General features: G+C 41.0%; 6 protein-coding genes and 1 long non-coding RNA gene across 22 annotated transcripts; 5 read left to right on the top strand and 2 right to left on the bottom strand.

Annotated features, from left to right (window-relative positions):
* Positions 1-48,521: 48,521 nt before the first annotated feature.
* Positions 48,522-196,577, top strand: LOC127585450 (activating transcription factor 7-interacting protein 1-like). 16 transcript variants are annotated; one of them, XM_052042884.1, is made up of 17 exons: positions 48,522-48,808; positions 49,291-49,423; positions 84,966-85,017; positions 121,275-122,374; positions 124,284-124,334; positions 125,776-125,921; positions 126,899-127,036; positions 131,355-131,435; positions 151,745-151,860; positions 153,811-153,899; positions 155,231-155,914; positions 160,200-160,291; positions 181,060-181,138; positions 182,377-182,604; positions 185,175-185,393; positions 189,231-189,340; positions 191,677-196,577. In XM_052042884.1, the coding sequence occupies exons 4-17, from the start codon at positions 121,285-121,287 to the stop codon at positions 192,094-192,096; spliced, it is 3,543 nt and encodes a 1,180-aa protein (XP_051898844.1). In that variant the 5' UTR covers positions 48,522-48,808; positions 49,291-49,423; positions 84,966-85,017; positions 121,275-121,284; the 3' UTR covers positions 192,097-196,577. The 16 variants fall into 16 exon arrangements, with proteins under 16 accessions (XP_051898844.1, XP_051898857.1, XP_051898855.1 ...); XM_052042897.1 differs by having other exon boundaries at positions 49,229-49,423; positions 189,234-189,340; positions 191,680-196,577; XM_052042895.1 differs by having other exon boundaries at positions 49,229-49,423; positions 189,234-189,340.
* Positions 196,578-200,681: 4,104 nt separating this feature from the next.
* ankrd54 (ankyrin repeat domain 54) lies at positions 200,682-214,579 on the bottom strand. The gene is made up of 8 exons (XM_052042925.1): positions 214,219-214,579; positions 210,886-210,933; positions 210,345-210,443; positions 209,369-209,440; positions 208,592-208,639; positions 207,436-207,560; positions 206,275-206,382; positions 200,682-201,281 (listed from the first exon to the last, which is right to left on the bottom strand). The coding sequence occupies exons 1-8, from the start codon at positions 214,475-214,477 to the stop codon at positions 201,207-201,209; spliced, it is 834 nt and encodes a 277-aa protein (XP_051898885.1). The 5' UTR covers positions 214,478-214,579; the 3' UTR covers positions 200,682-201,206.
* Positions 214,580-215,350: 771 nt separating this feature from the next.
* eif3s6ip (eukaryotic translation initiation factor 3, subunit 6 interacting protein) lies at positions 215,351-233,057 on the top strand. The gene is made up of 15 exons (XM_052042923.1): positions 215,351-215,731; positions 217,839-217,881; positions 218,971-219,181; positions 220,476-220,555; positions 223,075-223,136; positions 224,312-224,381; positions 225,249-225,322; positions 226,076-226,247; positions 227,463-227,617; positions 228,568-228,738; positions 229,822-229,955; positions 230,511-230,684; positions 231,381-231,570; positions 231,783-231,863; positions 232,642-233,057. The coding sequence occupies exons 1-15, from the start codon at positions 215,699-215,701 to the stop codon at positions 232,675-232,677; spliced, it is 1,686 nt and encodes a 561-aa protein (XP_051898883.1). The 5' UTR covers positions 215,351-215,698; the 3' UTR covers positions 232,678-233,057.
* A 5,538-nt stretch (positions 233,058-238,595) lies between these two features.
* On the top strand, positions 238,596-238,808 carry LOC127585462 (MIEF1 upstream open reading frame protein-like). The gene has a single exon (XM_052042926.1). It carries the CDS (start codon positions 238,596-238,598, stop codon positions 238,806-238,808), a length of 213 nt encoding a protein of 70 aa, XP_051898886.1.
* Positions 238,809-241,973: 3,165 nt separating this feature from the next.
* mief1 (mitochondrial elongation factor 1) lies at positions 241,974-246,473 on the top strand. Its single transcript, XM_052042924.1, has 4 exons — positions 241,974-242,117; positions 242,817-242,991; positions 243,840-244,093; positions 245,285-246,473. Exons 1-4 carry the CDS (start codon positions 241,974-241,976, stop codon positions 246,089-246,091), a joined length of 1,380 nt encoding a protein of 459 aa, XP_051898884.1. The 3' UTR covers positions 246,092-246,473.
* A 5,919-nt stretch (positions 246,474-252,392) lies between these two features.
* Positions 252,393-275,414, bottom strand: LOC127585463 (uncharacterized). Its single transcript, XR_007958509.1, has 4 exons — positions 275,405-275,414; positions 261,509-261,536; positions 257,401-257,472; positions 252,393-252,626 (listed from the first exon to the last, which is right to left on the bottom strand). It is a non-coding gene; the product is annotated as an uncharacterized LOC127585463 (long non-coding RNA).
* Positions 275,415-277,266: 1,852 nt separating this feature from the next.
* LOC127585545 (cyclic AMP-dependent transcription factor ATF-4-like) lies at positions 277,267-279,898 on the top strand. The gene is made up of 3 exons (XM_052043101.1): positions 277,267-277,407; positions 278,327-278,653; positions 278,983-279,898. The coding sequence occupies exons 2-3, from the start codon at positions 278,428-278,430 to the stop codon at positions 279,819-279,821; spliced, it is 1,065 nt and encodes a 354-aa protein (XP_051899061.1). The 5' UTR covers positions 277,267-277,407; positions 278,327-278,427; the 3' UTR covers positions 279,822-279,898.
* Positions 279,899-288,358: the final 8,460 nt, after the last annotated feature.

The following is a 288,358-nucleotide window of genomic DNA, read 5'->3' as shown; positions in this document are numbered from 1 at the left end:
GATGAGGCATACCCTGTGGTGTCTCTTCAGGTTCATACTCATCTCCATAATATCGGTAGGGTCTCTGGATGTTACTTGTCTCAAAATGAGTATCTCTGTCTGAAACTTTGTTCCTCAAAGGATAGGGGTGGGGGTAAAGGTCTCAGCCTATACCTCGTGTCGAGCCATCTAGTCTGTGGGTGAGTGTCCCTGCCTGAGGGAGGTATTCCCCAAGACATTTGTCCAGGTTGTTGATTACCTCGTCCCTGCTGCGGGGCTGGAGTATGGGGGCTCTGTAACTGTGAGCAACCCAAGAATTGAGCCGGATTTGATGATTTTGCTACTGATCCTGAATTCCCTTTGGGAGGAAATGGGGAGGATCTTCCGCTGGCGCTTCGCTGCCCATGTGTGGGAACGGGTGGTAATCCAGCTGCAACCACGTGGGTTCGTAGGATTTCCTCGACAACCTTTGTCGTATCGGGTATTGAGAAGAGCCATTCCGCACATGGTAAGGAGGTGCTGACTGGGATAAAGGGATGATATTATTGAATGAACTAAGTCCCAGTCTGCTCGTGCTATTTGTTCTCCTATTTTATAAGCTGTCACTAAGCCCTGATGTTTGATGATATTGGTCAGTACAGTATGGAGTCCTCATGTATTCATGTATGGTATGGAGTCCTCATGGTAATACATGATTACCACCATGTATTTGTTTATAAGTTCAGGTATATATTTGATATGGATTTCCACACTCGTTTGGAGGTGGTACCAAGGCTACAGGAAATAACATTAACAGGAATTATTGGATATGTTGAGGGGAAGGATTAGCCCAGAAGGCCTGTAACCTTCCAGAACTCTGAAGTAACCACTTTAGAATTCCTTCAGCATCAGTTGAAGGTGCAGCACACACTGCTTCTGAACTCTGAACAGTCAATGGTCCAAAAACTTGATGGGGAGTTTGTACTGGGGAAGCTGCAGTGGCTCCCTGTACATTTTTCTTTTACTTGCTAGATTCAGTCTCATTCATAAGTCCACTACATGTTCCCATGGCCTCTGTTCTCCAGGCTTCATTAGTACCTCCAGGGTTTGCTGATTGTGGTAACTATTTAATCTGATTTAGGAAGAAATACGTGATGTCCCCATGCATCAGGATTTACATACGGGTCACCTGGTTCTATTACATCAGTGTGCCGTTCCCACCCAGGAGCTTGATTTCTATCTAGAAACGGGCCAATTTGTTGTCTCCAGGCACAAATTATTGCTGCATTATTGGGATCTGGTACAAATTGCGATGGTCCAGTTGTTACTAAAGCAGGATTCAGTCTATCTAGCCTACATCCTATTCTATGTTCTACCCCCTCATCATTCCAGTCTCTAACTTGAAGAATAAAATATTCATCATTCTCAATATCCCATATCTCTGTGATACTAATAACATGTTCATAATATTGACCAGCATTTGCTTCTGCAACTGCTGGAACCAGGATATCAGCCGTTATAGTACTAGGTGGTGTGCCTTAACACTTTCCGAGCGCTCTGAGTTGGACTACTGCTAAATAATAATTCTTTCTTTTTTATTTTATTGAAAGTAAACATGACCATATTGGGCACCAACTGTGATGATATTGAGTGTACCGTCCGAGAGCTTCTAAACTTAAGTCAAGACTTTTAAGTTCTATCTGGCATAAGTATTGATGAGTACTGTCACTATAGGGAGATTGTACAGTATCAACCTACACTTCAAGGACTAGTTTACTTCACTGCTTTAGTCTCTACAGGAAGGTCCAGCTGTCAATAATCACTACTTCGAGCAGTGGGCCCCTCCTCCGAACCAAGGAGAAGATACTTCCAGCTAATGAAGCAGTTTAAACACAGTTTATTTTATTTTAAGTAAGACATGTTTAATTCTAATAAGTAATTCCTAACAATGACTTGTGACTTACAAAGGATTTCCAAACACAAGTACAATTTTTACAAGCTAAAAAGACATACCAACGAGTTGCAGACGATCAAGTTGTCCATCACAAAAACCAAAGAATGAATTCTAGGTCATCTTTCTGTAACCCCTTCTCTCTATTATTCCCCCACCCTGACTGCTTTCTAACATTTATACTGTTTTTCACATAGCTGACACCATTGGCATGTGATGTTTTTTCAACCACATTTTAAGGCCAGGTGACTGGAGTGTTTAATTAAGTAAACATGGACCCCATTATTCTCTTGTTTATGTTGAGAGGCTGAGCAGGGAATATTGGTTGGAAGTTTAACTTAATAAACAACAAACACCTTGAGCCTTGGACAATTTCTGCTGTTTTTTCAAAAGGGATTTTAATTTAATGAGCAACCACTTCTTGACCTTTGGATGGGTCATGCTGATGTGCTAAAAAGCTGAGGTTAGCAATAAGCCTTTCTGGGGCCTGGAAAGTTAATATCGGTCACAGGTCCGCAGGTACAATTTGTGCAGACCCAAAGAGGCAAAGACTGCTTCACAGAGGGTGCAATCTCCAATGAGTGTCGAAATTGTGAATCTGGCAAGCAAGGGGTATTGTAAGAGGATGATTTCATTCTGAGACCTGTAGCTTCACCTGTTGTGTTGGTGGGAAACAAGTGGGCTGTAACACAACCGGGCCACGTGATGCACAGCAGGTTCTGAACACAGCCATATGAAGATCACCAGGCCATCAACATCTTATTTTAGAAATCCTGATGGGACCAATTTATAGTGGTCACACAGAAATGGTCACTTGAAGTTGCTGTCAGCTGACCCGGAACTTGGGATTCTGGCAGAATAAATTTACATGGGTTCTGCTAACGCACAGACTGAAGCTTCCTCTGGGCATAAAGAAGGGGAGCAAGGTAACTGGTAAAACAGAGGGAGACTGGTTATTTCAATGAGGTTGTTATTAACAACATGGGCTTATGATGTTGTGGCAATTGCAGACACCTGCCTAAAACATGGAGAGGAATGGGTACAAAATATTTCCTGACACAAGGTATTCCGAGAGACAGGGAACAAAGGAAAAATTGTATGTGGTGTTATTAATTGGAGGATGTCCTGGACCAATCAAGGACTAAATCTATTTGATCAGAGTTAAGAAATAATAGAGGTGTGATTACCCTCCCGAGACTGCTCTGTGGACTGTCAGCTAATGGAAAGAATATTGAGGAACAAATCTGCAGGGAAGTTAGAGATGTCCAAAAGCCTTGCAGTCGTGATAATGGAGGACTTCAACTATCCAAATCTCAACAGGAATAGTAATAATGAGTGTAAAGGGGAGGGGGTTTGACTGTGTTCAAGAGAGGTTTCTTGGCCTGTACATTTTTCATCCAATGAAGAGAAAGGCTTTGTTGGTTCTAGGGAACAAGACAGGCTGAGGGAGCATCTAGAGAACAATGATAATTGTTTCATAAGATTTAGAATATCAATGGAAAAAGATGCAGATCATACTAAGATAAGAATAGTCAATTGGAGAAGATCTAATTCAATGCCATGGGAATAGATCTGAAAAAAAACCAGAAAATGCTGGCAGCCTCTGTGGAAAGAGATTTTAGGTTGAAGACCCTTCATCAGAACTGGGAAATTGAGAAAACAAGTTAGCTTTAAGTCACAGAGTGGATGGGGGATGGAGGATTGGACTGATAGGGTTTGCTCAACATCTCATCGGAGACAAGGGAAACAGAATCCGCAGAGGGTGAGCAAGGCAAAAGAGACACAGGGAAATCTCATTGGAGAGCAGAGCTTCAAAGTTGGCATTCCTGGAACAGAAGTGGCAGAGAATACAAGAATTGAAAGTCCACAAATAGCAAATGCTGGAAATCTGAAATAAAAACAGAAAATTCTGGAAACACTCAGCAGATCAGGCAGCACCTGTGAAGAGAGAAAAAGAATTCCTGTTTCAGGTCAAAGAACTGGCCTGGGTTAATTGGAATTGAGGATAGGCAAAACTGTAATTGAAGGAGAGTGGAGCAGAGAAAGATTGTTTCACTGGAGGGGGGTATGCAGTGGACTTCCCCAGGGGTCAGTGCTGGAACCACTGCATTTCTTCAAATATATCAACAAGTCTGCAGGCAACACAAAACTTGGGCAAGTGGTGAGCTGTGAGGAGGATGAGCGGATCTCGGCAGATGGGATAAATTAGTGAAAAAACAAACTGCTGGAGGAACTCAGCGGGTCAGGCAGCATCTGTGGAGGGAACTGGACAGTCAACATTTCAGGTCGAGACCCTTCATCTGGACTGAAAGAGAGGGGGGAGTTAGCCAGTGGAAAGGAGAGGTAGAAATGAGTGGTGTATGGAACATAAGACATAAGAACAGAAGAAATAGAGCAGAAGGAGGCCATTTGGCCCACCATGCCTGCTCCCTCATTCATAGCTTTACCTCAGCACCACTTTCCTCCATTAGCTCTGATTCCATCAATATCCAAAAATCTATCCATCTCTTTCTTGAACACACTTAGGGTCTGAGCTTTACAGGTCCCTTGGGGGGAAAATTCCAAAGATTCGTCACCATTTTGGTGAAGAAATTTCTTCTTATCTCCTTCCAGAATGGCCAGGCCTTACTTTGAGAGTGTGAGCCCTGGTTCTAGACACCCCAGCCAGGAGAAATACCTGCCTCGTATCCACCGTGTCAAGTACTGCAGGCGTATTATTTGTTTCTTATACTTATGATGACACAGAAGGAGGCCATTTGGCCCACTGGTCCCAGGCAGCAATCCCCCATTATTTCCAATACCCTATCCTTATCTCTTTATACCCCTGCAACCTATCCTCTCTTTCACATGTCCATCAGTTCCCAGATGATCTGTTTTGCCATTAGCCTACACTAAGAGGTAACTTGTGGTTGCTATTTAACCCAGCAGCATAGGTTTGGGATGTAAAGTGAAGCCACAGCTCTGGGGCAAACCCATGCCATCACAGGGCTGAGGAAAGGATGCTGAGAAACTTCACACAGAGGGGGCCCTGAGGTCAGGATCAAAGCCGGGTTGCTGGAACTTTGAGGCTGCAGTGCTTCCTGCTACCATGCCACCGATTCCCAAATCCCTCGGACCGTTGGGTTCCGAATCACATAAGGTTACAACACAGAAGGAGATCATTCAGCCCATCAAGTCTGTGCTGGCTCTGTCTAAGAATAATACAGCCAGTTGGAAATTAATGCATTTTAATAGAAAGGATGAGAGGCACAGTTCCAAGAACACAGGGATCTGGTGGTATGTTTGTTGAAAGTGACAGGGCAGGCTGAGAGAGTGGTTAAAAAGCATATAGGATCATGGAATTTATAAATACAGGCCATCTCTGGGTAATGAACAGATTCCATTTCTACAGAAGTCCTTAAGTCGATTTTGTCCATAAGTTGGAAAATACACAAAAATCATTTGATATGGTAACCATACCTCCACAGTGTTGTAATGAATGGTATCAGTAGCAGGGAAGACTGATAAGAAAGAACAATTACAGAAAGTGGAGAGAGAGAAGAAACTAGTTCTGCTGTTTGCAGGATCAAATGTATGGAGGTATGTCAGACTTCTGAATTTAATAATATTATGGGAGTTTGTTCACATGTACAGGTGTCCACAAGTTAATCATCCATAACCTGTGATGGCCTGTAGAGACGTCGACTACAAGGACAAGGAAGTCCCAATGAATCTTTCTAAAACACTGGAGGGTATGTCTTGTTCCAGATGCCACACGTTAGGAAAGACGTGAAGGCTTTCGTGAGGGTGCAGAAGAGGTTTACTCGAATGATCCCAGGGATAAGGGACTTTAATTATGTGGATAGACTGGAGAAGCTGAGGTTATTGTCGGAACAGAGCAGATCACGAGGTGATCTGATAGAGGTGGTTAAAATCATAAAGGAGACAGTGAGAAACTCTACCCATTGGTGGAAGGGTCCAGAACAAGGGGATGGGACTGGACAGAGCTGACATAGCTTTGATGGGCCGAATAGTCTCCTTCCATGCAGCAGTCTTTTGTGATTTAGAACAAAGTAGGCTAGGGACTCACGAATGAGTCCATGCCGACTAATTCTGAGGAAATGGACCCAGCTGGCCCGCTGAAAAACACTGGCTGCCCGGACACTGCCCAAGGCCCACGGCTGTGACCAGACCCTGGCACGTGACTGAGGAGTCAGTGGAAGCACGTTCTGGACCTGCATCGAGAAATCCCTCCTGGCTCAACAGAATCAAAATCCTGCAGCTGTTGGAGATCCGAAATAAAAGCAGAAATGCCAAAAATTCTCACTGATCCGGCAGCCCGCAGGGAGGGAAACAGCCAACATTTCCACCCAATGACTAGCTGCTGCATCTGACCCCCTTATGGACCCAAGCTTTGACCAGTGAAGGGCTTGAATCAGTGAGCAGCTTTTTAACCAAAGCTCCTGTTCATTTCTGCTGTCAACTTATCTTTCGATCTCATGCCATGCTCTTTGCATTCAGAAGGTGGCAGAAGAACACTGCACTAAAATTGACTTGGGTTTTAACAGCCAAATGAGAAATGAACACTGTTTGTTTGCCATTTAGATCTGTGGGTTAACCTGACGCAAAAAACGTGAAGAGGTCTGAACTGTTGTGCTAATCCATGGAAAGTAGTTCCTCAAAGGTTTCTCTTTCCAGCTTGTTTCTCGGTCAAGGATAAGATAAGAAAAGATTTCTTTATTAGTCACATGTACATCAAAACACACAGTGCATACACCTTTTGCGTAGAGTGTTCTGGGGGCAGCCTGCAAGTGTCGCCACGCTTCCGGCACCAACATAGCATGCCCACAACTTCCTAACCCATATGTCTTTGGAACGTGGGAAGAAACTGGAGCACTCGGAGGAAACCCACGCAGACATGGGGAGAACGTACAAACTCCTTACAGACAGTGGCAGGAATTGAAGCCGGGTCGCTGGCGCTGTAATAGTGTTACACTAACCGTTACACAGTTCAAGGATTGAAAAATGTACAAAGGTAAAAAGACCAGGACCAAGCAAGCTTAAATAACAATCGCCGCTGAAGAAACACAGAGAGCCTGGGACCCACGCTCTGGCCAAACCTCAGTTGTCCATTTCCCTCCACAGATGCTGCCTGACCTGCTGAGTTCCTCCAGCATTTTGTATTTTGCTCCAGATTCCAGCATCTGCGGTCTCTCTTGCGTCTCCTCTGAGAACTGAACGCTGTTTCCCAGTTATCTCCGTGGGTTAACTTGATGGAGAAAAGTTAAGAGCTCTGAACTGTTGTGCGAACCCATGGAAAGTAAGATATCTTTATTAGTCACATGCACATTGAAACATACAGTGAAATACATCTTTTGCATAGAGTGTTCTGGGGCATAGTACCTTATGGGAGGCTCTTTCCCTTTCGAGATTGTTTCTCGTTCAAGGATGGGTCGAAGAACTGAAAAATACTGATGGATAAAAAGTCGGGGACCAAGCACACTTAAATAACTATCACTGCTAATGAAACACTGGAGACAGCAAAGAGCCTGGGGCCCAGTCATTGGCCAGCCTTCCCTTTACACTAACTGCTCTGGTTTCTGCATGGCAGACAGGAGATCCCTCACTAACTACACCAGTTATCATAGCCCAGATCCATGGGGCATCTCCACAGGGCTCTCTCCACCAATGGGAAAAGTGGCCTGGCCATAAGGAACATGCTCCATTCCCACCGCTAGACATGAAGTAGCATTAATCCAAGCTTTTCCTAAGGCAAAATATTGACATTGAATACACTCAACATCATGAATATTAAACTAGGTCCAAACATAACTCTGCTGTAATGTTTCCTTCTGATTCATTGTGCTTTCCCCTGCGGAACAGACAGTACATGATGATATTTACAATGACACATTCAACTCTTGCTTGAGTATATTAGAAGGAAATGTAGTGTAGCGGTTAGCATAACACTTTACAGCGCCAGAGACCTGGGTTCAAGTCCGGCCGCTGTCTGTAAGGAGTTTGTACGTTCTTCCCATGTCTGCGTGGGTTTCCTCCGGGTGCTCCGGTTTCTTCCCACATTCCAAAGACGTACGGGTTAGGAAGTTGTGAGCATGCTATGTTGGCGCCGGAAGCGTGGCGACACTTGCGGGCTGCCCCCAGAACACTCTACGCAAAAGATGTATTTCACTGTGTGTTTCGATGTACATGTGACTAATAAAGATATCTTATCTTATAAAATCACAAGACAGTGTTAGTCCCACATGCTGCTTGGAAAAGTCGTCAGGTGAAAAATGTGCCCACACTTCCAAGCAGAAGTGCACTAACCACTGTGTTGGATAAGCAAGCCCGAGGAAGGCAGATGTATATTTCTATAGCACCTTCCAACATCTAATCATTTTGTGGCCAGTGAAGTACTTCCTTGGCATTTGGTCACTGCTGTACAGTGTAGTTGCTGGAACTTCAAGGCAGCAAGCTCCCAGAAACGGTGTTGACTGAACCATGGAGTTTAACCCCTCCACAAGGCCACCAGCTCCCCACAAGGATGTTGGTCCTGGTCCTACTGAGATCCAACTCCTTCGTCTGGATAGGTTACACCTTCCCCAGGACTGGTGCCGATGCTCTGGGCACCACAGTCCTCCAAGCACCACTAATGATAAGACATAGGAGCAGAATTAGGCCATTCAGCCCATCGAGTCTGCTTTGCCATTTGATCATGGCTGATTTATTTTTCCCCCTCAACCCCATTCTCCTGCCTTCTCCCCATAACCTTTGGCACCCTTACTAATCAAGAAACTATCAACCTCCGTTTTAAATATACCCAATGACTTGACCTCCATAGCCGTCTGGCTAAAGAAATTCCTCCTTCTCTCAGTTCTAAAAGGATGTCCTTTTATTCTGAGACTGTGCCCTCTAGTCCTGGATTCTCCCACTCCTCTAGTCCTGGATTCTCCCCTTTCAATACTCGGTCGGTTTCAATGAGATCCCCCCTCGTCCTTCTGAACTCAGTGAGTACAGGCCCAGAACCATCTCTTTCTACCTTCAGTAGCGCTTGGCACCAGTAGTTTTCTGGAGATTACATCCTTTTAATGTCCTGTTTATTAATTCTTTTCCTTCCTCTCACTGAAGTTTGCCTGCAAACCCTCAGCCCTCTTGACCTATAAACTTGTTATCAATACCTAAACTTGTTATCAATACCGACCACAACCTGCCCCCTCAGAATGTCCCGTGGCTGCTTGGTGACATCCTCAACTCTGGTGCCACAGAAGCAATGTACCATCTTGGAATCACATCAGCAGAGGACAGTACCGTTTAGTGAGTAAGGTGCACTCTGGTGACTCCTGTAGTATCTGATGAAGGGTCTCGACCTGAAATATCGACTGTCCATTTCCCTCCATAGGTGCTGCCTGACCTGCTGAGTTCCTCCAGCATTTTGCGTGTTGCTACAGATTCTGGCATCTGCAGAATCTCATGTGTCTCCTGCAGTCTCTGCCCGGTCTTTCTGTCTACTTGTCACCTACTCCCTTTCTGCCTCCACACTCATAATTTGTGGGGTGACTCATTCATGTAACGCTCAACCTTGCAGATGCATTGCGCCAAAACAAGGAAACGACAAGACACGAGGCTACTGGGAACGTACATTGAAAGGTACGGCAGTAAGCAAGCAATGGCTAACACTGAAAGTTTACAACAAATATATTTCTCCTCAATGCACAAGGAAAAGTGACCTACCCCTAGTTAACAAGAGAAATTGAAGGAGGCACTAGAGGAAAGGCTTATAGTGTTGCCAAAGTAAACCCGGATGTTAGGAAATTTTCACTTTTCTGCATTGAACAGGTACATGGATAGGGAAGATTATATGCGTCAAACGCAGACAAATGGGACCAGCTTAGATGAGAATCTTGGTCAGTATGGGCGAGTTGGGCTGAAGGGCCTGTTTCTGTGCTGTATGACTGTTGTGAGAAATCCACATGGCTGTCACGTGACAGTAACGACACTGACCTCCGCTGACCGGAGGACAGCATTGCTCCTCTGAGCGGAAGTGATGCTACTGTCAATCAAGGTGCGGCTCCACCCACCCCTCAGGTGTGGGAGTACCTTTTGCCTCTGAACCTGTCTGACCACTGCCTGTGGCAGGAACCTTTGTCTTTGACTCCCACACCATTGGCTCATTTAAATCACAACAGCGGGGCTCCACCCAGCCTCCTAGCACCATAAAAAGGGCTGCATCCCCTAGCCCTTCCCCTTTGACGACCCCAGGAATAGTGAGACAATGCTGCAGAGATCATTGGTAAGACTGCATCACTACATGGTCAGGGAGCATTTCACTCAGACTCAGGGAACGTTAAGGGCCAATGCTAGTGTGGGTCGGGCATTGAAGTGTTATATCCTGAAGTTGTACATTGTTATTGTGTGCTTGTTTGTATCAGTGTGTGTGTGTGTGAGTGTATCCTAAACTAGTTGCGATCCCCTCTAGTGTTCGTGGTATCCTGTGTGTGAGTGAGCGTGTGTCTGTTCCCATCCATTCTGTCCCGCATTTGCCTTTGTGATTAAACTAGTTTTGGTCTACAAAGCTCATGTCCAGAGTCCTTGATCCTTAAGACAGTAAAGAACAATTTCACACAACAATGACTCTAGGACTTTAAAAGGGAAGAAGTAAAATCTGAGAGTAATCTAATGGAAAATATAAAAGCATAGACTGTTAAATACTTCTATTGAAATGTATAAAACAAAAGTTATTTGGGTTGTTTGTAGAAGAGAAGTGACATTGGGGTATAAGGAAATGACAGAAATTAAACAAATATTTTGTGTCTGTTTTAACAGAGAACACAGAAAAACTGAGGAGTTAAAAAATAAAAGGATTAGAGAAGAATAGTACTGGAAAAATCAAAAGGACTAGAAGATGATAAATCCCCAGGAGCAGGTGATTGGCATCCCAGGGCTTGAAGGAGGAAATGAAGGAGATAGCAGATGCACTCTCTGTCATCTTCCGAAAGTCCATGGACTCTAGAAGTGATTGGGCAGTAGCAAGCTCCACTATCTAGGAAAAGAGGAAGAAAGAACACAACGAGCTGCAGACCAATTATCCTGACCTCAGTAATGGGGAAGATTTGGAATCTATTTTTCAGGAAGTAGTCAACATGGATTTATGAAAGGGATATCCTTTTTGACAAATCTGTTAGAATTCTTTGAGATTGTAGCTCGCGCAGTAGATAAGGGGGAGCTGGTGGACTTTCAGGAGACCTTCGATAAGGTACCACACAAAATTATAAAAGATGGGATTGGGGCTAATACATTGACATGGATTGAGGATTGGTTAGCAGAGAGGAAACAGGGAACTACAGACCAAATTGCCTCTCTGTAAAAAGGAAGATTCTGGAATCTATTTTTCAGGAAGTAGTAACTGGACACTTAGAAAATAATGATAGGTTTGGGCAAAATAAAGGATAATTTTCAATTGGGAGGCTATGGCAGTGGGGTGCTGCAGGTTGATGCCGAGGCCCCAGCTGTTCATAGTCATTGACTAGATGAGGATAGAGAGTGTAATATATATAGGAACGCTGATGGTAAACTGGAGGGAGTATGTAATGTGAGGAAGGCGCCAAGTGACTTCAGCAAGAAATCAACAGGTTAAGTGACTGGGCAAGGGTATGGCAGATGAAATGTAATGTGGAAAAATGTGAGGTCATCCGCTTTAAAAAGAATAGAAATGCAAAGTATTTTTTTAAATGGTGAGAGATTGAAAGTGTTTTTCGGAGGAACCTAATATCCTCTTACACAGATCACTGGAAGTTAACACACTGATAAAGCAAGCGATTAGGATGGCAGGTCGTTTGTTAGCCTTTACTGGAAGAGGATTTGAGCAGGAGAGTAAAGCCTTTTTACCAGAATTACACAGGGCCCCAGAGAGACCCCATGTGGAATATTGCATGCAGGTCCGGTCCTGCAACCGCATCAGAGGGGTTGCAGCGATGGTTCATCAGACTGATTCCTGGGGTGGGGGTATTGTCCTGTCAGGTGAGATTAAGCAGATTGGACTGCACACTCTTGATTTAAAAAGAATGAGCAGTGATCCAACTGAAACACAAAAATTTCTTATGGGACTTGGCAGAGTAATTGCAGTTTCGATGTTTCCCATGGCGGGGATGTCCAGAACAAATGTTCACAGTCTCAAAATAAAGGGTCAGCCATTCAGGGCTGAGCTGAGAGGAAATCCTTTCAACTGGAGGATGAATCAGGATCAGAATCAGGTTTATTATCACTGAGGTATGTCATGAAATTTGTTGTTTTGCAGCAACAGTACAGTGCAAGACATAAAGAGATAAAAATTACTATGTTACAAAAATAAAGAAATAGTGTAAAAGGGGAATAATGAGGGAGTGATCACGGGTTCATGGACCATTCAGAAATCTGATGGCTGAGGGGAAGAAGCTGTTCCTGAAATGAAGACTTGGTCGTTGAGTCTATTCAAGGCAGCGATTAGTAGATATTTCACTATTAAGGAAATCAAGGAAATGGATTTGTGCAGGTATGTGGTGCTGAGGTAAAAGATCAGCCGTGTTCTTAACGAATTTCAGAGCAGGCACAAGGGTTGAATTTCCTGCTCCTATTTCTCATGTTCTTATGAAGCCCTCAGCTTGAGCTACTCTTGTTTACACCACCTGCTGAACTCATGATTGTCCCAGAGTTGCACAGGGGAAGCATTACTCAAAATTCACTAGAAATAAGCAATGCTTATTCCTCATCTGGGAAAAAGGACGACACCCTTTGGTTATTCGCCAATCACGACCTTTCCTTTTGCTGACATCATGTTAGTTTCTTCTTGTTCTCCCTGGCACCAGGCCTGAGGTAATGTGAAGTGTTGTATAAATGTATATCTTTCTTTCAAATTAACTGGCTATTCATTTCTAATTCAGTGGAGAAATAAAATGTAACAAAAACTGTCAGACACTGTAGATCTAACACAGCAAGTAAAATATGCAAATGGATTATTTCTCAATGTCTTCCTTTGAACTAGTCAAGAATTGTTTCAGCTTCAAGGGATATAGTCCTTAGTAATCTAATAAAATCACAGTCTGTCTTGTATCTTCCCAGCAAAAGCATTATTTAATTTCAAAACACATCATGATGTAAATAATCCAAGCTTTATTTTACAGAATCTGATCTTTCTGATCCCAGTCTCAGAATATTAATGAATTCTTTTTTACACAGTAAGATCAATTTCTTCTGGGGATAAAGGGAGTGAAATTAATCCTGGATGGATGCTGGGGAGGTTTCAATGGAAAAGCTGATATCTGCTGATTCACTATTACCTGTCCCACACGATCATTGAGCAGCAAGTCCACCTCCAAAAATCAATCCCAATTAATTGGATGAACCTTTGCTGTACTCACTCCATTGTATGTATTCCTTCTTTGGGTAGGTGACACAAAGAAAGCAGCAATGAAACAACATTTGTGGTCAGAGCTCCAAATAGTCACATCAATGTGTTACACTGCCTTTGGAACAGGATGAACTGGAAACCACACAGCATGTCTGGAAACACTAGCTGGGACTGAATTTCCAGGTAAGTCTGCTTTAGTGACCTTGAGTGGGCGATAAATTTTGGCCAGAGATGGCTATCCTGCTCTTCCTTGAAAAATGATTTGCGGTCCACCTGTGTGAGAAGACAAATTCCAAAGGCCACATCTCCAGCGGTGCAGTGTTCCACCAGAATGTAGGCCTAAAGCACCCAGGCCCCTTGAGTGACCTTCACAGCCTCAGAGACAGGAGTCATAGAGTCATACAGAACAGAAACAGGCCCTTCAGCCCAACCCATCCCTGCCGACTGAGATGCCTACGTACACGAATACTACTTTACTGCATTTGGCCCATATCTCTCTATTCCCTTCTGTCCATGTACCTATCCATGCCTTTTAAGTGCTATGATTATACCTACCTCTACCATCTCCCTGGCAACTTGTTCCACATACCCACCACCCTCTGTGTGAAAAACCTGCCCCTCAGATCTCCTTTAAATATTTTCCCCCTCACCTTAAACCTATGCCCTCCATAGGTTTTAGACGCCCCGACCCTTGGAAAAAGACTGTGATTATCTCCCCTATCTATGTCCCTTGTAATTTTATAATTCTATAAAGTCACAGCTCAGCCTCCTGGACTCCAGAGAGAACAATCCCAGCCTTGTAACTAAAGCCCTCCATTCCAGGCAACATCCTAGTGAATCACTTCTGCACTCTTTCTAGAGCAATACCACATCCTTTCTATAGTGTGGGGACCAGAAATGAACACGATATTCCAAGTGTGGCTGAAGCAATGTCTTGTATAGGAGCAGCATGATGTCCCAACTCTTATACTCAATACCTTGCCTATGAAGGCAAACAAGCCTTCTTCACAACCCTATCCACCTGTGTCACCATTTTCAGGGAGCTATGAACTTGCACCCCAAGGTCCCTCTGTACATCAACACTCCTAAAATCCCTGCTGTTTACTGTAAGTTTTTACACAGAGAGTGGTAGGTGCCTGGAACAGGCTGCCAGGGGAAATGATGGAAGCAGATGTAATAGTGGCATTTAAGAAGCTGTTAGGTAGACACATGAATATGCTCTGATCCTGCTACACCTGAGGTTCTTTTGGGAGTTGAAATCCTGCTTCTTCAGCTGCACAGGATGTTCCTTGGGTTCAAGGCTGCTGCATTATAAAAGTCTGCCTGCTAAACTTACCAGGACTTATATGCTGAGTGGTAGCATTGTGCTGCATATGGGGCTTCCTCATGTCAGCCGAACAATTTTCCCCAAGTTTTGACCTCTGGTTGCTTTAGTTTTAACTCTAAGTCTAAGTCGAGTTTATTGTCATATGCACAAGTACATGCATGCACAGATGTAATGAAAAGCTTACTTGCAGCAGCATCACAGGCACAGAGCATCAGATAAGCAGCGTTCACAAGAAGAACATAAATTCAAGGTAAGATCTTTATTAGTCACATGTACATCAAAACACACAGTGAAGTGCATCTTTTGCGTAGAGTGTTCTGGGGGCAGCTTGCAAGTGTCGCCACACTTCTGGCGCCAACATAGTATGCCCACAACTTCCTCACCCGTACATCTTTGGAAAATAAATTATACACAATTTTTACAAGAAAGAATACAATTAGAACAAAAAAAAGTCCATTTTAGTGCAAAGTGATCAAAGTGGTGCTAAACTGTCGTGATTAGGGTTTTGCCGGTTGGTTCAAGATCCGAATGTTTGAACCTGGTGGTGTGGGACTTCAGGCTTCTGTACCTCCTGCCTGATGGCAGCTGCGAGAAGATGGCACGGCCCGGATGGTGGGGATCTTTGATGATGGATGTTGCCTTCTTGAGGCAGCGCCTCCTGTAGATACTACCGATGGTGTGGAGGGATGTGCCAGTGATGTATTGGGCAGAGTCCACTACTCTCTGCTGCTTCTTATTTTCCTGCACATTCGAATTGCCGTACCAGACCTCGATGCAACCAGTCCACTGTCCTGGGGCTACACCTTCAGCCACCAAGACACTGGTCCTATATTTCCCTCTATAAACCTCTCTGCCTCTCTGTCTCTTTTTCCCTTTGTTATGGACTCAGTGAAAGTCCCTTTAAGATAGAGAGTGTGTGTGTATGTGTGTGTGGGGCGTGCTTACGTCAATAGAAGATAAAGGACGTAATGACGTGGTTGAAGAAGTAAGAAGAAGAAGGAGAGAGAGAGAAGGGAGAGAGACACCAGCCTGCTTGTTTTCTCTATCGATGGATGAGAAACAATAACTGTGTTTGCCACTGAAATCCATGTATGGAAGTTGGAAGTAATCCGGTGGAGTTCACTTTGTTGCTGACCTGTAGAAGGAAACAGGTATTTGTGTGTGGACGACCACGGTTCGGATGCTTTTCGGGGTGAGGAAGTCACTACCGAGTAAACACTGAAGTGTCGTTTGGGTTCCATCGTGGAACATTTGGATTTCGTATGTACTCTCTCTATGTTTTTCTACATCTACATCTTATCTTCAGACAACGGTGGTTGTTGAAGAAGCCCTTGCTCATGTTTCACCTTATGGCTTGCGGAACTGAACTTTAAGAACCATTCAGGAACTGGGAGTTTTGGACTTTGTCACACACACACACGACGAGTTTAGTTTGGGGTTAACGTTCGAGGTTTAACATTTTTGAATTCTAACATACTAACATTTTTTTTACTTTTATTTTACGTATTACCATAAGTAGTGATTAATAAAATAGTTTTTAACACTAAATCATGCTCAGTGTGTTTCTTTTGTTGCTGGTTCGTGACAAAATTGGGGGCTCGTCCGGGATAGTTCCCAAGGTTAACGAGTGTCGTCTGGGATTGTACCCCAGATTGACGAGATTTGTTCGAGATTCAATCCAAAGATTTTTGAGGGAGGTCTGATAAATTCTTTTTAATTGGCTTGTGTGTGTGGAAACCAGCAGCAATGGATATTAAGGCATTTTTGGAGTCACCAACCCAAAAGGGATTGGAGGTGGCGAAAAAGGATGATTTGATAAAGATTGCTACCAGGCTAAACCTTACAGAAGTAAAGCAGTCTATGAGAAAGGCAGATATTCAGAGATTGATAGCTGGCCATTATGTGGAAAAGAAGGTGTTTGAGAAGGAAGTGTTAAAACAGTTTCCTGGCAGTGAAATAGCAATTTCTGAGGCACAGGTGCAGCTGGCAAAGATAGAAGCTGAACGAGAACAAACCCAGTTAAAGATAGAGGCTGAACGAGAGCAAAAGAGATTAGAGGCCGAACGAGAACAAAAGAAATTAGATGCCGAACAAAAGAGATTAGAGGCTGAACGAGAGCAAACCCAGTTAAAGATAGAGGCCGAACAAAAGCTAACTCAGATGAAGATAGAGGCTGATCTAGCAATGAAGCAGATGGAGCTGGATAACGAGGAGAAAAAGAGGCAGCATGAGTTACAAATGAAGCGTAGGAGTTCGGAATCTGATTCTGATGATGATTTTTCAGCCAGCAGGGAGGTTCGATTAGTCCCTCCGTTTGAAGAAGATCAGGTTGATCAGTATTTCCAACATTTTGAAAAGGTTGCTGTGAGTTCAAACTGGCCAAGGAAAGGATGGGCTCTTATGGTACAGAGTGTGATTAAAGGTAAAGCTCAAAAAGCTTATTCTGCTTTGTCTGTTGAGGATGCAGCTGATTATACCAAGGTAAAACAAGCTATTTTGAAGGCCTATGAATTGGTCCCTGAGGCTTATAGACAAAAATTCAGAGACTTGAGGAAATCTGCAGATCAGACTTATATGGAATTTGCCAATGGAAAGAGAATATGTTTTGAACGATGGTGCCTGGCTAAAAATGTAGATGGGGATTATGATAAATTGACAGAATTGATACTGGTGGAAGACTTTAAAAGATGTGTTCCAGCTGAATTAACAACATATTTAAATGAAAAGGCAGTGGAAACTTTACAAGAAACTGCTAGGTTGGCAGATGATTATGCTTTAACCCATAAATCCAAATGGGGACAACCTAAAACCTTTCAAAAGAGTTACAAAGACAATCCAGGTAAACCAGAGATTAAATTAGGAGGTAATCAAAAAGGAAAGGATGAAAAGAAGCCAGGGCTGGAGAAACCTGTTGAGCGTACTTGTTATTACTGTAGGAAACCTGGCCACGTGATATCTAATTGTGCCCTTTTGAAGAAAAAGAAGGAAGCTGGGCCCAATGCTTGCTTTCAGGCAATTAAAAATCAAAAAGGTTTAGGAGATGCTGTTAAAGATCAGTCCTTGCAAGAGGGAAAAGCGGAAAAGTTGGAGGAGGTGAGAAAAGAATTCCGTTCGTATGTATCAGAGGGTTTTGTTTCACTGAATGATGAGTCACCCCAGGTGCCAGTGAAAATTCTTAGAGATACTGGGGCTAGTCAATCTCTCTTGCTGGACAGTGTTTTAAATTTTGGTGAAGAAAGTGACACTGGTGAAGGTAAATCTAGTACGAGGCGTTACAGGTGAGACCATGTCTGTCCCTTTTCACAGGGTGATTTTAAAGTCAAAGTTCGTAGAAGGACCAGTCGAGATAGGGATAAGACCTAGTTTGCCAGTGGAAGGAGTTTCTTTGTTATTGGGAAATGACCTTGCAAATGGAGAAAGTGATCCTGTGGTACGGTTAACAACCAAACCAAGGATTGATGAGTCTGAGGATGATTCAGATGTTTACCCATCATGTGCGGTGACTCGAGCTAGAGCTAAAGAATTAGCCAAGACAGACAGTCCGGTGCAGTCTGATGTGGTTCCTTGTGACAGTCCTAAACAGGAAGAAAATTTTGATGCCTTATCTGAGACTTTTCTGTCTTCACTGGAGGATCAACATCCTTATAGTGAGCCTGAATTTAAAGATTTGTCTTTGTCGAGGAAGGATTTTATGGTGGAACAGACAAAGGACCCTGAGTTGACAGAATTGAAAGAAAAAGCACTCTCATGTGAGGAGATTGAAAAGGTGCCAACTGGATACTATGTCAAAAATGGAGTGTTAATGAGGAAATGGAGACCTCCTCATGTTCCTGTTACTGAGGAATGGGAAGTTATTCATCAGGTTGTTGTTCCAAAAGTTTATAGGGATGAGATTTTAAACCTGGCCCATAGTATGCCTTTGGGTGGTCATTTTGGTGTGAATAAAACTGTAGGGAAGATCTTGAAACAATTCTATTGGCCTGGTTTGAGAAAAGATGTGGTGATGTTTTGTCGAACCTGCCACACATGTCAGATGGTAGGTAAACCAAATCAAAAACCCCCTGTGGCTCCTTTGAAGCCAATTCCTGCTTTTGGTGAACCCTTTTCGAAGGTGATTGTGGACTGTGTTGGCCCCTTACCAAAGTCTAAGACTGGAAATCAGTATTTGTTAACCATCATGTGTGCCACTTCTAGATTTCCAGAGGCAATACCCCTTAGAAATATTAAGGCCAAGACGGTGTCAAAGGCTCTTGTAAAATTTTTTACCTTGTTTGGTTTGCCAAAAGAAATCCAATCTGATCAAGGTAGTAATTTTATGTCAAAAATTTTTCAACAAATAGTCTATGAGCTGGGAGCAAAGCAGATTGTATCATCTGCATATCACCCAGAATCTCAAGGAGCTCTGGAGAGATTTCATTCTACTCTCAAAAATATGCTGAAGACTTATTGCTTTGAAAACACCAAGGATTGGGACGAAGGTATCCATTTACTTTTGTTTGCCGTTAGAGAATCGATCCAGGAGTCAATCGGATTTAGTCCGTTTGAGCTTGTGTTTGGACATAGGGTGAGAGGACCTTTGGAGTTGTTAAGAGAGCAATGGGTTAATGAGGAAGTTCACTTGAGTCTGTTGGACTATGTCCAAAAATTTAAAACTCGGTTGGAGAGAGTCTGCCAGCTAGCGAGAGAGAATCTGAAAACAAGCCAGATAAGAATGAAGACATATTTTGATAGACGTGCTCGGCCTAGGACATTCGCAGTGGGGCAAAAGGTGTTGGTATTTTTCCCTAGCCAAAATAATCCCTTACAAGCTCGTTTTTCTGGACCCTATGTTATTGAATCTCGAGTGACTGATCTAACATATATAATCAAAACACCAGATAGACGCAAGAAAACACAACTCTGTCATGTAAACATGCTAAAACCTTATTATGAGAAGGATTCAGTTGTGGCCTTGGTGGATGGTGAAAAGGTTGTTTCTAGAATGCCTGATGTTGATGTTGAGGAAGGCCAATTTAGACCAAATATTGTTCCATCGAAACTGAAAAACCAAAATATCATGGAGAACCTTGAAACGAAGTTGGACCATTTACAAGTTTCACAAAAACAACAGATGAGAGAATTAATTTTAAAATTTAAAAATCTGTTCCCAGATGTTCCAAACAGAACATCGATAATTACCCATGATGTTGATGTTGGGGATGCAAAACCAATCAAACAACACCCATATCGAATGAATGTGGAAAAAAGTAAACTTGTTGATCAGGAACTAAAGTACATGTTGGAAAATGATATTATTAGACATTCTACTTCAAATTGGAGTTCGCCCTGTGTTATTGTACCTAAACCTGATGGAACTGTTAGATTTTGCACAGATTACAGGAAAGTGAATGCTGTAACAAAGTCAGATGCTTACCCTATTCCTAGGGTGGATGATTGCATAGACAGAGTGGGAAAGGCAAAATTTCTTACAAAGATTGACCTATTAAAAGGGTACTGGTGTGTTCCATTAACAGATAGAGGAAAGGAGATTTCAGCCTTTGTAACCCCTTCTGGATTGTATGAATACAATGTTTTGCCATTTGGAATGAAAAATGCTCCAGCAACATTTCAAAGAATGATTAATTCAGTGATTCATGGGTTAAAACATACAGATGCCTACATTGACGACTTAGTGACTGGAAATGATACTTGGGAAGATCACATCTCTGCGTTAGAAATGTTGTTTGAAAGACTTTCCAAGGCTAACCTTACAGTTAACTTGGCTAAAAGTGAATTTGGCCATGCCACTGTAACGTATCTTGGTTATGTTGTAGGTCAAGGCAAGCAAGCTCCTGTTCAGGCAAAAGTTCAAGCAATATCTGAGTTCCCTATTCCCACAGGTACGAGGACTGTTAGAAGATTTTTGGGAATGGTTGGATATTATCGAAAATTTTGTAAAAATTTTGCTGATATTGCTCTTCCCCTAACTAATCTTCTGAAGAAGGGAGTAAAGTTTGTTTGGACAGATTCTTGTCAAGAAGCATTTGAGAAGCTGAAAGCCATTTTATGCTACGATCCTGTGCTCAGAACACCTGACTTTGAAAAGCCATTTTCATTAGCAGTAGATGCCAGTGATGAAGCTGCAGGAGCTGTGTTGTTGCAGAAGGGTGACCTTGATGATATTGACCATCCTGTAGCTTACTTTTCAAAGAAATTTAATGAGCATCAAAAGAATTATTCCACCATAGAGAAAGAATTACTGTCGCTTGTTTTAGCCTTGCAACATTTCAGTGTATATGTTTGCACCGCTCAGAAACCATTGACTGTGTATACAGATCATAACCCATTGGTGTTTCTGAGCCGAGTCAAAAACAAAAACAGAAGGCTGTTAAACTGGAGTTTAATTTTGCAAGAGTTTGATCTCATGATAACTCACATTAAAGGCAAAGATAATGTGATTGCTGATTGTCTTTCCCGATGTTAAATGGGAAACATGTATCTGTACTAATCTGATAGTCTGTAGTTGTGTAGCATGATAATTATTAACATTACTAACTCTATGCGCGGTTAAAATTTTCTTGGGAAATTTTTTTTTTAGGTGGGAGGTGTTATGGACTCAGTGAAAGTCCCTTTAAGATAGAGAGTGTGTGTGTATGTGTGTGTGGGGCGTGCTTACGTCAATAGAAGATAAAGGACGTAATGACGTGGTTGAAGAAGTAAGAAGAAGAAGGAGAGAGAGAGAAGGGAGAGAGACACCAGCCTGCTTGTTTTCTCTATCGATGGATGAGAAACAATAACTGTGTTTGCCACTGAAATCCATGTATGGAAGTTGGAAGTAATCCGGTGGAGTTCACTTTGTTGCTGACCTGTAGAAGGAAACAGGTATTTGTGTGTGGACGACCACGGTTCGGATGCTTTTCGGGGTGAGGAAGTCACTACCGAGTAAACACTGAAGTGTCGTTTGGGTTCCATCGTGGAACATTTGGATTTCGTATGTACTCTCTCTATGTTTTTCTACATCTACATCTTATCTTCAGACAACGGTGGTTGTTGAAGAAGCCCTTGCTCATGTTTCACCTTATGGCTTGCGGAACTGAACTTTAAGAACCATTCAGGAACTGGGAGTTTTGGACTTTGTCACACACACACACGACGAGTTTAGTTTGGGGTTAACGTTCGAGGTTTAACATTTTTGAATTCTAACATACTAACATTTTTTTTTACTTTTATTTTACGTATTACCATAAGTAGTGATTAATAAAATAGTTTTTAACACTAAATCATGCTCAGTGTGTTTCTTTTGTTGCTGGTTCGTGACACCTTTAGGACTTTACTTAATACCTAACTCCATGACCACTTCCTCACCATTTCTAAAGTCTCCTTCTTCTGTTTAATTCTGCTGCAGTGAGACTGAATGCAAGTTCAACCCAGATTAGGAATTGGCACTATGCAGAGCTAACCCTGCAGCTACAGGGTGCAGGAGGTGGCTATATTGGTGCAGAGCACAGCTGCCGCTGCATGTTCGAATTAAACCTTATGTTATCTGCACCCCATATACCCTTCCCACCCTGTATGGGTCTCTGCATAAAAGGGAAGAAAATGTTTTGGGGATCCAGCTGTTTCTGGCGTGGAGGTTATTTTCGTCCTGCTGTACTGTGCTGGAATTAGTGTTACATTGAATGTCTAATGGATCATGGAAACAGGAGCTCCCACTTTGGGGATACACACCCCTGAGTTCTACTGTGTCTGACGTCACTGCTCCGCACAGAACGGGCAGAGGCTCTGGCTTTACAACAGGCAGCCCAGACATGTTTCTGCCACATGACCCCTGTTGAATCTCAGCCAGGGACTTCCCAGTGTTACAGCAGACTTCCAGCTGAATGAGGAGGAGCAGGAGAGCCCAGAGGTGAGCTTACGATGCGGGACAAGTGAGGCCATGTCCAGGGTCCAGAGCTCACTGACGGGGTTGCCATGGGGTGACAGTGGACAGTGCCCTGTGTGGCGAATGCCACTGCCTGTGGTAGAAAGAGACCATGGTTGTGAACATCCACTTTTACTGTGACTGAGTGTGCAGACCACACAGTGAATAATACATGTGTGCTCAGGAGCTCAGAAACATCAGAGCTGTTGATAATCTCTGCTTTGGCTTCAATACTCACCGGACACTTTCACGAGTTCTGTTACATTTGGTTTGCTGTATGATACACATTGGTGAAATGGTTTTCCACAAATAGTGATGTAGGTGCAGGGTGGAAGGTGGAGAGTTGGAGGGTGAAGTAGAATTGATATAGGCGGAAATAATGAATTGCTGGGGAAGGGGACACATCTAGGAGCAGTGTATTGGCTCCCAAAGTGTTGCCTTTCGAAAGACATGTAAGAAGGGAACTGCAATTATCATATGTGATTTTAATCTGCATATTGATTAGACTAATCAAACTGGCAAGGGTACTGTGGAAGAGGAGCTCTTAGAGCAGTATGTTACAGAACCTACCTGGGAACAGGCCATTTCAGATCTGGCCATGTGTAATGAGGTAGGCTTAATTAAATATGTTGTGATTAAGGATCTCTGAGGGAGTAGAATTCCAGGTATAGTTTGAGGGCAAACACCCAGAGTCCAGAACCAATGCCCTCAGCTTAAATAAGGGCAATTATTATGGTATGAGGGTAGCATTATCTGGGTGGACTGAGTAAATAGGCTCAGGGATAGGTCAGTGGATGCACAGAGGCAGATACTTACGCAGCTAGTTCATAGTGAGGGAAACTGTGAGGTCATGCACTTCGGTAAAATAAATGACGGACTATTATCTATATGAAGATAGACTGCAAATCAGTGAAGAAGTAAAGGATCTGAGTGCTCTTGAGCACGAATCACAAAATGTCAGGCAGGTGCAGCAAGTAGTTAAGAAAGTAACTGGCCTTTATTGCAAGAGGCTTGGAGTTCAGAAATGGGAAAGTATTCTTACAATTGTATAGGCTACTGATGAGGCGATACCTGGAGTGTTATACATGGTTTTGGTCCCCTTACTTTGGAAAGGATATATTAGCATCGGAGGAAGTCCAAGAGAGATATGCAAGGCGAATTCCTGGGATGAGAGGAGTGTCCCATCACAGGCAGCAGAGTACTCTGGGCGATTAATCCCAGAGTACTTTAAGTATGAATCTTGTGTGGGCACCACACCCAATATCTTGGCATGGTGCATTTGAAGGTGTGGTGTCTGGGTCTGTTTGTTGACCTAGACTTGAGCAAGATATCAAAGAATGGATGTTCAACTTGTGGATATTGTTGGGCCCAACCACTAAGGTTGCCAATTCAGACATGGTCTATAGTGGACTTATAAAGGGTCCCTACTCATTCTTGCTAAATGGGATCCAAACATTTGGAAGTGTGACCAGTGGCATCCTGCACCACAGTCGAAACGACCATTGATGAATTGTGGGGATCAGTACAACCTAACGGTAACCAGACCAAGTTCCAGCCAGTTTGGGAAATTTATACACAGCAGCAGCATACAACACAGCCTCACATCTCCACATCAACCCTTGCTGACCAGTAAGGCTGGAAAAGTCTGTTCAGAATTCGGAGGAGGCTTCAAAGAAGCAGAAAATGGATAATGAGTTGGACAGGTCCATGCAGCCGAGAACTGCCAGCTTCCCACTGGTATCGTGGACCTCACCTCATTCACACCACCACCAGCTGACCAAGCCGATAAACCAAAGTTAGAGAGAAGAGCGGAGGGAGAGAAGTGGAGCAGGATAAGGTTTGTTCCAGCCAGGATGGATAGGGAAATGGTTTTGAGTGGGTGACATTTGGATACATGGGCCTCCTGATGAAGCACAGACACCCATGGGGACCTGGGACATTCAGATGTACAGATGCAAAAATTACTTCAAGGCCGACGAATATTCGGGAAGCTTCAAGTAGATCATTTGCTATTTCCATCTGGTTTCTAACACGCAATTGGTGGCAAACCAAGAAAGGGAGTCACAAGAGAGCAGGAAGAAGGTGGAGACAATGAGGGCTGGGAGAGCTGAGACCAAATCCTGACGTGGGTGGTCAGGCAGCAGCCAGAGAGGGCACTTCAGTCAGACTGGCACCGTTGAAAAGAGGGAGAGGATCAGTAATGCACCTGAACCCATAACTATGTGTAACTGTCCTTTGCTTTTATATTAATGGGGAACAGTGTAATAGATACAGGTTGTGAAAGGGCAGCAAAGGAATTGTCGATGTTTTGGGTCGAAACCTGCACTGTTACCTCTAAGTGCAGTGCCTGGTGGTTGACTGCTCTCTGGGTTGCAATATTGTGATGTTTCCAGCGTGAGTCTTGATGAGCCATTGGAATAACCAGTTCTGTCAGGCAGAGGTCCTGGGACTTGTTGAATCTGTCCAATAGTTCATACTCTGGTTAAACAGAGAACCCAGTTACCCCAGACTGTTATTGCAAACAGGACAGATGAGGGAGCAACACACAATCTGCTGGAGGAACTCAACGGGTCGAGCAGCATCTGTGGGGGGGAAAGGAACTGTCGATGTTTTGGGTCGAAACCCTGCATCAGGACCTGTTTCCCCACAGATTCCTTCCCCCCCCCCCCCACAGGTGCCAACTGTCCCGCTGAGCTCCTCCAGCGCATTGTGTGTTGCTCCAGATTCCAGTATCTGCCGTCTCATTGTGCCTCCACAACAGATGAGGGATTTGATGAAGGATCTCGGCCTGAAATGTTGACTGCTCATTTCCCTCCATAGGTGCTGTCTGACCTGCTGAGTTCCTCCAGTATTTTGTGCCCTGGCATCACCTCCATGCAGGGACCCAAACAGTCCTTTCAGGTGAGACAGAGATTCACCTGCACCTCCCTTAATATCATCTACTGCATTCGGTGCTGCAAGTGTGGCCTCCTCTACACTGGTGAGACCAAACGTAGACTAGGTGACCGTTTCCCAGAACACCTGCGCTCTGTCCGTAACCGCGATCTGCATCTCCCCGTTGCCGGTCACTTCAACTCCCCCTCCCACATTATCACTGATATCCACTGCCAGGAGAAGTCCAAGTGCAAACTGGAGGAACAGCACCTCATTTTCTGTCTTGGAACCTTGCAGCCTAACGGCATGAACATTGAATTCTCCCACTTCAAGTAATCCCCTCAACACCCACACCCACCCCCAACCATGCGTCTTCTTTTCCTCCCTTTCCTAGCCTCTTTTATCTACCCTTTTTTCCTCCTTACCTTTGACCCCTCCCCTGGTGGGTCTGCTCTCCCCTCCTCCCCCGCACCTGCCTATCACTATCTCTTACCTGCATCTACCTATCACCACCTTGTGCCCACCCCGCCTCCCCTCTTTTGTCCACCTATCACTGCTCTGCTTTTCCCTCCTATATATTGGGCTTCCCCTTTTCCTATCTTCGGTCCTAAAGAAGGGTCCTGACCCGAAACGTTGACCGCCTGCTTTTCTCCACAGATGCTGCCTGGCCTGCTGAGTTCCTCCAGCATCATCGTGTTTTTTTATTTTGTGTGTTGAGGGATTTGTTGTCCGGTTGACTCGTGGCAAACCAGTAGAGGGTGCTGGTGTACAGGGGATAGGATGATTGGAATTGCTGGATGAATGAAGATCAACTCCAAGGGATGTTTCCAGGTCACGATTCATCAAGTGGGGAGTTACTGACCACAGTGACTGAAACTAACAATCACTCTCCCACAGACCTGGATATGATGCAAGGAAATGCTGGGGCAGAGAGCTTGAGGGGACCTTATTCCAGCTGCACATGTTGCGCTCACTGAGAGTCGTGTCTCAAATGCTGGAAACTATGTTTTTATTTTCTGACTTTAAAAATTAAATAGAGAAGGATAAAGTTGTGATTTTTACCCAAGCTTCAGAGGTGTAACTCACATCCCGAAAAGCAAAAATAAACTGCAGATGCTGGAAATCTGAAATAAAAATGGAAAATGCTGGAAACACTCAGGGAATAACCATGGATAGGGAAGCAGTCATCATCATAGCTTCGTACAGCACAGAAATGGGCCCTTTTTCCCACCAGACCCATGCTAATCTTTTTGCCCAACTACTGATCCCAGTTACAACAGGGTCCCTCTCGTTCCTGAGAACTGTTCGTGAGTCGGAAATGAACAACAGTGTGCAGGAGAGGATCACAGAAACAGTGATGGGGAGAGCAGCCGCCAGCCGGCCTCACTGACCCGGTGAGTGAGCGAGTGAGTCTCCACAGTGCTTCTGGCTCTGCTCGGTTCCACCCAGCCCCCAATTGTTACGGCTCGGGGGCAGGGAGAAAAGGCACCCGGAAATGCCCTATTCCCACCTGGCAGAAGATACCTGCAACCCCGCAGCAGCCAACAAATCCATCCCCATCCATCCCGCCGGTCTCCCAAACACTCATTCATATGGACTGAAGATAGGAAAAGGGGAAGCCCAATATATTGGAGGGAAAAACAAAGCAGTGATAGGTGGGCAAAAGTGGTATCTATAAGTCGGGCGTTCGTAAGCCAGCGAGGAGCTGTATATGTTTGTATTTATAATCTACTGTGGCGACTCACCTTACCGGTATCGAACCGGCTCCCGAGATCGCGAGCGTCGTCGGAGGCCCCGACCCCAGATGGCGCGGGGCCCTCCTTCTTCGCCATCATTGGGCTAGGAAAGCCCACGTGCATGAAGGTCAGGTGACCTGCGCGTGACGTCAGAGCGGGAACGGTAGCGCGGGAAATTTTTGGGTATTAAAAGGCGCACTGCGCCCCTGTTGTTCATTCGACTTCTGACTCCAAACAACCGACTCCGTGTCTTTATTCCATAGTAGTGTAGCTAGCCGCTACACTACATCAATAATATGGATGAAGGGACTGAGTGTACTGTAGCCAACTTTACTAATGACACAAAGATCGGTGGGTCAGCAAGTTGTGAGAATGACACAGAGAGTCTGCAGAGGGATATGGATAGGTTAGGTGAGTGGGCAAGAAGTTGGCAGATGCAGCATAATGTGGGAAAATGTGAGGTTGTCCACTTTGGAAGGAAGAATGAAAAAAAAATTGTTATTTATACAAAGTAAGACTACAAAATATGGTACGAAAGGATCTGGAGATCCAGAAACACAAAAAAAATGCATATACGGCAAGTAATGGATAAGTTAATGGAGTGTTGGCCTTTATTGCCAGGAGTTTAAAATCTAAATACAGTAAAGTTATGATGTAAACTTTACAGGGTATTTGGTGATATCACACCTGGAGTACTGTGTATAGTTTTGGGTTCTATAGTTTAGAAAGGATTTACTTGCATTGGAGGCATTGCAGAGAAGTTTCACTAAATTGATTCCTGGGAATGAAGGGTTGATGTATGAAGAAAGGTTGAGTGGTTTGAGCTGATACTCACTTCAGCATAGAAAACAGGACATGACTTTATTAAAACACTTAGGATTCCTTGAGGGAGATTGACAGGGTGGATGTTGAGAGAATGTTTTTCCTGGTCAGATATGAGAGTGGAAGGGAACGCATAGACTTAGAATAAGGGGCCACCCATTTAAGACACGAGGAGGAATTATTTTCTCTCAGAGGGCCGTGACTCTCTGGAATTCTCTAACTCAGACAGTTGTGACGGAGAAGTCATCAGATATAGTCAAGCCCAAGATCAACAGGTGTTTGAATTACATGCAGGTCGAGTAAGAGCAGACAGCAAGAAAGTGGTCAAGAGGCTGAGACTGGGTCATCCATAATCTTATTGAATGGTGGAACAGGCTTGACGGGCCGACTGGCCCACTCCTGCTCCTGCGTCTTTAGTTCTTACATTCTTAAGTAAAACTAGAGAACATGCATTTAAGGTGAGAGGGGAAATTTTAAAGGAGATGTGTGGGGCAAGTTTTTTATACAGAGAATGGTGGGTGCCCAGAATGTGCTGCCAGGGGTGGTGGTGGCAGCAGATACGATAGAGGCATTTAAGAGGCTGTTAGACAGACACATGAAAATGCAGGGTGGAGGGATGTCATGGGCAGGCAGAAGAGATTTAGTTTAATTTGGCATTGTGTTCGGCACAAACATCATGGCCTAAGGGCCTGTTCCTGTGTTGCAATAAACAATCTGCTGGAGGAATTCAGCAGGTCGAGCAGCATCTGTGAGAGGAAAGGAATGGTCAATGTTTTGGGGTCAGCGGTGGAAAGGGCGAACAGCTTCAATTTCCTGGGCGTCAACATCTCAGAGGATCCATCTTGGGCCCAACACATTGATACAATCACGAAGAAGGCACGCCAGCAACCCCATTAGGAGTTTGAGGAGATTTGGTACGTCACCAAAGATTCTTGCAAATTTCTACAGATGTACGATGGAGAGCGTTCTGACCCGTTGCATCACAGCCTCGTATGGAGGTTTCAGGAACAGCTTGTTCCCCTCTGCCATCAGATTTCCCATGAACACTATGAACACTGCCTCATTATTCCTCTCTCACACTATTTATTAATCTTTCTAACTTACAGTAATTTTTATGTCTTTATGTCTTGCACTGTACTGTTGCCGCAAAACAACAAATTTCACGACATACGTCAGTGATAATAAACCTGATTCTGATTCAGATTCTGACCTGAAACGTCAGTAATTCCTTTCCCCCCCACAGATGCTGCCCGACCCGCTGAGCTCCCCCAGCAGATGGTTTGTTGCGTCAGATTGCAGCATCTGCAATCTCATGTGTCTCCTGTTCCTGTGTTGTACTATTCTATGTGAAACAGAGGGTGCTGGAAACATTCAGCAGCCCGGGCAGAGCCTCATCAGTGTCAGGAATGTGTCGGAGGCTTTCCTGGGTATGTCTCCCATTCTACAGAGGTTTCTGAGGGTCTGGACCTGCAGCTGTTGTTGCATAAGCTGTCATAAGTCAGCCAGGCCACCGGGGGGAGAAACTTAGCGAGAGAGGAGGAGGTAGAATGGTTGGTTGGATCTGCAGAGAAAGGCAGTGGACTTGAGATTGGAGAAGGAGTGAAGGTCAAAGCCCCAAACCAAAGACCAAGTGCCATCAAAGAGTGAAGATTTAGAAAACATACAAAGCCCTTTCACAATTTACATTTATTATTCTCTCATTGGGCTGGGGTCTTGTGAGATCTCCCCAACCCCCCTCGTAAGCAACACCAGGCTTGAGCTCTGATCAATGTCGAGAAGGAAAAGGCTCAGGGTGATTGTTTTCATTCAACCTTTAATTTATTAATCGTGAAATTGCTGCAGAAGTGAGGGGGCGAAAGGTTGTTGAAGGAGCTGCGTCTTTGGGAGTCATGTGATCCAACCACAATGAAGATATCCAAAGGGGTGTCTCACCCTAACCGAGCCTACAACTTCCCTCCATTCGCCCTGGAAACCACACACAGCAGTGCCTGACTCATCTGGGAATTTCTGGTAATGTACACAGGCTGCACATAGTGATAACTCTGTAACCAGATGATTGCAAATTCTCTTAATCAATCTTAGTGGCCATACCACAGTAAATGACTGCAATTGATTTTATTCAAGTAATTTATCCTCCACTCATTACATTTTTTTCAGGGGAAATTACCCTGCTTTTACTGGGAGAAGCTGTTGTAGTTTCTGTTTCTTATGTTCTTTACGTAGACTGTATTTAATAAGTAAATGTGTTTATGATACAATAGATTGTTTGCAGTGTGACCGAGATTCTGCCTCACCTCTACATTATGGCTGATGTGGTATTGTCAATAACTACTTCGTTTACAAAACGTACCAAGATCCAGGGACATCCTGGTGAATCCGAGGCAGGAGTCCTTGTCTTCTCCATATACTTAATGTACAGGCAGCTCACCAGCTACCACTCAATAAGGACCCTGCGCACAAACATGTTTCTACCAAGTATTTAGTAAGTAGGAAAAACATTTATGAATTTTATTTAATTGTTCCCACACTTTCATTTAAGTTTCTGTTGTACCTCTGGGTAGGGTTCGGTTATGGTGTATTGATTCAGTAACATGTCCGGTGACCCAGTGGCCTTGCCTAACTATCCAAAGCCCCAAGTTCAAATCCACTCTGGCAGTTGTGGAATTTAAATTCAGTCAATAATCTGGATCTTTTTAAGCAGCAGAAGCAGCTTTAGGAATGATGATCAGAAAACCACCAATTGTCGTAAAAACCTATGAGGTTTATTAATGCCTTCAAGAGAGAAAATCCACTGTCCTTAGCCAGTCTGGTCCAGATTTGACTCCAGACCCACCAATGTTGACTCTGAAAAACCCTCTGAAGTTGACCCAATCCAACCACTGAGTTGTACCATTATTACTACTCAGACTGGGAGAGAATAAAACCAATGGACCGCCCAGCATCAAAGTGTTCACAGAAGTGATTTTGCAATCCACATTATCCATGCATTTTCTCAAATGCAGGTTTTTATTATCAGCTACTCACATTGCCACTGAAGATCTAACATCATCGCTTCCTTCTACTCTCTCCATTGTCCAGGCAGTTTACTTGTCTGGAAATCTAGCAGCTCAGCACTTTGTGATGTGGTGTACTCTTTCCACATTATTTTGAGCATTCAATTGAATTTTCAACTCATTGTCTCTCAGTGCATGTCCGCACAGTTCCTGCCCAGTGTTTGCTGTTCCAATTCAGCCTTGGCATCTAAATTTCATTAATTGACACTTCTGACAATATGTCTCGGTAGAGACACAGGAGACTGCAGATGCTGGAATCTGGAGCAACACACAATCTACTGGAAGAACTCAGCAGGTTAAGCAGCATCTGTGGGAGGAAAGGAAATGTTGGCATTTTGGGTCGAAACCCTACATCAGGATGATGCAAATGAGTCCTGATGTCTTGATGCAGGGTTTTGACCTGAAACGTCGACAATTCCTTTCCTCCCACAGATGCTGCTCGACCCGCTGAGTTCCTCCAGCTGATTGTTTGTTGCTCAATATGTCTTGGTAACCCCCTTATTCATTCTCTAAGTTATTAGAAGTAATTAATAAATTTACAAAAATACTTCCTCATGAAACAGCTCACACGCAGCTGGCATCCTTCGAGTTGTTTCCTTTCTAGCGGTCACCTTCTGGAACATTCTGCTTCCATGCACTGTTGCAACACTGGAAGCGGTTAGTCATGTCAAACATAAACTCTGTGGGGTGTGTGTGTGTGTGTGTGTGTGTGTGTGTGTGTGTGTGAGAGAGAGAGAGAGAGAAAGAGAGAGAGAGAAAGGGGGGGGGGTGGTGTTGTGGGTGGATGTGTTTGCTCTGTCTTTCCTCGCCCCCAGCCCTGCCACGTTATTTTGCAGTACTACATGTTGTTTCCAAATTCTTTTCCTTTTTTTTACCTCAGATGCCAATGGCCATGCCTTCCATGTTTCCCAGCATTGTCTGGTCAAGATGTATTAACAGGAAGAACCACTCTGATCTAGCACTGTGTGTGACTTAGGTCTGAGTACTAGCTCCTGTGATTAGACATAGCAGAACAATCATTCACATCCGCTCTTGTGTGACTCATGCTTGTTCCAGTTCTTACATCTGCATAGGATGCAGTGAGTAAAAATTAATGGTACAATCATATCCAGTGTTCTGTGAGTCATTGTTCATCCCAGACATCCGGGCAATGGATGTCAAAATTAAATGAACCAACCTCTGAAACCCACCGGTCGGTCTCATTTCCTGGAAGTCAAACTATTGCCAAACTTTTTGTCTTGCTACTTCTGCATCCACTTCCCTTTCTTCTCTGGTTCACTTCTGCCCCAGCACAGGCTCGGCTCACCATAACGTCTCCTACTCCAGTTCATACCTAAAGCTGGGAAACTCCTCTCCACTCTTCAACCCTCTTCATCCTCTATCCTTTATCCAGTGGGCAGTAAGGCCCAAGCTTGGCATCATTTAGTCTTTTTTTCTCCTCATCTTGCCAAGCGCATGTCCATCCTATGGATCTCACCTCCCTATCCTCCCCTCCCCCTGCCACCATAACCTTCATCTATCCTGTACCTAAAGAGCATGTTGGGCTTATTGCACTTTCAATTTTTAAGGCTTTCACAATGCACATTTCAGAGCTATTCAATGCTTTAACCCATGCTTGTGCTCAGACTCAGTGAATGGTGTAAAGTGTTTTATTTCCCGAGTGTCAGCTCCAACAATTTGCATTTATTTAGCAACTTTAATGCAGTAAAATGACCCAAGCAGCATTGTCGGTCAACATTTCCAGCTGGGCAGTCCGCGAAGTTAATCAATACAGGATGAAGAAGGGGGTAAGAAATGAAAAGCAAACAATACCCACCAGGATCTTGAGGGAAACCTCTACTCCTCCCTCCTTGACTCCAACTGCTGCCTCCACACACACACACACACACACACACACACACACTCTCACACACATAAACACACACGCACTCTCACACACATAAACACACATACACACTCATACACATGCATACACACACACTCACATACACACACACGCACCCTCAATCACACACACCCACTTATACACTCACTCATACACACTTACTCACACACATATACACATGTGCACACTCACACTCATACACACGTTCATGCACATTCACACACACTCACTCACACCCACACACACACACACACACACACACACACACACACACACACACACACACACACACACACACACACACACACACACAAATCCTCAGTTTCTTTGCAAATTATGAGGCACTTCTGATGAAGGATCATCGACCTGAAACATTAACACTGTTTCTTTTCTCACAGGTGCGGCTTGACCTGCTGAGTTCCAACTTTTTCTTTTTTTAATCTTAGACTTCCAGCATCTGCAGCTTTTTTTTAAATTTTTGCTACAGTTAACCAACTTAGTTGGGCTCTCAATGAAATGTTTTTAATTGTTGAGACTTCTGAAATGTTTTGTTAAATGCTTACATCACCATCATATCTTTATATCAAATTTTCTAATGTACTTTAGCTAACTCTACCCCCTTACCTATTTAACTGGCTATTTAAATTTAAAAACAAGAATATAAGCAATAATTGTAAGAATATAAGTTGGCCAAAAACAGCTCAAGCCTCTTCCACCACTGAGTGATCATGGCTGATCCTGTACCTTGTCCACTTTCCTCTACTTCAAAAGTTAGATCTCATACTTGTAGATACTTGGTGAATGAGGACTCTGAGCTTGTGAAAGAAAGAAATCCAAAGATTTACCATCCTCTGCATAAAGAAATCTCCCCTCATCTCATTCCCAAATGCCAACTACTTATCCTAAAAATATGCCTCTCATGGTTCTCGACTTTCTAGAGGAAACAACTGTTGGCACACAAACACATCAGTCCCTCTCAGAATTTTACTTAATATCAAATATCCCGAGATATCCAGATCCAGACTTAATCACCACAAAACTGTGTTTCTGTAAAGACGATTAAATCAAATCCTTTATGTCTATTTGAGCATTACTTACTCTTGTCTTGTTACAAATGCTTTGTTCAGGCAGATACACCTTTTATTCTAACCTTTTACCTTTCTCCTTGATCTGCTCCCTTTCATTGATGCAGTTTTATCGTTAATCTCTCTCTTCCGTCCTCTGTTTATCTTTACCCACGTCACTATGGCCTTGACTTTTCACTTATCTGAACCATCATCCTTCTCTTCAGTCAAGGACATTTTCTCCAACCCTTATTATCCACTTGACCAGGACACTAGTCCAAGCCTAGTTTAAATGGAACGTGACTCTGGGACAGCAGGGTGGTGCAGAGCTGCCGCCTCGCCGCTCCAGCAGCCTGGGTACAATCCTGATCTGGGTGCTGTCTGCTTTGGAGTTTTCACATTCTTCCTGAGACCACATGGGTTTCCTCTGGGTCCTCTAGTTTCCTCCCACATCCCAAAGATGTGTGGGTTGGTGGATTAATTGGCCACTGTAAATTGAACCTAGTGTGTGGTAGAATCTGAGGAGAGTTGATAAGAATGTGGGGAGAATAGTGAGAGGGGAGAGCCAGGCATAAACATGCTGTGCTGAATGGTTTCCTTCTACGTCAACAGGAAATATGGATCCAATAGAATAGTTCTCTCCTTTCCAATATTCCAATCAACATCTCACAAATCAATGTCCCTTTTGTCCCACACTACTCTGAGCCACTCTTTCATTGCTTTGATTTATTTGGCTCTGTGGCTATTTACACATGCCTCAGATAACAACAATACATCGAATTCTAAATTCTATTGTTGACCCTAGACCCTCAATCTCTCTTAGTAGAAACTCATCTCTAGTTCTATATATGTCTTTAGTTCTGATATGGACCATGGGATATTAGTCCCCTTCCCCTCCCACTTGTGTATGGAGGCAACACAGCCTTTTGGACTCCAAGTAATAGTTGTTGAGAATAGAATCTATCCACTGATTATGTTGTTCCTCTTTACTGCCCCTCTTGTGTGCTACAGTCAGATTGTCCATCCTCCCTGCAGTCTTGGTTCTCATCTCTGCAAGTAGCAAGCACCCTGTTAGACAAGGTAAAAGACCAAGGCTTCAGTATCACTGGAACCTGGATCTCCATACCTGCCTGACTCATAGCTGTCATGGTTCCAAGTGCTGGTTCTCGATTCTGCCCCTTATCCCCATTGATGGTGCCTTGTTGCGCAGCACATGGTTTCCATGCACTACTATTTGCCTAATGACACACACCTGAGTGCCATCAGGGGACTAGTATAAGAACCCTGGTTTCACAAGCACTGGTGGCCAGATTATTGGTCAATTTCTGGGTGTACTGTGTCTCCTGGCTGCTTAGAGCTGGCAACTCTAGAGCAGTCCTGGTTTCGCTGTTTCTCCTAGAAAACCCTGTTTCTTTGTCGGGACTCCATCTCAGAGTCCCAAGGCAAGATTTCTTCTGTTTGCCATTCTGCGTTCGGTTCTGAGGAAGCATCCCGACTCCAGTCTTGGACTGGTGTTCTGCATTTGGGTTCTTCATGATCTTGCTCTTCTTGTAACATTGTGACAATAGCCACATTCTCCTGTCCCTAAACAGTAACCAAACTAAATTAGTATGTAACCTAACGATGTGATTGTCTTTTGGATAATTCTCCCTTTCCCTGATGCATAAGAATGTCTGCAGCTCAAACACTAGCTCAGCATTCTGGGCTGAATTTCCTTGAGGTATGAACATTTGCTGCACATGTTGCTGCACATGTGCACATTTGCACATGTGCACATTTGCTGCACATTTGCTGCACATTTGCAGCACATTTGCTGCACATGTTGTTACCCAGGATATCAGTCTCCGTCAGCTCTCACATACAGCAGCTACGACATTTCACCTACCCTGCCATTCCTACCTTATCTTGTTTTATTTATTGAAGGATCTTAGCAGTTGGCTATTCTTAGTTTTATTAGTTGTTAAATTATTTTAGTAGATTATTTAGTTACTAATTGAATCATGTTATAATTGGCACCTCTTAGTTCAAACCATTTGTGTCTGTTGAGCAAAAATGCCCACTGCAACCATATGTACCAGTTGTGCTTCGCCATTGCTCTCACACCCTACCTTGCTTCTTGAACCATTGGCTTCCAATCTTGGGCCTTAACTCCCACACTGTATTCCCCACTCCAAGGAGCTTGATGGCCAGGTTGGAGCCAAAAATCTCAAATGATTTCATTTCTCACAAACCCCATGGGCGCTGATGGCAGGCCCCCCTTCATCACCCATCCAACCAATATCAGAGGGTAGTTCACTCTGCAGGGTGATGAAACAACCCAAACTGGCCTCTCTGGTCAGCGCTAGACAGTCAGTGTGCCTTCTCATTCCGCAAAGTGCAGTTCTTCAAATGCCAAAGGTTTTCCCATGTCTGATGCTGTTCTTTATTACTTCAGGTGTTCCAGTCCCTGGACACTGTGTACACTTCACCGTCGGATTAATGAGCCTTTGTTCTTGATGGAAAACCTAATTCTTCATCTAATTGGGTCTATTCAGAACATTATTCTCCAACTACCAGGGTTGACCCAGTCAAGGGGTCATGATTTCACTTTCATTCTGTGACTTCTCTTCAGAGCCACTATAAAGAACAAACTGTTTGAGCCTCTTGTGTTTCTTTGATGGTGTGAGATGTAGTGAGTGGATAAACTGTGGAACAAAGACTTGGCTCACTGATCTATGTGAGTTCCTGGACAGGTTACAACGTCTGTGGGGCTTGGACAGGAGTTTTAATTCCCTTATTGGATTGGGTTTTTCTGTTTCTTTTCCCATCACTGAAGGTCGAGGGAGTTGAGGTGGGTGGATGAAGAAGAGTTCCGGCCATCACTAGTGTGGGGTAGGTTTGACTGAGAGGGTGGTCTTTGCCTGTAGTCTCTTCCTCGTGCACTTGGATCGACCTCTGAGTCAGAAGGATAAGGATTACAGATCCAGCTAACCCTGGGAGTCAAGAGATCTGATCTCTGAACAGAGGATCGAGATCTAGTGGTGCACATGCTGAGTTCTCCATGGCCCACATATCCAACTACCACAGCAGCTAACCTATTAGAGGGCTATTTCAGCCCAATAACCTGTACGCATCAGGAGGGTCCACAATGCAGCCAGAGCACAAACTATTGACAATTAAACAGTAAAAGAACTAAGCTGATATCAAGTAATAATTCAACATTCAAATGATGATGGTAAATTTTTAGGATTGAGAATTCCAAGTTTCCAAGGCTGGAGAGTAACTGAAAATTTCAGAAAATGACAACTTGCATTCAATAGTCCCTTTCACGGTGTCCCAGAAGGCTTAACATTCAAAGATGAACTCTAAAGATGTCCTCACTGCTGCAGTGCAGGATGTAATGGGCGGACTCGCATAGAGAACAGCCAAGCTCAGAGCTTTCTCCACTTTGCCAGGTATCGTTGGGCATGGAAGGGAGACTAAGCCACAAGGACAATTGTTGAATAACCAGACAGGGTTGTGCTCAAGGTTTTCATCCAGGACCCACCACAATATCTCAGTGGCCCTGCAGAGGGGAAAGGAGATTGAAATCAGGGCACCAGTGTGATGTCTGCACGAATGCCTGTTCAGCGGGCATGGGCACTTGTGAATTGTCACATCGGTTAAACAGTTGGTCCAGAACCTCACACTGGAAAACAATGAAGATTATGAAATAAAAACAAAAAATGCCGGAAATACTGGCTGAAACGTTAACTCTGGTTCTCTCTCCACTCAGACCTGCTGAATTTTCTAGCATTTTCTGTTTTTCTATTAGATTTCTAGTATTCACTATTTTTTTGATTTTGGAACAGGATTATGAACCCTGACCTGCCTGATGAAGTTTATCCATTCCTCCCACAGGATGCTGAAGCTTACAGTGGTCACTCCTTCCTCCCAAGCAGAGAGAAACCAGCTCGACACCAAACCCTCTGCAACAGGATCATCGACCTTTATAGGGAGACCACAGTCAGTGCAGATCAGCAACAACATCTCCTCCTCGCTTACTATCAACACAGGCACACCTCAAGGATGTGTGCTTATCCCACTGCCCTACTGACTGTGTGGCTAAGTACAGCTCAAATAGCATCTATGAATTTGCTGATGACGCCACTGTTGTTGGTAGAATCTCAAATGGCGATGAGGAGGCTTACAGGAGTGAGATAATTGATTGAGATGGTTGAGTGGTGTCACAACAACAACCTCACTCTCAACGTCAGCAAGATCAAGGAACTGATTGTCGACTTCAGGAAGGAGAAGTCAGGAGAACACACACCAGTCCTCATTGAGGGGTCAGCGGTGGAAAGGTGAGCAGTTTCAAATTCCTGGGCGTCAACGTCACAGAGAATCTATCCTGGGCCCAACACATTGATGCAATCATGAACAAGGCATGCCTGCGGCTCTACTTCGTTAGGAGTTTGAGGAGATTTGGTATGTCACCAAAGACTCTTACAAATTTTTATAGATGTACGGTGGAAAGCATCCTGACTGGTTGCATCACAGCCTGCTTCGGAACCTTCAATGCACAGGATTGCAAGAGGCTGCAGAAGGTTATAGACAGCCATCTCCATCATGGGTACAACCCTCCCCCATTGAGGACGTCTTCAAGAGGCGGTGCCTCAAGAAGGCAGCATCCATCATTAAGGATCCTCACCATCCGGGACATGCCCTCTTCTTGTTACTACCATCAGGGAGGAGGTACAGGAGCCTGAAGACCCACACTCAACAATTCAGGAACAGCTTCTTCCCCTCCGCCATCAGATTTCTGAACGGTCCATGAACACTACCTCATTATTCTTTTTTTCTGCACTGTTTACTTATTTTTGTAATTTATAACTTTTTATGTTTTTGCACTGTACTGCTGCCGCAAAACAACAAATTTCACAACAAATGTCAGTGATAATAAACCTGATTCTGATTCTGATTCAGCAACCAGGAATCGAATCTGACAGCCTGAAGCTCTGTGCAGATCACACCCACAACATGCTATCCTACTCTAGCTTAAAAAAAGACACAAAATGTGGACACGGGCAAGCGAGCTAAGCCTTAGAAGAGTACAGCTATTACCGAGGCAGCCAATTAGCACACAGCTAGCTCTCAAAAACAACAAAGCAAAAATAACCAGATAGTTCTTTCTACTGAGTGACAATCAACGATGGATAACTAGTTTACTGAGAGTGCTGAGCATTGAACTAAGACTGACCACCTCAGCAGCACTGAGTTTCAAATTTTCCCCTGTAGTTATGATGAGCCTTTGTGTTTCAAGGAGAAAGCAAAAGAGAGGCCTTCAGTTCACCCTGTCAGAAATCAGGATGCCTTAAAAGCCTCTCCAGTTCTGACGAAAAGTCGTCAAGCTGAAATAATATTGTTTCTCTTGGCCTAGCCTGCTCAGGGCTTCCAGCATCTTCGTTTTCACTTCAGGTATCCATTTTGCTTTTGGCTCAATTCATTATTCTGGCACAGGCCCTTGTTCAGAAGCAATGGTGGTGTGTGGCATCAAGGAACGCTGGTAAACCTGAAGTCACTAGTCAAAAGAAGAAGATTGGGATTGTTGGAGGTCAATCATCCCAGCCCAGGACAATGCTGTAGGAATTCACCAGGGTAGTGCCTTGACCCAGACATCTTCAGCTACTTCATCAATGACCATTCCGTCAAAAGTTCAGAAGTGGCAGTGTTCACTGATGATTGCACAATACTCAATTCCATTCGCAACTCCTCAGCAAATGAAGTCCATGGCTACATACAGAAAGACCCAGACACTATTTCAAGCAAAGCTGCCAGGCTGTGACTGTGTCCAATAAGAATTTGTCAGACTACCTGCTTTTGACATACAATGGCATTACCATCGCCAAACCTTCCAGCATCAACACCTTGCAGCCACCATTGACCAAAAGCTCAAATGGATCAACCACATAACTACCATGGTTACAAAAGCAGAATCAGGTTTATTATCACTGACACAACTCGTCAAATTTGTTGTTTTGTGGCAGCAGTACAGTGCAAGATATAAAGACATAAAAATCACTATAAGTTACAAAATAACCAGGTCACAGGCTGGGTATCTTGGGTGAGTGACTCACCTCCTGACATCCTAAAGTTGTTCCAGCATCTACAAAGCACAGTCAGGAGTGTGATGGAATACTCTCTGCTTATCTGGATGAGTGCAGCTTCGCCAACACTCAAAAAGTTCGACACCATCTTGGACAAAGCATCCTCTTGAATGGCATGCCATCCACCATGCTAAACACTCACTCCCTTCACCACCAGTGCAGCACATCCCAGCTGCGATGCATACCATCTATAAAACGCACTGCAGTTGCTCACCCAGGCTCCTCTGACAGCACCTCCCAAACCCGTGACACCTACAGCAAAAAGGACAAGGTGTGTGCAATGGGAACACCACCACCTGTAGTTTCCCCTCCAAGATACACACCATCCTGACCTGATCCCTTCATCATTACAGGGTCTAAGTCTTGGAACTCCCTCTGTATCTGCACTGTGGGAACACTTTCACCATAGCACTGCAGTGATTCAAAAAGACGTCTCATGGCGTCCTTCACAAGGGCATTTGGGGGTGGGTAGTAAATGCTGGGATGCTGGGATGTCTGTAAAAATGAATAAGAAAACACGTGCCAGGAGGTAAATAGAGGAGGTAAAAGAAAGTGAAGGGTCTTGACCTGAAACGTGGCAACTGTCCATTTCCCTCCACAGATGCTGCCTGACCCACTGAATTCCTCCAGCAGTTTGTTTTTTGCTATGAATGAAGTGCGGTGGGGGATGTGGGTGTTGGGGGGGGGGGTGAGATTTGAGTCAGATCAGAACAGTAAATGGCCCATTGTGCTTGATGAGGTACAGTGCTCTTTAACTCATTTGCTGATTGTGAGGCCTTGCTGGGCAAACAGTTCCTGCCTCATCTCCCAACAAAAGAAGTGACTGTGCTTCTGAACTGTTTTATTGTCTGTGAAACACCTGGGACTCTTGGGGATCTAAAAGGCAGTGGGCAAATACAACTTCAGTCTCTGTGTCCGTCTGAGGTTCAAAGTCAAAGTCATATGCACAAGTACGTGTGTGCACAGGTGCAATGAAAACTTACTTGCAGCAGCATCACAGGCACACAGCATTAGAGACACAATATTGACAAGAAAAATTTTGAAAGTTTAAACTAGAATTGATGAATTCAAAAGCTGTTTTCAGGGCAAAGAACTGGATCCTCTGGTGAGAAACTGGGTTATAAAACCTGCTATTTGCCGGGTGAGTGCAACAAATCAAAGTTAAAAATAAAAATTGCGATAATTAAAATGCATGTAAAATTTCTGGTCTTGCACTGTAATCAACATCGCAGCATTAGAGACTCCTTTCATCATGCAGATTAAATCACCAAATAGGAATCAACTGGTTTTATCCACTCTGGTTGCGAGATGCAGCTGGTGAGCTCTCCACCAATGGGAAGGCTGATGGTGCAGTGGCCAATCCCAGCAGACATTACATCACCACCTATCTATGTTAACTCCTCTGTCAGACGACTTGGCCCCACCTTGCAGCACTCAGAGAAGATTGCAGACACCAAGATCTGCAATTCAACAAAAACACCGGATAGAATACACAGACACCATTCATTTTTTGTACATTTTGCTCTCCTTCCTCGCTACCTCTCTCTGGTCAACAATGTTTTACAACCATGTGAGCCATAGTAATAGAGCAAATAAGCCCTCAAATGAGCAAAATCCAAAATAAAAACAGAAAAATGCCAGTTCTCTCCCAGGAGGACTGTGGTGATGGGCAGAATAGCCTCCTACAGTATTCTATTATTCTGTGATCCAACGACTCACGTTCTAAGATGGGTGACTGTAACTGGAAAGGGAAAAGGCAAGGTTAAACTGCCTCCCCCCACCTCACTAAAGGCCGTGCAGAGTACTGGGTGTTCCTTTGTTAAATTTCAGATCTCAACTATACTTGAAATAGGAGTCTTTTTTTCCCAATGTTTACAATCCAGCCCACCTTACCCTGTTTTGCTTCCCAAATACTTCTGACTGCTCTCAGATATCAAAAAATCTGCAGGTGCACGAAATCTGAAACAAATCTGACTTTCTTCCTTTCTTCCCCTATTGCTCGACCCACTGATTCCTCAAGTAGTTTGTTTTTTATTTGCTCCAGATTCCAGCATCTGCAGTCTCTTGCGTCCATTTTCTCCATTCAGTTCTGTGGTGCAGAGCGACTTTTAAGAGGTAGTCCGACCGGTAGGGTTTAGGGTTAGAATTCTGACCTGTATTGATATAGTTTTACCACATCTTATGAACTTCAGGTACCGATCTTAGCAACAGAGCACGGTCATTGTAGCTATTGAACATGGAGAGTTCGCTGTCACTCGAAACCTCTGCTCACCAGGATAATCAAGCACTGATGTTAACTCTCAAGGAACTAACGATGTTCTTACAAATTTCTCCATCCTTGGGTCAAATGAACAACAAACATAGGCCCCCTCCACATCAATAGACAACCACTACTCCCATTCCAGCCTCGAGTGACCCCAAGTTTGGATGCAGTGGGGAGGAGTTGGAGAGCTAGTCAGATAGCCAGGTGGTGGAGATCTCCAAATATTCGAGGATCCTCCCCATAATGAGGATGTGGGGGTCTTTGCGTGGGTGGTGGGAGGTGAAGGGTGCAGAGTCACTCCTCAAAACTGGCAAACACGCACCCTTTCCCGCAACACTGCAACCTCAGACCGGAGGTCATGCAGCTCAAACCGAGGGTGCAGCCCCGCAATCGCCCCAGGATATCAGCGCGCAATGCAACGTTACTAAAGCGCAGCTGGGACACCGTGGTGCCTGCAGTGAAATCAGAGGCCGATTTCTGTAGCCTCAGTGTGCACTTAACGGACAAACACTCCCTGCGTTTCTCCGGATGAAAAAGGGGAGTTTTAAACTTAACAAACAGGTTAATCAATCGATAAAAAAACAAAATGGCCAACATGCAGAGAAGAGGGTGGATAAACCTCTGTCGATTTTAGATAACAATGTCTCTATCACATGGCGTATCCTGCTTTATTTGTGCTAAAATGGAATCGGGATACTATTTATAGCATGTGGCAAAATAAGGGGGCTGGGATATCTGCTGCAGGGTTTTATCCTGGTTTAATTCTCCCAGGGGCTGGGCTGATTGCTCAGTGAACAAGTCGGCAGTCCTTGGCGGCTAGAACCGGATTGATCCAGTCTCAGCCAGCTGGCTCTACATAAATTCCTCAAGGGCTGCGTGCAAAATCCGGACCGGAGTACAGCAGCTTCCTCACTGCACCACAAACACGCATCTGTCTGCATATAAGACCCCATCCCCCCCCCCGTCCATCCCCACTGCTGCACCAAACTCAGGGACTGGCTTGCGTAAACACTGAGAGTCCTGTGCAACTGTTGTGCAGTTCACCATTTTAATTTGTGCTCCATGGAATTTCACAATATATTTCAACAGGCTACAGCCATCACCCAAAGATATATAGATAATTAGACTCTTGTGTATACTTATTTTTTTAACACAAAAGAACAGTGAGAAAAATTATCACAGTGACTGCTTAATTTTTGGTTTTGCTTGTGTTGGCACTCCGTACAGTTTTATCTGCAGGACTGAATTGTATTTGTACACTTTTGTAAACAGGTTTAACCAGTGTAGTTTGTTCCTATATCCCTGACAAATCACTAACAGTGCCCCACCCTTCCCTTCACCACCCCCTACTGCATTTGCAAAATACAATATATACAGTGAATAACTGTAAACACAGAGGGTGTATATGGAGCATAGGCTACAGTGATCTGGCACTCTCTACCAAGAGATATTTCTGCTCTCTCTGATACAAAGGGCACCTTTGTACCGCAACAAAGAATGATTGTGTGAGGTGGTCAGTATGTTCAGCAGGGGCTCAGGGATAAACAGCTCAGCAAACCTCAGAGATAAGGCAGCAGAGGATCCAGAAAGAGTTCGCTCTGATCCGAGAACAAAAGAGCTGCCAAGGTTGCTCCTCATTTCCATTTCATTCCTAATAATTCCTGAACCACAGAAAGAAATGATGCATACATGAAGAGCTCCCGTCAACGATTATTTATTGCTGGCACCTCAGCCGCCATCTTAGCTAGTGACAGGCAATTACTGAGTGCTGCTGATTTCAGAGATGTGACTGGATTCTGTGGCAAAGGTCAAATAATCTGTTCAATGGCTGCAGTTTCTGCTCCTGTGAGTCTGTCAGATTGGCCTGTGTATTATCACACTGTCAGCCCAGAGCAATAACGGCAAGTTGGAAGCACTTCTGTTGTGACTTTAATTGCTGATTATCATGCAAGGTTGCAGCAATGTTATTGGTGTATGATACACAGAACATTTTCACCGTATCAAATACATGCAGTGTCATGACTGTATAATGTATCAAGCAATGCAATACTTCAATATTTCACAGCAATATTATTACTGAATAACAGATTTTTATTATATTTTACACGGAACTATAGTAATACTCTGTAATACATCAAGCACTGTAATTACTATATAATATGTTGTATGATAACAGAGCATTTTATTATGGTATGTACATGGGATTATCACTTCAATTTTCATAGTAGTTTTACTATCTTTTATACATAATAATTTAACATTTTCTAGAATTATAAACCGGTGTGGTTCCCACTAAAGTACACAATATTATATTACTGCATAACGTATTGAATGGTGTAATTTCTATATGAAATATACATCAATACTAATTGTTAATATTTTATTAACCCACCCAGGACATTCTCTCTTCTCTCCTCTTCTATCGTGTAGGAGCCTGAGGGCATGTACCACCAGACAAGGACAGCTTCTTGCACCTTAGTGCACTGCACTTTCTCTGTAGCTGTGACACTTTACTCTGTACTGTTATTGTTTTTACCTGTACTACATCAATGCACTCTGTACTAACTCAATATAACTGCACTGTGTAATGAATTGACCTGTACGAACGGTATGCAAGACAAGTTTTTCACTGTACCTCGGTACAAGAGACAATAATAAACCACTACCAATACGATACACAGCATGTAATAACATAGTAATATATAAAATAGCAATATTAACCACACAATATAATGACTATCCTTTCCATACAGAGTAATATTGTTATAGCATACCAACACTATTTTTGTTAAAATGTTTATAGAACAGTGTCCTTCCTGCATAACTTTATTCCTGCATAGAGAGCAGTGCCAGTTATCTAATCTCTTTAATTTTGGTGGGTTGGTACCGTATAATCTCCCTGGTATCTCCAGCCTTGCTAACTACTTGTGACAAAAGCTGAACCTTTTGATCTCTTCACCCTGGCCCCTTTGCTCCACAGTGTAAAATTTATCTTATTACTAACTTAGAAAAGTTATGATGAAAGATCCAAAAGGTTAATTGTTTTTCTCTCCTGTGGGTGCAAACTCTTCTTATCTGTGCTTCTTAGGCAAGAAACAATGGAACCCTTGTGATGGGTCAGAGTAGGTGGATCTCAGGTTTAAACCTCAGAGTCAGCCTGAGTCAGTGGTTTTCATTTTTGCTGAGTCACAGTTAAATGTTTAGGCAACAGTACAGAAAGTACAGTTAGTGTATAATCTAGTCTAAGGATGATAGTCTAAGAAAAAGAACAAGGTGGTATCAACTTTCCTGCCTGCTCCCCATAACCCCTATAGTCTAAAAATCTATTCATCTCCACCTTGAATCCTCTGGGGTAGATTCGCAACCCTCTGAGAGAAGAAATTCCTCCTCTTCTTCTCCTTCTGTGGGCAACTCCTTATTCTGAAACTCTGTTCTCTCTATGGTCTAGATTCCCACAAGGTGAAAGGTCCTCTCAGTTGCTACCCCATTGTTCAGTGCGCTGAAATAAGGGCCATCTTTCAGATAAGAGATTAACCAAATTGTTGCTGCCTGTTCTGATGACTGGCCATACACAAAAGACCCAATCAACTGTGGATATGTGGCCCACTATCCTGCCACAACCAACTACATCAGAATGATTAAAAAGCAAAATAAAACTATGGAGATGCTGGAAGTCTGAAATAAAAACAGAAAATGCTGGGTGTACTCAATGTCAGAAAATATTTCTCTCTCTGCAGAACATGTCATTGACCTGAAATGTTAACTCTATTTCTTTTTAAGTTGATGAGTATTTCCAGCATTTTCTGTCTTTACCACTGGAATGATAGAAGCTATTGACAGTATATTTTCTTTTAATTTATTTATTCATGGGATGTGAACATCACTGGGTGGGGCACTTTCTTGCTTCTCCCCAGTTCCGCGTTAGCTGAGCAGTTTGCTTGGCCATTTTGGAAATGACCACTTTGGTGGGGATGGCAGATTTTCTTCCCTCAAAGACTTCAGTGAACCAGTTGAGTGTTTAAACAACAATCAAGTTGATTTATGGTTTCCGTGCTTAGACTAGCTTTTTATATCAGATTTGAAAAGTTCCACACCTGCTGTGTGCCTGAGCACTGGCTCGAGATCAATGAAACAGCCTTTTCTCAAAAAGTAAGAAGAGCTATCGGGGAGAGGCAAAGAAAAAGCCAAGTAGAGTCTAGGATCGGGGCTGCAAGGGTTCAGGAGCAGGGGCCTGCTAGAGGCTCAGATAGAGGTGAGGGAAGTCAAGAATCAGTGGGTGGGGGAAATGGGAGGTTGTGGGGTGGGGGGGAAGCACAAGAGAAATGTAGGTTATTAAGTAAATTAATGGAAACTTTCTTTTGTTCCCAGCAGCCATGTCATACTTGTGTCAGGGACTCTCCCTTTTGATGAAGGAGTTCTATAAAATCCTGGTTATTCTGACAGTGCCCAGCAACAGTCAGCTACAGACTTCAGTGGGCCTTGGCCTGAGAAGAAAGGGCATCAGGCACTCTGCTAAAGTTGACAAATATGAAAAACCCACTAAATCTGGTAAATGCAAATTATAAAAGGAACTGCATCTGTGGGAAGAGAAACAGAACTAACGTTTCAGGTTGAAGACCCTTTGTTTACTTTAGAAGCTGGTAAATGGTTGTATGTGCATTCAGTGACTTATGTCGTGGGGGACTGAGTCCACTGGTGTTTGTTGCTGAAACATAAAGGTTGTAAGAATACAGAGAAAATGGTGCAGATTCTCACTCAGATAGCAATGGAAGAGAACGATGTTCTATAAAATACACCGCTTTGCCTGCTGCTTGCTTTCATCTTTGCACCAAAAGTGTTTGCGAACCATTGGGTACAAATGATAGAATCAATGATCATTCCTTGGCATGCTAATTAAAATTCCTGAGTGCATTGAAAAAAATTGAGGTCAGTGAGTCCATTGGACTTCCTGACACAAGTTATTTCCTATCATTTTACTTCTTCTCTTCAGGAGCCCACATTTCCCTTAACCCTACTCTCCGTTTTAATAGTAAGAGTTTTACTGTTATTGCTTCTTTTACTTGCAAGCATTTTTCTTATTTTCCCTTTATGTAACCTACCAGTTCTTTTTGTTGTCTTTCTCCCAGTTTGTGGGATTATCAGTACTTTTAGAGAGCATGCTTTAAATAATGTAATGCAAATTTTTTATTTATTTACATACATTTATGTATTCCATTTTTATTGGAACTCTCTTGGCAGCATGTTATTACTATTAACTGAGTTTTACTGTCTACCTGAATACAATTATGTCAAATAATAATTTTGGATTGTTTTATTTTCAAGTCGGACTTGCAGTCAATAATTTGTATGAATAACTTTACTGTAGCAAAGCCCCCCCCCCTAATAAAATTCTAATTTGCATGGTTACAGAAAGCTTCTTGGAATTTGATCAAATTGCGTGCTAACTTAGGAAGAAGTGCGACAGGCAACTTTGCGCAGTTGTTAGAACTGTTCTTTGCAACGTGTCTCCCACACTTTCTACCGCAAGTTCTGCAGCGCGGCGCTGAGCTCAACAGCGACACCGGCGGCCACCCACAGAAATGCGTGGGAGTGGTAGAAAAAAAATTTGCAAGCGTCCCGATGCCGTCGGCAACAGCCGATGCCAAATATTTAGCGAATGACAGGGTTGAAGACAACGTCTCAATGCACAGTGTTTTGGGACCTAAACTGCATTTTACCCCATCAGAAGCGCTCTGTGCATAGATTTTCAAAGGAATTAAAAATTTGCAAATTAATGGAAAATAGATGCACAATTTTCACGATTAGTATTATAAAATAAAAGCAATGCAATGAGCACTTTATTGTTAACGGAGGCAGAAGTCTGGAAAACCAAGCGTCTGCTTCGCTGCAAAACAGCCGACGCTCAAAATCACATTGACCAGGCTGCTATGCAAATGACGCGGCCAGTGTATTTACATACCACGCCCCCTCCCCCCTCCCCCCTCCCGGCCGATTGTCCTGTGGCGGACGGAGGTGGGGAAAGCTCCCCGCCGAATTTGCATATCAACGTTCCATTATCTGCATACGGTCCCGCCCACCTCCGCGGCAAGCTGTTGATTGGCGGCGAGACGCCTAATGACTTGCATGCGAACCCCCCGCCATCTGCATATTAACCTTCCGCTCGGGCGAGCGTTTCGCGCGAACGGGGAGGGAAAAAAGGTCCTATCCCACTGCTAATAAAGTAATAATGAACATTGGTGCACGGTGAACACATTGAGGGAAGCCGAAGGGGTGGAAAATAGATGATTGTTGCATTAATTTGAGGAGAGCGGCTGCATTGCTCATTTGCATACCCGCCCGGCGCGGCTGCCATCTTTGTTATGAGGGGGCGGGCGGTGGCGGCGGACAGACGGCGGCGGCTGCTGCAATAGGGCAGAAGGCGGGCTCGTTGGGGGTGGGGAGGGTGGTGGAAATCGGCGGATGATTCGACGTCTGAACCCCTCGCGGAGGTAAGCGTGTCTTAAATTGTGGTGCGGAGCGAGTTCCCCCCCCCCCTTTTTTGTGTTCTTGTTCGGTGTATTTTCTCCCCGCCAACTGTCCGTGGCGAGCGCTTCCGCCCCTCTGGGGCGGCCTGGGAGGCCCCGCGCCGGCGCCTGCGCGCGCGCGGCTGCATTGGAGCTGCATGGTTGCTGCACGAGACCGCCAGTGCGACTGCGCATGCGCGCGGCGCTCCCAGCCAAACCGCACGCTTTGACCGTGCTGGTTGCGGGCTCCCCCCCCCCCCTCCCCTTTTCCACCGCCCCCCCCTCTCCCCTTGCAGCAAGTGGAAACTCCGCTGGATGCCTCACGTCAAGGTAGGTCTTAAGTGTGATTTCTCCTTATTGATCCAAAAAGACACATTGAATTTATTTTTCCCTTTAATTATGCAGATGCATTTTTCCTGAAGTTTGCACAGTTCAGCTTTTTTCAACGTGGGCAAATTTCTCCTCAGGGGAAGATGACAACAAATGAACTCGTGCAGCTGTGGCTGCACTTGAATTGCCGTGCTGCTGCATTGTTGTAGCTGCAATCATGTTTAGAATCCAGAGAATTCCAGATCGTCTCCCCCCACGTATGCCTGTGAAACAGGTGATTTTTTAACGAGTACTTACACCAGTTCAGTTAGATTTGACATAATGCATCAGTGTTAATTATTGTTGCCATACACAATTTTGAATGTTAATGTGCATCTGAGTGGGGGACCAGCCTATTGCTGCTGCTGTCTATCTAATACATGTCCTGGAGAAATACTTAACCTAATTTTGGGTTATCCTTCGCTCAGTAGCTCAACTGCGAAGCATCTGAAAATTCTGAACAGCCTAGAAACCTGTTTACTTGTGCAGTCTAGGAATTGTAATTTGTGGGGACACTTCTGATATGGGTCATCCGAGGAAATTACCTCTGATCTGCACGGTTCTTGTGTATATTTTTTTTGTGAAATAAAGCCATTCATACCATTTCTTACTCATCTTGTTGATATTTGACATTTGCACCTAGATTGCTTTTTTCTTAATTTTTAATGAATATGATTGAGCATTTTGTGAATATATATGTTGCAGAGTAACAAAAAATAGATTCTTTGATTTAGTGTTGAATATGATCAGTTATTCCTGCTGTAGGTTTTTAATCTTGCAAATCTCTTGGGATTAATACAAACCTCTTGGGTAGCAAATAAACAAATTTCCCTTATTCAATCTAGTCTAACATCTTTTTATACATTTATCAGAGCTTTTCAATAGTAGCCTCTTTAAGGTGTACGACTGACATTTCTTGTGAGGAGTGGGGGTTTTGCTCAGTGTCGCCTGCAATCCTAGGGATTGGAAATTAACAGCATTGGGGAATTAAGGCTATATCAAAGTACTGAGCCATTTTTTATTTTTCTGTCAAGCTTTTCAAATATTGCTAAAAGTGCTATAAATCGGAAACAACATGTCATATACTCGGGTGAGGTAGTGGCTGGGAAAGTTTTCTAAGAATGACATTTCTAATGGGAATTCACCCCTCAAATGCCATCGGTTGATTTTACAGATACTGGTGGAATTGGTGTTTACGGCAGTTTTTTCACTGAATATTCTTTGACTATATTCGTAAAAAAAACAATATTTGTCACACATTCTAAATGGGCTAGATATAAACATTAACTTGTATTGATCTACTTAAGTCTAGCAACCAATCACGAAGGAAAGTTATGTTGAATTAATTAAATCTGAAAATTTGTGGATTTGGGTCAACCGTTTTTGAATAGAGAAGGACCTTGAAGGCTGTTGAGCCGCAATAACATTTTATCATAAGTGCAGTGAACATTTATGAACATTAGCTCCTTTTTCTCCAGTTTTCTCTACAGATGATTGTGATGCATGTGTTATATATTCTTCACTCCAATGAATTGGGTGAGCAAAGAGAGTCAAAAGACGAACAATGAACTTGCTATTGTTACCAACATCCCAACAATTTAGGTGAAGGATTCACATAAGGTTTGCTGGATAGTATACCAGATTCTAATGAATCTGAAATTGCATAATAATTATGTCTAGCAACACTTATCAGGAAGAAAAAAAATGGGGCAACTTGCTTTAATCTGCTGATGTGGATGTGAATCTTCTTGCACCTGCCTACAATGTCATAGAAGTGTGAACCTGGTTCATGATTATTGTACTGGTGTAGTTGTTAATTACAACATCTTCAGTGCTGTCTGCTGGGACTAAACTGATGATCCCTTGTGTCAGCTGAATTAAGTGGTTGGATTTTCAGAAGAGCATTCATGGTTTCCCATCGTCTGAGAAAGAAGAAGGGGTGATTCTCAGTCTAAGTGAGAGGCTGCTGTGTGGAGACTTCAAAGAAAACTCCAGGATTGCGACTGGGAAGGGCCCCAGACATAAACTGAAACAAGCAGGGAATCTACAGTCATACCAATGAGCTTGCTTATTTTAGTTATGATGTTTGGGCAAAAACACCATAAGCCTGTTGCACTTGCATCTGGGCACAAGACCTGAAAGATCTGATTTTTGTGTGATGTCATTCTAAGGGACAAAATGCAAGCCTCTGTTCCCTTTTGAAAAATAATTTGTGAATGCATGATGCAGAAGGCATTTATTGTAAGTTTTTCCTAGATATTGGTAATGTTTAAGTACATAGAATCATTAGAATTCTTCCTAAATTTAGCTGGGTGATGAGGCTACTGTGCCAGTTTGCAGAATATGTTTTTTTAAAAATAGAATAGTTGCCTGGAAGTTCTGGAAATTTTTTTTACTCTACACTTCCCTTTTGAAAAGTTTCTTGAAATCCATCTGCTTGCCAACCTTTTCGTTGCCCATTTAACATCAACAAGGCTCAGTGTAAAGTTTTGTTTGTCTCTTCAATGCAACACTTGGCGTGTTCTACCCCGTTAACAAAAGAAAAACAAGAAGGAATAGACCACGTGGCAATTTTAACTTTCTATCATTTGATATCCTGGCTGTTCCTTTATTTAAAGTCCCCATCCTGCATGATTACCATATTCCTTGATCACTTTAGAATCCAAAAAACAATTGGAAGCAGTCTACAATATATTTGATAACAATTTCCAGGACCATCTTGGTGAAGAATTACAAAGATTCGTATGCTTCTGAAGAAATTTCTCATCTCAGTCCTAAATGGCTGATGACTTATCCTGAGATTACGCTTCCTATTTAAAGCCAAGAGAAATGGGCACTGTACCCATTCTGTTAATATTTTTAGAAACAGGTGTTTCATGGAGCTCACTTCTCATTCTTTGAAACATCTGCCCATCATCCTCAAAGGGCAATTGCTTCATTCCAGGAATAAATCTAATGATCCCTTTGTTGCATCATCCTTTGAAATGGAAGCCAAAATGATGCATGGTTCTCCAAGAACGATCTTGCGGAAATCCTATACAGGTGAAACAATGCATCTGTATTCTTGTACTTCAATCTTGCCACCAGTTTCTTTGCCATGAAGGCCAATGCGCCATTTGCTTTCCTAATTTTGCGGTTCATGCCTATCACCTTTGTTATCTACAAGGACAACAGCATTCCTCTGAACACATAGCTTCTCACAACTTTATTCTTCTGTAACATTTTTTTAAAACCTGTTTTGCCTCCTTAGACTCCACCTACTACCACCTTGTCCACTTGCTTATCCTGCCTATATCTCTTTATAGACTGCACCTCCTCACAACTTGTGTTTTATTTTGAGCAAATATGGTGATGTGAGAGACCTGCCATGTCTGATATCATAGAGCAGTTCTTCAGTGTCATCAGAATTTGCAACTTTCTGTACTTTAAGACCTCCTCTAGGATATGTCTTTCAGTGCAAAGGAACCCATAAGTTTTTACACTTTATAGCTCCTATTTCTGAATTTCCCTTGACTGAAGTATTCCCCTTTGTCTTGGTTTGCTCACCTTATCCAAATCTTCTAGGCCACCCTTTTACATCCGATTTGACATAGCTTGATATTTGTTTTTTCTTTATTTTGGATGATGGGCTGAGGGAAAACTCTGCTCTTGGTTACAGAGAAATGAGAGTGTGACCACATGACCGTCCAGGTTGAGATGGTCTTTAATGTTGCTGTTCCCAGGTTTCCCTCCATAGGTTGACAGCAGTATTTCATGCTGCCTCAGGTAGATAATCCAATATTCTGTATTCTGGCGCAGGGAATTCCATTAATGGTGTAAATACTGGAGGATGCATAATTACAGCCTTTCTAATGTTCTTTCTCCATAAAGGGCATTACAATGCAAGCAACTGCTGGCAACTATTGCTCAATGATGTTGGCACATGTGCAGAAACTGCATTTAAGCCAATATGTTATTTATGGATATGCTTGTTGTCACCATTGCTGAAGAAACCACCGTTATAGTGTTGTTCAGCAATGATTAAAACATTTTTCCAGTTAATCCAAATTTACATGACCATAATCTCTTAAATGATGTTGGGTGTTTTTGTTTCATTGGAGCATACAAGAATTTCAGTCGATCTCTCTTTTTTTAATGGAGATTCTAGTAACAACTGCAAAAAGATGACTTCACAGAATTATTGGGGGAGGGGGGGGAGAATGAAGAAAAGCTATTCTAACCTCTTTCAAGATGCTGTTTGGTCCTAATTCATGCTGGTCCTCGTTTGACAACTTGACAACATTGGCTATCTTTACCTTTTTTAAAGATCGCTTCCTTTTTTTTCCTAACTATGCTCAAAGATTCACTTGCTTGAGGCTTTCTTTGTAACACATCATATGCTATAGTGCAGTTCTTTTTCTTTTGACTGTTTTGTGAAAATGGTGTGAAATTATTCTGACGGACTCCATGAAGCGGATCTGTAGTGAAAAATTTCAGTGGTTGAAATTTATCTTTTGAATGAAATGTATAAAGTTTTAGGGGTTTCTTCGTGTGAAGAGGTGCCTGGGGCTTCCTGAAGTTAACATGAATTGCACTTTGCTTTGAAAGCTGGTTCCATGGGGACTAACATATTTGTTGGAAAATTCTAACTTTAAATGAAAATCTGGCATAACAAACCCCTGTACTACAATTTGGATATTGCCATAATTTTTTAGAAACCGCTTGTAAGCAGTTACTGGAACTTCGTATCATTTTTATTCGTTTTTTGAGCAGTCTCATTGCAGTTTGAGTTGTTGGAACTGACTTTATAACTGTTTTGAATTTGGCTATTGTGAAGTAGAGTTTGGGATTCAAAAAAAAACAATCATGTGCCATGTACATATGGTGTGATCTTGGTTTATTGAATATCTATTTCTTCTTTGCTTCCTGTGTTTTCTTTGGAAACTGGTTGCCACAGAAATATGTATATTATAAAATTAAAATGTATACATAATGGATGAATTAAAATTCTGTTTGAAAGTTAATTTAATGAAACTTGTTTTACAGTTCTTGGCACTGGATAGATTTGTATTCAGTAACTCTAAATCTTTTTAGGCCATCCCTGGGCAAAACATCGTTGCTCCTGAGTCATTGTTATTTGAAACCATACATCATGTTTTCAGCACTGGTCGATAATGTCTCAACATTGATAAATATCATATTAGTGGTCTTGCTCTCTCTTTTGGCAGTCACCATATTTACTTGATGTACAGTTTGATGCAGCTGAGAAGTGATCAGACACCCTTTTTAGTATATTTTTTCAGTATTGCATTCTTCCATAAACAACTCTAATTGATAGATTTCTTTCCAATGTTGAGCACATTTCAGTCCTTGCAAGTTCACATAAATTTTGCACCTTGTAAGAGCATAATTGGGCAATGAGGTGTGATTTACCTATTGCCCCAGCTGTGTGTGTCAGATGAAGGGAAGTATTCCCATTTTGCTATGGCATGTTGAGTTGGAGACTTTTGGTGTGGGAGTGAGTTAAGGCCTTCCAGTGATCCATCCCAATTCGGCCTGTACAGGATGCTGGTCAGTTAGCCTGATGCCCATGATGACCCTAGAACTGAGTCCCCCAATTTGGAGCTCCTATGGGTGGTTGTAAGTGTGGTGTTGACTGACTTTTTTTTCATATGTAATCTTCAGACTTTAGGGTGTCTGGTGTCTTCTGGTTGATTTAAGGTAAATATATCACATTGTCATTCAACAATGTATCTATTTTCTTTGCATGGAAGCAGTTTTAAATATGCCAGTGCAAAATTCTTGTTATGATAACTTGTGGCAAATAGAGAGGTTGTAGTAGGGTGCTGTCCCAGTTTTGATTTTACAAATTTGCAAGTGATATCGTTTCAGAGGCTGACTTTCATATTCTCTGTGGGTCTTGAATGTACAGCCTAGGATTACAGAGATAAACTTGTTTTGTTCATTAAAGTCTTTACATGACTAACCTGTATCGTGGTTGGATTTGGTTGAAGTTGATTGGTGGCAAAAATACATGTCAACGTGATTAATGCAGCAGAGAGTGTGCTCTCCCTGGCTGAGACCCCTGCTCTCATTAGAATCACCAAGTTGTCAGCATATATAAAGTTACTTGTGTTTGGATGGATTGGTTGATTATTTCTGTAAATGATAAAAATGATGACTGCCAGTCCATTTTCTTCTTGTTTTCTGCACTGATGTTGCTGCCAATAGCAACATTCCCCTCTACGTTCGATATGGAAGCAGTGGATTTCAATCTTTCTTGGTTCTTGGCTCTTAGTTTTTACAAATCCGTGTTCAGTGAATAACATTAATACAATCAGTGGTTATCAGAAGTGACACCAATGATTTGGTATTTCTTTAATCATCTTCAGTGAGATTCAGTACCAATCCAGTGTGTGATTTGCCCACATGGAAACCAGCTTACTCGGGTTCCACAAAAAAAGTAAATGGAAAATGCTGGAGATATTCAGAGGTTGGGCAAAATCTGTGGGGGGAGAGAGTGAGAGAAAATGAATTATTTCATTGTCATTCTAATGAAAAGCCAATGAACTGATGCATTCACTTTTTTCTTCTCTCTGCATATACTACTTGACCGAATTATTTCCTTTTTATTTCAGATTTCCAACATCTACAATTTTTGCTCTTTGATGACTGACTATTTCTCTAAAACAAAGTGTTTTAATTTCAGAGTTGATTTGGGATGAGAGGTTCATAAAACCTTCAGAGATGGAAAAGCAGTGAGATAAGCCAAATATGCTTCACGTTTAAGAGATCACTTCACAGCTTCAAGAATGCAACAATTTGTGATTGCCTCCAGAAATTGAATATGCACTATGTCCTCGTGCAGAAGGCAGATACCTCAAGCTGTTCCCTTTTCTTGATCTTCTTAGTGTCGATATCAGATATGCCTCTGTCCTTGCCAGTCATCTTTTCCTTGATGGCTTTTCCCATTTTGATTGGTCACAGTAGTTTCTTTTTGCTGCTCTTATACATAGTTGGTTTGCTGTTACATTTTCCTGATACTCTATTTCTGTAGTTTATTGCTTAGATTCTGGATTGCGGATCAAACATGATTGTGAATTGTGCAGTCATGATCAGTTCTTAGTGTAACTTGAATAGTATTATGAGATCAAGGGATCATAAAGAGAAGAAATAACATAAGCTGATGAGCCAGTGGAAGTCACAAAAGTTGACAACTTTGTCCAGTTTGAACTAGTGACTCTGAAGAATTTCAGGTGGTTTTGGAGTAGGCTATTTGATAGTAGGATTCATCAGTTTCCCAATATTCTTGTGTCATATTGCAGTTATTGGACATCAATCCTAGTAGAAGCAGGAGTAGGCCATTCAGCCCTTCATGTTTGCTCTGCTATTCAGTAAGTCATGGCTAATCTTACTACACAGTGTCACTTTCCTATACTGATCCATATCCTTTAGTTCACAAAGGTGTGTAAATCAGTCTTGAATATGTTCAATTATTGAGCCTCCACAGCAATCGTGGGTGGAGAAGATTCACTATCCCTGGGTGAAGGAGTTTCTTCTCATCTGTCCAGAATAGCCAGCCCCTTATTTTGAGACTTTGAGCCCTGGTTCTAGATACCCAGCAAGGAGAAACATTATTGTATCTGTCCTCCCAAGCTCCATTAAGAGTCTTGTAAGTTTTACTGAGATCACTGCTTCTTGGCCTTTCTAAACTCGAGAGCACAGGCCCGGACTGCTTAATCTCTTCATGTCAATCATCCTATTCCCATAATCTGATGTATAATGAAAATGGTTAATTCATTCTCACTATTTTTAATGAAAAAATTTTGGGCAGTGAAAAGGAATGTTGCAGGAAAGGGCGTAAACTATAAATTAGTTAGTATCTTACCCACCAGTGGCATCACAGTAAAATCCTTGTTAAGATATTAGATAACATAAACCTAGGGAGGCAAGTTATTATAAATGAGTATTTTTAGAGGGATTACTGTTTAGCCAGCCTATTGACTCTTTAAAAAAAAATTCACTAAGAACAAGGCGCATGTGGATGCATAGCTTTTGGAAGGCCTTCAGTAAGGCTCCAAAGAGGATAACATTAAGACAGGGGCATGTGGTATTAGGGCGCAGATGGCAAAATGGATTAAAATATGGCTGTAAAATTAAAGCTTGGCTAGTGAATATCTTTAATAGCACTAAAGATAGAGCAGAATTTTTAAAAAATTTTAACAAGACTGGAAATCTTACAGGAAGGGATTGGTGTGGCTAAGGTTGCTTTCTTTGGAATAGAGGAAGCTGAGGGGAGACTGATTTGAGGTGTATACATTTTTGCAGGTCAAGGGCAATAAATAAAAGGATATGAAGGGAATTGTGTTTTGAGGGTGAGGGATGTCAGCCAGAAAACAGTGCTTATCTGGAACTTGCTTTCTGAGGGTGGGGGATTCAGAAATGTTTTAACTGCTTTTAAAAGGTATCCGTATGAGAAGTGATCTATAGGGCGATGAACTGAGACCTGGGAAATAAAATTAGCTAATTGGCTCTGTTGTGGTACTTCTAATCGGTAAAAGGGAAAATGCTGGAATCTATTATAAAGGAAGTGGTAACAGGATGCTTTGACTGTCCCATTCTAATAGTTTGTACATGGATTTATGAAAGAGCAAACAAATCTATCAGTTTTTTGAGGTTGTAATTAGCAGAATAAATCAGGGTAACCAATGCCTTTTTGAACCAATAGTGTATTTTCATAAGATCTCCAATATTGCAAGGTTGTTAAACAAAATTAGGCCATGTGAGGTTCAGGGTAATATAATGGCATTGATTGAAGACTGATTGGTGGACACAAAGCAGAAGAGTAGTAAACGGGCCATGTTTGGATTGGGAGGCTGTGACTACTGGGGTCCATCGGTGATTGGTGGTGGGACCCCAGCAGTTCAGAATCTATATCAGTGGTTTGGCTGAGGGATTGAAAGCTGATGGTGTTCAGAGGGACCTGAATGTCATTGTACATGAATAGCAGGAAGTCACCAGGGAGGTCCAGCAAGCAAGTAAGAGGGTAAGTGGTAACAACCCTTTATTGTAGGTGGATTTGTGAGCAAGAGCAGAAGTGGTTTGCTCCATTGTATAGGGAACTGGTGAGACTGCATTTGGAATATTTTGTATTGGTTTGGTATCCCTGCCCAAGGAAGGAGGCCCTGTGTAGGTTTCCTTGAGTTCAGTTTTCTCTCATTTGCCAAAAATGTGCTGATGAGTAGGTTAATGGGCAGTGGGGAAAGAATTGATGGGAATGTGAGAGGAACAATTGAATTAGTGTAGATGGGTGCCCGATAGTTGGTGTGGACAAGCTGGGCTGAGGGGTCTGTTTCCATGCTACAAGAGATAAAGTGCAGTGGAGGTTTACCAGATTGCTTTCTGGGATGGCAAGTTTGTTGTATATGGAGAGATTAAGCAAATTGGGTCTGTATGCTCTTGAATTTAGAATGCAAAGTAATCTTACTGAAGAGGGCTCTGAGGTTCTGTCACTTGAGTATAATCAAGACAGATTGATTGGTTCCCCTTGTTACTAAAAGTCTATGGACATAGGGTTGCACAGAAAGATGATGCCGATCTAAATGATTAGCCATTATTTTACGGAATTATACAATGCAGAAGGAAGCCAATTAGCCCTTTGTGTTCATGCTGGCTTCCAGGGGTGCAATCTTATTAACCTCTTTCCCTGTACCTCTGCAACTTTCTGTCTCTCACACATGTTCCTCAATACTCCTTTGATCCTCTTTGCCATTAACCTACATTAAGGATTATTTTACACTGGCCAGTTAAGCAACCAGCACCACTTTTGAAATGTGAGAAGAAACCTGTACTCCTGGAGGAAACCAATGTGGCCATGTAAAGGAATATGTAAATGCTAACTGGCAGCACCCAAGTTCAGGATCAAACCCAGGTGCTTGGAACTTTGCTGCCTTTGGGAGCAATTACAAGGGCTAAATGGCCAACTCCTGTAATTTATAATGATTCTGTTAAATCACTTTTGGAAGAATACTCTGATAATATTTGCAAATTTTAACATTTAGAATAAGTAGCTAAGAATGTGGAGGACAGTACCAAAATAAGCAGTGGACAAGCTTGAAGTCACCAGATAAGTAGTAAATTAATTTCCTATCAAAGTGAGGTTTTTCCTTTTTGAAGAAAAACACGATGATGCTGGAGGAACTCAGCAGGCCAGGCAGCATCCGTGGAGAAAAGCAGGCTGTCAATGTTTTGGGTCAGGAACCTTCTTCAGGACTGAAGATAGGAAAAGGGGAAGCCCAATAGATAGGAGGGAAAAACAGAGCAGTGATAGGTGGATGAAAGGGGGGAGGCGGGGTGGGTACAAGGTGGTGATAGGTAGATGCAGGTAAGAGATACTGATAGGCAGGTGTGGGGGAGGAGGGGAAAGCAGATCCACTGGGGGATGGATAAAAGGTAAGAAGAGAGGAAAAAAGGCTAGGGAAGGGAAGAAGCACGGGGGGGGGGGGGGTAGGGTTTGTGGGGAAGTGGTGTGGGGATTACCTAAAGTAAGAGAATTCAATATTCATGCCGTTAGGCTACGAGGTTGCAAGATGGAAAATGAGGTGCTGTTCCTCCAGTTTGCGCTTGGAATTCTCCTGGCAGTGGAGGAGGCTGAGGACTGACGTATCAGTGATAGTGTGGGAGAGGGAGTTGAAGTGACTGGCAACAGGAAGATGTAGGTCGCGGTTACGGACAGAGCGCAGGTATTCTGCAAAATGGTCACCTAGTCTGCGTTTGGTCTGCGTTTCCTTTTTGGTTGGAAGGATAAAGAGATCTTGGAAGAAGAGAAATAAATGGTTTGGAGGAATGATTAAAAAATCTGGGAATAACATTAAAAATTGTGAGAAAGAGTAGCACTAGTTGATCTGGTAAAAATCTGTTCTTGGTTATTAGTGCTAAAGATGAGTATACAAGTGGTGCCTACACATTATATTCTACTTTGTAACTGTAATTCAATGGAACAGAATCTTAGAACCTGAATACATTGTTCAGCTGTTTCCATGATGTGTGATTAGACCAAGTGACTGGAAAAACTAACTTCTAGTTGATAAATTCAAAGATTGCAAGCAGAAGATTTGGGCTCCTTTCTGGAGGAGTGGAGATTTGCATAGTTACATGGATACAAAAGGTTTAGAGGGATATAGGCCAAACTCCGGTAAATGGGACTAGCTCAAGAAGGCAGCTTGGTCAGCATGGACGAGTTGGGCTGAAGGGCCTATTCCTGTGCTGGCTCTAATTAAATGTTAATTTTATGTAGGACCTTGGCAAGATGTGCTATTCTGAAGCACTGGAGACCTTGCAGAAAAGGTTCAGGAGGTCAAGACAACAAATAAAATACAGGTCTTAGTAAAATTTGAGAGGAGATCTAACATTCAAAACTATGATAGGGTGTGGCCAAAATATTCTATGTGTTTGTCAGTTCAAATCATGGGTTTAAACCATGAGATTGCTTTTACTAAAATTTAGGAGAATTTCTTCACACAATATGGTGAGAGTGTACAATTCTCTGAGAACAGAATTGAAGCAGGTAACGTTGAACTATTTAAGGGGAGTTTAATGAGAATGAAAGGGATATGGGGGCGTAACCTTCACATAAGCTATTAGTAAGCTGTAAATTATTTTCTGTCTTGGGAATATTCCTTCAGCATTACAAACTTGTTGCTAGTTTAGAGTACTATAACATTTACAGTTTTAATAGTTTGTCTTTTCTGCACCAGTCTTAACATTAACTATAGATGCTCTTGTATTGTGAGACCCATATCCATTGTTTTAGCGAGCTTTTTGGCAACTGGTGGGAACTTCTGAGATTAATGCCTAAAGACCTATTTTAAAACCTGTGCCTTCAAGGCATCAGGTTTGTGAGTTCTGGCAGTTTTGCTGCTTGTAGTTATTTAAGTACTTGTTCACTATGACATAGGGACTGAACGTTCCAACACATGCATCATTTTAATATATTTGGGGACTGTAAGATGTATTGAAAATTTATGTGGGGCAGTGTCAGTCACAGAACATGCCGCAATGCATACTCTGGGATGTTGGCCTCCCTAACATGATTTGAAGAACTGGAGAGTCTTCACCTGTTTGTAGTATCTGTTCTGAGAGAGTTAGTCTTCTGAGGCATTTTATTTGCAGGGCTTTTTTTTCGCTATGTGATGTCCTGTATCTCTGGACAGTGTATCTGCATTCTGTTATTCTGTTACAAGCAGTGCATGATGTGAAGTGCTTGCAGATGCATTCATAAAGAGTTGAATTCATGGGTAAACAATGAACGTTGTACAAAAATGACTTGTTCAATGGAATCCATTAGCCATTTAAGGTTGCAGTATTGTATTGCGATAATTGTCATGAGGTGGTCAACACACTTAAGTTTTTAATTTTCCTTACTTAATTCTCTTTCTGACATTGGGCATTTATCTTTTTCATCACACCCCTTCCCTCCCATTAACCCGACTGCAAGATAGGGGTGGGAAGGCAAATTTTGAGGGTCAGTAGTCCAAAATCAGAAAAATTGGGGAGGAGTGCAGTGCCTTGGAAATGTATTGCTGTTTCTTCACTACCAAGTCAAAATTATGGGAACTCCCTTCCCAACAGCATGGGGAATACCTTCACTAGAAGTGGTTCAAGAAGATGGCTTACAGCTACCCTCTAAAAGTCACACAGGAATGAGCAATAAAATACTCATCTTGTGAGTGACACATGTGCCTTGTAAAATGAAAAAGAAACTACAAGTTAATTTGTAGTTTTAATTTTTGTTTCACGTGAGAGTTTGATGTCCCTTTTAAGTATTCACTCATTAAAAGAACAGATATGTGTGTGAAGTATAGCAATCTTGTTGGGAGTCTCTATAATGCACATTCAGTTGTCAGGGTCTTATTGAAACAATTGTATTCTGACATGAGGTGTTGTTATTACTAGAGGTTGCTTTTGGATTTCACTTTATTTGGTATTTACAACTATTGATATCATTGAGCATTAATTGACTATTAGTCTGCAACTATTTAAATATTCAGTATATCTTCACAAACTATATCTAATTTAACAGCTATGCCATTTTGAATTTTAAAAAAATGCTGAGCAGCGGTTTGCAAAATGTCTTGATTAAACTTTTTTTATGTAATTAAAATGGCTGATACTTAGCATGCTGAAGATTTACTTTGCAAAATAATCTTTCCTGCTGTGGAATAGTGGACATAAGTTTACGTTAGTTTAATTCTGTCAAAATAACGAAAATCTCTTCTTGCTGTGGTATTCCTATTGGTCAGGAGAAATGATGATAATACTCTCCTTGAATGCATCTTTCAACATTCAGTTTGTTAATGTCATTGAGCGAAATAAAAAGTTGGGACAAATGCTTGAGTAGAGCTAGTTTTAAAGTGCTTATTAAATCCAAGACTAACCAAAAATAAAATGTGGGTGGTTTGGCCTCTTCCCATTTATGACGTGGGCCCCTGAGATAGTAGTTCTCTGCAGTGCAGACAAGGCAGCCATTTTGTGCACTCTGCTGGTACTCTGACTTCCTCCATTATACAAAGAGTTTAGCAGCTGGAATCATGTGACTAGAATCTCTTAGAACCCTAGATACTTCCTTTCTTTACCTGCCTTAATCTAGTCTGTTCCACACACAAAAAAATGAATGTGTGCTAGAGGATCTCGCCATTCTTATAATTAGAGCATCAATTTCGCAGGAAAGCTATTAAATTCTTAAAGTATGCAGTGTGATGTGTGTCATGATAGTGAAGGGCATTATTGCTGGTATTTTTAATATTCTCTGAGAATCTAACATCTTGCATGTTTTTCATAGCTAGGTTTAATAAAAATAGATTTTACTTACCATCAGGAATTTTTAAATAGATAGTATGGATAAATGCCCTGAGGGGGTGGGGGGAGGTTTGTGCAGTACTTTGGGTAGGTTTTTAGAAATTTGGAGCAAAAATACCCTATCATTTGGAAAGATTTCCTTTGCTTTACAATCTCGGGAGGCAAAGAATAAAAATACTTTGTCTGTCTTGAGTAAATTTATTTTTTGTATGTATTGTTTTATGTGCATCTATTTTATCAGTTCCACCCACACCCATAGAAAAGCTCACTATCCAGTTTGACATTCATTTTAGATTTTTATTTCTTAAATGATCTGCAGCAATTGTGTAATGTGATTGTTACTATATCAATAATATTTCAACATTTTTTCTTACACAGAGGACTAATATTCCAAGTCCTTCAGTGTTTTCACCAATGTCTTTCAATTGACCTTGCAACTTTCTAGTTCTGTACCCAGTACACTTTTCTCTTTTGGTGTAGCGTTATCCATACTCGTTTGTGACTCCAATTTTACAATGAAACATTAGAACTCCTATATTGCCTTTGATACAGTAATGTATCTGGTGCTGTTGATTTTTTGTATATTTCTCTTGAGTTGTAATAAGACATGAAGTTGAACAGACATTTTAAAAAAAATGTGCATGAATATATTTATTATGCAAATTTTAAAAAATATCACATATAGAGAGCACATGTGCATGTACAGAGGATAATGCATGATGACCACAGTCTACTTTATTTCACAATTGTGAAGATGTTATAACTGACGGGTGCTGTGAGCGTGAGTCATCTAGATCTTTCTCACCAGTGAAATCCAGTGAAATGAAAAGCAGATTGTGCTGCTGGCTGTGTGCTTAATATAGTAAGGAGGAAATGGAATACAGAGAGAGAATATAATAGTTTGAACTTCTAATTTTAATATTTTAATAATGATTATTATACTAGTGATGAAAGCATGATGTAGATAAGATTTGAGCTGGTTGGGGTGTCATTTGCTATGATAATTGAATCTCAAAATACTTTGATAGTGTAACATTATATTTTTCTTAATTTTTTTGTATCAATTTTAAATAGCTGGAGAATGCCAAGATCTGAGATTTGATATCATTGGGGGCTGGACAATAAGAAAAATTGGTATTAAAATTGACTTTTAAATGAATAAGTGTTTAAAAAAAGTGATTTGGAAAAGATGGGAGTCATTCATATATTATGGTGCATAATATATTCAAATAATGGGTTCAAGGGCTGAGACAGATCTTGCATTCTGGCAATTTCCTCCTGTATGTTCTTGAAGTGGGGTTTCTTTTGTTTTTTTCCCCTCCCTCTGGTGCCTGGTGGTTCTAATAGCCGTCTGGCTCGCTCTGGCATCTTGGAATCTCTGGCCTGGATTTCGAGGAAGCAGCAAGTAAACTTGCACTGTAGAATCCTGTTTGCTAATTGCCTAGTGTGACTGACAGGCAGTTGACGTCAGTGTGGGGCCGCCTCTAGACACATCTGCTATGCTGTAGTTGCACACCCAACAATCAGAGCTTGCTGTCTGCTGGTAAGTCCTGTTGTTGTTGTTATGTGGTTGTGTGCTTGCAGCTATCTGACTGTAGCAGGCAAAGAATATTGTGTAACATATATACACACACGCCCCAACATTCACACCCACACCAAAGCTAAAGTGAATGAATCATTGAAGGGAGATGATGCAGGGTAGGAAACCATTTTCTAACAAGTCTCTGTAGAGAAGTAACTGTTTTATATATAAAGTGAGGATGAAGCTACAGTAACCTCAGCTGTCTGTGTCTCGGCAACCTCAAAATGGCTGACAATTGTTGTGGCTGTTTCCCACTCATGCAAAAATGCCTTGAGCAAGTTCCTGTGGTTTATTTAAGGAAGTGCAAATATCACATATCAACTTTTATAAGCAGGTAAGCAATATTAAGTATCTATTGCTTTTTATCTCTAACCAACATCAGTCAGTTTTTCTCTCCTGTTCCTTTCAATGTTTCTTTTTTCAAATTTTTGAGGTTTTTTTTTGCTGATTTTAAGTGTAAAATCTTAAATTTATTCCTAGCTATGTCCTGCTGCATGTATATCATGAAATGTTTGCGATGTTTCTTGCAAAACTGTTTTGAATTTAGTCCACTGGAACCCTTCAGAAGGACCAAAATGGCTGCTAAATGGAGGTTCAGCGCCTACTTAAGCAAAATTCTAGGATTTGGGACTATGCAAATGGCTGTTAAAGTCAAATGAAGACCGCTTAATGTGGTTGAGTGTTAATGTGACATTCACAGGACTTAACCCATTCTCAACTGGTGCAAATATGTACCTTTTATTACTTCTCCTTGGTAAGTAATAATTGTGGCCATTTTCAGATTTGTTTTTGGAAGGATGGTGAGGGGATTGACAATTATTGGTTTACTCAATCTATTATCAGACAAAAAGAGAAGCTGGATTCTTTTTGTATTGGATGGTGGGAGACCGGGCTGTTCAGTAGTTAAATTTTGAAAAGGAATTTTCTGCAAATTTTGAAATCCAGGCAACTCCAGAACAAAGAATACTGTGGATTTGATGGCAATTTGCTTTGTATTTGGAATAGATGAACCATACCTCTCACAGTTTTGCAGCCATCATAGAATTTTGGAGGGGGTGGGAGGGGTTGTGGGAAGAAGGCGGGTGTTTGCTAATTTTATGTAGTTAAAACTTTTTAGTTTAAACTTGTTATGCTTTAACTTTTTTATTATATCTTGCTGCCAATAAAGTTTTATATTTAAATATTAGATCAGAGTTCTTAATGTTTGACTGGTATTTCAGTTAGTAATTTTCTTAAACTTCCTTTGCCAGTTGACCACACACTCACTTTTCCTCTTAATGTTTGTGCTGGTGCCAGATCCTCAACACAGTCTTCAAAGCTGCAGTCTCTCTCAAGCCTCCAGGATCTTCTCATTTGAGTCTTCCCATGTGGTATTTTTTCATCATGCATTGCACACATCATCTGTCATTTGGCTCCATAATACAAAGGCCAGATTGCCTATTGAATTCTAAATGTTGCTTTTGTATGTTTTTTAAGTCGACTCAATTTTTTGGCTAGTGTCCTTCCTTTCTATGTTTGAATTTTTTGGGGAATCCTTTGACATGCCTTTTGCTTTATCCAATGTTTTGTAATACAGCCAAACACAGTTTTTAAAATAATTTGTACTGGTGCTATTGAGTTTTCCTTTTCTGCATCCTCCATGCCAAAGCAAAACACAGTAAGAAGCCATTTTTAAAAATAACATCAAACTGTTTTTTAAGAATCTTCTAGAATGATTTGTCATACCATTTAGTACACCTTATTTATAATTTAGAAACCTGGAAATTTGGCTATGACGGTGTGGTAAATGTATTCATTTAGTGGTAACAATGCTATTCGTCCTTCACTTGCGTTACTATTTCATATTACAGCCTATGTTGACACGATCTATGATCATACTTGAATAACCACTGCAGAAAGCGTGTAGTGTCTGCAATACATATGATATAATATACATTCCAATAACACTAATCAAGAGCTAAAGTTGGATTTTCTTTGTCGTTTTTCACAAATGTGTTTTTGATATATTTATTTTCATTTTGATAGCTGTCCAAAGTAATACACAAGTAACATGAAATTTCAATGTGACAACTACTTTCCTATTTTAGATCTTTGATGCTTTGGTCTATGACTATTAATGCTGTTGGGGCATGTCAAAAATACATTTTCCACATGTTTTTAAGTTTTACAATACTTCTGTGAATGACTTAATTCCCCGTAGATTTCAAATTAATTGTATTTGTGATTTTTGAAAAAATAAAATATACAGATATATAATACTTTGCTTTTGTAATACCAGTTTAAATTTATGTAATTAAAGGATCTTTACAACATTATTAATGATGTAGGATCCTTCAACTTTTCTGTTAGCTACCTTAGGCTTTCATTTTAGTCGGATGTTTCAATTTAGAATAAATTCCATAATGGTTATATCATTTTAAATTTTGCAAACTGTCAGTTCAAATCTAAAGCTGTAGCATTACTGGATGATGTCGTTAAAAGACAATGTACAATTAAGTCTTTGTACAGGTACCATTGAAAGCTAACCCCAGTATCCACTTGAGAGAGACATTGCATATTATGATTGTTAACACTTCCAGGTATTAAAATCGATGTTAGCATCACAATCACATGATTTTAAATAAACCCACAAAACTGGTTAGTTGGTAACATTTTCTAGAGGTCACCTTTGACCAGACAAATGGGATAAAAGTACTTCATTAGCTGTGATTGGCTATATGAATTCCTGAGGTAGGAATCGGTGCTATTTAAATGCAAGCTCATTTTTTAAAAAAATGCTTTTGGAGTGCTGCAAAAATCATTACTATTACTGTTACTTGAGTTTTTGCAATGATTTATTTTCTCAAATAGCATTCTTTGCAATTGCATTCGTCACCCACGAGGCAGAACTTTGTTTTGATTTGCCTTTGGCTGAGGTGTTTATTAACAAATACCTCATTTGTACTCATGTGCTCACTTGATGAATTGGAGGGTTTTTAGCACAGATTTTAGTGACCTAACATCTCGTTTGAATTAAGATTTAAAGTTTCCTGTGTTGATTTTTACCCATGCGAGCGTAAAAATTGCCATTTTCATATGTGTCAATCAACTTTCCCAAGCCAAATCACCTAGTGACTTGTTAATTTGGCTCCAGAGGCTTTGAAGATTGTTGAACAACTAAGTCTTGTGAGAAAACCACAAATTGCATATTAGCAGCATGTTTATTCTGTAAATGATCTAATGATTATAGTTACTGTACATTTATTTTCTACATTTTCTGAACAAGATGCATATAAAACACAGTAAAGGGCAATAAATGTGTTTTCTCTTTGCATTCTGTAAACTCAGAGGCAAGAGAGAGGTTAAGTAAGTGTCCAGATTATCATCTCGTGAGCAGATACATATACAATAAAACCAGAATTTTTCACTGTTTGGGTATACTTTGAGTAATGAGGTTTCTGTTGTGATTAGGAAAGGTGAAGAAGGGGAAAAGAAATGTTTTTGAATAGATTCAAATGGACTGATAAGCACAACACTGTTAGTAAATAGTAATGACACTCTTAAATCATTTGGGGAACACTTTTGAAGTGCTGGTAAATAATGGCTTGTATAAAAGAACTTGAGTTACCAGTGAATTGATAATTCTGTTAGTGCATGCTTAACCAGGTCCTATCAAATCTTTGAGTAAAGATTACACAAATTGCATTTCTTGCCCTTCTCTCTAAACTCCATACAAATTTAAGATAAAATATCTTTTTTTTTCATAGTATAGTCAATAATTGGCTAACAAGCATGTTGCTTATGTATTGTGTTACGTTAAGGCTAAGGAAGAAGGATACATTTTCTTCAGACTTTGGGGTGCTTGCTCTTCATTTCTTGGGAAACTTGTTTGATATAATGATTAGAATAATAGGATGGTGTTGAAGCTCTAAATTAATCATTTCAAATATATTTTTGCCAGCGTGGTGCAGTAATGTTTACAGGCGGGGAAGAATATGAGCCATTGAATATATTCATAATTCTTGCACTATACCTAATGCTTACTGTGAAGTTGATTGTGGTAGGGTTTATTTTTGCACAATTCTGTTTATACATTGTGCAAAAAAGGATTTACCATTCACAGATCCAATAATTCAAACCATGCTAGGGATATTCTTACATTTTGATCTTGGTGTTAAGATGTGTGCATCAGCACTCTCAAGAAATTTACTTCACTTTTCAAAATAATTGTGTTGAAATATGACCTAGTGTCAGTGTTTTTCATTTTTTTGCTGATTTCACTGGGATTATAATTAGGAATTTAGGAAGTAGTGTTGATGCTGCTTGATGGAATGAATTTGTATATTTGTCAAATGTCAGTTAATGATGCTGGAAGATCATACAACTTTTAGTGGGGATGGTGAACTGGGATGCTACATTTTTAATGCAACTTTTCAGTTTTTAAGGATTGGGATGGTGAAAATTCAAAGCCAGTATTCAACTTCAAGGATAGATTACAGAAGAGATACTCTTGATGTCAGGAAAAAAACAGAGGTACAAAGTGGTTCTGGAAGTAAAGCCAGCCCAATAAATAGGAAATATTGATTTGACTTCACTCCTGCATTTGTTATTTCCAAACATGTATTTTTCCAGTAGTAATCATAGATTGATTTCAGGAGCAGAAACTATCCTACCATTCTCTCAAACCAATCTACATAACCTGCTGCCAAAGAGATGCCTGGAATTTACAAGATATTGCAATGACCTCGTGAGTGACCGAAAAAATTTACAACTTGTAGATGCTTTAATTTGCCCCTTAAAAGAACAGTCCAAGTTAGCAAATGATCATTATCCTCAGTACTTCAGGAGGTTTACTAGTATAGTAACTTGTCTGTCAAGTTCAGTTGATGAACAATCACACATTTATCTTTTTTGCATTTAACTGTAATAATTAAAAATTTTTCAAAAATGGAAACCCCCACACCATTAAAAGATCAAGTTTAGAATTTTTGAAGTCAATTATATTTTTTAAAATAATAACGTGATCTCTAATGGACAGCAAAACTAGCAGGTAGCCACTATTTCATTGACCTGGATTGTATACAGTTATACCTTTCAAGATAACATTCACTTGTTTAAAATGTCCCTGGCTGCAATACTTGGGCCAACCTACCCTGAGCAGCAATGTTTCTAGTACTATATTAGACCCCCAAGTCTATCTATTGTTGAGGGACCGCATTTTCTAGAATGTGCGTTTAGGAAAAAAAATAACTCTGTTGCAATTTTAGACTGAGTTTGTTTTAGATAGTGAGGTGTTGCCATTATTTTTCTCATTGCAAGTATTAATGGAATTTGTTCAAAACATTAGTAAGCAGTTTTAAAATCTTAAACTTGCACTTGAAGGAGGTTATTTCACCATTTTAGGCTTGTGATTATGGTGCTCTGCCATGGAAAAATTTGAAATGAGATTTTTAAGGGAAAATTGAAAGGATCATTTAGAGCAGTTGAATTGAATTTCTTATTGAAAAAATTGAACCGAAGTAGTATTTCTTCTGTCGTCTTGAACTAAAATTTCTACTGCTTTGTCTGGTTATCCTTGTGTTGTGAGATATCAAAATAATTTTCCTGTTTTTCGACTTTTCTGTATTATGTTTACAATTTCTGAGGCAGAGGAAATTATAGGGGGAGGAAAAGTAGAACCAGGTGCCCAATTATGGTCTTTGTATTAACCTGAAAAGTTTGGTATGTAGAACTTTTTTTGGGTAGATTCTATGTTTGAATATTTTATTACTGAAAACTATTCAAATCTAGTTATGTTAGCTTAGTGTACAGGAAATATTGATGTTTATAAGTTTCATTTCTTAATTGTTTCAATGTTTAATTTCTTTTCTCCTACTAATACTGGAGGATATTATAATCTTGCATATGAAGTACCTGCAGGTCTTCATTTTTTCGAAATGTCCAGTATGTATTAATTCTGCTCGTTAGCTACGCCTCAGTATTACACAGATTATCTTATGATATCATGAACCAGTACTTCAGGTTGCACCAGTCTGGACGTGAGTGACGTAGCAAAATGGGTACTTAATTCCTCTTTACTGCTTGACTGATAAAGTATAGAGGAGAAATATTCTAAGAAGAGTACACTGGAAATTTAGCAGTGAAAAATAGATAATCTGGAGATCTGGAATCTAATCAGTATAGCTATTAATTTCTGTGGAATATTTAATATTGCTCACTTTTTCTAAACCTGTACTCTCACTCCTGTTCTATGACTTCAGTTGGTGTATAAGATTAATTGCATTCAAAGGAGATAAGAAAAATCCTTTGCACTTCCATTGATGTTATACTTAACCCTGCATTGGTCAGCAGTGCAGGGTTTGGAACTTAACATTCCACAACTATGACACTACCACTGTTTCCCTTACAACGTCAAGACTGCTAGGAAAGAAAATAATTTGCTTAACATAGTGGAGACTGAACAAAATGTAGGAGGATGCTGAAGATGTAAGGAAAATAATTAGCTTTATAGTTTCCATATAGAAGGAGAGGATCAGAAAAAATTGCATCCACCACAAAATCCTGGACACACAGTACTCAGTCATATTGCTTCCTTCCCACCTTGGAAGCTCTTATTTGTATCTCTTTTATACAGCTCAAGATGAGAAAAGTGAGGTTGGATTTGAAACAAAGGTAATTTGTGGTTCTGCGTAACCACTTGCAAAAGGAATATTCATTTCAGAAATTCTGAGGAGCCTCGTCTTAGGAGGGACCGTGATTTCCTGCATCCACTCAGCTGAGTCACAATTCCAATCATTATTTGTATGAGGAAGGAATCTGTTGAGTGTGTTTTCATCTATTTTTGATTTGGGAGTTGATCATATGAGGTTGGCAGATGAGGAATAGTAAAAGGCTGCTCACCTAAGGTGGCATATGAAGTACATAGTATTCTGCGTTATTCCCCATAAAAACATGTTTAAATCCGTTCTTGTTTTGAAGGTAGTTGGAACTTGCACTTTCAGCTTTGATGCTTGGAAGAGAGCCTCAGGTCTAGCAAAGTCATGGAGCCCCATAACTCTGTCAATTTTCCACTTTTTGGTGTGTGGAAACAAGTATGATATAACTACTGATGTGGTAACTTTGCTTTTGTTTTATTTTCCTGGTCCTGAATATTCAAATTGGATAAGCAAGCAAAAAGAGATTGGACTTGTCTGGGCTCCCAGAGCCAGACTTCTTTGTTCCTTTTATTGAGATCATTGCAAAGATGAAGATGTTATAATAGTACTTTCAAAGATAATCACGCCTAATAGGATTGGGAATAATGCTTCTCTTGGTTGAGGAGCTTAGAACATAGAAGTCAAAATCTCCAAATAAGAGGTAGGCCATTTAGGACAAATGGGGATTTTTTTTTTCATGCAGGGGGTGGTGAATCTTTGGGATTCTCTGTCCTTTATGGATTTTCTGCCCTTTAGGGATTTGAGGTTTAGTGATGGAGTTCATTCAAAACTGATTTCTGGGTATTGAGGGAAGTGGTGGAGCTGAGGGACATGATCAGCCATGACTCGGGGTCAGATGGCCTCTGCTACTTTCTGGATTCTAATTGTCATGCCAGCAGCCAGTCTGGGTTGCCAGCTTGGAAATGAATTTGGGGTCAATATCAAACAGTATTTTGATTTTTAAAAAAAAACCTTCAGTCTTCCCAATGAGGTTTCTTTAAGGATTAATTGCTCATATTTCAAGTTTGCTTCTGGTTCTTGTTTGCCTCGTCTACTTCTTAGGCTGTCCCTCAGGACTGAGGATCACTTGTTTTGGGGTGGCTGATATGGGGCCTGCAGACTGTCATAAGACAGGCAGGAGGTTCTTGACGGGGCAGGAATATGAATCGTTTAGGAGATGGAGCACTTCATTTAGATTTGGCTTCTGTGTGTTTCCAAGGAATGGACTCTTGTTCTCTGTGCCATGCTCATTCACTATTCTGAGTTATCATTGAGTAGTAATTCCCACAAATCTATGGGGTAGTTATATCCTCTCTAAGAGGAGATCATTTGGTCTTTCCCTCTGTCCCCCAAGTAATTTTTTTGTTGCAGTGGAGCTCAGAATACATGTCTGTTTTGGAAGTCTGGTGTCAGGCATGTGAACTGCATGGTTTGCCCATGGGAATCAATTAGAACCTCAACGCTGGAAATGTTGGCTTGGGAGAGGATGCTGACGCTGGTTCACTTATCCTGCCAGTGCATTTGGAGAATTGTTTTTATCATCTTCTGTTGTTTACTACTGGCATTCTGCCTAGCTATTTAGCCTGCTTTGAGCTAATTATTAGCCTGGTTGCTTAGCAACTGTCAGCCGTCTCCTGGAAACGAAGGGAACTAATGCCTGGGGCGGCAGAAGTGCAGCTGAGCTGGGCGTGAGAGATGGCAACTGGAGTTGCAGCCCATGCTGCGGAACTGAGCAGAGTCTGTGGGTGCATGATCAATTAGGCGCTGCTCAACAGTCGAATGCTGATTAGCATCTCTTGTATTTATCATGCTTTTGCGTAGTACATAGTGCTAAAACTAGTCAAGTCTATGAGCAAGTGAGGAGAGATAACTATAGTTGTGCAGTGTGCATGCTGTTCAGATGCTCTGCACAGCAGAATTTGCAATGATCTTAGAAAGAACATCTTGTTATACAATTATTTTTTAACTACTGATATCTTTCTATTTAAACCTGCAAGTTAGTGAGGTAAAGCAATTGTTGTGCATATATTTGCAGTTCTTGTGGTTTTTTTTAGAAATGTATTTATAGTTTTAATAGGGAAGTTTAATAATGTTGCTGAGCAGAAGAGGTTATTCTTTTCTTTTGAAGTCCTTAGTAGGAAAAATAAAAGTTTTCTATTGTAGGTCAATTCTCGAAGCCAAACAGTAACATTCGCATTTTGGCAAAGGATGGTGGAAAGTGTAAGTCAAGTGAAATATAGAAGTGTTCACGACTGGTATGAAATTTATCTAATTCCAGCAAAATAAAAGCGGAAGTGCGGCACCTTTTGTGCATTTGCTCCTGTGAGCATTTTTCATTCTTCCATGTTTTGAACAAATAAGTGATGGTGAACAATAATAATAATTGCCAAGTGAATTTTCTGAAATATTTAATGTTATTGTGTTTTTTTTTTGCCTCATCTTCTCAGAGCAACTCCCATTTTGACTACTAAATTGAGACTTTTTTTTGTAGAGTCAGAGTTGTACAACAGAGAAATGGGCCTTTAGGCTGACCCTTTTGCCTATGTACCCTAATCCCATTTGCTGTATTAGGACCATATCCTTCGATGCCTTGCCTACTTGTGTGTCTCTTAAACGTAGTCATAATCTTATATCTCTATCTGGTCACCACCTAGCCTCCTGCACTCCAAGGAAAACGAGCCCAGCCTATCCAATCTCTCCATAACTAAAGTCCTCCAATCAAGGCAACCTCCTTATGAATCTCCTCTGCGCTCTTTCTAGTGCAATCACATTCTTCCTCAAGACTGGTGAACAAAACTGCACATAATGTTCCCAAGTGTGGCCTAACCAGTGTTTTGCAAAGTTGCTTGGATGAATATATGCTAGTCTTTAATTATTGGGTGCCTGCCATCTATGGTTGACCATTTTCTAGCAGGTCAGTAATTGGATATAATGATGCTCTATTAATCATACAATGGATAACCAGTATTTTTTCACTTGGGAATAATTCATTGACCTTGAGTGACAATGAATGGATCAGATATAAAACTTCTGAACTACATTAGATATTATACTAATCCATACAAAGGTAACAAGTGGAATGAATGCACGGCTGTTCCTAGCTTTCCGTGGCATTCCTGCAACAGGTACGTGGCCAAAACAAGATAAGGTTTGTCTCAAAGATGATCTGCAATGTAAATAAATTTTGAAGGCTTTTGTGTATAAAACACTAATAATCAGAAATATTATCATCTATTTCTTATTATTCATCATGTTCAAAGCTATGTTCATTGTTATATAGTTGGATTTTTAATGGCTGATCATTGATTGTTGTAGATTCCAAAGACTTTCTCCATTCCCCCACATTATTCCTTGTTATCAATAATTTCCCAGATATATCCTATTCCTTTTTTTATTTCACTTTAATAAAGTTGCAATGCACATATCACTGCTTAATAATATGGCTGCATCTTGCAATGCAGTGTGATAGTGAAAATATTGTTTTCTCCAGTTTATTATTGTCTCAAGATTGTGGCTTTTGGGACTAGCTGTTTGGCTTTATCTTTATTTTGTAATCTTGTTAAAAATCTTGCCTATAAATACAAAATGGAATTTTCATTTCTATAAAGCCTTTTAGAATGTCTTTCCTCTTCTGCCGTAATTGCTTAACTTCCAAGAAATATTTTTTTAAATCTCAAGTGCATCCAACATCAAATACTGCTTCCTTGGCTACATGTGATATTTGTTGAGCAAGGGCACTGGGAGACCTCTAAATAATCTGTTGGAAAATTTTAATTCCATATGAGATACTAGATTGGCTTTTAGTTTGCTGTCATCTTCTCCTGGAGAAGGCCACAAATGTTAATGTTGAAATTATGTGTGAAGTTCTCGGGCCCCGCCATTCTGCTTCTCCTTACTGGAAGGCAGTCACAAGTTTATTTTGTATCATTTCCAAGCAGTTTTTATTCCTGTATGAAATTGTTAAGACACCAGCTAAACCGAAACTGATTGTGATCTAGAAAAGGAACCTTAACCCATGGGTGCAGCCAAAGTACCTTATTGCGACTCCCAAAATCAGATTGTATAGCACAGATTGAAAATCAAGTATGTATCCTCTTAGATCTCCATGGTTTAGCTGCTTTCTGCATAGGCTTGCTCAAGCACTGAGGACATTGCATGATTGCAGAGCTGAATTTGATCATGTTAGAAGAATTCTTGCTGATTTGCCAACAATAGAATAAATGCAGATAAAATGTCTTAAAAGAATAGTTTGGACATGAATAACGAATTGGCTTATCTAACTGTGTTTACTAAACTGTGAATGATGCCTTGCAGTTACTTCACAGTAATGAAACAAAATTCTGGAAATATTTGGGTCAGGCAGCATCTGTGCAGAGAAGAATAACATAAACACCTTTAAAGGTCCAAGACCTTTAATTGGAATGAGACAAAGTTAGAAAGCGAGCAATTTTCAGAGAATGTAGAGCATTGCAAAGAAAATATCTGTGTTGGGATAGACACTGAGGGATTGAATGCTACAATTTGTGGTGCTGTTGACTGAGAGGTGATGAAAGTTTGCTGATTGCAGATGATGTGTCTGAAGGAGAAGCAAATAAGAATGTAGAAATTGAGATAAAATGCAGTGCAGTTGCTGGAAATCTAGGTTATTCTAGAAATCTGGAAAATATTGGAAATGCACAACAAATCAGGCAGTACAAAACATGAGCAGTTGTTTATTGGCCTGATTGTAGTGGTGATGTAGGGTGTGGTATAAATGATGAAATTAGAAGTCCATGTAACAAATGATAGTGCAATTGTGGGGGACTTCAGTCTACATGATAAACTCCATGGTCCCATGCAGGAAGTTGATCAACAAAATTTAAAGCACATGGAATTGGAAGTAACATAACAGATTGGTTTGAGAGTTGGTTAATGGAAACCAATGGGTGTTATTTATACTCTGAGAAATTTTGCAGTTGGAGGGAAATGGGGAGGGGAGAGAATTGACAATAATAAAACGTAAAAGAACAATTTGTGCAAGTGTATACAAGTGTCATGGCTCGCATACCAAGGGTGGAGCTGAGTGCCTTGATCAATTGTAGCACATAGTAACTTCCTAGACTTGGCTAATTTGATTAGCGTCACCAACTTTAAAAATCAACATTTTCCTTGCTGGTTTAATGCAAGCATGGTGCATCAATGGTCCATATTTAAGGAATGTTTGGAGGACTAACTTTTTAGCTGATGGCTGATTCAATTAAATGGGGTTTACTGGTTGGCAAGATGTAATGAGCAGTATGTCACAGGGATATTTAGCATGTTCCTATAACTCATGATTTACTTAAATGATTTGGGTGAAGATCTGGTTGCTAAATTTGCAAATGTCACAGATAGGTAGGAAAGAAATTTGTGAGGAGGACATAAGGGGCTTCAAAAGGATATAGATAACTAAGTGGGCAAACATCTGGCAAATGAAGGATTGTGTGGGATGATGTGAATTTTTCCAGGAACTTTTTCTTTTAAAAAGCAGTGTATTTAAACAGTGAGAGGTTGCAGGTCTCAGATGCAGAGACTTCTGTGTGTCCTAGTGCATCATTTGAAAAAAGCTGGTATGTGGTTACTGCAAGTGACTGGGAAAATGAAAAGAACATTATTTTTGAAAATGAAGATTTGCTGGGCATGTCCCACAGCCTTGCTATCAGCAACATACTATACGGATAAAGAAGATTAATCTGATCCTTAACTGCCATATTCACTCATTTAGACTTGCCTATCAGAGGGATTCCCTTTTGTTCTACCTATCTTTTCTGTTACTGAAAATAATTTGTTTTCAGTCTTTCCCAATTCCGTCTGGGTGTCTGACCTGAAACGTTAACTGTTTCTTTTTCCACATATGCTGCCTGACCTATTGAGTGTTTACAGTATTTTCCATTTGTATTTCAGAATATTTTTTTATTTGCAGAGGAATTAAATACAGGGAAGTTGCACTTAAGTTGTATAGGACAATTTGGAATTACCAGCACACAGTGCAATATTGATATCTTTATTTAAAGAAAGATGTTAATGCATTGGAAGCTTTCAGAGAAGATTAATACTTGGAATGGGTGCATTGTCTTATGATGAAAGGTTGGACAGGCCAGGCTTGTATCCACAGGAGTTTGGAAGAGTAAAGGGGACTTGATGCCTCAGTTGTGAATCTGTGGAGCTCTCTACAGCCAGGTGACTGCTTAATGAGAATATTGAAGACAGATTTTTGGATACTAAAGGAATCGAGTGATTATCTAATCATCACCACGCTGTCTATATAGAGCCTTTAGAATGCCTCTCCTCAGATTGTCGCTTGGTATCATGGATGACTTGCTCTAATTCCACCTCCATGGGTTCTGAGGTGATTAATGATGATAATGTAGGAAATGCTGACTCTTTGACAGATGGAGCACAAGGTGCATAATGGAATGGGCAAGTGGATAGCTTGTGAGGTGGTGCACTCCACGCCATTTATACAGGGCTTCTGTGTACACTCTGCACGTGGTCATTTGGGATTCTCAGTGCCATTCTGAATGGTCCTTGTCTCTTTTTGAGCATTTGGATGAAGGATTCCCATGAGTCAGTGGGATTGTTGCATTTGCTATTGCTGGGAGGGTTTGAGAAAATCCTTGGAATTATTTTGTCTACCTGGTTATCTCTCTTCTGTGACCAGAATTGGGGATAGTGTGTTTGTTTTGTGATCTCAGTTACATAAACAACATGGCTTGCTCAGTAGAGCCAACAGAGTGCAACTAGGCTCAAGGGTGGAGGTGTTGGCCTGGGAGAGGATGGTCTGTTAACCTTCAAGTGAATGTGGGGATTTTTTTTTGCAGTGACAACATTAGTGATATCTTTCCAATGCCTAAAGTACCTGCTATAAGTAGTTCAAGCCTCAGAAGCATATTAGAGGGCAAAGAACACTGATTCCTGGTAGATGATTAGCTTGTACCATGTGTGTAGTCTTGATTTTTTTCCAATTCCTTTCCTCAGTCAGCCAAATGCTGTGTTGGTACACTGAAGGTGATGGTGAATTTCATCATCAATGTCAGCCTTTGCTGAAATGTGGCTCCTGCAGAATGGGAAGTGTGCTTCTGTTTTTCTTTCAGGGTTTTGCTGAGAATCTTCCTTGCAGGAGGATGGCGTCATACAGCAGGGACAGGTAGGTTAGAGGGACTTTGTCTTACAGATGTTGAACGTCCCATTCACTTGTAATCCTCGGTGAACGAGTCAGTCATGACTTGGAGCTCAGCCTCCAAATGTACGCAAATATAAGCATCATCGGCATAATGCAGTTCATCTGCTAACATTGATGTGACCTTGGTTTTAGAACAGTATCCGTAAATTAGCTTGTCAGAGGTCATGGCAAGAAGGTTTGGTGGGGGGGAATAAATTTCAGAGCAGTGGTGCAACCTTGCACAACACCTGCCTTCACTGAGATTCTCTGTGAACCTCTTGGTTAGGATTATGGCTTTTATACCATATTGAAGCAGGCATTAAAATGAGACTAATTTCTGTGGACTTCTTGCATTTTTCTGGAGTTGTCGTGTCCACTGTGCCTGTAGGTGGACAGAGTCCACACTGTGACTCGAGGTGGTTGAAGAGGACCTGAGTGATGACCAACTTTCCTTTTGGCAGACAGGAGACCCAATTGTTGTTATCGCAGTAAGATTTGTCTCCTCTCTTGAAGATGGTTGTGATTATGGTGTCTCGTGGACCCTGGCATATACTCCTCAGATGTGGCATATGGCAGCCACCCTACATTAAACAAACCGATTACAGGCAACTTCTGCTTCACAATATGAAGTTTGGGACCTGGAGCTTCAGGCTCCTTGGGGACAGACCCAAAAGTAATGGACCTGAACATGACTCTGCTGCCATTACTTGTGAGCTCAGACAAATATTTGTCACTCTGAGTGAAACATGACGGGCAGCAGCTAGTCATCTTAGAGAATAAAATGAGAGGCTAAACTAGCTTTTGAAGGGGCAAAGCAGAAGGAAGATGTCACCTTCATAGAGTAAGCTTCACCATCAAAAATAAGCAAATCTTTCACAGTGACTCCCCCTGTGGAACTGGTGAACACCTTGTTTCTTTGGCTCGCCATAACACAAAACCAACATGCTACAGTCATCAGCATATGTGTCTCAACCTTGAAGCTATAAATAAGATAGGGGATTTCTGCTCCACTTAGGAAAATGTCTGGCTCTCAAGATAAAGATGACAAACTGATCTTCCTGGATAACTTCAGCATCAAGATGCAATCCTCTGGCAGAGTATGACCAGCAAAATGATTTTGTCACAGCTAGCATGTTATTTCACCAGAAAGATGAGCACAAGACCTCGTGGTATTAGCTCTGGTCCAGGCACTGGCACCTATTAGATTATATCATTGTCTGAGTAAGGGACAATAAGGATCTTCGCATCACTTGTCTCATGAGAGGTACTGATGACTGCTGGATTGACATCTGCCCAATATGTCCTGTTATCTCCATCAACCTGTTTTCAAAATGGTGCCATAAGCAAATAGTGTTGAAGTTATGAAAGAAGAGAGCACCTCGCAGGCAATCTGCTAACTCCTAGCCAATAGGATCTGCAGAGTATCTTCAGCCTATGGCTACTTTGAAGGCGACCATAATTGACACCTATAAAGAGACCAGCAAGAAAAAAAAAACAGACTGGTTTGATTGAGAATGACCAGAGGATCCAGGAGCAAAATAACCGCAAACATAATGTCCTCTTTGGAAGCATCATTATGAATGGCTCTGAAGGCAACTGATAAAGGAGATCTAGAAGAAACCCTGGGATCTAGAGAACAGGTGGTGTGTGAAAAGAGTACAGGAGACCAGCAAAACTCTGACATCCACAAGTTCTTTAGTGCTGTCAAAGCCACCTATAATCCAAACATTAAGGCTCAGTCCCACTGAGCCAAAAATGGAGGTGAAATTCTGAAGGACAGAGAGCAGTTAACTCCCTTCCAGAAGGCCTCCATAAATAGGATTTTGTCTTGAAGTGAGCCTTTAATTCCATCACACAGCAGCCTGTTGGTCAAACTTTGTTCGCTGCCCATGATCAACAAGAAGTCAGCCTTTTGATGTATGGCTGTGAATTCAATACTAAATTGATTAAAGAATGCGTTGTTTTGAGGTACCATTCATTTTGTTCTGCTGAATCTGCTGTTCTTGACTATTACATTTATTCAGGCAATGAGCTTGTCAAGCAAGCAGATTTGAACAGATTGGCCTACTGGACATTCTAAAAATTTATTCATTGGAGTGTTCTAGATGGACTCATCAGTTTTGTAGTTGAATAATCCGAGTATAGAGTTTTCAGTGTCCTGTGCTAGTGTTTTGAGGTGTGCTACACAAATACAAGTTATTAGAATATTTAAATAGGGAGATTGAATGGGTACGTTTTTCTAAACTAGCAATATACTTCTGATTTGCATATGCATTGGACTAGCTGAAAGTATATTTGCATTAAGCCCCAGGCTTTGCAAGGTTCCAGTTGTACCTTGTGTTTTGCATTGTATACAAATGCTGTATGTAAGATTCAAAGAACTGAATGTTTTGAAGATTAATGTGCACTTGGTAATTTAATTTTGACATTGGAAAAACTGGTTATTTGCAGATCCAAGATGGACGAGTTTTTTTTAAACCTAGTAAAAAAAATTGATATTCAGTGATTCATGAGGACTGTTGATATGTAAGATATAATTGCTTTGAAAAGCGTTAAACAAAGATCATCTCTGATATGGATATTGATCCTTCTTTGCAGTCAAATAGATTAATGATAATTTGAAGCAATTAAACATGAACAGTAATGGGTTGGGAGCAACCAATTGATAAATGTGTGAGAAACCTATTTCACAACATACCAGATCTTCAGGTCGGCACAACATTGTGGGCCAAAGGGCCTGTATTATGCTGTACAGTTCTATGTTAACATTTTGAAAGATTGGTATTTCACCTGACCCTCCTGCGTCTGTAATATGGCCACAGAAAACAATTACAGTAATTATTTTACAGCTTTCATTGTTCTTATTCAGACTATCGTGGTGACTCTCTGGAAAAAGTAGGAGTCTTTCTGTTTGTAGTTTTCTATGTTTGAGTCTATCCGTGTACTCACTCCCATTTGCAGTTTTTGTATTAGTTTGCCATACATCAGAATCAGGCTTACTGATTTTAAGGCAGTTAAAAATTTGTGTTACTGGTTCCTGCAACTGTGACCATTTCAGCAAAGACTTTCTCAGACTGAGGCAACAGGCATGGGTCACTAGAAAAAAACGTCAGAGCAGAGAAGATTTTTTTTCATTCCCTTCTGTATTTATTTATGGTTGTGGAGCAAATCTTGCTGGAATGATCTCAAAGGCAGTTCATCGTATAAGGACTGAGGTTGACGTCTCTTGTTGCAAAAGGATATTAGGAACATGAGGTAATGAGTAATAGGAGGTAAGCGAATCTGAGGTAGAGATCAGCCACGTGCAGTAACTTTGAAACTACCTCGAGGTTGAATGACCAACCTCTGTCCTTTCTGTATAGGACTTCGAAGACCTCTCCCAAATATAACATATATTTACAAATCAATAATTATCAATTGAGAGTGCATTTGAATCAGATTGAAAAGGTTGACCATGTAATACAGTATCGAGGGATTTCTGCATTGTCAGAACTGCTGCCTTGAGAAAAGTGAAGCATAAAAATTGAGATCTGGTTACACACTTTCAGAACAGTTTAAAAAATCTCACAACCCTCTTTCAAGGACAAGCAGGGTCATTATCTCTGATTCCCTGGCCAATGTGCACTCATCAATTAATATCACTTTATTATCTGCTCATTATCACAAAGCTGTTTGTAAGAGCGTCTGGTGTGCAAAACAGCTGCTATATTTCATGCATTATGTTGGGGACTATGCTGAAAGTGCTATATTAACTGTAAAGTACATAGGAATATCTTGATGTAGAGAACAGCGTTTTGTCTTTTTTTGTGGTGCTTTGTTCACTATTGGCATTGAAGAAACTCAAATAATTTGGTGAGTATTAGTTGAACAATCACACTCATGCATTATCCTGGTAGATGCTTGGCATTGCATGGTAATTTGGTTCATGGTGATAAAAATGCTCATTAAATTTCATGCAAAGTAACATGCTCTGAGAACTGATCCAAAAATATTGAAACCGTCTTTAAAAATCCAGGATCAACTGGGGTTTCCACTTCCTTTCAAAGGGATTTGAACCAAAATACCAGGGTATTTTTACATTAGAGTTATGTTTTCTTTGTTGTTAATCCTTTCAACTATTTAACAGAGCTTGCAATCTGGAAAGAATTCACTTAGAAGGAACAAAATTTAATTCCTGTTTTCCTGTACCTTGAGTTCAGACCAGTAATGACTTAAAGTTGAACAAGTTCCAGTTACAAAACTGTCTTTATCATTTGAAGTGCAGGTTCTTGGGCCTTTGTGTTTGACCAAAAATGACCATGTTTTCTTAGTGCTGTAAAGCTCAAGTCTTCAACATTTTGTTTCCTTTTGTTTAAAGCCAGATTTGTTTTAACTTGGTGGAGTTGTTTTCAGAGATTTCCCAAGTACTGTTAGAGTATTTCCTTATTTAGTCAGCGACAAACATTGTATAAAACGAGTTCTCTCTGCCAGTTTTTGTACCTTCCTTCTGAACCTTTAAGGGTTCTGTCTTAAGTATTAACCCAGACCAGAACAAAATAATTGAAACCAGTGTGGTGGTATGGACAGAGTGATATGGCATTCATAAGAGACATTGATTATTGAACTTGTATTTGTTTAGACTTTCTGTAAACTTCAGAACATTCCAAACCACTTTACATCAATGAATTACTTTGTAATGCAGTTACTATTGTTATGATAGGAAACGTGGCAGCCAATCTGCACTGTGTTCTAAATGACCAGGCAAGTTTTTATTATTAACAGAGTTGGCTGAGGGCCAAACATTGGCTGGAAATGGTGCTTGTTCATAACTGCAGTGAGATCTTTTACATTCACCTGAGCGTGCAAACTCTGAATGTCTTACCATTTTTTAAAAAAATTGGCTGTTTTAGCAGAGCAGTGCAGTGCATTGCTGCTTCTGTGTAATAAGTTATCAGACTAGGTTGTGCTCAAGTCTCTAGAATGAAACCTGAAGCTATGTAATATGACTTGGACATGAACCCCCACACTGAACCAAATTACATGTTTCAAATGGTATGTAAAGGTAAGTTTATCCATAGTGATGGGAGTATTAAAGCACATTTTATATGGTTTGCTCATATGAAATGAATCACCAACAAATTGGATCTGGTTCGAGCTGTAGAAGCTCTCCAGTTTTCATCTCTTTCTAACTGTGCTGACTACTGCTGGGGTATATTTCCAAGCATTCAAGTTTTACTCAAGGCCAAGTGGTTCATTCAGTCAGCCTCAACTGTGAGTATTGAAAGCCGTTGAGCCGCAAAGTGATGTCTAAGATACCCATAATGGAAAATGATGACTACATGGATACTTCCCAGAGATATCATTGGTTAACAATTAGAGTTTTAAAAGGAACAGCAGGCTTTAATTTGTTTTGTCTTCCTAATCAGTTTCTACTTCTACCATATGATTTAGATAAGATATTAAGATTTATTTATTTGTCACATGTACATCAAAACACACAGTTAAATGAGTCTTTTTGTGTTACTGAGAATGTTCTGGGGGCAGCCCGCAAGTGTCACCACTCTTCTGGCGCCAACATAGCGTGCCCACAGCTCCTAACCTGTACGTCTTTGGAATGTGGGAGGAAACCCACGCAGACACGGAGAATGTACAAACTCCTTACAGACAGGATATTGGGCATTATGACGCACATCTGCAAACATCTGCATAGGGCAATTTAACCATTCCGCGCTTAATTCTGTAAAATACCCTGAATTCTACGGAAGTAGGATTACATAAAATTGGACTACAATATGAACCTACAATACGACATCAAACCTACATTCTTGCAGGTGTCACCAATACCAGTTAAATACCTAAAGGTAATCTTGAGATTTGTAACAGCTGTAGTTCATTGTTTCTCTAGTCCATCAAATTTTAGACAGTACACTACACATAATTTATAGTAAAGTAATATAATATTGATTTGACTGAGGGATACTCTGGAGCACCAAAAGCTTGTCATTGAAAATTCTTGACAACAAAATGGGCAAAGGTCGCTAATAATTGGAGTTTTCCCCCCCATATCAAGTCATTGACTAGTATTGAACGAAGAAAATTTGAAGAAAGCCAGATTTTATAAAATTACAAATGAAGCAAGAAAACACCTGGAATTACTCAGCAGGTGAGACAGCATCTGTGGAGAGAGAAATGGAGTTAACATTTCAGGATCTGAAACATTAGCTCTGTTTCTCTTTCCACACATGCTGCTTAATCTGAGTATTTCCAGCATTTTCTGTTTCATTTACACACTTCTAGCATTTGCTGTATTTTGCTTTTTGATTTCAGAACCTTGGTCATGTTACTTGGTGAAACTTGATATTCACCACCCTGTAGTAACAGTTACTGGGTTGAATGAAATTCATACGTACTCTCGATGCAATGCTATGTTAATAGATGTGTCTTGTAAATTTATTCTCTGCTTAATGTCACCTCATTAGATGTGGTGTTTATGAGACTCTAAAATTATTTTCCAATTTCTTTCAGGAGGGACCAAAGTGAAACACTGAATGGTCTGCTTGAAATAAACCAAAAGGTATGGTTATATTTTGATATTTATGTTAACAGCTAAATTTGCTATTGCAATTGAATCTCAATCAAGAATACCTTACTTTGGAGTTAAGCTTGTCACATTTTTATCCCACTTGACACAATGGAAAGCTTCACAAGCTATGCATTATGATTGAGGTGGTGCAGTCTACACGCATTCTGCTTGGGTGTGTGAAATTTTATTTTTCCTTCCCAGTTAACAGTATAATAAGGTTCCAGAACCCCTGCACCATTTTGATGCCTCATTCAATTGGACATGATTTGTGTGAACCCAGACATAATGAACATCCATTTCTGAGCCTCTTCAGCTCTCTCTCAACAAGTTTACTTTTTAGCATGGATCACTTGGTGTTGTTTGGGAGTAGCAATCTTAAGTAACATTCCTTTCACATTTTGCAGACGTGAGTCAAAATTGCCACGAGATACCACCACTCAGATCAAGGGTGAATTCATGCATTGTATTTAATTTTTTTGAACCATTGTAGTGTCACTGTATTCAATCAAATGGGATGTGCTCTATAGTAAATGCTAACGTCATTTGGGACAACCAGGCAACGTTTAATCGTACTATTGCTGGACTACTCTTCATACTTCGATCTCACAATTTAATGTAATCTTGATGTATTTCGGTATCAGTACAGGCAGTGTTGCTAAGAATCCTACAGAAATTAAGGAAATCAGATATATTTTGATTTACTGAATTGAAAGAAAATTCATTCATGGAAATATTGGGCGAGATGTTGAGGCTCCTTTCCTCTATTTTGTTTCATTTTCAAATTCCATGTATCGACATTTAAAAGAATTCCTTGTCCAAATTGAAAACAAATATTGAGATATTAAGGAAGACCAAAGCTTTTGAAGTCATTGCAAAAGAACATTTCATTAAACTAGTTTAAAATACATTTCTTGATCAGGAGTGTGTGGTTAACGGAGGGAAGAGCTATATTAGCAGCAGAAGTAAGGGTGTTTTAATGCATTAATTCCCAAACACTTGTTGGTACCACCAAGTGTGTTGTGCTGTATTTAACAATCCTTGCATCATCATAGAATAAATCTCTGAATCTAACAGAGCACTACTTTAAAATAAATATCTTGGTTCTGATCTTTCATGAAAGTAACCTGGCAGCTTGACATATGGAACACTCCTGTGCATATACACACTTCAAATTGTAACAATATCTTTAAAATCCACTTTCTGGGTGCTGTTACACTGACTTAATTATGATGCAAAATCAAAGCTGTCTTGTGTTTAATTCCTGATATATTCTGACAATATTATTTCAGACAATGTATTTATCTTCATCTCTGTAGATGTGAGTTCTGTAAAAGAAAAATAATTATGATCATTGGCTGAGAACTAAATCTGTTTTGGTAAAGTTCTCTTAAACAGTGTGCTGATCCTAGTCGAGATTTATCCAGGAATAATGGATGCATATCTGGAAAGGAAGAAGAAAATGGTGGCACCAAAGGGAAAGAAGGCATATGAATTTCACTTGGGTGCCTAGTTCTATTTTTCATGTGAATTTGTCATTTAAGTAGATAGAATTAATCTTGCAACTTAATGCAACTTAATGTGGCCTGCCTTCACTTTGTCCTATTAGCAAAGGAGCAAAAACATCAGACACTTCCAACTTCTATTTCAAATTGCGCACCAAATGGATTTGGTTACATATTCAATCACTTCACCAGTATCCCATAATTTCCAACCTAACACGATCATGAGAACACTCTCATCACAAGGTGGCCAGCTACTGAAAGCCTACAACAGAAACATCATGCTTTCACACTCAAGTCAAGGAAAGTTGGGTGAATCTATTTCTAACAATTTGGTGTTTTGCATTAGATACAAATTGCTCTGTTTTAGAGTATATAGAAAACAAGTCTAAAGCACTTGACATTGAGGAACTAAATCTTAAAATAGTGTTGGAAATATTCAGCAGGTCAGGCAGCATCTGTGGAAAAAGAAATAGAATGTTGAAAGGTCGTTAACTTGAAACATTAACTCTGTTTTTCTCTCCACAGATGCTGCAAGACCTGAGTATTTCCGGTCTTTTCGGCTTTTATTTGAGATTCATCTGCAGAATTTGCTTTTGGGACTAAACCATTCTTTGTCTCATTTTGTTCCCGAGCTCTCTTCACAGCTGTGTTTCTCATTTAACTGCCATTAGTTCTGACCTTGTACAGCTCTCTACAAAATAATTAGGATTTTTTTTAGTACTTCCTGCATCTTTAGTAGGTTAGTGCAGAATATCTCAATTTGTTTCATTTCTCCAATCTTGGTGGGGAGGGTGGAAAATGAGCTGATATTGGAAAAATACAAAAATTGATTTTCAGCATTTTGAATGCACCTAGATCATTGCAAACTTGCTGGAAGGAACAAGGACCATTTACTGAAGATTGGAAAGTCAAACATGTGATCACTACTTGTAAGTGCTTATCTTCTGGACTTCCTGTCCAGATTTTTGGCAGTATTCATCAAAAAAGAGCAAACATGATCAAAGAAAGTACTCCAGTCTATGTTTTACTTTAGAGCTTGCATTAAATGAAAATCCAAATGCAGCAAATAAAACTGGTTGAATTATTCTGTTCCTCTGGTAACATTCAATCCTTTGATTTGGCCTTAACCCATAATACAAGCACAAGTGACTGGTGCAGAATCTGAGTCTTGCAGGTCATGGAAGACTTTTTTCCGTTTTTCATTTGTTGTTTTCTTCTCAATTCATTTCAACTACTATCATACTTCATTTCTCACACTTTCTTTTTCAGCAAACTTGATTGGGTATTGATACTACAAAGGCAATATCTTAACACTTCATATGATGTCCTTAATTATTTGTCATTTTGATACTATTAAGTTATTCTGTATTTCATTCAGGTTGGAAGGTAAGTTGCTTGCGTGCTTCCAATTGTCTTGCTCCTTTCCTTTGTTTAGACTTCTATGCATCAACTGCTTGAATGAGATGTAGTTAGAAACCAAACAACACTTGTCTACACTGATGGAATTTTGATACTCTCCAGTGTGACAATTCCTGATGATGTTTGCCTTCAGGTCCAGAAGAGTTGGGTTGTGTTTTTTTTCTGTTGGTCACCATGTTTCAGTTCAGGCACTCAAACAAGTCAACCCATCTGGGGGGAAAAATAATCAACAATCAAGTGCCAAGACGGATTGGCCCTGATACGTGCTCAGCATTTAGTAAGTCATGGTTGATCTTTTGTCTTGATCCCATCTTCCTGTAGAATTGACATGTCCCACGATTTTTTTCACATCTAAAAATCTATCTCTACCTTGAATAAGTAACTGAGCAATGATTCACTAGTCTATGGGTGAATTTTTTTTTCCATATGTCCTGAGTGACCATCCCTTTTCTTTTGAGGTTATGACCACTGGTCCTAAACACCCAGGGTTTAGGGGTGCATTAACTCAACATCCACCTTGTAAAGCTCTAAGAATTTAGTACGTTTCAATGAGATAACCTTTCATTCTTCTAAACTCAAGTGTATGAAACCTACCACCATAGGAAGCAATCTGGTGAGACTTTGCTGTGCTTCCTCTATTGCAAGTACATCTTTCCATATGTAAGGAGACACCAAGATACTTGTACATGATGGCACCGCAGTTAGTCTGGTTGATCCTGACCTTGAGCATCCTGGGTGGAGTTTGCACCTTCCAATGACTGAGTTTCTTTTAGATGGTCCAGTTTCCTCCTTCATCTCAAAGACATTAGCGGGTTAATTCGCTACTGTAAATTATCCATTAGAATAGGTAGCTATCAAAAGAATCAATGCGGAGTTGATGAGAATTTGAGAGTATGTTGCAGGGCCACAGGAAAATAAGAGGGAGAATGGGACTGCTGGAATTGCTTTGGATGCCAATGCAGATCTGATGGGCTGAATGGCCTCCTGTGCTGTAATAAGTAAATGAATCCTTTTGAACACCAACACCTCTTGGTCTCACCAATTAAACTATACTCGGCCTTTCTATTTTTCTATCAAAGTTGCCAATGTCATGTATTTCCATATTATATTCTATTGGCCATGCCTTTGCCCATTCATAGAGTAGGTAATCCCACTCCTCCATTCCAGGCTCACACCCCATCCAAACCTCTCCTATCCATGTATCTGTCTAAATGTCTCCCAAACACTGCAACTGTACTTGCCTCCACCACCTCCCCTTCAGCCCATTCCATATACCCACTACCTACTGTGTGGGGAAAAACCTGCCCCTCAGGCCCTTGCCAAATTTTTCCCCTCTTAAACCCATGTCCTCCACTACTAGACTGTCCCACCCACCCCAGGGGTGAATATCATCCACCCCATCTATGCCTCTCTATAACATCACCTCTCAACCTCTCGTGCTCCAGGGAAAACTGCTGTAGCATATCCAGTCTCTCCTTAAACCTTAAGCCATCCAGTCCCAGCAACATCCTAGTGAATCTTTTCTGAATCATTCTTATAGCTAGGTAACCAGAACGGCACGCAATACTCTGTGCAGTTTCACCCATGTCTTGTACAGCTGTTCTGAATCCTCCTCATAGCCCACACCATCATTTAGTTTCATGTCAGTGGCAAACTTGGATATATTTCACTTGATCCCCTCATCCAAATTATAGCTGTAATTTGGAATCAGTTGGGATTGACACAGTGATTGTGTGGCATCCCACTCGCCATGGCTTTCCAGCCCAAAAATGACATGTTTATTCTTGTGTTTTGTCTGTTAACCAATCTTCAATCTACATCAGTATATTATCCCTGATACTATGTATTGTAATTATATTTAATAATATCATATGGCACCTTATCAAAGGCCTATTGAAAGCCCAAATACACTATATCACTTGTTCCTCCTTTTCTACTCTGCAAACTATAGTCTCAAAACAGATGTGCCAAGTGTGATTTCCCTTTCATAAATCTATGTTGACTACCCAATTTAATTCCTCTGCCTCAGTATATTAGGGACCCACATTGACTTCAGCAAATCTTTTCTACCTTAGATGCCTTTAGAAGCTTGTCCAGTCAGTTCTGTTTCTTGCTAGCCCACCCTTGTATTCTCTTCCTTTCCTCGTCTATGCTTCTTTCCTCCTTTGCAGAATTCTGAAATACCATCTTCAACATCCCTTGAAAAGTAGCTCTCACTGGTCTCTATTTATTTCCCTTAAAGGTGATATTTTATATATACCTTGTAAACTATGTTAATCCTTTTAAGTGTTAGCTATTGCTGTCATTTCTCTTTAATCCATTTTCTCAAACTCCCATAGCTAACTTCTGTCTCATTACATCATAATTTTCTTTATTCACATTTAAGACCCTAGTTTCAAATGGAAATAAAATGACTTTCAGAGGAATCTTTTCTAAAAGTTCATTGTGCTTTTAGCTCAGATCACAGATTCAGATTTAGTATCCCAGGTATCAGTACTCTTGAGTCACCTGACTTCAAATAACCATTTATGTCTGGTTACCCAATTATCTAGGAGAATGAAGGCAACTTATTTAACATTTTTATATCACTACTACTGCCTCAAACAAAAATTGTTAGGTAAAGAAAGTTTAACTATAAAACTAAATGAAACAAATGCAATTTTTAAATGGAATCACCCCCCCCCCCCCCCAAAGTCATAGTCCGCATTCCATTGGTGAGATGGGGCATGATTCTCTTTTCATTTTAAAAGTTGAATGCATTAGTGGGGTGAAAGTGTGTATTGGGATGGTTGAAATGATCTCTGTTGTTCCCTATGTTTCATGAGTATGATTTGAAGATTCCTTTCCATGCTGATTGGATTTTGCATGTAGCAGTCAGTTGCCTCACCAAAAAAAATTGTTGTCCCAGTAGACATGGCTCATTGTATGAGGGGAAGAAAAGTGCATGGTCACAGCCTACTTATTGAAGCCTCAATGTACTGATATTGCTTGGAGTTTTAAGCAATAGGGAAAATGGTATTGATGTAATACAGCTAACTTTTAATGACTTCTGTCTTTACTCAGAGCAATGTATTTTGGCCAGCTGATCGAATGCTAACCAGAATTGATGGGAATTGTAGAAAATAATTCCCTTTTATCATGCTCCCTCCCAGGACAAACTTTCGCTTTGATCAGCCTAATCACATTGATTTCAGGTTTCATTATTTAATGCACTTAGTCAAATTGCTATTGTAGCCCTTTTCACCCCTTTCCCATCATTTCTTCCCAAGTCTTTGATGTGCTGCTGTGTCAGCTGCACTACTGTGGTAGTTGGGGAAGCATTATAAAGGATTAAAGTGCAGACAAGGATTATTGAGGAGAGTTTCTTTTACTGTTTTACCTTCTCCTGTAAAGCCAGTGAACCTGGATGGATTATAGTTGCATGGGATCTGGCACCCTCCTAATACCTAACTGAAATGTCATTATCTTGCAACCAGCTGCAGACATTCATTTGGGTACATTGTAGGGAGAACACCACGTGTCTGGCTGCAACAAGATATGGTTTGACAAGCACGCAAAAGTGATGTTTCTGGTAGAAGCTCGTATCTAGCTTTAAGATAATATTTCAGTGCAATCTCATTTGAGATTCAATGACATGATTGGAATCTTGCTGACCCTTATGTTTGAGTATCACTAGCAGTTGTAGTAGTCCACTAAATTGATTTGGGTGGGGGTGATGCAAGAACTTGAGTTGTTTGTATTTTGTTTGTAAATACGGTTTATTTTACCCTGATGATCTGAATACTATTGCAATTATTGGATACTCAAGTGAATGCTTCAGTGCAGAGTTCTGCTATAAATAATTTTAAAAGATCAACAAAGCTATAACAGTGCATCTCCTTTCAATTTCCCTTTCTATAAGACCTCAACTTTTGCACTGAAGGTGACCCTTAGTTGTCAGGGCTCCTTGTGGTTTGTGTAGAAGCTAGATTTCTGCTTGTTACAAGCAAGTCAATAAATGCCAGTTTTATTAAATAAACTGTTACGAGTTGCATGTCTTGGTTAAAAAGAGGCAGGGAGATGAATTTTCTCAGCAAGGTTTTTCCAGAATAAATTAGTTGTAATTAAAAAAAGCTGTTAAACTAAAGCAATATGTATTAAAGGTTGGATAGCCTTCACTTTGACTTTTCTTGATTTATTAGATAATTCAATACTAATTGGTTGAATGTCCAGCAAATTAAGTTGAATATGTAGTTTAGCGACCTGTTGAATGCATTTTTTTACTCATTCTGTAGTTACTGTTTTTGAACATTTTGAACAACTTAATGCCCTCTGTTTCGTATCATATCTTTCAACATGGAATGCCCAAAGACAATTAAAAAAAAAATATAGAAAAGGAGCGTATCGTTCCAAACCCAGTCCGATAAGTACAGGAAGTCCCCGGATTACGAACGAGTTCCATTTTTGAGTCTGTTCCTAAGGTGAATTTGTATGTAAGTCGGAATAGTTACGTACAGTTCACATCTAGCGTCAATTAGTCCTAAATCACTACAAGCTTCAGTTATTTATTGCTCTATGTTAAGATCCAAATGCAATTTTGATTCCAGTTTCATTATAATTCCACACATAATGTGAAGCAATCTAAAATACAGCATAACTTGTTATTGCCGGGATATGTGAAGACTGTCATCAGTCTTATGTGCATTTGGTGTCATTCATTTACAGTACTGTGGAGGTACAGTTACACATTGAGTGAATTTTGTGTATTTTCTGACTGATGGAAAAAATCAACTTAAGGATATCTGTAGAAACTGACCTCGGTCATTACCTGGGGATGACCTGTCGGGGGAGAGCGGGTGCTGGATAGATAGAGAGGGAGATAGAGAGAGAGAGATGGTGGGTGGGGGCAGCGGGAGAGGGGGCTGGTGACCATTCATGGCGTCCCTCATCATTCGGAACTCCTCAAACATTCCTGCCTCGAAATAGCGGTACAGACTGTAACACATGAAATCCACGATCCAGCCGTTCGCCACCTCCATCACCTGGAAAAAGTCAACACTGACGGGCAAACCGTTCTGCGCCCAATTCGCGCCGCCTTCCCACTGTTCGTAAGTACGGGCGTTCGTAAGTCAGGTGTTCATAACCCGGGGACTTCCTGTATATCGATGTTTTAACATGGGTATCTGGGTACCCTCTAATAGAATTTGAACAACAATAATGCATCTTTTGGGTCAACTGTTTAAACAATTGTCTTGAGGGAGTAGGCAATAAAACAAAATCATTTTTTTTCAATGATTGGATTTTAAAAGATATCCTGTGTGATATTAGTTTGAAGTAGAGGTTTTAACAAGTGGTTTTAACGATGGTGAGACTTTGGGAAGTAAGGAGCTTGCTCTTTTCACCTCCGCCACGAGGAAATAATCATACAACAGGCATTTGGCAGTGTTGGAGAAAGTGAAGCCCCTTTATGTATAGATTTAAACATTCCTTGAGCCCACGATCCAAAACAATTGATTTTCACCAAGGTCCAAAGTGAGTTATTACTTGTAATGTCTCTTCCTATGCCAATTCTAGCACCAAAATGTATTCAGTTTCAGTAAATACTGATTACCTTTTGAAAGTAACAGGATTACCAACTTGCTTTGAGCTTTATCAGGGAATAATGGATGAGCTAAAAATGTTCTTTACTGCTTGCAATCGAGGCTTTGTAACAGAAGCCATCATTGTCATCTTGCACATTCTTTCATGGATAACTTGCTTGCCCTCCAATCTGTGATTTTTTTTTGTGTGAGATGGCTGATGAGACTTGTGTTGGATCTGCAGACTCTGCTACAGGTGGGGCAGGAGATGTGGTGGATGGATGGTAGAGGAGGTGATGTGCTTTTTCACTGTTTTCACTGGTTGTATTTGTGCTTTTGAAAAAGAGACTCTCGCTTCCCTCCTGCTGCTGCTGCTCTATTTTGAATGGTATGGGCTAGGGATTTCCACGAGCCATTGAGGATGCTATTTTTTTTTCCCAAGGAAGCTCTGCAAACAACCTTAAAGCATTTTCTCTTGATTCTGATGATTTCTTTTTGCTGAATTAGAGCTCCAAGTAGCATGCCTGTTTTGGGAGCCTGATGTTGACCCTACAAATTGTATGGCCCTCTCATCAATAATACCAAGTGTAACTGAGAACCTCCATCCTGGGGATGTTGCTTTGGGAAAGCACTCTGACATTAGTTCACCTATCCTGTCAGTGGACTTGGAAGAACTTGCAGGTATCTCTCTAAGTGCTTTGAGATGCCTGCTATAGATAGTCCATGTTTCTAAAGTGTAGGAATAACTTGGTGCCAGGTTGAGGTCAACTGTCAACACTTTTCCTTGGGCACCTGAAGGAATTGCAGACCACTGGAGGCAGTGGTGAATTTCATCATTGATGCCTGCCTTTGCTTGAGAAGTGAGCTCCAGGATATGGAAAGTGATCCACATTTTTGCATATGTTGTCATGAACTTTTACTGTTGGTGAGGTGTGACATTTATACAGCATCAGAAGGTAGAAGACCATTGATTTGCAGTTGTGAGTTACAACATTGCAGTAAGAAAGCTTGAAGTGGGTTAAGGTGATGACAGCTTTGCTTGACCTTGCGTTGCATTAGGATTGTGTTTGTGGTGATTAGAATTGCTGCTTCATTGCCATCATGTAGCAGATGTGTTGTCCAAATTTGAGAAGGATTCTTAGTCCTCATTTGACAGTCAAGGGCTTTTGAAAGGTAAGACTATGTATTGTTGAAACTGCTGCTTGCATTTCTCTTGGGAGTTGTTGCATGGTGAAGGTCATATTCCTTGTGCCTCTTGATGACAGAATCCATGTTGTGGTTCAGAGAGCAGCTCTTTAGCCACTGGGCGAAAACAATTGAGGAAGGCCTTTCCAATAACTTCCCTGTGGCAGGCTGTGGTTGGCCTGTACCAGAAGTACATGCAAATTCTTTCTTCTAGGCCTTTTCTACTACCATTGGGTGGTGCCTTTGTCTGTAAGTATTTGCTCTGTGAAGAATGTAATCAACATTTGGCGGTGTTCCTTGTTTTGTTTAAATTACAATGAAGTCATTCTAATTTGCAGCTGTGCACTTAATCACCTTATGAACTCTTCTTGTACTGAAGTTGAATCCTAACTAATTTTTGAAGACTCCTTTTACTGGTCATAGTTTTTTTTTAAAAAAGCTCATCTCATCTTGATTGACTGACAAAAAACTTTGTAAATCTATGTAATTAAAATACTCTGTGTTAAATGTTCCAGTGTGCTAGGAAATGTACCAGTAAGCAGATCAGCAACACTGCAATTGCCTACAATTCTAAAACTACATTGTGAAGATTCATCTGGAATGCATGAAAATTACAGCTTTAGTGTTACGACTATTTGGGAAAGGGAAATTTTAGTTATTCAACTTTGTATTTCTTTATTGTGGATCTAATTCGGTTGAAATACACTCATCAAATAAAAATTAGAACTAAACTGATTTTAATCCTGGTTCTGCAGTGAATAATGCCATCAGATATCAATTTTTACACCATAGCACTGATTTGAGGAGACGTATATCCACAAAGTGTACAGTGCTGAAAAATGCAAAAGTTGGCATCCTTATGATGGGTAACTGTACTCGGGACAAACGTCAAGAATTGGCTCCAAGTTAGTGAAGCTGCAGAGCAAAAACGTATGGAGTTATGTGTTGGATTTATTTCTTCTTGCATTTGTAGGTTGGATGTTGCTGCAATGCAGAAGTAATGCAAGGATTTGGATTCACAAGGAGAGCAATATGAAAGAACTGCATGGTTATGCATCCAACTACAAATCCTTTTACTTCAAAGGGTTTATTCTAGTTTCACGTGATCAGATGTTTCCATCTACTTTACAGCCAAATTGTTTTCTCATAAGCAATGTCCTTCAGGTCCAAGGTCAATTCCTCTGTCTGTAATTTTAAAATAGCACTCAATAGCTTATACACAAAAGATTTTGAATGTAGTTGTATTGCAAACAGGAAGCAGTGATTTATGCGAAGCAGATTATGTGAAACCCTTGGATGATTCCCTCCAAATCTGTTCAGTCTTTCATGAATGTTTAGTTTCTAGTTTGAAACTGCAGAGCAGGCTTTGTCAGTTTGTATGATAAGAGAAATATATTTATTGGTTAGTATGCTGTTAACCTGGAACAATCGCCCTAAAAACTTAGACCTGTTATACTGAAGACTAATTGCTGCCATCAACATTTGTAAGAATCATTTTGTGAGTTGAAGAATTCACTCTTGGTGGTGGAAACTGAATTTTATCGTGATACCAAGGCTCAGCTGTAACTTTCACTGAGAAGACCGGGGCTGACGTAGCAGTGAGAAATTTGGGCAGCACAGTGCTGCCCAGGCTACTTTGACGATACTTCCCAAACCAGGGAACATGCCCACCTCCTAGATTGACCACCATTTTGACATGGAAATTTATTGCCTGTCCTCCTCCATTTCTGGGTCTCCTTCCCCAATTGCATGGTAGGAGTACCTTCTCCTAAAGGACTATGGCAATTCAGGAAGACTGTTCACCACCACCTCTATTGTAATTAGGGACATGCAATAAATGATGACCTTGTCAGCGATGCCCACAACCTCAAAGTAGTTTTAAACAATTTTTATTCAAATTGATTTGGAAGAAGACTGTATGAAACCAAGCAGTAAAATAATGATAAAATTACTTGTCTAATAAAGCAGTTGAAATTAAGTAATTTGTGTCTGAAAGTCTACCATTGTTCTTCAATTTCAGTTTTCCTACAGTTAGCATGAGCAGCAATTATGTTTTTGTTCACGATTTGAGAAATATGGAAAGGATTAAGGACTTGGGTCAGCTCAGTTGCACTGCAGTATATCTTGCTTTTTTGCTCTGTTTCTGTGAGTAATTAATTCTCACGTACTTAGGTGGGCACTTGTCCCCCACCTCCCTCCTCGCTTCTCATCTAGTCACCAGTTCCCAAGCCCAGCTACACACCTGGCTTACATCCTGACCTTTGGCTCCAGCCCCACACCTGGCTCCTGATTCCCACTTGTTCACCTTTACGTTAAACCAGAACACTGATGAATCACTAAAAGTCTGTCCTTGTATACATCTGGCTCAGGTCCATTGACTACTCTGATATATGGATATGACTGAGAGAGATGCTGGAGTGGAATAAACCAACGCCTCTTGCTGTATCTACAACCTCCACGGAGCTTTGCCACCAACAAATTTCCCAAGGGAGTGGGGCGAAACTTCAGAACTAATGGAAAACTGTTCAACTTACGGTGGCTACACTCTAGGATCTTGTGGTTGAGCTGCAGCATATGTTTCTGTACACTCTCTCAGACTGAGCTCCAAGATGTCAACTTGTTCATTGAAGCATAAGAAAGGATGGCCATACACTCAACATCTGTAAGGCTAAGGTCTCTTACCAGCCAGTTCTGCTATATACTAGACTGCCCTCTGACAGTAAAGGTTCAACAACACCCTGGGGGGAGGGGTGTAAGGGGAAGTAAACCACTTCCTATATCTCAGGAGCCAACTCTTGGTAAATGCAGATGTCCGTGATGAAATTTACCACCGTCTTTAATGCACCAGCACAGCTTTTGGTCAAGTGGGGAAGGGGGTACTGGAAGATCAAGACCTTGGACCCACAAGCACAAAACTCATGGTTTATCGAGCAGCAGTGATCCCTGCCGCCTTATGTTTCTGGGATCTGAACTACCTACAACTGACACTTGAAAAATACAGCCTGTGCTGGTACTGCAAAATCTCCAAATTGTGGAAGTGAACCACTGTGGACATCTTCCCCACAAGCCAATATCGCCAGCAAAAAGGCCCTTGTTAGTCTCAGTCAGTTACATTGGGTAAACCACATCTTTCATTTGCTTGACACTGGATTCCAGAAACAGATGCTATATTCCATGCTCTCTCATGGAAGGAGCTTACCTAGTGGTCAGTGAAAAAGGTTCAAGGATGTGCTCAAAGCTTTCTTGAAGTATATGAATTCCTAGGAACCTCTGGTCCTGAACGCTCATACTGGAGAAGGTATGCTCGGGATGATAATGAAAACTTCTAGGCCATGCATTGGAGTGTACACAAGGCGTATAACCAGCAGAAAATACGCACACCTCACAAATTGCCCACCTGCCTACCTTATCAGCTATCACCTACTCCATTCATGGAAGAATCCATGATTCCCACATTGGCATAATCGGCCACCTCAGAACCCACAACCAGAGAAGAAGCAAGGCATCTTCAAACCTGAAGGACTGTAGAAGAATTCATTCTGGACAGTAATTTAGCGTGTTCAAAGTAGTGTAATGATGTGATTTTTATCAGCTTGGATTTTGCTGGTTTCTGGTACATAAGCACTGCTGATTGAGCTTCGTTTCTCACAGTCTTAAATTCAATGTGAATAGATTCATTAGTAACAACTTGCAATTGTATGTTGATGCTTCAGAAGACTCATATTTGGAAAATAAAAATTTTTTAACTTCTGGATTCAAAAGTTCTTTAAAACTAATATTCTTTCCACCCTCATTGCCCCCAAACTTGCTGCACTGAAAATTTGTTTACAATGGAAAGGCACATAATCAACATTTTTGTTTAGGGGGGATGCGGGTGTCATTTTCAAGTCTAGTATTTAATGCTGAAACCTAATTGTCCTTTAGAAAGTGGTGATGAGCCACCCTCTTGAATTGTTGCAGTCCTTCTGGCCTCTCAAAATAGATATAAAAGCAGAAAATGTTGGAAACACTTGGCAGGTCAGGCAGCATGTGGAGAAGTAGAAACCATTTCTCTCTCTCCCCAAACATGCTACCTGGCCTGTTGAGTATCTCTAGTATTTTCTGTTTTTATTTCCAATTTCTAACTTCCGCAAATTTTTGATTTTCTGTTACTCCTGAAATAGTCTATTAGAAGTTCTATAACAAGAGATTACCAGGTTGACAGAGGAAAAGTTTCAACATGTATTCAAAGCCACCTTGAAATGCAACATCTTTGCTCTTGGGAACCTCTGGCCTATGATCACTCAGACTAGACGAGGAGCATTCAGAACACCATTGATAACCTGGAGGCCATGCACCAAGAGCACACAGAAAACCTACATAAGCAATAAGAGTTCACAAGCTATGAACTACCCATCCGGCTATCCAGTTGGGCATCTCCCGCCCTATGTGTGGAAGAGTTTACAATTCTGACGTTGACCTCATCAGCCACCTCAGAACCAACACAACCATAATGGAAGCAAGTCATCCTTGATCATGAGGAACTGTCTAAGAAGATTTTAAGGTGAAATGAGATGCATTCGCTCTTGGTATTCGGATATAGCATCTATTGCTGGAAATAATCTGTTTTAAATCAGGTCAGTAAGTGCCTTTGAGAAGACAGACCACTGCAGGTATCTTTGGCAGGTGGTTTTTGATGATGGGGGGGTTAGTGTTCAATTGCCCACCTCCATCCACAACAAAATGTAGCAAGACTACAGAGCTATAACCTTGAACCACTGGTAGTGAGATCACTTGGCTCTGTTTATGTTACATACTGTTTAGCATGTGTTGCAGCTCCACAAAGTTGTGACTTCATTTTTAGATAATAGAGTTGATCTGGGTGGTGTAGTTGATGTGGTGTACGTGGACTTCCAGAAGGCTTTTGATAAGGTGCAGCAGAACAGCAACTATAGAATCAGCTGATGCTGATTAAATCCTCTGCCTCTTAGAGGTCCAGATTTGAGCTGCCAGATCTGTTCAGATTCTATTTTATTTAGCTCAGTTATAGTGCTATAATGGAGGATATCCTTGATGTGGATAAATCATTGTCAACCAACCACTTGTTTTTGAAGTGCCTGGCAATTTAAGAGCTGGGTGTCCTCCATTTGATTGCAAGATGTGCAGCAGAGAAATGTTTTTATTTTGCATGTCTTAAAATGTTTCTTATGAGATTAAAACAAAACTATGCTTTATTACCTGGTTACTGAAATTTCTTGCAGTTATTCCTTCCCCATGTTCTTGCTCCATCTTCCTCCTTTCCTCACATGTGCATTCTTATTTTTATCTACCAGCTACTGGACACAGCATTGTGGAATAGACACTGCTGTAGGCTTTTTGAAACCAGTATTCTCACTTTTCCTCCCTAAGTTAGAGGGCCTAATCTGTGCTTTTAAATATAATTAATACCTTGAACATAATCAAAACAACAACAATTGGCTTTTATTTACCACCTTTTTAATGTGTAAAAACACCCCAAGGCACTGTACTGATTTATCAAATGTAATTTGACACTGTGTTAATTGTGTTTCTTCCCATTGTCTGCCTGAAGTGAATAACACAGTAAATATCCAACCATGAGATCAGCTACTCACTAAGTAAAAATAAAATGTTCCTCCTGTTAATTTGGCCAAACTGCTCCAGCCTGAGAGGAAGCTATTTTACTGCTCTAGTACTGTTAACTATCAATCCTGACCAAAAACGTACAAATAAGAGCTCAGTTGGGAGAAAATTGAAGTGGCATTTCAGAATCAGAATCATTATCACTGACATGATGTGAAGTTTGTTATTTTGTGGCAGCAGTACAGTGCAAAGACAAAATCACCATAAGTTACAAAAATAAGTAGTGCCAAAAAAAAGGAATAATGTGGTTGGGTTGATGGACCCTTAGGAAGTCTAATAACACGGGAAGGAGCTGTTCCTGAATCGTTGAGTGTAGGTCTTCAGGCTCCTGTACCTCCTCCCTGATGGTAGTAACGAGAAGAGGCCGTGTCCCAGATGGTGAGGGTCCTTAATAATGGATGCTGCCGCCTTGAGGCACCACCTCTTGAAGATGTCCTTGATGGTGAGGAGGGTTGTGCCCATGATGGAGCTTGCTGAGTCTACAACCCTCTGCAGCCTCTTGCAATCCTGTGCATTGGAGCCTCCGTACTAGGCTGTGATATTTTTTAAATTTAAATTTTAAGTTTTATTTACAGCAGGGTAACAGGCCCTTTCGGCCCAACGAGCCCGCGCTGCCCATTTTAAACCCAAATTAACCTACCTGTACGTCTTTGCAATGTGGGAGGAAACCAGAGCACCCAGAGGAAACCCACGCAGACACGGGAGAACGTACAAACTCCTTACAGACAGCGATGGGAATCGAACCCCGATCGCTGGCGCTGTAATAGTGTCGCGCTAACTGCTACGCTACTGTGCCGCAATCAGTCAGAATGCTCTCCACCGTACATCTACAGAAATTTGAACCATTCTCTAGAAATTTCACCAATGATATGCTGCAAGTACAATCACATTTATTCTTCGTAAAATGTTGATGATGTGACTTGAATATTTTTTAATATTGAATGGGCTTCCAGATTTGGTTTGCCCATATTGATTGATGGTTGTATTATTGTAATTAGTTTGAGAATAAACTACATCTGGCTTTGTAGAAGCAGTATTGACAGCTGAAGAAACCTGACGCAAAGACTTTTATAGCTTTAGAAAGGGGAGACAGAGACTGCAGATACTGGAATCTGGAGTAACAAAAAACAAACTGCTGGAAGAACTCAGCAGGTCAGGCGGCATCTATGGAGGGAAATGGACAGCTAATGTTTCGTACCGGGTCTGGTCCTGTCCAGTGACTGATGTTGTTAGCTGATTTAAGAGCAGTTTCTCTCCCAATGCGCAAGTTGCTTGAAACACTTCCTGAGCTTGTTACAAATGTTTTAAATATAGGAAGACATCCTTGGAGGAAAAAAAATGACACTCGCTAATATTGTACATCATGGAGCTTCCAAAGAACATGAGAAATAAAAACAGTAATATGTCATTTGGCCCTTTGTGCCTATTCACCCACTCGATAAGACCATGGTTGATCTTTTACCTTGGCATCAGTTTTATGTACTAATTCCATATCCCTTGATTCCCTTTTGTATCCTTTTTTAAAAAAAGTGATCAATCTCTGCCTTGAATACAATCTGCCATTGAGCTACTACAATCCCATTGGGTAGTGAATTCTGAAGAATCACATTCCACTGAGTGATGAAGTTTCTTCTCATCTCTGTCCTGAATGGTTGACTCCTTATTATGAGACACTGACCCCTGGTTCTAGACACCCCAGCCAGGGGAAACATCAACTCCACATCTACCCTGTCAATAAGATTACAACTCAATCTTCTTGACTGAAGAGTACAGACTTGGAAACTTAACCTCTCCTCAGTCAACAAATGTACTGCCTTTGGAATCAATCTGGTGAATCTTGTTGCACTCCCTCCATCACAAGTGTATCCTCCCTTAGATGGGGAGACTGCAAATACTATATACCGGTCCAATGAGGGCTCACCATCACCCATAACTGGAATACTTTTGTACTTGTCCACTTGTATTCAAGTACCATTTGCCTTCATAAGCCTGTTCACTTAGCCTGTCTATATCAGCCTGAAGTCTCTCTGCATCTCCTCACAGCCCACATTACCACCTACCTTAGTATCATCAACACTTGATTCCCTCATCTAAATCATTGGTATAGATTATGAATAGATGGTGCTCCAGCACCAATCCCTGAAGTATTACATTGGTCATAGTCTCCCAAATTTATTTCTATGATCTCTTTACTCCATTCTGTCTGGTAATCAATCCAGAGTCAGGGCCTGTGTATTATCCTGAATACAGTGCGGTCTGATTTTGTTTAATAGTCTCTTATGTGGCTCATATTCGAGGGCTTTTGGAAGTCCATAAACATTCACGTCCTTTAGTTCACCTTTATCTATCCTGCAAGTTACAACCTGAAAAAAATGTAACAGATGTCTCAAGCATGTTTTCCCTTTCATAAATCCATGTCAATTCTGCTCAGTCATTTTTTTTTTAAGTACCCTATCAATGAATTCCTGCATTTTTCCCTATTGCTGATGTAAAGTGATCTGGTCTGTAGTTCTGTTTTCTCATTTCCTCCACTTTTAAACAATGAGGTTTTATTTGCTACCTTCCAAACTGGGAATCATTATGGAATCCGTGAAAGTTTGAAAGATGGCAATCAATACACCCACTATTGCTAAAGCTATCTCTATCAAAATCTTGCATTATAGGTCTTAAGATCCTGGGGATTTATCAACTTTCTGTCCCAATAATTTCACTTTTAAAATATAGTAATTTCTTTAAGCTTCTCATTCATTCTCAATCTGTTGTTCTCCTGCTATTTCTCAGAATTATTTTTTTGCAGTCATCTTCCTTGAAGATTGGCACAAAATATTAGTTTAGTTTCTCTGCTGCTTCTCAGTTTCCTGATATAATTTCCCTGATGAAAGATCATCGTCTTGAAGCATTAACTCTTACCACAGATGCTGCCTGACCTGTTGAGTATATCTGGTGAGTTTTCTGTTTTTAGTACATCATTTCTCCCACCTTGGTCCATAAGCAACAAAATAACTTCAGCTTAGCTTTTTCTTTACACATCTATGGAGGCCTTTGCAGCCTTATTTTATCTTTCTCACTAGAATGATGTCATATTCTGTTTTCTCTTCTTATCAATGTCTTGGTCCTATTTATCTCAGGCAACATTGGAATCCTTTTCCTTTGAACATGCTTTCTTTAACTTATTAGCTATATTTGGACCACTTTTTTCTGTTGGGTTTTTGTGCCTTGATATATATTTGTTGTAAACAATATTATTCTGTTAAATGTTAGCCATTGCTTACAACTGTCACAATTTCAGTGTAGTTTCCCAGTTCACCATTATACACCTTGTATTTTTGTAGTTTTTTTAATATTGATTTACGACCCAGGTTTCAGATTGAACTAAATCACTTTAGGTCTTTTATATGAAATATTATCAGATTAAGTTCACTTAAAGGCCTTTTCACTATGAGAATATTCATTAACTCTTAGTCATTGAAAAACGCTAAATCTAAAATATCCTTTATCTTTCCTCTGCAAAAGTCCTGAGGTGATGTCCTGGAAGCAGAGAACACCATCTACCCTCTTTATGCTGTCCCCAAACTCTACTACATTCTTTTTCAATCATCCAAATCAGGTGGCATTCTATGCCATAGGCAGTTTGCTCATTTTCTATTCTCTGCAATCTCTGCTCTCTTGTATAATGGGATTGAGGGAGAAGTGTTAATGCTGGGGCTAGCAGTTCTGGCCTCTGCAAAGTACCAGGTGATGTCATGTCATCTGCTGAGCATTAGTATCTTTTAAGTAAAAAATATTTACCTGAGAGGCAAGTCTAAGGAGGCGAGTTTCATATCTCACATTTTTTTCAATTAGTTTTGTGTAATGATATTGAATGATATCCTACTGGGTGTTATATTCCTGCAGCTGCTTTTAATTTTAAGAGCTGGGAGCTTTCCAGCTTGCTATCAACCATTTGTTCTTGGACAGCGAGTGAATGAGTTGTAATGTTCAGTTTAATGTAGTTACAGTATTCCTCTGTAAACGTGCTTATGCTATATGCAGGATTTTCTACTGTAACCATCCATCATCTACTTATTAAAACTTTCATCGTGGAAACTTTGGGAATACAGAGGCATCAGAAAGATTCTTTGTCAGTCTGACTTGTCTCAAGTTCTGGTTCAAATTGTCAAAGGATTGGCCTCTAATCCAAAGTACATTCTCCTCATTACACCCGAATCTTCTGGAATCATCAAATGTTCTCACCATTGGGTGAAGTTTTTATGTTCCAGAATGAGGGGAGTGCAGTGTTAACAGCATTAATGGAAAGTTGCATAGTTGCCTATCTGATGCTATTTTCATGATTTATAATTGGCTCAAATTCGTCTGCAGGTTCACTTTCTCTGCTGTGAACAATTGCATAGTATATAACATCAAAATTATAATGCAGAAAGGCAGGATATTTTCCCCTAATATTCTGTGTATCTTTTTTCCTTTTCCTTAACCTAATCTCTATCACTGATGTGATCTCTACTTCAATTGTAGCTGTAGTCTCGGAATCCTAATGTATTTACTATGAATGTAAATTAATTTAGAACGCCTCAACCACTTTGAATAGTTATCCTATCCCTTTTTATAATTTTAAGCTCCTATCAAATTACCATATTATTTTCATCTTTCCAACACGGACATGGCATGTTTCCACAAAATATGTATTTATGTGTTGCCAGTCATAACGACTTGCTGTTTGAGGAAATAATTCTTTGGGGAATCTAATTATGGTGCATAGATAGGCAACCAGTGGCTGTGATGGTGTTCATTTATGTAAGAAAGTGTAAAATCGTTCATGTTATCCCATTGGAAGGAATGGGATGAAAATCTAAAGGGTAAGTTGGTTCTCTGATGTTCTTTGTACTTTATCTGGTCAAGTATTATTTTTAAAATGGGTTTTATTGCAAACACATTCCTTTCACTAGTATGGAGCCAGCGGTGTTGTACTGCTTTTAATTTATCTTTGTGGTTGGGATTTGTGTTTTAGTTTATTATTGCCCAAAAGGAACATTTAGGTTACCATTCCAATCCTTCATCTGATTACATGATGAAGAAAATCATTCAACAGATTTCAATTACTGATTTGTAGCATGTGATGATGGAGGCTGGTATCTGGTTGAATCCTATTTTGAAGCCTTTACTACTGACATTTTCTAAATTAGGGTAAACAAATCCTCTGCTATGACTTTTTGGCTTATTACCTCCATGTCCACTGAAACGGGTAGTCTGTATTGAAGCGTGTATTTGAGAACCCACCAACCTTAAATTTCACTTGCTGAATGCACTCTGCAGCTTCGCACGGTGTACCTGTGAATAGGTTCAAATTTAGACTGATTGATTAATCTTGTGTCTGGTGTCACCAGCTGAATGGTTATAAAAGAGGATTATAAAGAACTAATGGAGTCATGTCTAGAATAAATGGGCTTTGTCAGCTTTGGACATTAAAGTGAATAGGTGCATAAATATTTATCGCTATTTATCATCTTTTCATGAATAGTCTTTAGTATTAATTTCAGTACATTTCAGAAAATCAAAAGAAAATAGCAATGATAGAATCAGATCTGTGATTTTTGTTTTAGCTGTTTACTATTTTAGTACTTTTGCACATCAGGTTAATTACGTTGGTTCCATATTATGGATGAAGATTTCAGGACTTGCTTGCCTTTCCTCTATGCAGTAAAAATGTAAAACAGTGAGACTTACAACAGTAAACACATTGTCATTTACTGTGACAACTTAATTTAGTAAAATTTACTAGAAAAGTTTGATGTGGCGAATGACCAATACATTTAACTCTGTGGGTGTGTGGAAGAATATTTTTCACATTTTGACATTTTGAGACACCCAAATAAAGGGTGATTGACTTTGTAAGAACTGTCCTGATTTTTGACCACCTGTGATTTGTAGGAGAATCTCTGAGTGATGGGTGGATGTAGAATTACCAGAAATTAATTTGTTGAAAATTCCATAACCATGATTTCTTTTTTTTCCTCTTTCCACTCCCATGCCCATGCACATATAGAAGTTTAATATCTATGTATTTGTGGGTGGCAGTGAGAAAAGGCAATGGGAGATGCTGTGTATTTGAGGAAGTTGTGTTTTAAATTGCATCCTGCATTCATTCAGCTGTGTACTGTGTTGACCTGATGTGTTATTAGCTGCAGTGTCTGCAGATATGGTCTGCCTTGCGTCATATTTAAAGACATAAAAGCTGTTTTTTTGTGGGAAGATTTTGATGTGGTGTGAGAGCTGTTGCATGCAGTACGACGTCCCCATGCAAAGACATGCAGTTTTTTTTCCTGACAAAGTTAATTGATTTAATCAAGCTTTTCCTACTGCAACGGTTAGAAGTGCATTTATGTAAACCATATCAGGACAGGGAGGTTTTTTTGGATGATCTTCATGATTGTATATTTTGAAAGAAGTCAATTTACATAACTTGCTGAAGCCATTGTCTTCTGATAATTGTCTTCATATTTCAGCTATTTGTCCCCCCCCCCCCAGCAGCACCCCCCCCCCCCCACACCTTCCTATCATTATCATATAATCACCTCCTTTGCCCCGGTCTGTTGCCAGGCGAAATTCACAGTGCTGGCTGTTGATTGCTCAGCTCTGAGCAGTTTCCTTATTGGTAGTTGTGGATCTGATTATTCAGACCTATCACACTGAAGATATTCACCCCTCCCCCCTCGCTCACCCCCCCCCTCCCCCGCTTCCCCCTCCCAGTGTTCTGACTTCAAGGAAGGTGAGGTCTTTTTTCTGCCGTTGCTGAGACTGACTGGGTTACAAAATGGCTGCAGGGGGCTGCCTCATTGGTATGTCCAGCATTTTTACACTTGTTTTCTGTGAAATTAAAATATTTTAAAAATTCATTATATGGCACTTTTTTTTTGGTGTACATAATGTTTCAATAAATTTACAATCAGGAATTTTGACATTACGTTTTCCAAGCTTGGATATAAAGCTGTGTTTGGTTACACTGGACAAGATGAATAATTAACAGTTCATTATTTAATACAAAAAAGAATTGGGACAGCAGTTGTTTATCCATTGAACCACTTTCACTGTAGCTGTATATCTAAAATTATAATATGCATGATGCATTATGGGATGGATAAATCAGATTGGATTGACATCAAATTTTGGTAGCATTTTTCATTAACATTGAATAGGTGGGATGGGATTTTAAACCGGGAGGACAAGATATTGCCTAACAATGTGATCAGTTGATAAGTCTTGCGGGAGATTAGCAGTGTGATTACGTGTAGCCAATGTCTCTGGACTTGCTCCTCTTATGCAAACAGGTGTTTTTTTTTAAACTCTTATTTCACTTTAATTGGTTTCCTGATTCATAGCATGCTGCTTTTGAAATGGTACTGATTTAAATGTATTTGCATTATCTTTTTCCTTTGAACATTTAATCTACAGCCCCCTGAATGAAGAATCCCTACTCGCTGCTGATGAATTTTTTTTGTAATCTAAAATTGATGAAATAAAATATTATGTAGATTTGCTCAAATAAATTGAATTCAATCTGAGCTAAGATCCAAGTAATTCTCTTCCCACCCCACCCCCCCCACCCCCATTTAAAATTCACTTCAATGAATTCGCATGAAAGTGCAGATTTAGTTTCAAGTATTCCTGATATTTTGCTCTTGGGTAACAAGGGAAATTGCATGTATGGCTGTTGAATGCAGCATAATTACTGTAAACAACCCAGAAGGTAGATCTTGTCTACAGTGGACAGGCCACGCCTGTGCTCGAGGGCAGTTGGATGATTACTTGTGTTTGCATTTCCTCTCAAAGTCACAAGGTCAGGATGACGGATTACATGTGGCAATTGGTTCCAAGCAAGGGTATGTTTGTTTTCACTCTAACGAGATCTAGATGATAATAACATTTTCGTGTGATGGAAATGACTGTTGTGGCAAGTCACTGGATCCCTGCAGGAACAAAATGGAGCTCATTCTATTTGATCGAGTACTAAATGAATGCAAATGAGTGTGGCCATATTATCAACCTAACGATACAACATTAGTACAAATGCTGATGCCTTTTAAAAGTTTTGAAATAATGGATAGCAGTCACCAATACTGTAGCAGTCATCTTGAAAGAGCCGTTGCATGTTCTGCAACCCTGTGCCACGTAACACCGAGAAAGATTTGCTGCTTGTGGTTTGCCAAATAGAATGCACAAGCCCATTTCATAATATATGGCTTTAGACAGCAATGGATGAAAGTGCACTTTTGCGGAAGTTTTAAGCATGCTGATTGGAGGAGTTCTCAGCAGAAGTGACAGCATAAGGCAAATGCGGGAATGAGTTTCTTTGAAGTAAACTGTTCAAAGGTAAAAGTAACATTGCATTTTAAAAATGTCTATGTCTGCCAGCTGTTGTTGCGAGGAGCCAAAATTGTTTATCGTATTTAAACAAGTCAAATATCTGCATTGAAGCATGATCATTGCCTACCTAAGATATTCTCAGTGTTATTTTGAAAAACTAAATTAGCTGTGCACTCTTGATCACGTTCTCTTCACTGAATAACTTTTGTATAAATTATGAGCAAGAGTGCCCTCTGCTGTCATAATGGGGGTGGAACTTAAAAGACAGTAATGACTACAGCTTTTGCTGCACACTTATAAAGGGGAAATGACCTGATTTCTAAAAAAAAATTTGGCTACAGTTAGCAAAGCATTGGCTATATTCCAGTTTCCTTTTCACAGTTGAGCCCTATTGTGAATCCAATTTTTTTTCATCCCTGAAGTGCAGCTTATAACTATGTGATACAGGCTAAGTTCTGGGATCATTTGGTTGTTGAAATCAAATATTCATACATGTGCTCTCAGCCAAGTAATAACGTACCCATGGAGCAACATTTTTAGTATAATAACATTGAGATTACATGTGTTGAATGGGAATGCAATTCCAAAAATGGCTGTGCTGAACACGAGAGTAGCTCAGCATGTTTTTGCATTATTTTGTTCAGTTATTCAAAAAATTCCTTTTTTTTAAACCATTGCATTTTTGTAGCATATTAGCAATTTATATTACAGCTATGTATAGCTGTAAAAGAAAATAAACTGGTAGAATTCCATCCAACCAATCTGATTTTGCTTGTCAGAAACCAGAGGGGGAAAGTAAGTTGTTTGCAGGATGTTGAGACGTTCCAAGAGTACAAAGTGTCATGTAGAAATAAAAGAAAATATTTCATCCAGGATAGCTATGGCATGAATTAAGAAACTAATCAGGCCTTTTCATGGACAGAAGCTAGGCTGGATATTGAGCAATTGGATGGATTAACAATATGAAATTTAAGATGAGGGAATTGAGGGGAGAAATCTAAAGACATTTATTTGATACATCTAATTGTTTGATCCTAAATTAAGGTGGGGTTAAAATGGAGAGTCACTATTTTCCTAATGGAAGTAGACCTCCTTTGGAAATTGATCAAATTTAAAATACCCCTTTTGTAACCTTGCTTTCTACAATATGGCTGAATTGATCTGTAATTTTGAAATTGAGTCTAGCATACAAATGAGATACAGCAACAGTTGTAAAAATCCATTTAAAATCTGTAGCAACATCATTTGGCTAAATTTACTTGCTTTTTATTTTGGGTTTGAACCACCATATTTCAGATCACAGATGGCTAGTGGCCACTGCAAAATAAATTTACCAGATTCACTAAGGCTGCCACCAGAACAGTATAGGAGAAAGGAGAGCCGGGAATCTCAAAAGATGGCACACAAGGAGCCTCTGATAGAAACTTCTATGTCAATGCTATTTCCCATCTCTTTGGTGTATGTTTAAAATATATAATTAGGAAAGAGCACTTTGCATTAATAAATTATAAACATCAATGTTGAGAGAAAACATAATTTTAATAGTTGGAGGTCAATTTTCTAGTGTAGTTTAAAAACATGCTCCCTTTCTAGTGTGTGTTGAGTTAAAAGCAAGTGGAAAGCTATTAAGCTTTTCAGTTTGTGTTTTAATATTTGGTGGTTCATGAAGTAGGCATCCAAGCAAGCTTTTTGGGAAGGCAAATCAGCTTCAGTCAAACAAAACAATTTTGTGCATGTATGTAACCTCTTTTTGATAGCCAGTGTTCTCTGATGTGGGTTGTCTGAGATTCCATAAAAATGCATAGTAGATTGTGAAAGAGATTCTTTGTATACTTATCAGATAGATTATATGCTACTGGTACCAGAATAGGTTGGGTAAATAGACTGTGACAAATTGGGAGTGTGGTTCCCAAAAAAAAATTAATGTAGCTAAGTTTCTTTGGAGCTTCTGTATCTAATATCCGGAGTCAGGTTGTTTTTGCCAGGACATTCTAGAAGCAACAATTAGCACACTAACTGCTTACAGTTCAGAATCAGGTTTATAATCACTGATGTGTTGTGAAATTTGTTGTTTTGCAGCACATGAGTACAGTGCAATGGAAATTACTGAAAGTTACAAATTAATAAATAGTGCAAAAGAGGAATAATGAGGTAGTGTTCGTGGACCATTCAGAAATCTATTGGCGCAGGGGAAGAAGCTGTTCCTAAACATTGACTGTGGGTCTTCATGCTCCTGTACTACCTCCTCCTGGTAGTAATGAGAAGAGGGCATGTCCCTCATGGTGAGGGTGCTTAATGATGGATGCTGCCTCCTTGAGGCACCGCCTCTTGAAGATGTCCTTGATGGTGGGGAGGGTTGTACCCATGATGGATCTGGCTGAGTCTACAACACTCTACAGCCTCTTTCGATCCTGCACATTGGAGCTTCCATACCAGGTGGTGACGCAACCAGTCAGAATGCTCTCCACAGTACATCTGTAGAAATTTGCAGGAGTCCTTGGTGACATACCAAATCTCCTCCAACTCCTAATTAAGTAGAGCCACTGGCATGCCGCCTTTGTGATTGCATCCATGTGTTGGACCCAGGATAGATCATCTGAGATGTTGACACCCAGGAACTTGAAGCTGCCCACCCTTTCCACTGCTGACCTCTCAATGGTAACTGGTGTGTGTTCTCCCGACTTTCCCCTCCTGAAGTCAACAATCAGTTCCTTGGTCTTGCTGACAATGAGTGTGAGGTGGTTGTTGCGATACCACCCAACCAGCTGATCTGTCTCACTCCTATGCACCTCCTCATTGCCATCGGAGATTCTGCCAACGACAGTGGTGTCGTTGGTAAATTTATAGATGGTGTTTGAGCTGTGCCTAGCCACACGGTTGTGAGTGTAGAGAGGGTAGAGCGGTAGGCTAAGCACGTATCCTTGAGGTGACCCGGTGCTGATTGTCAGAGAAGAGGAGATGTTATTACCAATCCGCACTGACTGTAGCCTCCCTATTAGGAAGTCGAGGATCCAGTTGCAGAGGGAGCTACAGAGGCCCAGGTTTTGAAGCTTGTTGATTAGTACCGAGGGGATGATGGTGTTGAACGCTGAGCTGTAATAGATAAATAGTAGCCTGATGTATGTATTGCTGTTGTTTAGGTGCTCCAAAGCCAAAGTGAAGAGCTAGTGAGATTGCATCCACAGTAGACCTGTTGGCAAATTGCAGTGGCTGCAGGTCTTTGCTCAGGCAGGAGTTATTTTTAGCCAAACACTTCCTCACAGATATGAGTGCTGTCGGGTGATGTTCATTGAGGCAGCTCATCCTGCTCTTCTTGGGCACCGCTATGATTGATGCCCTTTTGAAGCAGGTGGGAACCTCTAACTGCAGGAATGAGAAGTCGATGATGTCCTTGAACACTCCAGCCAGTTGGTTGGCACAGATTTTCAGTACCCGGCCAGGTTCACTGTTGGGTTCATCCGTATTTGGGTTCACACAGGGTTCATCCTATTGAAGGATGTTCTGACGTCGGCCTCTGAGACAGATCACATGGTCGCTGGATGCTGTGGGGATTCGCACTGGCATAGTGTTATTCTCCCTTCCAAAACGTGCATAAAAGGCATTGAGTTCATCGGGGAGTGAAGTGTTACTGCCACTTATGCTGTTAGGTTTTGCCTTATGGGAAGTAATGGCCTGCAAACCTTGCCACAGCTGTCGTGCATCCAGTTGCATTTCCATCTTCACAAGGAATTGCCTTTTCGCTCTCACGATGGCCTTCCTTGGTCTTATCTGGACTTCTTGAAGGATTCTGGATCGCCGCTCTTGAACGCCACAGATCTAGCCCTCAGTGGACTGCGAATTTCCTGGTTCATCCAGGGCTTCTGGTTTGGGTAGACTCTGTATGTTCTCAAAAGCATACACTTATCCACGCAGGTCTTGATGAAGTTGGTGACGGCTGTGGCGTATTTAGATCCAAAGATGAATCCCAGTCCACTGATTCAAAACATTCCTGTAAAAAAAAATCCAAAGCATTCAAAACAGTCCTGTAAACACTCCTCCACCTCCCTTGACCATACCTTTGCAGTCCTCACCACTGGTGCTGAGTTGATGTGATTTAATATCTTACTGCTCCTTCGTGCTGGTGTACAGAATATACATTGATTTGATCTGCTAACTTGTATTTAGACTTTTGATTTAGATTTAGTTTGGATAAACCTTCCTGAGTGAAATAAAAAAATCATCACAAAAGAGCAGGCAACATGAATTTTGAAGAGGATGATCCTCTTTGTCCTATTGCCTCAGTATCTGAGAAGCTGATGCCTAAAGTGGCTTTTGGAAGTCCTCTGACGGTGTGCCTAGACTGTCAAAAGGGGTTCAACAATATTAAGGCAGAAAGCACCCAGTGCACTTAAACTGTATTTGTAGAGCCACAGGCGGAACTGAAAGAGACTTCAGTCTCTTACAGGTTCAACACTAGAGAGTTTGACTAGTTTATGACGCATGCAACAAAGCCAAAGCAGTGGAGTGCTAGTCAGAGGAAGTTGTGGTCAGACTGTGTTCTAGTATGGTCAGACCACAACTTAACCAGTCTCCAAAGCTAATTGCAAAAATGGAAGAAAACACTAAACTGTCGACGAAGGTTAGAGGCTGGTTCCCTGTATGGGCTATTGCTAGGAAGCTAGAATAGAGTGTTTTGGGTCAGTGAGAGATTTTAAAGGAAAGAGAGTGGGGTAAAGGTAGTTCAAGGGTGCCATGTAAAGTTAAAATATGATTATAGAATAAAAAGATATCATTGGTAGAAAGTAAATTTGCAAAATTGCTTATTATTGTGTGCAGTTCTGGTCACCTAATTATAGGAAGGATATTGTTAAACTGGAAAGGATGCAGAAAAGATTTACAAGTATGTTACTGGGACTGGAGGGCTTGAGTTATAAGGAGAGACTGGATAGGCTGGGGATTTTCTAACTGCAGTGAAGGAGGCTGAGGGGTGTTATACAGATATATAAAATTATCTGTTTTCTTCTTTTCCTGTCAATGGTCTCATGTGCTCCCTCATTATATTCCATATGTCATGTCCTCACCCATTCACATAGCCTCTGTATATTCCCTCTGCATTCTTTTCAGAATCCACACACTCATCCAGTTTGGTATTTAATTCTTCCCAGTATTTGAGATCTTGGCATCCTTAAATTAGCATGTGCATATCAGGGTGAGAACACAAAATGTTATAATATTCTCAGGGGGATAACTATCACCAGTGGACAGAAAAGTAGAATTAATGTTTTGTGTAGATGACCTTTCATCAGAGTTGTCAGTGTATGTCATGCTACCTGTTTTCTGACATTCTCTGTGAAGAATTTCAGGAACAACCTCAACACAGTTTAGAAAATGAATCAATAGATGAGTTTGTATGCCTCTGTGAATTCTTCATTTTTGTTTGTAGTCATATAAAAGAATGGTTGTTTGTACTTCATCTTGGGATTGGCAATTTTTTTTATTTTGGTACCAAAACTGAAAATGCCGGAGCGTTCTGCCAGTTGAGCACTATCATGGGGAGTGAAACTGAGTGAATATTTCGGGTCAAAGATATTTCATTAGAAATGGAAAAGGTGAGGAAAACAAGCATGTTAAGTTGCAGAGATAGGGACTAGTGAAAAGAACAAAGGTTAGGATAGTTATCAAGGGAACAATTGCTTTTAAAAATCAGCAGTTTCAAACGGGGGCGTGGGGGGAGACAAAGTAACAAATTTGAAACAAAGTGAGGAGAAAGAACAAAAATAGTGGTTAGCTGAAGTTATTAAATTCAATATTAAATCCCAAAGGATACAACACACCCAGGGAAAATGAGCTACTGTTCCTGAAGCTTAAGTTGGGCATCATTGAAACAGCATAGGAGCTGAAGACAGGAGGAGTGCACTGGTGAGTGACTTGTAACTGGCACCATAAGGTTATGCTTGAGGACTGAATTGGAGGTGTTCTGCAAAGCGGACATCCAATTTGTGTTTGATTTCTCCAATGCAGAGGAGACTGCATTGCGAATGCTAAATTGGAGGAAGTGCATGTGAATTGCAGTTACACCTGGAAGGATTCCTTGGGGTCCTGGCTGGTGGGAAAGGAAAAGGTAAAAGAGGAGTTGTTGCCTCTCTCGTGGTTGTATAGTGAAGTGTAATGAGAGGGGAATGGTTGGTTGTGGTGAAAGAGTAATAATCTCTCCTTCCTTTCCTTGTAATTCGGCACTCTTACTTTTTTCACCTTTCCTGTCCTGATGAGGGGTCTTTGGGCTGAGATGTTGACTTTCTCTCCCAACCTGCTGAGTGCTTCCAGCATTCTATTTTTGTTTTGGAATTCCAGTGTCTGTGGTTTTTTGCTTCTGTTAATTTGTAGTTAGCTACTGTTTTGTTAATAGGTTTTTGATTTCCTTTTGAGGTTGAGGAATTGTTAGGCAACTGCTCACTCCAGCATCACAAAACATTAACAAAAATAATAACAATAATACCTGGAACATGTGCCTATTTCATATAAAATTTCATATTCCACAATGTTCCTACAAAATGTTGCTGTGAGTCATTAGTAGTCCAGGTATATCCAAAGTATTTTGACTAGAAGTGCTTCCCTTAACAATGAAGTAGCTGTAGTCTAAAACAGTCATCTATGCCAGAGAATTCAAGGGTTTCTCAAGGTTTAGTCTTCCTGTATATTTTTTAAAATGCCAGGGTAGGCTACAATTTCACAAGCGCTGGCTGCCAAAATTCCTGGATTTGTATGCTTCTTTGTAGTGAAGTCATTTACCAGCTAAACCATTGCAGAAGTTCTTCTGCCCCTTGTTTGTTTCTAGAAATAAACAATTAAGTCTCTTTTTACGTCATGTCGTTATGTTCTCTTCAACTCTTATGTGCTAATTCAAATGAAATTCTTTTATCTGGAAAATTTCCAGTCATAATTATAAACTTTGCATGTGCATACTAATTAAATGTTTATTCAGTTTGTATCTATTCAGTTAAATTTATGTCAAAGAAATATTTCAACTCCTAAAAGCGGTATCTTTAGGCATATTTTATTCTTGGAAACATTCTCTGTTTAGCAAAGATGATGTTTTTGTCCGCAGTGGTAATTAAATTTCTTTTGAGAATTGAAGTTGAGCAAGGATTAACGAATACAGGAAGTCCCCGGGTTATGAACGCCAGACTTACGAACGGCGGGAAGAAGGCGCAGAATTTGGCGCAGAACGGTTTGCCTGTCAGTGTTGACTTTTTCCGGGTGATGGAGGTAGCGAACGGCAGGATTGTGGATTTGATGTGTTACAGTCTGTACCGCTATTTCGGGGCAGGGATGTTTGAGGAGTTCCGAATGGTGAGGGACGCCATGAATGGTCACCAGCCCCCTCTCCTGCTGCCCCCACCCACCATATCTATCTATCTATCTCTCTCTCTCTCTCCCTCTTATCTCTGTCTCCCTCTCTATCTATCTATCTATCCATCTATCCAGCACTTGCTCTCCCCCAACAGGTTGTCCCCGGGTAATGACAGAGGTCAGTTTCTACAGATGTCCTTAAGTTGATTTTGTCCGTCAGTTGGAAAATACACAAAATTCACTCTGTGTAACTGTACCTCCACAGTACTGTAATGAATGACACCAAATGCACAAAATACTGATGACAGTCTTCACATGTCCCGGCAATAACAAGTTATGCTGTATTTTAGATTGCTTCACATTATGTGTGGAATTATAATGAAACTGGAATCAAAATTCCATTTGGATCTTAATATATAGCAATAAATAACTGAAGCTTGTAGTGATTTAGGACTAATTGACGCTAGATGTGAACTGTACGTAACTGTTCCGAGTTGCATACAAATTCACCTTAGGAACAGACTCAAAAATGGAACTCGTTCGTAATCCAGGGACTTCCTGTATATTTTGGTGATGAGGAGTAGTTAATTGGTTTACAAAAAACAGTCTAGGAAAGATGAATGAAAAGTGGCCTGATTTTTTTTAAATGTTTTTGTAAGTTGGATTTGAACGAACTCAAGGGGAATTTCTGACAAAATCTAATGGATTTCTCACTGAGACATGAAGCATGGCAGAGCACTGTGTTTATTTAAACACTTTTCTGTGTACATAATTCTTTGCTTAATGTTAATTCAACTATTTCTTCAAGTTTTTAATATTTTTGTTTTGCTGGATCTCACTTAAAGGAACAAGTATTTGTTGTTGATTCATTTGTAAGTTGCTTAACTTTATACCTCTGACATGAATGCTTGAGTCAATAAAATTCATCTGTGTTTAATATATCAAAATGTTCTTTTTATAATTTTTTATAATTCCTGCTTGTGCTGAGTCTGATATTTCAATATGATGTTGTAATCCTTAGAGCCTTGACATTTCCAATGCCATTTGAGTGCCTGAAGTTGAACTTCATTAAGCTCCAGTTCTTGTCAAATTTTGCTACTTGCATCTCATATTGCAGAAATGTCTCCTCATCTGTCAATACTTTTCCTGCCAACCTGCATTAGCTACCCCACATGCATTCAAATCCTCTATAACTTCACTGCTCCCTTTCTCTACAACATCTTTGTCTCTTCAGTTCAGTGGTACTGAGCTACTTAGATCTGCATCGATCCATGTGGTAGTGATGTTCCCATTTGTCTGATACAAAGATTGTCTTTGCACATAGTAGAGCTCATAGGCTTGGGAGTCAAACAAATCTTGGTAAGATGGTGCCAGTGCATCTTGTTGGAAAACACTGCGGCCACAATGTGCTGCTGATGGACCCAGTGAACGTATAGGGTGGTGTATTGGATGCCAGTCACTTTGGCTATTTTGTCCTGGATGGTGTTGAGCTGCTTGTGTGTAATTGGTGCTGCATGGAGCCAAGAAAGTGAAGAATATTTCATCACACTCCTGACTTGGAATGGCTTTGTGGAAAGGGGACACAAGTCACTCGTTGAAGGATAGCCAGTCTTTGACTTGTTATTGTATCCACCGTATTTGCGTGGCTGGTCCAGCTAAGCTTCTGTCCAATAATGCATTCCAGAATGTTAATGGTAGGAGGCTTGGCAAAGAATATCAAGAAGGGATGGAGATTGTCATTACCTGGCACTTTTACGGCACAGGTAGAATTTGCCACTTGTCAGCAATGAAAACAAAATGCTGGTGATAGTCAGTAGGTCAGGCAACATTTGTAGATAGAGAAGTGGTGTTAACATTTCAGGTTTATGACCTTTCATCAGGAAAAAAAAGAGGATAAGTGAGTTTAATGCTGCAGAAAAGGATAATTGAAGAGAATAAGGGAATGTCTTTGAGAGAGTGGTGTCCACAGTTATCCAGATGACACAGTTACTTTTAGTGTTATCTGAGAGAGGAAGATGAATGATAGTTATTCATAGCAGATCTGTCTGCAGAAGTGCAAATAGAGGAAATTGAATGAGGATAGTAGAGAGGGGAAATATACTGAAAACAGTAATATAAGATGCAGTCTGCAGCAGGTACTGGATACCTTAAATAAAAGGGAATGTTGGAAATACTCAACAGATCAGGTAAACTGTTAATGTTATAGGTGGGCGATAGGAAATGGCAAGTTCCAACCTAAATGTTGAATTCACTATTGAGTCCTGAGTTTTGCAACGTGTATGTGGAAGATGCACATGGGAGTGCTGTCCCTCAAACTACTTGTCACTTACCAGCCCATGCGTAAAGGCTAACTTGGACTGCCTCATTATATAGAATTGAATGTTGTGCAATCATCAAGAAACTTTTCTTCTTCTGGCCCTGTCATGGAGGTAAGGTTATTGATGAAGCTGGTGGTCTAGGACATTGCCCTCTGGAATTCTTGCATGGTGTTCTGGATCTGAATGTTGAACCCAACAACCACAGCCACTTTCTTTTGTGTTGGGAAGTATAGAGTGGAAGATTTCCACCTTGAAGACACTTGGTCATTTACTACTTTTATGTCAAGCATAGTCGCTCTCACCTGTGGAATTTAGCTTCTTTCATCCGTTTTGGCTTGGAATGAAATCTTTGTCTGCTTTTCTCTCACTAGTTTAATGTGTAATGAATACAGTTTAGTTATTGCTGTCAGACTTTCATTCAACCTACTGTACATTTTAGAATAGATTCTCCAACCACCTTGGGTCACTTCATATGTCCCCACCTAAGTAAAAGTCTATCTGGTTTATTCCCTACTGTCTTTCTTGCTTCTCCTGTTTGGGCTTGATCTTGAACAATGAGTCACTTCAGTATGTTAGAAGTCCTACATAAGTGAAATATGTTACTGTTGACAATGGGAACATACAAGAGGAATAAGGAGTTGGCTCTGGTTGATGAAAACAACATATCATACTGATTAGACAAAAATAAAACACATACAAATTGCTCAAACAATTAAGGTCTGATTCTTAGTGGTGGAACTGATTTTAAACAGTGGAACTGAAAACTGAGAGTTAGTGGACCAAACAGCTGGATTCGCCTTGATGCTTACAGTTGCCACCCACCTGCGCCTGGCTTGAATGCAGAGTACCAAAGGAGCTAAGTCTGAACCCAAGAGGCATAGGAAACTCAAGCATTTAGCCAGTGTACAGCTGAGGTCCAGCCCCACATCTCCAGGGAGCCTTTGACAGACAATTAAATCTAGTTGTGGAGCCTTGTTGCTATCAAAGCTGGGAAGTTTTGTTTGAAAGAAGTATTTCCAATGTCTTTAATAGTCAGAAATTTTTAAAACTTTTACATTTAAAACAAGCAAAAATAATTATCTTAATTTCCCTTAGCTACCACCTGGTGTTACAGGGCTACGTGGGTGGAGTGGCTGATTTTTCCATAGTGTAACAATGGGGAATCGGAGCGCAACTAGGTTGTGTCGCTCCACTCCACCTAAGCAATAGGTGCAACAGCATCTGTCACTTAATGTGATGGAACTCTGTGGGCCTTACTGGGAACTTAATTACCAGGGAGTGGTTCATCACCAGCAGCTGGCCATTGCCAGCTCAGTTCTGTCTAATGAGCAACTTCTGCAGATGTGTCATAATCAGGGCATCACTGAATGCATTCAGGCAGAACCTACATGAGCTTATGAAAGGAAGATGGTGTTTGACAAACTTATTGGACTGCTTTAAGAATGTAATGAGCAGGTTGGAGAAAGGGGAACCAGTTTGTCTTGGGTGTTTGAATTCCAAAAGTTGCCACATAAGGTTAGAGCTCATGTCATTGTGGGTAACATGTAATGATGTTCTTAGGTGGTTTGAATCCCATTAAACAATTTGAGAATGTCCTCAGTTGGTTCTCGTACTGCACTGTTGGATATGCCATCTACATTTTTGATTGACTGGAAGAGAAAGAATCTCATGACACTGAAGGTGGTCTTTGAGTTTTTTGCACTATTTATTTGTAATTTAAAGTAATTTTATGTCTTTGCACTGTACTGCTGCTGTAAAACAACAAATTTCACGTCAAATAAATTGGTGATAATAAACCTGATTCTGAGATGCCCATAATATATTGGACATTTCCTCCCTTGGTCAATAACAGCAAACAAAAAGGACATACGCAGAAAAGAAATACTAGTATTTCTCTGATATTAAGATGTGAGAACGCGGTTAAGAGTTTGACAAAGTAGGAATTGAGACAATTTTGAAATGAAAAATGTGTTACTAAGATAAATGACTGCATCCAATTCGGCTACTCTGGTTTCTTCAAGTTCTATTTGATCTTTAAAATGACAATATTGATTTCATGATAGTGACCGTTATGTAGAATGTAAGTTAAATTCTGATGTCATCAGGCCTACAGTAATCCAGTGGTCTAACAATTACTGTTTCTGTTTCTGATTTTTTAAAAAATATCCAATCTATAACGTTGCTGCCCTTCAACTTGGCTAAACTCTGTGTACTTGCCAGTCAACATTTATTACTTGGCTGACTCTTAATACTTTTTTAAAATAACTTTACCCATTAGTTAGTGGTAAACCATCTGTAGAAAGATGAGAAACAATTTAATAAATAACTGTTACAGGAATAATCCTATCTACTACCTTTTCAGATCAGTTGTGGCTGCAATTTTACATTAGGTGTTCCAGTATCTTGGAAACAAAGTGAATGTAAATGTATAGGGACTCTGTTCTACAAAAGTGTTGCTAAATTTTCTTGAAAATGTTTTGATTTACAAGCAATTTCCATTGATTTGAAACAAATATCTACAATGCTTGCTTATGTTGAATACTCAATGTTGGCCATATTAAATAAAGAAAACATTAGAAATATTCAGCAGGTCAAGCAGCATCTGTGGAGAGAAAGAGTTAATATTGCACATCAATGACCTTTAGCTTTTGGATTAGCATTTTAAGTAGTTGGCTCTGAATTAGATATATGTTAAATTTATTAAAGTATGGCTAATTATCTAGAGATTCATTTATCTTTTTAAAAGTAGTTGAACTAAATTCACTACATCTATTATATGCTGAAAAGCCTCTTTGGAAAGTCATCATTATAAATCTAAATCACCTGGAAATTTTTGATCCTGTACTCAAAAGTTACCAAATATTCAGCAGTCAATGACTTGAGGGCCTGACCTGTTGAGTCAATGAGTCATAGCTCAAAGTTTCTTCCTTCCTTTGCAGGCATTCTGAGATGGATACCAGTGAAGAGCTTCCAAGAAAAGTTTTCAAGGCCAGAAAAACCATGCGCGCAAGTGACCGACAACAGCTAGAAGCTATCTATAAAAGCAGAGAGGAGCTTTTAAAAGCAAATGAAGAAACCAAAACTAAACTCTGTAATGGTAGACACGAGAATGGTGATTCTGACAGCAAAACGTCATTAAGTACCGGCTGCATGGATGATATGGACATTGACAGCATTAATGATGTGAGGCTGGGTCCAGAAGAACTACAGGGAAATTCCATTGATGAACTTGGTGTCGCACAAACACCTGAACTAAGTCTTGCTGAAAAATGTCTTGATGATGATAAGGACTTAAGCCCACAAGATGAAAAAATGGACTCAATGCCCCCAGTTGCTGAAGATGAACAGATATCTACTGAGAATGCAGGAAACCAAGTTTTGATGGATGGTGAGAGCAAAGGAGATGATGCTGTGGAATCAGAGTTGGTGTTGAAAGAGGATTCTTTAATTGCAGATAAATCATGTACTGATCCCCAGAGCCTTTCAGATGATGGGAAACCACCTTCTGTAGATGAAAACAGGGGTCATGATGTACCAGATGAAAGTAGCCTTAAGTTACAGTCTTCTTCTTCCTCTGTGAGAGAAAAGGAAGACCATGAAAGTTCAGTGGATATTAGTGAAGAGGCAATAACGAGTAGCGTAGAATCTGTGCAGGAGAAAAATGATTGTGAAAGCTCTAAGGTGGAGTGTGCAGAGACTGAAAGTGCAACAAAAGATGCATTAAGTGAGAATAGATCACTTGGGAGTGGCCAACTGGAAATTGAAGAAATAATTCCTATTTTGGAAAAATTGGCTCCAGAGAAAGATAGTGAATTAGCCAGCAAGCAAGAAATTGTTCCTGGAGTGGAATCCCCAGCGCCAAAGGACAATCCATTGCAGGAAGAACAAATGGACACTTCTCTCAATAGTTCTCCCACAAAAGAGGAATGTAATGGTAACTTGCCTGAAGAGGCATTTCTCGTCTTATCTGATGAGGATGAGCCAGTAATTGAGAAGCAAACAGAAAGTGAAGAGCTGGTACCAAAAAATGATAGTTCAGGTATGTCTTTTATCTTGTGCAATCTTGCTGAAAGAATTTTGGATGCAGTCTGAAATTTTAAGGGACTAGTTACCCTTTCATCTGTTAGCATTACCATTTGTAAATGCCCAATATATGTAAAAAGATTTTATCTGATTTTTTTTGACCCGTTTCCTAATGGGTGTGACTTAGTGTAGTTTGTGTCTAAGAATATAAAAGTGGGAATTTCACATTGCAGGTATAGATTGTTAAGACAGAGTACACAGAGTTTTGCCACCAAACTCAATGATGAAGTGCAAGAAAAAGAGGGAAAATATCTTTCTTTTGAAGTGTTCAACAAGTTTTTTTTAAACTAATATTAATTTGTGAATGTATTGATGGTAGACTTTAAAATACATCAGTAGCAAAAAGGAGGAGAAAGTCTGAGGAATCAGATAACAGTGAAGGTATTGTGAAAACATTTGTATAAACACTATTAATATGGGGAGGAGAGAAGAAGCTGAAGGTGCTTCAAAAAGATGTAATCAGGTGAAAAAGTGGATGTTTAACCAGAGGATTTTGGAGAGTACATCAAAATCTATGCCAAAGACCTGGTTTTTAGGGAGGGAAATAAGCAAAGAGGTGATGAGTTGTTCTTTTTCCCCAGAGTGTGACCCAGACAGCTGAAGATAGATCTTCAGTTTTTCTTTCAGGTAGCTGAGGTAGGCAATGGCGGAAAAGCTGCAAGTTAAATTAAAGTTGGATGCTGATTTTTTTTTTGATGTTGGTTCATGACATCAGGGTCAACTAAATGTATTGCTTAAGACCCTTTGTGGTGGTTGGTTTGCAAGTTCAGAGCAGGAATTTGCAGTGTGACCTCCAACAAGTGGTAAGAAATATGAGACCAATCGTCTATAGACCTGAATTATAGTCTGAACCTTAACAGTTGAGCATGCAACTGTAAAATGTGCATACTAGCAATAAAATTTGTTTTTATTTATTCATGTGTTGCTGGCAAAGCAAGTATATATTATTCATCCTATTTACCCTTGAGAAAGATGTGAGCTATGTGTTGACTTGCTACAGTCCATATGACAAAGGTGCTCCCATAATATTGTCAGGAATGTCCATGTGAGAATGATGGATGATTTGGAAAGAGAACTTGGAGGTGGAATAAAGGCATAAGATTCTCAAAACACAGCAGGTCAGGCAGCATTTGCAGAATGAGAGAGACAGTTGAGATTTTGATTCATCAGAACTAGAAAAGGTTAAAAACCATACACTTTTAAATTGCAAGGAAAGGGGCGAGATCAAGAGAATGAAAGAAATGTCTGTGATCTGGTGAGGACCAAGGAAATACTAAATGATGTGGTACTGTCGACCAAGAATGGAGAAGGCTTGTTAATCGCAACTGATCTGTCTGGAGGTGTGAATAGAATGTGATGGGGAAAAAATAAACTGAACAGTGCTAGAACTAAAGTACAGAATTACAGCAGTTACTGGAAATCTAAAATGAAAAGAATGCCAATTCTGCAGCCTCTGACCTGTCATTTTACTTTAAACACTATTTGGTCCTGAAACCCCATCAGTGAAGGTGCAAAATCTAAATATTGTGCAAGAAGCTGGTGGGATTTGAACCATTAAGGTGAGGACAGCAAGTTTCAATTAAATGCTTGTGACACTTAGAGGGGATCAAACAGTCCTATATTTTCTTCCATTCCAGCTATTTTTATGATTGTTCACTTGGCTTTAGTACTGTTAACCTTAATTTTGCTGTTTGGCCCTGATTGTATTGCTACTAGCTGTGAGTTGCAAAGGTTTAAGCTGGATAGGAGCTGATGGATTTCTTAAACAGTCCTTTTTATTGAGGTAGGGTACATGTATCGAGGTAGATGATACACCGATGAATTATAAAGTGACTCATTAGCTGCTTTGGCATTTTGCTTCTTAGATGCAGATCACAAAGAGCAAGCAGCTGACACAAGACAAAAGCAAGAACCAAGTAAGTGCATTTTAAATTGGAGGACTTGTATTTTGTTTTGCATATTTCTCCCTCACTCAAGTATCCTTGATAGTAACTTCACATGGTTGGACAACTGTCTAGGCTGCTGAATTCTGCAGCTGTAGCCTATTTGAAACATGTATAAATAATAATCTTTTAATTGAAACTCCCATTTGTTCATGTATTGCTACTGTAGTCATTGACAATAATTCTATTCCTCCATGTACTTGCTGAAATTAAAATGCAGTGAATTTGAGACCAACGTGGCACGTATTTGATATACTGAGACATTTGCCATAATTTGAGGCAGATAACAGTTTGGACAAGGTACAGTTTTGGGCAATTATGGATACGACAACGTGCGCATTGATTTTTCAGAACTTGTGCTGCTAGATAAACAAATTTTAAAAAAAACAAATAGCGGTCAAGGCTTTCTGTTAAAAGTACCATGTTTTTATAGGAACTGTGGGGACAGATTGATGGTGAAACTGAAGATATTACTATTTTCTTTTTCTTTTTGGTGCTCATTAGGGTGTGACATGACAGTGCTGTTGAATGGAACAGACTTTGCACCCAGTGAATTCATTAAATACTTCCAGGACAGGTATAGTACAGGCTAGGTAATATTTAGTGATACCCTGTCCAGTAAGGTACCTGATGATAGTTTCTGCATAACATCCCTCACTACATAAAGTTAAAACTACCATTTGCTATTCTAAGCATTCCTTAATCACCGCAAGCTACAAGCTGCTAAGTGTTACCTGTAGGTGACTTTTATCTGTGACCGCCCCAGCTTGTTTCATTTTTAGAAAATCTTTTTGGAAAACAGCATTTTCCCTCTATCTGCTTTGGATAGATTTGAGCTCAAGTTTCAGTAGTTCTGATGTATTGAGCTACACACTTGTGTGAAATGCAAGTTTTCCATTACAGTCCCTCCATGAAAAGAAAGGGAAATGTACTGAGATATGAGGTGGTGATTAGTAAAGATCAGGAAGTGAGTAAACTTAGTTGGTTTCCAAAAAGTGCAGCACTGAATTCTTAGAGAGCTGTTACAACTGTCAATTACAAATTGAGTCAGTTTTTACATCAAGAAACAAAATAGTTGGCTAGATGATACACCAGGAAAGTTGAACAATGACAGTATATGCAGTGTACTGTCCTGCAGATTGGCTACCAGTGTAATCTGAAGGTATAACTTGCCAATCTTTCCAAAACCTTAAACCTGTATACTTGTCACAATTTTGCAGTATTCATGGGTTTAGAAAAGTGAAATATTGAGTGATGCTCCTTTTATTCTTCATCATATGGACCATAACTATCTGATCAATGATTGTGAGAAATGCCCAAGTTTTGATCATGGTTCACAAATGAAAATGAATTTTGAGAGCTTAGATGCTGTTATTTAAAAAAAAAATAGAAAAATATTTGTCTGTCTTTACAGATGAAGTAGTGCCACGAAAAAGGTCCAAGTCTGAAGACATGGAAAGTAGTATATCGAAGCGATGTCGGTTTTCTGGAGATGAATATGAAGCAGCCTTAAAAGTGAAGATCACTGCCAGAGGCGAGATCCGTCAGACGTTGGAGAAGGTACATGACCTGTACTAATGTATCACTGTGGCATTAGAAAATGGCTCATTGTTTTCACCACGTCATATGATGGCTCCTTTTGTTATGTAGAACATTGTTCTTTCTACAACAGCTTGATCTCATACAGGATCCTGTGTTGTCAACTCTAATCTCTGTAATAGTTTGGTCCAAACTATTTCCTCTGCTGCCATTGCTCTTTCTGCCTTTGTACAGATGAAATTCTTCCCTTTAGCTTAATTTAGTACAGTTTCTGATGTGTTTTACATATTTTGATTTTTGGGATAGAATGTGCAGATTATGGCCTTGCCAGGATGCATTTTTTCATTTTCTCAGCATGTCACTTTCTTGACAGAAGTCATCCTTTAACTATGCTAACCTGATATTGTTACTTGGATTCATGGTTTGCAGCCCTCTAATATTAGCCACTTAATTGCAATTCCAGAAATTTGGTTATTTGCTGAACCAGGTCTGGAAAAGATATGCTTGAAATGATGGAAAGTGGATAATTGGTACTTGTAAGCCTAAACCAGGTTTTGTAGGCACGTTATATAATAATGAGGAGGAGGTCATATGGCTCTTTTAAGCTGCTCAGTCATTCTTTATCAAGTGCTTTATCCAGTCCATCCCCCCCACCCCCTCACCGTGCTTTGTTTATTTTCCATCCAAAAACCTATCGAGCTCAGCTGTGCATTTACTTAACCCTCATGTAGAAGATCTGCAGTTTCAAAATTAGCACCATGTTGACTTGCGCATGTCCTACAACAAGCATTCCCAGGGCAACGTGGTCCAAGTTTCCCCCCCCCACACCAGAAAGAGTGTTGCATGTGGAATGACATCATGTGAATCCTGTTGCAGAAATCACAATGTTGTCTTAAAGCTGTAAACACTTGGCCAGATTTTCTAGTTGATGCTCATTAATGGGAACGTGAGCAAGAATATTACTTGTGGTATGTAACTGTAGTTTTATTTTTGCACAGATCGTTCAGCAGATTATTGAAGAGCGGATTAGCGCCTTGCAAAGTGGTGTCTTCGACAAGAAGCTGGCAGAGCTGAAAAACAGAGTAGAAAAGATAGAATGCAACACAAGGCATGAATCCTTAATCAGTGGCTTGCAGGTAAGTACGAGAATCTACAGCCACTTTGTGTAAAATGTGTAAGTAATTTGGAAAATCAGCTAACAATGACTAGAGTCGCTCCCAATTCCTTACTGCCTTATGAATAAAAATTCAGGACATGGTAATTTATTTGAAATGGTTATTGTGGATACCCCAGTGTTTGTGAATCTCCCTCAAATACTCAACATTATCTTGTGTTGTTTGTAAGCTTGAGGAGCAGCTTTAGGGAATTAGGTTCTTGGTTCTAGTTAAACAAGTTAACTTGCTATTGGAGTGTCTCTGTAATCCTATTTACCAGGTAAAATGATTGAAAACCTAAATGTTTAGTTGAAAATTTAATAGTGTGCATTTGTCCTGTTAGAAATATTGTAAATGCTGATTTTATGGCTGTATGTCTGTTAACTTTTTGAAAAAGCAAATTTTTAAATCCATTTTTTGGGATCTAGGCATCATGGAACATAGAACACTACAGCACAGTACGGGCCCTTCAGCCCAAAATGTTGTGCCAATGTTTTATCCTGCTCTAAGATCTATCTAACCCTTCCCTCCCACATAGCCCTCCATTTCTCTATCATTCATATGCCTATCTAAGAGTCTCTTAAATGTCTCTAATGTATCTGCCAGCAGTCCGTTCCACGCACCCACCATTCTCTGTGTACAAAAAAAACTTAGCCATTTTTGCCCTGGGAAAAGTCTCTGACTGTCCACTCGATCTATGCCTCTTATCATCTTGTACACCTCTATCACCTCTCATCCTCCACTCCAAAGAGAAAAGCCCTTACTCGCTCAACCTATCCTCATAAGACATGCTCTCCAATCCAGGCAGCATCCTGCTAAATCTCCTCTGCACCCTCTCTAAAGCTTCCACATCCTTCCTACAATGAGGCGACCAGAACGGAACACAGTACTCCCAAGTGTGGTCTAACCAGAGTTTTACAGAGCTGCAACATTACGTGGACCCCAAGATCCCTCTGTTCCTCCACACTGCTGAGAGTCCTGCAATTAACCTTGTATTCTGCCTTTAAATTCAATCTTCCAAAGTGAATCACTTCACACTTTTCCGGGTTGAACTCCATCTGCCACTTCTCAGCCCAGCTCTGCATCCTATCAATGTCCTGTTGTAACCTATAGCAACCTTCTACACCTATCCACACACCACCAACCTTCGTGTCATCAGCAAGCTTACTTAACCCGCTCTTCCACATCCTCATCCAAGTTATTTATAAAAAGCAAAGACCAATGGTCCCAGAACAGATCCCTGTGGAATACCACTGGTCACCGAACTCCAGACAGAATATGCTCCAACTACATCACCCTCTGTCTTCTATGGGCAAGCCAATTCTGAATCCACACAGCCAAGTTTCCCTGGATTCCATGCTTCCCGACTCTCTCAACGAGCCTTTCATGAGGAACCTTATCAAACATCTTACTAAAATCCATGTACACCACATCCACTGCTCTACCTTCATTAATGTGCTTTGTCACATCCTCAAAGAATTCAATCAGGCTCGTGAGGCACGACCTGCCCCTCACAAAGCCATGCTGACTGTCCCTAATCAGCCTATGCTTCTCCAAATGCCCATAAATCCTGTCTCTAAGAATCTTCTCCAGTAATTTGCCCACCACTGTAGTAAGAACTCACCGACCTATAATTCCCAGAGTTATCCCTTCTCCCTTCCTTGAACAAAGAAACAACATTTGCCACCCCCCCCAGTCATCTGGCACTACTCCTGTGGCCAGTGAGGACATAAAGATCTTTGCTAAAGGTGCAGCAATCTCTTCCCTCGCTTTCCGTAAAACCTTGGATATATTCCGTCTGGCCCCAGTGACTTATTTATCCTAATGTTTTTCAAAAGTTCCAGCACATCCTCATTCCTCACGTCGACACGTCCTAGTGTATCAGCCTGTTGTACACCATTCTCACAAATGTCAAGGACACTCTCCTTAGTGAATACTGAAGCAAAGTATTCATTAAGGACTTCCCCTACCTCTTCCGACTCCAGGTACATGTTTCCTCTTTTATCCCTGATCAGTCCTACCCTCACTCTAGTCATTCTCCTACTCTTCACGTACGTGTAGACCACCTTGGGGTTTTCCTTAATCCTACTTGCCGAGGCCTTCTCATGCCCCCTTCTAGCTCTCCTAAGTCCATTCTTAAGCTCCCTTCTGGCTACCTTGTAACTCTCCAGAGCCCCGTCTGATCCTTGCTTTCTAAACCTTAGGTAAGCTTCTTTCTTCCTCTTGACAAGATATTCTATGTCTCTTGTCAACCATGGCTCCTTCACTTTAACATCCTTACTCTGCCTCAGTGGGACAAACCTATCCAGAACACAATGCGAATACTCCCTGAACAACCTCTACGTTTCTGTTGTGCACTTCCCCAAGAACATCTGTTCCCAATTTACTCTCAAATTCCTGCCTAATAGCATCATAATTCCCCCTCCCCCAATTAAATACTTTCTCATATCGTCTGCTCCTATCCCTCTCCAGTGTTATGGTAAAGTTCAAGGAGTTATGGTTACTGTCTCCAGAATGCTCTCCCACCGAGAGAACTGAAACCTGATCAGGCTCATTGCCTAGTACCAGGTCCAGTATGGCCTTTCTAGTCGGCCTGTCCACATACTGTCAGGAATCCTTCCTTGACACCCCTAACAAACTCTGCCCCATCTATCCCCTTTACACTAAGGAGGTGCCAATCAATATTAGGGAAGTTAAAATCACCCATGGCAACAACCCTGTTATTTTTGCACCTTTCCAAAATCTGCCTCCCGATCTGCTCCTCAGTGTATCTGCTGCTATTTGGGGGGGGGGGGGGGGGGGGGGGGGTCTGTAGAATACTCCCAATAGAGTGATTGCTCCTTTCCTGTTTCTGACTTCCACTCACACCGACTCAGTAGACGATCCCTCCAGGACGTCCTCCCTTTTTACAGCTGTGATACTGTCCCTGATCAGCAAAGCCACCTCCCCCCACCCATCTTTTACCTCTGTCCCTGTCCCTATCAAAACATCTAAACCCCAGACTATCCAGCAACCATGCCTGCCCTCGTGACAACCAAGTCTCTGTAATGGCCACCACGTCATAGAGCATGGGTTAAGTGCATGGAACTAAGTTCATCACCCTTGTTCCTGATTCATCTCGCATTAAAGTAGGCACACTTCAGCCCATCCAACTGACTGCAATTTTGTGCTTTCAACTGCCTATCCTTCTTCACAGACTTTCTACACGCTGCATCTACTTGTACACAAAATGCACCAACCTCTGACCTGTCACTCGGGTTCCCATCCCCCTGCCAAACTAGTTTAAACCCTCCCCAAAGTGGCAAGGCCATCATTTATTGCTCATCCCTAACTGCCCTTGAGCCACCACCTTGAACTACAGCAGTCCATCTGGTAAAGGTACTCCCACAGTTCTGTTCGGTAGGGAATTCCAGGATTTAGACCTGGCCATGATGAAGAATTAGCAATATATTTCCAAATCAGAATGATCTGCAAATTACAGGGAACCTGCTGGTAATGGTGTTCCCATGTGCCTGATGCCCTTGGTGGTAGAAGTAGTGCATTTGGGAGGTATGTTGGAATAGCCTAGGTGAGTACTTCCAATACAATTTTTAAATGGCATACACTACAGTCACCATGTGGTGGAGGAAATGAATAGGGTTGTGAGTAGACTACCAACCAAGCAGGCTGCTTTGTTCTGGGTGATGTTGAGATGAGGGTTGTCGAGCTGCATTTATCCAGGCAAGTGGAAAGTACTCCCTCATTCTCTTGACATATCTTGTAGTTGGTGAAAAGGCTTTGGAGTGTCAGGGGGTGAGTCAGTCACCACAGGATACCCAGTCTCTTGACCACCTCTTATAGCCACTATTTATCTGGCTGGCTTAGTTGACTTCCTGGTCAGTACTGACCCCCAGAATGTTTGTGGTAGACTTGGAGATGGTAATGCCATTGAATGTTAAAGGTAGGTGGTTAGACTCTTTCTTGTTCAAGGTGGCCATTGCCTGGCTTTTTGTGAAGTGAATGTTACTTATTTATCAGCCCATGTTTGAATATTGTCAAGCTCTTGCTGCATGCAGGTATGGATTGGCTCATTTACCAAGGAGTTAAGAATGGAATTGAATATATGCAATCATCTGTGAACATCCTGACCTTGTGTTGGAAGGCATGTTGTTGATTCTACTTATTGAAATTGTGAACATTTATATTTAATGCAACTGTCAGCCAAGAATAGTGTTTGGGTAGAAGCCTTGGGTGAATAGACCTCTGCACTGAGTTTTTAAATTTGTTTTTTTAGATTATTGTGCTCTTGTATTTTCTGCAGGCAAAGCTAATGCAGATAGAGAAAAGGCTGGGGTCAGCAAATCAAGCTCGCAATGATTCCATCTTGAAAAAGGCACAAGAGGTAGGTACCAAATGGGTCTATTGTTTAATGATGTTGGATGGGGGGTTGGGGGGGTGAGCAAGAAATAAGGTGCCTGGACCATTATAATAAGAAATCAGTAGTATACAAATGAGCCAGTACACTTACATGCAGCGTGCAGTGATGAGTAAATTGTAGTAATCATCAGAAAATCTGTCTTTCACATTGTTGTATCCCTTTTCCATTTTTTTCAAAATATTGATCTTGAAGAACACAGTTTGATACAATTATTGCTTCAAACATTCATACTTGTATGCATGCACAGTCATCAACTCTAAATACCTTGTAAGTATACAGAGAGGATAAATACTAATTCAGCTACCTACTTACTGAGATAGATCCTAACTTGGTTGTTTTAACAGTTGACATCAATTGAAAACTACCAATAAAATAATTTTTCTTGTAGCTCTGTGGCTTCTCTTGCTGCGTATGTTTGCTAAGGAATGTTGAAGAAGTCATGGTATTCTAAGTTATAGTACAGAAGAAAGGAATGATGGTGTTAAATGCAACATTTTCAAGTTTGTGGGCAAGGTAAAGCTTGGGGGAAGGGGGGTATGAATATGAGCTGTGAGGAGGGGAGAAAGTGGGAACTGGGTACTGAAGTAGATGATCACCCATGATCATATTGAATGTTGGATCAAGCCTGAATGACCAAATGGCTAACTACTGCTCCTGTTTTTTTATTATGTTACAAATATGGCTTGGAAATAACATTTGGAAGAACAGGAGGTTGAAGTTGGAAGTCCCAATCAGGGGATTTAACATAAATTCCTTAAAATCCATTGTTAACCTTTTTGAAAACCTGGTTCAGTAGATTTTTTTGCTGATCCCAATTTTGTGGAAATTCTACTTATTTACAAAGACTCAAGTGGCAAATTAAATTGGGGGTGATGAGGGAATCTTCCTAGATAAACTTAAACAAAAATGTCAAAGGTCCAAGGTGCCATTCAGTAATCTTGGATTCAAACCTGCAGTTTGCACATGAATGAGCAGGCATTCAGGAGACACATAATGTCCATAACTACACCACAGCTACACAGTGGGGTGGTCCTTGTTATCAATTTATGGCTATTTGCTGCACAGCTTGTCCTATTTATAATAGTTGAACAAGCACCACAGATGGTAAGACAACTTGCATTTATCCACCTTCCTCAGTGGATAGTGGAATTAAGAAATAATTCTGTGGGAATTTTAAGGTGTCATTATGTAAGTGAAATTAATAAGGGTTATTTCAACAGTTCTTTGTTTAAATTGAGTTTGGATAGTTGGTTATCATTAAAAGCAGAAGAAATAGTAAAAGTTGATGTCCTCACATAGTTATTTGTTCACTCCAGGAAGCAAAATTTGGTTAAAAAACAATGTGTTACTGATGGTGATTACTTCAATAAAAGAAGCTGCTGACATGTTCCTCCTCCGGCTGGAAGTGGAATAAAGGCCTAATGCAAAGCCTTTTCTTTCAGGGGGAGGGGGGGCAGCGGTGGTGGAGTTTAAACTTGCTCTATTCAAGTCTAAAAGATAAATTGGATGGAAGTTAGCTATCACAATACTTCTTCTGTGATACATTAAGATGGAAGATTTTCAAACTTGCTGAAGATGTATGGTTGCACATACTGTTTTTACCATTTAGTAGTAATGCATTTGAAACCTGTGAATAAACAAAATCACTCAAAAAATGAATGTCTTGTTGCTGATGTTCATCGGAGCTCTTGAAGAGGTTAATTTGTAGTTGCAACTTTGTGGAATCTGAGAATTTTAATTGATATAGTTTCATATTAGTCTTTCAGTGCTAGGATAGAAGCCTACCTTTTTGCATGAATTACTAGGATCTCGCTTGACGTTATCATAAAAATGATGCAGATTCTGAAGACAACATAAACGTCTGTCAGGATCTTCAAGTAGTTTGTCAGGTGTCTTCACTGTTCTCACCATGCATGGATAGTCATAATGAAGTGCTTATTTTTGTAGGAAGGATTGCTTGATGTATACATTCTATGAGATGGTGTTCTACAAAGTTTAAAATGTCTTAATATGATTCTTTTTTAAAAATTCCCAAATCTGCAACTGTGGCTTGCTGTTCCATTCATTCCCCTGGTTACGTGAGGAAAGGGGGATAATGTGTTGAAAAGGTCAGCTTGTACAACTTGTTTTGCTTATTTTTATATTGTTTCCATCTTGTATTGTTTAGAAATATTGAATTATGTTATTGCAGAGCTTTTAACTTATGATTGAAGGAGCCTTTTTGCATTAGGCTACTTTGAAATATTTATCCTGCAGTTATTGGGACAAGTCTGAATAGCTGCAGACCTACAGTATACACATATTCTGAATATAAAGGGAGCCATTTCTATAATTTAAAATACTTTATTTCTTCATCAAAACTTGTTCTTTTTAGTTTAAAAATAACTGAAACATTCTGTTATGTAACAGAATACCAAGAATAATCAGTGGCTATACCAGTGATAAATATAAAAAATGCATTCATTGATCATAACCGATGGAGTTAATGCTATCACACATTAAAACCTTCAAGGACTTCCATAATATCATGAGATTTATTCAGCTTTCCAGAGTGTGTTATTTCAATTATTTGCATAGCTACTGAATATTTCTGTGTAGCTCTTGTGGATGATTAAGCCATGCACAAGGAGCAATGGCTTCAGCTGGCTACTTGGCTTTTAGAAAGGAGTAAGTGGTAAGCCTATTTAAGCAATCCTGTTTTGGGTTGATACCACTTGATCCACAAAAAAGAGAATGCTCATTACATCACTACAGTTGTGCAGCTGCTTCCTCACAGTGCCAGCAATCTGGGTTCAATCTGCCTCTGGTGCTGTCTGTATAATGTTTGCACATTTTGTAACCTAATGGGTTTCACCAAGGTTCACCAGTTTCCTCCCAAGTACCAAGGACATGTAAATTGCCTGGAGGGAAATGGTAGGATTTGGGGGGAATTGATGGGAATACAGGGAAAATTAGTGGAGGAATAGGATTACTTTCTGAGCTTGCATGGATTCACATGTACTTTCCAATTTTGATGTGGGTGACCCTGAATTATGCAGTAGATTTCTAAAGGGGAATGTTGAAAGTTAGGAGAAGCAAAGAGGGGGCATTAGACCAGGTAGGTCATGGGATGATTTAGATTTTATGGCCAACTGGTCTGCTTTGTGCTGCAATATTTAAGAGCTGCAAAAATCCACAAAAGGGCTGTACTTATCTGATTTGCAAGAAACAAATAATAATTCCTTTATTTCTGGCATGATCATCCAAACACTGGTCTTTTCTAGGGCAACCCAAGCAGCTTTCTATTTAGGACATTCAGCAGTACATGTAAGAGGAGACTAGGTACCACACGAGGGAGGAAAGAAGAGGATATTATTGAGAAGAGAAAAAGTGAAAAGTGGATTGTGTGGAGCATAAACTACTGCTTGGGCCATGTTGCCACTTTCTTTACTAATGAGTTCAATGTAGAAGATTTGTAAGTTGCTGCAACATAGCACCAGATGTGAGTGAATAGATTGTCCTCACACAGGGCACACTGAATGAATGTAGATGAGTAGGTGAAATTTCAGCTGCCATCAAAGTATGCAATTTTAGGTCACCAGATATTTGCAGAATTATGAAATGCTTTTGATTTGGAACCTTTATATCTTAGGTTTTTAAAATTTATGCTCTTACTGATTTTGTAGATATTTTGCAGACATTGTAGTCTCCACAGAAAGGAAGGTTGAAATATATCAATGTTTTGTGTTACTGCAGAATCCATCCTGTTATTTACATCTTCAAAGATACTCTGATGATTCATCAAGAGATTGGATAAATATTTCAAGCTAAACAATTCTTTCAGGGCTATGGAGAAAGAATTGGGAGGGTGGGGAAGATGGAAAATTCCAGATTGTTCTACAAAGCCAGCGCCATGGATCTAATGACATCCTCCTGTGCTGCAACCCTTCTACGAACAACGGTTGAGATCTTTACCCTTGGAATTGCAGCAATCACGGTCTTTGGGCAAAACCCAATATGCATTGATTAGGAATTCCTCATGGTGGTGCTGTTGATTTTGGAGGCAATACTGCTCTTGTTAGTACCATCAGCAGGTACTTGTGAGTTATTACATTGGTGTACCTAAAGATGGGTTTCTTGTTATTTTGTGATCCATTAATTACAAGCACTGCAGTTTGCTTAATGAATGAAAGATGTAAATGATTGTGAAGACTGAAAAGAAGTACACACTCCATCACTCTTCCCTTTTTCAATCATTATTTTATTTAAATATGCTTTATATCTTTAAAAATTCTACCTTGCTGGGACTGAGATCTTGTATAGGAGTATTACGTCTGTAGTTCTGACCAGTTGAGCTACAAGGATTCCATTAAACTCCTGTGAGACAATCCTGTGCACTTCATTTGGGCAGCTGTCTTATGTATGGTTTCAAATGGTGGGTGTTTGCGAGATCAATATTTAAATACCCTTAAAGTCAGGGGATTGTGCTTTATATATCAGCATTGGAAGGAGAACAGAGGAAGTACACATACTGAAAGTATTGCATTACAATTTTTTCAGTTAGTGTTCTGGAACATATTTCTATTTGTAGAATATTCTGGCTCTAACAGGAATACAACCAGGCATAGTCATGAACCACAGTGATATGTGAAAATAGTTGTATGCTGCCAGGCAAATACCAAAAGCTAATTGTGTAAATTTTCCAGCCAAAGCTAGGTATCTGAATAGTTTTGGTGGTGCGAGTGGAAAAAACAGTTTGAATAAATTGTAATGCGATGAAGTTTTAGTGCATGAGTGAGATTGGAAAGAGCTATAGAGTTCAAGTTGACAAAGAAATGAAGAACACCAGTATGTGGAAATGGATAAGGTCCCACTGCATAACAATAGGATTTCTTGGAATACATTCAGCCAGCCTGCTTTGGAGAAGAGTGAAGAGGGTGAGGGGCTGTTATTTTCAAGATAATAGGGATAGTCAGCATTACATTTTACCTGGCTATTACCAAGAATAAACAGTTGATTATACAGCATTAGAGCTGCATCTTCCACTAATTATTCTCTTTAGGTTTAGACTACTGTCTTTTCACTGCATACTCACAGCTGGTTGAGCCCCCCCACCCCCCAATCTTTCAATAACAGTGAACCTCATCACATTGTAAAAGGCATTGTTTGGTGAAAATTAGTTTGGCTGCCTTATGCTCTAGTTTGATTTATGTACAAAAGTTAAAAATATATTGAATGTTTGAAATATTCCTTAATGACGTACATCCTCATATCTCTATGAATCACAAGATGGTTTCAGAGTATGAAATGGAGAATCCAAAAACCAAAGATAATATAAAGATATTAATAGTTATTTCACAAGCTGAATTTTAGGACCTTTGCACTGGATGTATATCAGAGTTAAAACCTATATTGAATTATCATTTTATTCTCAAGATTGTCCTTTATTATTTTACACAGTCATGATCTGTTTTAATATATATTTCCAAAGACTGAGAAAATACTTTTGCACCGAGTGTTGAACATACTGAAAAAGCCATTTCAAAATGCCCTGTTGAGAAGTCCATCTCTGGTTTCAGACCTATTTACATGAGGGTTAGAGTGTTTGATTGGATGATGTTACCAAATCTGGAATTCTTTTAACCCCTCAATTAAACTCTTAAGTCACTAAACTCAAGGACCCTCAATAAACTGGTATTTTTCCTCCTCCCCCTTGTGATTAATAAGTTATTGATGCCACAATGACTTCACAGCCTTCATTCATTGACATCCAATGACATTATTATGGAATCAGTGAACTGGATGAGACAAGTTCATGTAACTCAAGTAAGTGAGCAAACCTTTCTTTTAAATACAGTGAAACAGTGTTCTGCATAGTTTTGTATTAAAGTAAATGATGGGATAATTACTGAAATTCTGTGGTTTGTATAATGTATACTATGGTTTAGATGTATTTGCCTTTTTATTAATGGGTACAGCTAAGTCCTATGCTATGGAGGGGTTGTGTCTCTAGAAAAACATCCATCTTGTGATTTTTTTTCCATAACACAAAATGTTATTTCCCATTGAATCCTATATTATGTGGAGTTCCTATGGGGTGCTTCTTTCTCAACAGTTATGATGAGCATTGCAGCTGCTGGTTTGTGGTGGGGTGAAGGGGGGGCGCGGGGAGAGGAGTTAAGAGGTAGACTTCTCAGTTTCCAAAGCAAATTTCTTAAGTGGCTAGCAGCTGTGTTTGGAGACACACATGACTGAAGATGCCTATCACCTTCCAGCCTTCAGTTTGAATGGAGACGGACATGTTTAAATGCATACAAATGAAAACAAGATGATAGCAAGGATTCTTTACAACTGGATGTGTAATTGGATAGGATTTATTTTCAAGATCAAGTGGTGAAAAATTGCTAATGACTCTGGTTTAAATATGGACTGTTTAGTTAATTACCAGTGTTCTGAGGTTTGTGGTTTATTACAACACACTTTGTTAGGGGAAGTGCTTTTGACAGTTCCAGTGTTGTACATAATAGCTGCAATATTTTTTCACAGTATGTGTATTGAGCTCAGCCCTTTAAGGTGGTGCACTGAGATAATGATGAATGTTTTTGAGTGGATTTTTTTTCCTTTTGACAACATGCAAAAATCAATTGCTCATTGGATCAATTCAAGCTAAAACAAAGTTTAATCATTTTTATCTTGCCCTACATTTTGAAAAAGGTTCATTAACTTTACTGGCAGGTTCTTCTGTTTCTTTGTCTCAGATTCCTGCATCTTTTCAACCAGAAATGCAGTTTGATTTAAGCTACAAGGAGAAGTTCAAGGTGGCAAAGAAAAATGAGAAACACCAGTTTGGGAAGCCCACTGTCGAAATGGAACAGGTTCCCCTACAAAATAATAAGATATCTGGGAATACATGCAGCCAACCTGCTATGGAGAAAAGGGGGATTATATTTCAGGATGATAGGATGGTCTGTATTACATTGCACAAACCTATTGCAAAGAAACAACAGAGTTTGTTGCACAATAATAGGGCTGCAACTGCAATGTTTGCTAAACCTGTTGCAATTATGATACAAGGTGGTAAAATTGTGTCTAATAAATTTGATAGCACTACCACCAAAAAACAGACTGCTTTGCACTATAGAGTGTTGCCAATCCAAAGCGGCTAGAAGCTGTATTACATGCTTATCAATCTTCTAATGTGCTAGTCAAACCAGTTGCATTAAAGCAGCAGATTGCATTGCATCATCACAGATCAATGCATGATATTTCTGCTAATGGGAAGCAGCAAATTACATTGCATAAATTTGCTAAACCAATTTTAAAGCAAAATGTTCCATTGCAAGATTATCAATCATCAGGCAGGTCTGTTGCATTAAAACAACAGACTCCACTGCCACGTAATGGAACTTCGTACGATACATGCGTTGTGTCTATTGGAGATAGTCAACAAATTGCATTACAAGACAATGGATCCTGTGTGCCTTTAATAAAACAGGAAAGTCCACTGCAGAACTGTGTTTCTGCTGAATCAAGCAAAACCATTATATTAAAACAACAGGCTGTTTTGCATTATAATAAAACTATTAAACACACACTTACTACGGATAAGTAGCAGGTTGCATTAATAGATCAAGCTCATGGTAGCTCATTTGAGAACGTCATAATAGATTAACATGAGACTCCATTAAAGATGAGTAGAACTTCTAAGAGTTCATTTGTCCAATTAAATAAAGAGAAATCACAGGTTTATGATAACGTACCTGTCAAGCAAAAGCAGACCACGTACAATGCACTTGGTGACACAGTTGCAGTGTTACAAAAGATTAAAACTCATCATTCATTTGATCAACTTGCATTGGATCAGCTGGACCCTTTTTCAAATATGGCTCTCAAAGAACTTGTTCAGGACAACAGAAGACCTGTAATTATACAAGATAACATTCCCTACAATACAAAGAGAGCCACAGCATGGGGAGTTCGAGCTTGGGATGAGTGGGCTAAAAAACGAAATAAGTACCTCATGGAAAATAGTATGAAATACGAAAAGTTGTTCCTTAATGTGCCATTACTGTCTCATGAAATCACACATGATGAATTGAATATCTGGTTGTGCCACTTTGTGGAGGAAGTTCGTCGGCAAGATGGATCATTTTATCCACCTAATTCCCTCCGCCTGCTTTGCTGTTCTGTCTTGCGATACTTGCGTGAAACCTGCAAGCGACAAGACATTGACTTCTTCAATAAATATAATGTAGAGTATTCTGAGTTTCGGACTGTTCTTGACAAGCAAATAAAGTACCTTAAACAGCAGGGCATTGGTACTTTAAGGAAACAAGCACAGCCTTACACTGAAGAAGAAGAAGAAGAAGAAAAGCTCTGGCAAATGGTCTTTCAACTTCGAGATGCAAAAAGTTACATTTATGCTGTCTATTTCTATCTCTGTAAAATTTTTGGTGTCCGTGCAGCAGCCGAACATAATAGATTGGTGGTTGATCAGTTTATCTTTGGAACAGATGAAATTGGAGAATATCTAGAATTTGTGGCAAAGCCTTATATACATGGAACTCAGAGGACAAAAGGACATACTCGGCAGTACTGCAGACTTGACCAACCCAGATGTATTGTTTCTCTCTTTCGTCGCTATCTCAGCATGGTGCCTAACAATGGTCCGTTTTACCGGCGCCCAGTTTCTGACGGCTGGAGTTTTGCCAGCAAGCCTATAGGAGTTCACACATTGGAGTGTACTCCAAAGAAATCTGTGACGCGGGTGATATTTCAGGGCGCCATACTGGCCAGTCTGGGAAGGGTAAGTATAAATAGTGTTTCATTATTAATGTTGAAGAAAAAAAGGACATTTTACTTAATGTATCTAGCAGGCAATATCAGATACTTGTTTTTTAGTTGCTAATTTTTTTGTTCCATTATTTTTCATTGATTTAATGGTCAAGTGACAAAGTCTTAAGTTTGTCTACACTGTGGTAAATTTGGAAATTTTAAAAAAAAATACACAATACCACTTTGCATTTGGTTTTATTACCTCTGTCCCTTTCACATTTTTCTCATTTTAACCCAATCATTGGTTCTGCTGCTCTAACTTGGCTACTTAGACTGTGGAATTCTTTCCCTAAGATTATCAAGTGATTCACCTACTTTTCTTCATTCCTGACTATCCAATAGGAATCTCTGCATCTTGCTCCTTCCAGTAGTTCAGGAGTCTTGCCCCTTCCAGTAGTTCAGGAGTCTTGCCCAAGCAATGTGACTCATGACAGGCCTTTGCATTCTGTCACACATCATCCGTTCTTTCATTTCTCATCAGAATGTCTGCGTTATCCCATGACAGTAAAAAGCCCTGAAAGACCAACTTCATTAAGCTAAACAAAAGTGTTGATTTTAACTGAGGGATCCTATGAAGAAGGTAGTACTACCAGGTGGATCAGGGCACTTTCAAGCATTGAAGTTATTGTGAAAGTTCGCCTCCACTGGAAATAAATTTGTTCAATAACAGATATGGTCAATTACTGTGCGACATACCTGTTAATTGTTGCTTGGTTCCATACTGAGGTGCTTGCTTGGTGTAATCAAAGGCGAGGACTGGGATGAGACAGATCTGTGTGAACTATTTTATAAACTAGGGTTTTTTTGGAGATTCAGTTGGAATGGGCATGGCCAGGATTTATGGAGGTTGCTTCAATGAGAATCTGGGTTCATTGAAGGGCATAAAACCATTCAGAACAGAAGCCAGATCGTTAATGTTGTTAACCAGATTCATTATCAACAGCTGGTTTAACAACCCTGATCCAATTTCTTCCTGCAAGCTTTCTGTGTGCTTGGTATTGACTAGGTGGTGAGATGCACTGATTTATTAGATCCCATCCCTCAATTGGGTCTGTCACTGCTGCAGTTATTTAGCAGCCCCAGCAGATCCCTTAATGTTGCCATAGCTCACAGAGGGCCTCTAGTGGGAGACCAAGTAACTGAAGCAGGTGGCTTATCCAAGAACCCAACGCTTCAACTGTGTTACATCTCTAAAACAGTGTTGAATGCATGAAGACACTAAGAACATAGATAAAATTAAAGTTTATTTAGGCTTTAAGCACAGAATCCTCATTCTACAGGTTTGAGTGGCTTCCTTTTTTAAACACTGGCATTATTTTCATGGTCCAGTATTTCTAGACCTAAGTGTTAATCAAAGTGGAATAAAATTTAAAACTACCAATGTTTCAATTGAAGATTTTATAAACAGTGATTTGTGGCCTTGTTTACAGTAACTAATCAATAATTGAGGAATACTTTGTACAGTTGACCTTCAAAATGATCTTTTGAAAATATTAAGTATTTGTTTCTAATTGTGATGAAGTCCTTGAAATCAAGCTTGTGGCACCCCCCCACCCCACCCCACCCCCAACAATTTAAACCATTTTGAAATAATACATGTAGTCACGTTTAATTCCACAAAGTTGAGTAGAATTTGGCTCTACACATTAGACTGGTTAGTTTACTGAACTTGGAGGGATGGAGAGAGATGCACACTAATGTATGTAGTGAATCCTCACTATAATTCTGTAACAGCCTCTAACCCTTTAATTATTCATCACTTCTCAGCAGTGGTGTAGACAATCATCAGATAGCTTTTCTCATTTGCTGCTTAACCACTCAAACTGTTAAGCCTTCTAACAAGAAATAAATTTTTAAATCCCAGAATTCCAAGTAGCTCAAATGATTACTAGCACTTTACTAACATTCCTGCTTATTCAAATTAGTTCTAATAATGTCATTTGCTTAGCCACTGTTTTATCAGTCCTTAAAGTTATCCATGATGTAGAAATGGTAATCATCAAAACTGAAAGTCAGCTAGAAGCTTCTCACTCAGTGGCTCTCAGTTGAGACCCATTGTAGCAGGCATGTAACCACACAGGCCTTTCTGCCATTTTATACCTTAGGAATACACATTGATTATTGTACTTTTTATCCAGCCATCAAAAACATTATAGAGCTGGTCTTCAGTAAGTTTTTCCTTATACAAAAAGTGTGTTTAATTCACCACAGATTGAACATTCAACAACAGAAGTTGTTGGTGTTTATCAAGTACCAAGTTTTTCATTGAATAAAATTGTAAATAAAAGTTAACTGAGAATTTAAACTTTCGAATCCTGTTTCCTAAATCTCCAATGCTCATATTTGACAAGTCTCGCTAACTTGGGAAAACCTGAGTATGCCAAAACAGCAACTATTCCTGGGAAGTGCTTTTTCCCTTTTGGGGTGGGCAGGAATGGAGACTGCTTTAGGACCACGACAAAGACATTCAGTTACTATTGATTTGATAAATTCTGCAATACTCTAATGTTACCCACCCATTTGCATTCCCCCGTTCTTTTGCACAGTGACTTTTGACAAAATTAAGTGGTTTTTCACTTAAATGTTGTTTAGTAAGACTTTTTGGTACATTGAATTGATTGCCAACTCCATATGAATTTGCTTTTAACAGATAAAAGCCTGATAATCAAATTGAAATTGTAAAAAAATTGTATTATTTTGCATTGAAGTATAATTACATTATTTCTGGCTTCATTGGATTTGCATCATCTAATTTGCTGAACGTACCTTGCAGATTGCAATGATGTAGCAAGGAAATGGAATTGAGGATTAACTTGATAACATTTTCATTTTTGTGTTGACCAGATTCTAGAACTCTTGTTGCCACAAATCAGTAGAATATGGTGTCATTAACATAGACGCAACAGGTTTGTGGAATTTGAATTGGCGAACCTCAGAAATTTGAAATGGAAATACCTCATGGCAAATTCGTTTAGATTTTGCTTTTGTAAAATTCAGAATAAATGGTGAATACATCTGAAACCTTGCATTACACGCAAAGGAATCTTGCCATGTCTTTGAATTTTTGGTCAGTCTCTTTCATTTCCAGTTTTGCATTCAGTTTTGTTACATTTTTATCCATTTGGCAATCACTTTGAACACAGTTTTACATGCTTTTTTTGCGCTAGTTTGAGAGCACTAGTAACACTTCAGTCTCTACCAAAGTGCAGTGATAGTGATCGCATAGGTGATCTGACTCGCAATTCAGTGACTTTGAAGAATTGTTGAATGTTCCTTTGAAGGAAATCCTGTCACGCTGTGTTCCCTTCTAGTTTGCTTGTCAACATGTCATTATCATGTATTCATCATTTGAGATATATGATAAAAAGCTTCAATCTTTGGGGGTAGGGAGAATCTTAATGTCAAATATTTGATAATCCTGCAGCTACTACAATATTTTGTAATTTTTTTTTGTATTGGGAGAAGCATTAATGGTTGGATTTCCTAAATGGCTCTCCCATTTAAAGTTATGGCAGTCCAGTGGGGCATTGTGTTCATTTCACTAAACAAAACATAGCACAATGCTACTTCAGGGTAACCTTTCAAGTATTAATTGAATCCACCTTCATATGAAAAATTCAACATTATAAGGAAAGCCATCTTGGTGCATTTCAAATCAACAGTGCCTCCGTCGTTATGATAAAAAATATTTGACTAATATCAGAAATCCAGCCTGTCTGTACAACTCCAGGGACTTGTTCATCAACACAGGCTTATTTTTCTTTCTGTGTGTATTCATTTTATTGTAGGTCAGCAGTGTAGCTGCCCTTCACAGTCGTGGCTTTGATGAAGAGTTAATTAAGGAACGAATGGGAAATGGCAGTAATGCAATGATGTCCTACAAAAAGGCTCAAATAAAAGCAGTGTCTGTTTGCAGCCTCCGAATCCTTTGAAGAAGACCTCTGCTTGTTCACAGTCATCTTCTTTCTTAAGACAGCAAAAAAATGTATGAGAGGCCATGAACATAGTCACCAGACAGAAGCAGTTATTACAAACTAGGAAGGATTGGTGAAGGTTGAACTGCCTTGTGGTACACCTTCAATGTTGCCAATTTCTTCTGTCAAATTTGTAGTAATATCAAACTACTGTGCTACTAGAATCTTATAATAGTGCAAAAAATCTCTGCATCAGATTGTAATTTATAAAACAATAACTGACGAGGAGGATAACAGTTGTGGTTCGCCTCCTGATTTACCAGCATGCAGCAGTGCTTGTGCTGAAATTTCTTAATTATACTTCCATCTGGGAAAGGCTGCATTGAGAAGAGAACAAAGGAGTCAGAGGGAAGCTTGGGGATAATGCAGACATTTTAAAGTGGTATTGCACTTGGCTTCGATGCAAGGCATTTAAGTAAGTTTACAAGGTGATTCTTTCAAGCACTTTCTTCCGTGTTCTGCCATAAATCAATTTCTTGTGTTGGCTGTCAGTATGTGCTAAGTTGTTTTGTCATTTGGATTTGGAGATTTCACATCAAATAAATCAAACTTTAATAATATTATCAGCCTCTATCTAATTATGAATTATTATAACTGATCCAGTCATTGGATTTCATTCCATTTTAGCTAAGAAAATGGTGTCTTTTATGATTTGTATCTATCACCTTTTTGAAATAGATGGGAAGAGATTTGTCTGATACTTAATGCGTATCCATGCAAGTTTTAGCTGTAAAAAGTGTTTACATTCAGTTGGCAGTGCCTTTTGAACAGTTCTCTCAGTTTTGCATCTACTCTCAGTTTTGCATCTACTCCAATTAGCTGCTGTAACTCCTGTGTCAGTGTTTCTACAATTTTTTTTATGCAAAGGCAGAAAACAACTTGAGAAATCTTGGGGGAAATACTATAGGTGGTGGTACTTGAAACATATTGTTCATATTGTTTCCACTTCTGTGACCCCAACAATTTGAGCAATTTTGTTAAAAAGACCACTGTTGACATTTTGTTTCACTGGAGGTGAGGCATAGTACTAAACTTTTAACTTTGTCAATTGAGACTATTAAAGTTGAATGTGATATACCAATTATCCTCTGAAAAAGGGTACCGTTGAAATACTAATGAGGAATGGTAGTGGAGATATATCCTTTTTAACCAGAGTTGTAAGTGAGTTCCTCACTCAGTGTGCCATTATTTAGTGCTGTTACTCTTCCCAGCCACAACCCACCCTCAAAATCTTGCTGTTTTCTACTTTAGTTGTATCGTGTTTTTGAAGTGACTCATAATTGAACCTTTAGATTTTCACATCATGAGTTATCTGAAAGTAAATAGAATTCCCAATGGCTCAAAAGCATTGGGTGCAGAAGAATATTGCTTTTCTACAAAGATGAAGCTTTCTGTTGATCATGCGTCTGCAGTAAGGATACTGGATTAGACAACCTCTTCATCTTCAGAAAACCTGGGTTTAGAATTATTAATATTTACCTCTCTTTTAATTTTGTTAAAGCTTGGGACTAAGTCAGTTGACGATTTCCAAAGATAAAAAGCCATGGCAGTCCAGCAAACATTGATCTTTCCCTAGTGTAGGCTCAGATGCCTACACAAGTAAGAATTAAAAATATCATCAAAGTTTCTTATGAAATACTGCTGATGTTATCCATTATTTCTCCTTGAACAGTACACCAGTTTTCTCCGAAATTGTAACTCCAGTAACCAGGAAAGTTGACCTTGTCTTCCTCATAAAACTGAAGCAATGAGCATTGCACAGATGACCTCTAGAGTTGACCCTTCAGAGTTCAGTGCTAAGTTTGTTATTTTAGTTAAAAACACAGTTCCTAATAGTGGAAAGTACCATGACCAGTTGCTTGGACAGAACTTCCAATGCTACTTTTTCTTTAGGGGATTGCCAAATATATTTAGCTGGAAACACAAGTCCTTTCCAACAGTTCTTGAGACTGCAGTATTTACGGATCAGTCAAATTTAGACTAAGATGTTGGATCATTGTAGCAAGGTCCAATTTTCTTTTTATTATGGATCTTTAGAACTTACCTCTGTTAACTAGCTTTCAGGTCATTTCATGCTTTTGTCATTCCCAGTTCAGACACTGAGTTGAAAATTTCTGCAGAAACCTCTGCATGCCTTTCTTCCAAAAATGTCAAACTATGAAACTATTCTTCTTCCACAATATATTCTTATTCACAAAGCCAAGAACCCTAAAGCTTTGCATTTGAAGATATAGAAACATCAGTCGTGTATTCAGCGGAAAACCTGGTGTCGGAGTCCAGAAGAGAAATGGTTACACAATGATGGAAGAAAAGTGCTTTTACTCTTCAGTGATTCTAATTCTGCAGTGTCCCTAATCCAGTGGCATGCAGAGCATAATATTTTAAAAATAAAAAGGCAAGTTGTGCCAAAGGTTGAGTAATTTAAATTGTCATTAATCAAACAAGTTTAAAAATAAGGATAACTTTGTGGAATGTGTTTTTGTGTCAATTGCATGTTTCTCAAACACTGAGACCATTTATATTCAATAAGCTAAAATAAACAGTAGTACTGGTCTATGAACAAGGAAAAGCTGACAAGGCAAGCACATAATGTTTGCAACCTGTTTTCCCTTCACACTTACAATGATGTCAAGTTACTAAATTGTAGATAACAACATAGATTGTTATTAAGAATTGTCACCATCTTTTGAATCCCAATTACAAAGAATTGTCTTGATTTCAAGTTTTTTTTGCTACAATAGAGACTTTTCTACCTTAATACTTGGAAAAAATGGTATTCATGTGCCTACCTATGATGTCAGCCATTATCCACCCATCGCATTCTTACCTCTGCTGTCCATTCTGAGAGACTTTTCTTCACTTTGTAATAATATATAGTAATGCTTCAAGTCTTTTTTGCTGGGTTGGGGAATCAAGAACTAGAAGGCATAGGTGTAAGGTGAGAGGGGAGAGTGTTAATAGGAGGGGCAACTTTTTCACCCAGAGGGTAGTCAGGATATGGAATGAGCTGCCAGAGGAAGTGTTTGAAGCAGGTACATTTAACAACATTTAAAAGGCACTTGGGACAGGTACATGGATAGGAAAGGTTTAGAGTGATGTGGGCCAATGGGACCAGTTTAGATGGGAATCTTGGTCGGCATGGGCCATTTAGGCCATAAGAGTTGTTTTCCATGCTGTATGACTCTATTTACCATGATGTGCTTTCAGATAATTAGAAGGGCTTGCTTTTATATAATTACCTTTTTAATCTATGAAGGAAGTTTCAGAGCCTGCCTTTGAACAGCAGGAGATCATATTGAATATCTAGCTGGAACTCCTATCAATTTCTCATTCAGAAGGCTTGGATTACAGACTTGTACTGCTGTGTTTTGCACTCAGAAGCAGTTGAAAATATACAACCTCCGTTCATGGACTCATGGCCATCTCACACCTGCTTTATTTCAACAGAAACCCACTTGAGAAAACATGAACAGAATTGATCACCGTAGGGCTGTAATTTTTGAGTGAAATTGCTTGTCACATACTAGTCTCTCTCTTGAATGCCTATCAGGTGAAGTTGAAACTTGTTGTCAAAGCAATTTGAATACTCTCAATTTTTACTGATCGCAGTTATTGGTGAGGGCAAGCTGGTTATTTAATTAATTGGAGAATCTGTTAATTGGGGAATTTACTAGTAAATATTTTGAGTGATTAATCTAAGAGTTTCTTGAAACAGTTGATTGATTCACATCCTCAACCGAACTTGTCCAAACACTCAAGGTATAGTCACATTATAATGACTGGAAAAAAAAGGATTTATTTCTCCAGGTGATTCCTGCTTGTTTCTTGTTGAGCACATAGTAGGAGATATTAATTGTAAGAAAGCATATTTGTGAGTAATCCATGATCGGAAATTTACTTGGTGGAGTCATGGTACACTTCTCAAAATCTGTGACTAGTTATTGTCCTGTCATGAAAGGATAATAGTAAAATCTTGCTGTACATTAACCAAGTAGACAGTTTAAAACTGTTGGGTGCTATGATGACTTTTAGAGGGGAAGTTTTAATCACAAGATAAATATGCATCTGGTTTGGTTTTGTTCATATAATGCTTAGACTTCTGAGATATACAAGTTTTTTGTTAATATACAAATTTAGTAGCAAATTGTAGATAGATAGGTTGAGTCACATAAAGTTGCTCATTCTGGGTGAAAATCCCTGCTGAGTTTGTGGAGACGTGATTATTCCATCTCATTATCATTTTTTGCAAACGGACATGAACTGTTTCACACTTATTGTTTACAACCACTTTTAGCTTTGTTTCGATCAGTAACAAGACGAATGTACATCCAATTACTGCATAAGAAGTACAAAAATGGATATTCCGTGCTCTTGATTGTAAATCGATATAGCATTATGTGGCAACACTAAATCCTGCTTCAGTAGTGTGAGTGAAGAACGCTGTTATATTATTTATAATGTCATCTCTGCAGAACTATGGATGAATGTGTTCAATTTATCAGCCAGTTTGTATAAGTAAGGGTGAATAATGCAGTATCATGGTGATACCATTAATTTAACAATTAAAATCTTGCAGTGAATCACAGAATATTTAATACATAATCAGCATTATAGTCTGTATGTTGATTTTATACTTCAGCTTGTGCTGAGGTGAATAGCACATGGTTTAATTTCTCATTTGACAAACCATGACTTGTGTCTCTGACAAACCATGACTTGTGTCTCTGCCATGTTAAAATTGTACATTGGATACTGGTCTTTGGAAGCTAAATTTGTATTCCTGTCCAAAGATTCCACTTCTGCTGAAATTACCAGAAGTTATTGACAGCAAAGCTAGTTGTTTTAAGTCTATCTAAGTCAAACACAAATATATAGTGACTCTAACATTGCTTCTTGATGAAAGTGTCAAGATTGTTAATTTCGTAGTAATGTCTGCATCAAATTTGATCATTTTAAAAAGTCAGAGTCCCATTGTGGCAAAGAGAGTGATTGCAAACTGTGGGGGAGGGGGTGAACAACTAGGCTTAGTAACGATGATGGTAAAAGTACCAGATTGGTGTAAAAATCCATCTGGTTCACAAGTGTACCTCTGGAGAAAATCTGCCATCCTTGTCCAATTTGGCCCATGTGACTCCAGATTCATCCCACACTGTTGATTCATTAATGTCCTCAGAAAGCCACATAGTTCAAGGGCAATAAAGAATGGCCTTGTAAGCAATGTCTAGATCCCCCCCCCCCAAAAAAAAATTACATATACATAAAATGTGTATTTTGCTAGTGCAATTCATTGATTCTAAAATAAAAATTCTGGACTGCTTCTGGTGGCACTGCCTGCTTTCCTGGTGGTATCATTTTATTTTAATTCCCCACCAGCTGTTGGATGATTGGGGGTCATATTGGAATTATTGTATGTTAACAATTTCTGTTCTCCCTTTCTCTGCACTCTTATTGCATCATGCAGTTCTTCTCTGCCAACGTTTTGTAGCATTCTCTGCAATCCCAATTCAAAATTAATGAAGAGCGAAGCTGTTACGTTCTGTTTTTTTTAACTATCTTTGGTAATCGTGATGTGATGGTGGCTCATGTTTTTCTGGCAGCCTCTTAGTTTACCTCTTCTACTATTAATACCATAAATGATATCATCTGGAAACATTTTAAAAGCATTTATGGATCAGAGCTGAAAATTGACAGCATGGAGAGGAAAGCAGTGATGCTATCTGTATACTTTGCTCATATGAGATTTATTAATTATGATGTGTGCTACAACCCTGATACAAATGCAGGAAAGGGATAAGACTTTTGTATAGCACTTGTGAAATTTGACAATGGATTACCAGGAATTTATTTTGTAACTAATATCAAATCAGGCTTGTGGTTGTATTGCATGCATCCTCTCTCGAACATGTCTAGATATTTGTAAAACTTTGCTGTCCATGCACTCTTCGAATCACTGTTGTTATAAACAAGCTCACAGAAATCTATTAAGAAAACTGCATATATAAACTTGTGGTTCACCTGCTGTGATTACACTCTTGCGGGACTTCACTGGCAACGTGGTCTAACTAGTGAGTCCAAGATCTGATCTCCTTAGGACCAACATCATGCTGGATTTTGGATTTTCCTAGATTTTAAACCATGTAATGCATAAAGTTATGGAACAAACAATAAATGTTTTGTATTTACTAAGTAGACAATGAATTATGATTCCTTTTGTAGTGCTGTCCTTGACGGTATCTGCTGGTCTTTTTGATAGTGAAATCATAGGAAACCTCCGGTGGCTGCTCGTGAGGTTGAGGGGTGGTTTGGGTGGACTTGGAGTATGGGAACAAGATTGGCACATCACTGCAAACAAAACAACAGAATCAATAACTAGTTCGGTGCTCCATCCTGTATTAATGTCTAACTCAATTATCCCGTATTTGGGCACTGCATATAGAATGAAATAATTTCAAAAATGTCCTGCTTTCAGACAACTGGATTTTGGACACCCAAGCTGTATGTGGTTAGTTTCTATTATAAATATCGACAAAGTAAATTACAATGAAAATTTAACGGTTAATTTTAAAGCAAAGGCTGCCAGTTCTTATCTAGTTTTTCCAATTCTGCTACCTGTACATCAGCTGAAGAAGATAATCCTAGAAAAATGTGTTGCTGGCCTGCAGGGTGCTTCTGGCAATTTTTGTTTTTGTTTCAGATTTCCACCATCTCTGGTATTTGCTTTAGATGAAACATGTTGGGTGTGGAGTAGATACATGTTGCCCTTGCTCTCTTTCCAGTTTGTCACCAGGATTTGTATCCTTGTATAAGCAAATAAAAAATTTTTTTTCCTCTGGGTTTAGCCTTTGACATTAATTAAAAGTGACAGATAAAAGATAGGTGCATAAAATAATGAAGGTTTCAGAGAGGTAACAGTTTACAGGTTGTGACAGATTTAGATAGAGTAAATAGAAGCTGTACCAATCAGAGTAAGTTTGAGGACAATGGACACTGATTCTAAGAACAAAGATTTGGAATGAGAGGAAAAAATGTTTATGCAGGGTAATTATGATCTGGATCTGTAAGTGTGGTTAAAGCAGAGTCAATCAAGGCTTTCCAAGGGGAATTGAATTGGCATTTGAGAGAAATGACTAACTGGGCTGACAAAAGAGTGTAGTAGTATGACTAAGTAAATTGCTCCACAATGAGCCAGTATGGACAGTGAACTGATTGCCTCCTGTACTGTACTGAATCTATACTTCTGTAATATTTATTAACAGAACAGAAGGCTTGAGGGGTGGGGGGAAGGATGCTGTTCATTGAAGATCCACGTACTAAAACTGCTTTTCTTCAAAGGCAACTGCATGTAGATTCTGTTAAAGGCAAATGTTATACATTATTTAAATGAGCCATTTGATGTCCCAGAAGCTGCTGTGATTCACTCTTGTCTTGAGAGAATGAAATACTGGTTTTGGCACATGCATTACTATTAATTTCTGTTTTGCCCAGAATATTTCTGTCTCGATACCTCAGCAATCATCTGGAGTTCAGACTACGCAACCTAACTCTCCCAGCAAATCCGTCAACCCCCCTGTTGGTGCTTCTGGCAATGTGCAGTGTCGTAGGTAAGCTGGCTGTTTGTACAGTGTGTCACTTTGTTTAAAGTTTATATAATCACTTATTCGAGGTTGTAAAATTTGATTCTGCGTAGTGCCCAATAAGTATTTAATCCCAGTTGCATCCACCTTTGATGCCAATTAAAATAGGATAAAAGAAAAATTTGATCAAAGAAAAATTTGACAACTGCACAATATAAAGGGAGGGAAAGAACTTCTTTAAAAAATGATTCACCCAGAGGTAAACACTACAAAATGCCGAAGTGGTTTTACATGAAAGTTTATTCATATAGGTGCAGACAATATTTTTGCTTGCTGTTTGTAGTACATCTCTGTAACATAAATTGGCCCATGAGCCAAGGCAACCAGGCATGCAAAACAACCCCACATGTACCACTGATAAACTGTTTAGCTCAACTTGAGGACAAGGATTTTGAGAAGGTTTTAGAGAAAGTTTTGTCAGTGTCAAGAAGTATTGGGGTGTAAATAAATTATATCATAGTTTGAGAACATAAAAGTCAAAGGGCAGAGACTGTATCATTAGTGTAATGGCAGGTGTAGTGCGAGTACAGTGAAGCAGCTTTCAAATGTTGAGAAGGGGCTAGGAAACTAGCAGCAACTGTTAAATTCTGTGTGTTTTAAGGAGGCTTTATTGGAGTATAAATTAGTTAAAGTGCTACTGTATTTTTAAATGGTATACTTTATTATAAAATAACTTTCAGTGCTGATCTTTATCAGAAGGATGTAAATTATACTTTTTGAAATCCGAGCATTTTATTTTCGTTCACATTGCTCAATATATTTCAAAACTGCCTCTCGATAATGGATGGGTTGGCCATGCGTAAATTTTGGGGATATTGTTGGAGATCTTGACATTTCAGTTTTTAGTCCAGGTTGAAAAGGGTGACATTTGAGCATAGATGCTAGTGCAATTGGAGTTTTTGAACTGTAGATGGAAGAAAATTTATTGTTTACAGTTTGTCTTCCATGTACTAGTATCCATTCAATCGTCAGAAAGTTGAATTTTCAAACACTTTTTGTACCTGTTCTTTCTGACCTTGGTTTAGCGAGGGATACTTTTGCAGAACTTGCTGTGGTATAAATCCAGAAGGTTTACTTTAAGGAATGTTTTGAATTAAATGTACTCAATTTGTTTGGATTTGAGATAATTACTGCCTCAGGATATTACTTAAAGAGCCAGGCGTTTTTATTAATTCAGCTACAATTGATTACTCAAACATTTGTTTTTCCTGACTTAACATCAGTTCTTCTCTTCCTTTTCTCTCCATATTTAAGAAAAAAAACTTTCACAATAGAAAATAGTAGACTATTGCTATAATATGAAAAGTAATATGAATAACCAAGAAAGTTGATGATACAAGTGACCACAGCAAACTTCTGTGTAGTAAAGGCATGTAAATTTAGTTACAGAAGGAGGCTATTCATCCAGTGTTCCTAGCTTCCCCATCAGAATTTTCAATTCTGTGTAATCCTGTTTCTTTGCAATTCACCCTTTTGCCTTTTTCATGTTTAATTTATTCAGTAAATATGATGTACATAAGCTTCAGTGGGCAATAAGCTCCTCTTTATTGTTCTAGCAGTAATCTTTAGTCTTTGTCTCATTGTCATTAAGATTATTCTAATTTAGCTTGCTGCCATTCTCTTGTTAATTTTGAATTATAATAAACTTTTCCTTCCATTTCTTCCCCCCCCCCAACCCAATTTATCTAATAATCTTCCCTACTCTTTGTCCATGATGATTTAAGTTTCAATTTAAGTTATTTCCAGGTCTATTATTTTATTCTACACTCAGCAGATGACTTGTTTTCTTCATTGTGTCATAAAGTTCACCAAAGAAGATCAGCAAGTTGAATGGCAAGGATTGTAACAACCTTGGGAAATTTTATTCACTATTATTGATTCTTGCATACACTTTCTGTTTGCATTTTCTATTTTCAGTGGAACAGTAAGGCAGATGCTGGACTTGAGAAGAAATATGGCAGATAGTGCAACATCAGGCCAGCATTCTGCAAACTCCAGTAATACAGGTACCTGCAAAACAATTCATTGCAACTTTCAGTGAATTCCATTGTACCTTCTAATTGTATCTTGCAACTATACTAACAATGCAACATTTACTCTACTCTACCCTTTCAGCTAACTCCCAACAAAACCCTGCCATGCCTGCCAAAACTTGTTACAATACAACTGTGATAATACACTATCCAATTATTAGAAATCGGTTCAGCGTCTATCTCACAGGGGCCCCGTTTCCATGCTTCCTTGAAGCACATGGGGCCCCCATTTTCCATGCTCCATTGAAGTGCACAGGGAACCCACTTCCTGTGTTCCCTTGAAGCACACCAGGTTCACTGGAAAATTTATTATTCTACCATGTAACGTCTTTAAGAAAAATAAATTTTAAAAAAAATGTGTTGAAGCATTAATAAAAATAACATTCAATAATTTGGAAAATGTGCCAGTCCAGCACCACCAAATTCTGAGCATGCCAGATTAAAGAAGTTTTACTGTATGCTGCAAGATTTGGCTCTGAAACAACTGATTTGTGAGAATATAATTTTGGCCTTTTTTAATTATAGAGGGAAACTGAAGTTCTGCTGCTTTTCAGAAGAATTTTGATCACTTCCTCTTTCCTTTGTATTCAAATAACTGGCTTGTGTCCTAGATCTGTTTGCTTTCCAACCAAGTTTTATAACTTTCATTTGCTCTGTGGGGCTAAGAGCTGATAATGTGTTGCCTTGAGGAGTGGAGGAGAGGGTAGAACTGAAAGCAGCAAAATATTATTTTAAACCTCCAAGTTGCCAATTTGAGGATTTAATTGTAAATTTTGTAATTGAACATTTTGTCTGATTTTTTAACTTAACATCTCTGCATTCCATTTTGCTGTCCAGATTTGTAATATAGCAAAGATGCTAAATTGAAGTAATTTGTGGGAATTGTAGGAACTTGATGATATCTATCAAAAATGCACTCATATTTAAAAATGTCATATTGTTAACTTTATGTCAATGACGTGCTAGTATTGCTGTGTTTTCGGCTTAACGACTTGCTCTCTTCACATCTGCTGGGAAAGCATCAGTATGAGTTGGTATGGTGCCACATCATTAAATCTGTATCCTACTGCTCCATTGTGTAGTGCATTTGAGAACCAAAGGGATTGTACAACAAATCTGAATTGGCCCTGCTGTTCTGCACTCCTTACCATCAATCAGACTGAAGGTTTGCACACCAGACCTGCTCAATCCCATGGGTGGTAGCCATTATGGTGCATGAATAGGACCCTCAGAAGAAATTGGAGTGGGAAGTGTATCATATCTATATTTATAGGTTCTAATTAAAGGATGTTCTACTGTTGCAGGTATTGTCACAAACTTCACACCTCCTCAGGTAGCTGGTGGACAGACTAAACCTCAGAATACAGGGTCATCTGGTGCTGTGGTCACCCCTGTGCTCCCAGCAACTGCAGCAGTGGTAGGAACCAATCAGTCACTGCCAGCCTCTGGCAGTAATCAGCCTATGCCAGTATCTCTACAGTCAGTGCCAGTATTACTTACCGTTCCAGTGGCAATGTCTTCCCAACCTCAGCTCCTGCAGGCCTCGGCAAACACGTTGATGACCAACCAGCAACCTGGACTTGAGTTTTTACCTGTTCAATCCCAACCTACGCTTAACAACCTCTCGAAGCCACTTGCATCACAAATGCCAGCGAATGTAGCAAAAGCAAATGGTGCTAGTACTTCTTTGCCAAGCCCAGGAGTCCAGAGGAAGTCCCCTGCAACTATGGGATCAATGCAGATCAGTAATGCTATTTCCAATCAGACTGCTTCTGTGACTAGTACACAGACTGTTCTTTCACCCCAGATTTCCCGGACGTCTCAGCAATCTTTGAATTCCCCAGGACATTTTAGTCCTTCAAATACTACTAGGCCTGCAATACAGCCAAGGCCTTCACAGACTTACAGCCAAGGACAAGTTTCTGGGTCATCAGGTCAGCCTTTAACGGCTAGTTCAGACACCACCAATACAGGAGCCTCCAGAACAGGTAATGACAAATCATGTGTTCAGATTTGAAATACTATTTATTCAACTATGTGTTTTGTGCATATATTAAATAACATCAACTTGCTATGTTTAATTGTGCTGCTTTTTACTGGCAATAAATTTGTAATTGCTCCTTGTCATTAAGTTATGAAAAGTTAACTAAATCATTAAGATCCACAATCTCATTTCAAAAGTAATAAAGATATCACCACTAAGGTACAAACCTGTCCCAATTGAAGGCTGCGATAAATCTAAATCCCAGTGTTATAGAATTGTCACCTGAAATAAAAATGAGGAAATTAAATTCAGATCTAGCTATGGAACTATATATTTACTTATGTTCATTTTAGAACATTAGTGGTGCGTTGCATAGTTTGGTGTGGGAGATTCATTACTTAATCAGAGGGAAAAGGATAACTTTGTCCTAAAAAGCACTTTGTACTTTAATATATCAGAAATCCTTGCGTATGTGTAAAAGGATGGGTCAGTGCGTGATCTCTAGTTGCCTGCCCAGGGAGCACATTTCATTTTACCTGTAATCGGGCCTTGGATACAGTCTCTCTCTGTGAAGCTGGAATTAAGAAACCCAGCATAGCACAGGGCCTCCCTCATTGACTGCAACTGACATGTTCTTCCCTGGGCTCACCAACTGTTGAAGCTGAAATTGAATGTTTGTGAATGTCTTCGGCTCTCTCAAATTCTAATGTTCAGATACTATTAAAAATAAAAAAAACTTTTATAAATTTTTGATTAAAAAGCACTAGAACAAAATTATATGCATTTAAATCATTTGAAATAAAAAGGAAATTAACTTGCCATTCTTCCCAGAATTGTTTCTTCCCTTAGAAATTAATTGTCCTGCTCAGCTCTTGTAGAGAAGCTGGGATTGTTCTCCTTGGACAGAGTATGTTAAAAGTAAGTAATGTACTCAAACATGTGAGAGTTTTGATGAGTAGCTGAACAGTATACCATGGTGTTCTCCCTGGATTACTGTTCCTAATATATTAATGACCTAGATCTAATTTAAAGGTTGACTCCGTAATGGGCTCAGTAATGTAGTGAGGAGGATAATAGACTTTAGGAAGACGTTAACAGATATTAGGTGGATGAAAGCAGAGTAAGAAGCCACTCTAAAATTTTGCAAATCACAGGTTAGACCTCTGCTGGACCATTTTGTCCAATTCTAGACATAACATTTCAGAAGGAATGTCAACACTTAGGGAGGATGCAGAGGAGAGTTACTAGGAATGAGGGACTCTAGAGAACCAAGGAGTGTTCTTAGAGCAGGGAAGGTTAAAGGGAAACTTGATAGAGGTGTTCAAAAGAGAAGGAGCTAATTCCATTGTCACATGGGGTTGTAACCAGAGATCGTAGGATTAAAATAATCGGAGTAACGATCTAGGAATGGCAGGGAGGGGAAATTAGAAAACGATGTTCTGAGAAGCATGGCCTGAAAGGGGAGTGAAAGGTAATTATAAAGGCAACTTGAAAAAGTAATATACTTGAAAAGGAGAAATTTGCAGATGTATGTGAAAGAGTTAGAAAGTGAGACTATTCAGTTGTGCAGCTAAGAGAGCTGCTAGTGGTCTGAGTTCGATCTTGACCGCTCTATAGCTCTTCCAAGGAGCTAACGTGGGAATGATGGACCGAATGACCTCCTGCTGAGCTATATGATTCTCCGATGCATAAATCTATCCGTAACCTTGTAGAAGTGTTGTCTGAGGACCAATGCTGGAATTCTGTGCTGGCGAAAATAAGGAAATGGTGACTTTTTTCTTATAAAACTGGTTCCCTGTCCCATCACTCTCAACTAAATGGGTTGAATTGTGGTTTATTCCTTAAAAAGTGCCCTACTGCTAGCCTGAACTGGTTTTGTAATTCATTAGCCCCATTAAAATTGACAGTTCAGGAATTAAATGATAAAGTAACAGCAAGTATAGCTAACACTTTTGTGAACCTTTCAATTGAGGCATACTAGTTTCCCACTGTGCACTAAAATGTACTTCTGGTATTTCAGCCGTATAAAGGCTTATTATTAGAATGTTAGTGAAGTGGGGTTACAATGTATGTTAGACTTTTGGGATTAAACAAAAATAGAAAATGCTGAAAATCTACTGTTCATTGCTTCTGTTAATACATTTGAAAGCTCGCAAGACCAAACTAAGCATGTGTTGGCATGCCCAATTACATTTTTATTCCATTTATAAAAGAATACTTCTAAAGCAAAATATTAACTAAATAAGGTGGTTATTTTGCTATTTCTAGTTAAAAGCTAGAACTGAGTAGCATTTCAAAATTTGGTAAGTTCTCTGGCCTACTAGGTGATCTGAGTATCCAGAGCAAATATTTCCTTAACACCTAAAAGGCACATTTTTTCCAAAATGTGTTGCATGGTACATGTTGGAAAATTTTCTTCTTTTATCACAATTGTTGTGACCAACATCATAGGAGATACACTGCCATATTCTAAATGGTGCAGCAAACTGATTGCATTGTGGCTGTAACCTGTGAAATTCTTTCATTGTTATTATAGCCTGAGGTGAGTGACCTCAGGCTATGTATATATTTAGATTCTTGTATTAAAAGGAAAAAATAGTTTAAACATAATACTCCACTATAGCAGCAGAATAATATAATGTTAAATAGCACTATCATCATATAGCATTCTATCTAATCATCAGCCAACAATGTTACAGGAAGTTTACTGGTAATTTACCAGTTTATACATTAACTGATTTGTGCTGGAGACCAAGGTTTTCCTCATATTTGATTGAAAGGTCAATTCAGGAATCAAAAACTTTGTTAGCTCTCTGCTTCAGGTCAGTGCGGCCTGGAAGGTGGATCAGATTTGTGGCTAAAGCACAAAGATTGTGAAGGGGATTGAAGATGATGGATTTTTTTTCCCCTGATATGTTATTTGAAGCTATTTTGGCTCATCTAATATTGGATGTTAGGCAAGAAGTGTGATGAACTCGCATAGTTATCTGGTATTACTGTGTAGAGTCAAGTGTGGATGTATATTTGAAAGCTGGCCTATCTTTCGAAGATGTTGTTGAGTGTAGAATATAGGTAAGAAGCAGGAAGGTAAGGGCTATTCCTCCGTGATTTCCACAACTGAGCAGGAAGCAAAGCCATTCAAGAAGAATCTCTGAACTGTGCTAGATAAATAAGAATAAAAGTGAGGCAGTCTCGTTCACCTGGGCAATAGAGGAGTGGCATTGGTGAAGAAATGGCCTGGCCAACACTACCAAAAGTCTTTTTGTGTTAGGGTGATAGAAGATCACAGACAATACTGAGATGTCGTTGCTTACCACTTCAGCTAAAAGGAAGCGAGTTACTTGGGAAGTACAGAGACATTAAAATATATAATTAATGATAAACTCACTTATCACTGGAAATGTAATTGATCCCAAACAGCAAATGTAATTAAAATGATGTGCATTTACACGTAGCAGAATAATACTTTGCACTACGTGGAGGTACCTTTTAGCTCTTGGAAAACAAAACACCTTTAGCTTTGAGAACACTATTGGAGATGCTCTGCTGTCTGTAGTTAAAGTTTTTAATCCCCACAAATTCAAAAAGTATAAAATCTTGCGGAAAGCTACTTAGCATAATGACATGCTTTTAACAATGGAGCAGACTAAAGTAATGGTTAATAAAGCACAGCCTCATCCTATTGTCATGCCTGTGGATTTTACAGAATCACCTCATTTATATTTGAAAATTCAACCAATGTAACTCATTTACATTTTCATTGACTTTGTCCAGGAAATCATGAAAGGAAACAATGCTGTATTGATGTATACATTATATACCTTTTTCATCTAGATATAGATTAAATTAGGAAAAATGCAGAAGGTTATGAAAATGTGGACAACCATTATTAATAGCTCTTTGTAGCAGGGCTGACTGATGGATTTTTAAGGAGAGGGAACAATACATTGATGGAGTTTACTATATCAGCCAAAAGAAAGCCAGTTGAAAATGGGATGACAGTACCTAAAGTGCCAGCACAGTGCTTATGGTTTATGTGCCAATTTCTAGATATGTCATTGTCTCTATTGCACCCTTTTTGTTGAGTTTTAATAAGAGTTGGAAGAAAAACATTTCAAATTGTTAGAGCTCATTTTAAAACTAGAATTGTTATTGCATCAAGCAGAAAGATAAATGTTGCAGCAACTGTTGGGACAAAGATCCTTTGAGAAGAAACTTTTTTCAATTTCTCTATCATCATCCTTGTGTCAAACTAAAACATTAATGAACTGCTTTTACTCCATTAACAGAAAGTAGCCTCAGTCAGGCCACCCAGAGACATCCTACAGCGGTTCCAGCAGAGTCAACAGCCACTAAGAAAACATCTCCTAGTGGCAACCAGGTGGGTACAGCTCATTTATCATGACACTTTATAGCATCAGTTATAGTTCACTGAAGTGCAACTGCTGACCAGATGTGGCTAGTGGAATAGTATAATTATTTCTTTGGGTGGAATGTGGCTGTCATTTGTAAAGGAAGATCGTCAACCAAAATATTCATATTGTTCCATTCTCAGGTTAGTTGGACGTGGACCCACTTTTTAGATGGTAGGAGACTTCCACAAACACTCAAAGAGATGTAACATGGAGGGAGGGCAGAAAGCTGTATTATCTGCATTGTGTTGTGCATTTATAACTTCCTGTTGCCAGAAAGAAGACAGTTGTGCAAATCATTGTGATTTTAAAAGAAGCACAGGAAGGGAGAGGGGTAAAAATTATTAACAGTTTTGTGCATTCTCTAAATAAACTGGAAAGATTCTCTAAATGAAACCAGAACATATTAGCACAGCAGAGTACGGCTGCATTCACTCCTCAAAAAGTTTGCTGCTAAACATTTCCAAATGCTTCAACATATTGGAGTATCCTGATGTGATGCACACAGCTGCTTTACTTCGAACAGCCTTAAATTCTGCATATGGGTGACTCGCCGTTGAAGCACATCAGAGTACTGCCACACAAGTTGTTCAGTCAGTTGAGGTTTGTTTGTCAGACATTGTAAGCCTTTACCCATTTCTATTACAGATTCTCTTCAGTGCAGCAATAAAGTTTTTCCAGTTCTTCTAGAGAATACATACATGAAATGGATGTGTTTTTTCTCCATTTGGGATCATTTCTCAGTAGTTGAAAGATTTGCTAGCTATGAGGGAGATTTAGTATTATTTTCTTTTTCCAAACTCAAAGCCAATTTGTGTCTTTATACTATTTATTGTGTGACAACATGTAATGCCATGGTTTGTAATGTGTGAAAGTGATTGGTTAATAGGGTGTGCGCTGTTGAGTATCGTCATACTTTTGTGGAAACATTAATAACGAACGCCACCTGCTGGATTATTTTTCTTTGCTTTTTTTAAAACAAATATTTAAAGCATTATATCAAAAAATTACGTATTACTCCGCAATTCACAGCTGTCCGAAAAAACAGCGTCTCACTCCCCACTCTACACCTATGGCATTTTCGATGGCAGCACACTGCTCAGTTTTGAGGACCAAATGACAGATGAACAAGTTGCCAGTGACGAGCTTTTAGATGGAACCAGACGGCATATTAGTGTGACAGAGGAGGATCTTATTGGGCTCGAGGAAGAACGCAACGAGAAGAACACTCGCAAGCAGACAGATTGGGCAGTGAATATCCTAAAGCAGTGGCTTATTGAAAAGGGCAAAGATGATAAATTTGAAACAACATCAGTGGAAGAACTTAATGGTATTTTGAGAGAATTTTACGGCACAGTGAGGAATCATGATGGTAACACTTATAGTATTTCCAGTTATAAATCGATCCGAGCTGGTTTAAACAGGCACCTTAAGATGCCTCCTCACAGCCGGCAAATCTGCCTGATGCAGGATAAGGAATTCAGCAGTGCCAATAATGTGTTTCTGGGTGTGCTTAAGATACTAAGAAAGCAAGGGAAGGATGAGACAAATCATCACCCCCCCATTAATGCAGGCGACCTTCGAAAGATCAGAACATCGGGGGTCCTGGGACTTCATACACCCCTTGCACTCGTCAACAAAGTCTGGTTTGACCTGCAGTTGCACTTTGCCAAGCGTGGACGGGAAATCCTTAGGGACCTCCCTCCGGACGCTTTTGTTATTAAACGAGATCCCAATGGGCGACGCTATGCAATGCTGAAGTATACTGGAAAAAGTAGAAGCCGTGAGGACCCCTTGAAGCTGGGCCGGATGTATGATATGCCAGGAGATGCAAACTGTCCAGTCACCTCACTTGAACTTTATATATCTAAGCTGCCACCTGATCCTCCTGCTTTTTACCTTCATCCTCTAAAATTAACACCAGAACAATTACGTGAACAACCTGTCTGGTACAAGCGAGAGCCAATGGGGGTAAATTATCTGGGAAGCATGATGCCTAGGATCAGTATTGCTGCCAGACTCTCCCAGAGGTACACCAACCATTCGCTCAGAACTACGACTGTTCGTCTCCTGTGCGATGCAGGCCTTGGAGCACGGGAGATTATGGCACTCACTGGACACCGTTCAGAATCCAGTATTAGAAACTACTGGGGAGCTGCTGAATTTCAGTACCGGGCCTGGTCTGACATGTTAGACAATGCAGGATTCAACTACATTTACACAGCTCCAAGCTCTGTAGTACATGAACCACAACCAGGAACGTCATCTTCCGCAGGGAACATAGTGACTTTAACTCCCAACGCGATTTCTGGGAAAAGTAGTGGGATCATCTTGCAGAACTGTGTCATAAAGCAGGAACCGCTAACATGAGCTGTGTAGTACTGTGAATGAAATTCAATAAACTGCACAGAAAAATATTTCAAATTAGTAACGTACTGTTTTAAAAGAATATATATATATATATATATATATAGTTCTGAAATGGACAACCGTAAAGTATGATAGTATGTAATTTGTGTTGTATTTAATGACTCTGAATGAGTCAATAAAAATACTAGTTCTTTAAATTGAGCTTTTGATCAATAGAGGTTGGCTATTTTATAAAATATAGTTGGCAGTTGCTCTAATGATTCCCTGCTTTGTCAGCTTTACCCCTAAAGTATATTTTGTTTGTTAAATCTCTGATTAAAAAGGGACATCAAAGATGATGAAGCTGGGAATCTGCACTGATGTTGAAAGTAGATGCACTGTGGATTCAAAAGGATACAATGTGGAGACCACAGACTTGAGGTTGAGATCTGGTGAAGCAGCACCAAGGCTCTGCTGCTCCAACAGAGCTTCTGAAATGGTGGGCCTTTGTTACAGCACTGATCAAAATGCAGAAAATTTGAGAATATCAATTCAGAATGGCAGTTAATGGACACAGCTGCAATGAAATATGTATGTTAACTATAAAGCTTCTGAAAAGGTAAATTCAAAGCTGATCTCATGCCAAATAAGATGTAAAACATACGGCTCCAATTTGTATTGGTTTGAATTTGATATCAAATACGAGTCCCTTTTGTAGTGCTAAGTGTGCAGTGATGGTTGTATATGTCTGTACAACACATGGATTTTATGCACTTCCAACACAATCTTTCATCACATTAGCTAGGACCTGGAGTTAAATTGCCATCCTTGCTGGATATGAGGCACTCTCACTTGACCTCCTGTGGGTTGCCTATATGTAGGAGACAATTCTGGAATTTTATTGTAGCAGTAGAATAGGATGTACTTTGTGCAGATTGAGAGACACTTTCAGCTCACGGGATTTGAGAGATGGAATCCCTTTCTGTGTTGAATATATAAAATGTATATACTGTATATGCCCAAGTATATATTGTTTTTCTTTAGTTGCTATAAATGCTGCTGAAATAGAGGTATTCTCATTGGACTCGCAAGATGAAGTTCGTATTAGAAAAAATAATTTTGATTTTTTCTTTATTCTATAAAATCCATAGAATTTATAACTAATTTATCTATAAATTTATATACAAACTAAAACAAACTAAAGTATGAAGGGGTATGGGAATATACAGACCCAAGAGATCATGTACCTTTATGTATATGACTCTTTGAAAGGAGTGGGTTGGGCTGATATACCTGCTACAAAAGCATGTTGGATCCTTGGCTCTCTGAACCGAGGTATAGAGTATGAAAGCACAAATAAGCAAAAATCTTTGCAAATTTCTAGTTAGGTCTCAGCTAAAGTATTGTATCCAGTTTTTGGGCATCTGATTTAAATGTATGTTGTATGTAACAGCATTATTAGCTTGCATCTTTAAATGTAGTTAGGGATGATGTAAAGCCCTTTATATGGTGTGGAAGAAACGTATTGGAATTATATCAAGTACAAAAGACTGAAGAAATTGGGATTATTCTCATTAGAGCAGAAATAGTTAAGTGAATATTTGTGCTCAAAATTAAGAGGGGTTTTGGTGGAGTAGATAAAACCATTTCCACTAAGAGAAGGGGCAGTAACGAGTGGACACTAATTTAACTAAATTGGCAAATGAACCAGAGATGATTTTTTTTTATTAGGCAGCAAGTTATTATGGTTTGTCTGAAGGGTGGTGGAACTTGTGATATGAATAATTCTCATTTCCCACCTGCAGGTTTCACTGTATGCCACCAATTGATGTGCTTTAATTCCTTTCCAGATGTGTATTTTTTTTGAACTGGCAACAATTAATTACTACCCTGTATTTATTTGAAGAAACAATGGAGGTTAACAATTTTGAAGACTGTTAGCAGCTTCCCCTTGTAATCCATGCTCCTTTATCCATTGAGGTTTTATTTCTTTCCCAGTTTATTTTATGATAATTATTTAGTAACAATTGCAAAATAAATATCTGTGCAGTACTTGTCAAAGCTATAAAATATATCTAGTGTTTTAAAAGGTAAAATATTCAGGTTGCATTGTTGTATGTAACAACATTATTAGCTGGCATCTAAATGTAGTTGGGGGTAATAGTTAGGTTTTGATTGAATATACTTGAACTCTTTGTTACTTGCCTCAATGTATGGAGGATTATGGACTCAACCAATGTGAGCAGAACAAATACGTAGAATATAGAACAGCACACAGGAACAGGCCCTTTGGCCCATATTGTCTCTGCCGACCATAATGCCAATTTAAACTGCACATCTAAATAGTAAGTCTGTTACAATTTCATATCATAATATAAACTCTGAATGCCAGTACTAATAGGGTATTGTATTGAAATGTTGGCCATAGTGTAAAAGTGTTGTAAGTAATGTCAATCACAATACAAAATACTGCACTGTAGCAGTTATTGCCAATTAAATGCAGCATGTGATAACACACACCAGACAGTGACTTTGCCTAACAACTATACTTTATTAATCATGATTAGTTCAAACAACTCAAAGATTCACTACATAGTTTCAAACTAGTCTCATTAACTCTTTAATTTGACAACTCTTTTAGTTACACAACACTTTAGTTTCACAACTTCCAAAACTCAGTACGTGTTCAGATATTACCCACTCTTGATGAACCTGGCCAGGATTTGATCTTGACGGGTTATTCACTGAGTCCCTTCTTCAGTGGTTACTCTCCAGAGTCACTGCTGCTGATCATCTCATTAGGCACCTTCCAAACATTGCTTATTTCTTACACTCCTGTAATTCTAATCCTTATCCATACGAGTGTGTGTTTCTTTAACTCCCTTCAAATTCCTGCTGGTGCCATCCTACTTTTACTCAACCATTTGGTTACTTAATTATCAGAATGTGCTTTTTGTAATGTATCAAATCGTACTTTCAGCAAGATGCCAGTTCCCAAAAACATCACCATTTGCTTTTTCTGTCCTCTGGATAGCTCATTGTGGGATGGTTTACAATGGGATAGTTCACAGGGCTGTAAAGCTATCTTGGCTATGTTCTCAATTGATGTCGACCAGGTATCGATTACATGAACTTCCTTCACTATATTTCTTTCTTTTCTGGTTTCGAACATCTTTTCCTAGCTGGCAGAGTGTCCTCCCAAAACCTGACGGGATACTTGACGTCACTCTGGCTGCTAAACAGTTATTCATTGGCCAGTTGTTTTTAATGTGTTCATTACAACTGTATTCAGAAGCTGGTGCTCAGATAGGAAGCTCCTCCTTGCCCTCCTAAACTTTACATTGCCTGTATTTGTTGATTACTACAGAACCAAGCCAGGACCTATCCTAGTTTAACTGTCTGCAGTATACCAGCCGTTCTTATGGTATACCATCATTCGGAGATGTTGGTAAATTGGTTTATTATTGGGAGATGTTGAGTTTCTGCTCTGCTATTTTCACCATGGTTCCATGCATGTCATTCTTTTTGCCTTGCTGCCTCTTTGCTATTTTAACCTTAGGTTTAGCTTTGTTAGATTAATGCAGCCCAACTTTATCTTTTCACCATTAGCTTTGATTCTATAGTTGTTGTCGCGTTGTGGGAAGCCTATCCACAGCTTATTCCAGCTAAACATCATCACCAAATGTATCACACTGGAAATTCAATATCTTAATTCTTGTTGAGCCCCTGTCTGTAAAAATCCATCATGGCATCCTTCACTATCATGTGTTAGCTTTAGTAGACACAGATGTGTGAGGCTTAATTTCTATCTCCCCATCAATACCTGTGTCCATACTTACTCCTGTACCCAATGTCTCATGCAAGCTTCTTGTTAAACTCAACTTCTCTATTGCTCATCCTGTGAACACCATGAAAATATTACAAAAGCTCCAAAGTAACTGCTACCCTTATTTTATTCAAAGATCTTTTCACAGCTATCATTTCCCACTTGCCTTGTACCACGATGGTCTCCCTGGTTTATCTTACAACCTCATTGAGTCTTTTGTTCTGTCCTTCACAAAAAATCTCCTCCACTATTGCATCAGTGACTTAAAAGCTATGTCCCGTGCAACTATGTAATTTGCTTTATAAAACTGCTACATTCCTCCATCCTCGCATTTGGTGATCACTGTAAATTTTCTAGTTCCTTCTTGGTGAGCTTTTACTTTCCTTGTCATTGAAATATTTTGGAAACTTAGTGCTCAGGTCTGATATATAAATGCAGGTTGTTCCTTCTATTAATGATTTGCCATTGATTTGTTTCCACCAAGGAGGGCTTTTCATATTTCTTCTGTACATATGAAGATAAATTGAAGGATGTAATTAAGGTAGAGAGACTGCAGAAAAAATTAAAAGGAATGTTGCTTGGACTGGAGGGCTTGAGTTACAAGGTGACATTGGATAGGTTGGGACAGTTTTCTCTGGAGTGAAGGAGGCTGAGGACTGAGATGTTTATAAAATCATAAGAGCCATACATAGGGTAGGTAGTCATACTCCTTTTCCCCAGGGTAAGGGAGTCTAAAACTAGAGGGCATAGTTTTAAGGTGAGAGGGGAAATATTTGAAGGCGATCTGAGGGATAAGTTTTTCTTCACAAGCTGGTGGGTTTATGGAATGAGCTGCCAGAGGAGATTGTCGAGGCAGGTACAATTACAATGCTTAAATTCATTTGGACAGTTAGATGGATAATAGAGGTTTAGAGGGATATGGGCCAAATGCAGGCAAATGGGATTAGTGTAGATAGGCACCTTGTTTGGCATGCTCAAGTTGGGCTGAAGGGCCTGTTTCTGTGATGTTTAACTCTATGAACCTATGAATAAATCCTTCATAACTTACAGCTCCCAGTTGCATTACCAATTTGACATCTCGCAGTGCTACAGTAATTGCCATTCATTTACCACTATCTGTCAGTATAATAAAAGAAAATACAGGAAGAAATGAGCTTTCAGAAATGTTTATAGTTTTACTAATTCAAGATTGTTATAAGTATATAAAAATGTAAATCCAGAAATCAAATTAAAATACACAAGAATAAAAAGGGATATGCTTAAAAGGCTTTTAGAGAAGCTATCACAAATTTCTTTGTGTAGAAAGGTTAATACATATTATTGAATAGAGCAATGAAGGAAAAAAATTAAATCAGTTTCATTTTCGGTTTACCATGGTTGAATTTGAATACGCAAGCTTTGTGGTTCTATCAGCCACAGAATGCTTAGCAATTGTGTTGAAGTTTTGATCTAGACATGTGATTATTTAGAAAACTGGAGTGGATTTTTTTTAGTGAGATTAAACATTAATTAAAAAAATAAATGTTGGAAATGTTCAGCAGATTGGAATGCGTCTGTGAAGAAAGCAGATATGTTGACATTATAGTGCAATATTATTGTATTGTGTGATAAAGTTTAAGAAATGTGGACATTTTGTATTGTGTAATTTGAAATGAAGGAATTGTAAAATATGAATAATCTATTGCAGATCATATCTACTAAGATGGTAGTGGCTAGTTGAGCTAGTTCAATTGGCTATATAACTTAATTTCTACTACTTATAGTACATTTTTTTCTCACTTGCCTCCAGGCCTGAATGCAAGTTTAGAATTGTTTCTTTTTTAAAAACTAATTCTTGAACTGCTACCTCAGTCATCAAAAGCTCAAAATCAGTAACATTTTTTGGAGTTAATATTGTAAAAGGTTTTGTATTTTTTTTAAATTTTGAGGTTCTTTAGTTACTTGTTGCCAGTTTTAAAAATGCAAACTAAAATATGTAATATGTATTGTGATATATTTTTCATCCAAAATAATAATGAGTAAGAAGGTGTATATTAGCAAATGATGCACTGGCCAATCAAATCTTTTCAGTCATTTCACCTTCTCCCATGCAGTGTACGTGCTGGTCTTTATTCTGAGCATGAAGAGGGTTAATGATGTGAGCAAAACATTTGTGCCTTAACATTGGTTGGAAGGAAATTAATCTCAATATTTTCTTATCCAAAACAAAAATTGATACCCAGACAAAAAACTTGTGCATATTTGTGAAGGAATTCTCCTAGAGTAAAGCTGTCTTTTAAGTGTGTGGTGCTGTGTTTCAGGAATAATCACAGCAGCAAGCTACTGCATTGTTATTAGACCAACTTCATAAAAAACCTTCTGTCAAAGCCAATGCAATGCTGTACAAATTTTGCAAAAGGATATGCCTTGCACAAACGTTAATCAACTTTAGGCTAAAATACAAGCATTTTTTTAAATCGTTGTCAGAAGTAAATCTGCTGTGACACATGGTTGGGGGAAATCCCCTTACCAGTGAACAAGATCATCATCAACTCCTTAATCTCAAACAATTGGGACAATTTTCCTTTCATGCAAGTAGTATTAAAAGAAAAAAGCAAAGAACAAATAAACACTCTTGGATTATACTAAATTCTCAGTTTTTAATATTATCTTTATTAATAAAATTGATCCCATCTTGCACAAAATATTTAAGTCATATTGGTTTGTTCATATTGGAGTTCATTGCTCTTGTGCTCCAAGATATTGTATAAAATGTTCTGTTTTGAAGATTTTAATTGGCTCCTATTTATTTATCATAGCTCTTTTGTAACTAGATTTAGGATGGAGTTCCAGCCTTGGCTTTCTAGCAGACTTCATGTTTGAGGCAAAATAATTGTGCAATTTAAGCTAACGTGACGGTTGGATGCTGTTTATAGAGAGAAACTGAGTGACATCTTCTACACTACAGTTTGTACTCCTAAACCCCATTTTATCCCAAAATATTAAATTAGAATTAATAGGGTTTTTGTAATAGACTATACTGATCAGGAAGACTTCATTTTTACTTTCTAAGTTACTGGGCTTCGACTGTCTTCCATACCCAAGAGGGGAAAGTATTACAATATTGAAATCTGAGTAGTGCAACAATTTTGATTTCTTCTTGGATTGCCAGGGGAACAGGATGCAAAGAATGCCTATACAAAGTGTATACAACAATATACACCTTCCAGTTCATTATTGCTATTATATAACGCCTAGGAGCATCTGTTGTAGTTTTGTTCTTGTTATCTGTATACTTGAGAATTTTCATTCAATCTGTGGTGCATGTGGCAGTGAACTGGGCAAAGACTGCTACTAATTATATTGTGATGCCTAGTAATTGCTAATTTACCACAGTTTAATGTATTTTTCAAAATTCTTTGTAAGTTTGAATGACATCATCATAGTTATTAACTTATTGCTTTGGGGTTATCAGTGGATAACCCAGAATGTTGTGGACCTGGAATACTGGCAGAGGCCAGCTTAGAACCAGTGTGGCTTTATTGTAAACTATTCTTTTTTCTGTCTTTTGGTACATTGTTTACTGAAATGAACTCAGCAGGTGGCGCTCGTTTTAAAACTAAGGAGAACAGTGCATTGTCCTGAATAATGCACGGGTTCTAACCATTCAGATTTTGCACTTATGACCATGGCGTTATATAATAAATATGATAATTTTACTGTGTTGTCAATTCAATGCTCTTTGCAAACATGATCATAAAATTTTGAGAACTGATGGGCTGATTATGTATGAAAACCAAAAAGAAATTGATAATGCAAGTGTTTTGTAGTGGAATAGGAATTGCAGTATAATTCAGTTAATTATTTACAGTGAAATGACTTATCAAAATATTGTGGATATTTTACGAAGAGTGGGCCTCATCAATGTATCTGAAAGGCTTTAACTCTCCCTTTCTTTGGATTGGAAGAAAACTCATCGCCAGTCAGTTAACATACATTCTGCTCATTAACATTTCAATATTAGGAGGCAGAATCAATTGATGGAATAAAATGCAAGACTTTCAATTGGCTGAGCAGAGATGTTTGATTCTTCTTGGGCACTGACATATTGTCTCAAAAAAATGTTTCATCTGAAATGCATCTTGAATGCCTTTTAAGCCAAAATAGCCAAAAGCGAATGATTGAGTAACTTCACAATATGGACATGGGGACCAAGTTGACTGCCAGTTCAGTTTTGTTCAGTATTTGTTCCTCTAGTCTATAGATGTTACTGCATACTATAGCTTTAATATGAATGCTGTATACTTTATGCTTTAGTCAGCTATTTTGTCTTCTAATTGATGTTAAAATAAGCTTCTGTGAGGCCATTTACACAGAGTCATTAGAGAATCCCAAATTCTGATCTTTTCTTCCACCTATTAGTAACTTTAATCTATTTGAATCATTAATGGGGTGTTCACCAGCTGAATGCTATAAGTGGAAAATTGGGATGATATTATCAAGCTGAAAATATGGAATGTTTCTGAACAAGGTGGTTTCACAATGGCCTACAACATTTTTATCTCTACTGCCCAGCTTTCGAGGGAAGAGTTGATTTAATCTTTGGTTACATGTATATTACAAATATTAAATTTAACATCAGGAAGTTTTGCAGTTACTAGACTGCCAGATGTGTAATTTAAACATAACATCATCTTGATTGATCAATGGGATTGGATAACATCGACATTTCCTGTGAGTGGCCCCAGTGAAAAGGCTGCCTAGTGGCTAATTGTCTCCTCACGCTTCAACTAGCTTTTGTCTTTTCTGGTATAGACTTTGCACTGTTGCACTATATGGTCTTTGTGTTGTGTCTATAGTTGGCTTATTACTTGCATTTTAATCTATGTTCTACCCAGTCAGGCACTGCAGTTCCTTCTCAACTCTGCATCCCCCAGCTAGTTGTACTGTGTGTTGTACTAAAGTTGTTTCTACTTTGATCTTCTGTCCTTAGTCTCCCATCTTGTCTTGCACAAGTCTTTGTAACTGTCCCCCTTTTTTAATCATAAACCGTTTCTATCCATGATTTCTGAATGTGGTGTGTAATGCATTACTTTACACTGTTATGCCATAATGCACTCAACCCCTCTATTAATTATATTTCCTCATCCATTGCATAGACCCAGACTGCTGAGAGTTTTTTATTCATTCATAAGGTTTTGGTATCACAAACTGCCATTGAGAAGATGCTGTTGAGCTGTCTTGAGCCCCTGCAGTCTTTCATGTGTGGTGTTCCCATAGTGCATAGTAGTGATACAACCAAGCAGGTTTCAGGCCTTTTCAGAGATTAATTAAGAGTCAGCCACATTCCTATGGGTTTATAATCCATACAGAACAGATGTAGGACACTGATTTCCTTCCCTACAGAACATTGGGAACTGGATGGGTTTTTCAACAACAATCCAATGGCTTTCTTTTTTTTGGATAAATTACATACAAGTTGCCAGGGTGGAGGTTGAACTTGTCATTAGAGCATTTGTCCAGGCTTCAGTATTATTAGTCCAGTAACATAATCACAATGCTAGTGTACCTCTAAACAATGTACTGCAATGCTCAGCTATCCAGTAATCCCTATTCCATTGTAAATCGAGTCAATCACTGCAGCCTCCTTGCAACAATGATGGAATTACAGAATATCTCTCTGTACACAACATTTTCTAAATAAATAAAGTTAAACCCTTTATGGATTTTAAACTTATTTTAAAAGCTATTAGATGTTCTATGTTGATTGATATTCAGGTGTGCTTAATTGACAAAATAATAGCAGCAGTTTTATTTATATAGGCATTAATGTGGCAAAATATTCCAAAACACTATAAATAAAATTTGATATTGACCCACATTAAGTTATTAGGGCAGGTGATTAGAAGTTTGGACAGAGTTTTTAAGTAGTGACTTGGAGGAAGGAGCAAAACAAGTTTAGAGAGGAAATTCCATAGCAAAGATCTTTGGTTGCATGACCAATGGTGGTGAGCAGTTGTGTTAGGGAAGGATTGACAGTCTGGAACTGGAGGAGCACAAATATTTCAGAGGGTTGAGCAATGAAGGAGATTACAGCTAAGGGATCTGTGGGATCATGGAGAGCTTGGGGGAAAAAACAAGGATGAGAATTTTAAAATCAAGGCAATATTTAATTGGAGTCAATATAAGTAGCAAGCATATGGGTGATGGATAAAAGGAATATTTTGGGTGCTAGAACACATGCAATAAGGTTTTGGATGATCGCAATTTTATAGAAGATAGAACAAGAGTTGTGGCCAGGAGTTCATTAGAATGATCAAGTCTGGAGGCAGCAGCTGAGCACAGAGGCAGAGCCAGGCAATTTTTGGGAGGTCTTGGTGATAATGAAGCTATGTGGTCCAAAGATCACCCTTGGGTCAGATATAACATCAATATGGCAAATAATATTCAGTTTTTGGACAGTTACCAAGGGTGGAGTTGGTAGCTAAGGTCAGATTTGGTAATCAGAACCAAACAGTAACAGCTGTTTTTTTTTTCCGCCCTATTTAATTTCAGCTCTTTTTTTCATCCTGAACTGCATGATGTGTAATAAGTGGCACTTGCTCTTTTCTGCTGAAAGTTAAACAAACCTGTTGCTCATTACAGCCCAATCCTGTCACATTCAGACTTCTTTCTCTAGGATTTCCTAGGTAAATACAGGAACCTTGATAAATTCCTCCTCCCAAATTGAGGAGCACAGTGACTGGCTATGCCAGACTTCCCACAACCACAGCTTCAATCCATTACCTCAGCGCACACAGTCCTGCAAATTAAATCTGCTGCTTCCACGTTTTTGTACTCTACATTCCAGACTGTAACCTACAAAAAAAAAGCCTACAAATCAGTTTTTTTTTTCAAAATTTTTTTTTTGTACTTAAATCACTTTTCAAAACTCTTTTGTTAGAACCCGTTTCCAATGGAAATCCTGTGCATTGGGAAGTTAGACCAGGCTCTTCAGGTTATGATTGAGCCAAGCATGGGTGTCAGTTTTCCTGTCCTATTTCACACACGTGAAATCTTCAAGCAGCATAGTGCTATTTGTGACTTAATGACAGAAACTGGATCACAAGTTGATGACCATCATTGTTAATCCCAAAAATAGGACCCCACTGGGACATTTTTATCTTTCCTGACTCACCCATATTGATTTCCATATGCTGCACTTTTGCAGATTTGCAGCACTGCCAAAGCTCACAGTATCTGCACTTGCTGCTATGATCTGTGTCCCTGAAGATTGTTGGGGAATAATCTGATCACAGCACCTAGCCTGAGTAGACTGCTTCACAGCACAAGGAGTTCAATTACCCAACACTGCAATTTTGCCTTTCCCTTCCAAGTTTTCCCTCTTTACTACCCCGATCTCTCCCACTTGTTTTCCCTTCTCTCCGTGGCCACCATTGAGGGAGCTCCTTGCCAGTGATGACACATCAATAAGACCTGACTTCAGGAAGCGGCGGCTGTTCCTGAACAAGTTGCCTTCTAATGCTTTTAAATACAAGATAATAGTTTCTTAGTGGGAATGCCCCTATTTATTGACATTTTCTTATAACTGATTGTTGTGGCAAAATGTATCATCCATTTAAGAAATCAAAAATGGATGAAATCCAATTTTTTGGCTAAAATCCCTTCAATATGGTTCTTTAGGTAATTGTCTTAAATTTGACTCCTATGTTATCCATTTGTCTTTGGAACCAGCTTCTGTTTGCATGGTACAGTACAGGCCCTTCAGCCCACCATGTTGTGCTGACCTATATAAACTTTACTTACTCTGTCAAAAGCATTAACAAATCTAAACTCAATGAATGTCTGCACTTCATTAATGTTTTAAAATGCTCTGAATATTTTTAATCCATTTTTCTCATGTTCTCATAGATGTAGAGGCTGACTTCTCTCACTGCTCTGGTAGAGATTAGACATGAAATGATCTTCTGTGCTCTAGCCATTCTTAATCCTATTGCATCCCCCATCTCCATACCCTCCTGCATCAGGCTATTGAACACAAGGAACTAGGAGCAGGAGTAGACCAGTCAGCCCCTCAAGCCTGCCCCACCATTCAATATGATCACGGCTGATCTATGCTGGCTCCTTCTGTGCAAGTTCATTATAACCCTTAATTCCTCAGTCTTTCATATGTATCTATCTCCACCTTAAATATATCTAATTATCTGGCCTCCACTGCCTCGGGGGCAGAGAATTCAAGAGATTCTCTACCCTCAGGAGTAGTTTCTACACATTTTAATTTGAAGTGACAAGCCCCTTATTTTGTAGCCCCTTTGATCCACAAAATCTAGAATGACAGGGCACTTTTGATATTGTTTGAAATATTTTGGATATTCTATAAGGACACACTTGCCATATGATGCAAGGCAGTTTATTATTTGGCTCAGGTGACGTGCAAATAAGATTAATGTAGATGGGCATGGAAATAATGGTCGAAGGGTCTGGTTCTGTAATGTTCAACTCTAATATTGTCTCTCTTGGGGCACAGACTCTAATATGAAAACAGGATTCAGTCACATTGTTTAATGGTCAGGGAATTGTTGACATTAAAATAACCTTGTTTCGTTCAGGTAGATCAGACGTTGCCAATGGTTTATCAATTGTTGACACAGGGTATGATGTCTGCAAGTGACATCAACACTTAAGCTAGATAGAGAACTTTTAAGTATATTAACTGCAGTCCATTTTTTTGTCTAAATGGTGCTTGAGGAAGGGTCTTCAGTAACAATGCTGCTAGATCATTGGTTGTGCATCAACTAAACTTGTTCAGGCTCAGATCCAAGTCTCGAGTGCGCTGAATACTGCTTCCAAAGTGTTCCAGGCAAGTGGAACCGCTAACCCTCTCCATTTCAATCAAATAAAAGTTTGTCAATTGTGCCTGCAACGTGAGATGAACTGCAGTATTAGCTGTAGCTGGTCAATATCCAGCAGATTACAAAGCCTATCAGTTACTGGTGCAATAGCAGGTCACTATGCCATGGGTAGCTTTGGTCTATGGGCTCTAGTACTGCATATTGAAAGCTGAATGCAGATGGATTGGAAGCATTGGACAATATCCTACCAATATCTGGTGCCAGATGGAGATTTGGACATGCTTCGATCACCATGTCCATGTGGACCTTTTTGCCCATTACATTAATCTCATTTGCAAGTCTCCTGAGACCAGTAATAAACTGCCTTGCATTATATAGCAATTGTGTCCTTACAGAATATCCAGCATATTTCAAACAATATCACAAGAGCCCTGCCATTCTAGACTAAATTGCTCTTCTATTTGACCAGATGCTTATAAAATTAATTGGGAGTGGTAGAAAGTAAAGCAGCAATATGTCCAAAGGAATCATACGTTTGGATGGGGATGGGGCCATTTTACTGTTTCAGGGATAGATAGCTTGGTGTATTAATTCACCAAGCATTATCGCACTGTGCCAGGGAATGTTGTAATATTATGGACTTGTTAAATCCCAGGGTGCAAACAGAACATGTGGATCTAATACTAATATTTTACAAAAGGTTAAAAGTCATTAAAAACTTTAAGGAGATGTCAAGACTAACAGTAAGATATTAGTCATACAGCACAGAAGCAGGCCCAGCAGTCCAATGTTTTTTTTTGAGAGAACAAGACTTAAAGGGGAATGTAGGTCCATTAAAGATGCATGCACAAGAAAGTAAGAACAGAAAGGCTAGAACTACTCAGATCAGGTACCAACTGTGGAGAAAGAGACAGAGTTAACATTTTAGGTTGATGACCAGTGAGAAAACGTGCCTATTGAAGTTGCAGAGAAGGGGAGGGTGGAGGGAACAAAGGGAATGTCTGTGATACGGTAGAGACCAAGGTTGTCCAAGTTGCCTTCATGTTGTGTAAAAGAGGAAACAAATGCTTGTTAATCTCTTCTAATGTATCTGGAGGAGCTGGGCAGATAAATTTTAGGGCTATAGAGGAAAGGGGGAACTACATGATAGAACTGAAGTGCAGGATATGACAGTTCTGGAAATCCAAATTAGCAGAATGCTGGAAATACTCAGCAGATCAACTAGCATCTGGGAAGAGAAAAGCTGGCACGTGGCAACCAGAAAAACAAAATGGAAGATGCTCAGTGGTTTTAATACTAATCAGAAAAAAATGTAATAAAGGCTATAAATAAACCTAAGGTAACCAAATCTGCGGGATCCAGTGGTTACCACCATCAGTCATGGTTTTCTTAATACCTTTAGACTTAGTCATTTAGATTGGAAAATTTGTAAATGTAACTTTATTATTTTAAGAGAGAGAACTAGTCCTCCTGTTCAACAATAGTTGCGAGAAAGCTACAGGGCTTTTAAACTGGTATAGAGCTGATAGAAAGTTGGTACGAAGTCCTAAATTAAGAGGTCATTAAAATCAGTGTGGTCAATATTAAATCCAAAGGAGGGTTGCTCTTCATCTAAAGACTGATAATATGGTAAATACCACCTTAAGATGTAGTTGAAGCAAATAACATGGATCCATTTAAATAGAACTTGGAAAGCATATCTGATAAAATAATAGAAAGCTGTGCTGATGTTAAGTTGAAATATTGTGTAGGGAGACTTGTGGAGCATAAACATCATCGTTACACATTAGATTAACTGGCCTCTTTCTCTGCTGTAAAACTGATATAGAAACTAGGTCATATGTGACTAACAGTTAAAAATTGAGGAAATAACTCATGAAGTGGGTTATAAAGCATCTGATGTAGAGAATGATGGAGTTAACTGTTGTCTAAGGGAACCTAGGGCTATGGGTCAATGTAGGAAAGTGGCACTGTGGTAAAAGATCAGCCAGGGTCTTATTGAATAATGCAACAGGCACAAGGAGCTGAATGTCTTATTCCTATTTCCTTCCTGGCGTAGACTTTGGATGCATTTCAAAAGGTTCCGTACTAAAGATTATTAGTGCATACAGGACTATAGCCTTGTGCAGACGTAAGTTATTGTTTGGAATCTGGGACAGTAGGTTTAAAGGAGTTGCTCACTGACAGAACATAGTACAGTGTATTCTTCAGGGATTTGGGGCTTAAGCTTTTCACCCTGTATATCAGTGACTTTAATGCAAGAAGATTTAATTTGGATCCAAGCAAAACAATATAAAATACTTTAATGATGGAACGTTTAGAAATTAACAAGGAGCAAAGAGATTTGTGTGTCTAGTGACACATCACAAAGTTAGTGTGCTGACACAAGAAATTCAGAAAGTCTAGTGGACTTCTTGGGGAAACCAGCCATGATATATTCCACTGATCTGTTGCACTCAGGTATTGGGTTTCTAAAAAGCCCTGCTCTTGATCAGTAGAATATCTCCTTGGCATCACATTCGTAACTCTCAGCTGATCCATTCCTGAAACCCTATGCACCTTTGGTGTCAAATGATATTTGGAGCAATGATCCAAGTAGTCAGAGGTAGAAATATCTAAGAGCATAAGAATTGAGAGCTGATTAGGCCAAAATTAGTAAGACTATGCCAAACTCTGTCCACTCTCCAGACATATCCAAAAATCTGTTGCTCTCAATAATGTATATTTCCAGCAACTAAGTCACCATGAGTCTTGAGGGTAGAGAATTCCAGCTTGTAAACCATCCAAGTGAAGAAGTTTCTCTTCGTCAGAATCCAGATAGCCATCCCCATAATCTGAGACCATGCTCCTTGGTTCTAGGTTCTTCAGCCAAAGAAAGGCTTATCTCAACATCTACCCTATCATTCTGTCTCCAAATCTTTCCTGTTTCCGTGAAAGCACCTCTCATTCTTCTGTGCTCCAGTGGATCCAGATCAATTCTATCTAATCTCTTCCAATGAAACAATCCTTTCATCCCAGATATCAATTTAGAAAAGTTATGCTACACCAACTCCAAGATAAATTTATGCTTCCCTGGGTATAGGACCAAATATACACTTGCTGAAACCCTGTACAAATGGCAGTAAGATGTACCCACCACTATGCAATAAATGCTAGCACCTTTCATCTCTCTGTACCCACATACAGGTTTTGTGCACAGGTGCACCCACAACCCTCTTGAGTACCAACATTTACCGGTTTGTAACCATGCAATGAATATTCTATTTTTCCATTCTTCCTACAAACATTAATAACAAACTTTCTCAATATCTGACACCCTGAAATAAAGCATACATGTTTGGGTTTAATGCCAACAATTTACCTGCAGACTTGAGAAGTTGCATCGGTTTTAAGACCATGATTCAAAACTGAGATAAACAGCGGTGGGATGGATGCAAGGATTCAGCTTCCAGTGCTTTCTGGCACAAGGAATTCCAGGGGTACTCAACCCTTTGAGAGAAAAAGTTGTACCCCATCTCAGTCTTAATTGGACACCCCCTTACTCAGAGACCTCACTGTCTCTGGTCCTAGATTCTCCCTTGAGTCTAGGACCTAAAAAAAGGACCAAGAATAACCCAAGCAACTATGGGCTAATCATTTGGTTTAGAAATATTAACCCAGAACAGGATTAATAGAGGGGAATGGATTAAATATGGCAAGCCAGCATGGAATTGTAAGGACAAACCATGCTTAACCAATTTGATGGAATATTTTTGATGAGGTAACTGAATTGATGAGGCTAATCCAGTTAATAACTGCATAATAAAGCAGAAGCTTTTGATAAGGTGCCACATAATGTGTGTATCAGCACAGTTGCAGCACATGATATAAAAGAGACATTGATGGCATGGATATGATGATGGTTCAGTGACAGACAACAGAGGGTCATGGTAAATGGTTGGATTTTGGTCTGAAGCAAGGTGAACAATGTCACTCCCCAAAGATGATTATTAGGATCATTGATTTGTTTTTTGGATCTGTATTAAAGACAGACTTGGAGGAAGCAAGCCACAATTGTTAAATTTGTGGATGACAGAAATCTTGGCAGATTGCAACAGTCTAGTGCAATGGGCAGACACAGGGCAGATGAAGTTTAATGTAAAGAAATGTGAGATGATGTATTTTATTAGGAAGAATGTGGAGAGGTAATGCAGAATAAAGGATACTGTTCTAAAAGGGCTGCAGGAGCAGAGGGACCTGGGCTGTGTGTGCACAAGTCATTGAAAGTGGCAAGGCAGGTTGGAAGATGTGGTTAGTAAGGTACATGCAATTCTGGATTTCATCAGTAGAGGCATAAGTACTAAAGCAGGGAAATCATACTGAACCTTTATAAAACTGGTCCAGCCTCACCTGAAGTATTGCATTCAATTCTGGCCACCAGGTTTCAAGCAGGATACAAAAGCATTAGAGAAGGTCCAGAAATGATATACGAGAATAACTTCCAAATGAGGGGCTACAGTTACAGTGAAAGATTGGAGTAGCTGGGATTGTTTTCTTTGGTGAAGAGAGGGGAGAAGTGATGGTATATAAAATGATGAGGGGTCTGGACAGAGTGGATAAAGGGAGGCTCTTCCTGCTGGTGGAGAGGCTGACGACTAGAGGTCACAGGTATAAGAGGAAAGAATACAAACGGTGATGTGAAAAGGTAGTTTTAGATCTCTGGATGTGATCTCAATAGTGTCTTGTACAGTTGTAGTAAAACATCTTGTCTTTAACTCCCATGAAGTAAAAGCCAGCATTCCATTAGCCTTCCCTATAACCTGCTGCACGTGTGTGCCAGCTTTTTGTGTTTCATATACAGTGATCCACAAACCACTGTGCTGCAGCTTTTTGCGGCCTTTCTTCATTTCCTCCACATTGAACTTTGCATTTTCCCGTATTATACTCCATTTGCCAGTTTCTTGCCCAATCACTTAAACTATCAATATCTCTCTGTAATTTACTTCTACCCTCCACAGCCTGTCTTCCACCTACTCGTGTATCATCTGCAAATTTTCAGTTAACAGTTTCCATCTGCAAGTACTAATTGCCATCTAAATATGAGCAAACTGAACCCTAAAATTTCAGTCGACCGCAAGAAAGACTGAGGGGTCACACAGTGGATGTGGCAATTGACATTTGTGATCCTTCCCTCACTCCCCACTGTTTCTGAAAGGCAAAGGCTACAGAAGATATTGGGAGGATCCTGGTCAGTGAAGGTTGGGTGCCTCTCACTGGACATGGGCAAGATAGAGGCTGTGATCTCATGGGATTTTGGTGGAAGGGGTTTCCTTGTTGGAAGTTGGGGGGTGATTTAGGGTCAGTTAAGACATCAAGAGGGGGATTAGGTAACGTGTAGGAAAGTGGTTCTCGTCTTCTCAGCCACAAATATCGCCCAACTGTTCTGCATAACTCTTAACCGTGTTTCAAGTCTCAATGACATTCAACAGTAAGACACACAATTATCAGCACTCAAAACTGTCAATAGATAGCGGTAGATTTTTGTTATGGTCTATAACTCAATACTTGGTGTTGAGGTTTATGGAATAAAATGGTCACTTATCAGGACTGAAATTAAACCGTAGAAGCGGTGAGCAGCCACAACCCATTCACACCTGTCAAAGGTCTCTATGTAGTGGCGCGAGCAGATGTTGATGTGTAGTCCATTGCGACTCGAGGAATCCCATCGCAAAACAGCAGTTTTTTCTTTCAGAGTGGAAAGACAGGAGGAAGTGACGTGGGAGCTGTCATTGACCTGACGGGTGATGATGAAGATGAAATGTCTACACAAGGTATGGACCTTTGCAATCTTACACCATCTTCCTCCTGCAGCTCCCCGTATTTGGTGATGCATAACTCTCCACTGAAATCTGCAAACTTCAGCTGTAGATTTGACAAATTCCCTGCTGACTTGCCTGGTTCTAATACGGAATCTCCCTCGGGAAGAATAATTGCTTGGCCCATCCTTTTGGTGGGTTTATCTTGTGTATTTCCATTGTCACTTTCCGTCATCAGTAAAAGTTCCTTTGGAGAGCATACTATAGGGCTCCACCTTAGCTAAGTACATTTTAAGCCTGGTTCCAGTACAGCGGTTTATCAGATTGCGTAAAATAGAATTGCAGCAATAAAAAATGAGGATTTTTTTGTCAATTAGTAGTCTTAATATTTACAGCAGAGAAATTGGCCACTCAGCCTACTAGTTCCAAATAGGCACTGATCAGGAGAAAATAACTTCCTGATCATTCAAAGCAAGTTAAAGATTTGAAATATAAGATAAGGTTTCTTTATAGTCACTGTGTACATTGAAACACAGTGAAATGCATCTTTTGCGTTAGAGTGTTCTGGGGGGCAGCCCTCAAGTGTCGCCGTGCTTCTGGCGCCAACACAGCACGCCACAATTTCCTAACCCGTACATCTTTGGAATGTGGGAGGAATATTCGTAGTCAGAGGATTTCTTTACCATGGCAATGTTCATATCAAACAAAATAAAACTAATCAGAAATCCTGTGAGTGGTACATAGGAGCTGTTTAGAGAGAACATGGAATAGTACAAAGCAGGAACAGGCCCTTTGGTCCATGTTGTCTGTGTTGACCACAATGTCAAATGAAATTAATCCCATCTGCCTGCATGTGATCTGTGTACCTTCATTCCCTTCATGTGTTCATGCGTCTGCCTAAATGCTCTTAAATGCCACTATTGTGTCTGCTTCCATCACCACTCCTGGCAGAGCATTCCACGTACCTGCCACGTTCTGTGTAACAGAAAAGACTTGCCCCACACATCTCCCTTGATCTTCCCCCCACCCCCCCCCACACTAAAGCTATGCCCTCTAAGCAGACGAAATGAGATATCAAATTGACTGAAAGGCACAGCAACTCATTTTCACAGCTTAATGCATGTGAACTTGCATCAGGATACTATTATTTAACGAATATGTGCACACAAATGTTCTCAGCCCCTCTCTGTGGGTGGGTATGGTTGTTATTCTCATAGGCTTGCATTAGTTTGGCATAATTTTTTCTTGACCAGGTGCCAGGAAACACAATCAGCCTATTAACCAAGGAACGAACCAGCTTCTGCTACCCTCGCCTAATGTCCAAACCCAGGTTCGACCTCCGGCAGCTCCCCAGGGAATCTCTCCACAGCAGACCTCCACACAGCCCCACTTACCAGCAGGCCAGAACAGCGCAAGTACGATCGGGTTAGCTGTACAGACTGCCAGTGTGCACAGTGTGTCTGCAGGTAGAGTATTAACAGGTATTGGATCCAATATTAAACATCAGTTTCCAATTATGTGTAGGGATTTGTAAGATGGAAGAGTGGCTGGGTTGGAGGGATGTGTAATTAGGCATTGTTACATTTTTGAAATTTACAAATGATCATGTTATTTAGGTACTGCCACATCGTTTCATTGTTTTGTGTGAGAATTTGCCATGAAATTCTAGTGGATCCTACTGAGTGAGGTGTTAACAGCCATTCTATATGTGGCCCCATCCCTCTGCCCTACCCCACTGCAAACTTCATTTGCACAGTTTCAATATCGGAGCCTCATGGAGGCTGAAGTGAGAGGAGCATCAGGGAGTGGACACCAATAAATGCTGGAGGATCGGAGAGAAAGTCAAGATCCCAAGCACTGTTTTGGATGGTCAAGGTGGGGGGGGGGGGGGGGGGGTGGGATGCTGGCAGAGTTTTGGGTGGTCTGAAGCTGGAGGAGTTGGATGCAACAGATCAGGGCCTCTCGGGGTGGAGATGAGGGGTAATGGGAGTGGATTATGGCTGTGCAGGTTCAGGAATGTACCTGAAGAATGTAAGGTAAAATATAGACAACCTGGCTGGTTTCACAGTCTACCTTCCCACTGATAAGATCTTGCTGCAAAAGGAGAGTTGCATGAGGAACAATGTCCATCCTCTGCACTATTGACACAGAAACCTTTGGGCCTCAAGGGTTATTCGTCGCAGAAGTACCCTGATGAATTTCCAAAGAGATGCAGAGAAATGCAGAAATTATGTAATCATGTTTCACTCCAAAAAGAAATTAATTTTTAATTGCATAATGGTTTAAAACAAAGGAAATTTATGCAGCTGAATTTCTAGGTGATCAATCCCGGTGTGGACATAAATAATCCCTAAACATGAAGAAAAACAGGAGAATTCTCACTCCTTAAACTGAAATTCCTGAAAGAGGTTCTTTGGCCATTGTCATGTTGCTGTTTGTGGGAGCTTGCTGCAGCATTTTCTGTCTTACAAAGATGACTTTACTATTGTGAAAAATACTTTCTAAGTTGTTCTCTCTTTAGTTCTATTTAAAAGGTTAATGTGGGTACATATATCCAGATGTAGAATCATTAGGATGCAGATAAGAAAAAGCAAGGGAAAGAAAAGACTGGTATCAGTAAACTTTCAGCCCCTAAACAGTAGGTGTACTGTAGGAAGAATGTAAATCAGGAATCCTTCAGAGGGAACTGCTATAATTGTGGACAAATTTAATACTTGCAAAGAGAAGACCAGTCAAGTTGGCTAAGCATGGAGTCTATTCAGGACTGTTGTGGAACCAACCATGGTACAAGCTATTGTAGATCTGGTTATGTGAGATGGGACAGGGTTATTAATGATCTCATAGTTAAGGAATTCCCTGGGGAAGAGTGATCATAACATAAAATTTCACACACAGTTTTCGAGTGAAGAGCTTGGGACTGAAACTTGTATCTTAGACCTAAAGGCAATTAGAAAGATATGAAGGTAGAGTTGGCTGTCACAGTCTGGGGAAATTGAAGCTAAGATGGCAGATAACCAGTGGTCAACATTTCAGGAAATGTTTCATCATTCTGAGCAAAGATGTATTCCATTGAGAAATACAGACCATGAAAAAGGTCCATCTGTAGTTAACTGAAGACATTAAGAAGAGTGTCAAATTGAAAGGCAAGGAATTGGAATCAGTGTTGGGTCAGAAAATTGAGAAGATTTTAGAAATCAGCAAAGGATAAATTGGAGAAAAATAGATTGCACAGAACACTAGTGAGACTGCACCCTGGTGTGTATAATGTATAGTTTTGGCCTTTGTTAAAGGAGCTTGCATATACTTGCATTCAGAGAGCATCCAGTAGCTTGATTTCTGTGGGGTAGGGGAGCATATTTTGAGGAACGATGACTTAGACTCACTAGTGTTCAGGAGAATGAGAGGCGATCATACTGAAACATAAGATTTTGAAGGGGCTTGATAGGGTGAATGCTGGAAGGATGTCTCTTATGGGGGGTATCCAGAACTATGGGGCATAGGATCAAAATAAGATATCACTCATTTAAGGAGGAGATGAAGAGGAATTTCTTCCCAAGGTTGAGAACAAGATGTACAGATTTCTGATCTATGGGGGAGGTGGGGTGATGGGGAACAGGCAGGAACTAGGAGATCAGATCAGCTATGATCTTATTGAAAGACTGGACAAGCTGCAGCAGCCAGATGACTGGTTCTGGCTCCTAGTGTTCTGATCTGTAGTGAGTAGCTTCATAACACCAGATATTACTGACTGAACCTAGGGACGGTTGTTGTGGACAAGTGCAGACCTGCTGAAGCATTGGTTTACAAGTAATCAGTGATGGCGTCACACTGCTGTTTGTGGGACCTTGCTGTGTGCAAATGTTAAAGTACGATCCCTACATTGCAGCAGTAACTACAAATTTCAGTGAAGTACTTAATTGGCTGTGAAGCACTTCAAACAGTTTGAGGTCATGATAGATACAGTAGGAATGCAAGTCTTTTTAGTAAAACTTATGAATGCTGACCAATATAGATCAGATGTGGCATAATATTCAATGTCTTCTATTCATAGGGCAATCAAATCCTAGCATTCTGCAGCATCAACGTCCTCAAATGCCACCACCCTCATCACAGGCACCTGTGAGACCGCCACCTCCCACTCTCCAAAGAGGAAGCAGCAACCCAGCGGTTTACACAACGTCCCCTGCGTACCAAAGTCATAGTGCAGTGCGTGCTGTAACGACACAGAGCCAGGCAATGCGCCAGCCCAGTCCTCAGCCACCTGTTAGTGGTAAGAATTATTTTGGTATATTTTAACTTTGTAGAAAAAGGAAGGTAAATCTAAAGTGTTTGACTCCTCCTCTTGCCTTAGAAATTTTCTGTTTTCAGGTAGACAAATTTGTGACATTCCTCACAGACCTTAGTTGAAGATCCTTTATAAACAAGCTGTTGAATGCTTTGAGAGTGAGAACTGAGAAACCCCAACTTCAGAGCCAGGTAATGGCCAGAATCTGAAAAAACATGACCAATGGTACAGCAGAGTTGAATGGGAATTGTTGACGTGGCTACTTATGGTAACTATTCATCGTAAACCAGGATCAAAAATCATGTCAGTGTGGGGAACCCTATGACCAGAGAGTTACTCCAATGATCCAGAGGCACAAGTTCAAATCCCACCAAAGCACAGGGAAATGGATATTGTTTTAATCAAAATAATATGGATTTGATATATATATATATATATATATATATATATATATATATATATATATATATAATATAGATGAAAGAAGTTTGAACCAGTAAAGGATTCAAGGGAAGACATTAATCAGCACATGGTCTTCAACAAGGGAAGGAGTGGGAGTTGGTGTGATGAGGGGGGTGGTTAGATACCCTGGTTTTAGGGAACAGACATGGGCAAGTGAAAAGGGTAGCAGTTTGGAGGCAGTGATCATAATTCAGTTAGATTTAGCATAGGCCAATTTTACCATACTGTGGTAAGATTTAGCAAAAGTGAACTGGAAATCGATACTTTGAAGATAAATCAGACCAGTTGATGACATTCAAGATGAAGATAATGAAGACACAGACCAACTGGGTTTCCCATTAAAAGAAAAGGAGAACTCTAAAATGCATGTCCAAGGCAGGGTAAAACAAAAAGGTAAGCTTATGATATATGCAGAGACCCTGATACAGCTAAGGGATAAAATTAAAAAGGAAGGCAAAGGGTACATAAAAATACATTTGCAGGTAAAATCGAGGAAAATCTTAAATTGTTTGATAAGTACATGAGGGAAAAGAGGATGACAAAGGAAAGAGTAGCTCCTATTAGGAACCAAAACGGTAGCCTGACTGTTTCAATGGGAGAAGTGTATAAATTTCCAAATAAATACTTTGCATATCATGGAGAAGGGGATGGTAGAGGCATTGACACTCAGGAGAAAAAATGATTAGAGAGATAAGATGTCTTTATTAGTCACATGTACACCGAAACACACAGTGAAATGCATCTTTTGCGTAGAATGTTCTGGGGTCAGCCCGCAAGTGTCGCCGCGCTTCCGCGTGCCCACAACTTCCTAACCTGTACATCTTTGGAATGTGGGAGGAAACTGGAGCACCCGGAGAAGCAATGGAGGAAATGGCGTTTACCCCTTTGCTCTGTGCCTACAAGCCCTGCGATGGAAGATAATCATATGATCCCATTCTTTAAAAATGGAGCAAGGGTACCACATTAAGTAACTACAGGCCAGTCAGCCTGACATTAGCGGTGTCACAAATTGTTGAAAAACTTGAGACATCATATGGCATTGATTGGAGAGATGCACATTAATCAGGACAATTAGCATGGATTTATTAAAATGAGGTTGCTCTGACAACTTGAATTAACAAGGATTGGCAATGAAGGTAGCACTTTTGCTTTTAGTCTACCTGGATTATAGCAAAGTGTTTAGCAGAGTCCCTCATTGGTCAGGAAAATAAAACCCCATGTGGTCCAAGGATAATTGAAAAGTTGGAATAAAAATATATCTCACTGGGAAAAATCAAAGAATAATAGTGGACATGAGTTTAAATGAGTAGAGGGCTATGTGCAGTAGGGCTTTGTATGTGTCCCTGTGCTTTTTGTGAATTATTTCAACAGACTGGGTAAGTAGGATCAAAATCAGGAACAAAATTTTACGGGGAGAAGTGTGGGGTATGGCATTTGGGAAGGACAAGCAAAGCGTGACCCTGAAGGTACTCAGCATTGGCTCTAAACCAGGTCAAACACAAGCAAGGAAACCTACAGGCTTCTAGCTGCAGTCCTCCCTCAGCTGATGAATCAGTACTTCTCTTATTGAGGATCACTGGGAAAAACGCTTCAATATCCAGTACCAAAAGTGGCTCAGCACAAGTGACCTATCTGGTGGATTCCTAAACAATGTAACTACCAGACTAGTTTGTGGCAGCTGGTGAATGAACCAATATGAAGGATAAATCAGTTCAACCCTGTAGACACCAAGCTACCCTGTAGCATCGATCCCATGAAAGGTGGGAGTTCTTGTGGAGACATCGTCTGGTCTTCACACCAAGGAGACTGTCCATCATGTGGGACACTGCCATCGTACTGAATGGGATAGACTTGGAACAAATTTGGCAGCTGAGAATTTGGTATCCTTGAGGCGCAGTGGATTGTCGGGAGCAGCAGAATGACACCACCCAACAACCAGTAACATTGTGGCCCAGCATATCTCTCAGCACCACAGTGGTTGAGCCCCAGGACCTGCCCGAGAGCAGTGAGACCTGAAGGTCAGCCTGGAGGCAGCACTGGATGTCTCAACAAACGAAGAGGCAGCCTGCCAAAGCTGCAATAAAGAACTGCATTCAGTAAAGGCAGTGTGCAGGAGACGGAGCTCAGTGAGTGAACAGCCAGTGATGCAGCCCAGCCCCGCCTAATCATAGATGGCACTGGGTAGTAAATGGGGTGTGGGAAGGGGAGGATCCAATGGTCCTATCCTAGAAGATGGGAGCCTAGCACATTAGCCAAAGACAAGGGTTGAGCAGATACATTCGTCTTCTCACTGTATTGCTGAAGGTTTGTGCTCCAGAACCCAGTTGCCATCTCTGGTCATCTGATCCAACACGGGCACCTGCCAAACAATGTGGAAGATTGCCCAGGTGTATTTTGTCCACAAAGAGCAGGATAAATCCAGTCTGGTTGGTTATCACCCTCTTGGAATACTTCTAGCCATCAGAAGATGAAGATGCCATCAATAGCACTATCAGGCAGGACTTCCTCACAGGTAATCTGCTGCATATCCACTCTCAGATTTAAGTTCCACCAGAACCACTGCTCGAATCTTCATCACACCTTGGGCAATCAAAGGTGATCAAGAGCTGGGTTCCAGAAGCAAGATGAAACTGACCTCTGAAACATCAGCGCAGTATTTGACTGAATCTTGGTATAACTAAAGAAGGCAATCATGTCAAATGTTCTCCACTGGAATGGAATTATACCTTGCACGAATGAAGGTGGTAGTGGTTGTTGGAGATAAATTACCTCAGCTCCAGGGACACTGCTGCAGGACTTACTGGAGCAGTACCCTTGATCAGTGATTTTCCATTCATCTTATCAGTGGAAGGGATGTTCACTGATGATTACACATTACGATGTTCAATTCCAATCATAGCTCCTCTGTAAGTGAAGCAGTCTGCTCCTGTATGTGGCAAGACTAATCCAACGTTTAGGCATGGCTTTAAGAATGTCAAATAACATTCTCGACACACAAGTTCCAGGCAGTGATCATGTTGATAATGGATTAGAAAACTAATGCAAAATCTTACTGCTTCCTCTGCTTTTCCTGATGTCCATTCCTGCTGCTGAGGCAGTTCAGTAGGTATATATTTTTAGGGCTCATCATTAATCTGAAAAATATCCAGATTAATGGTACATTATAAAACTTCAATATGGTTCTTGGAAAAATTTAAATGTGTTTCTTTTTTGCTCATGATACTTCTACAAAATCAGATTTGTAAGTATGATTCTTGTTCAGCATTTCACCATCCACTCCCTCCCCAACCATCCTCTAAACTACCAGTGTGGTATAATGGTCACTCAGTACTCCAAAGTTAAAGTCTTGCCTTCTATCAGTAGGAGTGTCAGTCCGGCTGCCTCAAACCTCGTACATTGTCAACAATGTGATCTCCATCCCAATGATGCCGAATATGCCTCAGTTCACAGTACATCACCGGCCTTCACAGGTAAGGCACTCTCAGGGTGCGGCTGACGCACTGTAAAGAACTGTCAGCTGTAGGGATTGGGTCATGTGATATTAACCAATGCAGTGAATTAAAATGTTGCTTTTCTGCTATTTGTGAAAATGTATTCAATTCACAAGGATGTTACCAGGTCTGGAGGGCTTAAGTTAGGAGAGTCAGGATAGGCTGGGACATTTTTCCCTAGACTGTAGGAGGCTGAGGGGTGACCTTACAGAGGTTTATAAAATCATGAGGGGCGTAGGTAAGGTGAATGTTCAGTCTTTCTCCCAGAGTAGGGGAGTCTAAAACTAGAGGGCATAGATATAAGGTGGGGGGGGGGGGGGGACAAATTAAAGGGGACCTGAGGGGCAACTTTTTCCACACAGAGGATGGTGGGTGTGGGGAACGAGCTGCCAGAGGAAGTGTAGACGTGGGGACAGTTATAAGGTTTATTAGTTACATATATTGAAACACACAGTGAAATACATCTTTTGTGTAGAGTGTTCTGGGGGCAGCTTGCAAGTGTCACCATGCTTCTGGCGCCAACATAACATGCCCACGACTTCCTAACCCGTACGTCTTTGGAATGTGGGAGGAAACCGGAGCACCCAGAGGAAACCCACGCAGACACGGGGAGAACATACAAACTCCTTACAGACAGTGGCCAAAACTGAACCTGGGTCGCTGGCGCTGTAAAGCGTTACGATAACCGCTATACTGCCATGCCTGCCCTTACAATGTTTAAAAAGCATTTAGACAGGTACATGGATATGAAAGGTTTCGAAGGTTATGGGCCAAACACAGACAAATGGGACCAGCTCAGATAGGCAACTTGGTTGGCAAGGATGAGTTGGGCTGAAGGGCTTGTTTCCCTGCTATATGGCTATATCAATCTTCAAATGTGAAAATATGAAGATAGTTGAAGCCAGTTTCTGCACAGTATAATGTGGAGATGTCCCTGATACTCAATGGTACTAACATCATTAGATCTCCCCATGATCAACAACCCAGGGGTTACCATTGATTGGAACTCTGAGTGAATCAGTGGTTAAATACAAGGGCAGATCAGAGCCTGGTTATTCTCTGGTGAGTGACTTGGCTCTCAACTCCAAAGTTTCCCGCCATCTACAAGACAAGTTGGTTGTGTGCTGGATCCTTTCCTATTCTGTGGACGAGTGCAGCTTCAACAATATTTGAAAATCAACACTATCCAGGGCAATAAAAACTCACTCCACTGGCATCCCATCCAGCACGCGAATGTGACCCCCCTTCCCCGTGATCCATGGCTGGTGTGTGTAGCAGCTTTGAGATGCTTTTTCAGAAACACATCTCAAACCTGCAGCCTCAGCCACCAAGAAGGAGAGAGTCATTGAGCCTACGGTACACCATCACCTCTAAGTTCCTTTCCCAAGACATGGAAATATCAGACTTGGAAGTATCAGAATTTCTTCATCATTGCTAAGACAAAATCTGTACGTAGAATAGTGGTGTGGGAATAGCTTCACTGGTAGTTCACCACCACCCTGCCATGAGTAATAAGCCAATTACGGAGGATGGCAGTTCCAGTGAAACCTCTAATTGGAGGAGCTGCTTTGTTAAATTTATTAGGATTCTTCCCACAGTTGCTATTTTTGGTATTTGGAATAAATTGCCTCACTTGGTACCCTCAATGTAAAACAGGCAAATTAATTCTATTGGAACCTCCCTCGAACTTCTGAACTCGGGCATACATGTAAGGGTTATTCAAGATGAGCTAATCAAATTGTTTAAGCTTTAGTGCAATTCTGGTAAATCTGCGCTACAATTACCACTGAAGCATCACCTAGTTCTTGCTGTTAAGAAAACAGTTCTCCATTCAGCTGGCTTTCATTAATCTTGTATGGTTTTTGCATAGAATTTACAACAGATTAGATTCTTAGCCCCAGTAGCCTATACCAGGGTTTATGCTCCGCATGAACAAAAAACGCTGGAAGAACTCAGCCAGTCAAGCAACATCTGTGGAAAGAGAACTCCCGAGGGTCCTGCTGAGTAAATATCAATCGGTTTCTCTTTCCACAGCCACTGCTTGACTAGCTGAGTTCTTGCACATCTGTTGTTGTTTGATTCCAGCACCTACATTTCTTGTGTTTTCCATTTATGCCCCATGACCTTGACCCAAGTATTCTTTCTATACCTTTCTGTTCCTTTCCCCTCACACCTATTCCAGGTGTTCCAGATTTTCATGTTTTTTAATGTATTGCATCAAATGATATTCTTTAAAGAAACAGTGACATAAATTGTAGAAAGAATGAGTGGGGTTTCTCAACGTTTGGAAATGATATGTCTCTTTTGTCTTGAAGCAGGAGCTGCCACGACCCGTCCACCCCGCTCCGCTCCCTGAAGCCCAAGCACCACAGCGGCTACCTCCAGAGGCCGCCAACACCTCTCCGCCCCAGAAGCCCCACCTGAAGCTGGCCCGTGTCCAGAGCCAAAACGGGATTGTCTTGTCTTGGAGTGTTTTGGAAGTGGACCGCTCTTGTGCCCTCGTGGACAGTTATCACCTCTATGCTTACCATGAAGACCCTGCAACCACGACGCCATCTCAGTGGAAGAAGATTGGAGAAGTGAAGGCACTGCCCCTTCCCATGGCCTGCACTCTCACTCAGTTTGTGTCTGGAAGCAAGTACTACTTTGCAGTCCGAGCAAAGGACATTTACGGCCGATATGGACCTTTCTGTGACCCACAGTCGACTGATGTGATGTCGACACAGGGTAATTAACACATCAAAAATCAACAAAAAGAATCCCGATATTTTTTCATTTCTTTTCTTACATCATGCATGACGTGTTGTAGTTTTTCTATAGATGTCTCTGACTCGATTAGTACCTGTGTACACTACACTGTATATATACAAGAGGGTCATGGTATAAACTAGGCAGCACAATGAATACAGGATATTGCACCAAGATGTGCTGCATACTCCCTCAAAGTTGCATTTCTTTTCACTGCAGACTCTATTTGACTGGAGATGTTTGACTCATTAATGAGGCAGCACGTAGAGTGGGATATTCTGCTCATTCTATGGTTCTCGATGGGTCAACATTTAAAGAGAAACATTCCTAAATGTGACTAATGATGCGGACTGTTGATGATTCATACATGTATAACTTTTTGTGTTTTTTTTATTTTTATAGTTGTTTTCACTGCAGCTTCAGCTGTCCCTTTGGAAAGCAGTGAAAATTGATCAGCAGTGATCACAGGATAATTGGATTTATTGCATTGTCTGAAATACTCCTGAAATAAATGCAACTTGCAATAGACTGCATACTTGATTTGCAGAGGCATAGTGACTGATTGTTTGAGCCTCATCAAAGAAGTCAGACCCACCCCCATTATTTTTTTCCAGTATGATCATTGAAACAGTGTAAGATTTTTAAACTAAGTTGCTTTACTGTGTTTTGATGGGAAGGGATTTGGAGTGGTAAGGTGGCGAATAAAAGCAGATTCTATGGTTTTTGCCAAATGCCTGTGTTAGAAGTGTTATCAGAGCAATCTGTTAGTTCAGAAGATACAGATGAGATTCTCAAATATATTTTTAATCAGTGTGAAAGAAGTACTTATGTGTTCACTGGATAGTGAGTCTTTGAGAGAACCTTTTTTCATCAGTACCACTTTTCTGGTCTAATGAATTTTTTTAAAAGATATAAATATATATATATATATATATATGTAAATCTCAAACCCGCTCTCCCATTAGAGCCACTATGTTGTATATATTCTTCCTTGCAAACGTCAGATCTTTCCTTCCTAACTTGACTAATTCAGCAAGCACAAAGTTTAGAAGTCCTGCCGTCCTGCAGGAGAGTTTCCATGCTCTTTGGAGGGCCAGAGGCAAATCATACCCGGTGCTTGTGTCTGAGGGATCTTCAAATTCTTCCCGGGTTCCTTTCTTCCCACTTATTGGTTACTCACTGCAGCAGCTTTGGGGAGTTCCCTGCCTTGGTTGACTCCATACCTGGTTTTGTTTCCCTGCCTGTACCAGGTGCCCAGTATTGTTCGCATAAAGTACTGTGACATGGAAGACAGAACTGCTAAAGACTTGTCAGGCCAACTCCATTAGTGAAAGTATGATCTGTGTTGTTTGGTGATATTGGTATGATGCAAGCATGCTGCTTGATTCCTGGGACATGCAAGGAATCAACCAAGCAATTCTCAACACAGTACCCAACAAAGTTGCTGTGCTCCTGCACTGAAAAGTGAGGAATTGTTGTGAATCATTAATAAAGTGAAATATTTTGTATTCATTTCATTGCAGCAAGATCCTTTGAAGATGGATTATGGTTGGTAATTTGAGCTGCATCACATGCCCACCCCTATAGGAGGCAGTGCCCGGCTGGCAGTCTCACCTGATAATTGCCACTGTTCTGTATTTGGAAATGATGTACTCTAATCAGTGTCTTTTTTACGATGCCTTTGGATGTGAGCAGAACCTAGCATGCACCCCTGAGAGAATTTGGAATACCATAGTTCAACTAAAAATCTTCAACATGGCAAACTGTCAATCAGCTGTTGTGACACTGACCTTGTACAGAAATAAGTGATATTATGCACAAATGCCAGGGAACAGCAAAAATCGAGGCCCCTCATCTACACTCCAGAGTGCTTCAGTGCCTGTTGAGTGACGCAGGGCCACATTGAATAACGATGGAGAAAAATATTCCCCATATTTGGAGGTGTCCAGAGCAAGAGATGGTTTGCCACGTGCTGAGCAGGAATGATTGGTGGGCAAGGGGTTGTGGTAGGTGGAGAAAAGTCTTCCAGCAGTTGGGGGGAATGGCGGGGGCTTACAATCCACTGTAATGTAAAGCATTTGCTGGGAAAGAGCACTGCTTGGTGCCAGGGGAATGGATCCCCCTTGCAGGTGAAGTCTGAGTTGGCGAAAGAATACTAGTGGAGCTTGGGCAGTAGATGCCACTTGATGGATATTCCTTTGCGGGTCTTGGGAAGGGATTAAACAATTTCAATACCAGTAAAGTGTGCCTCACTGTGTCATTTTCATTGGAGCAAATTATAACTTATTGCATTGTTTACTCAGTTATGCAGCCTTCTAGCCAAAGGGTACAAAAGTAAAATTATGAAAAGTATATTTGTAATAAATACTGAGAGAAATCTCTTTCCCAGGGAGGGATCAAACACTGAAATGCTGGAACAGGTTGAATGTAATTGTATTGCCTTTTGTTTCGTTACTATTCTTTCGTTTACAAGTAGTATACCGTCAATTGCAAGACCGTGATAATTGTATTTCAGAAATATGGCATTGTGCTGTGTTGCCCTGCATACGACTTTTCAGTGAAATTTTGTTCACAAAAATCTGAAGTTTATAGTATGAAAATAAAGATCCTAGCAATTTCATCTTCTCTCTTGCGTATAACTAAAATGAAACTTCCAATTTAGTCTTCTGCAGCCCAATTCCTTGTATATCTCTAATTCCTGCCCTCAGTTCCTAATGAATACAGAACAGACTGGTTCTGTATTCATTACACCAATACCTTTTAGTTAAATATGTTGAACCCAAGTTGCACATGCTGGTTGTATGAAAGTCTGCCTCCTGCTGTGGTTCACTTGTCAGCACTGATGATTGACAAACCTAGGAGTCTTGTCATTGTACTTCTCCACGATGTTAACATGATCTCAATAAAGCAGCCACAGAGGTACTGAGATTAGCCTTTGTATTCACAGAGAAATATCAGGAGGTGGAGGAGGGAAATTGAGAAGACATCCCATGACTCCCCCCCCCGGGTTTTGGGTGTGTGTATGCTTGTGCGTGCACACACATCCATGTAGGAGTGTGCATGTGGTCTGGGTGTGTTGCATTGGGGGTGATTTCACTGAACCCATGTAGAGAACGACTGCTTCACGAAGTATCACAGCGGGGTGACACCCTTGAATCTTCCATGCATTTGGAAAGGAATGGAGCAAAATTTGAAATCTTCTAGAGTTCAAAGTTTTTTGTGTAGTTGTGTTTTGTCTCTGAGTTGATTTTTGTTGCCTGATTTGGATATTATGAATACAAAATGTAGTGTTTCCCCAATTAAACTGCTGAAGTTGCAACTTCCCAAGCAATACTCCATTGCACCTTGCATGCTAAATACAGAATGGGTATTAGCATGCTTTATGAGCTAATTGTACATTAAAATCCCAGAATAATCCAATCCCAGTCAGTATATGCACAAATTTTCCAAGGTCCTTTTGACTTTGGAATCCCTGAAATTAACATTTAATCTGTCCCTAATAATAGAACTATGGTGGGGGAATAGTACCAGCACTTTCAAAGTTCTTCTGTTGATGGCTGAATTTGATTCTTATGCTGTCAAGGAAGATGTACATTGTAGGTTAGAGTTACAGTGCTGTACTATGTCTTGCCCCCCCCCCCCCCCCCATGAATAAACCAAGGGACAATTGAACCGCCATTGATTTAATGCACCAAATTTCTCTGACTGAGAGATAGCTGTAAGATTTGTAATCTTAGGTACTAAAGTTTTGGGAAGGGAGAGTGTTGAATGGCATTAGCCTGACACATGTAATAATTCCTTTTGAACATTACTAGACTATAATATCGAATGTATTAACAAGTATTTAATTGATCTGTCTCCCTATTACATAATTGTGTGTGCCAAACCCAACAATTGCAGCAAAAATTTTAAGGACAACGTACTTCAAAGCCAGAGGAACAAGGCTGCTGTCTTGACAAGTCAAACAATGGAAGATGGCTGTATTCTAGACTTCACTTACCACCCTGCTAGAATCAATAGTAGAAATATTTTTGACCTCTCTGAATCTGCAGACTGCCTCTCCAGATGTCATTGACTTAGCTCCAGTGGCCAGCTTACCACATTAACCGAAGAAGGAATTTGAGAGACGTCCCACCTTCACTCATAGGTTCTCTCGTTTATCAGTGTGGCTGAACCATGGCTCCTCACTTAATGTTACACTTTTCATTGCTGTGGTATGGACATGTCACCAAGTGCACCTCTCATTTCCCAACTCAGAAAATGTTTGGCTCCCAAGTGCTGATGTGGCAAGGATGGAGTATACAAAAGGGTTGAAAATGTTTTGTTAATTAAGAATATTGTAAAATAAGTGGTCTGTACTTTTCTTATTCGACTTTATAATCAGCATTGGAAATTGCTGAATCTTTTTGCAAATGTTCTGTGAAGTGTATTTAAAATGCAAACGATAATAAAATACTCCAAGGGTTAAGTACCGATTGCACTTCTTCATTCTTGAGTGTGTGAATGAGTGCTGTTCCAACTTGAGGGACAATGTGAACCAGATTCTGCATAGTTTCTAATGATCAGACCACTTGTTGGTGCTCATTAACTTGTCGGTCATTAAATAGTTTTGATTGAAAGTGTTTTGGTCACCAGAGGAATGGAGTGATTGGGAATTATGCTAGAATGTGGATGAGATGTGGGATTGGCCATGATCTGTTTGAATGTCAGGGCAGGCTCAGTGCTCAATAACCATTTCCACCAGATTCAGAATAATACAATACAGGCCCTTCGGCCCACCATATTGTGCCGACCTTCAAACCACTCCTAAGACTATCTAACCCCTTCCTCCCACATATCCCTCGATTTTAAATTCCTCCATATGCTTATCTAGCAATCTCTTGAATTTGACCAATGTACCTGCCTCCACCACCGCCCCAGGCAGCGCATTCCATGCCCCACCCACTGTCTGGGTAAAAAACCTCCATCTGACATCTCCCTTGAACTTCCCACCTATTACTTTAAAGTTGTGCCCTCTTGTATTGAGCATTGGTGCCCTGGAAAAGAGGCGCAGGCTGTCCACTCTATCTATTCCTCTTAATATTTTGTACACCTCTATCATGTCTCCCCTCATCCTCCTCTCCAAAGAGTAAAGCCCTAGCTCCCTTAGTCTCTCCTCATAATGCATACTCTCCAAACCAGGCAGCATCCTGGTAAATCTCCTCTGCACCCTTTCCAAAGCTTCAACATCCTTCCTATAATGAGGCAACCAGCACTGGACACAGTACTCCAAGTGTGGTCTAACCATTACAGGAAATGGGCTTTTATTTATTTAACGAGGTTGCAGTTTACTGTGCATTGGTTTGGGTAGAACTATGACAGCCAAATCATGTCCCTAATCTTGGCAGAACAAAGCCTCTCTGCCCAAGCTCAACATTTATACAATGCATTGATCTCTTACTGTGTTTCTGAAGGGTTGCTTGTAACATTCTCTCATGGCTTGGTAAATCAAAATCCATAAAATCAGTTACTGTTAGCAATAGCAATACAAATCCATGGGAGAATAATTCTAAATATTATGTACAACTTGTAGGCTTCATGACGGACACCATTTTCCACAATGAAGGTTAAGCGTGGACACTCGGTTTGGTTAGATGATTTCCATGTTATGAGATCTTGCCCTGAAGGCCTGTTGTTTCATTGTGGAATGACTTGCTAGTAACTTTTAAGTGCATGCAAGAAAACTGAGTTCTACTTAACCTGAAGAAACAGGTATAAGAGGAGAATCAGAATAAATTAATTACTCAGCTGTGCAGTTTTGCACTCTAATTACTAGATACTCCCCACTGACCATAACTAATTGTGGCATTACCCTTACAGAGCAGAGCTGTTGTGTTCTTCAAGATCACTAACCATATCATTTCATAATGTTCTTCCTAGACAATCTTCCAGTTTTCTCGCAATCTGTTTGGTGTGAAATGGGAACTTTCTCATTTCTGGCTCAAAAAGTAGAGCATCTTAACACTGTTTGACACTTGGTCCTTGTAATCTAATTGGTGTCAGTTTTCTCCCAATATCCCTGAAGCTAACTCCAAATCAGACTAGATGTACAGATGATAAACTTTGATACTGTGAACAGCATCTTAACTGCACACAAGTTAACCCAAACAGCCATAATGTGAAAGATAGTTTGTTTTATTGCTGTTGTTTCAGGAATAAACGTTAACCAAAGATAGTTTGTTTTATTGCTGTTGTTTCAGGAATAAACGTTAACCAGAAAAGCCTGCTCCTGTGCCAATACAGTACATACATCTAAGTCACATGTTCACATACAGAGGACAACCTAAAAATGGCCTCTCCTTTCTCTCAATACTTAAGTGGAGCACCAATCAATTGTGTCAAACAGTATTAAGACGCTCTACATTCTGAGCTAGAAATGACACAGTTCCCATTTCACACCAAACAGACTGGGCTAAAATTTGCTGGGGAATGGAGAATGATTACTTTGCACCAGTATTTTCAGCAGAGGGTGACAGCAGCCTGGTTAATGCACCAGTTAACGTTTCAGATAGTAAGTAGACAGATGAAAACTTATTGTATTAGTTGGAGAACCCAGAACAAAAGGATATGGCTTAAAAATTGGACCAAGGCTTTTTGGGAGTGAGGTTAAGCACTTCTATGCTCTGGTAGAAATTTGGCACTCTCTTCCACAAACAACAATTGATACCAGGTCAATGTTTAATTTTTAATCTGTGATTGAGAAGATTAAAATCTTTGGTTAGCAAAAGTTTAAGGACATTGAGAAAAGGCAAGTATATGAAAGTCAGTTTCAGCTCAGCCACAATCTCATAGGCAGTGGCAGAGATGAGGGACTAAATCACCTTCGGGTCGTACATTGATCCTGGAGGGTGAAATATGGAAATCCTGAAAGAAGATTGCAGCTGGGTAAGGAGAGAACCTCTAGCTGACCATTCATTCCATGGTTGGGTTTACACAGGAATGTGTGTTATACTTGGCCACAGAATAGGTCAGCAGAGACCTATAACTTGCACAAAAGACCCTACACTCTGGACTAATGCAAAAAGCAAAATACCACAGCTGATAGAAATCAAGCAACAGAAAACATTCAGCATCTCAGGCACAGAGAAACTGTTGACCTTTCAGGCACTCACCCTTTGCTCTGGCCATTTATTTGGAACCTTAGGAATTGGGATAGGGCAAGCTGTGTCTGCCCCTAGAATCCCTCTGGGGCAAGTGCTCCTAACTAAACACAATCTTCGGTTGACAAAACCCAACCTATATTATCACTGAATTTACCAGGATACTGGTACACTTTGTGAACTGGTATCACACTATATGAACTCCAATGTTCAAACTAGTTGTGGAAATTAACTGAAGTTAATTAAAAACAACTGAGCCATGTACTTGGCACTGGCAAACAGCACTGCGATGAGTGTGCATCGACCGTTATGTGTGGAATGTCTTTTGAGATTAGCACGTTTGTTTCCTTTGTAGAAATGGAGTTCTCGGATCCATTAACTGCCCCATTGGGCAATTTCAAGGCCTGAACTTTTTTTCTATCAGTTTCAAGTCATGAAAGAACAACCTTGGAAGCAAATCCAGTGTAAAAAGGGAATATAGACGAGGTTTCAGAGAAATGAAGGAACATGACAGAGGGGTTTAAATACAGGAGACAAGGTGCTGGGTGGATGGGAGGTGAGGTGCGTTGGGACAAAGCCCATTCGGATACATAGTTTAACATGAATGGATATTAATGGAGACTAGATTCCTCCAGCAAATGGTCTTTGTAAGGAGTATATGGATGAGGAAAAGATCCCTTAAAAACACTTGCACAGCAGCTTTCAAAGTCTCAGATCACCCCAGCGCACATTAAGCCAAGTATTTCTGAGCTGCAGGCACTGTTGTAACACAGGAAACACGACAACTGATCTATCTTCCACAAAGAGCATTCGATTATAACAATCCATTCTTAGTTACGTTGCTTGTGATACCTTCTGAATGGACTATAGGAGAGGAGGTGACAGAGGAGAGGAGTTCAGTCAATCTGTGTGAGAGCACATAGAGTGTTCATCATCATTCTATGGGGAAGGACCACAGACTTGACTGGAGAGAAATGTGGATAAACAAAGCTACATATTGTGACCCCATTCTTCGCAGCCAGCACCAAAGTGACCTGTAATTTCACCGGTGCCCACAATTTTGTAAATCAAGTGGATTTGATTTTATGGATGTTATTTGCATTATGTGACTACTCCTCCATCACTGTGTTCATTTGGGGTGGGGGGGGGGGGGGGGGGGGGGAGGGTGCAGAGAGAAGGGGGGAAAAAAAATCACCCTACTTTTACCATTAGACTTTACTGCTGTTTCTACAAGTTCTGATTACTGCAGTTTGTGAAGAATCTTTTAAAATAGGCCAACTGCTGTAAGTACAACCCAAGTTTCTCCACACCTCCACTCAACTCTCTCTGTTCACCGCGTCTCGTGCCATTCACTGCTGTAGCTCTATCTTTAAAGAAAAATTGCAAATTAATCCTGAAGATTAAACAAACTACAGTTTACCAAAAACTAACAAAGTTTCGTAAATTTTATTTTAAACACTAAAACTCTGCATTGAAAACCCGAACATTTTTATCATTGATAAAACGGATAACCTCTCATGACACAAACAAGGAACACAAACCCATTCTGAAGATGAAACTCAAGGGATTGTTAAGTCTTAGTTGAACCATCAACATATAGAATTAAATAAAAATGCTTGGGATCAGTTCTTTGTACTTCATTATAAATTACTTCATTGTGTTGCAGGTGTCACATTGGAATACGAAGACTGCCAGGTTTGTTAAAACTATTAAGATTATTATACAAAATCCATCACAGTTAATACATGGACTGTAAAATTCAAAGCTTCGCTCCAAAATTTGACCGACATTTTTATTACATTAAAAATGAGAATTCTGCAAAGTTTCTAGAACCAAGAACACAAGCAGCCGGAGAAAATGAAAAGTCACATCAGTCATTTCCACAGGTCTCACACGGGCCTTTGTTCTTACATTGGTTCCTGCCAAACTGTAACAATGGCAGTGGCAGATGGAGTCAGTTACCTTTTATCTAAATTGTGTATTTGTAGGCTGAGTGTTGTGAAACTTGAAAGCAGATCGGCAACTTCATCAACCTGTGGAGGAGCAGGAAGGCATGAGCAAGTTACAAAGCAAATATTCCCTCAAAGTTCTGAAAAGCTGTTATCAGACTATTGATTGGGCTTCGATAAAGCTAAAAGATGTACCACTGAATTCTTCTTGACCAATGTACCTCATCGTGGCCCTTGCACCTTGTGTCTGCTTGCATTGCACTCTCTCTGTAACTGCTACACTATATTCTGCATTTTTTTTACTACCCCAGTGTACTTGTGTCTGGCATGATCTGTCCGGATAGCATGCAAAACAAAAGCTTCTCAGTACACATAGCAACTTGTCCAGTACCCACAGACAGACTAGTTTCATGGCTTGGGAGAGAAGCTTTCGTTGAGACTACATGAAACTTTACAAAATTAAAGCAGAACACAGCAGGGAAGTGAAAACCAATTGGGATAAGTGATGGAAACTGATAGTCAGTGCCTCATGGGGGAGTTGAGGAAATTTATTCCAATGAACAGCTTAGAATCCTATTCAACCCTATTCTTGCAAGCACAAACAATTCACCCTACTATGCTACGTTGGCGCTGGAAGCGTGGCGACACTTGCGGGCTGCCCCCAGGACACTCTACGCAAAAGATGTATTTCACTGTGTGTTTCAATGTACATGTGACTAATAAAGGTATCTTTTCTTACTGAGGTGATCCTGTAGGGGGAGGAAGAGTTCTAAACTCCTGCTCAGGATGAAAGAGTTTGTAAGCGGTGGTTCAAGAATATATCCACAAATGGATGAGGATCAGGCACAGTTTGAGAAATAATTGTTTAATGTTCAGTAATAGTGAGCAGAAGCCGGGACTTAGAGCAAGAGGAGGGAGATTTCAAAGGAGGTGAGTCTCTGTGCTTTGTGTTCAGTTTCAGTGAGCAGGACCCCTAAAAAGGCACACTTGCACATCGTTAGAAATCATTGATTGGCTAATTATCTAATTGGCAGCAGCCAATACAAATGAGTTAGGGTTAATTTGAGTGGAGTGGGCCAGTACTGGGGAGGGGACGTGGATGCTTTGGTGAATAGAGGTGGAGGCTAAGGTGAGTTCTGTTAAGTTCTCTCTCTTTTTCTTTATTATTGCACAGGAGGAGCAGTGGGACTGTCATCCAGGGCAGTAGTGATCTCCTCGTGCATAATGTGGGAAGTCAGGGAGACCAATGACTACACCTGCAGGAAGCGTATCTGGCTGCAGCTCCTTATGGAGTGTGTTAGGGAACTGGGACTGTAGCTGGAGGACCTTCGGATCATTCAGGAGAGTGAGGGGTTGATAGACAGGAGTTACAGGCAAGCAGTCACACCTAAGTTGCAGGAAGTTGGGTGACTGTCAAGAGTGGGAAGGGGAATAGGCATTCACTGCAGGGTATCCCTGTGGCCATTCCCCTCAATAACAAGCATATTGTTTTAGCATAGTGTTGGGGGGACCTACCAAGGGAAAGCCACAGCAGTCAGGTCTTGGGTACTGACTCTCCCTTAGAAGGGAAGGGAGGGGGTGGTGTGAAGGAGAAGAGGCAAGTGGTAGTGATAGGGGATTCATGTTAGGGGAGCAGACAGGTTCTGTGGACAAGATTGAGATTCTCGGATGGTAGGTTGCCTCCCAGGTGCCAGGGTCCGAGATGTCTCTGAGACCACGGCATTCTTAAGGGGAAGGGTGAGCAGCCAGAGGTACCAATTACGTAGGCAGGAAGGGTGATGAGGTCCTGCAAAGTTAGTTCAGGGAGTTGGGTGTTAAGTTAAAAGACAGGACCTCCAGGGTGGTGATCAGAGGATTGCTACCTGTGCCATGTGCTAGTGAGGCAAGAAATGGGGAAGATAGTGCAGTTGAACACATGGCTAAGCAGATGGTGCAGGAGGGAGGGCTTCAGATTTTCTAGATCATTGGGCTCTTTTCCAGGGCAGGTGGGATCTGTACAAGTGGGACAGTTTGCATTTGGGGTTTAAACTAGAGGTGCAGGGGGTGGGGACCCGAGTGGCAGGACAGCAAATGGAGAGGCTGTAGGGGAAATGGATGTTGAGACTACAGGCAAAAATGGAAACAGGTTGAACAGGGAACTAATGTTCTGAGTTGTCTATTTCAATGCAAGGAGTATTGTAGGTAAGGCAGATGCTTAGAGCATGGATCTATACTTGGAATTATGTTGTAGCCATTAGTGAGATTTGTTTGCAGGACTGGCAGCTCAATGTTCTGGGGTTCTATTGTTTTAGACATGGAGGGGGAGGTGTTAAAGGGGGAGGGGTGGCATTACTCATCAGGGAAAATACTCAGAAAAATCAGGGCATTACTCATGAGGCTCAAAGATGACATACTAGAGGGCTTGAATACAGAAGCAATTTGGGTAGAACTGAAGAATAAAGAAGGATAACCATGTTAATGGGACTATATTATAGCCCTCCCAATAGTCAGTGGGATTTAGCAACAAATTTGTAGACAGATAGCAGACAATTGTAAGAAATATAAAGTTGTGATAGTAGGTGATTTTAACTTTCCACATTGACGGGGACTCCCATACTGTAAAAGGACTGGATGGGATAGAGTTTGTCAAATGTGTTCAGGAAAGTTTCCTTAATCAATATGTAGAGGTCCGAACTAGAGAGAGCATGATACTGGATCTCTTAAGGAATGAGACAGGGCAGATGACAGAAGTAAGTGTACGGGAACACTTTGGATCTAGTGATCATAATTCCATTAGTTTCAAGATAATTATGGAGAAGGATAGGACTGGTCCTATGGTTAACATTCTAAACTAGAAGAAAGCCAACTTTGATGGCATCAGAAGGGATCTGGCAGGTGTACATTGGGATAGGCTGTTTTCCAGCAAAGATGTTTGGTAAGTGGGAGGCCTTCAAAGTGAAATATTGAGAGTACAGAATATGTTCCTGTTGGAATAAAAGGCAAGGCAAACAGGTTAGGGAACCTTGGTTATCAAGAGATATTGAGGCCCTGGTAAAGAAAAAGGAGGTGCATATTATGTATAGGCAGTTAGAATTAAATGAGGTGCTTGAGTAATAAGAAATGCAAGAGAACACTTGAGAGAAATCAGTAGGGCAAGAGAGGACATAAGGTTGCTCTGGCAGACAAGGTGAAAGAGAATCCCAAGGGTTTCTATAGCTATATTAAAAGCAGAAGTATAGCAAGGGACAAAATTCTTCCTCTTGAAGATCAGCATGGTCACTTCTGCCTGGAGCAGAAAGAGATGGGGGAGATCTTGAATGAATTTTTTTTGCATCTGTATTTACTTGAGAGTCTATAGAACTGAAGAAAAAGTGGTGAGTTCATGGACGGTATCCAGATTACAGAAGAGGAGGTGCTTGCTATCTTGAGGCGAATTAGGGTGGATAAATCCTCAGGGCCGGACGTTGTGAGAGGCTAGTGCAGATATTGCAGGGGCCCTGGCAAGGATATTTAGAATATCCTTAGCCCTGGGTGAGGTGCTGGATGATGGGAGGATTGGTAATGTTGGTCCATTGTTTAAGAAAGGCTCCAAGAATAAGCTGGGAAATTATAGGCCGGTGAGCCTGACGTCAGTCGTGGGTAAATTATTGGAAAGTATTCTGAGGGACAGGATATACAAGTACTTGGATAGACAGGGCCTGATGGGGGATAGGTAACATGGCTTTGTGTGTGGCAGGTCATGTCTAACCAATCTTGTAGAGTCCTCCCAAGGAGGCTACCAGGAGGTGGTTGAAGGGAAGGTGGTGGACATTGTCTACATGCACTTTAGCAAGGCCTTTGACAAAGTCCTGCATGGGAGGCTGGTCCAGCAGGTTAAGTCACTTGGCATACAAGATGTAGTAGTCAACATTGACGTAGTGGAAGAAGCCAGAGAGTGGTAGTAGATGGTTGGATTGGAGGCCTGTGACTAGTGGTGTGCCACAATGTTATTTGATCTTTTTGTTGAAGGGTCCTTGTTTCAGATTATCCATCACGGAATAGTTACAGCATGGAAAGTGACTGTTTGGAACAAGAGTCCCTAATAGATATATCCAAGAATCAGGCCCATTGTCCCATTTCTCCTTGCGGTCCTGTACTTTTCCCTTCAGCTCAGTTTTTTTTTTAAACTATAAAACTTTTGAATCTATCTCCACTACTACCCCCTGCAGTGCATTCCACACCCTAACCTCTCCCTGTAGAAAAATCCTTATCCTTTTGAACCTTATTCTCTGCCCCTGTCAACCTGTTCTGAAGAGAACAGCCCCAACCTCTCCAGTCTCTAAGTAAATTTCCATTTGTAAATGTTGACAGTCAACATTTCAGGTCAAGACCTTTGCATTTTGACCTGAAATGTTAACTGGTCATTTCTCTCCAAAGATGCTGCCTGACCTGCTGAGTTCTTCCAGCATCTTGTCTATTGCTCCTGAGTCAACTGATTTTGGCCAGGAATTTTTTAGTTCATACAAGCCAAGCAGACAGTTAGATTGGGTGGGTGGGATTGTTAGCTGCCAACAACTGTACTGTGTAAAAACAATGAGCAAATAATCAGAGCAATGCACAATTAAGAGTTTGAAAATTATAGTTTACACAAACAAGCATGAACACAAGCAGCTGGAAATCTATATGAAAAACTACAAGTAATTCACATTGTAGACTATGAAAAAGCAATCACTTAGAGAACGGTCAACAACAGAATTAAAGTAAGTACAAATAAAGATCCAGGGAGAATAGCTCACTCCAACTAGAAACATGGGGGTAGAATTTCCTTTGTAGGAACTTATGCTGAACAGGGTGCTACAGCATTAGAGGAAATTAACAGACAATGTTCGGGGGCAAATATAACCAACAACTCATCACACCCAGCAGCAGTGATCAAAGACAGCTTTGTCCTACGGCACCAAAAGCCAAGAGGTAGTTACCTAACACCTTGTCTTCCCCCACCCTACCTGCCCTCTTACACTTAAAATCAGTGGCCTAACTCTCTCAGTAAGATTTGCACTTTTTTTCCACCTGTCCAACTATCCCTAATCAGAACCTTTTCCTCTGTTTTTGCACCTACCTCTTCCTTCGTGTTGGTCATCTGAAGTTTTGTACAAAGATCATCTAACTGCTCAGTTTCTTGATGGTTACCCAGTCGTTCCAAGTATTCACGCAGCATCTGAATGATCTGAAGAAAGGACAGAGAGTGAACTGAGACGCATTTAGATCCTTGATGCAGTAACTGCAGCACTTAGATGACAGCAGACCTCTCCAGGGTGTTGAACATTCAGTTATTGTTGGAAGTATCCTATCCAAAGCCAAGCACAGGTTGTGCACATTTTACGCCTCCAAAATTAGAGTCAATGTGGGGAAAATGGATTTGGGATGCTCGATCACCCATGATCTTATAGGATGACAGAGTAGAGGAGGGGTCATTGACCTGCTTCTATTTTTTATGATTGTAGTTGGTAAATTAATCTGGCAACAATGAAAATGAGCCTGCAAGACAAAAAATAAAGTACAGAATTAGGTGTTTCTTCTGTAACTCCTGTTTGGAAAAAAGAAGAAATTCATGGAGAATGGGAGTACAGGAAAGAAGTTGACAATTTCAGAAAAGGACTGAGGCACAGGGTTAGAGTTGGAGGCGGATACAATGGGATACAAGGTCAGATGGAACCAGATGGGGGAAGAGGATACGATAAACCAGGGGAGAAGAAACCCAAGTACACGGGTGTCCAGGTGAGGAGGGTGGGGTGAGTAGGATGGAAAAGATGAATAAAGGGGAGACCCTGGGTAAACTGGTAGGAGCGGGAAAGGAACACAGAGGGAGTGGGTAATCTAAACTGGAAAATTCAATGTTCATGCCACTGGGCTGTAGGCTACCAAAACAATGAGATATTGCTCTTAAGATATTATCTTGGGATTACTCAAGGAAAAGATATAGTAGATTGGAATCAGTACAAGTGAAGGGATGTAGATGGAGAGGTTCTGTACAAGATGCAAAATAACAGGAGCTTGGGAAGAGACCAGTGCACTGTAATACATAACAGTAAAGCAACAATAGGGATTAGGTTTACACTCTAGGGATGGTTCAATTCTTCTTCAGATTCCCTTTGCTCTGACTTCATCTGCATCACCATGGGAATTAAATTAGTTACAAGATGAAATCAGAATTTTAAGCAGACAGTCCTGCTGATTGCTGGAAGGAAAACATCCAGTGAAGCACAAGTCCTGCTCTTACCTGCTTCACCTCAGCCCGAAGAGCCTCCAGACTGTGAGAATGTCCATCCTGCAAGATGTTCAGTTTAGATCGAGCAAGGTGGAGCGGAGTCCTTCCTGCTCGGTCCAGGGCATCCACTCTAGCACCTGAGGGCAACAACAGAGGGTTTCCTGTCAGCCTTGTACTGCCAGTCACAAGACAGGCCAGGAGCTTGCAGCTGGCACAACCTGAACTGCTGTTTCAATACAACACGAATCACCTGCAACCCTTGGATCACAAGTCACAGTAAGGGAAGTGATTGACCACATGGAGGGGGACATAACCCATCTTTGGTCACCATAACTTAAATGAAACAGAATAAGCAGGGGAGAAGATAACAAGCGGTCAAAGGCCTTGAATACAATAGGCAAGTGATGAACAGGTAGGTAGGAGAGAGCGAGAGACTTTCTCTCTTTTGGGAGTCTGGCCAAGATGGGAATATTGGAGGCTGGTAAGTTACCTGGAGTGGGTAAGGAAATGGAAAAAGGGACAGCATTGATGCAAGGAAGTTGCTCAAGCCTTTCAGGCCTCCCCTTCCAGCACTGGGCCAGTGAGGTAGTATTATGCCAGGAGTGCCCAACCACAGCACTTTAAGGACAACAAGCTCCCCTGCAGTGCTCCAGGAGTTTTGCACAAGAAACAACTTCATTCCCTATGGCCTGATGCATAAACCGCATTGGTATTTTGAGGCTGACAACAGGATGCAGTCAATTGAATTTTCCACAAGTAACACAAAAAGAACCAGAAGTGATCAATATCACGTTTCACTCATGGAGAATTAAAATAATTTTTAAAATGCAGAATGCTGAAAGGAAAAATGCAACTGATTTTTCCAGGTAAACAAGTTAATCTACTGCTCCCATTCTAAGGACTCATTACTACCCCAAGGTGAATCATTCTCACCACAAAGCACTTTTGACTTTATTAACCTATCAGAAAATTAAAGCACAGGAGTGATCAGACTAATGTACCAATTGGTCTAGGTTAGACTGATAACAACAGCATATGTACACTTATGAGGGTGGCTTGCAGTTTATAAAGATGTACGAAAAATAGAACTATGTTATTAAAAAGGTCCCTTGTGAATGCAAACTTAATAAACTAGGTATACATGTTAAAGTTAGTAGCACTTACACACCTCCTCTTAACAGTGTAGTGATCACTGGTACGTGGTTTGTACAGGCAGCTGTGAAGAACAAAATCACATGTTCAATAATATTTTACAATGTAAGGCATGAAGTACAAGTGACAAGTGCTGATGTTTATCAAGCAACTATTACTATTGAGTTACCAGAGATCGTCCCTTTGTTCTATCCAAATCCTACCCTCAATGCATTTTAAAATTAACTTGTTCTCTTTTTTCCAGTTCTGATGAGAGTCAGAACAGTACAGCACAGGACAGACCCTTCAGCCTAATGTCTTTAACATTAACTCAGTTTCTTATTCCACAGATGCTGCTCAACCTGCTGAATGTTTCCAGCATCTTGTGTCTTTAATTTCAGATTTACAGCAACTGCAGAAATCTTTTATTGATTCAGCTAACTTGGATTAGACAATGTAACTTAATGATGGTCTTGTGGCTCAGAACCAAACTATATTGTTTTACCCACTAGCAGGTTGAATGTGTTGCTGACAAGGCTAGCACTTATTGTCTGTTCCTTGCTGCCCTGAAGCCGATTTTGGAGATTAAAGTGCTCTTCTGTAAAATTTGATCTTTTGTGCAAGTTAATTCTGGGGTCAATGTCAACTGACCCATTTCAAGCACATTTATAAACAACAAGTCATTGCAAAAATAGAGAAACATACATTTAAAAACAGAAATAATTTTCAAATCTTATTTTACAACTTTAATTCTCTGACCACCAAGTTCATTATCAGTACCAGAATTGTTAAAAAGTCCTCGTCTCTATCATACCCAGGTGTAACGGTGTGTTTCCCAATCCATCCCTCTGGTTAGGGTCTGCTCCATGATCCAATAACAACTGTACTAAAGCAGGAAGAGAAAATGAGGTTAGGTTGCATGCTCAGTGTCTTTCTAACTAACACAAGAAATTGAAGTGCAAGTCCATATAAAACCCCTCATACCCATTCTATAACTGATCTTGTGTTGTCCACTCTCTCCACCCAATTTCCAGATCCTCTGATCACCTGTTCTTAATTATTTATAGTGTAGAAAACATATGTCAAGAGGTAGTTTTTCCAAAAACAATTATGCCTTTGTTTGTTTACATAAGTGGTGATGACAACCAGAGAGTGGCAAGAAAACTTAGATCACCCTTTATAGTCACAGAGCTGTACAGAACATATGGGCCCTACAGCCCACATCCATGCCAAACTTTTTCCCCATCTACACTAACCCTATTTTCCCCCCAAAATAGGGAAAGTCTATACTTTGCCTATTTAAATGCCTGTCTAAATGTTTCTGTAAAGTAGTGGTTATATCCAATCCCACCACCTCCTCTGGCAACAAGTTCCAGATATCAGACACTACGTAAAAAAAAAAATTCCCTTCAAACCCCCTTTAAAACTCCTTCCCGTCACTTTAAATCTACGTCCTCTTCATTTTGATACTTACTCCTCACAATCTTTTGCATTTCTATCAGGATACCCACCCCACCCCCCCCCACCCTCCTTCACCTGTCCAACCCCTCCCCATAACTAAAACCCTCCAATCCAGATAACATCCTGGCAAATCTCCCAGTGCAACTACATCCCTCCTATAGTATGATGACCAGAACTGCATATAATACTCCAAGTGTGGTCTAACCAGTATTTTGTAAAGTTGCAACTGAATGCAAAAGAAAGACAAAGTTTAGAAAATTAAGAGGGTGGGCAGGTAGATGGGCAAGACAGGCAGACGTTGTCTTAAGATTTGTTCCAGCATCACTCACCAATTGAACTGTTTCCATTACAAGAGGCAAAATGAAGAGCAGTCCTGCCTTTGTCATCAGCTACACAAGGATCAGTGCCACCTTCAAGTAACTGGCTCACTAAACAAAACAGAAAAGGTCACTGTATAATAAAAATTTCAGGTGACAAGCATTCATTTCTAACTCCATTTTCACCATCTCAGTAATTTCAGGTTACAACTGGTCACTAATTACTCAAATCTCCATTGAAGATCAAGAATTATTTTGTGTGGAGAAAATATCGTTTCGTACATAAAATGAAGGAAACCATTTCAGAGAGAAGATCCATGGCTTCCAATGCCAATGATGGATAGCAGGGAAGGAAAAATAAAGGAGTAGGAGGCTACAAGTAGACAGAGAAAGCTACAGAAAAGAAATGTAGATACCAGAAATCAGCAAGGAGCTTGCTTCTTGTCTATAGTCATTTCAAGCAGGACTAACCACCATATCAGTCAGGGCATCACAATTTAGAGGCAAACTATCACTGTACAAAGGCAAGCAACCAAAGACCAACTCAACATACCAGTCTCAACCTCATTTGCATTTGCTGCTTCTCGTAAACGTTTCTGTGCTGCAAAATAAACAGAGACATTTGTAAAACCCACAGATCCAGCTAGATAGGTCTAATTGGCACAGTTTACATCAGCAACAGCATCCTCGGGTACATTCAGACTACTCTTGCTTAGCTTATTAATGACATTTAAATTGGATTTAGTTGTTTCAAATGCAAGGGGCACTACATCTGTCTGCTTCCGGTAGACTCATTTTACATTGCAAGTTGACATCATTCTACTGTAAGTCCACATGTATAATTCATCTTTAAAACCACTGATTTTGACTTTTGCTTTCTGAACATGCAGTATCCAGTGTTGCTAATATTTGAAGCTTAAGGAAAATCATTGCTTTCTGAGGTAGATCTAGGTGTCTCAAGGAGAATACCATCATTTCATTTATATTGCAAAACTACTCATTCTCATATTTACAGAAGACATCACAAATGAATTTTCCCACCTGTTTGGGAAATGATAGAACTGCACTAATGAATCATATCATTAGAAAAAGACTTTGGGGTAAAAACTGTAGCAGGTGTTGGAAGCATAATGACATTTGCTCTATGACATGATGTGAAGGAAGAGATCATAGAGATGTCAATGTCTAGCACTGGCTGCAAACCAAAACTGGTTGATTGAGTTTTGGTAATTTATCTGCTCAATGATCGCATTACCACCTGGAGAATCACTGAGTTCATCTACGCTACATTTCTGAACGTTCTTGGGAAGTACTTGATAAGTCTTGTGGTTAAGAAAATTGTATTTTTTTGAGAACTGAACTACTTTCCTTTAGGACAGCCCTAGAATTGTCAGTCAGAAGTCCGATATAAAAAAAAAGAAAATGCTGGAAATGATCACCAGCTTAGGCTGGGGAGAGGACACAGTTAATGTTTCAGGTCAATAGCCATTCATCATGTTTTTTGACAAAGTAGTATTTTCCTTCCAGTATCTCCATTCAGAAGTTTAACCATGACTCAGCTACCCTTGCCAATAGATGCAAAAAAAAAGTCCATTGTCATTTTTTTTAAGAAAAGACACTCCTGCTCTTTATTGAAATAAAACACAGGATATTTTTTGCCCATCCTGGTCAGATAGGATTTAATATTCAATCTAAAAGACAGCAGCAATATTGCAGTATTTCTCAGAACAGACCCTCCCTGGGTTACAAAGGCCTAACTAATGGACACTCCATACATATGAATGAACATTTGGGAGACTGTTAGGATGGATGGGGATGGACTTGAAGGGTGCTGTGGAGCTTCAGACACCTTCTGCCAGTTGTGAATGGAGCATTTCCACTTGCCTACTCTCCCCATCGATCGAGGACTGGGTCGAGCTGAACAGAGCTGAGAGCATCGAACAGATTCGCTCACTGAGTCAGCATCTCTTCCTGCACCTGCTCGCTCTCCTGTCACAGCTGTTTCTCTGATCGTCTCCATGCACTGTTTTCATTCATTTCCAACTTACAAACAGCTCTCAGGAACTGAACCCTGTTGTAACCTGAGGAGTGAAGTGTCAGTTGCTCCCTGGCTGAGAAGTCTAGGACTTCGGATCACAGTCTCAAAATAGGGGGCATGTCATAAGTCTGAAATGAGATCTCTTCACTGCGAATGTGGTGGAGGCTCTGTCAATAGGTTCATTCAAAGCCATTGATTTCTGGATGTGAAAAGCAGTGAAGGATGCGGGTCATTCTCCTGCAGGGTCAAACCCACCAACCTCCTCACTCATAATCGGTGCCACTGAGCCCAAAGAAACCGAAAGCACAGAAGCAACTCAAACAAGAAGGTAGGTCGAGGCACCATGCACACACACCACCACACCCTCCCACCCCCACCCTATGAACTCCCATCCCCTTTCCTTTACACTTCCCCTTGCGTGCGCATGGTCCAGCCACCCCACTCTCCATCGGGTATGCACGCGGCAGCGCCCACCTCCTACCGTCCTCGCACCTGCATGGTAGCACCCACGCCCCATTCTTAGCCCCCACCTCGCACACCAGCCACCTACTTATTCCTCCCCCATCTCTACTCCTCCTGCACCATCCCATCCCCCTGCTCCCAAACCCACCTCCCGCACCCCAACGCCCCGCCCAAAGAACACCCCCGCACACCAACACCCCATCCTCCCCCAAACCCTCCCCCGCACCCCATAACCCCCCCGACAACCCCCCCACACCCCAACCCCCATCCCCCTCCCGAGAACCTCTCCCGCACCCCATGCCCCTCCCCCTTGCCCCCCCACCCCCCTCCCGAGCCCCCCCACCGCACCCCATCCCCCCCGCACCCCATAACCCCCCAACAACTCCCCCGCACCCCAACCCCCCCATCCCCCTCCCGAGCCTCTCCCACACCCCATCCCCCTCCCAAAACCACCCCCCCACACCCCATCCCCCTACACCCCCCCCACACCCCATCCCCCTACACCCCATCCCCCTCACCCCATCCCCCTCACCACCCCCCGCACCCCATCCCCCTCACCACCCCCCCTACACCCCATCCCCCTCACCACCCCCCCTACACCCCATCCCCCTCACCACCCCCCCTACACCCCATCCCCCTCACCACCCCCCCTACACCCCATCCCCCTCACCACCCCCCCTACACCCCATCCCCCTCACCACCCCCCCTACACCCCATCCCCCTCACCACCCCCCCTACACCCCATCCCCCTCACCACCCCCCCTACACCCATCCCCCTCACCACCCCCCCTACACCCCATCCCCCTCACCACCCCCCCTACACCCCATCCCCCTCACCACCCCCCCTACACCCCATCCCCCTCCCCACCCCCCCCTACACCCCATCCCCCTCACCACCCCCCCTACACCCCATCCCCCTCACCACCCCCCCTACACCCCATCCCCCTCACCACCCCCCCTACACCCCATCCCCCTCACCACCCCCCCCTACACCCCATCCCCCTCACCACCCCCCCTACACCCCATCCCCCTCACCACCCCCCTACACCCCATCCCCCTCACCACCCCCCCTACACCCCATCCCCCTCACCACCCCCCCGCACCCCATCCCCCTCACCACCCCCCCTACACCCCATCCCCCTCACCACCCCCCCTACACCCCATCCCCCTCACCACCCCCCCTACACCCCATCCCCCTCACCACCCCCCCTACACCCCATCCCCCTCACCACCCCCCCTACACCCCATCCCCCTCACCACCCCCCCTACACCCCATCCCCCTCACCACCCCCCCGCACCCCATCCCCCTCCAAGCACCCCCCGCGCCCCCCCCGGCGCCCCATCCCCCTTCCCCCGCGGCCCCCCGCACCCCAACACCACACTGACCGTGCGCCTCCTTGCCCAGCGGGCTGCTCCTGCGGTGCACCTTGAGCTGCCGCTTCAGGCGGCCGACGCCCACCTTCCCGCCCGCCCGCTGCTGCTGCTGCTGCTGCTGCTGCCACATCAGGTGCAGGCGGGCCTGGGCCTGGGCCTGGGCGCTGTGCTGCAGCAGAGCGGCCGCCATCTGCAGCCTCTGCTCCGACACCACGTACTCGCCCTCCGAGCCCGGCTGCTCCGACGCGACGTCGTCGGCAGCGGCGGCCATGGAGCCGCGGGTATCCGGCCGCCGCTCACATCGCGGGCTCGGCCTCCCCCTCCGTCAGTGAAGGCAGAGGCCGCAGTCGGCTGATTGGCGTGATGACTGGCCAATCAGAACCGGGGGATGTGTCACCGTTATCCAATCGCGACGTGGGCTGTTGTTCAGTGGGCGGGAACGAACCTGGTCTTTCGGCCGATTAGGAGTTCAGGCACAGTGCCTGATGACAGATAGTTTTCTGTTGATTCAGTAAAATAAATCCTTGTTCCCGTTATAGTTTAGTTAGATTAGTTTAGTTTATCTAACGTTTAGTTAGATTAGTAGTCCATTAGATTAGGCACATTACAGCCTCAACAATTTTCAGATAACCAGCCTTTCCAGTTCGTGACAGAACTATCTGCTGAAATATTAGCTGTTTCCCTCTCCATAGATGCTGCCTGACTTACTGGGTGTTTCCAGCATTCTCTTTATTTAAGATTTCCAGCAATTGCTGTGTTCTGCATTTCAAAGTTCTACCATTTCCCCCTGTTATGTTTCATATTTATATAGTGCATTTCACAACCATGCAGCAATCTAAACTGTTTTGTTAAAGTGGAAAAAAATGCAGATGTTAATTAAATTTAAAAACAATGCTGGGAATACTCAGCAGGTCAAGCTGCATCTGTGGGAAGAGAAACAGAGTCAAAGAAGTTCTGATGAAGTGTCTTCAACCTGAAACATTAACTCTATTTCTCTTACCACAGATGTGGCCTGACCTGTTGAGTATTTTCAGCATTTCATGTTCTTGTTAAATATAAATGAATGTTGCAGCTGTCAACCTGTAAAATGCAATATTGGGAGATAATCTGGGCCTTTTTATGGCGATTTTGAAGGATCAACATTGAGCACAACACCAAGAGTTCTTTGCAATAGTGTCACTGGAGCTTCTCCAATAGGCAGGTATCAAAAATAGGAAAAGTAAAATAGAAAACAGTAAATATGGAATTGAAGAAAATAGTAGAATTTTTCTAAAATTCTTCACAGTAAAACCAGATGAGGCTTCGAGGACTTCGGTTGATGGGATCAGATGGGTTTAGGAGCGGAACTGTTGTCGGTGGAACTGTTGTCGGTGTTGGAGCCGGACGGGGGGGACGTATTTCGCGAGGTGCCAAGTTGCCGGTCAATTCATCGCGCGTTTCTGCGGAAAACTGAGCCGAAAAGAAACGGCGGCGGAGAGCGGCAGGAGCCCAGATGTCGGGGTTTGTGGACGAGTACGCGGCCGATGTGAGTATGTAGCGGAGGCCGAGCCTGCCTCTGAAGGTTTGGGCCTGGTTCTGGAAGCCCACGGGGAGCACGAGGCCTCAGGCCCAAGAGCCTGTTGATCTTTAAAAACCAAATTCTTCGCATTTATCTCTCAGATATTTCTTTATTTACTTCCTTTCTTGTAAGAAAATATAAAGAAAAGCCCCAAATCGTGTAGTTCCTTCAGAAGGTGAAACCGGAGTGAGGAATGGTACACTATTAGTGTGTGTAAAACCTCCAACTAAGTGTTTAAACACAGTAGGACCAATCCTTTTCCACTGGGGAATGAGAGATCCACACTGAGCAGTTTCCTTCCTCACCCTCTTGATGAGGCCACTCAGCTATTGCTCTACTGTCTTCTGAGGCAATGAGCTCATATGCCTAATAAATGTTGCATTGCAATTCAAAATATGCATCAAAACTGTTGTGAAATTTGTGTAAGATATCTGAAAAATTGTTGAATTTGAGCATTTTGCTTTAAAATGCATAATGCCGTCAAAAAAACTTTGGGGAAAACAGACTTTTATATAGTCCATTCATTCCACAACCATGGACTGTACAAGTCCAGCATTCGTCCATCAACTTGCTTATCTTAAAGTTAAAGCTTTAACGTTTGGACACGGGAGTATTTCTGGTTTTAATTTCACCTGCCCTGTGTAGATTAGCTTTATGTCAACTTTACTTTGTCTGGGAAAATGATTTAAGATGGATCACTGACTCACCAAACGTTGATCTAAAAGCAAAACAAAAACCTACAGGTGCTGGAAACCTGACATAGAAATAGAAAATGCTGAAAATATTCAGTGGGCCTGGCAGCATCTGTGGAGGAAAACTTAGGAACGTTTTGGTTACTCACAAAATGTTTGTGTGTTTCTGGCAAGTGCAGTGGTTGTTGCCCATTCCTAATACAATCTGAATTGGGTGATTTGTTGGACTGTATCATAATGGGCAGTCAACCACATTACTATTTGTCTGGAATCTTATACAGGCCAGTAAGGATGGCAAATTTCTTTCCCTTTTTAACAAATCTAGAATTGTGTTTTTTAAGCACAATTCTATATTTGTTTAATTAACCAAATTTAAGTTCGCCAGTTGGCATTGTGGAATTTGAATTCATGTCACCAGACATTAAACTCCTGGATTACTACTTCAGTAACATAACCACTAAACTATGATTTATACTGCCTTCATTTGTGCTCAGCAGAAGAACATAGCAGTGTAAACTTTATTTCAGAATGTATGCTGCAGTACTGCATCTCCACACTGGTAGGTGACATCTCATTAACTAACAAATTTGGAAGTGATAGCTTTTCCATACACCTACTTCCCTTCTGTGTGGTAATGGTTATGGGTTTTTGAGGACTTTTGATGACTTCCTGCAGTATATCCTGTGTCTGGAACACTCTGAAGCTAGGTAGTGTTTGTGATGTATGGATTATAAATCCTTAAGGTAATGTGTTGTATGACAAATCAAGCTTTCTGTTTTGTCCTGCATAACATCGACCTCCTTGTCCAGTTAGGCGAGTGTAAAGTATTCCATCACATTTTGTATTCCATCCTGTTTTTGCTGCAAAGATTTTGTGGCAGAATACTTTTGAGAGAGTACCCAGATCTGGGCTTTTGGCAGCTCCTGTTAAGTTTCTGGTCAAGAATGTTTATAATACATATTCAATGACTGTAATGTCACAAAGGATCATTTGACAGACACCTACATAGTGCAAATATTACTTATCATCCAAAGTCTGAATGTTGTACAGTATAATGGTTAAGCACACACTGGTACATAAACACTAGCCAAAATAGTCTGTTACTGCAAATTACTACATAATATTATATTTATTCCCAAAAAAGCTTCTATGCACAATTCCGCCTTGTCATATTTTGTTGCTTTAGTACACTGTTACCTATTGTATCACTGAACATGTTGTAGGTTAAGAAATGGTTGTAGGGTGAATTATTTTTACAATTTTTTTGTTGTATGTGTGATTGGAATCTGAAAGCTTCATACACCAATTGTATTGTACCCTGCCAATTCAAGGTGTTTTTGAGTTCACACCACTGATAATATTGTTTTCACTTTTGTTCACAGTACGACCCATATGCCTACAATGCTGACTACGACCTTCATACTGGTAAATCCTTATAATTATTTTATTTGTTGTTACAGCATTATGTGCCATCAGCTGCTTTGAGCTGTAGAAAAGGGTGAGCAGAGCCAAGCCCTCTGTGAGGTGGTTGAGCTTGACCGTGAGTGCAACTATTTGTTCTCCAGTTTTTTAAGGGAGGGTGGCAAGGATAGCTTGCCCATATGAGAATGGAAGCCCAGGCCTCATTTACTTCAGTATTCTGAGAGGCCTGCCTGAACCTGATGTGAGAAGTTTGACAGCAGGAGACCCATGGCAGAGGTAATTAATGAAGCGTCTGCAGGGGAATGGGGCAGAGAGCCCAGGACCAAGTGCCCCCCGTGGACTCTTTGTGCCCTGAATGGACAGCTCTTTACTTTACAAAACATGTCTTCATTGGGCCTCTCTGGTCTCTCACTGAGGGTCAGCATAAACTGTTCTCCCTGTGATTTTGTGGGAAATCGACCATGCACTGTTGATGTAATCATCCCACCACTTTTGAATTTAAAAGTGCATTGTAGGCAGCTTTGGCCAATTCATCGCGGTGAGAGCAGAGAACACTAAACCGCACCCCCACCATCCCCCCTCCCCCCCAGTGAAGAACAGAGCATGTATTGGGATTGAAAGAAAAGCTATCGCTTCTGCTGACTGCCTTGCAATGTTATCAAAGTGAGAACAAAGTTGGTTGATAGAACTTTTAATCTTTATGTCCTTGCCTGTAGGAATTTAAAAAAATTTCTGGACTGCATAATAGCTCAGAGCTCCGTCTGAGGAATGAAAACTTATTGTGATCTGCCAGCTGAAAAATGCTTGAAACAAGATCTTTGTTGAATAGCTTGCAACTTGTGTGAAATGCTGATCTTTAGTGTGTCTATTTGGAGTCACTTCTGCCTCACTAGTGAAGCATATCAACCAGTGTGAAATTCCAAGGTTTGGTACTTGGTGTTTTGCATTCATTACAGTTAATTTTGGCACTGGGGCTGAAAGGAAAGGATTTCAGTTATATTCTTTACTACAATTATGGGTATCATATCCTGTGCAACAATCTTCAACTAGTTCATTTGCCAGTATTTTGAAAGTACTTTTCATATTTCTCAGGAGATCCCAAGCAGGACCTTGCTTATGAGCGACAGTATGAACAGCAAACTTACCACGTGATCCCAGAAGTAATAAAAAATTTCATCCAATACTTCCACAAAACTGTAACTGACCTGATTGACCAGAAGGTCTATGAGCTACAGTCCAACCGTGTGTCCAGTGATGTGATTGAACAGAAGCTTTATGAGATTCAGGATATCTATGAAAACAGGTACAAATAATAAAATATGCATTTATACATTTGTATGTCAGTAAATGTATGAGGTAATTTTGCGGTAGTTAACAGATTTGCCAATTTCCTTCTATTTTAGGATATCCCTGTTGAAAAGTGGGATCTTGTCTTCTTCTCACTGTTACTATTGATCCAGGTTTTGTCATGGATGGAAGCATGGCTTTACCCTGCACAACAGGCTGCTTCGCCCATTATGCTTGAGTCCAAACACTTCCCACTTGCCCTACTCTTTCCCAACAGACCTGCCCCATATCTCTCTACCCTTGTCCAAAATCCATCCCCCAATCCTATACTTCTATCTGCATGCCATATTCTCCATTTTGTACTCTTCCCCTTTATCTCGTATCTTGCCTTTCCCCACTCCTTGCCATAAATGCTTTCTGGGTCTCCCAAATAATCTATTAAATGTGAACAGTACCCGCTTGAAAAAAGAGATTGGCAATTTTTCCACTGTTGACTCCTTGCTGGGATAGAATTCTGTGCGGCATACATGTTCCAGTAGCTATTGCATGTGAGCTCTAATGGTGATTGAGAGCTGACAACTCAACTGCTGAAGTTTTGAAACTATCATGTTTTCATCTCTGAGCCTGTTGGGATCATTATAATACAATATGACATTAAATTACAGTGCATGTAATGGGAACCAAACATGGCTCTATGCTCAGAGCCATAAGGCTGTGGCAGGGGTCCGTCAGCCAGTGTTGGCACCATCCAGAGAGATTACAAATATCTACAACACTAAAACAAGCTGTTCAGCTCAGCTGGTCTTTGTTAGTGTTTCTGTTCCATGTGAACATCCTTCCATCCCTCTTCATCTCATTGTATCAGCATATTTTTCCATTCCTTTCTCCTTCACGTTTACCTAGTTTCACCGTAAATGGTTGATGAAACTACCTCTGGAGCAAGTTCCATATTCCAACCAGTCTCTGGTGCAGACGTATCTCGTGAACTCTTGTTGGATGTATTAATAACAATTTTCTTGTTATCAAGAGGGGGGGAAGGGAATTTCTTGTGAAGATGGCCATTTTGTCACACCTCATTACAATTAGAAAAATGCTCTGTACTTTCCTGGGGGTCATGTCTGGGGTATAAAGGTTACTAGAGCATTTGGTGATATCTTTAAACTCTGAATTAAAAACACAATATTCTGGAAGCATATAAGCAGGTAAGCCTCATCCGTGGAGGAAGAAACGGTTAACGTTTTGGATTAATTTTGTTTAAGAAAAATGATTTCGTATGTTTATTAATTCCTCTATTTATTCTGTTATCTCAGCTGGAATAAACTGACCGAGAGGTTCTTCAAAAACTCCCCCTGGCCAGAAGCAGAAGCTATTGCCTCTATATGTCGGAATGGTATGATTTCAATTTTCAAAATGACATTCCTTGATAAAATACTCCTCTAAAACAGAGTCTACCCCTGCATAATATGTTGTAGTTAAGACTAATAGTTTTTAAAACTACTCTGTACACACGCTTTCTTTATTTTTTATCTGTTGAATGTTTGGCGTCACAGGATCTCTTCAGGGGATCTCAAAATTCAACCATCATGTAAGTGGAATTGGAACAGATTCCAGGTACACAGCACAGGACCCATTCCACATCATTAAGACGTTGACTTGCATGATTGCCTGGAACTGAGTGTGGAAGATTTTTGCCTTTTGCTTCTCTCCTCCTGAACCCCCCCGCTCCCACTCCAAGTGGTAAATCTCCATGAACAGGTCCACCTGGCAGACTTAACTGTGTTTTTACTTGGTGAACTGGCTCTAGCTCGTTTCCTGCTCTGTTTAGTAAGTTGACTTTACTATAATTGGCTGTTTGCTATGTGCTAAGCATAAACCTTGTCTGCCTCCTGATCATTAGCTGACTGCATTATTGGTGGGCACTTTTATTTTTTTTAAGGTAATGTGGCTGCCACTAAAAATGAAGAGAGGCTTCTTTCGGTATTGGAATGAGGCCCTTGTCCGCATTTCCAACTGGATTCCTTCATTAGTTTAGGCTAATTTGTGCTTTTGAACTGTAGCCACTATTTCTGCATCTTGAACTGCATACTCGTGCTTCTGAAAGGCAAGGGGGTCCATCCTGGACCAATAAAATGGAACAAAAAAACTGCAGATGCTGGAACTCTGAAACAAAGTCAGAAAATTCCAGAGCACCCCTCGGGTCAGGCTACATCCATGGAGAAACAGACTCACTGTTTCACGTCAATGACCCTCCATTAGAACTGGAAAAGATTCTCTCTCCAAAAATGGTTCCTGAGTTCTTGAATGCTTCTGACATTTTCTCTTTCCGTAAAACAACTGAATATTTCTCGCAGTCCCTTCTCCCAAGTCCTGATGGTGACCTACCTCACTTACAGACTCCCCCTAACTCCTCCCTTGCGCACAATGCACAAGCCTGTATACAAACAAACCATGCTGCAGTGTCCTGCCGAAGTGGTGCCCACACTTTCTGTACGTAATGGGAATCCTGGCTTGGTCTTCTCCAGCCTATTGTGCTGTCATCAGTTTTAACTAATTGCTGTCCATTTTCCAAGAATGTCATGGAGGGATTGAGGATGGAAACAGGCCCTTCAGCCCACCAAGTCTGTGCCGACCATTAACCACCCATTTTAAACTAATCTGACATTAATCCTTTTTTTTGCGTTCTCCCCATGTCCTCATCAGCTCCCCTCGACTCCACCACTCACCCACCCACCAGAGGCAATCCACAGTAGCCAATGTGAACTTTTGAAATGTAACCATGTTTTTAAAAATCTGTTGGCTACATTTATGGCCAAGAGGAGTTGAAATGTATGAATTTTTAAAAAAGGCAAGTGGATAACTTTTTAAAAGTTGATGTTGCCTAACAAGTTGTAATTGACTTACTGCTTCTATCGATACAAGTAATAGCTGAACAGGTTCCACTTTCACGGATGTCCTTATGTCAATTTTGTCCATAAGTTGGAAAATGCACAAAAAAAACACCGTGTGGTAACCTTATTTCCACATTATTGTAATGAATGGCATCAAACGTGTGCAAGATTGGGAAGAAAGAACAATTATCAAAAGTGGAGAGAGGGGGAGGGAATCAGAATCAGGTTTATTATCACTGATATATGCTGTGAAATTTGTTGTTTTGCGGTAGCAGTACGGTGCAAGACATAAAAATTACTCTTTCCAATAAATAAATAAATAAAATGATGCTAAAGAGGAATAACGAGGTAGAGTTCATGGACCGTTCAGAAATCTGATGGCGGAGGGGAAGAAGCTGTCCCTGAAACGTTGAGTGTGGGTCTTCAGGCTCCTGTACCTCCTCTCTGATGGTAGTAATGAGAAGAGGGCAAGGTCCAGATGATGAGGCTGCTTAATGATGGATGCCGCCTTCTTGTGGCGCCACCTCTTGAAGATGTCCTCGATGGTGGGGAGGGTTGTGCCCGTGATGGAGCTGGCTGAGCCTACAACCCTCTGCAGCCTCTTTCGATCCTGCACATTGGAGCCTCCATACCAGGCGGTGATGCAACCAGTCAGAATACTCTACATCTATAGAAATTTGCAAGAGTCTTTGGCGACATACCAAATCTCCTCAAACTCCTAAAGATGTAGAGCCGCTGGCACGCCTTCTTTGTGATTGCATCAATGTGCTGGGCCCAGGATAGATCGTGTACGGTGTTAATGCTCAGGAACTTGAAGCTGCTCACCCTTTCCACCGCTGACCCCTCAGTGAGGACTGGTGTGTTCTCCTGACTAGTTCTACCGTTCTTAGGACTATGTCGGGCTTTTCAATTTAGTAACATTATGGTAGCTCATTCGTATGTACAGAGTGTCCATAAGTCATGCGTTTGTAACCCAGGGACGGCCTGTAACTGTACTTACCTGCTTAATTGTCTGTTTCAGATGCTGTCTTTCTTATTTTGTATAAGGAGCTCTACTACAGGCACATTTATGCTAAAGTCAGCGTAAGTTATTTCAGTTTCTTAAACATTTTTGCATGCAATTTTTACTTAGTCACATAAATGCACAGATTTTCTTTATAGTTTCTTATTTGTGCTCAATAATTAATATAGAGCAATGCAGACTTTTGTTTCTATATGTTATGTCACACACAGAAGTGTTTTACTTTATGGAGATTACAAGACTGCAGATGTTGGAATCTGGAGCAACACAAGAAGCGCTGGAGGAACTCCTGGGTCAGGCAGCATCTGTGGAGGGAAATGGACAGTCGACGTTTTGGGTCGAGACCCTGCATCTGGACTGACTGTCCATTTCTCTCCATCAATGCCTCCTGACCTGCTGAGTTCCTCCAGCGTTTTGTCTGTTACTTTGTGTCTTGTACGAAACCTCTTTCTGAGTTCTACTTTACAAAACTTTAACCAGCTGCACACACCCTGGCCTATAAAAGTCAAATTAGGGTTTGTGATCATGTACCCAGAGGTATCATTTATTCAAGGTACAGAATACGCCATTTCAAGCTTATTAGATTTTTATTTTTAATTTCTGCCTTGCATTTCTGATTGCAATCCATCAGTAAGTTCTCTGGTCTTGCTGTCCAATGTTAGACACGTGGAAAGATCAGCGATCTTGATGCAAAAGTTGCAGGCTTATTTAACGCATTTTGGAAAGTCCACAGCACAGTGTGCTACAGTGGATAATTTAGTATTAGATTGTTGAAGATTTGTCGTGTAGAGTTGCGTATTGATAGATTTTAAGCTTCTGGACAATGCTATCTTGTTCTTATACTGAAAGAGGCTACTCATGCTGGCTGATGGGAGCAATCCTATTGGTTCCATTCTACCTCTCCTTGTTTCTCTGTAGTCCTCCAACTTATTTTCCCTCGCATGTCCTTCAACTCCCCTTTGATTCTTTTTGGATGAAGGGGTAATTTATAGTAGCCAGTTAACCTGCTAACACATTTTTGGGATGTGTGAGGAAACTGCAGCACCCGGGGAAACCCACACGGTCACAGGGAGAACGTGCAAACTCCACACAGATGGCACCCGAGGTCAGGATTGAACGTGGGTCCCTGCAGCTGAGAGACAGCTGCACTGACAGTTCTGGGTTAAACTATATTTCTATGCATACTGTGGTGAGCTTTGATGTTTCTGTGTTGTTAAATATTTTTCCCATTTCCTAGGGTGGACCTACGTTGGAACAGAGGTTTGAATCTTACTACAATTACTGCAATCTGTTCAACTACATTCTCAGTAAGAATTTTAGTGAAATACTTGTTCTGTTCTTTCTTCTAAAAGCCCCATAACTGTCCCCCTTCTCTTTCTTCCTCCTTCCCCCCCCCCCAAAGAAAGGGAGAAATTTGGTGAATATTAGCATTATTTAATAATTATATTATCATATCTAATCGTGTAACAGTGGAAGAGATTGCCAATCTGGAGTGTACAGCAGAGAAGCTCGGTGGTGTGAGGGGTGATGCTGAATAACAGGAGGTTTATTCTTTCTTAGAATTTATGTTTTGTATGAAATAAACCATGGTTGCAATGGAGAAATAAAAGCAGATTGAGACTGAGATCAAAGCTGCAATTGAACCAGGTCTAAACCCAAATTATCAGCCAGTGCAGTGCTCCCTTCTGATGTACAACCCCAAGGCACTGCATAGAATGGCCCAGACACAGGCCATTCAATCCTGGGGTCCATGTGAGTGTTTATACTCTGCACAAGTTTCCTCTTGCTCTCCTTCCTCTGGGCTCTGCAGCTAACAAGTTTTGATGATATCATTGGGCTTCATCCAAGTGTGTGAAGCAGTAAAATCAAGCAGAGTGACTAAAATGCTTAAGTTATGTAGGCTATCAGTTATGTGTAAATCATTGTGCAAATATACTGTGGGGAATTGTGAATGTTTGAAAGGGAGTCTCAGCAAAAAGGATCGCATACCAAAACTACCAAAGAGTGTTTGGGGAGAGTAATTCCTTCATGCACAATCTCCTCAGTGAAAAGTCTGAGGTTGCTACTCCATGTGACAATAACGTGAGACCAGATTTGTTGAATTTTGAGATCTACATGTTTTACTCATTTTTAAATTTTAAAATTTTTAAAAAAATCTTCTGTCATCCCTTTAGATGCCGATGGCCCTGTTCCCCTGGAACTCCCGAATCAGTGGCTATGGGACATAATTGACGAGTTCATTTACCAGGTGACTTTCTGCCTTCTGGTCAGGTTAACTTGCTTTGATATCAACCATAAGCATTTCTTTTCTATTTCAGAAGGGCTTGCATATCTGTGGAGCAGGCTGGGTGTTGATTAACTTTTGGCTGTTCCTGTGTTTGAGGCTCTGCCGTGTTGAATGTTCATACTTGGCCTCTTGTTGGCAGCTTGTGGCTGGGTGTGAGGTTGAGGCGACGGAAGGGGAGGCTTATTCTTTATCGTAAAGTGTTCGTTCTTTCTGAGTCCTGTGCCTCATCTGTGAAGTGTAGAAATAGTGGGTAATTTTTAGAACCACAATGTGTTGATTTTAAAGCAGAATAATTTTGGCTTTAATCTTGTGCTTTTGCCTTTTTAAAAAAAATCTTATCAAACATAATGTTATGAAGTGGGGGCATAATGACAGGGCTAGTTTGCCTTGTCATTATGCCCCCACCAGGACCCTTCTGTCCTGGTATTTGTATGTAGTTGAGCAATATTTGCTTCTAACCTCTGCAGCGCTGATCTGGACTGACTGCCTGCTTAAGGATCTAAATCTGCTTTTGAGCAGAGCCAGGCAGAAATTTGTCTACAGAGCAGAGCCAAGCATTTGGTCAGATTACAAATAGAAATGTCTATCTTTTGAGCTGCCCCTACAGATATTTCCTGTGAAATGTATTGTTACATCTCTTTGATTTGGCCCAAAGGTTGGCATGCTTTCTATCGATGTCTTCCATTACAACTTTTTATCTGATTCTCTGCACAGTTCCAATCTTTCAGTCAGTACCGCTGCAAAACAGCCAAGAAGACAGAGGAGGAGATTGAATTCCTGCGGTCAAATCCCAAAATCTGGAATGTTCACAGTGTCCTCAACGTCCTGCATTCCCTAGTCGATAAGTCTAACATTAACCGTCAGCTGGAGGTCTACACCAGTGGAGGCAAGTTTTGATGGCTCTTTGCTCTGTGAAGATGTTGGTTGTCTTTCCCTTTATTCCTTCAGGGTTTCTCTCCCATTTCCTGCTTTGGACTTTACATTCTTTGGAAATGTTAAAAACATTTTTGTTTTTTGCTCAGAAGCATTTATCCATGTTGGCTTTTTAATGTGTAATATAACAAATTATAAATCTGCATATCTTTTTATAGCATATTGGCATACTTCATCAGTTGGGGTGTTGAGTATAAAAGTTGGGAGGCCATGTTGCAGCTGTATAAAACTTCGTGCAGGCCACATTTGGAATATTGTCTGGAATTCTGGTTGCCGCATTACAGGAAGGATGTGGAGCCTTTGGAGACGTTGCAGAAGAAGTTCATCAGAATATTGTCTGGATTAGAGAGTATTAGCTATGAGGAGATGCTGGAGAAACTTAGGTTGTTTTCTCTGGAGCCTTGGAGGCTGAGGGGTGACTTGAGAGAAATATATGAAATTATAACAGGCGTGGATAGTCAGAATCTTGTTCCCAGGATGGAAATGTCAAATACTAGAGGGCATAGCTTTAAGGAAAGTTCAAAGGAGATTTACAGGGTAAGTTTTTTTTACGCAGAGAGTGGTAGGTGCCTGGAAAACGTGGTCAGGGGAACTGGTGGAAGCAGATACAATAGCAATGTTTAAGAGGCATTTAGACAGGCACATGAACAGGTAGGAATGGAGGGATATGGACCACATGCAGGCAGGTGGGATTAATTTGGATTGGCATTGTGGTCGGCACAGATATGGTGGGCCGAAGGGCCTGTTCTTGTTCTATGTTCTGGTTCCCTCTGGGCAGTAAACTAAATTTAAGTTAGCATCCAAAATGCTGGATAGCCTGCTTTGTTCCAAACTAAATTTTATGTTGAGTTTTGCAGGCTTGTGATTAACTTTGTGCATCTTCCGAATTCATATTTCAAACTTTTCCTATATTCATCCACTTCCACATCAATGACATCTCAGACTTTGTGACTTTCAGTTTCCTGCAGCATCTTCACAATACCAGGACACATCGGAGTGCTTGGCTGATAATTAGCTGCTTTTGAAGTCCAGCCACTGCTTTACACACAACATACTCCCACAAACTAATTAAGACCAAATCATCCATTTTTAGATGCTAGTTAAAACTAAATGGCCTGAACATTTGCATTCACTCTTGGTACTAACATCTCCCATTGCTTGGTTACAGGAGACCCTGAGAGTGTTGCTGGGGAGTACGGCCGTCACTCCCTGTATAAGATGCTGGGATATTTCAGCTTGGTGGGGCTCCTGCGTCTCCATTCACTTCTTGGGGATTACTACCAGGCTATTAAAGTGCTTGAGAACATTGAACTCAATAAAAAGGTGTGTGTCACTTAACTAATATTGGACATCCTACTCGTTGGAATTATACTTGTAAACTTCTGTTGTGTGAATGTTGGGGTTTCATTACAAGAGTTGAAAATGCCACAAGTAAAGAATCTGGGAATATTGTAAGCCAAGCATACAGCAGATAGACGTTAATTATCTTTCAGATTTGTATATTTATCAAGAGATTTTAAAATGGTAATTGAGTGAAGGGGAGGGTAATAAAGTGTGCACATTGATGATTTCCACTTCACTTTAAGGTGCAGTATTTTCTGACTCTGGTGTTAGGGTAAATTCAAAGACTCCTGCAGCTCTGAAGCTGCTTTAATTTCTTCTGAATTACAAAGCTTTGGCTGCCAGATTAACTGAGTTTCCTGATCAACAGTTTTTCCCAGTTGCAGCCTCTTTTTTTAAAAAAAATTCATCTCAACTGTGAGCGAGAATAGAATACAACTTTAATTTTTTCTCCAATAAATTTCTGATGTGCTGCTACTTACGGCCAGCTACATGGATAGAAAAGGTTTAGAAGGATATGGGTCAGACACAGGCAAATGGGATTAGCTTAGATGGATATCTTGGTTGGCATTGATGAGTTGGGCCGAAGGGCCTGTTTCCATGCTGTATGACTCTATGTAAAGCTCTCTTACAGTTACTGAAAATATTCTAACGCAGGCCCTTTCTGTCACATAATAAACCTGTAATGATCACAGCAGACAAGCAGGTGGAACGGTCATTAAACCCAGTTCATTTGTTGCCTTCTTACCGCCCTAATCAAGGGACAATGTCACACAGAATGACTGTGTGACAATGACTGGTAGATCTATAGGGATCCTACAGAACTTGATTGTTGCAAGAAGAGTTAAGAAATGGATTTTTCCCAACAGGTTTAGAAAATTGGAAGCCTTGTTATAAAGCTATTTGAAGTCTGGTGTTTGATTTCATTGCAGAGTATGTACTCGCGGGTGCCAGAATGTCAGGTCACAACTTATTACTACGTGGGCTTTGCCTATTTGATGATGCGCCGTTACCAGGATTCGATCCGTGTGTTTGCCAACATTTTGTTGTACATCCAGAGAACCAAGAACATGTTTCAGCGCTCAACCTACAAATACGAAATGGTAACTCATAGAAGTGTTTGTGATAAAACTGAAAACACCCAACAGGTCAGACAACATCAGACCTGAAACAACGACTCTGCTTCTCCTCAGCATCCACAGACGATGTTTGTAATGCTGTGCCTTTATGATCTGAAGATGTTTAATTCAAATAGTTGAAACGTCTTTAGAACACAAGAGGTGTCTCCAGGTCTGTCTGTATTAAAATTATTCATTGGCATTTTCCAAGGTTTGCTGCAATACCAATTTATTTTGATTTTTTTTTTAACAGCACCTCACCAAATGATACTAATTTCTAATGCTTCCACAGCTGACCAGAAGCTACCTATACCTTGCCCCTGAACAACCAGGTTTCATCAGAAGCATCAGCCCTTCTCTAACACTACCCACTTTCCAATGTAAAACACAACCAGGGAACTGAAGCCAAATATATTACTCTCAATATCTGCCTTCACCAACATCAAGGACCGGACCTGAGACTCTCCTGTATCTCTGCAGATGAGATATTAATCCATTAAATCATTGGTGCCTGTACCAACCCTGTTCAGTGCTCTATATGTACAATTGTGTTCATACACTGAGGTGTAGGTGAACAGAAACATTGTATCTGTAACTCTTGAGAATTTTGTCTCAACTTACCTACATTCAAGTTGCACAAACACTTACTTGGGGCCCATTAGTAGAAGCAGCTGCTATGTTGGACCACTTACCTGAGAATCTTAACAGGCATTTAAATTATTTTTTATCTCGAGCTTATTTGGAAGATCATTAGTAGGGACACCTCATGACCTGCACAGACTGAACTGAGATCACCAACTAAAGTGATATCTCTCCATTTATGGTGTGCTAAATGGATATTTGTGTAGGTTTCTCCAAACAACTGTGTGGGAATAGATCACAAGTAAGACTGAACAGGAATAACATTAATTTTATTTACAAACTCTCAAGTTCAAGTTTATTCTCATAGGCGTCCATACCCAGAGTATGAATGCCATGAATATTAACTTTTTACAGTACATTACAAACATATTCTGTTACAAACTATTTTTTTGTCGTCTGCCACACCTTCTTGAAATCTTCTTGCAGATAAACAAGCAAAACGAACAGATGCACAGTCTGTTGGCAATCGCCTTGACGCTGTACCCGATGAGAATCGACGAGAGCATCCACACCCAGCTGCGAGAGAAGTATGGAGACAAGATGCTGCGCATGCAGAAAGGGTAGGTCTTCATTTTTTTGTTGTGTTGCAATAGTTTGGCTGCCCTATCATACATCAGTAACAACTTGCCATCTATACATACAGTAGAAAGTTCCAAGGTGCTTCATAATTTGATAATGAGCCACTTAAGGAGCTACCCAGACATTAAAGAGGTAGCCTTTAAGGAACAGCTTACAGAGCAGAGGGCAGTGAGCCTTTGGAATTCTTTGCATCGGAGGGTTGGGCTCCGTGTTCTTTCAATACTGAGATCGTTAGATCTCTGAATACTAAAGGTATTGAAGATTACGTGGATAAAAGATCAGCCAGGATCTTGTTAAATGGTGGAGCAAAGTTAAGGGGCCAAATCGTCTACTCCTGCTTCTTACGAACACTTTGTCCTTTCATACACTTTCCAAACAAATCCAGTGTAAATCATGCACGTCTTCCCTCTGTTGCAGTTGACCTGGAATTTTTTTCCCCTCAGCTCTGCCTGAACTGCTGTGCTTCTTCAAAGCTTTGTTTTAATATTAATCTTCCAGTTTCTTTTCTCATATAATCTTGCCTTTTCTTATTACAGAGAGATGCAAATATTTGAGGAGCTATTCAGTTTTGCCTGTCCCAAGTTCCTGTCACCTGTGGTACCAAATTACGACTCGGTCCATGCCAACTATCACAAGGAGCCGTTCCTGCAGCAACTGAAAGTGTTTATGGATGAGGTGCAGCAGCAGTCGGTACTTTCCACCATCCGTAGGTACGTGAGCTCAATGTGCAGCAGAAATAACCAAGAATGGTCCCTTTCCATGTACTGATGTGTTCCAGTATCATTTGGGAGTGTGAAAGATTCCATGGCAAAATAACTTGGGATCTCTTGTCTATATGAACCCCTATCCATAAAAGTGTCTGTGCTACAAAGTGCATGCAAGCTGGATAACCCTCTACACCCAGGTGTCCCTGGTGGAGCAAAGGGCCATAAATTGCAGTAGCATTTTAAGAATGGAAAAAGACTGAAGAAAATTAACAAAGAGGTCATCAGTTAACTGTTCAGCAAAGTAGCTGTGCTCCCCCGTCCAAAAATGCTTCATTTTTATCTTGATTGTTTGCATCGGTCAAGTTAGGATGAAAAAGCTTTGATTCAAAGCTGTGTAAATATGGATTGGGTTCCACATTGCATCAGTGAAACCTTGAAGAAGGACGTGACAGTATCCTAGGGTGGGCTAGAAGTCCACCAATGAATCGGGGCAACTCTAAGAGACTTACCGAGCACTGCACAGGGCATGAAGATAACAGATCAATTTCACTGAAGAGTCACTGGGTGGAGTTTGCCTGAAAACCACCTGGAATTGTGTTCCATTTAATAATTAACATTGAAATGTCATAATTTGGGCAGCCAAGATAAATGTATGGCACCTCCCTTTAGTTGACCTGTCACTCTTTCTTCCCTGTGTAGTTTCCTGAAGTTATACACCACAATGCCTGTCATCAAGCTGGCTGGATTCCTTGATATGACCGAGCAGGAGTTCCGCATCAACCTCCTGGTCTTCAAGCACAAGATGAAGAACCTGGTGTGGACAAGTGGGATATCGGCCCTTGATGGTGAATTTCAGTCTGCTTCTGAGGTTGACTTCTACATCGACAAGGTGGGTTTTATCTGTGAGGATTCCCTATTATTCCAGTCGATCTTCTGAAATCCTTAGAATGCCAACAGTCTGGAAGGTACCATAGTGACTCGTTGCTGACAGACTGATTTAACTTTAGGGATTCTGGCAACTTGGTAAAGTACTGGGCCATGCCTTGGTCACTAATGGAACTGTTTGCATTTCTGGTTAATCAACGCCTTTTTCCATTTCAGGATATGATCCACATCGCAGATACCAAAGTGGCCAGGCGATACGGAGACTTCTTCATCAGGCAAATTCACAAGTTTGAGGAGGTGAGCTGAACATCTTTCTCTCTTGAAGCTGCTCGTTTCTTGTTGCCACCATCAGGGTTCTTCCAGTTTGGGTATTGCCACGGGGAGATGTAACCTAGACCTTCCTTCTCAGTGCTCCTGAATCTTCAAGCATTGAAGCAAAAGAGCAAAAGTTCATTACCAGCTTCTCAAGAGCAATTAAGGCTGAATAGTAAATGCTTTGCCAGTGACACCCAGATCCTAAATAAGTATATGATGCAGATGAGTGTACACTTAGTCCTCATTATATGCTGACTTACTATTTGCGGATCCACATGTTCCTGAGGTGGACTATGTATTACTGGCAATTTTGGTAAATTTTGCGCTCTCCTAAAGGGCTTGCCTCTAGACCCTTCTCCTGTGGCTTGTGCTGTCAAGTAGTGGAATGTCAACAGCGCATGGGGCTGGTTAGGGTTGGGAACACCAGGGTGTGATGTGTGGCCAGACCCAGGGTCTAGAGTGTGGGCGAGTGTGCGGCCTGTCGGGGTCGCGAACACCAGGGGTGCAAGGCATGAACCGGAGTGTGGCCAGAGCTGTGGTCCAGATGTCATAAGCTGAAACATATAGAAGTTGTAATGTCCATGGAGGGGTTGACAACTGTCTGTCAATGCATTCTTGGTGTCATTGCCAGCAGCCTTGGTAGTTACCATAGAAGCTCTGCATCTCTGTCCCTGGCAAATGACAGGGACTTTGTACAGATTTGTCTTTTCAGACCATGTCTTTTCAGACAAGTAGTCATGTGTTTATTTTCATGTTCTAGCTCAATCGAAGCCTGAAGAAAATCACGCCACGATAATGGAGGTTCTGTTCCCACAGCAGTGAAGAAGACCTGGAGATTTGCTACTTCCCAGCAACTGTAGTTGACGGTTGCTGAGCAAGCCCCTGTAATTGCTACTGTTTATGTATCTGAAGATCTGGATGTGTTGCTTGGATATATCTGATCCAGAGATAAATTAAGTACTTTTAGCAATTATACCTTGTTAACAACAAAGCAGTTGCCTTCTGCTTTGTTTGTACACAGCACATTATTAGTTTGCATTGTTCTCAATGATGCCAACTTTTTCAGAAGGCATAAGATTGCTGTATGTTAACTCTTGTTAACATAAATAAAATTCAACAATCTATTTGTAATAACCAGCTATCAACATAATCCAATTAAAGCAACATGTCACAATACTCATAATGTACTCCCATGCCTTGGTGTTCTTTGCAAAAGCAGATAACGCACAGCAAACACTGAAGGTCTATCTCTTAATTAATTTTCAAGTGGTGTTTGGAAAACTCCACTGAAGTTAATTACGACGACAGACCTGTGATTGGCTCTGCTTAATATGCACAAAACTTCTGTCTCAGTGACCCATCTGTAATTGGTTTTATTTACATTGACTATCTGGATCTATTTGGTTAACTAAATTACACCATCATTGCTATGGCTATTTATTGTCTTTTATTAAAGGACATTGTAGACATGTGGCACACATTGGACATTGTAGACATGTGGCACACATCAAAATGTTTATACACCTCTGCCATGGGCCCTCATAATTTTCCCTATCAGGTACATTCCAAGCAAAATCCAGCCTCCCATCCCCCTAACTGAAATGCATCATCCCAGGCAACATCCTGGTTAAAGGATTAGAGGGGGAAATGAGGAAAAATATTTTCCCCAAAAAATTGGTAGGTTCTGGAACTCATTGCCTGAAAGGGTGAGAGAGACAGAAATGCCCATCATATTCAAGCAGTACTTGAACGTGTATGTGAAGAGCCATGATCTGCAGGGCTATGGATCCAGTGGTGGAAGATGGGATTGGATTGGGTATCTTTTTTCAACTGGCATGGAAATGATGGGCTGAATGGCCTCCTGCATCATGCATTTTCCATGATTCTCCAAGCATTCAGGATCACACAGAAACCCAGCGGGTTTCTCTGCCTTTCAAACTACCCAACGACTTCATCGTGTACCTCCTGTCCCACTTATGCTAGCAGCTGCCGTCCCAGTGTTGTCCTCATCAGCCATCTCAAAATCCGCAGAACTGGAGTGGAAACAAGTTGCCCTCGATCCCGATGGACCGCCAAGAGAGAAGGAGGAGGGGCATGAAAGAGAGGAGAAAGATGAAGGGGAGGAGTAGGGGAACACAACATGAGGAATAGGAGCAGGAGTAAGGCCATTCAGCGAGCCTGCTCTGCTGTGGCTGATCTATGTTGTCTTCCTGCCCTATCCCCATGTCGCTTGGTTCTAGAAATCTACCAGTCTCTGTTCTGAGTGCAGTCAATGACTGATCCTCCAGGGCCCTCTTGGGGTACAGAATTCCAAAGATTCACCATCTTTTGTGAGAAAATATTTCTCCTTATTTGGGCCATATATGGCCTACCCCTCCTAGACTCCCTAGTTCTAGACCTTGTATTCAGGGGACATGTACTCCCTGCATCCAACCTATCGAGCCCTCTGAGAATTGTATGTCTCAATGAAGTCACCTTTTCCAAATTCTAGAGAACTGAGGCCAACCATTCTTAATCTCTCCTTATTTGACAAGCCCACTATCCCAAAATTCCACCTGGTAAATCTTTGCCAAGCTCCTTCTATAGCAGGTTTACCCATTTTTAGGTGACGAGACCAAAATTGTACACACAGCTCCGTGTGTGGTTTCACTAAGGCTTATTGTAGTGGGACATCTTTACTCTTGTACTCAAATCTTTTTGCAATTAAAACCAGCAAAGCATTTGCTTTCCTAATTACCTGCTATACATGCATGTGAGAGGATTGCTGTTTAATTCTATTTGTCATTTCAGTAGCCGATTATAAATTCCCTGTTTTTTCTCTATAAGGGACCCACACTGTTAGTCCTTCCGTATTTAAATACCTATAGAAGTTCTTAGTCTAGATTTATGTTTCCCAGTTGTTTACTTTCAGATTCTATTTTCCAATTTCTTGATCCTTTTTTGTGGAATTCTAAAGCACTCCAATCCTTGGGCTTGCTGCTTTCTCCAGCTACTTTGCAAGTTTCTTCCTTAGATTTAACACTGTCTTTAATGTATCCTGTCATCCATGGTTGGACTATTTTTTCCTGTCATTATGTGCATGTCGTTTGTATGCCTGACTCCAGACTCTACTCCAAATTCTGTCACAAAAGAGATTACCAGATGAACTGAGGAAAATATTCAAGAAACTTCTCAAAAGCATTGAAACAAAAATGAAACATCCGCACTGACTCTGTGAATACCTGCCCCATGGTCACTCAAATTGGAAGTTTTTGGATGATACTGTGAACTTTGGGTCTGGGCACAGAGCCTACATGGCAGAAGTATACCACAAGCTACCCACCAGTCTGTTTCATCGGGCACCTCCTGACCCATCTTTGGTTGTATTTGTAGGTCCCATATTGGAAGTAACAGTCACTCAGAACCCTCAGAAATGGGTGGAAGCTGGTCATCCTCATTCCCTAAAAAAGTTTGTGGCAATTTTTAATTATTCCTTTAAATGGTAATTGGTTTATTATTGTCACACATACTGAGATGCAGTGAAAAACTTTGTTTTGCATGCCATCCATACAGATCATTTCAAAACATAAGTACATTGAGGTAGAACAAACGGAAGAACAATAACAAAATACAGAATATAGTGTTACAGTTACAGAGAAAGTGCAGTGCTAGCCATTGCCTGTCCACTATCAGACCTTTAGTTTCCCAATCTACCCCAGCCAAATTTACCCCCCACGTTGCTTTGTTTGGACTGAAGACCATTGTTTTGGACTGAACGACCTCACTTCTAAACTGAATCCTATCATATTATGATCATTCCTAGGGGGTTCCTTCACAAGATGTTTATTAGTTAACACTCTCTGGTTTCAAGAACCAGCTCTTCTTCAGCCCTATCACCTCTCAGCTACTTACAGCACTCCCTTTCATCCCCACCCACCTACCTTCCTCCTCTCACCTGGACTCACCTGCCAGCCTGTGCTCCTCTCCCTCTTCCTCCCCTCTTATTCTGGCTTCTGCCTTCTTCCTTTCCAGTCCTGATGAAGGGTCTCAACCCGAAACTTTGACTGTTTATTTCCCTCCATGGATGCTGCCTGACCTGCTGAGTTCCTCCAGCACTTTATGTGTGTTGCTCTAAATAGCCTGTTGCCTGCAGGGAATAACAGACTCATCTATAAATCCATCTCCTCTGCATTGACAGTAAGAGTTTGGTTTGCCCAGCCTGTAGGTAGATTATAGCCCCCATCATTATCCTTGCAGGGAGGGGAACCAGAGCCTGGGCAATCCATTGACGTCATATGTCCAAAGGGTCTTCCTGACCTGTGATGTAATGACGTTCGATATGACCCGGATTTACTTGCGTGCGTCCCCGGGCGCCATGTTCTTCGTCCTCTTGTCGAGCGGGGGAGCGGAACCGTCGGGGAGCGCGGACCGAAGGGCAAGGTGAATAATATTAACGACGCGCCTCTGTATTTGACGTGCGGGAGTCAGAAATAGGCTGTTAAGAACGTTCTGCCGACTAAATGACATAAAACGAGCCGCCCTCACCCGTTTTAATCATCACGCCGAGCTAGGAATGATTGACAGCGGGCCCGGCCAATCAGAGCGCGCCTGGGGAAGTGAGGATCCAATCGGTGATGAGTGGGCGGGACCGCCGCCGCCGGCTGCTGAACTTTGGGAGGCCGGTTTAACCTGTTAAACCAACAGCCGGCGGGGAAATGGTTAACGGCCCGTTCGCCCGCCCGCCCGCCCGCGGTGGCACAAGGAAAACGGCTTCCATGCGGAGTTTGATGATCCAGCTGTCAGGCTTGGAATGTGACAGAGGAAAACGGTGCAGAAACTCCGCCTGAAGAGCAGCCTTTAACATCCAGGGGCAAACCCTCACACAGACTGGGAGAGACCCCCCCCCCACCGCACCCCACCCCCTCACCGCACCCCCCACCCCACACCACTCCCCCCACCCAACCGGTGCGCGCCGGGTTGTCCCCACCCACCCAACCGGTGCGCGCCGGGTTGTCGCCCCCCACCCACCCACCCACCCAACCGGTCCGCGCCGGGTTGTCCCCCCCCACCCACCCAACCGGTCCGCGCCGGGTTGTCCCCCCCCACCCACCCACCCACCCAACCGGTCCGCGCCGGGTTGTCCCCCCCCACCCACCCACCCACCCAACCGGTCCGCGCCGGGTTGTCCCCCCCTCCCCACCCACCCAACCGGTCCGCGCCGGGTTGTCCCCCCCTCCCCACCCACCCAACCGGTCCGCGCCGGGTTGTCCCCCCCTCCCCACCCACCCAACCGGTCCGCGCCGGGTTGTCCCCCCCCACCCATCCACCCAACCGGTCCGCGCCGGGGTGTCCCTCCTCACCACCCAACCAGTCCACACTGGGGTGTTTGCTCCAGCTGAAACTCGCCCTCTCCTCCTTTAAAGCATAAACCCCCCCCCCCCCCGTGTGTTGATTCAGCCTCCCCTTCAGTGCATCGTTTGTCACATCTAGTGGTGCAGTTCTGTCATTTCTTCTGAATTAGTAATTGGTTTATTATTATTACATTGGACTGAGGTACAATGAAAAGCATTCGTTTGCATGCCATTCAGACAGATCATTCCATACACAGTACAAAATAAAAATAATGAAGAAGGCAGTGCACAACATGGTGGGCCTAAAGGCCTGTATTGTGCTGCATTGTTCTATAGTGTTATGGTTACAGAGAAGGTGCAGTGCAGGTAGACAAATAAGGCCACAATGAGGGTGACTGAGAGATCAAGAGTTCATCTTTATTGTACAAGAGACCCATTTGAGAGTCTGATGACAGCAGGATAGAAGCTGTCCTTAAGCTTGGTGCTGTGTGTTCTCAAGCTTTTGTATCTTTTACTTGATGGGGGAGAAAAGAGAATGACCATGGTGGGTCCTTGACTGTGTTGTCCAAAGCTTTTAAATTTAAATTCTTTACTAACTTAGCCTTTATCATCTTGAGAGGAAGGAGATTCAGCCTGTTCACCTTTCTGCATGAAAGCTTGTATTTCTTGAAGAAAATGCAAGGGCAACATAGAGGGGACATTAAGGTCAAAAGTCATGTGTTGAATAACCAGTAAAGAAGGCTTATTTGCAAGTTCTTGAAAAAAAAAATTTGTTTGCCACCAAAATTGTCTCAGGTATTGACAGGGGTTAAAACAGTACACGTTACAGGTTGAAACTCTTTATTCCGTTAATTCAGCTGATCCAGCGTGTTTTGAATCTGTAATTCAAACTAAGATCTGTAGCTAATTACCCTACCAATGCAACTTTAGCAATCTCCGCCAACAGAGTGTCCAGCTTAGGGAAACTTTGGGTTATTGACAGTTCTCATGACCCAGGGAGTGTCAATACTTAAAAAGAACAGTCCTCCTGCTTGGAGGAAGATGATCAGAAATAATTTTTGTGGTCTGAATTTTCTGTGGTTCGGTATCAGTCAGGTCCCAAGTGTACTTGACTAGGGAGTTTCAACCTGTACAACTACGACTAAAGCACGGAAAAGGTAGAAATTATTTTAAAATGATGAAAAATGCAAACAAATGATACACAAATGTCGATGCAGAAGGTTCCTGTTAGACCATACCAGCTGCTTGTTCCTGTGCAAATTCTGCAGTAACTGCTTCTGTTGAAGAGGGTCAATTTTTCCATTCTGTTTCTCAGATATGGCAAAGATGATCTTCTCGTTCTGACTGGAGAACAGTCCCAATTTTCCTAGTCGATTCTCTTGTCATGGCGACCTGGTCTCGTGTGGCTGTGTTGAACCTTTACCGAGCTCTCCTGCGTGAGGGTCGTAGTCTGCGATACACTGACCGAGAGTTCTACTATTCATTCATCAAGCGGGAATTCAGAAAGAACCAACATCTCACTGGGGAGGACGAGAAGGTGAAGCAACTGGAAAAAGGTCTCTATTTTCTTGAGAGCAAACTTGGAGGCCTGGTTTAAATTGCAGCTGAAACATCACGTCGAATTTCAAACGTCTTGGTAGGTTTTTAAGTCCAGTTTTGTACAATATTCCATCTCTTTTAAGGTTTTCAGGTTTGGAGTTTTGTAAGCCCACTGTTGGCAAATATTCACAAAGATCAACTGTGCAGAGCAGCCAGTTGGTTGGGTAGCTGGATGTGTGTGGGGTGGGGAAAGTCAAGTGATGGGGGGGGGGGGGGGGGGGGGGGGAGAAAGAGTCCACAAAGTAGGGGTTAGAGGGCAACAGAGTGGAGATGTAGTCAGATAGAACCTGATACTGTTTGGGTTGACCACAATGGCCCAGGGTATCGAGGTGAGTACTGGGGTGGGGGGACTGTTGAACCTTCTGCCGAATTTTGGAAAAGGAGTATGATTGTAATCTTCCTGCATTATTAGGGTTTGAAATTTGGCTGACGTTAATTCCCTTTTCCTGGATGTTCCAATCGGCCTATTCTGTAAGCTCAGAGAACTTTCCATGTGTCCCTGGCAAGTTAATAGACTACAAGGATGCCTTGCCCTCCAGTTAGCCATGGTTAACTTTCTAGTAAATCTTTAATTATTTATAACTTTCTGATTAGATTATTTGTATTATGTGCATTGACTGGATATTCTATTTTCTGAAACTGGGTCAGCTTTTTCTCACTTTCTCCTTTACTTCCCAACCTGAAATGCGAATTATAATTCCACAGGTACAGTCAGCCCTCTGCTACGTTAAAGGACAAGGGCACTGTGGTGCCACCATCTCTAAGTTAAAGTAACATGATTGGAAATGCATCACTATTTCTTCATTGTCACTGGTTCCCAGAGTGCCCTGACATCATTGTGGCAGCAACTCCACCAGAGGGAATGCAGTGATTGAAGGAAAAGGCTCACCAGCACCTTTGGGAATGGGCAATACTGCCAGTGATGACTGTATCCCAAAGTTCAAAGACCAGTTGTATCTACTCCAATATCCATACATGTTTGCAATCTATCCATTAGGGTAGTAATGGAGCCAAGAGATAAGGGGTTAGTGCTGGAAAACGGTGCTGAGGAAGAAAGTTGGTCATGATCTTGATGAGTGGCAGAGCAGGTTCGAAGGGCCATATAACCTACTTCTGTTTCTATTTCTTGTATCCTTGTGCAATAAGGAAGAACGAGCTTATTCCCATTCCAGTACAAAAGTGTTCCATAATTCACTTTGGTGGAATCATTGGTCAGTTAATAAGCACAGGAACTTGGCCAGCTTTTTCCTCTAATTCATACTGGAAATGGAGTAGGAGGACACAACGTAATCTCTCGAGCACGCTTCACTGTCCAATTATATCATGGCTTCTCAGAACTCGATTGATTTACCTTGATTTTGTTAGTGCTTTAGATTTTATAAATAGGAATGCAATACATAACTAAAGAGATATTCAATTTTAATGGGAGCAGATACCATTTCATCTCTTAAAGCAAACTTGCATAAATACTTAAAGCAAAGACAATGGAGGGAATGTTTTTCCATTGGGTTTATTTTGATTTGCACTATTGAGCCATCATTAATATAATTGGGCAAGTGGCCTCTGTGCACTGTGACCTTTTGTGGTTCCTCATTGATTGGCTACTAAGTGCTGAAGATAGTAAATGTATTTCTTCTGTCAAGAAATGAGTGTAGTGCTCACGGACACTTTCCTTCCCCGTCATTGGTTCACAAATGACGAAAACATGAGATGGTTGTAGGAGTAAGGCTATCTTGTCCCTTGACCTTGCTGTGCCATAGCTGTTCTTCTATCTCAGAGACCATTTTCCTAACTCATCCCTTGATTCCTTTTATAGCCAGATACCTGAATATAATCAATGACTGATCTTCCTAGCTTTGTGGTAGAGAGATCCAAAGATTCAGCACTCTCGGAGTGAAGATGTTTCTTCTCATTTCTGTCTAAAATGGCCATCCCCTTTGAGACTGTTTTCCCTGATTAGGGATCACATCTTCCCTGGAGCAACCCCGTTGAGTCCTCTAAGAATGAGTGATGAGGTCAGCTTTCATTTTTCTGAACTCTAGAGAATAGAGGCGTAGCCTACTCGTATCTCCTTCATGACAGACCCACAACTCAAGAAACCGGTCTGCTGAATCTTTGCTGCACTCTCTCTGTAGCAAGTATATCCGTTGTTAATTTTAGGTAAAGAGACCTCAACTATAGTGTGTGGTCTTTCTAAGGCCCTGTATAATCTCAGGTTTAGTTCACAAGTTACTCCAGCTGCTGTGTTGTTGCCTACTCCCTTACCTTGTCTCCATCCCCAGAAAGCCTCTTTGCATTTTTGTCACATTTCCCCTTGTTTTGTGTCTTCAGCAAATTTGATAATATTACTTTTGGCCCCCCCCCTTAGACAGATCATTAATATAAATTATGAATAATTGGGGCCCAAGCACCAATCCTCAAAGTACTCCAGATCACAGTCTACCGACCTGAGAAGGACCTGTTTATTCCTCATCTATGTTTTCTGTCTGTTAACCAATTCTCATTCCATTCTGGTATCTTACTCTCAATTCCATGTGCTCCAACCTTGTTGACAGAGGTCCTGTTTGTGCCCTTTTTGGAAAGCCTTCTGGAATCCAAATACATCATGTCCATTGGTATCCCTTCACCTCCATTAGATGCATCCTCAACAAACTTCAGTAGATTAATCAAACATTATTTTCCCATTCATAAATTCATGTCGACTCTATTCAATCATATTGGTTTCAAAGTGTTTGTATCCTTAAAGATTAAATAATCTCCAGGCAATTGTTTTTTTCCAGTATTAAATATACATGTATCTGGGCAATAATGTTTACTGGAAATAATGCATGATTTATTGGTGGTTTAAATTAAACATGAAGTGTTCTATATGCTAGTTTACCTCTGTGGGTTACTTCTGGGGTTACACGTTTGAGACCCACATCAGGAATTGACCCAGGACAACCTGACATACCAGAGTGATTCTTAAGTCTTGTCAGTTGATGTATTAGGCTGCATTTGTTCAGGAAGCTGGTTAAGAACAGTAGGTAGTTTTCTTGGTCCATGACGATCTTTCTTCCTCATCAGCTACCGCCCAATCAATGTTAAATTAAAGGAGAATGTACTTTGACACCTGTTTTAATATTAACACAATTTTTTTTACTCTAGGTGTCCTCTGTTCATAATGGCTGGCATGGGAGAAGGAAAGAACAAGAAAGGAGACAATGGGGTTGGGAATGCAATTGACTTTGTCCTCTCAAATGCCAGGCTGGTGTTGGGTGTTGGTGGAGCTGCTATGCTGGGCATTGCAACATTGGCTGTTAAGAGGGTAAGAGTGCTCATCATTTTTAAACGTAACTGCACTATTTTTCTTCATGCCTTCAATTTTCAAATAGTTTTTTTTTAAACTAGAATAGAGAAATTGGTTTTCGCCTTGCACCATATACAGATGTAAGCTATAGTTCTTGAAAACGCGTATTGTAATTCATGAAAAAATCCATTCGAACCTTGACCCCGTGCATGCTATCTATTGCCCTGACAATGCCTCAGTTTTTCAAATTGCTCCGTGACATTGCCTTTCTATAACCCTGCAGTTGTTCCTGTCACTGCAATATTTTGTGACCTTCCAATTCTGCCTCTAGTGCATCCACAGCTTTAAAGCCTCCATCTTTGGCAGATGTCTTCAGCTGCCCAGCCCTAAGTTTTCATATTTCATTGTAAACTTCCTTGCGTCTCTCTCCTATTCTTTAAAACTGATACTTTGATCACCTTTGGTCAATTGTCCTTGTCTCCTCATGTGGATTTTATTTGGCAACCTTCTTATGAAGCAGCTTAGACATTTTATCTTTATCAATATAGCTTGTTGCTATCTCAGCAGGCTTGAGAAATGAAGGATGTCACGGAGGTGATACTAAAATTACTTGAATGGGAGCATGTTTTTTACTTCGTGTTGATCTCTTCCTTTGACTACTGGAACACATTATCTGTTGCTTCAAGGTTCTTGTGACCCTTTGTCTTTATCTTACAGATGTATGACCGGGCGATCAGTGCCCCCAGTAGCCCCAGCAAGATGGATCTGAGATCTGCAAAGCAAAGCTGGGAAGAACCCAGCTGGATTGGGTCATCGCCCCGTTTGTTGAGCAGGGACATGAAAGTAAATATCAGTAGATCTCTACAGACACTGCCCACAACCTGTGAAGCAGGTAAGCTGTTGAGTGTAATCAGTGGATGGTTTAATCTAACAATATGTTTGGAATACAATAGTGTATTTATTAAAAGAGGAAATGCGTGAAGAATTTTTTTTGGATGGCAGGCAATGCACTATGGTAGGAATGTTCTTGGTGTACGTAGCTTTGCTATTTGGTTCCGGTCTTGTGTGTGCTCACTCACTCCTTTCATATCATAGCTGCAAAGCCTCTGGCTGTCTAGTCCCAGGTCTCTGCTACCTAAATTTCAGGTGTCACTATCTAACAAACAAAGATTTTTTGGTTTGTTATTGATTTCTCTTCGTGGGAGCTTACTGTGTGCAAATTAGCTGTTGTACTTCCCACACTGCATCAGTGACTATACTTTAGAATAGCCGTGAAGTCACAAAAGGCATTTTAAATACTTATTTTATATTTGCATTTTCTTCAAACACATTTTTATTTTAGCTTTATACTATGCTATCATGACATCGCATGGTTCAGCATCTGATCCTTTGAAATTTGTCTTGGTGAAGCAGTTGTGTGGTACAGAGAGTGGTGCTGTACTCTTCTGTTGTTGCTGATTCACAGTGCTTCATGAATGCCCATTTTTGAGCTGTCGTATCTGAGTCAGTTCCACTTAGCAGGACAATGGAGTAATCATTTCATATTGTTAGACCCACTGTTCTTTACAATGCCCAGCTGGGGCCAAGAGAATATTTTATTCATGTAGTTCTTTCACATGCTGTAGGTCATAAATATTGAGGCAGTCTGTACTTGTCAGACATTGAGTTATTGGAAACCTTCATTTTCCAGACATACATTTAACGTAAGTTACATTTGCTCCATTTTGTATCTTGATACAGGTGCTTCCAAGGGTGCTAGTCCTAGTAAGAAGGCCCAAATGGATCTGAAGAAAGCCCGGCTCCGCTTGTCCATGCAGGACAAGCTCTTTATGTATTACCATAAACACGTTGTTATCCCGGGTGCGGAGGTGAGCCGAGCCAAACAGGCTGCATTGGATATCTGCGCAGAGCTGCGGAACTTCATTCACACCAAGCTTCCTGACATGCCCCTCCGGGATATGTACCTCAGTGGCAGTCTGTATGACGACTTACAGGTTTGGGTTTCAATTAATTTCCATTAAATTGGTTCAGTCAGATCAGACAGTAGATCACTTGTCCAGTTTCTCTGTCACTGAATGTTGTGTTATGTAGAGACTAGCATAAGGATAAAAAAGTTATAATGGGGATAGGAAGGGAACAGATTTATGGTTTTACTCATTTGCTGTCATTCAATGCAAGATTAGATCAAAGCACATTGGTAATTGCTTGGCTCATTCAGATGAAGTTGGCCTGGGTTTTATAATCTGTCCTGCTGCCAGACTCTGTATGGCCCCAACACAACCCAAAATGGTTGCAGTCAATTAAGTAGTTTGAACTGCTATGTGGAGTCATGACAGCTAATTAGATACAACAGGTTCCCACAGTGACGTGATAAATGTCAATGTAATCTATTAATGTCATGCTGGCTGAGAGGTGTATATTGGGGCATGGGGAGCACTCTCCTGGTCATTCTTGTAAACTTGGGATCTTACGAACACTTGAGAGGACAGACAAAGCTTTTGTTTAGTGTCGTTCAGAGCGAGGCATCTCATTCAGGTGGGCATTCCCTCCACAGTGAGGTCACAGCCTAGATTGTGTTCAGATTTCAGAAGGGAGCTTGAGAGTAATACTAAAGGAGCCATGGCTTTTGTTTATAGTTACCTTGGAAACAATTTGTACTATTCATAAATCTGGGCTAGTTCAGTAATACAGCAGATGACCCCTGGATAAATTCAGATTAGTTCAGTGGTACTGGAAAGAGCCTTAAGAAATGTGCATGCATTGTTGGACAATGGAGAGGAAGGATACATCTTTATTTTGCCCATTCTGTACAACAATTCTGGATGCTGCCACAATGTGAATATTACAGAAATATTGCAAAGTGGCACAAATCCAAAGGAGACAGGTGTTCTGTTACAGGTTTAATCACCTAGGGTTAATTTATTTTGTGAATTGGGAACCCCTGGGTGTCAGATTCACACTCCATTGTGCTCCTGATATAGACATTCATACTTACTCAGTTGTCTTGGGAATCATACAGATAACTTTTTGTAAGAGGGGGTAAGAATATTTGCATTTTTGGATAACTTGAGTGGTTTTATTGTCACTGTTGTTTAATTGCACTACATGTTACTGTAAATGCTTGTCCTGATACAGGAAGCTCTGATGGTGATAACAGTAGAGTTTAATTGTATCTGACTCTTTAGGTCATCACTGCAGATCATGTTCAGCTGATGGTACCTTTGGTCCTAGAGAAGAACCTCTGGGCTACAATTCCAGGGGAGGAGACCATCATGAACGTCCCTGGCTTCTGGCTGGTCCGCAGGGAAAACCTGGAATACTTTCCCCGGAGCAGCAGCTACTGGGACCGCTGCATTGTGGGTGGTTACCTGTCACCTAAAGTAGTGACTGAAAATTTCGATAAGGTCTTGTCAGGAACCATCAACTGGCCAGCTATCGGGAGCGTCCTGGACCTCATCGTTCGCCCGGTGGTTCCGTCGGAAACATTGACTTTAGAAGTTCAATACGACATGAGTAAAAAATTACTTATTGACTTCCTGCCGCTGATAGTGATGGAGGACACCATGCTGATCGCCAAACCCCACCGCAACGGACGGTATGAAAACATGTGGCGGCAAAGCTTCAGAACTGCTGAAACTGCCAAGCTTCGAGCCCTGGATGAAAGGGATGGAGGTTGTCGCTGCTGCTGCCTCAAGATACTGAAGGCCATCTGTAAGTCTAGTGCCGTCCTCAACAAGTTGACAGCTAGTCAGCTGACCAACGTGATCCTCCATGGTTGTGTAAAAGAATTAGACTGGGCACCAGAGATGCTGGCTGATAAATTCCTGCTGGTTCTCAAAGAACTAATAAGCTACTTGGAGCAAGGCTTCTTGCCATGCAGTTTAGATACCAAAGTGAACCTGTTTTTGGAACTTACAGAAGAGGAGATTGATGAATTGGGATACATGCTGTACTGTTCCTTATCTGAGCCAGAGACTCTGTTAAATACTTGAATGAGGTTTGTGGTCGGCACACACAGAGAGTCATACTTTGATAGTTATCAGGCTTCTCCAGGCAACCAAGTTAGACAGCTGTTAACCACTTAATAACCCAGTTGACCTGATGACTCTGTTCTGCATTTCCTAAACCTGTAATTATTGGAAGTTGCATGAAAGTAATCCTATGGGAAGGGCTTCGATGTTATTTACAGTTTTAGGAAACAAAAGGAACTAAGCTTGGGCTGAATGCTACTCCGTCCTTTAGTAAGCCAAATATGGAATCTATATTTCCCACTAATGCACAAGATATTGAGAAGTAAAATAAAAATCAATTTGAAGGTTTGGAAGGAAGTTTTCAAAATTGCAACTGTTAATAAAGCCAATTTGACGGATCCGATTATATTTTCTGCTGGTTTTTTTTTAAAAACCAATAAATTTCCAGGATTGTCACAGTGGGACTGCATCTTAAGAAGAATGTACACACTGAGGATTAAAAAACAAAATCAAGCAGAAAATTTTCCTTCGACTTGATTTGACTTGAGTTTGTGAGAAGCCTTTCCACTTCAGTGGGTCCCCTAAAAGTGTATGTGAGACTTGAAGTTGAAGCTTTTCATTTTGCGAGCACTCCTCCTGGTTTCTGACCCCAAAATGAAATAAAAACAGAAAATGCTGTAAACATTCAGCAGGTCAGGCAGCACCTGTAGAAAGGGAAACACAATTAACATTTGTGTTTGACCTGAAACTCCTCTTTCCACAGATGGTGCCTGACCTGTTGAGTGTTCCCTGCATTTTCTGGTTTTATTTCAGATCTCCAGCATCTGCATGGTGTTTTATTAGAAATTTTCATTCCCTGTGAAATATAAAAGATCCGTGCAGCCAAAACAATGCCCTGGTACATTGTTGTAAATTCTAAGTAAAATGTGAAAATCATGAATGTGTTAAATTACTTAAAATTTAAAAGAGGCCTAATTTGTTGCAGTATACTTTGTACCAGCTGATTACAGCATAAAATGTCTGTGTTTAATGTCTTCCCGTAATATAGATGTAATGGGGTACATCTATAAACTTCTCCTGTAGAATATTGTGGATGCTGGAAGTCTGAAATGTGTTGGAAATATACCATCAGAGGAGAGGGTAGCATATCATGTAGCTATACTTCTAATCAATGCCTGTGGCTCTGATGAGGGCCCGCACATTATTTACTCACATATTGAATGTGGATGTCACTGGCAGTGCTGGCCTTTATTTCCTGGTGGGTCAGCCAGCCTGGGTAATGTTGGCAGATTGCTTCCAAGGCAAACATTCGTGAACCAGATTGGGTTTTCACAACAATCCAGTATCGTGGTTACTATTATTATTAAATTCCAGATTAAGTACTTGAATTTAAATTCCCTGTGCCATGAAGACAAACTGCTGTCACTATATCAATGGTGCAGATCTCTGCTGTCTAGTTTGGTAACTTAACCAAGACCCTACCATTTAGAGATTGCTAATGGTTGACAAATTAAAGTTATCACCACGGTTCCTCCCTCAAATGCTGCAAATCTGCCTTTTCTTTTTCAAGCACGTACAAGCTGTGTATTGGAAGGTTTCCCTTGATGATATAGCACAGTGAAAATGTTTTCCCTGAGGAGGTAAATTCCCTTCTACAGAAAATTACCTCCAGTGTTTAATTAACCAACTTTTTACAGCTAGCTTTATTAAATCTATTAATAATCTTACATTTCAGTTTGTGGATTTGAAAAGATTTTGGGTATTGTGAACTTGGATTTTTCTCTAAATCCTTATCAAAATGCTTTCCCTCAATCCTTATTAAAATGAGGATGTGACTGCACCAGAGATGGTGCAGAGGAGATTCACCAGGATGTTACCTGGGATGGAGTGCCTCAGTTATGAGGAGAGACTGAATAGGCTAGGTTTGCTTTCCTCAGGATGGTTGGGGGGTGGGGGGGGGGGGGGGGGGGGGCTGGTGATGGTCCTGATAGTATAAAATGGAGGGAATAGATTGGGTAGATAATGAGAATCTCTCACTTTGGCAGAGGTGTTGATGACCTGAGGTAAAGGTGGTAGGAGACATGAAGAAGACTTGAAGATTTTTACCCAGAGGGTGGTTGGTGTCTGAAACACATTGCCTGAGTGAGTGGTGGAGGCAGGAACTCCCACACTATTCAAGTATTTAGACGGCACGTTAAACGCCATGGGATAGTGTCAAGTGCTGAAAAATAGGATTAGGAGAGTAGGTACTTGATGGCCAGACGGCTTGTTTCCATGATGTATGACTGTACATTAAGGAATTTTAGATTATTGCCTCTTCCCATCTTAAAAAAGCACACATGACACTGCTCTTATCACAATGTAGCAGTATTTAGTTTTTGATCAGGAACATCTGTGGAGAGAAACAGCCTCTCAGCTCTCTACAGATGCTGAGTATATCTGGCAGCATTTGTTTTTTTTAGACATCCAGTACCTGCAGTTCTTTGCCTGTTGGTCAATGTTTGCTTTAGTGTTTTTTTTAATGTGTTGCTCTTTCTCGGAGCACGTTGCTGTCAAGGGTGAGGCTGCTGAAAAAGGTGAACTCAATCTGGAGTGGGGTAAAATAGCCCGAGTTCCCACCAATGGAATGTTCAAGAGATTAACCTCCAGCTGATGATTCCAGCTTGCATGTAAGTAGCTGATGAGAATCTACGCTCCTATATGAGCCGACCCACCCTCTTTATTACCACATGGAACAGTGAGGAATCCTAAAGATGAATTCAAGGGAAAAATTAGGTAAACATGAGTGAAAGCAATAGAAAAGAAACATGGACAGGATGAGGAAGTAGGATGGAAGGATTGAGTGGGTCTCAATTGACCTGCCTTTTTGATTTGCAGTTAGCTTCAGGAACTTGTTCCTCATCCTCTCCTGATCTAAGCCCTCGCTGCGTGCAATTCCCAAATGGATACTTGGTAAAGCCCGATTTGGTCCCTCCAAATTGCTCACGTTGTCAGTGTGAAACTTTCACAATTCACTAATTAAGGTAGAAAACACTGTATAGAGATTTTTAGCCCAGTTGAAAATTAATGGTATGTAATTTTACAGTACACTAGCCAAAAATTATTCTTCAATAAGCAAAGCCCCAAGGGCTCTATTTCCAATGGAAACCAAAGGGAGGAAAGATGAGGAAAATGCTTTCTGCACATTTGATATTTATTCAATGGATTAGTCTCTCTGTACAATCGCTGCTAACATACAAATTATGTGGAAATGCATGGTTTATGTAGTTTGTTTGCACTTCAACATAATTCGGTTACAACTTTTACTTTGTTCAATTGCCAAAAGGCAACTTAAATCAATTGAGCTGACTGGTGAAGAGCAGTGGGTCTGTAATAAATATTTGGAAACCTCATCCCACACACACAGTTTCATCTTGTCCCTCTTTCAATCAAAACTGGAATTAATTTTTGGAATTAGTCACTTCAATAGAATACATGAGGATATATGTGATAAATCAATCATATAGAAATATTCTGGGTGTGACTTAACTGACTACATTAAGGACATTAGGAATGGCCATGTTTAAAGTGATCAGTTTTTATCTGCAATAAATATATGCAAAAAATCCCTCATACACCAATATATATATATAAATCTGGTTTATGCAATATAGCAATATTACCTATCTGTTTTTCAAATGCAGGTTAGTAAATGTCAGTGAAGCCAGAATGGAAAAAAAATTGGAAGTATCATAGATTAGATTTACTTAGTAGGGGATCAGGTTCATTATCCTTGAACTATATTATGCATCTTTCAAAAATTAATGCTACTTGTTGGGAAAAAACCTTTAAGTCAGAAAAGTTTAGATTGCCCCATGTCATGTGTATAACTTTAAATATTTTATGTTAAATTATAGAACTGCTATTAACAGAAGAATCATGAGTGATATTTCATGGCAAAGGAATACCAGTTATCTCTCAATGCAGGTAGGTCCTTAGTTGCTTAACAGAGAGGAAACAAAAATCAGATCTGGCTTCAGCCACACAGCATACAGCAAACACATTGCAAATCAGGGCAAACTAGAATGAATGCATCATTCAGCCATGTGCCTGAATTTCAAAACAAAGCATGCTACACAAAGTCCAACCAGCAGTTACTAAAAGAATGCCCTGCCTGTGACCTCCTCAGGACACCCGAATTCTTTACTGCCAGCAACCTTTGGCCACCGATGGAAGGCTGAAGTGGGCGTCAACTGATCTGTCTTTTTAATTTGCAGTTAGCTGAGGTGGCTTAGTGGAAATACAATGCGGCAGTGCTGGGTTAGGAAACGTAGCTAACTTGCTCATGGTGATCTCCCACAAATAGCCATGAGACAGTGATATTGATTGAAGGATAAATATTGGCTTCAGCACTAGCAGAATTCCCCTGCTCTTCCAAATTGTGCCATGGAATCCATGTGTACGTAATAAAGCAAACCAAATCTTGGTTTATCAACTTATCCGAAAGATAGCACCTCAAACAATCCCTCCATGCTGTGTGAAAGTGACAAGCTAAATTTTGTACTTGAGAATGTAGGTTTTGAACTCCTGATCTCTGTATGATAATTGCTCTTACCCCGCACAACAGAAAACCAAAAAAAAAAGATGCCAGAAATCAGAAATAAAAATAGAAAATGCTGGAAACACTTAGCAGGTTAGGCAGCATCTATGGAAAGAGACGCTCAATGTTTCAGGCTGAAGACCCTTCATCAGGGCCTTCCACAGTTTGACTAATTAGGTGGGAAATTAAGGCTATCATGAGAAACTTACCATGCAACTTCAACGTTTATTTTCCTTGTAGATAACAATGTACTGATTGTTTTTCACATATACTAGTGCAGACTTAAACCCCAAAAGTATAATAGATCCCTATCCCCTGCAGCACACTGGAACAGACAAACATAAGTTGTCTGATAATTATACAGTTGGAAGTGCTAACCAACTGAAAACAAACTGAACTGTAATAAGTGCTTTGATAAACTCATCAGATTTCTACATAAAAGAAGTTTTAGTAGCATTTGAAAAGTTATCCAGCAGCTTGAATTCTTTTTCACAATTATTTCTAGAGTTCAAGTTTTTTGAAAATTGGAATTTTCTATCTTTTGATGTCTGTCTGCTAGACTTTGGGTAATTTCTAATGCTGAATCTGGAGACCAATACTTAATTTGCAGAATTATTTGGGGCCCAATGATACTGAAATCCTGAATGCTTTTTCAACTGCACGTCTAATAGAAGTTTCTTTGTGTGTATAATTAAGCAATATATTTAGAAATAATTTGTGCCTGTGAGATGGTTTTAATGGAGAAATGTTACACTCATCCTTCAAAATATGCTTTCCTTGCTTCAGGTTTGAAACATTGAAAATCCACAACTTTCTGTTCAAGTTAACCATCCTAGTAGATTTATGAAGAATAAATGTATTTATTTTAAACCATTGTGCAGTGTTTATTTAAATAAAAGTGGAAGTCATATGTGTACAAACTGAGTTTTTAATGATTTTTAAAGTTACAGATGACCAGCTGATGTCTCTAAAATATTTGTTATAATCATAACTACACTTTTAAATCATTTTCAATGGCTTAAAGTGCTTTGGGACATTCTAAAGTCAAGAACAACATGTAATTGAACATCCTTCTTGGCATTTTACAAAGCAGAAACATTTTGGATATTCTTTAATAATGTGTTTGAGAAACATGCTGATTGGATTAGACAGTTGGGTGGGTGAAGGGTTGCATGGAGCATAAACAGTTCCATAGGCCAATTTATTTCATTCATTTGCAGGAATTAGGTGTTGCTGGCAAAGTCATCAATTACTGCTGATTCCTCATTGACAAGAAGGTGGAGGTGAGCCACATTCTTGACAATGAGTGACTTGGGCAGTTAGGAGTCAACTATTTATCTGTGGGTGTGGAGTCACGATGCCAAACAAGATAGGGTCTTCGTGGTCACTTTCACAGGTACTACCTTTTAAATTCAGAATTTAATTTACTGAATTTAAGTTCAGCAGCTCACTTGCTGGGATTTGGATGCATCGCCACATCATTAATCCACATGTCTACTAGTCGAGTTACTTAGCAACCATGTTACTTTCCTCCTTCCCCCCTCCCCTATTTTCTCTGGGTTGGTTCTCTGTGTTCTATTTGTATAATGAACAGCCAAATGTCAAAAAATGCTTTTGATATTTAAAAGAACTTTTTAGAAATATCAAGCCATAGCGTGCTAGCAGTTCAAGTAACTGGTGGCATGGGTTTATAAAGCAACACTCAAATCGAGGCTTTTCTAGTACATCAGAATGTTGGAGATCTGAACCTTGTGTCACAGTAAAGGAAGAACAATAGTGGGTAGGGCAATAATGTGGTGATGTATGAAACTAGTAATCCATGTAAATGAAAAACGCTATGATGGGTTTGCTTTGAAGGGTCCTGACCTGGAACATTGACCGCCTGCTTTTTGCCATGGATACTGCCTGGCCTGCTGAGTTCCTCCAGCATCATCGTAGTTTTCATCTAGATTCCAGCATCTGCAGTCCTTTGTTTCTCTAGTAATCCATATAAATAGAACAAAAAAATTCAGAAGTTGAAAAATGTAAACTTATTTATTTAAATAAATAACTCATGGTGGCCATAAAACCACTGAATTATCACAAAGCCATCCTGTTTACTCTGCCACATTAGAATATAGAAAGCAGCACATTTGGACCTGAACCTGCCCTTGACTGGTAACCACAGGTACGTTTTTCACCTGCGGTCTCTGTGCAGGAAACAGAAGATTAAGAAAATGTAGACTCACAAAAAGGAAGACTACCTGGTATTTCTTGTATCTTTGCTTCCCCTTTTGCCTTGCTTCATCATCCTTTTTTTACTTAATTTCTCCTACCCACCATTCTATCACAGACCATCCTTTCTTTCATCAGCATTAATCAGCTTTCCCACATGTGGTATGTGCTCAAAACCTGAAAACCATATTTAAAGAATTCTCTACAGAATAATATCTTACTTATTAATGTCTTCTTGCAGCAACCGGCACCATTGATGACTAGTTTCTAACAAGTGTGGCGGCAGAGTAGTCCAACAGGTGGCGATGGACACCCAGCAGAACATGTGAACAGGAAGCTTAGGGTGAATTCTATTAACACGTGGCACTCCACATACCCACAAGAATAGGAATGGAGACTGTAAAAACCACAAAGCTAGGATGGGAGAAGTAAGATTGTTGCATGAGCATAACATTCCTAAAGATTACCAGTATTAACCAGCCTTGGCAAAGAGTAGAGTTATCCAATGTAGGTGAATAAATGAAGATTAAAGGTTTTGGGAGGACAGGATGGGAATGGTTATTTCCTTTATTGGGGGAGTACAGAACAAGGGCATTACCTTAAAAATGGAATGGGTAATAATGATGTAAGAGACAGAAGTAGGAATGGGCCATTTAGCCACTCGGGTCTGCTCCACCATTCAGTACAATTGTGGCTGATCTTTTACCCCAGTGCCACTTTCCTGCACTGGCCCCCATATCCGTTAATATCTAAAATTCTATCCATCCCTATGTTTAAGATATTGAGTGACTGAGGTTCCTCAGGCCTTTGGGTAGCGAATTCCAAAGATTCACTAACCTTGGGTGAAGAAATTTCTTCTCATCTCTACCTTGAAAGGCTGACTCATTTTGTGAGTTCCAGATCCACCCCCCAACAGGGGAAACATCTCTGCATCAACACTGTCAGATCCTTTCTATATTTCAATGAATTCACCTCTTATTCTTCTAACCTCATGAGAATATAGGCACAGTCTGTCCAATTTCCCCACATATGACAAACCCACTACCACAGGAATCAATTTGGCAAACTTTACTCCCTCTATCATAAATATATCCTTTCAGTAGGAAGGCAAGAAGTGTACACAATATTCCAGATGCAGCTTTGCCACTGCCCTACCGAATTGAAGCAAGATGTCCCCACCTTTGTACAAATCCTCACAATAAAAGCCAACATGCTGTTTTTCTTCCTTATTGCTGGCTGTACCTGCGTGGCAATTTGTTTGCAATTCATGTACAGGGACACCCAGGCCCTGCTAACACCATTCAATCTCCTACCATTTAAAAAAATACTATTTCTATTTTTTTTTACCCAAGTGCATGACTTCACATTTCCCATTATATTCCATTTTCCACATCCTTGCCCATTCACTTCGCCTCCTTATGTTTCCCTGAAGCCTCCCTTCGTTCACCTTGCAGGTCATAATGCCATCCACAGGTTCAATGTGGACAGGATAATTCCCCTTGTGGGCGAATCTAGAATTAGGGACCATTATTTAATGATAGGGAGCCAACCATTTAATTCAGAGATGAGGTAAAATTTGGTCTCTCAGAGGGTTGTGAGTCTTTGGATCTCTGGTTCTGCCACCCTTTGAGGAACTAAGTCATTGAATATTTTTAAGGAAGTGGTAGATAGATTTTTGATAAGCAACAAGGTGAGAGGTTACTGTGGGCAGATGGGAATGCGAACTTAAGTTTACAATCAGATCAGCCATCATTATGTGGGTGTATCAGGCTCGAGGGGCTGAGTGGCCTCCTCCTGCTCCTATTATTTTTACCCTCCCTTTCTTGAATTCTGAAACTTTCCCAACCCTCCGGCTCACTGCTTTTCTGGCAGTATTATTCACACTTCCTTTAATCTAATACCTTCTCTTGATCTTCACAACTGAACTGCCTCTTTTTTTTGGAAAAATGTTATTTAAAACTGATTATTAATTCTTTAAAGGTTAACCGTTGTTACTTTACTGACATGCTTTAGTTACTTTTCCAATCCATTATAGTTCAACTCACAGCTCGTGCCTCTGTACTTTGCTTTATTCAGATTTAAGACCGTGGTTTCAGATCGAACGCAATCATTTTCCATCTTTATACAAAATTCTAACGTATTATGATCACTGTTACCCAGGTTCCTCTTAACCACCAAATCATCGACCAACCCTTTCTCCTTGCAAAGCACTAGATCTAAAATAACCTCAGTTGGTTCCTCTTAAAAAAAATCTCTTTACACGCCATGCATTCATCCTCCGCACTATTACAGCTCATTTGGTTTGTAGATTAAAGTCTCCCGTGATCATTTTATTGTCCCTGTTACAGGCACATCCAATATCCTCATTTATACAATGCCCTGCAGTACTGTTACTGTTTGGGGGCCTAGGGACAACTCCCATCCGTGTTTTCTCCCCCTTGCTGTTTCTTAGCTCCACCCAAACCGGTTCCACTTCCTGACTTTCCGAGGCAAGATCTTTGTTCCTTACTGTCTTTCATTCCATCCTCTAAAATCATGTGCGATTTTTGGAAGAGTACCAACTTCCCTGGGTTTTTCAGTTGATGTTTGTGTTTCCAGTTTCCTGCTGCAGGGAATTCTTTGACTTTACCCCTACTACTGATATTAGACCAATATTGTCCTTATGATGGTCTATGGTGCCTGGTGGGGGAAAGGAAGTAAACAGCTCTGGTGGGGGGGGGGGGGGGGAATAAGAGTTGGGAGGGAGTACAAGTAGACAGATGAAATTGGGCGGGGAGGGGGAAGGAGAAGGGGACTGATAATAGAGGCAAGGGAAGGGTGGAGGATGGGGTTAAGAAATGGGAGAGGGAGTGTGCTGAGAGTGACTAGTTAGAGGGAGAATGGGAATGGGGGTTCAAGAGGAGACAGATGTAAATAGATTGATTCTCCTCACTGCAAGGGAGATTCTTGAACCTGAACCATGAGATTCTTCAAATATGGCTTTAGACATCATTGGAAGAGGAAGGGGACAAATATCTGAAGTGAATGCAAATTGAAGGATCTGGGAAGTGGGGTTACAGAGAGCTGAATGGCCTCCTCCAGCACAATAATAGTTTTAATTCTATGGAAGCTCTCCTTTATTGATACTGTAGCCTGTGAGGTTTTTAGAAATGTTGGTGCTGAGCTGAGTTTAGGGCAGTATGCCCCCGAGACATTCCCCACACACTGGGCACACTGTCCTTCAGCATCCTCTTGGTTTAGTCTGGTCTAGAACAGACAATATTGACGGCTGATGTCTATGTTCCAATCAGCTCTGACCCGGGGTCCCAGTTTGCAGCTGTCACCTTCACATGGAACCTGAGTCCAAACCAGAGATGAAGCAGGCAGGGAACGTGATGGGACCTTTAAATTGGGTCTCAGAAAGATATTAAGTTTCCAATGCTCCAGGGTCATGGAGATGCAGTAGATCAAAAAGGTATGCTGGGATTCAGCCTTGTGGCTCAAGGGTGAACATTAGTTCGATTAAATCACTACCACTAGCAATAGATAGGACTGTGCTACCAGTTACAAACTATCAATAAATTACTGTATACTGTAAGTCATTAGGGAAATTTGTACCACTACTAGTTATCAAGGTAATTTCACTGAGTTACTATCAGTAAATCATGGAATTAAAATTGTTCCCAGCTCTGCTTTCCCCTCCCTCCTCCTTCCTGGGTTTCCTGTTCTCCACCCCTGGTTCCCCCACCCCCACCATCTCACTTGTGCTGTTGTTTGTTGGAACCTCTTGCCCTGCAGCTGCTGCTGCAAAATCAGGAGCTACAGAAGCCCCAAACTTCAAAGGCTTTATTGAAATAATTATCATCAGTTTTCTTTTGCTCCTTTGTCCGTGTCTTTCCATACAGACACAGAATGCAGAGAGAATCAGAATTACAGCCCATGATGTATTTCAATAATAATCACAGCCTTTGACCCAATCCTAGACATACAGTCATAGAGTTACACAGCACGGAAACAGGCCCTTCATCCCAACTTGTCCATGCCGACCAAGTGGCTTAACTGAGCTAGTCCAACTTGCCCGCATTTGACACAGGCACGAAAAAGCACATCAAATGCCTTCCCCATCACTGAAGGAGACTTCAACCAGTCTAGCTTGAAGAAGCCTCTGCCAAACTACTACCGGCATGTCACCTGTAACACCAGAGGACCCAACACACTCAACCACTGTTACACTACCATCTGGCAGCTCCTTCATGCACCACTCTCTGTGTGAAAATGTTGCACCTCAGGGGTCCCTTTTAAGTCTTTCCCCTCTCACTTTGCCCTCAAGTTTTGGACTCCGTCCCCTGGATTTGACTTTCCCTCAGTCCCTTTACTGAAGTTTTCTTCTTGCTTAACTGCTGTCTCTGCAAATATTGCAAAAATATTTTGTTGTATTTCCATTGTGGGGAAGGAGTAAAGCCCTTATAGAAAGATGATGAAGGAAATAAGCTCTCTTATCCTCTCACTCATTCACCCACTCTGTACTCCATTGCTTGATCTTAAATTCCTTTCTTACCATTTACTTCTTGATGTAAATAAGAGCAATGTGACATTCCATAAAAACTGAAATATTGTGGATATTGGAAAGCTGAAATAAAATCAGAAAGTGGTGGACAGCAGATCAGGTAACATTTTAGGTCAACAACATTTCATTAGAACTCCCATTGTCTCTGCCTCAGGAAAAGCTTATGGAGTTAGGAAGCAAGTTGCAGGATAAACCAGTCTCTGAGCTGCTCATGTAGCCATGTGGAGGCTATGGACAGGGGTCAGAAGAGGTTCACCAGGATGCTGCCTGGATCAGAGGGCATGTGCTATAAGGAGAGGTTGGACAAACTCGGGTTGTTTTCTCTGGAGCGGTGGAGGCTGTGGGGAGATCTGATAGAAGTTTATAAGATTATGAGAGGCGTAAATAGAGTCGACAACCCCTATCTTTTTCCAAGGGTCAAAATGTCTAATACTGGAGGGCATGCATTTAAGGCAAGAGGGGGAAAGTTCAAAGGAAATGTGGCAATTTTTTTTTTACACAGACCTGGGTCCCTGGAATGCGCTGACAGGGGTGGTGGTGGAGGCAGATATGAGGCTCATAGACAGGCACATGAATGTGCAGTGAATGGAGGGATATGGACTATGTGCAGGCAGAGGAATTAGGTGTTATCAGCTTAATCAGTTTAGCACAATATCATGGGCCGAAGGGACTGTTCTATGTTCTCATTTATGTAGCTGATCAACTTATGTTTCTGAGCCACGTAACTGACGTTGATAAAGGGAATTCAGCAATGCAAATGCAGTTGAATGTAAAGGAAAGGTGGTTAGATCATCTCTTGTTGGAAATGGCACTGCCTGACCCTTGTGTATTGCCACTCCACGCAGGTATAAGTATGGGTAAAATGCATACAACACAGTTCAAACTCCAGAGTCCCAGAAAGTGAACAGTTTAGTCATGGGCGTAAGAAATAGTAACTCTGGGTAAATACTTCTGCACTACTGGAGTGTAAGGTGGGGTAGGGTGGAGGGGTCTGTAATTATAGATAGGTTATCTGGACTAAAGTCGTAATCAAGGTGGAGCCCAGCCTACCTGCCTTGGCTCAGTGCCACGCCATGTAGCCAGCTCACTGCACACCACGTTTTCAAAGGTGAGCTTAAAATAACTTCCTTAATTGCTCCAAACACATTATCATCCAGATAACGTTAACAGAAAGGCAGCCATGTTTTTGTAGAATAATAATATCTATTTTATATCATGTCCTTCATGAAGTAAATCATGCCAAGACAGATAAAGGGGACCAGGCAGCATGTTACTTAAAGAAACAGGTGAACAGGTTCATTTTGGTATGGGAAGGTTTGATGATTAAAACTTTATTAACCAATAGACTGTACAGAAGCCACAACTTGTCAGAACTTAACACAACAATGTGGGGAGCCTAGATTATGTGGAGGCACAGTTGCCACTGACTGCACTTCTTAGAATATTCAAGGAAGTACTTAGAATAGAACATTGCACTGAATTCCTGGCACGTTAACTCAGCCAGCCCACAGCATAGGAACTGGAAGAGCTCTGAAGAAATTTTAGATTATTGTAAACATATGATATTTGTTCATGATTCTTCATTCTACTTTTCTGTTGCTTCTTGCTTTCTACTCTTATCATCCTCAGCTCCATCAGTCAGCTGAGGCTGCATCACTCTCAACTCTGAGGCAGAACGTCTGGGACACAACATGACATTAACACTTCAGCTGACATTCCCGCGCAGCACCGAGTCTTTTGGATGAGATTTTTACTTAAAAAAGAACCTAGTTGTTATTGAGGGAGTTACCGCTAGGATTCAGACAGGGCAGCACAGTGGTGCAGCTGATGGAGCTGCTGCCTCACAGCTCCAGTGACCCAGGCTCAATCCTGGCCTCTGGGGCTGTCTGATGTTTATGTGTTCTCCCTGTGACTGGGTGGAATTCCCCCAGTTTCCTCCCACATCCCGAAGACATGCAGGTTGGTCGGTTAATTGGTCACTGTAAATTGTCCCTAGTGTGTATATGACAGAATCTGGTGGGGGGGAGGAGTTGAAGAGAATATGGGGAGAATAAAAAGATGGGATTAATATCGTTTTAGTGTAAAATTAAAATAAAGTAGTGGTCGATGGTCGGTTCCGAGCCAAAGGGCCTGTTGTATCTCTCAATGACTGAGATTCCTGAGAGGGCAGGTTTTTCATATGAAGATCGATTGAGCAGGCTGGACTTCCGTTTTATAGAGGTTAGAAGAAACGAGGTGACCTCATTGTGACATAAAAAATTCTTTCCCCTTGCTGAGGAACCTAAAACAAAGGGTTACAGGCTCATAATAGAACCATAGAACTGTAGAACACTACAGCACAGTAAACAGGCCATTCGGCCCTTCTAGTCTATGCCGAAACTTTATTCTGCTAGTCCCATTAACTTGCACCCAGTCCATAACCCTCCAGACCTCTCCCCTCCATATATCTATCCAATTTATTATTAAAACTTAAGAGTGAGCCCACATTTACCACGTCAGATGGCAGCTCGTTCCACACTCCCACCACTCTCTGAGTGAAGAAGTTCCCCATGATGTTCCTCCTAAACCTTTCCCTTTTCACCTTAAGGCCATGTCCTCTCGTACTTATCTCCTAATCTTGGTGGAAAGAGCCTGCTCATATTTAGTCTGTCTATACCCCTTATAATTTTGTAAACCTCTATCAAATCTCCCCTCATTCTTCTACTCTGCAAGGAATAAAGTCCTAACCTGTTCAATCTTTCCCCGTAACTCAACTCCTGAAGACCCGGCAACATTCTAGTAAATCTTCTCTGCACTTTTTCAATCTTACTGACATCCTTCCTATGGTTAGGTGACCAGAACTGCACACAATACTCCAAATTTGGCCTCACCAATGTCTTCTACAACCTCACCATAACATCCCAACTCCTGTACTCAATACTTTGATTTAGGAATACCAGGATGCCAAAAGCCTTCTTTACAACCCTGTCTACCTGTGACTCCACTTTCAGGGAATTATGTATCTGAACTCCCAGATCCCTTTGTTCCTCCGCACTCCTCAGTGCCCTACCATTTACTGTGTATGTCCTACCTTGATTTGTCCTTCCAAAATGCAACATCTCACACTTGTCTGAATTAAATTCCATCTACCAGTTGCTGGCCACATGGAAATTTCTTCACTCAGAGGGTGGTGAATCTTTGGAATTCTGTACCCCAGAGGGCTGTGGAGACTCGGTCATCGATTGCATTCAAAACTGATATCAATAGATTTCTGGATATTAAATGAATGAAAGGATATGGGGAATAGTGCAGGAAAATGATGGAGTCATGTAGAAGGTCAGCCATGATCTTGTTAAATGGCAGAGCATGCTTAAAGGGCTGAATGGACTCCTCCTGCTATTTCTTCTGTTTTTATGGTCTCTCAGATGGTGTAAAAGATCCCATGGTGCTACTTGAAGAACAAGGCATTCTCCCTGGTGACATAATACTTATCCTTAACCATTATAACTAACAAGAGATAACCTGGCTTTCAGCATATTTCTATGTATGGAATTTAGTACATCATACTTCCCTACAGCAGTGAGTACACAAGTGACTTACTGGCTACAAAATCTTTAAAACATATTGAATTTGTGGAAAGCTAGTTCTTCCTTTCAACAATAGACACCTCCATCCAAACCAAGCTATTTCTTTCACCAAACTTCTTTACATAAAAATCAATCTTAACAGTTCTTGTTGAGTGAAATTTGCTTCACTTTGGAATCCTACTTGCCTTTTAGTAAATAACTGGGAATTGCCCCTCTGGTTATTTTTAAGCTTGACTGCACAGGGGTAGGTGTTGAAGAGATGTGTGGCACAGTTGCACGCAGGTAGTCCTGCTGCTTCACAGCTCCAATGACCTGGGTTTGATCCTGCCCTCCAGTGCTGTGACTGCATCGGTTTCCCTCAGATGTTCTGATTTTGTTCCACGTCCCAAAGACATGCTGGTTATTAGGTTAATTGTTATTGCAAATTACCCCCCAGTGTAGGTAGTGGCAGGAGAATGAGGGCAGAGATCATGGTCATGTGAGACAGAATAGGTTACAGCACATTAGGGCAAAAACAGCAATATAAGCCTTACCAGTGACTCTTTCCTGATTTTCTTCAACCTAAAAGTCAGAAATAAGCAAAAGTAAAACATTGGTTAAAATAGAGACATCTCATCTTAATGACTGACCTGTTCCTGAGAACGGATTGGTCAATCACTCCCAACCCACTAATGCTACAGCTCCCCTTCACCTGCTCCTCTCATTCTGGGGTGAGTTTAAATTACTCCCAGTACATTTGATATGCCAAGTACTTTCTAAATGTAGAATTTATCTGTGAGCAAAGTGTAATGTTTTGACAGTTCAAATTAGCCACTAAAAAGAGTGAATCTTGTAAGGTCACAGGATAGGTTTTGTTGACATGGTTACGCCTTTCATGCTATTAGACCACATCTTTCAGAATACCACCTCCACTTCCTTACAAAGTCATAGATTGAGTCCTATAGTGGCAGGGGAATATTTTAAAACACAAGCTGTTTGGCAACTAAGTTACTGTCTTTCATTCCACATTTTTTAAGTTGACAAAACGCAGATAATTTTATCTTAAGCAGATAATTTCATCTCAAGTCACAACATCATTGAGTAACCAACTGAGGTTTATTTTACTACGGGCTAGTGAGAAATGCATGTTTGTCTTAAAAACAGTCAATTTCTTCTATTGGTTCAATGGTTAAGATATTCACATAAAATCATTTTGTATATTATCCGAACCCAGGTGTAAACATAATGGCTTGGAAGTCCCCACTAGTTTCCTGCAAGTTTGCATAGAAGCATAGAACAATACAGCACAATACAGGCCCTTCGGCCCACCATGTTGTGCCGACCTTTAAACCTCGCCTAAGACCATCTAACCCCTTCCTCCCACATATCCCCCTATTTTAAATTCCTCCATATGCCTATCTAGTAATCTCATGAATTTGACCAATGTACCTGCCTCCACCACCGTCCCAGGCAGTGCATTCCATGCCCCAACCACTCTCTGGGTGAAAAACCTCCCTCTGATATCTCCCTTGAACTTCCCACCCATTACTTTAAAGCCATGCCCTCTTGTATTGAGCATTGGTGCCCTGGGAAAGAGGCGCTGGCTGTCCACTCTATCTATTCCTCTTAATATTTTGTACACCTCTATCATGTCTCCCCTCATCCTCCTTCTCTCCAAAGAGTAAAGCCCTAGCTCCCTTAGTCTCTCCTCATAATCCATACTCTTCAAACCAGGCAGCATCTTGGTAAATCTCCTCTGCTCCCTTTCCAACGCTTCCACATCCTTCCTATAATGAGGTAACCAGAACTGGACACAGTACTCCAAGTGTGGTCTAACCAGAGTTTTGTAGAGCTGCATCATTACCTCTCGGCTCTTAAACTCGATTCCACAACTTATGAAAGCTAACATCCCATAAGCTTTCCTAACTACCCTACCCACCTGTGAGGCAACTTTCAGTGATCTGTGGATGTCCAAATTTGCTGTCCAGATATGATGAATGTTGACCCGAAATGTTGACAGTCCATTTCCCTCTACAGATGCTGCCTGACCCACTGAGTTCCTCCAGCAGCTCGTTTTTGGCAGCGTGCTAATTGTTCTGACTGGTTTTCTGCTTCTTTTGCACTGGAAATTATAGCAACCTTTTCAACTAATGTCAGCAGTTGTAAAAATGACCCGGTGGTACAACTTCAAAGATGGGAAATGTAATATCAACCATTAAACATGATCAGCACTTTCTAGCAGAAGAGCAAACAAAGGGAATTTGAAGTGTGTGCTTTTTTTCCACACGGCATGCCTATTCTCGGAGGCACTGGGCAGGCAGCAATACCATCAGTCATCAAGCATTGCATGCTTGAAGTTCCTTCTGCAACTCTGAAGCTTAAATAGGCAACATCAAAAAAGCGTGGGTCTAAAACAGAAAAGCAGGCCTTTACAGAAGGAGGAAGGGCAGCTTGAAGGAACTCCTTAAAGGGACAGTATTTACCTGAACTGTTTTTGGGAAATCCTTCTCAGAATACAAGGATGGATTCTTCTCTGATGCACCAGTGGACCAGATCTATCAGTGTTCTGCAAGTGAGACCTTTCTCTTTCCTTAATTGGGGATGGGGTTTGACCATTCCAAGCCTTGCCCCCAGCATCCATACCCTCCACAATGACCATCGAACATTGGAGAAGTGAGATGCCTGCTCCTGTGCCTGACCATCAACCCACATTTTTACTATTAGGTAACATAAGGCTGCTTCGCTACTTCTAATGTCATTCCCCTTGACAGCTTCCCCTTTAGGTGGGCATTGCGTTCTGTGCATTGCCATGCTAAAGGACTGTGAATTATGTTGCTTATGCTCTTAGTACCTTGTACAGCATTTGAGTGGAATAATTGATAATTGGTTTGTTATTGTCACATGTACCGAGGTACAGTGAAAACCTTGTTTTGCATGCCATCCATACAGATCATTTCATCACTTCAATACATTAAGGTAGGACCAGGGAAAAACAGTAACAGAATGCAGAATAAAGTGTTACAGACCACTATCATCCCAGTACCTAAGAAAAACAAGGTAATCTGCCTTAATGACCATCGCCCAGTGGCTCTGACATCCACTATCATGAAGTGCTTTGAGAGGCTGGTCATGGCACACATTAACTCCAGCCTCCCAGACAACCTTGACCCACTGCAATTCGCCTACCGCCGAAACAGGTCTATGGCAGATGCCATCTCCCTGGCCCTACACTCATCTCTGGAGCATCTAGACAGTAAAGACACCTATGTCAGATGACTGTTTATTGTCTACAGCTCTGCCTTCAATACTATAATTCCAAACAAATTCATCACCAAACTCCGAGACCTGGGATTCAACACCTCCCTTTGCAATAGGATCCTTGACTTCCTGACCAACAGATTGCAATCACTAAGGATAGGCAGCAACACCTCCGCCACGATTATTCTCAACACTGGTGCCCCACAAGGCTGCATCCTCAGCCCTCTACTCTACTCCCTATACACTCATGACTGCATGGTCAGATTCTGCTCTAACTCCATCTCCAAGTTTGCAGATGATATCATCGTAGGAGGCTGTATCTCAAATAATGATGAGTCAGAGTACAGGAAGGAGATAGAGAGCTTAGTGACATGGTGTCATGACAACAACCTTTCCCTCAACGTCAGCAAAACAAAAGAGCTGTTCATTGACTTCAGGAAGGGGAGCAGTGCACATGCTCCTGTTTACATTAATGGTGCTGAGGTCGAGAGGGTTGAGAGCTTCAAGTTCCTAGGAGTGAACATCACTAATAGCCTGTCCTGGTCCAACCATGCAGATGCCACAGCCAAGCAAGCTCACCAGCATTTCTATTTCCTCAGGAGAGTAAAGAAATTTGGCATATCCCTGTCAATCCTCACCAATACTTATTGATGCACCATAGAAAGCATCCTATCTGGATGCATCACAGCTTGGTAAGCTAACTGCTCTGCCCGTGACCGAGTTGTGGACACAGCTCAGCACATCACGGAAACCAGCCTCTCCTCCATGGACTCTGTCTACACTTCTCGCTGCCTTGGTAAAGCAGCCAGCATAATCAAAGACCCCACCCACCCCAGACGTTCTCTTCTCCCCTCTCCCATCGGGCAGAAGATACAAAAGCCTGAAAGTACGTACCAGCAGGCTCAAGGACAACTTCTATCCTGCTGTTATAAGACTACTGAATGGTTCCTTAGTATGATAAAATGGACTCTTGACCTCACAATCTACCTCGTCATGGCTCTTACACCTTATTGATTACTTGCACTGCACTTTCTCTGTAGCTGTTACACTTTACTCTGCATTCTGTTATTGTTTTACCTTGTATTATCTCAATGCACTACGTACTGAATTGATCTGTATGAATGGTATGCAAGACAAGTTTTTCACCATACCTCAGTACGTGACAATAATAAACCAATTCCAATACCAATTCCAAATTCTAGTTACAGAGAAGGTGCAGGACAGGCAGAAAATAAGGTGCAAGGCCATGATGAGGTAGATTGTGAGGTCAAAAGTCCACTTTATGTATAAGGGGACTGTTCAATAATCTTGTAACAGTGGGATAGAAGCTGTCCTAGAGACTGGTGGTACATGCATTCAGGGTCTTGTATTGGAGGGGGAGAGAATGACCAGGGTCTTTGATTATGAAGGCTGCTTTACCAAAGTGACAAGAAATGTAGACAGAGTCTATGGAGGGGAAGCTGGTTTCCGTGATGTGCTGAGCTGTGTCTACATTCCCTGCCGTTTCTTGCAGTCATGGGCAAAGCAGTTGTCACATCAAACTGTGATGTATCCAGATAGGATGCCTTCTGTGGAGCATCTATAAAAATTGGTAAGGGTCAACAGTGACATGCTCAATTTCTTTAGCCCCGAGGAAAGAGAGGTGCTGGTGCCCTTTCTGGCCATGGCGTCTATGTGGTTTGACCAGGATACAACTTTTAAACATGAGAGACAGGAGTAGATCACCTAGCCCTTCAAGGCTGCTCCACACAGCAACATCCCAACTACTCTGCCAACCTGAGAATTATCTGTTTATTCCCAGTATTTTCTTGTACTATAACCAATTCTCAATCCATGCCAGTATACCATTCCCAATTCCCCATCCTCTGAACTTGCTGTCCAACCTCCTGTGTGAGATCTTACCAAAAGTTTTCTTGAAGTCCAAATACACCACATCCACTAGTTTTCCCTGTTCTACATCACGTCCTCAAAGAGCTCCAGATTAATCACACATGATTTTCCTTTCATAAACCCTTTCATGTTGACTGTACTCAATTCAATTATTCCTTTAAGGCGTTCCATTATTACTTCCTTCATTACAGATTCCGGCATTTTCCCCACCACTGACATTAGGCTAACAGGTACGTAGTTCTCGGTTTTCTCTCTCCCTCCTTTGTTAAGTAGTGGAGTTGCTACCTTCCAGTCCACAGGAATAATTTCAAAACCCTAGTACTTTGGGAGAGAATCCCCTTCCAAAAGCACCTCTTCCAAAACACTTAGATGTAGATCATCAGATTTCAAGTGCTCTAACTTCTCTTATTCTCGTTTCTAACACTGAGCTGCTTTAGTTCCTCATTCTCAGTGATAAAGGGAAAATTAGTGAAGACAGGTGCAAAGTAATTCCTTAATTCCCTTGTCACTTCCTGACTCATTATAAATTCCTGTCTCTATCTGTAAGTTCCCACATTTGTCCTCGTTAATCTTTTCCTTTCTGTGTACCTATAAAAGCTCTTGTAGTGCACGTTTGAAAATTTACTCTCATATTCGATTTTGCCTTTCCTTATCAATTTCTTGGTCCTCCATTGCAGAGTTCCAAAGTGCTCCCAGTTCGCAGGCCTATTTCTCGTTCGATTCTTCCTTCCATTTAATACTTTATTTTCACTTATCAGCCATGGATGAATCACTTTGCTTTTTGTTTTGTGCCTTAAAGGACTTTTTATTGCACCTTATGCATGAATTTTTAAAATGCCAACCTTGCCCATTCACCATCATACATTTCCATGTATTCTTCTAATAGACCACAGCCAAATATCTTCTTGTACTTTTAAAGCTGCCTTTGTTTAAGACCTTAGTTTCACTTTGAATTACATCGCTTTCAAACTCAATGCAGAATTCCGTCAAATTATGGCCACTCTTTCCCAAACGGCTTTGTCAACAACATTATTAATTAAAAATAAAAAAATATGCAGGTACTGGAATTCTGAAATATAAACAGAAAGTGCTGTAAAAACTCGGCAGTTCACACAACATCTTAGAAAGTGAAATAGAGTTAATGTTTCAAGTTGAACTTCTAATGAAGGATCTTCAATCCAAAATATTAACTCTGTTTTGCTTTCCGTATATGCTGTTTGACTTAAATGAGTATTTCTAAGATTATCATTTAACTATTTCTCATTGCATAGTTTTAAGCTTTCCAGTCAGATTCCCTGGTAGCCTGTTGCTGGAATTCATTCCCTTCAGTTCACTGTGTGGGATCACCCAGTGCCCTGATAATAAGTTTTGGTGCTATTTGCAGAGGTGTGGTAGAAGATGGTGACTTGCAAAGCATGACTCATCCAATTTGAACTGCACTATCAGCAATGTGCACGAATCAAAACATGACAAGCAATTATTGGTTTCGGTTTATTATTGTCACTTGTACCAAGGTACAGTCAAAAACTTGTCTTGCATACCGATCGTACAGGTCAATTCATTACGCAGTGCAGTTACATTGGGTTAGTACAGAGTGCATTGATGTAGTACAGGTAAAAACAATAACAGTACAGAGTAAAGTGTCACAGCTACAGAGAAAGTGCAGTGCAATAGGGTGCAAGGTTTCAACAAGGTAGATCCTGAGGTCATAATCCATTTCATCGTATAAGGGCGTAGTCATTCCTGGAGGTCGGAAGCGCACGGTAGCGTAGCGGTTAGCGCAACGCTATTACAGCGCCAGTGATCGGGGTTCGATCCCTGTCGCTGTCTGTAAGGAGTTTGTACGTTCTCCCGTGTCTGCGTGGGTTTCCTCCGGGTGCTCCGGTTTCCTCCCACATTCCAAAGACGTATGGGTAGGTTAATTTGGGTTTAAAATGGGCGGCGCAGACTCATTGGGCCGGAAGGGCCTGTTACCATTCTGTAAATAAAATTTTTTAAAAAATTTAAAAGATCGCCAGCCCTGTAAGAAGATTTAAAAGAACATTATTAGTAATAGTTAGTGACATAGAGTTTAAATTTAAAAGTGTAGAATGATTATAGTAAGGGTAATGAGTAGATCTGTAGAGAGCAGCTTGCAACGAGTCGCCACGCTCCGGCGCCATATTGCATAATTAAAGTCATATGGCACAGACACAGGCCCTTCGGTTTAACTGGTCCATGCTAAGATTCTCATCTAAACTAGTCCCATTTGCCTGCGTTTGGCCCTTATCCCTCTAAACCTTACCAATCCATGTACCTGTCCAAGTGCCTTTTAAATGTTATTAATGTATCTGCCTCAAACACTTCCTCCGGCAGCTCATTCCATGTACAGACCACCCTCTGGGTGAAAAAGTTGCCCCTCAGGTTCCTATTAAATCTCTCTCCTCTCAGCTTAAACCTATGTCTTTAATCCTTGAATCCCCAACCATGGGGAAAAGACTGTGTACACTTACCCTATCTATGCCCCTCATGATGTTATGCACCTCTATAAGATCACCCCTTATTCTCCTACGCTCCAATGAATAACATCCCAACCTGCTCAACCTCTCTCTCTAATTCAATGCCTCGAGTCCTGGCAACATCGTCATAAATCTCCTCTGCTCCTTTTCCAGCTTAATGGCATCTTTCCTATAGCAAAGTGACCATAACTGAACACAATACTCCAAATGCAGCCTCATCAATGTCTTACACAAGTAGAAGCAATCAACTTCTTCATGTCAAATAGTTAAGTAATCCAAAATTCAGCAGTCTGTTTCCCATCTCAGACTTTGGTGGTCCTTCACCAACCCCGTGTTTGCGAGCCTAAAATGGCTATTGGTCTGACAACTCTCATCCTTATTTACAAGTGTTCCATAGCTTTGCCTCCTCCACTTACGTCATACCTGTTCCAGCCCTACAACCCTCCAAACACCCCTGCACTCCTCCAACTCTTGCGCATTGCAACGGTCATCATTCTCCACTGGATTGTCTGCAGCTGCTAAGGCCCTTACTCAGGAACGCCCTCCTCTCCACCACTATCATTTACTCCCCTCTGGAGTTGCCCCTGCCTCATTGCCAGAATTCCTCAAGGATGTGACAACCAGAGTCAATAGAGGAGAATCTGTAGAAATAATGTATTTGGATTTCTTGAGGGCATTTGACAAGGTGGCACATAAAAACCTGGTGCACGTGGTAACAGTATTGGGGGAAGTGTGTTGGCATGGATTGAAGATTGGTTATCACATAGAATAAAGAAACTCTGAATAAATGGAAGAACATAACTAGTGAAGAACCCAAACACCAGTTCTTGGCCCTCAATTTCTTACAATTTAAGTCAATGAATGAATAACAATGATTATTCTCAACACTGGTGCCCCATGAGGCTGCGTCCTCAGCCCCCTACTCTCGTCCCCATACGCTCACGACTGTGTGGCCAGATTCTGCTCTAACTCCATCTACAAGTTTGCAGATGATATCATCATAGTGGGCCGTATCTCAAATAATGATGAGTCGAAGTACAGGAAGGAGATAGAGAGGCTAGTGACATGGTGTCATGACAACAACCTTTCCCTCAATGTCAGCAAAACAAAAGAGCTGGTTATTGACTTCAGGAAAGGGGGCAGTGCACATGCTCCTGTTTATATTAATGGTGCTGAGGTCAAGAGGGTTGAGAGCTCAAGTTCCTAGGAGTGAACACCACCAATACATAGACACCACGGTCAAGAAAGCTCACCAGCACCTCTACTTCCTCAGGAGATTAAAGAAATTTGGCATGTCTCTGTAGACCCTCACCAATTTTTTTCGATGCATCAAAGAAAGCATCTTATCTGATACATCATGACTTGGTATGGCAATTGCTCTATCCATGACCGCTGAGAATCATGGACACAGCTCAGCACAACACAGAAACCACCCTCCCCTCCATGAACTCTGTCTACACTTCTCACTGCCTTGGTAAAGCAGCCAGCATAATTAAAGACCCCACCCACCCCAGACATCCCCCCTCCCATCGGGCAGAAGATACAAAAGCCTGAAAGCACGTACCACCAAGCTCAAGGACAGCTTCTAGCCTGGTGTTATAAGACTATTGAACGGTCCCCTGGTACAATAAGGTGGTCTCTTGACTTCACAATCTACCTCATTATGACCTTACACCTATTGTCTACCTGCACTGCACTTTCTCGGTAATTGTAACACTTTATTCTGCGTTCTGTAATTGTTTTAGCTTGTACTACCTCGATGCACTGTTGCACTATTTATTTTTGTAACTTAATAGTAATTTTTAGGTCGTTATGTCTTGCACTGTACTGCTGCCACAAAAACAAATTTCACGACATATGTCAGTTGTAGTGACTCACCGTCCGGTCAGGCGAACCGGCTTGGCGGTCGGGTCATGCGGCGTCGGAGCGACGAGGCCCAAGATGGCAGCAGGCCTCGTCTTTCCCAAGCGACGGGGAGAACCCACGCGCGGGAAAGGCTTGATGACGTAGTACTTACGTCATTGCCGGTTGCATTGGGCGGGAACAGTCTCCCTTAAAAGGCCCGCGCAAGGCGGGAAAATAAACCAGTTCTTGTTTGACAATCCTTCGACTAGCGTCTTGTTTTATTTCGCGGTAGCAACCGCTACACAGTGATAATAAATGTGATTCTGGGTATGAATGGTATTCAAGACAAGTTTTTCACTGTAACTTGGTACATGTGACAATAATAATCCAATTTACCGATGACCTGGAGGATGCAGCAGAGTGTAAGATATTCAAGTTTTCCGATGACGCTAAAGTAGGTGGGAGGACATGTGACGAGGACTCTGCAACAGGATTTAGATTGAGAGGATGGGCAAAAACCTGGCAAATGGAGCTTGATATTGAAATGCGTAAGGACATGCATTTTGGTAACAGAAATCAAAAGGCAGACTCTTACCTATATAGAGAAAAATTGCAAATTATAGAGAGATCTAGGTGTTCTTGTGCATGAATTACAAAATGTTAACAGGTACGTGCAGCAAGTAGTTAGGAAGGCAAATGGCATTTGTTGCAAAGGGGTTGGAGTTTAGAAATGGAGAAGTATTGTTACGATTGAACAGTGTGTTGACGAAGCCACACCTGGAGTACTGTGTACCATTTCGGTAGCCTTATTTAGGAAAGGATATTGGAGGCTGTTCAAAAGACTCATTGGGCTTATTCTTGGGATGAGAGGATTGTCCTATTACGGCTAAAGAAGTTGAATCTATATTCTTTGGAGTTTAGAAGAATGGGGGAAGACGATCTTATTGAAATACATAAAATCCTGAGGGGGGGCATGACAGGGTGAATGTCGAGCCGTTTCCACTAGTGGAAGAGTCTTGAATGTGGGGACATAGTTTCAAGATAAGGGGCTGGTCATTTAAAACTGAGGTACTTTACATAGGAATTTCTCTTGCAGGGGGTGGTGAATTTCTGGAGTTCTCCATCCCAAAGGGTTGTGAAGTCCCAATTATTGGGAGTATTTAGAGGAGGCAGATTTTTTTTTGAAAGACTGTGGAATTCCAGTCCAGGACCTAACACAGAAGAGGAGTCAAGGCTTAGGGCAGATCAGCCATGATCATGATATGACTAGAATATGATACGAGTATAATATGATTAGGAATAGTCAGCATGGCTTTGTCAAGGGCAGGTCCTGCCTTACGAGCCTGATTGAATTTTTTGAGGATGTGACTAAGCACATCGATGAAGGGAGAGCAGTAGATGTAGTGTATATGGATTTCAGCAAGGCATTTGATAAGGTACCCCATGCAAGGCTTATGGAGAAGGTGAGGAGACATGGGATCCAAGGGGACATTGCAGTGTGGATCCAGAACTGGCTGGCCCACAGAAGGCAGAGTGGTTGTTGAAGGGTCGTATTCTGAGTGGAGGTTGGTGACCAGTGGTGTACCTCAGCGGTCTGTACTGGGACCCTTACTCTTTGTGATTTTTATAAACGACCTGGATGAGGAAGTGGAGGGGTGGGTTAGTAAGTTTGCGGATGACACGAAGGTTGGGGGTGTTGTGGATAGTTTGGAGGGCTGTCAGAGGTTACAGAGGGACATAGATAGGATGCAGAGTTGGGCTGAGAAGTGGCAGATGCAGTTCAACCCAGATAAGTGTGAAGTGGTTCATTTTGGTAGGTCAAATATGTTGGTGGAATATAGTATTAATGGTAGGACTCTTGGCAGTGTGGAGGATCAGAGGGATCTTGGGGTCTGAGTCCATAGGACGCTCAAAGCGGCTGCGCAGGTTGGCTCTGTGGTTATGAAGGCATATGGTGTATTGTCCTTCATCAATCAGGGAATTGAATTTAGGAGCCGAGAGGTATTGTTGCAGCTATGTAGGTCCCTGGTCAGACCCCACTTGGAGTATTGTGCTCAGTTCTGGTCGCCTCACTACAGGAAAGATGTGGAAGTCATAGAGAGGGTACAGAGGAGACTTACAAGGATGCTGCCTGCTATGCGGACCATGCCTTATCAAAGCAGGCCTTATGAAAGCAGGCTGAGGGAACTCGGTCTTTTCTCGTTGGAGAGACGGAGGATGAGGGGGGACCTAATAGAGGTGTATAAGATGATGATCGGGTAGACAGGCAGAGGCTTTTCCCCAGGGCTGAAATGGTGGCCACAAGAGGACATAGGTTTAAGTTGCTGGGGAGTAGATATAGAGGAGAGGTCAAGGGTAAGTTTTTTACTCAGAGAGTGGTGAGTGCGTGGGATGGGCTGCTGGAAAAGGTGGTGGAGGCGGATACGATAGGGTCTTTCAAGAGACTGTTAGATAGGTACATGGAGCTGAATATGGGTAAGCCTAGTAATTTCTAGGGTTGGGACATGTTTGGCACAGCTTTGTGGGCCGAAGGGCCTGAATTGTGCTGTAGGTTTTCTACGTTTCCATGATCACATTGAATGGTGGAGACTCTGCTCCTGGTCCTATTTTCTTGTGTTCTCTTTGACCACGATTTTGATTACCTGTCCTCTAATATTTTGGTTTAGGTCAAACTTGGTTGATAATTGAATCATGAAGGAAGCCCTATGAAATGTTTTACTACATTGAATATGTATCATAATGCAATTAATTGAAGCAGAAATGGAGCAGGGGAGAAATCTCGATTTCAACGTCTTCCATTTTGCCCTTAAATTACACTGAGATTTTACATTATCTGTGTTGCTAAGCAGCAAAACTGTTGTTCAACAGAGTCATTTGGACCCTTCAAGTTTCTCTGCAGCACAGATCTGGAAAGTTGACAGGAGATGGATTACAGAATATGTTACTTGAGATATGTCATCTGACAGTTTTGTTCACACTTGTCTACAACCTTAGGCTGCATATTACAGTTAATTCCATAGTACAGTGAATCGTGTGTGAAAGTCCATATCAGTCAGCTGACATGATGCGATTTTATTTTTAGTGCGTCACATTTCATACCAATCTCTACTTCCACATTGATTGAGAAAACTTTGAGGGAAATAACCTTTGGTTGCTAGCAATAAAAGAAAAAAATACATGTTCATATTCCATCTTTCAGGACATCAAGTACTTTTGAAGCACAGTTATTGCTGTATGGCAGGGAATACAGTAGTCAAATTATGAACTGCAAGGTCTCACATACAACAATTTTATAATTTGTTTTAGTGATGTTGATTGAGGGATAATATTGACCAGGACACTTGAAGAAAATCTTTAATGTCTGTACAAGGGAGATTTAATGTTGCACCCAAAACATAATGCAGAATTCTTAAAAACCCGCTAAACAGGCCTAGCAAGACTCTCCAGCTCAAGTGGAGAAAGTCATGGGGAAAAATTGCTGGCCATTCCAGAGGCATTTACATCCTGTGAATGAATAAAAAAGGCTATCTAATATCCCTATGAATTACTTTTCTGATGGACAGTGATTGTTATGGAGAGAAACGTATGGAAACGGGACCTTCGGCCCAGTGAGTCCACACCAAAAATCAAGCACTCATTTACACAGGCAATGCAGCAGCTGGCTGAACCCAGAGCTCAACCAGGTCATTTTTGTTTTGCTATTAATTGAGGGAGAAATACTTTGCAAGGGAACAGGGATAGAATATGTTGGAATTTCCATAACTGTGCTAGATTGTGGTGAAACTCCCTCCCTTACTGAAATGCAGGGCCAAGGAGAACACACTTCCATGATCTATTTACCCACCACCTGAAAGACTGAAAATAGGTGAATGGGACCTAAATTTAACATCGCAGGTACAAGTCAGTCAAAGAGCTTGCAAATGTTAAAGCTGCCTTTAAAAAGGTAAATATATGGTTTCAACAATGAATTTAACCACACAGATGCATCTCTGTAGATGTGGCATTCAGGAAGCTGCCGGATTAATGCCAAATCATTTGACCTACTCACTGATTTGTCAAACAACAGGCCACGTCGTGAAGTATGACTATATTCGTCTCCATGGATACCTTGCTGTTGAAGATTAAATCTCACTTAATCCATGATCAGATAACCTGACTAACATTAGCTAGAAATTTGCATAGATTTATTTTTCTTGCAATGAAGGAAGCAAAACCACTGGGCTGTCATTGAGTGTTAAAGTAACATGGTGGATTAACAGGATTAGGGTCAGTAGAGAGGGTGTTCTAATCCTACAATTTCTGTTCCAATGCAAAACCACCATCACATTCTCCATAAAATTTCCCTTTTCTTTATGGACATGATTCCTTGATAATACTATAATGGAAATATCAAAAGAGGGTTCAATATTCTTTTATAATGATAAACAGTCATCAGAAAATAAGCAATGGTTTAATTCCTAACTTTAAAGGCAGTTTGCATTCAAGAAAGACAGTGCAGCTGTTAGCTATATAGTTGGTAGCATTCTTGCCTCCTATTTAGATCCAGAATCTAATGCAGTACAGAGGGAATGCTCCACTACTGGATTTGCTGTCATTTGACTGAGGCATTAAACACAAGCGCTGATAAACAGGATTAGTATAGATAGGTAATTGGTAATCAGCATGAACACGGTGGGCTGAAGGACCTGTTTCTGTGCTTTATGATAAGCCCATCTGCTTGCTAAAAGATGAGCACTACTTCAAAGTGCAGCAGTGGCTTCCTGACCAATATTTATCCCTCAGGCAATATCATAAACACAAATTATCTGGACATTTTCAATATTTATTTGGGACTATTTGCAAATTGACCAGCACATTCTCTACACTACAACAGGAAATATGCTTCAAAAGTAATTCAGTAGCTAAAAATGCTTTAAGACATTCAGAAAGTGAAAGGTGCTACATAAGTGCAAGTCTTACTTTTCACTTTAATTGGTAATACTCAATGACACACAAGTGGGATCTTATGTACTTCCTTTCAAAATCCCAAGATATTCTTGATTCTGTATTCAGAAAGAGAGACTTGGATATTTATACAGAACAATGTAAAGCCACGTTTGAGAGTTATGGGAAGCTCTAAAGTATTGTAGGACAGATTTCTTTCTGGACTTACACTTCCCCACACAGAGTTAGCCCTTTAATCTCAACAGCTCAGACGAAGATTATACAACATTTGTTCTTACCACTAATATGGTTGACATAATGCCCAATTAGGTAATTCTCTATAGTTAACATTGTAACTCTTTCCTGCTCATCTTTTCAAAATAAAGCTCTCAGGCTCTAATTGTCCTATGGGGGTTAACAGAGAATTTTGTATGGCAATGCATTTCCTAGAATTTTAAATTCAAGATACTGTTGGACTGGGAGCCATAATACATCAGCGAGCAGACAGTTCTTGGTGCGAGTTATCCAACGGGTCACTGAGAGTTTTGGATCAGATGAAGTTCACAAGAATGGACAGTGGAAGCTGGCCAAGAAACCAGTGGAACAGTCGAAGGAACACGACACCCTATTTGCACAGAAACTGCAAAGTTATTAACTATAGAGAATTTGGAGCAGGCGTTCAGACCAACACATAGGTTTGAGTACAGAAATCTCCATGCACCGTAGTTCATCACACCCTATGAGCATATCCTGTTTCTCTCCTGCTGTTGCATTTATTCTTATTCACCATAACTAGTTCCACATCATTTGTTTTAGCTATGTGGTGGCAAGTTTGTTTTTAAAACAACTAGAGGCCATGAATATAAAATAATCACCAAAGAATCTAAAGAAATATATTTACCCAAAAAGGGCCAAACATGCAAAACTCACTCTTACAGGCGTGGCCGAAGTGACTAATATGAATGCATTTAAGGGAAGGCTGGGCAAGCAGATGAAAGAGGAAACAGATGGTCACACTAATAGAGTTATATCAGGAAAGATGGGAGGCTCAAGTAGGACATGAACACAAGGAAAGACTGGTTGGGGCAAATGGCCTGTTTCTGTGCACCACACCCTGTGTATTCACTCACTGGGAGAGGAGATCCTCCTTAATGCTTTACTAGCTTTATCAATAACTCTACCAGGAGGTTTGGGCTAGCTTTGAACTGCTTAATTAATTATTTTGGGACATATTACACGTTCATGGGCAATATCAATTCGACATAAAACCAATGGGACAGGACACACATCGTTCAGAATTATAAAGGGCTGGCCATTCGGCCCATTATCCCTCTGCTTGACCTTCGAACCGTTGTCCAATATTAGTCCCTCTTACACTGCTCTAAACCATTCGAGAATTTATCCACCTTGCTGTTAAGCGCCATACTTGCCTCGATCTCCAATGCTCTACGTTTATGTTTACTGAGCACCAGCAGCGAGGCGCTGACATCACAACCACACCGGCGACGGCCCCCACCCCCTCAACAACCGCTCCTCCCGCCCTGCGGCGCGCCGGCGTCGCCGTCCGCCAATCACCATCGCCGTGCCACGTGAACCCTTCCGACCGACCAATCCGCGACCGCCTACGAAACCTGCCCAACGCGTGATCTCAAACCGGACCGCCCACCTCCTCTACTTCGCCAAAATACCAAATTTCATACAAAATACAATTGCGAAGCATGCCAATGATCCACACAGTTCTAAAGATGGTGAATAATATAAGTTTAAAGCATCGGGTTACAGCCAGAGGCGGTTTAGAGGTGGGATTATATTGTGATGACGTCTGGCGGCGGAATTGGTGGTAGGGCGGGGTGTGACGCGGTCAAGTCTATTTAAGGCTGTGCGCGGAGCTTTCTTCTCATTCCTCTGGCAGCGCGAAGTGAGGTGTGAACGATTTGGCGGGTCCGCCTCTCCTTCGGCATGGCGGCTCTATAAAGCGGTACAGCGGCAACACGCAGCAGTGCGCAGCACTGGGCAGAAGTGCACACTTTCAAAATGGCGTAAGTTCTATAATTTCGGGAAATTAAAATAAAAATCCTTTCAGCGTCCCTTTCGAGCTGCCGCGCGGGAGGAAGGAAAATGGCGGTCGTGGCGCGCCCGCCCCACCGGCGGGACAGGATCCGCTTCGCCTTAACGCTGCCTAATGACCGGCAACGGTGTTTAAAATACTGGGGAGAAGTTATCGACCGTGGTTATTGGCAGAAAACGAGAAATAAATATACGGGATGGTCCCAGGGTGGAGGAAAATGGAGCCGATCCGCCGCGCCTTGCCGGGCGGTGGGGCGGGGTCTCTGCGGCCGGTGGTGGTGTTTTGAGGGGGGGAAGAGGAGGGGTCGGCCTGGCTCCGTAGGGAGGCTGAGACCGGCGAAGGGCGGGTTGTCCGCCAGGGTTGGAGCGGGAGGGTGTGGGGAGGTTAAGATGGCGCCGCCGGCCGGGTGAAACGTGGCAGCTGAGGGACCACCGATCCCTCCCTCCTGTCGGCCCTGGGCGGGGCTGGTCGGATCCCCACCGCTCTCCCGTTCCTTAAACAACTTGAACCTCCACAGTCTGTCCTTCTGGGCGGATTTTCCATTCCATGTGTTCAATTCCTTCGTGATTCTACTGGCTGCTTTTGTGCTTGTTTTCTGGTTCTCTTCTCTCCCCCCCCCCCCCCCCCCCACAAAAAAAACCTTGATTATACTGTGATTACCCAACTGCAATGCTGAGATGGGAATTATGACAAGGTTTGGACATCTATCTCCACTCTATTTAAACTGACATTAGTAAATTTACTGCTCCATTGGGATACTTTGGGGGGAAAATTTTGGTTTTAGTTTTTGTGTACAAAATCCAATAACTGAAGTGGAATTTGTGCCTTGTTTTCTGAATGCTGCAGTGATTGGCTTGAGTGCATTGAGTAGTGCTTCTGTGTTTTTTCAGGTTCCACAATGGGCTTCTCAGCTTTGCTGTAGTCGACAGCATAGAAACACTCGACTTGAAGACTGTGTTTTCCCTCGAAGAGTATCTCAAAGTACAGAAAGATGTCAGTTTGGTCAGATTCTCCATTCTCATCCCTGATGGAGGACTGTATGTCCTACCTCGATTCGCCGTTTCTGATGGCTGACGGGGACCCGTGTCTCCTGCACGTAGACTCGGAGGCCGGGCCGGTGAAGTCTTGCCTCAGACCTCACCAGTTTGGTGGCAATGAGGAAAGTGAAGTGTCCTCCCAGTGTCCATGTATTGACCCTTTGGACACAAATAATGTGGGTAAGTTAATGGGCATGCTGGCAGTATATTTGGTCAATTTTTAATTTGGTGAGCATTACAGCAATTGCAGTAACTAGCAATGTCAAATATTAAGTCCATGGAGAATATTAATATGTGGCAATTACATTTTATGGTGCCCATTGTTATAGAATGTAGATTTCATTATAATTCCATATCAAGTGAAGTTTCCAGAACTTATCTACAAGAGAGTTTATTCTAAATAGCATTTGGAGAAGTCCTTGGTCTTGCCTAGGCTAAATCTGGTTGACTGCCAGTGTAGTTATTTGAAGATTATGTCATCTATTTGACAGAGCTGTTCTTCTTTTCAGAAGATGCATTCACCGGCTTGGACTGGATGGTAGAGAAGGTGGATTTCTTTGACACCCTGAATGAAGATGAAAATGGTTGTCACTCCCCAGAAGATCTGCTGGCTGTCTTGAACAGTTGTGACCTTTTGGAAGAACTGCCTTTTGAACCCTTGCCAGCCAAACAGGTAGTTGATCTTGGCCTGAGCCTTGATCTTGGGTCATTCCCAAATTCACCTAAAGGGTTAGATCAGCTGGCTCCTGGTACCCCTACAGTTGTCCCAGAATCCATATTCTTCCCTGATAACTCATTCCACTTAGAAGTAGAAAAGGTAATTGATAGCTCAGATGTTGAGGAAAAGCCAGATGTGGCTTTGTTTCAATCATCCACGCTGCAGGATTCCTGCAAAGAAATGGATGAAGGGCCAATATTAGATTCTGACAGTGGACTTGGTTCTAGTCCTCCTCACTCCCCTGTTGAGTCTTTAGATAGAAGTGTGTCAGAGAGATCACCTGAAGCCAGGTCCTTGCTCAATGACTTCAGCCCTGTAAGGTCAAAACCATATGATCGTCCTGGTACAGAAACTGTAGGGAGTTCACCAAAAGTAAAGGGCAATTGTATGGAGCCGAAGAGTATGGAGAAAAAATTGAAGAAGATGGAGCAGAACAAGAGTGCGGCAACACGGTACAGACAGAAGAAGCGGGCAGAGCAGGGCGCTATAGTTGCTGAGTGTAGCCTACTGGAGGAGAAAAATAAAACCTTACAGGAAAAAGCAGATTCATTGACTAAAGAAATCCAGTATTTAAAGGGCTTGATAGAAGAAGTCAGGAAAGCTAAAAGTAAAAGTATAAAAAGCTTGTAATATGGCATTAATGGTTTAGTTTTGTACATAAGTGTAGTGTTCGCTAAATGTAATTTTTTAATAAAATTTGAAACTGGTCTGATTTGTAACTTGTCTTGATTTGTAACCACAGTAACACCTGATATCCCTTTCACCACTGCACATACTACATATTTCACATTCTGAGTTGCTTTAGTTCCTGCTTTAAAGTGGTGTGAGGATAGGTATTTTCAAATGCAGCCAATGAATAAACCATTCTTTGTTGGGTGAGGGGAGCTTCCAGATTTCCCATGGAGAATTTTGAAAGTGCAATAATGAATTCGTTCCTCGGCTGCTGAAGGACTCTGGCAGGGAAATCTGGTACAGATTGTTCCTACTTGCTGCAAACATTCACATCTATTTGCAGGATTGAGCTGGAGTGTGACTGTCAAGGCAATGTTAATGCTGTAAATCTGAAATGAAACTGTTCAGCATCTATAGTTGGGACCCATCCAAAAGTGAGGCAGAGAAAGAAGAGTAGAAAACAAGGAACTGATGGAGACCAATATGGTGTTAGCTGAATGAGTAGCAAGGATCTGGGAATTGCAACTACCTTTTCTCTGATAGAAGTGGTATTCATTCAGCTGACACTAAATGCTGACTTCCCATTTTCCTCTAACCTGTCTTCAATGCCCAACAACTGATTCTCCTGGTGTCTGCATGCATTAAAGATTTATAGTATGCAATTAACCTGCCAACATGTCTTTCTTTGGGGGAAGTGAATGAAGCAACTGGATTAAACTCAGTCACAGGAACAATGTCCAAACCAAGCACTGGAGGTTGAAGTTGAACTTGGTGGCTGGAACTGGCAGCAGCAGCAGATGTTGTACTGCCTGCCCATGTAAATAAATGAATGCAACCCTGGTGCAAAGCCTTGCAGTTGTTGTAAATACTCAGCAGGGCAGGTAGTGCCTGGAGAGAAGTAAAATGTTCTGGGTCGACCTTACTGAAGTGGCCAGTTCTGGTACAGGCTGGAAAATGGTATCAAGATTCTGACTGCTACTTGAAACTCCAAAGGTGTTTGTGAATGTTTTTGACCCTCAATTTCCAGAATTGTCTAGAAACTTGAGTGTGTCAAGGTAAGTATTTGTAAGTGGTAAGATGCTTTCTGGCAGGTGATCACTTGGTTCCAACCAACCATAAGGAAAGACTATGACTGCAGCTACAACCATATTTGAACCTTGTGATTGAGGACACAGTTCCCCAAAGCACCAACAGGAATGCAGAACATAACTGTCAAGAATGCATGAAGCACCGAAGCAGCTTCTCAAATCTGTTTCAAGTTCAGTAAAAACCTTTCATTTTCAGTGCAGATCTGATGCATTGGTTTTAATGGCCACTTGCAGCATATGTCCATGAATGTGAAATAGCTTGCTGTCAGGCATGGAGGTTCCTCTGTCTAATGAGAATTAAGATGGAGATGGAAGTATGTAGAACAAATAGCCTCTCCTTATTGTGTGAGGCACTTCCTCAGCTGTACAAAAATGCAGCAATGAAAATAATGTGCATTAATATGGTTATCTTTAACATTGGAAAGTATCTCAAGGTATGCAGAAGAACATGAAAGTACAAACTGAGTCATCTAAGGAAGTAGGTAGGTAACCAAAGATAGGACCTCAGAGGTAAACATTAAGGAATAGAGTTACTCAATCTTAAGGCCCTGGTAGCTAAGACATGGCCATTAATGGTGCGGTCACGGTGACACAGCTGGGGAATGCAGGAGGAGATGATGGAGGAACAATGAGATTTCATCTAATTTCTCAGCATTTCCTTCTGCTTTGTGTATGATATTTCTGTAAGTACAGCCAAGCCATGGCAAGTCCAGAGTAAGACAGTGAGTTCCTCAATCTGACTGGCTCAGAATGGATGGGCTTCCAGTTGTAGGAGTGGAGCAAAACTTCTGATGAAGAGTCAATTCAGACCTGCAGACAAATCTGAGAGAGCTTCCCAAAGATATTCCAAGGTGGTTACAGTATGTAATGTCCAGTTGCGTACTATGCAGGTGCTCTGTTCCTCTTCCCAACAGATCTATCAGATAATAACCACAGTGGGAAGAACTTGCTTTGCTATCTGGTCCTAGTGGCAGCTGTGGTTCAGTGAAGAGCCCTCATACTCCTGAATAATGTATTGGAGATTTACATTCCATCCCATCCCAGAAATTAGCATATGTTGTAGGGTAGAACTGAGGAAGTGTGGCTTTATTGGAGTGCACTATTTCAAATGAGATGTTGAACCAAGTCTTTTGTGCTCTCTGAGGTAGATATAAAGGATCCCTTGGCATTAGTCTGAAGACTTCCCTTGAGTTCTTCACGTCCTGGTCAATATTCATCTCTCAATTAAACTGGAAGAAAAATGTAAAATGAAATGTCCAATCTGTAGTTGTGCTGATGCTGGTGACTGCCCTGATAATTCAACCATGATGTGAACTGCCATTGAAATGCTTTTTAAACAGAAAATTGAGTATTTCGTTCTATAGGAGAATGTTCATAGAATAGTATTATTTAAATGCAGAAAGCTGCAGTCTTTGTTTTAGGAAATGCAACATACTTTGCTCATGGCAAGATCCCAAATATCAATGCAATATGTGATATTGACTGGATTATCTAATGTTGTTCGAGGGATAAACATTGGCCATCACACTGAGGATAGCTGCTCCTTTAGAAAATAGTGCACTGGAGTGTCAGACTAGATTTTATACTCTCCTCTGGGGTTGAGCTTGAACCCACAGTCAGAAGTGGAAGCACTTCCAAATGGGTAACAGCTGAGCTTCAGGCAATTCCAGACCAAGCTCTGGGTCACTTGCCCTAATCCTCCTCCAACATGGCTCAACATCACTATTCTGTCTGGGAACACTCTTGTGGTGTCCAAGAATGTCTTTGGTTTAAAGGTGCTACATAAATTCAAGTTATTACTGTTAATTCATTGCAGAGCCAAACTTGTGTCTTGCAACCAGATGTGGGAGGGGAGATGAGGTCTGCGAGAAATGTAAAAGGCAAGAACAGTTTCTTTAAAGGGTTGTATGCTCTTCATACAGTTCTCCATTTGCATCTGCAGAACTCGTTCTGATATGAGAAACTGCCATTGCTCAGCAGACCACAAATATTCAAACCAAGTTCCACATTCATTTGCAGAGACCGCAAATTCCTCAGCCGTTTGAGGCAGTTGGGAAACAGCTGCTGTGATCTGAGCAGCTGCAGTGAGGCAGCTCAGCTACTATCCTGCTCCCAGCCACTTCTCAAACCCTTTGGCACAGGAGCCTTGGCATTAGGGACTCCTCACAGCCAAATAATGTCCCCAATGTTTTATAGGAGGGGCTGAATACTGAGATGAAAGCAAATTCTTTACAGTGAGGTGGCCAAGCAAGTTGGTTGTGGTTCCGTGAGAGCACCCTCCTCTGTGAATCATAGTTGCAGGTTCAAGGATCCAAACTCTAGGACTTTACCTCAAAAATCCAGGACAACAGGAGGATTATAGGAATCTCAATTTCCACCAAGGTCCTCGTCAACCTGTCAGATGGGGTCTGAGGGGTCCTGTGATGTTATGCTGCAAGGTTGAGGGCCTGTTCTCCCTACATCTACACCACAACTTTTCTCACTGAAGTTAATTATCACCTTGCCCTTACATTCTTGCTCTAACCAGAAAACAGTTCATTGGCGCTGCAGCAGGTTGGGAGCTTCTGAGGTTGCCGTGGGGTTTGTATAAACACATCTTTTCTGTGGGGGTGGAAAACAATGTGGATTTGGATGACTTCAGAGGCCTGGGGCGTAATAGCTGCATCTGTGGCTCCGGTGTCCTATGACTGGAGATCAGGCCAGATGCAGTGGGTGAGAATTGGGTGTATTCACCACAGAAATGCTTGGATCATTGCTGAGCCAGGTGGACAAGGAGAGGGACCTGTGTGCTGTGCCCAGACTGAGACCTCCACACTGACAGAATTTGTTTCATTCTTCTCGGCTCCCTTTACCCCCTCTCAGATGATTTCCACATCAGTGGCATTCTGTAGAGGTGAAGTACAAATATTTGGTGATGGTTTTATTGTTGGTGTAGGGCCATGAGATGACCTTGACGAGTCACTAACAGGACTGGATCTGGATGCCCTCTATACAAGGAAGCCTATCGAAAGGTTAATTGAATCCAGACTGAAGGTTGGGGAAAGAGAAATAAATTTTAAGACCTTAACAGCTAAACTTTGAAGTCTTTTTAAGGAACCTTCCCTTTTATTTTGGTTGGATAGTGCCATGTGTCATTGTAAATGTCACGGTATTGTGTAACTTCCCAGTCATTGAGCCAGGAATGCGTAGAAATTTCTTCTCTCAGAAGGTGAATAATTCTCTGGAACTCTCTGCCCCTGAGGGCGGTGGAGGCCAGATCATTGGAAATATTTCAAGTGGAGATTGATGAATAATTAAAAGATTGAAGGTTGCAGGGAACTGGCACAGGAGTTGCAGCCAGCATAGATCAGCCATGATCATGTTGAATGGTGGGACAGGCTTGAGGGGCCTGGTGGCCTCCTACTGCTCCTATTCTCTGGTGTTTTTGTGTGACATTGACAGGGAAAACCAGAAGGAAGTTGGGTCAGGGACTATTTGTTCCAGGAACATTCTATTCTGCTTTCGAAATGTTTGTGATTAGAAGTTTATTTCTCAGTGAGAGAGCTCCGGCTCCAGTCAAGTTGCTGCTCATCTTGCAGAAAAAGCTGTCCACAGCTAAGTGTTCCCCACCAGCACAGTCTCAAGGCTCTAGGACAAACTCCATAAGGGGTAAGAGAACCTGCTGGGCACCTTTCTTACACAGAGAGTGTTGAGTACCTGGAACACACTGCCTGAGAGAGTGGTGGAAGCAGAGTCATTGACGGCACTTAAGAAATGTCTAGACGAGCACTTGAATCACCTAGGCTTAGAAGGCTACAGGCCAAGAGCTGGAACATGGGGTTACTATGGATGGGTGCCCACTAGTCAGCATGGACATGATGGGTCAAACAGCCTGGTTTCTATATGACTTTATGACCAAAGCATTAAAGGAAGTAGGAACAGGAGGAGTAGGCATTTAGCCCCTCATCTGCTCTGCCATTCAATGGGATCGTGGCTGATAGAACTTTCCACAAGCCCACTTTCCCACCCTTTTCCCCATTACTCTTGATTCCCTTACTGATCGATCTACTTCAGCCTTAAATATAGCCAGGGACTCTGCCCCACAGCTCTCTGTGGCAAGGAGCTCCAAAGACTCACAAATCTCTGAAGGATTATACCTTAAATCAGTCATAAATGGGTGCCCCCTAATTCTGAGACCATGCCCTCTGGTCCACGAGAGGAGACATTCTCTCAGCATTCAGCTCGTGTAGTCCTTGAGAATATTATATGTGCCAATATCACCCTTCATTCTTCTGAATTCCAGTGAGTGGTGTCCCAACCTGTTTAACCTCCCTTTGTAGGACAAACCCTTCATACCCAGGATCGTCCTAGTGAACCTTCTCTGAACTGCCTTCAATGAAATTATAGCTTCCCCTAAATAGGACGACTCTAAATCCCTTTTATTTCTAAGCAGTGTGTGGAGACCACGGGTACATCCACATCCCAGGGCTGTTCCCTTCCACAGATCCTTGAAAGGTCATGGGACTGGTTGGTAAGGTGGTCAAAAAGTCATACAGAATGTTTTCCTTTATTAGCTATGCTACTGAACATAAGAGCAGGGGGTTGTGCTGGACCTGTGTACAACATTAGTCAGGCCACAGCTGGACACTGTCCAGACATGGTTACCTTTTTACAGGAGAGATGCAATTGCACTGGAGAGGGTGCAGGGGAGATTTACGAGGATGTTTCCAGGCCTGGAGAATTGAAGCCATAGGGAAAGACTGGAGAAGCTGGGGTTGTTTTCTACAAATAGAGGAGGCTGAGGGGAGACTGGATTGGGGTAGATAAAGTCATCGGGTCCCTGGATAAACAGAGAAGTTCTATCTCTCAGCTGGTCAAAACCCAGGGGCATGATTCAAAGTAATCATAGAGGGAACAGAGAGGAGATAAGGACAGTGTTTTCCTCCAGAAGAGTGGGAAATCTGGAACTATACCCCAGATGCAGGAGGAACTCAGTGGGTCAGGCAGCATCTATGGAGGGAAATGGACAGTCAACATTTCTGGTCAAGACCCTTGGAACTCACTACCTGAGAAGATGGGAGAGGCAGACGCCCTGGTCACATTTAAATAGTACTGGGTGTGGACTTGTGACCTGTGGGCACAATGCTGGCAGGTGGGATTACATTGGAGCCTTTTTCTTTGGCTGATACAGACTCAATGGGCCAAATGGTTTCCTTCCATATCGTAAATTTTCTATGATTCACCACTCACAAAGCCAACCAATGCATTGTGCCCAATCAGTGGAGGGACCCTTAAGTCTGGTGGACAGATATGAGGAGAAGAACCTGGTGCCCTAGTGAGTGGAGCAGGGTCACACTCCACGTAGCTGATGATCCTCAGTGTAACAGTCAGTTGTGGCACTGTCAGGTAACTGTCATTGTCTAGTTTATGGGTCCTCGTCTGATGCTCTCCCACTGCTCCCTCACATTTAAAATTAGGGATGGGGTGGGTGGGGGAAATGATGGGGCCTGGGACTCAGAGAGTCACTGCGACAATGGAACAAGGAAACAGGAGGCGTGGGGAGAGCAGAACTAAAATACTGAAGTGATCCACTCAAAAGGAACTGTCACTAATTCTGAATCGGGCTAACTCTGCAGCCTTCTGACAAAACTTTGCAGCTGGCACAGCGGTGAAGCAGGTCGAGCCACTGCTTTACAGGGCAAGAGACCCAGCTTCAATCCTGGCCTCAGGTGCTGTCTGTGTAGAGTTTGCATGTTCTCCCTGTGACCGCGTGTGTCTCCCCTGGGTGCTCCGGTTTCGTAGAACATAGAACACTACAGCACAGTACAGGCCCTTTGGCCCACGATGTTGTGTTGACATTTTATCCTGCTCTAAAGATCTATCTAACCCTTCCTTCCCACATAGCCCTCCATTTTCCTACCATTCATGTACCTATCTAAGAGTCTCTTAAATGTTCCAAATGTATCTGCCCCCCACAACCTCTGCCATGCACCCACCACTCTGTGTAAAAAAAAACTTGCCTCTGACATCCCCCCATACCTTCCTGCAATCACCTCAAAATTATGCCCCCTTGTGTGAGCCATTTTCGCCCTGGGAGAAAAGTCTCTGACTGTCTACTCGATCTATGCCTTTTATCATCTTGTACACCTCTACCAAGTCACCTCTCAACCTCCTTCTCTCCAAAGAGAAAAGCCCTAGCTCACGCAACCTATCCTCATAAGACATGCTCTCCAATCCAGGCAGCATTCTGGTAAATCTCCTCTGTACACTCTCTAAAGCTTCCACATCCTTCCTATAATGAGGCGGCCAGAACTGAACACAATACTCCAAGTGTGGTCTAACCAGAACGCACATCCCAAAGACGTGTGGGTTGGTAGGTTAATTGGCTGCTGTGAATTGCCCCCCGTGTGTAGGTGAGGGGTAGAATGCAGGGGGAATTGAAGAGAATGTGGGATGAACAATATGGGATTAATGTAGGAGTGGCGTAGGTTGATGGTTAGTGTACATTCGATGGACCGAATGGCCTGTTCCCATGCTGTATCTATGACTCCAAAACTATGTTTCAATGTCAAAGCAGCTAATCATCTTTTTCTCTGCATTTAATCTTGGCATCTTCATGGTGCAATGAAAACACTTGGTGACACTTTGCCTCAAGGAGCTGCTAGAAGAAAGTATCTGAAAGCTCCCCCGATCCATAGTATGACAAAAGTCCCTCTAACCCCCGAGGACAACTGCCTTGAGAAAACAGACAGAAAAACATTACCTGAAATAAGGAAGTCCAACAGACTTCACTTACCAAATGTTTATTTTTGCTGTCTAGAGGAACAAGGAATTAAAAGTTTTAATTTCAGTAATGTGGAATTAAGTACCAAAACTAAACTCTTAGATAGTTCCAATAACTTTTCAGAATGATGTTTCATAAGCGATCTGAAGTATTTTTTAAACCTTTCCACCGATGTGGACTACCTTCTACCTTGGGGGGGGTGGGAGGGGGGCAAGCATTTGATACGCCTTCCTGGTCATCCTTGAGAAGATGGTGGTGGTGAGCCCCCTTTTTGAACTGCTGCAGTCCTTCTGGTGAATGTTCCAGGATCTTGTGTGACCGTGTGTACCAAGGTTTGATTGAGGCCGGGGTCAGTGGAGATATCCATGGGCCCAGCTGCTTCATCAACAGCCTTCCTTCAATCATAACCTTAAGAGCAGGATCTCTCATCAGATAAGCAGCTCTCTGAGTGAAGGAGTCTCCAGCTACATGAAGTAGAGGACATCCATACTCAGGCTGGTGGAAGCAAATGAAATCTCATTCACACGGGTAATGAGCATCTAACGTCTCCCCCTAACATTCAACTGTATCACCGCCATCACCTCTCCCAGCATTGACATCCTGTGAGCAGGCAGTGCGAAGATGCTCAACAAAGCAGTCACCCA

The sequence above is a fragment of the Pristis pectinata genome, chromosome 33 (assembly GCF_009764475.1).
Source record: "Pristis pectinata isolate sPriPec2 chromosome 33, sPriPec2.1.pri, whole genome shotgun sequence".
Lineage (NCBI taxonomy): Eukaryota > Metazoa > Chordata > Chondrichthyes > Rhinopristiformes > Pristidae > Pristis > Pristis pectinata.
The sequence above is the reverse complement of the archived record's forward strand: the minus strand, read 5'-3'. Positions and strand labels throughout refer to the sequence as shown.

What these genes read in the sequence shown, in the direction of transcription:
- LOC127585545 (XM_052043101.1), top strand. Translation starts at nt 278,428, where the DNA reads ATGTCAGTTTGGTCAGATTCTCCATTCTCATCCCTGATGGAGGACTGT. An exon ending in TTTGGACACAAATAATGTGG is followed by an intron (nt 278,654 to 278,982) that starts GTAAGTTAATGG and finishes TCTTCTTTTCAG; the next exon opens with AAGATGCATTCACCGGCTTG.
- ankrd54 (XM_052042925.1), bottom strand. Translation starts at nt 214,477, where the DNA reads ATGGCCGCCGCTGCCGACGACGTCGCGTCGGAGCAGCCGGGCTCGGAG. An exon ending in AAACACACCGTTACACCTGG is followed by an intron (nt 208,640 to 209,368) that starts GTATGATAGAGA and finishes TGTTCTTCACAG; the next exon opens with CTGCCTGTACAAACCACGTA. An exon ending in TTCGGGCTGAGGTGAAGCAG is followed by an intron (nt 206,383 to 207,435) that starts GTAAGAGCAGGA and finishes TCCTTTCTTCAG; the next exon opens with ATCATTCAGATGCTGCGTGA.
- LOC127585462 (XM_052042926.1), top strand. Translation starts at nt 238,596, where the DNA reads ATGGCGACCTGGTCTCGTGTGGCTGTGTTGAACCTTTACCGAGCTCTC.
- LOC127585450 (XM_052042886.1), top strand. Translation starts at nt 121,285, where the DNA reads ATGGATACCAGTGAAGAGCTTCCAAGAAAAGTTTTCAAGGCCAGAAAA. An exon ending in CCTTAATCAGTGGCTTGCAG is followed by an intron (nt 127,037 to 131,354) that starts GTAAGTACGAGA and finishes TATTTTCTGCAG; the next exon opens with GCAAAGCTAATGCAGATAGA. An exon ending in TGCAAACTCCAGTAATACAG is followed by an intron (nt 153,900 to 155,230) that starts GTACCTGCAAAA and finishes CTACTGTTGCAG; the next exon opens with GTATTGTCACAAACTTCACA.
- mief1 (XM_052042924.1), top strand. Translation starts at nt 241,974, where the DNA reads ATGGCTGGCATGGGAGAAGGAAAGAACAAGAAAGGAGACAATGGGGTT. An exon ending in CAACATTGGCTGTTAAGAGG is followed by an intron (nt 242,118 to 242,816) that starts GTAAGAGTGCTC and finishes TTTATCTTACAG; the next exon opens with ATGTATGACCGGGCGATCAG. An exon ending in GTCTGTATGACGACTTACAG is followed by an intron (nt 244,094 to 245,284) that starts GTTTGGGTTTCA and finishes CTGACTCTTTAG; the next exon opens with GTCATCACTGCAGATCATGT.
- eif3s6ip (XM_052042923.1), top strand. Translation starts at nt 215,699, where the DNA reads ATGTCGGGGTTTGTGGACGAGTACGCGGCCGAT. An exon ending in TCTGTTCAACTACATTCTCA is followed by an intron (nt 224,382 to 225,248) that starts GTAAGAATTTTA and finishes TCATCCCTTTAG; the next exon opens with ATGCCGATGGCCCTGTTCCC. An exon ending in GTACTTTCCACCATCCGTAG is followed by an intron (nt 230,685 to 231,380) that starts GTACGTGAGCTC and finishes TTCCCTGTGTAG; the next exon opens with TTTCCTGAAGTTATACACCA.